Source organism: Tachypleus tridentatus, chromosome 9 (assembly GCF_004210375.1).
Source record: "Tachypleus tridentatus isolate NWPU-2018 chromosome 9, ASM421037v1, whole genome shotgun sequence".
Classification (NCBI taxonomy): Eukaryota; Metazoa; Arthropoda; class Merostomata; order Xiphosura; family Limulidae; genus Tachypleus; species Tachypleus tridentatus.
In genome coordinates this window covers 44,588,534-44,812,405 of record NC_134833.1, presented here as the reverse complement: position 1 = coordinate 44,812,405, position 223,872 = coordinate 44,588,534, and the positions used below count along the sequence as shown (strand labels likewise).

Here is a 223,872-nt window from a genome sequence, read left to right as displayed (position 1 = left end):
CTTACTAGGCCTTATACTCCAATCCTTTCAGCTGACATACATTCTCCACAGTCAAGAATGGTTTATTGGACTACAAAGTAGCTTTCCTGATGTCAGTAAATTTCAATGGGTACCCTTTTGTGTTTCTTTACCAAATATATTTACAAGATTTTTCATTAAGAACAACACATGCTTCTGAACATTTGATGCAATAATAGTAAAGTACTATGCATTTTATAACCTTTTTTTTTTGTAATTTTCTTGAGATAACAACTGATCTTCTCATGGAGAGCATTTCAATACAACTGTGCCTTGTGCATGAATATGCAGCAGAATCATCCAAAATTTCAGTGGGTTTCCCATCTTGGATTCTTCTCTGTTGTACTTTTGGTTGATGGTATTTCTTATACTTTTTTTCTTTTTCACAATACTTGCATTTTTCAACAATACAAAGTCTTAGATATAATGCATTAGCATTTCCATTATTTCATCTAGGAGAAAGTATGGCTTTAAAATTGTTAACATTTGTTTATATAAGTAGTAATGGAAATTACTTAGGACTCAAATGACACTTTGTAGGTCTTTCCATGTACAATTAGTTTGTGTAGAGTATGTCAGAGAACGATTTTACAAAATAATGATAGTAAGAACACAGTTCACATAATTTTGTTAACCCATGCAATCCCATGATATTGGCTATTTCTGAACAGCCCCCTGGTGGCTTAGCAGTATGTCTGCAGACTTAAAACGCTAAAAACCGGGTTTTGATACCCGTGGCAGGCAAAGTACAGATAGCCCATTGTATAGCTTTGTGCTTAATTCATAACAACAAATTTCTGAACAGACTAAATCTCAGTTGATATACTTTCTTGACAATATGTCCCAGAAAACTCAATTGTTTATGGACTATTACACACTTTTTAAGGTTCAGCTTCAAAGATTTCTTCCCCAAATGATCCAATACTTTCATTAGCCCATCACAAGCATCTTCAATTATTTTTGAGTTGCATCTTTATTATCAGTCCTATGAGATATTTTATTTTTGTGGACTAGATCATGAGGTCCAGTGTACAAAGTTTTACCATTATGGTCAAGAAAATAGGCAAGCTCCTACAGTGTGATTTAATACATGCAATATTAAACAATATTATAATGAATTCTTAAGTAGACCAGTGTAATTTACATACAAAAAAAAAGTTTATTTATACTCTGTGTCTTCTCAAAACAAAAATTCAAGTTGATGAAGACCACAGTACAACTTTCAATATTAACATCTACCACATACCTTTGTACTCTGCATAAAAAAATAATAGAAATATAGCATATATGCTGACTTCTCTTAACAAAGTGGAATAATTAACCCAAATAACATTTTAGTATGAATGCCACAGATTAAAATTATTACATACATAATGATCAAGGATGCTCCTTTTGAAGTAAGAAAAAGAAAAGTTTCATGAAAGACAATGTGACATTTCAAAATTTGAACATGAAATGTAAATGTAAAGAATTCAATCTTAGAATAAGTAGAGAAAGAAATAAAAACATTTATGAGGAGAAATTGCTCTCCTGGTTTTGCAAGACCAAGACTGAAGAGAAAGTGCATCTTAAAGTTTTTGTGAACAAAAGTCATGAAAATGAGAATAGGAAATAACTAGACATGAAACAGTGATTACATTTTTATCACACTTTTTATTTTGTTTTGTGCACATCATATCAGGTATGTTAAATATTTTGAAATAGATACTGCATACATCTCCTCTCTTGTTCACATTCATCAGTAACTTTTTTTTATTAGCTCGTGCTTTTTATGTCTACTCTAGTCTCAGTGACCTCTCATCATACAAGTTCAAGAAAAATGATCATCTAACATTGTGGATCTCAAACAAGTTTTCATGTTTTTCATTGTGCTGAATGACTTTTTCACTGTATAAGTTGCTATTCGTAACATTAGAGCAAAACAAATTGCTTGCTAAGTGGAAGGAAATGGATCAATTTGGTCTAATAACTCCAGAAGCCCATTTCCAATCCATCATGACCTTGTTTTTGTCTTTTTAGGTCATGTTTTAAGCCAGGTGACAGCTTCAAAGTTATTAGTTTCATATACTTTATTGATTATTGTAATTTGGTTTTTAAAATCTTCACGTTTTATTTTCGCCTTTTGTGCTGGGTGAGGCAAGAAAAGATTGAAACTTTGCTTATTTTCAGCAGCAAACCAGCTTTCTAGGGATGAGATGATCGACTCCAAGTATGGCACATACATGTGTCTACAAAATTATTCCTCCACAATTGATCTTTCAAACTTAGATGAAAATGTTTACCAACTGCATCGTATGGGAAGTGCTTTTGCAGTGTTGTCACAAAATACCTTATAAACATCATGAACATGACATATACTTTCATGTTATCTAGTTGAATAGTTTAGAGAGCTTGTGTTATAGGTTCCAGAACTGCATAATAGATTGAAACTACAATAAGACAAAAGAGTAAAGTTACTGTGCTTGAAGCAGATTACATCCAGTATACCTGATGTTTTGTATGCTTAAGTGATCAAAATATTTTCAAAGTTAGTTGAAAATTTTATGATACTTTTATATTTTGTTGTCCAACATGTTTCACACTGTAATGACAGAGTTGGGATAAGAGATCTTCTTTTTGAACTTTTATGAGGAAAAACAAAATGATAGTTTTGATTGTACCAATTTAATTCCAGAAGACCCTTACATCCTACTAGTTGTCATCTAACTTTTGGGGTTGTTTCAGTTTTTCCTGAATACCTTTGTAACATTTTTTATTTACATCTACACCTCTTATGCTTCTTGGTTTCAAACACTGATTTTAAAGGTATAAATACCTTGATTCAAGTTATTTCATTTCTAATATTATATCTACTCTCTTTTAATATATTTTGAGCATTTATTCTAAAACTGGAGAAACTTCTGGTCTTCTACTTGTCATATCCCATAGTTTTAGCTATCACAAACTTGTTTTCTTCTTTTGCTCAAGTTTGCTACAGCTGAATCTCTTTCTGAACCTAATGATTTGTGGTGTTATTCTTTGTAGTAGGGTACAATAGTGGGGTAGCTGTATTGTACTGGACTTTATCTTTTGTGTATGGGATAGACTGATTTCACAACTGTCATATAGTAGTGGTGGAAAAATCGCTTAAATTATCATAGCAGTGCTATGATAGTAGCTGTTAAATTAATTTAATTTTAGAATATGTTTTAAATATATTAATTGCAAATCACTATGTGGGCTTCATGTAATTGTTTAGTTGTAATTTTGATGCCTTTGGCCAGGATTTAGTTATTGTCAGAATGTTTCATGTTAAGTACTATACAAGACATGTTTCTCTGATTTATCAAATCTATAGCAGAGAAGAGAGTCAAAGATATATAGCAGTAAGATTAAAACACTCTTACTAATTTATAAAGTTTCTCTGTTTAACAATCTCCAGCACTTGGCAGATGTTATGGAGATTTGCATTATTTCCACTTCAACAGGCTTAGCGGTGAGAGACAATACTCATTTCAAATAAGATTTATCTAATGCCAAGATTATGCAGTCATTGGATTGTGTGGCAAAGACCACATGTTCAAGGAATTAACATGAAGTATAAGGAATTAGGACAGAGTCATTATTTTCAGGGGCTTATGTATATTTTGGATAAGAATTTTTCTGCAGTAGATGTTTATGACTTGATGATGATACATTGGACAATAAATGGACAGCACTCACTCCATTTCTTTTAGAATAATATATTAAAAACAAATCAGGTGTGTGTACAAATATTCTTTACATTGTGGAACATCACAGTTGTATCTCAAACTATAACCAATTCTTTTTTCTTGTAAAAGTCCATACAGGCTTATTCAATTAATTTAAAATGCACATGGTTTAATATTATTATAGCAAAGCCACGTTAGGCTATCTGCTGTGTCCATCAAAGGAAATCAAACCCCTGACTTTAGCATTGTAAATCCGAAGACTTACTGCTGTCACTGTGGGGGACTTTTAGAATGCAAATGACAAGACAAGTTATTTTTCTCCACTCTAGTCACAATAGTATTGATGAATAATTGACTTACATTACACCATAAACAAAATTCACTTTAAAATATCTATAATGTGGCTAATCACACACACACCAGCTAACTTCACATATTTTAACTTTATTCTGGCTGAGCTTTACTCGACTTCACACTTAACTTGCATTTATGAACTAGCTATATATGTCACTTGATCACTGAGGCATCAAACTTTCTGTAAATTATGCGAGCAACATTATAGCATAACAATACTCACTTAACAAAACGAAAAAATACCAAAGGTTCGAGCAGCTTGGTGGTAACAATACTACAATAACAATTGAACTGTACACACAGCTTACCAAGTAAGCAACCAAACTTGTCATAGCTATCACCTTCAAAAGATCACTTTTCACTCTGTTGTTATCAAACATAAATAATCATTAAATCTCAACTCACAAAATAAATTAAGTATAAACAACAATTATATAACACAAAACACATAGCAATTATTGCTTCAACATTGGAATTTGCAACAACAATTCAATGTTCTTTGTTAATAAAGCAATAACACATTTTATATTCAATTCCATGGATATTCTACATGTGTGAATTTACAAAGTTATCAATTCAAGTAAAACTAATACAGAGGTGGATTGTCTAACTTCTTTTTTATTACAAATGCTGCAATTTATAATAGGAAAATTAGTCTCAGTATGACTAAGTCAGTCTTTGCCCAGCTACCAATCTGTATATTGAGTCAGGATTTAGAACATCAGTGCTTGAAGAACATAGACTAAAAAGGAAATTCTATAGTTACCTCCCATTCAGGGTCAGCTTTGAGTAGTCTTATCCTACCACATGTGTTCTATAAGGTTTAATATCCATCATTGTTTAGGTTTTTAAGTTCCATGACCTGGTGGAGCAGTGGTAAGATCAGGGAGAAACTCAGCTATGATTGGGAAGTTGATTCTCTGCAGTATTCACAGCAGATAACCAAATGTGGCTTTGTTGTCAACTACAAACAAACTTTTAAAGTTTTGCCTCATTACATTAGTGAGCTGTTTCAGCATAAGATCTTTTGCCTTTCTGCCTGGGAATCAACTAATACATTTTGATAGAAGCATCCTAGTAAATATCTCACAATTCGTTGCTTAATTCGTAGAGTAAAATGTATCCATAAAACTGTTTCTTGTGTGATAAGACAGAAAAGCTAACTTGCTGAATAAACACCTAGTCTAATCATAACTACATAATATTTGCCCAATTGAATTAGAAGTTGTTATATGCAGTTAGCTAACTTCTAACCTTGTGTTTTTATATGAAGCAAACCTCTTCACAATCCACATCTTTGATAATAACTGTACTGCTGATAAATCTAATTTAGCAACCATTCAATGCTTATTTATTATGTTGGCCATAAGTATTAGAAATGCTAACGTTAATAATACTCAATTCACCACCTACTGAGATGATCAAATCATGTCATGGTCTACCCAATACTACCCAAAATAGGATCCACATTGTGGTGGGGATACACTGTCTACCAGTTTTAATCTCCATTCCTCAGTCTCACATAAGAAATAATGAGTAGCAGTAGATATAGAATTAGAACTAGAAATTAGGAGAGTGAGATGTGGGTGCTCAATCCCACAATGTTCCACATCTATATCATCCTTCATTGCCAGCAGACAGTTGTGGGAAGGTGACTGATCTCCCAGGTAAAGAATTAATTGTAATAAAAATAAGGAAATAAGGTACAACCATTTGGGGATAAGTAAGATGAAACCTCTTGATATAAACATTTTAGCCCCAATATAGTAGAAAGCACAGCAAACGAACTACACCAGATGAAGCATCCCATCCAGCTGTCCAAACAAACTAGTGTGATTTTGAATTTATTAAACACAAGATTGGTACAAAAAATATGAAAGAACAATAGGGATATACAACAATGTGATTAAACATGGTATTTAACAAAATGTGAAATACAAGTAAAGGTACAATAAGTATATACAAAAATGTAAATTAACATTGAAACAGACGAGTATATTTTAAATTTGTTAATGCAAGAACAGTACAATGGAAATTTTAAAATATTTACATACATACAAACAATATAAAGATGGGATTTACAATGATATGTGCAAATTAAAGTCAACAATTACATACATGCAATGCTATATACAAATTCAAGATTAAAAACAAGAAATATGTACAGTAATATTATTTACAAAAATTAAATACAAAAAAGCAAAATTAAAGTACAGATACGAATATGAAAATACAATTACAAAAATGAAGTACAAGTAGAATCTAGAAAATTAATTGAACCCTTGCACTGCCAAGTGTATACAGGCGAGACGTCTGGATGCCACCAATGTTAAGACCTTTGGTCCCAGTGACTGATAATCTGCTTCAAAGCAGAGTAGCAACTTGTGTGTACCTAGCCTTAGCCAGTATGTTATGGTGCATCACTGGGACCTGCTCGAAAACATATTAGCTGTGGGCAAAATACCATTACTCTGTAATGGAATGGAATGGTTAAGTGGCTTGGAACAAGGACTGGCACGTGATACAATATAACCTTACCTGAAATTGAAGAAACATGGAAAAGGTGAACCACCTTTTTCCATATCTCATTCGACATCAGGCAGAGGACCAACATGTGTAGGACAGACTCCAACTTAGCATGACACAATAGAAATGACTTGATAGTACTGATGTTGAAGGGATACAAATGTTCTCTCACTGGTAAGATGTTTAAACGACGTGCCAGTTGAAAGCCTGAAGGTAACTATCAACATGACACATCACTACATGGCCCCAAATAACATCCCACAAAAGAGCAGGGTGGTGTTGCTCTATCCTGTGAGTACATTCCATGGCTAAAGATAGAGAAATCTGGAGTCCATCGAAAAGTCACATGGCTCGACATGACAACGTATGATCGCCACAACAGCATTAATATACCAACAGGGAGAATCAAACACATTAGTTTATTCAGGTTCAGTGAAACTCTAAAAAGCCTGAGCCCTGTGCCAATCAAGAAATGAGCAAGTTGGCTACAGGGATGACCCTCCCAAGACAGAGAACTGATAGTTGTGGATAAGAAAAGAAAAAAAAAACACTTGGTCAGGATACATTAGATGCCCAGTCCTCCCTTGTGGAGTGGCATGATAAGAGACAATCGTGACGCCACTTCAATCCTAATACTCCCCAGGAAGGTGTAGACATGCTGCTCGATAGCTCATGCACTATGATAATTCAGAGGAAGAATCGCCCCAAGATACCATATTAAGGGATCCTCCTCTTTATCACATCAGCCCTGTTAAACAAGATAACAGGGCTGTAGAAGTAATTTTGAACCACAGAACTGACACATTGCACGACCTCCTCCCAGGTCACCTCAGGTTCCACAAGAAAGCAGATTCCAAAACATTTGACTGGAGAGAAAGTCCATGCCAAACCAAATAGAGTGTCTGTGGATGAGGCCCAATTACCATAAACACCAAGCCCTAGACTTAATGTAGTTGAGCCAGGCTGCACTGACTTCAGAATACTTGTTGATGATTGCCAGTGCTGAACCCAAGAATATTGGGTTTTTTAAAGGAGGGTCACATCATCCACATGGCTAACATACTTCATTGACACCCCTCCTGGCAATTGAAGGCGACACATTGAAATTGAGTGGTACTAATAAGAAAGCAGGCACTCTATTATCAAAGTATAAAGGGAAGGTGATAATGGACATCCTTGATGAACACCCTGACAGATGTTAAAGGTGCCATCAAGTATCCATTTGCTATGAGCCTGCTAAAAGAAACCTATAGAAGGTTCATAATGCTGCACAAAAACTGGAGGAAACCCATATCTCTCCAGAATGTACAACAAACATTTGTGGTATACTCGATCAGAGGCCTTACTCTGATCGAACGACACAAAACGGCAGGGATGTTCCAATCTGTAATGTAATGGAACAGATCCCGTAAAAGCACCAACTTTTGTTGGATACTTGTACCCTACACACTTGTCTGAGTGCTATGGACAAGATTTGGCATAACAACACTTAAATGGGCATACAGGACTTTAGCTACAATCTTTCCATCCACATTTATGAGCAACATGGGATGCCATGAGGAAAGATCTTTGAACTAGGTGGGATCCTTAATTAACCCGTCCAGCGTACCTGGAGGCATGGAACTATGAGTCAGATAGTTGTTAAAACGTCTAACAAAGAGAGGTCCGAAAACATGCCACTCATGGTGATAGAATTCCACTGGTAAGCCATGTGGTCCTGAACACGTACCAAATGGCATGGACCAAATAGCCATACAACATTCACCTAGAGTAATGGGCTTCACAAGTTGTGAAGTATTCTCGAAGGGTTGGCAAGGAGGTACAAGCTACCTTCAAACTCACCCACCAGGTCTCATTGATGGTGTCAACCTGAATAGAGTCCTCAGACAAAGGTGATTAATACATACCCCACTTCATCCTCAGTGAGGAGGGAAGACATGAAATCTCCATACTCATGGACCCCAAAAACAGGCGTAAAATATTACAATGTGGTAAAAAGGGATTGATGGTTGGACACACGAAACGAAACATCACCTGCCTGGTAGACTACAGCTCTGGCTAGGCACTGCTTCAGGCCAGCCATTACATAGAAATGGTCCAGGCAACAAGATACGCCCTGCCCTGTCCAAGTGGTGGCAAAGGCAGTACTGAAAAGGGTAACCCAGGCGTCATGGAAGCAAAAGTCTGACAACACTGAATGCAGTGGTTGCATATTTTGATCATCAGAGAGGGGATCTCCCCCAATCTTATCAAGATGGAGATCCAGCACACAGATGAAGTCTGCACCAAGGGCAATATCAGCCTGTGTTATCAAGTGCCTGCCCAAGAAGGAAAAGAAGGCACACAACTCCTTCCTCTGAACAGGCACATCGACATTAACAAGCTGTAGCTTACGACCCTGAATGATGACATCAACATATATAACCCATCTTTCAGCATCACTATGTGATGCGAGAATACTTCTTAAGAAGGAAAAGTTGAAGATTATTCCCACCCCTCAAACATTAGTCAAACCAGAAGATCCTAACAGGGAAATGATTTGCAAAGGAAAAGTGATCCCTCTTAGAGACAAAATGAGTCTCTTGCAAGAATTTAAAGTCAACCTTGAAATAGTTGAAAAGAGAAAATGTGTAGAATTGCTTTGTGCAGCCACACATTCCCTGGATATTTAGTGTAATGCAGAATAGACAATTTTGTGCCTCTCAATGGAGCAACTTATGCTGTTACTTAGTTGTCACATCTGGCAGGGATGGGTCATGCACCCTTTTCGAACTATAATGAGACAGCCTCATCTGGGTGGTGATCACGCTATACCTTTACTTTCTGAAGATGAAGGAGATGTCCTGACACAGGTTCTTCTAACTCTTCCAATGATGAACATGTAAGACTTAGAAAATTATCCAAGTATTGTTGGGAGACATGCCCTCCATGAAGCAAAATAGCAAAGGCAGTTCATTTCCCACAGGCATAGAGTCTCTACCCTCGACCAAAGAGGGAACCCAAGCCTCTCCTCTGAACTTGCAAAGAGGTCTGAGCCCCTCAGAGACCTGAACCTTATCCCTAGCCAACAAAGAGGCATTAGCCTCCACAAAAACTGGAGTTGTTGAGGGGCCTGAGCCTCCTCAGAGGCCCAACCTCCTCCTGAACAGGCAAAGAGGTCTAAGTTCCCTCAAATACTCCAACCACCATTTGTGGGAGACCTGAGCGACATCACAGGCACCAACATCCTCCTAGGCCACTGAAGAGGCCCAAGCCTTCTCAGAGGCTCCAACCCCATCCTGGGGCAGCAAAGAAGCCAGAGTTTCCCCTTCTGCCTTTACCAAGGATAGCTCCAACAAAGACTGGGCATGCTGTGGAAGGGCTTCTTGCCCTTTCCCGTTACCTTGCCTGCGTACGATGTCACGCGTCGCGGGTAGAATGACAACGTATGGTCGCCATCACATATGGGGCATGTAATTACACATTTGCTGCTTGTGTGTCCAAATACTTGGCACTTTTGATACTGCAGAGTTTCACAACTCACTGATAGTTTGCTCTCAAGGCTATAATGACGACACATACATCGCATGCCAGGATAGTTCACCATTACATTAAAACCTTTGATTTTTAAAAAAGTTCAGCACAGGTGTTTTCATGTTTAAACACATCCTTTCCTGTGCATATATTAGGATGTGTATGATAACATTTATGTTCAATCTTGATCACTGCCCCATATTTCTGCTGTTCTGACGCAATTGCGTTATGCGGCAGTTCAAAGGGCAATGATCTTAGGGTTAGCCATTTATAATGTTCTGGCCGACTGGTAAAGGTAAAGTCACCTTTATTCAAACGTTTTTAGGCGGCGGTGGACGACTACAACGTCGCCGCGTATTGCACATTGCCAAAGTGTTGTAAGCTTTCAAGGACGTTCCTGCCCAGCTAATCACAAATAGCGTCTATTATCGCCGAAGGTGTCGAGTCTGCGGAGACCACGAACTTGATTTACTGTGGCCGGACTGAATACGACTGAATAGCCGAAGCTATCCCAACCACTCTTTAAATTTACCAGTTTGATAAACTATAGCATAAAACAAGATGTAAGAAACGGTATACTTTACCGCTCACAGGGGAATGTTTGTTTGTTTCGAATTTCGCGCAAAGCTACACGAGGGCTATCTGCGCCAGTTGTCCGTAATTTAGCAGTGTAAGACCAGATGGAAAGCAGATAGTCATCACCACCCACCTCCAACCCTTGACTACTCTTTTACCAACAAACAGTGGGATTGACGGAAATATTACAACGCCCCTACGACTGAAAGGACGAGCACATTTGGTGTGACGAGGATTCGAACCCGCGACTCTCTGATTACGAGTCGAACGCCTTAACCTACCTGGTCATGCCGGGTCACAGGGCCGCTGTAATATTTTGTTAATTAAAAAGAATCGAAACGAATCCAACAGTCACTTATGAATTGGCCCGACATAGTCAGGTGGATTAAGAAGTTCGACTCGTAATCTGAGGGTCACGGGCTCGAATTTCGGTCGCACCAAACATGCTCGCCTTTTCAGGCGTTGGAGCGTTAGAATGTGACGGTCAATCTCACTATTCGTTGGTAAAAGAGTAGTCCAAGAGTTGGTGGTGGGTGGTGATGACTAGCTGCCTTCCCTCTAGTCTTTCACTGCTAAATTAGGGACGGCTAGCGCAAATAGCCTTTATGTAGCTCTGCGCGAATTTCAAAAAACAAACAAACACTTATGAATTACACTTATTCGATGGAAAAAATCGAACCAACTAACGAAACGAACACAGCTGTCGACTGCCATACATTCACCAAGCCTACTGTGACTATGATGCTCTAAATAAGCTTTTTTATGCGGCAATGTGTAAATTCGCATAAAGTAGTGCCAAGTTTTTAAATGACCTCATTCTTAACTAAAAATAGTTATTAAAATGTAAAGTAAAATTTCTCTAATTTTTATTTATTTATTACTCTATTGTATTTATTACTTCAAGTGGGTTTCTTGTCATCACGAATAACTGTAGTTTACTAGTTTGGGCACCAGTTTTGTTTTCATTCCTTAAAGTCGCATGCTCAATGTTTTTTATCCTAGCTTTTATTCACACCTAAAGTGTTTTTGACTAGAAATCACGATCTTTTATCAACACACCAACAAACCACAGTAAGTAACAAATTAACACACGATAATAAATAGCATTATTTGTAACAGACCTGTATCTTACAGAACAATTTGTTTTTGTTTTTCACACAAAGCTACTCGAGGGCTATCTGTGCTAGCCGTCCCTAATTTAGCAGTGTAAGACTAGAGGGAAGGCAGCTAGTCATCACCACCTACCGCCAACTCTTGGGCTACTCTTTTACCAACAAATAGTGGGATTGACTGTCACATTATAACGCCCCCACGGCTGAAAGGGTGAGCATGTTTGGCACGACGGGGAGGAGAACCCGCGACCCTCAGATTACGAGTCGCATGCCTTAACGCGCTTGGCCATGCCAGGCCCTTACAGAACAAACCAGATTATTTAAACCATATGGCAGAGTAGATTTCCCTTTCTAAATAGTGTTAATAATTTCCTTTATAGTAACACAATGGCAACTAGATTAATAACTTGTCATTGCCTGCAGGCACTTGGTACAGCAGTCAAGCATCATTATTTATGTTAATTGCTTAAACTAATACTTTATAATGTTTAACACTCTTCAATTAAGTAAACTTCATAAAATTGACATATTTTGTTCTAAAAATTGGCAATGAAAAATAATCGTCTACCCACATGGTTCTTTTGAAAATTTGAGCTAGAAATTGCTAATGTAGTTTGTTTGGCCTAACCAATACTTATGTGCCTGCATGTCCTTTCATCTTATAGTTTTGCTACTTCAAATCGGCCGTTTTTATACAAAATGACAAAAAATGTCCACTTTTACTTTCAGGTGAAGCTGCAGTGCATATTTTAGACCAATGGCTAAAAAGTGACATTTTGCATAGGTGTGCGCAAACATTTTGTTCAAAATTAAGCAGTTTTTGTTTAATAACTTTGTATATGTGACTTATACTGGGTGTCAATAAAGTCCTTGTGCAGTTTGAATCTTTAATAACTTCTCTTCTATATAAGATATAATCAATCTGTAAAATGATAAAAAGAGAGAATTTATTTACGATTTAGCATATTTAATTGTAAGAATGTTAACTTTCAACATCTCCACCATCATTATGGATACAAAGCCTAACGCGATTTTGAAGTTTCCCTAACATATTCTGCAGTTGTACTTTCTCTATCCTCCAAATGCGGCAATTGTGACGGTTAACCTTGCCGTGAAATGTTGCTTTAAATTATCAACAGATGAGGCGTTTTTTTCAACAGCATGAATAAAATGATTGAGAAATCTAATATTGCAGTTACTTGTGTTCAAACAATAGTTGGTGGACTTGAATCATGTATGCTCGATTAAGTAATTTTGTTTTGAGAATTTTGTGAACTATTGTTTCAGGAATATTTAATTCAAATGAAGCCTGTCTTACCGATTTTTGTGGACTATTTGTAAACGCTTGCTCTACAAACAACATAGTCTCATCGTTCATTTCGGATTCCTGTCGCACCAAGCATGCTCACCCTTTCAGCAGTGGGGACGTTATATTGTACGGTCTGTCTCACTTTTCGTTGGTAAAAAAGTAGCCCAAGAGTTGGCGGTGGGCGTTGTTGACTAGCTTCCTTCCCTCCAGTCTCACACTGCTAAATTAGGAACAGCTAGCGCAGACAGCCCTCGTGTAGCTTTGCGCAAAATTCAAACCAAACCAAACTCATCGTTTACCTTCGGTCTTCCACTTCGTGGCCTGTCATTAATGGAACCAGTCTTCTTAAATTTTCATCCAGTTTTGAATTGAATTTCTGTAGGGCGCTTTCTTGTTGTAATGAGATCTAAATCTCCTTCTGATTAACTGTACTATGCCCACCACTGGTATCAAAACCTAGTTTCTAACAGTATAAGCCTACAGACATACTGCTGTGCCATTGGGAAGTACCGTGTATCTTGATATCAAAATACCAATGAACGTTGTTCGAAGTTATTCTTAGTCACACATTGAATTTCCCTAAAACGAAAGAATTATGTTACTTCGAAGATTTATAAGCATCTTATGTCAAAAATCATCAAGTATAACCTTAAAAATTAAAACATTTTGTTTGGTTGCTTGTTATAATTAAAAACAAAGCTACACAATGAGCCCATCATTGGAACTGAAACCCACATAGCGTTATAAGACATATTGCTTTGCTACAGGGTGACAAAGCATTTTGTAGAGTAATAAAGAGGAATTTAAAATAAGTATATTATAAAAATCTATACTTTCAAAGTTACTTTATGCTAGTACAGCGGTAAATCTACGAATTTACAACGCTAAAATCAGGGGTTCGATTCCTCTCGATTGACTCAGCAGATAGCCCAATGTGGCCTTGCTATAAGAAAAACACACATACACACAGTTTAAAAGTTAACTTTTGATCGAACCAGCGAATTTCCTTTGAAACATTTCTGCATCAGTTTCAGTTTGTCAGATCACAAATATATGCATTACAAATACATTATTGTTCTCATATGTGTGCCCTTTTTACATGTTAAACTCTGTCCTTCAAAAAATTCCATACCTGCACCTGACTGTAATGAAACCTAAAATTAATTTCTAATTTGTCTTCTGTAAAATATTTCAGACTAATTGTTGTTAATAATTATTGATTTTTCCTGAAATAATATTAATTTGATTGCCTGGTAGATCTAAGGTCTGAATGGCCACTTTATTTGCTTGAATTATGAACAAAAGTGAGATGGTTCACCAAAAGTCTTCAGCTAGAGACAATGCAGGCCTTTAAATTTAATCGCCCTCTGCATTTATATAAAATATAGTGGCTTTGTGAAACTCAATTTAAGCATATTTACAAAGTGATATATAGCGCGACAACACATTGTTCTTGGTGTTTTTCATTTCCGATTTTTTAAAGATTAAGTAAATATGTTATAAGCATTTTTGTCAAATATTATGCACTTGCCTTTGATCTTCCAGTTCTTTGATATTTGACGATGTAAGACTTTTTATTTTTGTTCTGTGTTTTCTAATCCTACATGGCTTGATCAAGAAACAGATTTGAACATAACATCAAAATATACGTAAGTCCAAATTTTAATCAAGGTCCGCGTGTAGGTGATGACAAACTATCTCTAAACTTGTTGTTGCTTCTTGATTGTTTTTGAATTTCGCGCAAAGCTACACGATGGCTACCTGCGCTAGCCTTCCTTAATTTAGCAGTGTATGACTAGAGGGAGGGTAGCTAGTCATCACCACCCACCATCAACTCTTGGGCTACTCTTTTACCAACGAATAGTGGGATTGACCGTCATATTAAAACGCCCATACGGTTGAAAGGGCGAACATGTTTGGTGCAACGGGGATTCGAACCCGCGACCCTCAGATAACGAGTCGCACACCTTAACACGCTTGGCCATGCCGGGTCCCAGGCTTCTGTCAAAAGTTCCCAATATATTTATTTTCCTTTCTTGGACCTTTCTCTAAGGAATTTGAAAGAAGGATGTGTAAATAGAGCAATTAATTTAGTTTCAGTCTATACATTAAGAAGAAATAGAGAATACAAAGACTGAAACCTAAGACTTCTAAGTTTGTGTGCTTTATGGGACAACAAAACTAAAGATTAAAAGTGTTTTTGGTAACTGTTTTTAGATAAAATAATTAAAACATAGGTATTATAAATACACTTGAATTATAATGATAGTTTCACTGATATACATTTATAGTAAAGCTGCTTAATTAAATTTTGAATGTAACTCAGTAAAACCTTGTAAAATATGCAGAAAGAGGATTTGTAACCATGTGTAATCTCCTCTTCATTTTCTAACATGTGCTCGCTTTGATTTGTTTTCAAATCTTGTTGGTAACATATTTTGGCTTACTTTAAGTTTCCTATTTTTTCAACGACTAGTGTGCGGGACACCTATTCCAATGTTTCACTTTCAGTCACTTTTGCTACAATATTATATGCCTCTCTTTCCTTTGGTAGTGTTGCTCCTTCTTCTTCACATCTAGGATTTGTCTGGTACCCTTGCTTGTTGGTCAGATTTCTCGAACTTTATTGTTCTTCTTTTATTCCAAAGCAAATATGCACATTGTGTTTTGTGTATAAATAAACATTGTTTTCAATTTATGTTACATGTCATGTGCAATTTAAATCGTTCTTAGTTTAAACTCAGTCAGTTTATATAAATTCAATAATACTTTATGGTATATCATGCCATTATTCCTATTACAGAGTGGAACTACTTAACACCCTGGTCCGGCATGGCCAGGTGGGTTAAGGCGTTCGACTTGTAATTTAACAATGGCACCCCATCACGCCAAACATGCTCTCCCTTTCAGCCGTTAGGGTGTTATAATGTGACGGTCAATCCCACTATTCGTTGGTAAAAGGGTAGCCCAAGAGTTGGCGGTGGGTGGTGATGACTAGCTGCCTTCCCTCTAGCCTTACACTGCTAAATTAGGGACGGCTAGCACAGATAGCCCTCGAGTAGCTTTGTGCGAAATTCCAAAACAAACAATGCTATTCGTTGCTAAGAGAGTAGCCCAAGAGTTGGTGATGGGTGGTGATGGCTAGCTGCTTTCCCTCTAGTCTTACACTGCTAAATTAAAGACGGCTAGCACAAGTAGCTCTTGTGTAGCTTTGCGCGAAATTCCGAAAAACAAAACAAACCTAATACCCTTTGTAGAAAGCAGTATAATCCGAGAATTTTAATGTAATGGTGGACTAGATATGAATGGAGATGTAAATATCCAAGTGTGTCTAAAAAACAATCATTGGCAGAATTAAGATAGCCATCTCTAACTTAGAATCTGGTACTGGGATCTGTGAAATAGGCATATTGAGGAAATTATCTATTAATTTCGCCTGTGCAACAGGTAAACAAATGTTCCACAGGAGAGTTATCGAATGTTGGACAGATAGAGCTCATAAACCAGCAGACTACATTAGTGTATATAATAGTGGGAATTAACAATAGGCCTGTATACCAAAGTGGTGACTTGTGGTTTACTAGACCAAGTTTAGTGCACTAGTGCTATGTAATGTAAATATGAAATCCATGTATGAAATTAACTGTTTATTGTCCAGAAGACATTAGCTCATACAGCTAACTGTCTAAGAAAAGGTGAATTTTTGGTGTTTTAACAAGTGTGAGCAATTGTTATACTGTTTGGATTAATTATCGAAGAAAAGATAAGGATTCATTTTTTGTAGTGTCTGTGTTAATTGTAGAAAAAAAGATAAGGTTTAATTACACGTACCGTTTGTTTTAACATTAATTGCTTAGGTAAAGTGAGACTTAATTAATCGAAATGCTTTTGTTAATATTCATTTGTTATTAAAGTAAAGAGAAGTTTGAGAGGCACTATTTCTTATGTAAATAACAGAAATTGTTGAGATTTATCCGGCTACATTTGGTTCAAAGTTTTTGACACTGGTATGAATATTATATGGCATACGCCACCAGAAAAAGAACTATCCAAACCGAGATAAGCTTCACCAAGAATTGTTGAACCTCTTCTTTAGTCCTGGATATCTCTGGTCAGCTCACAGAAAATGAAATGGTTATCAGTATATATTCGTCACCATCAATTACTTCAGGAAGTGAGCTGATTCATATCAAAAAAGTCTGTAGCTGTTATGTTGGTTGAACTTATTGTGACAGTCTTATCGTTCTCTTTGTCACATATTGAAAAACACACTTCACCTTATCACACCAAGCTAAATGGCTTAGCAGAACTGGTAATACAAACTAAAATTCTTGCCAAGCTTACTAATCTCAATAAAATCAACTGGAAAGAGCAATTACCACACAGTAATGACATACAGAACATTTGAACAGATACAAACAGACTGTTCTCCATACATGCTTTCTGAGGATTTTCTCCAATAGCTGATGCTACATAATGTCCAAAGAAATATGTGGAATCTTGATCAAAAACAACTTGGAAAGATCACTCAATTACCAAAGAGTGGTACTATTTACAAAATAGTAAAGGAATGAATGTAACAGTGTGGAGTGTAGGTTTGGATGTGTGAACAGCACAAAAGTAAATTGAATCTCAATGGGCAGGTGCGTATCCTGTATTTTGACAAATTGATCATTTTATGCGCGAATTACAGTTGGTATAAGGCATGAAAAATATGTGGAACACAGAAGAACCTCTTGTGAACTAGCTAGTAAATGTGTCTAAGGTTAAGACCCACGAGTTGAAAAAGGATGAAGATATTAATCTCAAGTCATGTTAACTCCGTGGATAAGCGGGAATGGTTAAAAGTACTTATCTGGCTGTACAAAATCATCCCTATAGGGAAATCCCAGATTTAAAGCTAAGACATTCACTAATTGTAGAATCACTGGTTAAATAAAAGCGGTGATATTTGCTTTCCAAGTTGTTAATTGATGTTTGCAGTGCAATGTTTGCACTACACTGTCTGATATCCACTTGATTATTATATAGATAGAATGGTTTTCTAATAATAACATTAACAGGACAAAAAGGCACCCTTTATTTCTGAGGTACTGAGCAAAATTTTATTATAGGAGATATTCACCACATAACGAATAATAGCTGCTATATTTATTTCATAAGCTGTTATAGTGATTTAACCGGAAAACTTTATGAAAGAAAAAACATTATAATTTTAGATTTTTAAATCATTGAATGGAAATTTGTGATATAAAATATTGTCTGACATTTAAAAACAAAAAACACCATAGCGATGAGAACATTATGCAGCATGCCACCTGGCACGTGTTAGCTTCTCCCACATGTAAATGTTAATGTTGGAATTCTACATATAGTGAAAGTTATGTAACTGATGTAAACAATAACAACACAAATATTAATCATAGGTGAGAATTATAGGTAAAAGATCTTACTTCAGCAGGATTTTGCTTGTGATTAGTTACTTTTCGATGCCTGAAATTAAAAACAAATTGAGTTTGACAACCCTTATGTGGCAAAGCACAGGTACCAAAATATATCTCCGTATGTTAATAAAGTAATTTACGTTGTATTGTTGTGCTATTTTCTTATAGTAAAGCTGCATGAGGCTATCTGTTGTGTCCACCGAGGAGAACCAAATCCCTGAATTTAGTGTTGTAAATCCGAAGACTTACTGCTGTCCCAGCTTGGAACATTTGCATACGTGCCAGAGTTTGTCTATTTTAAGCGACTGGAGTATTTGAAAATGCGTTATGGTAATATAAATATAAGACCAATATATATATATGTGTGTGTGTGCGCGCGCGCGCGTGTGTGGTCTTGCTGCAGTAATTCGTAAGTATTGTATAGAACGAGTGAATGCACTTACACAAAACAAGTAATTAACTTGAAAGGTATTGTTTGAAAATATTGTGCACATGTTGTATTAATGAATTTTAACAGTGAAATGTTTCAATTTTGAAATTGAAATATTTAGTTGAAAAACCTTCGTGGGAGAATTAATAAGAATACAACATAAATTTGTATTACGTGTGAGAGAACACATGGATTTACCGGAGTTTGGTAAGTCGTGCATGGTCTTTCAATTAGATTACATTGGTATATTTATGAATAGATGAAATTATCAGTTAGTAGTACAGCGGTAAGTCTACGGATTTACAACGCTAAAATCAAAGGTTCTATTCCCCTTGGTGGATTCAGCAGATAGCCTGAAGTGGCTATGCAATAAGAAAGTACACACACACATAAATGAATTTCATAGATAATGATGTAGATATGGAAGAAATATAAACTTTTGTACCCAGTAGCAGAATATTTTGAATAATGCAGATTGAAATAATTTATCAAGCACACAATTTTATTGAATATTTTTCTTGAGATTATTCTAGTTCAAGGTGCAGTCTGAAAGTCTACTAAAGGGAAGAAGAAAGTAACAACCAGATGATAAAACCTAGTGGTCATCTTGTACCTGAAGGAAAGTCCCTAAAAAGAGCCAATTTAAACATTACAGGATTCTAAGTGAATCCTGTATTGTTTAAATCCTGATAAAATCCTGATAAAAGTGAAGGTTCGCATTGTCTAATAAAAGTCAGATAATGTGTGCAAGAACTAGTTTATCGTCTCGACTCCATTCTTACTGATGGGACTAGGCTCTATCCACATAATAAACAGACAGTGGGAAGAAAAATCAGGCTAGATTATTGAGTAAGCAGACAACATTCCACACACTACTAGGTATAGTTACATCGTGCTTGTATAGCCTCTACAATAATTTCACCATAATTTACCACTGTAGATCTTGGCTGGTTCACTACTCTCAGGTTTTATATATTTATGTGTAGGCTGGATTCTTTTCAGTAGGTGTCTACAATTTGTTGGAGATATATTTTCACAATAAACAGCACAAAGTGCACTTGTTTCACGTGCATATAAAAGTTTGTTAAACTGTTGATTACCACAGTTCTATCCATAGCTTTAAGTAACTGACCATTTTTTGTCAATGTCTGTGCAGGCTAGTTCAGTTACTTTATAACACAATTATCAAGACGAATTTTTTTTTCTCTACACTGTTATTGCAATAAAATCTGTGACAAGTTCACTTAAAAATGTCACTGTACATTCTATCTTTATTTTTGAACTAACTTTTTGACGCCTATTTATACCCAATAGAATCCTTTAAGATTCCTCATACTGCAAGATATTATGATGCAATGATACTCAATTAAAACAACAAAAACATCCAGAAGGTTCTAGTAACATGATGAAATAATACAAAATCGTCATTTTACAACTGAACTATACAACATATGATTTTGAAACAGTGACTTAAGTCTGCGATAAAATTATTATTTCTAAAAATAACTAAATTTACCACTCGCGCTAAATAACTATCTAAATAATAATTAGTGCATTAAACATAAATGAAAACGAGTGTGTATATCTAACATATCATCTTAAAAAAATTCAGAGAAGGTCCTAATTGTAATCAAATAGTTACAATCCTTTTCAACCTATGCATCTAGTTTAACTTTGGATCACTCAGTGCTACATTTTCAATTCAGACTTTTGCTATTTAAGATCACATAATTGACTATTCTGGCTACCTCTTTCTTCAATCAGTTTTTAACGCTCCTGCCTTGTTTTGTCAATATCCAATAATCTATGTAAAGTGTATTGTGATTTCTAATAAAATGAATATCAGTATGTCTATGATTTTTCTACAAAATATTTAATTATGACTATATAACTTAAGAATTCAGAAACTGAACTGACATTCACTATAGCAAAGCTTTTGAACAAAACTCCATTACTGGTCAGAGCATTGGAATGGGAGATTGGATGAGTCTATTGTTGGGTTGATCCTGGAGTCTTCTTAGAAGCTGAGAAGCCATGCTTGACGTTGGTAGACCCATTTATATCAATCCTTTCCTGATCAATCCAGTTACTGACGGAGGATAATATTTACTTCATCAACTCCAGGAAAGACGTGCCTCCAAGTGGCTCAACATCAATATACAGCATGTCACTCAAAGAGGAGCCAGTACTAGTCACAAAAACTCAATATACACAGATGAATTGTATTGTTGAAATGTGTTGCATCACCCTTTATTGACATAATCAGTTATATTTGCACATTTAATGTACATTTTATATCTCTAAATTAAATAGATATTTTTTTAACTTGAGTTGTTTCAGTGGCAACCACTGTGATTTTGACTATCAAACCTGATCTCACCATCACTACTAAAGAAATGCAAATAAACCAAACAGTTCTTTGATCATCTTCTACAATACTGCTACCGTTAGTCTACACCACGGGTGGGCAACTTATTTGTCATAGTGTCCACAACTGCGGCTAATGAAAACAACGTTAGCCACACTATTCAAAACAATTTGAAAGATGTTGGTTTAATCAAAATAATTGCATCTAAACTAACCTTCAATGTGAAAATTCATGAGGTTTTTATCAACAAGTTTCGTGAAATTTGGCTTAATATCTATGCTCAATGAGCATCTTAGCTCTGCCTCTACATTTATGTCAGTAAGTCGAGATCTGTATCTAGACTTGAGAAAATCTAGCATAGAAAATGACGATTCACACACCCAAGTGGATCCAAACATGGAATTTAATTTTGAAATTGTTATATTTAAATTTCAAAATCTCTCATTTATCAGAATAGTGAGCCACATCTCTCAGATAGAACATTTTTGTTTACCTTTTATGTGTTCTACACTTTGCAGGGTAAGCATTTCCTCTTCAAATCCATGCTTATAGAAAGACAAAAAGATGTAATTTCCTTACTGAAATTTTCTAAGTCAAACTGAAAAGGATCATGCAAAAATTCAAATATCAATTTTAAATTTTTAAACTCGGAGAAACGTGATTCAAATTTTTGAGATTGGTTTTTGATCCAGTTTACATAGAGATCATCTTTAGCATCAGAGAAATCATAGTCCTTATTATTTTCTAGAAAACTATATGTATATTCAACTTTGCAAAATGTGTCAAATCATTCTTTTGTAATTGTTCCACAAGGAAGTTTAGCTTTAACTGAAATTTATGAATGGGCTGTGATAGCTCACTTATTATTTTACTTCTTCCCTAAAGCTTCGCATTCAAATTGTTCAAGTGAGCCATCGTGTTGCACAAAAAGTACAAATCACACTGCCATGACAAAGTTTCAATTTCATGGAAATTTTCAGTCTTATCTTTTTCAACTTTTTCAACAAGATAGTCCTTTATTTGAGAAATTAAGGAAGTAAATCATTCCAAGACTTTTCCTCTGATCAACCATCTTACATTTGCAAAATCAGTAACGTCATCAAACGAAGAGTCACTGCTTTTCTTCAGAGACTCAACAAAGTGTCGATGGATGAGAGAGCTTCTACTTCTAATATAAATCACAATTTTTACAACAATTTCCATCATAGTTTTCAATTCATTACTTTTAGACATCTGAACACATAAATTTTCCTCTTGCAAAATGCAATGAAAAGATTGCAGCGTGGACTTCACATTATATTCAATTAAATGCTGCTTCAAAAGAGAAGCAAACCTTAATTTCGCTCCAAGAAATGCTTGACCTTCGTTGATTACAAGATTGAATCCAAAATATCAACTGTGCAGTGTCACTAACATCTGTTGACTCATCTAGTGCTAAAAAAATACAGACAGTCTTTTAGTTGTTCAGGTAACTGATATTTTATGTCTTTCACTAACTCTAGTATTCTGCAAATAATTGTTCTTCGACTTAATTGCAAATTATTTACCTTTTGAAGAATATCATATTTTATTTTTGAATCATAATTCTCCAACAAAGTTTCAATGACCACAATCAATATTTCTTTTACAAGTTCAGCATCAGAAAATGATTTTTTTAAAGCTGGAATCCAAGCTACCTTATAGCTAGCTAACGTAACTAGTTTTATCGATGAGAAAAATCTTTCAGGCCTCCCTTTTGTTCATGAAGTTGAGCTTTCAGATGACTAATTTCATACATACGATTTTTGCTATCAACTAGAAATTCTACGTTCATCTGGATTCTTTCGCTTTCGAATTATCCATTTATCTATATTATAGGATTAAAAACAAAATACATTTAAACACTTGAAAGTTGCACAACAAAAAATACGTTTGCAAGCGCATGCAAAACAACGCACACTTGATAACTAACATCTAAACCAGACTGACGTTACAAAATGGACGGAGTCTATGGCAGTGATGAAGCGCGCGACATTAGCTATTAAGTGAGGCAGTGCAGTTACTGATTATTAAATTTGCGATAAAAATTAATTATGGAAAAAGTTTATTCCTAAACTCGTGCTGGCCACAGTTGTGCTATTCACTAGCTACATATGACCAGTGACCATGGAGTTACCCACCCCTGGTCTACACCGTCTATGAGAGGGGGTCTCAACATTGTTGCCAAGACTAACCAAAGGAGGTGAAGAACATCCACTTAGACAACCAATGAAAAACGTCCCTGAAACAAGCCCAGATACTACTGAGGGTAAAGCTCTCAGCTAAACCACTTGCAATGTTGACAATTGATTTGATGCAATATTAGATTAAGGTGTATAAAGGACACTGTAAGGACATAGCTGTCAACTGAAATGACATCCATTGCAGGGTGAGGAAGACTTGTGCCACTTGTTGCCCAATATCAGATATATCTTGAAGTATAAGGTTATCGCAAACATATTTTTACCTGTTTTAAATTATTATTGTGTCTAAAGATTGTGAAATGTTTCACTCATCATAAAAGGGTAGTTTCTTTTTTGTATTTTACTTCGCGAATACACAATATTTTTATTTTACGTTGGCATGATATATCTTGGTTATAAAGGGTTTCATATTAATTGCAAATATCTGTGTTGAAAGCTTTTAATTCAGTTGTATAAATGTGTATATAATGATGTATAGTCTAGATTTTTTTCTCCTATGGGAACAGATGATCAGTGTTAGAGTTCCTTTACACATATATTGATATACATATACCAGTTGAATTAACCGTTCCCTGCACACGTGTCCAAATTACTTGAAGTTGGTACTTAAAAACACGATGAAATTACTTTTAAGGACATTTATTTTAAAAATTAATTTTCATAACATTTTAATTTTTACCAAAACTTTTAATTTTAAAAATAAGAATTCCACAATATAAAGTTTTGTTTATACTCTACATTGACTGTTGTCCCTTCTTCTAACAATATAAACAAGTTTCGATAGATAGAACCCTTTAACATCCTAAAGTAAACTGACAATGTGAAAAACAAGGCTGATTTAGGAACAGTCTAGCAACCTTTGACCTTGTGTGTTACTAAATGACATTGTAAAACAAACTGTAGCTGGGAATTGGAGCCTTCTAACTTAGAAAGAGTAATCATTTGCTTACAATTAAGAATAATAAAACTTTAAAATCATTACACAGTAAATTAAGTGAGAGTCACTTGGTAGCAAAGAATTATTGGAATGAAAACATCTTAAACTTTGACTTGATCAGTTGTAATTGTTGCTTCAATAACATGTAACAGCAGAGTCTTAACAACTAAGCTTGTGTCATTACATAATTCTTGGGGATAAAGATTTCTCAAGAGCATTACTGATAACCAACCTTCGATTTCAAAATGTGACCTTATGGTTAAAGATAATGTAGGAATTTAGTTGGATAATTTACACCTCAACTGTACCTAAAATACTGACAATTGAGCTGTAGGTGAATTTCTGTCCGGGAACCCTTTGCAGTAATTGATCTTTTATGTCATGAACAGTATCATTTAGAGGTGCAAGAATTGCTCTTTCACACAATTATTAATTATTTTTTAACTCTTATGCATGTTTAACTAATATGCCACGTTTTACTGAAATATAATGTAGTCTGATTGATCAATTAAAATCTTTAACACATACAACATGCATAAAAAAGTAACATTTGGCACTTCTATTTTCCCCCATTCATTTATATTTGTGTAAAAGTAAACACTCAAGCCCACCATTTATTTTATCACAAAATTATCCATTTTATTTTCCCCCGCTGCGATAGCGGTAAGTCTTCGGAGTTACAACGCTAAAATCAGGGGCTAGATTCCCCTCGGTGGATACAGAAGATAGCCCGATGTAGCTTTGCTAGAAGAAAAACACACACTCCATTCTATTTATAAACTCTTCTAAAATGTCAAGTTTCCGCTATGAAGTTTAGATTGACAGATAATATCGAAGTGTCACATAACTGTAGGAAGCTTACGGATTTGGTTAAAAAATAACAACAACAGGTAATCCAAAATGGTTTGTGAGAAATAACTAGCTAATAATATTCAAACTAAAAGCATGGACTTTTTTTAATGTATTAAGTGTAATCATATTTTAAAAATTGAATTAAGTTTTTAAAGAACACTGATTGCAAAGTTTCTTGTTAAACGTTATGTTACGGCTGTTACAAATGCTCTATTTTGTTTTCACAATAAAAATATTTATGACTGAGCATTCTATTGGAAATATTGAAATTGACATTAATCACGTAGATATTAATACAAAAAGTGTAGATGGTCAATAATTTTTCCAAAAGTAAAGTATGATTTTAAAATTATACTTTTCTCAGGGGTGTGTATGTGTGGATAAGGATAATCTTGAAAGAATAAATGTTCCTTTGCTGTCCAAATGTGTTTGTGTTATATAGATACACCATACTTTTCTATCTTCTAAAAGACGTCCACACTATAACAGTTGTTTTTGTGAAAGATTGCCTGTATAAATGGTATACAGACCATTACTGTGTAGTTCTATTCTAGCCGATCAGACGGTTTGTGAATAGAGAGTAATGTGTCGTCGGAAATGGAGATGACGAACTTTGTGTGATAGAAATAGTGATATTATACACTTTTCTTATACATGAAAAACCGTAAAAGACAAAATTAGTAATGTTGTGTTAAAAACATAATAGACCTAACAAAGTTCTTATGACAAATATAATAATTATTTTTGTTCTGAATTTGTGTAGGTTTGAGAAAAAACGTGATAAAAAATCCTAAGATTAATCTTGTTTCCTAACAAGTTACCCTGTTAATCTTGAATTATATAATGCCTATTACTGCTCATGATGAATGCTGCTGTAATCTTGTGTTAGGTCGTCGACAGCAGTGTCCTTCAGTGGTTGTTGATGTGATATCTAGATGTTTTGATTTGGAAAAAAAAATCACTCAGTAACTTTTAAATATAATTTCAGCACCAGAAACTCTTGATATATTAGGTATTAAATCTATTAGCATCGTCCGACTTAAACATTGTTAATCGAGTAGATAGCGAATAATATTCTATAGATTGTTCTTTTTACAAGTCTATGCTTGATAACCCGGAAAGTAATGAATGCAAAGTCTTTTTGATCTCGATAACCTGGAAGTTAATCAACTGTTCTTACATCAGTTGAGCAAGTAGTAATCATAAAACGTAGTGAATATATTGTTCCTTACAAACTGCCCGATAGTATAGAAAGCAACAGTCACAACATTATTTTAATCAGTAGTATTTCAACTTCTTGACTATATTGACTATATATAAAATAATTGAGTAATAGGCACGAAATATAGTCCATGAATTACGTTGGACAAGAATACGCAACAGATAAGAAAGCAAGGAAACTATTTCTTTTCAAACATTGATTGCTCAAACCAAGGACTGTATCAGCTTAGCGAATTGGGTTCAATCCCATTATTACTGATTAGGAGATCCTTGTTGGAAATTCCATGAAATATAGAGCAGTAGCTCAATTCTAAATAGCGTTTCCTCATCTTACTTATCCTGAACAACCAAAGAAGTACTTTCAGCTCTTTCTTCCTTGTCGCCATTCGACCCGACTACCTTCTTTTTTAACTTCTGGCCAAGACATTGATTCATTTGTCACATAGAAATACAGCTTATCGACATGAAATACAAATTTTTACTCACTCTTCGACTCACCAAAATATATGAATAATATATTCTACCATCTAGAAGTTTAGTTTCTTTTTATTATTACGTTTGTTGATGGAAAAAAGAAGGCTATCTTAAAGAGAGCAAGCTGTGCAGTGTAAACTTAATTGACAGTAGGTGACGCATTGTATTTTCTAATGTCAATATGGCAGTACGTGAAACGCCCACCGTGGTTTCATCAGAAGTGAGTAATTATTATACCTATAGTGCAGTTTTCAATATTTTATGTTTTGATAAGCTATTCATATACAATATGATAAATAGATAACAAGGTAAATTTGGTCTTCTAAGGCTGTCCCTGCACGCCCAGCTCCAGAAAACAGAAACGTAAGAATATAGTCTTTTAAAAGTATAACTTCATACTTGAGCTGATCACATATACACGTGTTAATCACCATTTTACAAAAATAAAGGAAACCAAGATAATATGTCAAGAGGACGAACACTTGAGATTTGTAAGCAAACAGGATCTATGTAATGTAATTTTATATTTCTAAGGAGATCAGTCAGTTGCTATCCACAGTAGTGGAGTCTAGCAGTTTAGAAAACTTTAAATAGTAGGTTTAAGTTTTTATTTTGTCAGAAAAGTGGATGCCCAGTGAGAACGCTGAATGGCCTTTGGACCTACTGTCACTGTACTAAGTATGTATGTTTTGTTAACTGAAGCATGACATGTATATTTTGAAATCTTACATTTGTGTTGTCTCACCTTGTTTTCATTGGAATTCAATACAAAGAAATTAGAGCCTGAAGTTTCTAAGATCCAGTGATCATGTGGTTGGTTTACACACAAACAAAATTAATAACTTTAAGTATGGAAATGAAGTTGTTTTCAAAAGTAGTTGATGTTACACTTACAGAGTATATTGACAGTTTTGTTTCTGAAACCAAGGATCATTTTTTCTAGTGAAGGTAGAAGTGAATGATCTTGGGAAGTTAAAATTTGAAAATCTGCTTAAAAAGTATAAAAAATTCCTCCAGTGATTTAGGATAGAGGAATAGTGCATAAATGGGTTTGAGGAATGACTAATAAACTGGTCTGTAGGGTGGTTGTATAAGAGAAAGCAAAAAGTTATTTAATCCAAATTAATTGGATCTTTATTATTAGTGGAGTGCCTCAGGGTTCAGTGTTTGAGCCTTTACTTTTTCATATATTAATGTTAATGGTTCTGATAGGCATAATTAATAAATTTACCAAAGTTTACAAATGTCTTAAATGTTGGATATTTCTAGCTATATTAGATAATATTAAGAATGACTTTAATTAGTTGGTTTGTTGGACATGTCTGGCAAACGACATTTAAAGTTAGTAAGTGGAAGATTGTTTATACAGGTTATCTTAATGTTAATTATTCAAATATGTAAAGGGAGCCTAATTAATTTGGCAAAATGAGGGATAAGTTACTCAAGCCATTCAGAGAGTTATCTGTTGCGAATAAAGGTAAAGGTAGGTTTATAGACATTATCAATATAAACAAACAGAGGTAATTATCTCTATGTATCATTAATAGCACCTGGAATTAACACTAGTAAATTAGTTAATTGCTAAGTAATATTGCAGTTTTGTAAGTAAAACTTATAAACCATTAGAAGAAAGTTGCTAATGCTAGAGCTCAGCAGTTACTCATTCAATTAATATGATGAACATTGATTAATGTTGCAAAAAATAACTGATTAATAAAAATTAGGATGAAGTTGGTAATTTCACAAACATAATTCATTAAAATGATGACTAAATTTATTAATATTATGAAATAATCATCAAATTAAAATTTTCCAGTTATTACTATTTTTAATTTTTCCAACTACCTGCATAATCAACATATTAATATCACAATTAATTTAAAGATGTTCAGCTTAATTAGTTAGTATCATGACTAACCAGAAATTATTAACTGTCACAAATTAATGTTTTATATTATTACTATTTGTGATTATTAAAACTTTTTGAGGCTTATGTGAGAATAGTTGATTGGTTGAAAGTGTTGATTAATGAGCCTAATAGTCAGTCAGAAAATTTCACCAATCACTCAGTTCTAGCAAATGTATATGGATTTGAACACTTATGAATCTCATTTTCATGCATCAAACCCTTCTATTCGTATACTTCCACACACCATGACAAATGGTATGCAGGTAACATTGTTCAATTTTGGAAGAGATATAATAATGTGATTTTGATTTGGTTGTACTGCTGTAAGAATTTTGTAAAAATAAATTATTTTTCTTTGTGAAAATGGGCTTTATTTACTACAACTGTGTTCTGACTTCTGTGAAATGTTTTGCTGTTAGCATCTTCAGTAACAACTCTGAAATTACAACTAAGTTTATGGTGTGAATTAATAATGGAGGTTTTATTACATATATTTTCACATGCTAATCACAGTATGAGGGATGATCATTTACTCAATTCTCAGTGTTGTTACAATAAAATATGATGGTTTTCCTAGATGTTTGTGATACATTTAATAGAAGCAGGCTTAAAAATATTTTTGTTTCCTGTATCCCTAAGCTGATTTAAAATGTGGGTAGATAGGTAGATAATTTCATCAAATTAGTTGGTAAAAAATATTTCATAAATTCTACTAGTTTTGTTGTCACCTAAAATGTAAAGCATTAAACCATGGCTGCAATTATTACTAACATTTATCCTGTGAATAGAGTTACAGAAATTTAAAATTATTACTCAACATACACTTGTTGGTCAGTATTGACCAGTTGAATCAAGAGACATGGTAGTGTACCATGCAGCCTAAACAACCTTCAGGATACAATTTGTGTTATTAACAGTAGTGGTACTTTAACAAGTTTTTCATTTTATTTAGCTCAGGCTTTGATAATACAAACAATCACATATGTTCAGTAGATGTGCTCTGCTGCACCCTTACTTCACATACCAGATTTCAAGGATGTCTGGTCAGAAATACACAAGATATAATATCCAAATTTGATTGAAGTTCTTCCTATTTTTTTCCTTCATACCAAAAGTATGGAAGGTTTATTTGATGGAAAACATACTAACTTGTATGGATTTTTTAAATCTGATACACTGATAAGTATTTAAGACTTATAATTAAGTGAGGTGTCAAATTGGTCTAAATATAAGTCATGTGCAAAGTTTTTCCACAAAATCTGCTCAATTTTAACTAAACTTTTTGCACTTGTCTATGCAAAAAGTTACTTGAGCTACTGGTCAAAGTTTTTTTTAGTTTATCATTCAGATTAAAGGGAGCAAATTTAGTGCAGCAGAGCTATAAGGTGAAAATGCATGCAGGTATATAAGTATTGGTTAGGCAAAGCAAACTAAATTAGCAGTTTACACTTCAAATTTTAGGTGCATGGTTATTATTGATTATTCATTGCCAACTTTTAAGCACAAATTTACTAGATTTTATGAAATTGTACTTATAAAAGAATATTCAGTATCACATGAGTTACAGTTTAAGCTGTGATGCTTAATATGACTATACCAAGTGTATACAGGTGATGATGAGAAACTGTTAATATAGATTCATGATGTTACTGTAAAGGAAGTTTTAACATTATTTTAGAGAGGAAAAGGTACCACCATATAGTTAAATAATGGGTGGTTCTATGAAGTGTAGTTTTGTTTTGAATAGTTGAATTATGATTTTAAAGCTAATGTTTGTCACTATTGAGTGTCAAATATTTCTTGCTGTGGCTGATTTTGTGTATCAACATAAAGATGTGGTATGTAATGAAAAGTACCTTAGGTGCAAGTAAAAAAAAAGGATGCAGCCTGCAAATGATTGAGTATGCAACTTAAATAAAATCAAAGTTGGCAGCCAAATTAGTAGCAACTTATAGCACTTATAAGTTTACAGCAAGTATTTATTCACTAGGTAGCCAGGCTTTTTTTTTTTGTTGTTGTTGTTGTTCAACTTGGATAACAGTGGGAGATAACACAAAATTTGTGGTCTAGCTAACTAATGTGATAAATGCTATAATACCAGTTTGAAACATAAAGTTGCTAAGACTGTACATTAAATGTTGCATACCTGTGTGATGTTCTTAGATTACCTAATTTTCTTAAGTGTTACGTATGGTTGCATTATAATGGAAGGATAAATTGCAAAGTAAGTTTGTAAGTCTGAATTAACTAAACTGAATTTATACACATACACACACAAAACAACAACTCAACAAGATGTGTTATACAAAATTGAAATTATTTTTTGTCTAATTTAATGGACAAGTACAGTGTGTTTGTATGTCTGCTTCCTGAACATTGAATGGCCACTTGCTAGTGGACTTGTGTATTGATTAAGTTTTCTTTCCTCAGGATCTCTTCCCTTCAGCTAATTCATTTGAGATCATGTGTAGTAATGTTTAAATGTATTTTTTATTACTTAATGAGAAATGTTGTATTACTAATGGTGATTTGTATTAATCACTTCATTAATCATTGTTATTTATTATTGGGAAGATCACAACCTCTGGATATTATCATTTTTAACCAGTAAAGGATACTGCTGTCATTGTCTTGCACAATATGCAGCAATATATCCCTTGGGTTGAGGAGATACTATTTCTGTAGAACAAAAGAAAAGCAAGGGCAGTCAGAACAAAGTAAACTTAATGGTTTTTCTTATCAGTGTTTTATGCAAAATCTGCATAACTGCAGATTAAACAAAAAAGAAGAAAGTAGTAAATGCATGATATGCCTACATAATACACTTTTTTAAAACTTAAAATTAGATTTTAAAACCAATCAGTTAACCTTACACTTGGGGCATGCTCAAGAAACACAACTTTTAAATATTGACATGCAAGAGGGACAATATAACCTTTAAACAAAAAGTTACAACTCAATCAACAAATATCATAAATCCTCAAACTGTTATTTTAAAATGTTTTTCACAATCAAGAAGAAAAAGAAAATGCTTGTTAATAAAGTAATGGAAAAATTAAACACTTAAGCAATAAAACATAATACAAACTATTGTGAAATGATGTTTACATATATCTATACAAAAACAACTTTTTAACAAATAAAAATACACAATACAAAAACAAATCCATGAAGAAAGTTGCAAATGAACACATTTATACAAAATACCCTTTAACAAAGAAAATTAATACATTAACAAAACTCTTTCATAAAGATAACATTTTCTCTTTAGGAGGGGTTAGTCAAACACATTCTGTATCATTGTACTAAACAAAAATAAAACACTTTATAACAAAGAAAAAATGCCCATACACAAAACTGTTTTTATCACAGTAAACAGGAAATGAAATAACCCCTTTTAATATAGGTGATTAATATACATTACTGAAACATTTCACACTTCAACAAGTTAACATTTTAACAATTAATACAAATAAAAAGCTATATTAACATAAGAAAACATGGTACAAATCCTTTGACAAGGATCAAAATCTGTGCTTCTTATAAGCTACATTAAAAATAACTTTTTCACAGGTATGAAAGTAAAAAAAATGGAGTCATATTAAGAATGTTAAAACCTTTTAACAAAAGCAAAACAATCAAAATAAAAACTAAATACATAAACACATTTTAAAGTGAATGAAATCAAAAAATTATGTAAAACACCTTAATCAAATGAAAACATATTGAATTTTATTAGAATTGTACAAGAAGAGAGAAGCAAAACCAAAAGGTGTATATATATATATATATATGTATATATATATCAAACACTTAAAGAAATGTATAAAATCTATGCATTCAAATTTCCATAAAAAAACAAACAAAAAAATTTACTCAGAGTCAGTACAAGGCTCTGCTTATTCCCAAGATAACCCTACAAGCAGATTCTTTAGTGACTGTTATTATGTATCAGGTCGTCCCATAAGTAATATCATTTGTAACACTAAGATTTAAAAGAAGAAAAAAGAAGTTATGTATTTCCCATCACTTTTAATAACAGTCTGCCAATGTCTCAAAGGAGTTTCAATACCATGCTTATAAAAATCAGGTGGTTTTGAGACAAAAAATATAAAAGCTATTTTTTAACTCATTCATAGAGGTAAACTGTTTTTCATTCAGATGATGTTGCAAGCTTCTGAAGGGACAAGATGTGAAGTTGTTCCGGCTTGTGGTGCCTGAGAAAAAGTTCTTGGGGCTTATCTTTGACCATAAGCTGACCTTTATATCACACATCAAGCAGCTACAGGTCAAATGTACAAGAGCACTGCACATCCTCCATGTCCTCTCTTCCACCATTTGGGGAGCAGATTGATATTCTATGCTAAAGCTATATTGTGCTCTTATTTGATCAAAACTAGACTATGGATCACTGGTCTATGGTTCTGCCGGGACCTTGACCTTAAAGATGCTGGACCCTGTTCATCATCAGGGGCTTCATCTCTGCACTGGAGCTTTCTGCACTTCTCCAGTTCAGAGCTTATACACAGAGTCTCATGAACCTTTGCATCTCTGCCATTTGCAACTGTCTTTACTATATGCTTTGAAACTCCATTCCTTTCCAAAGCATCCCACCTGGAGTTTTGTTTTCCTTCCTTGGCGGGCTACACCTTTTCAGAACAGATAATCTGCCATTGCTCCTTTTGGCCTTTGTATCCAGGTGCAGTTGGATGAAATAGGTCTGTCCTTGGATAACATTGCTATATCCATTAGTCAGTCCATCCCACCATGGCTTCTTACAGCCCACAAATGTGACCTATCTTTAAGTCATCTGAGAAAAGCAGACACTCCCGACTGGAAATACTGTCTGTTATTTGCTGAACAACTTTTGAACCATCCTTCCATCCCTGTTTATTTAGATGGTTCAAAATCAGGTGATTGTGTGGCTCTGTTGTGATTTATTATGGTTTAGTGGTTGTGCACAGAATCCTCTTTATAGCTTCTTTGTTCACTGCTGAATTGTATGTCATTTCTCTTGCCCTGGATCACATAGAAGCTAAGCAATGCTCAAACAGCACTATTTATACTGACTCACTTAGTTCTCTACTAGCCCTGGAATTGCTTCACTTTAGTTCACACCCTATTCTCATCGATATTCAAAACCGACTGGCCCATTTCTCTTTAACATCTACTTTTATTCAGTTTTTCTGGATACCAGGCCACGTTGGTATTCATAGGAAAAAGTTTGCCAACACTGCAGCTAAATCTGTCTGCTCTGGCACTCTCACTGCTGTGCCTGTTCCATACATGGATTATGATCCTGTATTCAAGGCTTGGCTTCATGTCAGTTGGCAGTCGACTTGGAGTGAGCAACGTGAAAACAAGCTTTTCCAAATAAAACTCTCTATTAGACTTTGTCTGTCTTGCTTCCATAAGGATCGGAAAGAGGAAGTTGTTCTAACTAGACTATGCTTTGGTCAGTTTTTTAACTCATTGTTTTCTTTTATCTTAGACTATGCTTTGGTCAGTTTTTTAACTCATTGTTTTCTTTTATCTCTGACTGATGCACCAATGTGTTGTCTGAGTAACTCTCAGGTTACAATAAACCACATTTTACTGTCTTGCCATCATTACAACTCTCAATGACGGCACCATTTTAAACGTGTCCTGTCCCAAAGTTTATCCATAATGTTAGACAGTGTTATTGGTGATGGTAACACTGCCCGCCTTGGAAATGTTTTTAGTTTATTAAAGGCCATTACTCTTTTTAATGCTATTTAAGTTTTTAATTCATACATTATACCTTTTCTAATGTGATTCCCTTTTAAGAATCAAAGTACATCTAGTTCGATTTGAAATTAGAAATTGGCCATAACATCAAATAACTTGAAATCAGAACTGGAAAGGCCTACTTCAGGTGACTTACACTGCTGTTTTAACTACCCATAAGTCATCCTGGTGAGTTGTAATAATTAAAATTTCACTACAAGCCTTTTGAAACTTGTATTACTTTCTGAAAATGGCCATAATATGAAATAACTCATAACCAGGACTGGAAAGGCCAACATTAGGTGATTAATGGTGGTTTTTGAACTTATCTTTTAGTCTTCCTGGTGAGTTGTGATAATTACAGTTATGCTACAGAAAGCCCTTTACAACTTGTATTACTGTAGTTTTTTTCTTACTGCTGTGGACTAGATGTAAAAATTGAATTTAATGTATTTATGTTTTTAATTCAAAAATTAAACTTTTTATTTTACCTTAATTTCCTTTTATGAATTTTAATAATTTTACTTTGATTTTAACTTTTTACTGGATGTTTGGTGCAAATAGCCTAGTTTATATTTTCTAGATAAGAACTACTCCTGTGTGGTAAGATGTTCAGGGTGGTGGTTTACACAGGATACTCTGAAGTCCTGTCCAGGGAATGATGTGCATATATAAAAATTAATATGCTTCAATTCTGCACAGTGGGTCCTGGAGAGTGATGTTGTGAACATCTCTGTAGTTATTTTTATTTTTATAAATGCAATCGACTTCCATGCAGTGGGACCTGGAGTTTAAAATTGCTCTCCATTCTTTGTGTGGTCCGATCCAGAGGATTATGTTCCTTTAGAGTAAATCTGTCACATTGCAGATCACCCCTTTGATTGGGATTTCTCATCCTACCATCACCTGGATGTCAGTTCCCAATGAATGGTTTGGATTAGAGCTGCAATATTTAACAAAACTTCTTGCATATGTTAGGTTTATTTCATTGTCCTAACTCAATTTGCTTCATAATCTTCACCCTCTTATAAACATTAAAGAATAGTTATTAATTCCAAAATGATATAATACTTTTAAATTCAGTAGATATATGCTTGGTTATATAACATTAAAGAATACAGTTATGTTGTTATATACTAGAAACATCACAAAGTATATGAAGAACAACTAAATTTAAACTTTATTTAGTACTTTCTTCCTGTCAGTAGTTCAAAAATTAGTGAAAGTGGCAGATAGCTTTAGTAACTTTGGAATAAAAACATTGGAGATGGAGTTTATTGGCAATAGAAATTGAGCCCAAAACCTTTGATTTGTAAGGTCTCCTTTCCCACTGTTATGTAGTTTTATATATATATATATATATACACACATACTGTGAGATTTAACAGTGTTCAAGCTATTCCTGTGGCAACCAAGATCTTGATTCTTGACATTTTACCTTTGAAGGTACTAATCAAACTTTGTCTGACCTGTAGAGTGCTGGGTTGACCACTGTACTCTTTAATGTAAGCAGTTTACAGTACTTCATGCTTCCCCAAATATGTGCTCAGGCCCAATTTTGGCTCTGTTTTTAGAGCTATTGTGGTAACATTTAATGGTTGCCATTTGTTCTTCTGGATATTTTGTGCCATTGGTTAAATTAAGACCTTTGCCTTCTTTGCTTCTTACAAAAGTACTGGCACTGTTGACTTTTAAGCTCTTACTGAGCCATCAGTTTGAACCAATAGCTTTGCAGAAGCATCATCATGGGCTGTAGCATATAAGCCATGAAGAGACCTGAATGGCTCTTCCTGTTCATTTGAAGTGTTGTGGTTATGAGCAGTAATAGGATATGTAAGTGGCTGGTTGGTCCAATAGCATGCCTAGAGTAATGGAGATGACTGAATAGGACTCGTCATTTAAACTAATGTAGTGATTGGATTGAATTTACCTCTTCATACTTAGTCATGATTGAATCTGCCTCGATTAAGATGAGGATGTCTCTTACATTCAGTTGATATCTCATGGTCTTACTAATATGTCTTCCTGATGTGCTGCAGGTAATGCAAAATAAACTTTATCATGCAGATGACACAGTCATCCATATAACTGGTCAAACCTTTGGTGGTAGTTTACATCTGAAATTCAAACTCACCCCATTAGTTTATTGATCCTCCACTTGGTTGAATAAAATGGATAGTTTGGCTCTGACTTTGTTACACTCTCTTAGTTGTGTCTTAACCAAATCCTGAGGGGAGTTCCAAATGTCTGATTGAGATGCTTTCAATATTGTGGATATGGGAAAGTGGACATATTTGGGGATCCTGACAATCAGACAAATAATAGTTATACCATGGCCTACAGCAGCAGAGCAACAAACTGTTTTTTTTTTTGCAGTTCTTACTAAAAAGGGAAATGTACAGGTTAGTGAATAAAAAAAAACTTTGCAATGAAATACTGTAATCGCAGCACTAGAATTTGTCCTTACCACCTATTTTGTGCTGTTTAAAAAATGTAAGTAGATCTACTTTATAATGAAAGAATTAGTCTGAATCTAACTAAATTACCTGATTTCAAGCAAAGAAATAGAGACAGATAATCATGTGTTATACAAAATGAAAGCAAACTTTATTTAAAACAGTGAGCAATACAATGTATGTGTGTGTGTGTGTGTGTGTGTATATATATATATATGATTTCTAGGCACTGAATGAATGGTCTCCTGCTACAGCAGGGATTCACAACCTTTTGGCACCCGCGACCCCTTACCTAAAAGTTTGAAACCCATGTGACCCCCTACTTAGGGCTTACTATCAGCAGCTTAATTTTTCTTTTATTTTCTGTGAAGGAGAGGGAAAGAAACATCTAAAAAAATATTTTTAAAATTCTGTAATTATTTATTAGCAAATTAAATCACATTGGTCCAACCTGAATTCACAAAAGAACATATATTTCTTAAAATAATATTAACATAGGTTTGAACAGCTATCCAATCCAGCTAGTGAGATGCCTGATGTTGCATTTCAGCAGCAAGCTTTGAAATTCGTGGCCGAGCGTTTGTTAGAGCCAGTCTCGTGTCATCTCCAACATCCAATCTGTTCCTATTCTTTGTTTTTATCTTGACAAGAGTGGAAAATCCTGCCTCACACAAGTAGGTAGAAGCAAATGGAACAAGGACACGTAAAGCTATCATGCTGACTTTGGAGTATGACTGAAACATAGCGCACCAGAACTGAGTCACAGATTTCACCTTGAAGAGATCACGAGCTGAAGAGTCGTTCCTTAGATCCAGAAATTCATCTTGGATATCATCTGGGATGCTGGATACATCAAGTTTAGTACAAAATGGGTTCCTTACCAGGGCCTCCTGTTCCTGTGATAGCTCAGGGAAGTAACGCTCGACTTCCTTTTCTAGAGACTGAAGATGTTCGGTAATCTCATCCTTGAGGAACTGATCCAGTTGGATCTGAGACTCATCCGTCACTCCACAAAGTTTTTCAAACATAGCGATGTTTCCAAGATTGGTTTTTCTGATGCCAGTTCTGCAGTTTGGAAACAAAGGCCCGAAGACTATCTTGAAAAAGGAGAACGTGTTTCCCTTCCTTGAAGCTTCAAATTGAGCTTGTTCAGCTGGTCAAAAATGTCTGCTAGGTACGCAACCCTTTTATTCCATGCTTCATCTTCGAAGTGAGCTACAAGATCTTTTCTTTCTTGAGTCTCCAGGAATAGCTTTATTTCATCTTTCATTTCAAAGACACGATTAATAACGTTTCCTTTCGACAACCAACGTACTGCTGTGTAGAAGAGAAGGACTTCGTGGTCAGCATTCATGTCTTTGCATAGTTCTTTGAATAGGCGAGTGTTGAGTCTTCACATAATTTACAATTTTGATTACAGATTCAAGCACTTCCTGCAGAGAGGCAGGGAGAGTCTTACTGGCAAGAGCGTATCGGTGAATCATGCAGTGGATGCCCTTTGCTTGAGGTGCTAGCTTCTTCACTCTTGACTGGAATCCTGATTTCGATCCCAGCATAGCCGGTGCCCCATCCGTACAAACCCCACACACATTTTCCCATTGAAGATCTTCGTCTTGAAAAAAGTTGAAACTTTTTCCATGACATCATCAGCTTTTGTTGTGGTTTCAAGTGCACTGCAGAATAAGAATTCATCTTTGATGTCACCTGAATTAATGTATCTCACGAAGACAAGGAACTGAGAACATGAACTTACATCTGTTGACTCGTCGAGCTGAATGGAGAACAAAGGGGAACCCTTGATTTCAGTATAAACTTGTTCCTTCACATCCATAGACATTTTAGAAATGTGCCTCTGTATAGTATTATTTGACAGGGATACTTGCTGCATCTTCTTTGCACTGGCTTCTCCAAGAATAAGATTTACTGCTTTCATCATGCAGGGTTTAAGAAGTGTTTCACCAATTGTGTGAGGCTTTTTTTGTTTAGCAATTTCAAATGCAATCTCATATGAAGCTTCCACTACGGCTGCACTCTACTGCTGAAACGACCCACTTCTATCAATTCTTTGGCTTTTAAGACACCGTTCATGCCGTTTGAAGAAATCCAAACCCTTCTTTGCGTGTTCTGGATGTTTCATCTCGAGATGACGCTTGAGTTTTGATGGTTTCATTGACTCTGCACTCAGGACAGCATGACACAAAACACACTGTGGTTTCTCGATGCCGTCGTTGGCGTGCACAGTGGTGAAGCCAATGTTGAGGTAGCATTCTGAGTATCTGCACCGTTTAGCCATGAACACAACTCACCTCTACTGCTTACTTATCTCATTGTTAAAATAAAATAAAAATATTGAATAATGAACGCTTTGGCAACTGTAGATCTTACACTGACTACTTGTGGGGGGGTGCAGGTAGAGTAATGATGGGGTAAGTATTGGGAGGGAAGGGAGCATGGCCAGTCGCGCGATTCGTCATCCACCAATCAGCAACGGACATGTGACTCACGTGTCAACAGCGAGCACACACACACTTAATCACAGCTAAACAGACACACAAGCATACATACATGCGCGTGCACTCACATACTCGCTACTCACTAGTACACACATACATACAGTTGCAGACACATACACATTCACACAGGCACATTCACTCACAGGCACACATACATACACCAATAATATCACCTAATGACATTGAACTAACGTAGCACACGTTTTGCTTTGCAACAGAAACAAAAAAAATGTAAGAGCATGAAAATGTAATTGTTGAAATAAAATTAATGTTATCCCAAGCTACTTCTAACAAGGCTTCACGACTCCCCTGCCAAGGCTACGCAACTCCCCTGCCACACCTTTGCGACCCCCCGGGGGGGGGGGGTCGGAACCCACCAGTTGGGAACCCCTGTGCTACAGGATATGTGAAATGATTAGTAGAAGTTTTTCCTGTCAACTGATGCATTTAAACACTGTTTTGTAGTTTTCAAATTTAACATTTCTTACTTAACAATAAATGTCAGATTTACCCATAGTAACAAGTGCTAACAATGTAACTTATCACTCTTATTCAGTATTGCAGAGGCCATAACCTCCAGATATATAATTTACCACTAAAGAACTGCTATATTTGACTTTCTTGTACAATTAGCAGCAGTGTATCTAATAGACAGAACAGGTATTATCTCAAGAGAACAGTAAAGAAACAAAGGCAACTAAAAGAAAGTATATGGTTTATTGTGATCATGTGTTATGCAATAACTGCATATACTAAGGTTAAACAAAAAAAATTACATTTCTTCCCTAAAATCAGAAGGTAGAAAATCCATGGTATGCATGCCTGTCATACACTCACAATATATTAACTCATGTTGTTAGAAAATATTCTTGATATATAACAAGTGTATATTGATACCCTCAAAATAAAAATAAGCCTAAATGAAATTATCCAAGTTTAAATGGTCCAGATACTGTTTCATGTCTCCATCTTGAGGAAACCTAAATTATTAAAACATGTTACAAATAATTAACCAGACAAGCACACTTCATGAAAGAATGATGACAAAGGATCATAACAATAATAAAGAATATATCAAAAGACCAAAAAATATAAGCACTTTATGATATTTAACTGTTCTTCTTCAGAAGTAACAGTCAACTATTCAAAAGTGCTTGATTTATTTGGCTTTTAAAATCCATAAATTGAATTTCGTACTCAGCTAAAGTATATGTATTCAGCTGATAGTTAGAAAGAAGACAATTGACCAGGGAGTTCAATGGAAACATCACAGTAATTTAACAAAAAATGTATCAAGTTTTGGACATGTTTCAACTTCCATTAATTCAGAGTTTAGAAATACTATTTTATTGTTTTTGTTTGCAGAATAGTGTGAAATGTATACATACACATACACACACACATACACATTGTATCAAAAGTATTAACTAATAATGTTACACTTAAAAATATTTTAGAAGTATTACCTACCAAGTTGCCAAACCTTTTATTGTGTTTAAATGTATTTCATCACCAGGTCCTGAAATGATTTGCTTTGAATATGACCATGCCATCTATGACACTTTCATTTTGATGAGTTACAATAATAATGAATTGCTGAGTACTTGTAAATTCCAGTAAGCCTAAATTGCAATGATGTAGGCTAATAATAATAATAATGGTTAGACATTTTGGCTGCTGTTTTACAATTTGTATATAATACATGTTCTTGAACATGTGTAAAGATAGTGAATTGACAGACAAATGACAAACTTTCAAATTAGAATTTGATCCTTATTTTTGTTTCTGCATGCAGAATACAAAATTGTACATTAAATTTCCTGAGGCTAAATGTTTTGAAAATCTCATTTGAATATCTAATATTTAAATATTTTAATTGAAGTTTTTTGGTTATGGAACATTATAGGTAAAACATTTTTGTTTCATAACTGATGTCTTAGTCTGGACATTATTGGTGTATAATCTAATTATTTACATTTTAGACCAATGGACCAGTATTTACTGATAATGCAAAAGAAGGTAATCAGTCTTGGGAATATCCATGGGCAACAGACATAATGAGACAACACAGCAGAAATTGGACATTAGCAGGAGATTCAGGGGTAAGTTAATGTGTAGTATTTTTAGGCTGTTGCTTATAATTAGTTTGAGTACTGTAAATAGTTTAACAAAGTTGGGATTGAATGAATTATTAAAAGTAAAATATAATGACAATAACAATGTATTGAAAGTGAAATATGACAATAAGAATGAAAAGTAATTTATTAATTTTTGTTGTGAGTGTTTATCAATGTGTTTCTTGAAGCATTCAAGATGTTTTGAAAGATTACTAGGTACTGATGTTTTTTAAAATAATAATGAATACTAGCAAACTTCTAATAAATGTTGCATTAGTATTTTTTGCAAGTTTTTCCTTATTGGAACTAGTCACCTAGTAATTAAAAAAACAATCATAAAATTGCTATAAGTTTAATATTAAGTTTACTTTTTTGATTTAAGAGAAATACATTTATTTTTGTTTTCAATTCAAAACATATTTTGTATCAATGTTTCTTACTTGAAATCTGTTCTCTTGAAGGAGTCCTTTATTTCCCTTAGATTTTCCCCTTTCTTGATAGTTACCACAATTTATTTACCTTCCTCTTCTACTACCTCTATAAAGATGAAAAATGATGCATTCTTTTAATAACAGTAAATGACCAAGATGGTTATGGTAGATATTTATTTTTGCAGCATTATTTATTCTTAACAGTTTCTCACAATTATTCACAATTTTAGTTACCAGTTCATTGACTTTATTTGAAGAATTAACTTTCACTCCTTTTTTTGTGAGTTGTGTAAACTTTGACTCCTACCTTTATCAGCAGGGCCTGGAGATCTATCATTATTCTATCAGTAAGCTTATCACAGTAAAAGTTTTCATTTCAACTTTTTTTAACAGACTAGCTGACATGATCTTTCTGTGTAGACTAGCTGCTTGATGAAACACTTCCATGAAGTTTTCTAACCCATTTCTTAATCAATCTAAATCTAATAGTTAACTCTTCACTAAGGTCACTTTCATTTCTTTGGAGTGATTTCTCTCTTTTTTTTTTCGTATTGAATTGTTTTTAGCTCATTAAGTGCTTCTGTTCTTTGGCTCATTTGGCTCTTTCCTTTTATATAAGGTTCTTTCTGAAGCTACCATGTAATAATTTGTTTGTCTATAGGTGTTTCTCTCATTGCTTGGCTCTTTTACGTCTCATTGATATTAAAAGTTACGGTCCGTCAATCTTGTCATATTTTTTTCTCTGTGCATGGCAATATTGTTAAGATATATTTTAATAACTATTTTTTGGTTACAATTCTATTAACTTGGAAGTTAGCACCTACTATCAATTAATATGCCTCAAAATATGGGTGTGGGTACATTTTATTTTCAAGTAGTTTAGGTAATGAATCATCTAGGAGACCAGCTTTTTCTGCAAGAATAGATTTTTCCAGTAGAGTTCTATTTTTAAGCCTTTAAATAGATAAAAGTTGACTTAAAAATTTGTTTTGTTTTGTTAAATTTTTGCTACTTTACAATGTAACTTCTTTTTGCTCTATTGTATTTTCAAAAATTAGAAGTATTGTTTTTTGCTAGATTTGAAAACAACCATGAATTTACCCCTTTGTTAGTATTTGGTTAAATGTCCAAATTCTAAAAACTGTTTTGTCTCATGCAACATTCCTTGCATAAGATTTCAAGTAAGAAACATTGATACAAACTGTTTTAATTTAAAAAAAAACAAAAAAACATTCAGTGCAGTATCAGAGTTACAATAATTCAGATACACAATGCAGGTGGATTATGAACTTTTGTGGATTTTGTCAGTGATTAACATTTTATTGCATTGTGTATTTCATATGTTTCTAAATTTAATGAAAACTTTTTGTTTCGTACTGTAGTACAAGATGGTACTATGCATTAGCTCCCTATGTAGTTATGCACATTTAAAAAAAATTGTGTTTTTCCAAGTTCTGAGTGAGGTGCTTCAGTTTACTAACTCTTCCTTTCTCTAGTATATTAAATAGTCAACCATAATCTGTGTTCTTTTATGGGAAAGGTTACTTGCAATATTGTAAGAGACAGTATTGTTCTTGTTGATGAATTGGTTAACATGTACAGGTGGCTGTACCTTTGGGTACAGGTGGCTGTTAATACAGAACCATTCATCAAACGTGGAGCCATACAAAATCTTGGTATTGTTTAGTATTACTATTGTATATGAAGTCAAGTTGGTTTTGAGAAAGTAAATTATGATTAACAGACTTCTACATTTTTAGGTGTAAGACTTTGTTAAGAGAGATTTAAGAGCTTTTTTAGACTTAACTTTTATGTACCCTAAACCTTCACATTGTTTTATTTTAGCATGTAACAAGTATTTTTGTTTGTTGTGCATTTGTGTACCATCTGTTTTTGTACAATAGATTTTGTCAGAATTTGGAAAGGAACACCGATTCAAAGATTATATGTATGTGGAGTACACTCAACTGTGTTCTAATCTGGCCAGAACTATTTAATATCTTTTGACTAAAATTGCCAAAAATAATCCAGATTCTGATTTAAATATTAAAAAAATACAAGAGGTTATCTCTGTATCAATGTGTTTGTTTTACACAGCCTGTTAATCATTATGGCACTATGCAGTTATACATATAATAAATCTAAAAGTACATAATGTTGCTTCACCAAATTTGGCAAGCTTTCAGTAAAGTGTTTTGGTTTTTGTGTACATGAAAAAGTTTGTCCATAAATGTATGAAGTCAAAGTGTTGAATGTTCCAAGTGCAAAGTAATTTTCATGTTCAGGTAAAAAATAATTTTCTTCATCTGAAAATTTTTAACCGTCATTTGCATGATCCTTGAAACTTTCTGCATAAACAATGAATGTTTTTTTTCAGAAAAACTTATTACTAAATCTGTTGTTTTCTTTAATGTAACTAAATAGAGTTGATCAATATAACTGACCTCATAACCACTAAAACAAAATATAAAATAAAGGTAATTTTTTTTTTCCTTTCTAGAATAACTACTATTTGTTACAGAAAACAATTTTTTATCCTAAATAGCATAATGCTCTTAAATGTATACACCTATTTATATTTTTATTGTTTTATTGAACTTTAAATTTTGTCTTAACTAATAATTCTGCCACATATGTTGTGTCTTAGTAAATGTGCAGTTCATATCACCATATCAAATTATGAAATGCATGAGATACTTGCAAGCATGTCTCTTAAAGAATCACTGTTATTTTCATTATCTTGTTAATCTAACCTATCAAGTTTCAAATTTTTAAAATTTTAGTTACTTTTATAATAATTAATAAAGAATGCATATGAAAGACAAGAAAAATAATACTTGGTCTTTTTTTATTTTACTGTACACTGTTGAAGAAATTTAAGCCTACTTGTATACCAATGATACTATACTACTACACTAAATAATTCTTTATTTGATGATTAAGTAATGCACCTAAGAACAATTTTCTCCCCTCCCCCATCTTCTCGGCCTATTTCCCTACTTCAGGATCTTCTGCATCAAGATGTTACTTTTAGTTTGATAACAAAGTCATGTGTTTCAGTTCCATGTTTTACCTTCCAGTTTCACATTGGTGCCATATGTCTTTTGTTGTGTTATCAGAACCTTTTCATACTCAAGATTTTTGGTTTCATCATTATATGGATGACTAGCTCCTTTTCACTATTTTACCCATTTTTTCCTACAGGAAGCAACTCGTGGAATAATTAGGATTGCTATACTTTTCAAAATAGGGTTTCTTGATCATTCATTGCACTATTATGGTGTGGTGTTTCTCTAGACTTTCCACTGTGTTGTTCCACCACCTCTTCCAGTTGGGTGCAGGAATCCTTGCAATTCCTAGCCATTGTGGTGGACCATTGGAGGCTTCCTCCTGAGTGTGATGAATTCCAGTTGGTCAAGTAGGGTGCTATTGTTCTATTGGCTTAAATGGTGAATACTCTCCTCCTACCATGGACTGGAATTAAAATTCCTGATGTCATCTGGTTTAGGACTTTGGGAATTTACCACATGTAGTTCACCTCTCTGGCTGGATTTTCCCTATCCTGCTACTACCTCTGTGTTGGTTTTAAGAGTAGTATTGAATTGGTGCAGTACAAGCTGACATAAGTTCTGCCACATGTGGTTGGTAGAGACTATCCTTCTACAATTAGCTTGAAAACGAATTCCAGAATGCTGCCTGGTTTTGAACTGGAGTTAACCCAACATGCATGCATGTTTCCCTCCTACTGTCACTTAAATGTAAAGCTCCTGGAGAACCTGGTGATGGTTGTGTACTGAGTTGAGCATGCACTCATACCATGCCCAAGTTTTTGGAAAACAAGTCAATTTTTGCTTCTCAAGGCAAAATTGTTTTTGTACTTTGCACTGCAAAACAAATACCTGATGGCATCTGGTTTGGAAGTGGAATTTACCCACAGAACATGGTCTGGCACATCCTAGCAACTGTACATTATCTGACACTTCAAATTACAAATTGAACATGTATTTTTTTTTCTTACTCATTTTAGTGACATGTTTCTTTGTAATGAATGAAGAGTATAACTGGTACAGATGAGGTGTGGTCTGCCATGGGTGGGATCCTATATACTAGAGTATTACACTTCATGGGGAAATGTTAACCTTTTATAGAAATGTGATTCAAAACCATAATTAACTCGCACAGACACACACACATTGTCAAACCATTTGTAGTGTTGTTTTGGATTATTGCATATTTTTTTATTGATTGAGATAATGAAATTTATCATTTTATTTCAACTTACGATAGTTTGATGTATTTTAGAGACTTCTTCATACAGAGCAAATATAAAAGATAAGTTCAGTTGTATAGTTTCTGAAGAATAAGAAATATAATTTAGAAACAAAAATGTTACGTCTTTTATTTCATTTTGGTAGCTTTAAACAATATAAATTTTGTTTTTATGAGTATTATCATTAGATTTGACTTTTTGTGAATGTTTAATATAATACTGGCAGAAGGTGACAAAGTTCATGCCTTCAGTTTAACTGTGAAAGCTGTGAGTAATTTTATGACTTCCCAAATATATTTAATGAATATACAAGCACGCCATTAAGTCATTGTTTTACACTCGGTAAGAACTCTTGCCTTAATCCACACTTGTATACAAACATTAATATAGTTATATTTTGTTCTAAAAATAAAACTAATGGATGAAATTATTTCAAATTTGAAAAGAACCATTCTAAAAATATGTAGTTTCATAGAAATAAAATATATAATTTTGATTATTTCTAATAAAGATATTTAATGTAGCTGATTGAGCAGACTACCAACTGAAGGAACATACATACAAAACAAAAAAGTGACTCAGAAACAGATAAAATAATATTCAAGAAATTAGTCAACATTCATATCCAAAGCATCTAAATATTCATTAACTCTAAAATTCCCAAATTTTCAAAGAACAGGTCTGCATGAGATATATAGTTTTACTGAGATACTTCTTCAATTAAACTAACCTTCTATCAGATTCATTAGTTCTGACTCTGTGTTAAACAAGTTATCCACAAAATTATTATTTGAAATATATATATATATAATGTAAGCCAGTTCCAATTAGAATTTTTATTCAAACATCATAAATATATGTTGTTAGACTAGAGACAATGCCAGTTGAAATTTACAGACACTGCCTTTTGAAATGGTAGAGTGGCTGCATGGCAGTAATGTTTTCCAATCACAATTTAGCTTTTGTTGAAATAATTGATGCAGAGTTGTCTGACTACAGAATATTGGAGGGCAATGGTACAGACTTATCTGACTTTGAGAAACACCAAGGTTGTACAAACTTATCTGGTATTAAGAAATGCCAGAGAATTGTTCATCAACCCCAAAACATGGATTTTTGTGCTTTTTGGTATACCTTCAATACTTAAAATAGCTTTCACTGTCCAGTCTACAAGTAGGTCCTTCATCTAATTGGCTCAGTTATGCTGCGTCACCACTGACTTCCTGAACCAAAACCAAAACTGGAGACTAATAGGATATACTCAGAAGCTATTAAATTGTTGCTTATGTTCATGTATCTCTCATTTTTGTTCATCAATTTGTTTTCATTGTTAGAGAAGTTAACTTAAACTTTTTAGTAGCCTCTGTCTCTGATAAACAATGTAATTTTATCTGCCACATCATCACCATGATAGTCGTAGTTATCAAAGGCATCAAGGCACTTAAAGTTACAGTGGAATATAAAACATCAAATTCTTATGTTTTACCAAAGAATTAAGTGCTCCCTCCTGGATTATGTACTAGTGATGATCAGTATGATTGCCATGGAATGTACTTTAGCCACTCCCATTAAAATTTCATTTCATATTTAACAGCATTTACAGGCAAAATTTAGAGCTATGTGTACAGACCATAATACTGCTTTTATCATTTAAGACAATCCAGTTTTACAATTATCCCATTAACACCAAAAAAGTAGGGAAATTCTTAAATGTTTTCTCAGATGACAATCAGTGGTGGACAGGTGCTATGGTCCTACTGTGTAGATAATTTCTCACAAATGTATCTCAGATGCCCCTATTTTTCACATAAAAGTAGTTATTCAGAGTAATTATTATGTGAAAGAGGTAGAAGTGTAGCAATTTTTATTAAAATTGAAATAATTTTTCTTTTAACCTTTAGAAAATTTCAAGTTTTATACTTTTAATGATGTTTTGAAATAAACGTTAAGATACAAGCTGTGAAAATTAGACAAAGGGTAGAGTCACCAGTGAGGCAGAAAAATGTGTTCATCACCACTTATAGATTATTGTGGAAACTAACCTGTCATCATAGGCACAGATGTTTCTTATGGCACATACAGTGATCAAACTAGTTGGGTAGGTTTTCATCATTTTGCAGAAGAACAGTATTCTGTACAAGGATAGTGAAACATTTAAGCTTTCCTCAAGTGGCATGAAAGTAGAGCTGGAAGCAATATAGTAAATTTTTCTCTGGATCACTGAAATTAGTGAGCTGTAAACAGACAATACTTTCAACATAATATTTGCAAGTAAGGTTGAAGTATGACTGAATGAGGAACCTCACAACAGAATTCCCTTTACCAAACCCTATGCAACCTTACTAGAATGATATTAACCTCTTCTGCACTAATAAGAGGAAAGCAGCAAGCAAGAAATGCTTCATTGACATTCAGAAAGAGTGAAACTGCAAAAAAAAAAGAAACAAGAAAAGGAAAAGATAGAGAATCAGTAGAATAGTATATAATGAGATGGCCATTGGTTACACCAGTAAAGGAAACCTTTGCAAACTCTTGTGAGGCAACTTAACCTCTGCATAAGAGATTATCACTTTTCATTGCAAACCTAGATCTGTCAGTTAGTGTTCAACTTTCATTTTACAAAAGAGTAAGAATAACCTTGGAAAGAGTAATAAGGCATCATGAAAACTGCTCATTTTATAGGTTTCCTGCATTGTCAGAGAATGGATAAAAGTATAAAGAGATACTCTGTTTTCACATGAAGGTAGTTCTTTGTAGTAATTATTATGTAAAAAAGTTAGAAATGTTGTGATTTTTATTTAAGGAAGAGTAGTATCCTGTAAGCATTTAGAGAATTAGTAATCATTTTAGATTTTTAATTATGTTTTGAAATAAAATAATGTAAAGAACTAGTAAATTAACAAAACAGGACTGCTGCTAATGAAACCTGTGGGACCATCCTAAATGGAGCATTAAGAACAACTGTCTTTTATACTGCAGATTTGATATGTCATCATGGTCAATGCTACTGTGAAGTTCAAAAGCAGAAAAGCAAGTAGTGGCACAAGAGTTGTATCATTCCTCTTTATTCAGTGAATAATACTGAATATATAACCTTATTAAAATTGTTAAAAAATAACAGTAGTATTTTATTTATTGGATCTTTTTCTGTGATATAAGTTTGAAAGTTATTATTCATATAGAAAAATGGTTGAAAAACATTTTATTTAAATAAAAACTCTTTAAATGTGATTTTTATATTTTTATTTAAGAGCAAAATAACATTTTTATTACTTTATATAATGGTGTTTTTTAATAAGTCATATTAAATGTTTTGATTTTTAGCTACTGAATTTCCTTCAAGATTTTTCTCAAAGAATAATTTCCACAACTCATGAAATGGAGAAAACAGTGGATGGACTTCTTCATGAAGCAAAGGTGAGATTTAGTATTTCAGTGCTATAAAGAATTTAATGTGTTGTTACCTTTATTGATGAGAGTAAACAATTTTACCTCTGACACCAAAGATGACAGAATTTGTTTTCATTTATTTATGTGTTGTTTTGTCATCAAGTTTTCTCTTGAAATGCTGAATGGATTTAGATGAAAGTTCATATACTTGTAGACTATAACCCAAGTTAAAAGTGATTAGTCAAGGTCACAGCAAGACCATGAAAATCCAAAAATTTCCTAACTCTTATCAAAGAGATAGATTTTTCACACATTTTTGGCTCTAAAACTCAATCAAAAATGAGCATATGTAGAATATTATTCCTCATTATCCAGCCAGAAATGGTGCATGTCTATTGATATTTTTTGAGGGCTGAATTTGATCATTACTGCATTGTAGTGGTGTGCCCTGTACTGAGTGCCACCCTAATTTTGTCATTTAATTGGAAATGTTTTTAATTTACAGAAGATCAGTGTGAGAGTATTGTATATTTTAAAAACAAGCATAACAGCACCAGTATGGTGATATTTATTAAACATTAACAGATGAGATGAGTAACTTTGCCCCTGACCCTACTACTCACTGGCCAGTCAGCTGGTCTTGTTGGACTAGGACTGACTAAGTACCAATATTGGACATTCTCATTGGGACCTCATGTCTGATTGGTGTTTGGATATGGTACTCACGAAGTCTTGTCATTTCTGCTTGGCTTTGTAGTTGTTTCTGCATGTTTGCTTGGCATTGTAGTGCCTCCCCTCACAGGACTCCTTAGTGGGGACATATCAGTGGAGGTTACTCCCCAAGCTAATTTGAATTTCTCATGAGGAATTATCATAAAGAGGGATGTACAGAACATTCCCATGTTAGAGATCCTTGCTGGTTTTTCCAGCCAAAGATTTTATGTTGTGCGATGCACATTCTCTAACAAGGATGGAATTATGCTGCAGACCAATATTCTGATTTTGATGTTTACATAACTACAATCATTTGCTTCTGTCAAGGCAAGTTATCTTAGCTGTAAGGTACAGCCATATATTCCTGGCACTTTCAGATGTTTCCAGTGTCAGTGATTTGGACATTCAAAGGATTTTGTAGTGGTTCTTTGATGCATGCTTATTGTGATGGCAAAGACCATGATACCTATCACTGTCAACTGGACTCTCACTGCATCATTTGTTATTTTCACTATTGCCTTAAGTGAGTCGAGGCGAAAGAGGTACAATATTTACTTACTGTAAATGACATTTCTTATCTAGAGGCTTGGAAGGTGTTGTCTCGCACTATATCTCGAACATATGTCCCTTTGCTACAGTGAGAGTGCAGACATCTTTCTGTACCTCAGTCAGAGTCATATTCTTACCACGTGAAGAGTCTTTTTGCTCTTTATGGATAAAAGAATAGACAAATCAACCCCTTCTCCTATCTCTGTCCCCACTATTGCATCCAGTGTCTGCTTGAGTCCATCTCCTTTGGCCCCAGTTTCTGGTTATAGCTTGGATCCATCTTTATAGGTACGTATAGCTATGCCTATAGAATTTGTATTCTTGTTCTAATTGTCTAAATTGAGGTAAAATAAAAGCAAATAAGCAAATCAAATTGTGTAACACTAAAAGCTAGACAACCTAGAAAAAGTTTATAACATTTTTGAAAGATATCAGAGATGCCAACTATTTCAAATGACTGAGCATAATGATTGTAGACAGAGCCCGTACAGATATCTTACAACCACTGGATACAGTTTTGAGTCATCCGTGTCTGTGGATTCATCTGTGGCTGAACTGTAAACACTGTTAGTAAGTATGCTTGAAATCATTTTGTTATCTTCACAACCCAACATTTGTACAATGGCTGTAGTTGTGGTTCTAGCACAGCCATATTTTTTTGATATGTAAGAGTCTGGAAACATTTTTCTGAACAGATGTCCTGCATGATTGGCTACAGCTAAGGGTAAATTATAAGCAATGTAGAATTGCTTGAACATCACTTCTGCATTTATGGTTTTGTATTCTGAATTCTTGCTCATAAATGTTGTTATCTACATCGTTTTTGTCTTTGCCTCAGCCTTTTGTTGGTGAGGTGCCAATTTTATATGTCTGGAACAATCATTTATCCCTCCATGTGCCAAAGAAAAATCAACGAGACAAACTGTATAAAATGCATGACTGTCACTGACTTTCGATGAAATGACTGGATATTTTGCACTATACTCTTTCCTAAATTTTTGATTCACAGTTTTAGTTCTTTTAGATTTGCCAGAAACAAGACAATCTGGTGAACGAGGCCTGTTTTTTCCATCTTGTGAACGATCGCATTGGTGTTTCTATGCCACTTATAAAACGAGAAATACCCATTTACGTGAGCGCTGATTGGTTGACAAGCACTGATGACGTAACTATGGATTCCCCCACATACACAGAATGGAGAAGCACCGCACTCAAACTATTGGTAGACGTCGGAGATACAAATATTTTTTATTTCAAGCACGAGCATGAGTATTGCAAGTAACCATTTGGACTATGTCTTTTATTTATTATCAAAATTTATTTGTATCTCACTAGAAATTTTCTTTTCACCCCTTTCAAACCCAGGGGGAACAATTTATCACTTTATTGTATAGGCCTATATAATCATTAATAATTTGGGAGTTGCAACTTGTGATAGGTTTTGAAATGGATGGTTTACATTTAAAAATGGTAGGGGCAGGCTTGTTTGGAAGGGCTATAAATTCAGCTCTAAGGGAAGTTTTAAATTAGGACTATACATTGGTGAGAGCCAGGATAAAGTGAATGCAAAAAAGAAGAAGATGTAGAAAAGAGTTTAGTGTGGGATGTTGAATACAGAATTAGTTTCAAAGGTATGTTTAATTGTTATATTATAATGCTAGAAGAATATGAAATAAAACAAATGGCCTTAGAGCACAGGTAGGAATGGAGCATTTGATATAATGGGTATAATTGAAACATTAAATGTAGCTGATTTTGATAACAGAAACGTTTTTAAAATATAGAATTGTAGGTTATTTAAAAGGAATGAAGTGCTAAAGTGAGGGGAGAGGAGTGGCTTTACATGTAAAATGTAAGGTAAATCCTGTATCTCAGAATGGCTTTTTTGGGTATTAACCCTTTTACTGATAAGGAGAGAACAATATTTTGACCTTCCTAGGCCATCTTCATGTTAAGAAAGAGTTTGAATGTGACCATTTACAGACACGTCTTAGGACGAGAGAACAAAAACGTGTGCAGGATTGTAGGGGGCGTTGCAGGTGGATGTTAGGTTATTAATTAGTATAGATATAAATGTGTTAGTTTATATAGAAAACACCTAGATATTAAGTAGAGAAACAAATATAAACAAATGAAAAATCAAAGAAGCCCTACTTGTACAGCAACAAAAACCAAAATTAAACCAATATACATCCCAATCTTCCCATTCTGTCTTCTTGCTTGGCTTTGTCTGGGCCCTTGACAAAATGATATGATTTCATACATTGTCTCTTTGTTAGCTAGTTTCATATTGCTATTTTCCATGGAAGTATACCACCATAAGTGGAAAGTCTTCCACTGTTGGTCTGCTAACAAGGAATTTCCTGTTGACAATCCTTCTGTGGCTTGTAGGGTGCAATTCTCATTTGGCTGTTAGACCGTAGGACTTTGGTCTTTTTGGTTTCCAGGTAATTGGCAACCCTTTCCTATACTTTTCATTTTTCCTGGTACTATAGGGTTTTTACTTCATCTGTTCTTACTGTGCTCATGCCTCCTGCTCGACTGTAGATAATGTAGTTCTCTATGCTTTCACTTTACCTCCGTATGAACAATTTTTCTCATGCTCTTTGATTCATCTATCCCTTAAAACATACTTCTTTCTTCTCTTGGCCTGTGGGCATTGACAGTCTGATTTGTTTGGCACTGATGTTTGATGTTCCCTTTATCACCCTTCATATCTTCTACTTTATCGCAGTCATTCCTTTCTGTCTAAGACTTTGTCAACTCAGAATGGTTCTTCATACTTTTCTCTTACTTTTCTTTCTTCTATATGCCACCTATACCCTCGAATGGAGTTGGATAGGCTTCTGTGTCCAGTAATGGCCCATCAATGTTATATAGCACGTAGTGCTGTCTGTCTTAGTATGCATGACCAATTTTTTTTATACCCAAGCGACTGTCTTAACTTTGCAATTTTTTTACCTTCTACCATGATGAATTGGTTCCAGCTTTTGGTTCATTTGGTCTACTCTTCCCTGTATTCTTATTGTTTCATTTTTCCTCTCATCTGCTTTGACATCTCACCTTTTCCATCCATTTTTATCTTTGTTGTTCAGTGGAAAGATTTTACTGTTTGACATGTAGACCACTCCCAGTATGCTCATCTCTTAACTATCTTCATTGCATTGTTCTTTTCCCTAAATCTGGGTTTTTCTGACATCTGTGATTATTCTCTGGACTTTAATTGGTAAGTTTACTTCATTTTCTTTTTTTTCAGGGGCCTTTCTCTCCTTTTTATCACATGGATCCTACTCTGCAGCAAGAGGTGCTTGACCAAGTGTCTTTTAACTCTAAGTCTACACTGTCATTCATTTTGCTTGGTGCTCTCTCCTTCATGGCTTTGTATGTTCACTGTTCAGATGGGAGGGGGTTCCACAAGATTGCTTTAAAGCTAATTATCTTATGATAATTTGCTTCATAAATATGCCTTTTCTGGACCAACCCATGGATTACATAGGTAAAGCAGAAGGGAAATACTGCCCATTCCTACCATGTCTTGAATGGATAATTCAGTATGGTCTGCTTTTGTGATAACTCATTGCACTGTTTCCAGTGATGATATTCTTCTGGACTATCCACTGCATGGTAGTCCTTACAATTTTGCCTCCTGATACCTATTACATACTCACTGGAGTGGAGCTGTCACTTTCCTGGTTAATGTGGTCTCCTGATACTATTTACACAGCCACAGGAGTAGAGCTGTCACCCTTTGGAATGATGTGACTTTCTAATTCCTTTCACACCCACATTGGAGATGAGCAGTCATCTTACTGGACAACATGGCCTTCTGATACACGTTACATAATTACTGGAATTGAACTATTGCAATTGGAGTTCAACCCTTCCATTGGGCAACCTCATCCTACCTTCACATGAAACTTGGCTCCAAGCATAGAGGCTTTGGATTAGAGTAAACCAATCAATGTAAGTATTAATGTGGGTTTGGGTTCTCTTTCTTCACCAATTGTTTTGTCTGTGTCCTTGGTCACAGTAGTGGTACATGGGATTGCTCTGGTACTGTTCCCTTATTCTCTTCTTTTGGGGATATTATTAATTTTGGATGCTGCCAGCCTATGCCAGAAGAGTTGATCCCATGTGATAGACATTCTTTCAATATCAAATGTCAATTCTTAGATTGATAGATCAGTAATGATTCTCACAGCATACCCACAGATTGGAGTGGGTCTTAATCACCATTTCTTGAGTTTTGGGTAAAGACAGTATAATTATTATCCTAGTGTCATGTGGATATCAGTATCCTACAAGGAGGTTTTGGATGTAGCTGACTTGCCAAGAATGGTCTCCCTCAACTCAGCCACTTTACAGTTCACAAAATGTTGCTCTTGTGTATTACACAGTCTATATATGGGCAAGAAGTATTCCTGGCCCAGAAGTAGTGCAATTCTTCTCTTTTGATCTTTGTCAGGGGTATTCTTTGGATGCTTTTTGGTGTACTTTTATTCCCTTGCACTTTTCCCTCCTCCTTCTCAGTGTGGGATTCTAGCTAATCTTGTGAAATGGACATACTATACTGTGCATGTCGTGAGGTTTTTATAGAATTATATTCAAAATTTAATTAAGCTCTTTTTATTCTTCATATTATACCAATTACTATAGCATGATTGTAGCTACTAAAAAAAAATACTTTAATAATATATAATATTTAAGTTTTCAATTTTACAAGCCAGTATTTGAGAAAATCTTCAATTTAGTAATTGATTTTAAATCTAATCTGAGCTGACCCTTAGTTTTTACCCAATATGGAAGTTACTATTTAAAAAAAAAAGCAGATGCATGTATATGTTTAGTAATTTAATAAGCCAGTCTATTTTGTTTATCACTTTTTTCCAGTTTTTTAATTTCATTTAGTATATTCTCAACTATTAAGTATTTTTTCTGTTACACCTTGAACCCTTATCCCAGTCAAATCTCCTGTTTGCTAAATTTATCTGATATAGCTTCAGATCATTTTCAGATCAAATAAAATACTACATTTGTCATTTTCACAGTAAAGCAAAAGCATAAGATAAAAATAGTGAAGTAGATAATGAAAGTTTTAAGAGATAGTTAAACATATTGCATCTACTATGTTTGATACAGATTTTTATTACAGATAAGTGAAATAAACAAAATAAAATTAAACCAAAAAACAAAAGTTTAAACATTTCAGTTTAGATTTTGGTCTGATTTATCTTCAATATAACTTTTACAAAATTAAATTTGAAATTGAATATGATACTATTGATTACTGGACTCACTGGTAAACAAAAACTTCTTGTTAAGGCTACTTATTCCATGATTTCTTTTTCACTGTATATTTTAGTGTTTTCTTGGTTGCCTATCCATTGGAAAAGTTTTCATGCAGCTACGTGTTCAGTTTATTACTGTGCTTGAGGTGACTTAGACATCTGTATCTGAAATCAGGTTTTTGGCCACATATATGCTAGGACGTGCCCTATTTTCTAAGTAGCATATTCTGGAGTGGCTGAGGTCACTTCCAGGACAATATTCGTAATCATCAAAGTACACCATACTTACTTGCTGGTCTTCCATGATACCTCTAGTATATAATAGTGGCAGTTTCCCAGCACCTGTCCCAACACCATAATCTGTCAGAACACATTGGCACAGCTATTAGAAACTGGTCCATTAGGTCTTCTTATGGAATATCACAAATACCTGTTTACTTCCACAGCTGCTTGAGGTATGAAACTGTTGAATGGGAAGTATGATCAGGAGCCTCTTTTTGATAAATTAGTAGTTCTCTTTATATCATGTTTCTATATAAAGCAGATATTTCTATATGGTACAAAAAGGTCAAAACATTGGTCTGATAATGAGCAGAGTTCACCTTGAACTTTGTATTCATTGTCCTGATCCATAGGTTTACCGTGGAGTAGTATAAAATGATGATCATGAATTTCTTTGAAAAAAATGTTGTGAAATGCCACATATTATTTTTGTAAAAATATTTCTTTTATTAACCAGTAGAAAGTAAATCAGGACTTGTTACAGTTATCAGAATATACATATGCTTGGTAGAGTTTCCCAAATACTGCTATTTTTACCTTACTAGTTAATATTTATACAATTTTTTACAATTGGTCTTTCTTTTCTAGATATGTTGTTGAAGCAACTTTTGTAAACATGACTTGTATCATTTTTTTCGTATGCAGGTTCTTGATAGTGATGGTGCCTAAGGCATGTGAATGGCTATTGCCACTTACCTTTGTGTTTCTGGGTTCTTGCTTGTCATAAGAAGCTGAACTTTGCTTACCATGGCTAGAGAATGACTTCTGACAGGTCTCTTTCTGGACACTTGAAGTTGATTTGTGCTCGTTTGTTTTTCAGTCCAATTATTTACAGGAGATATCTTTATCTTGGAAATTCTAAAACCCAGTCAGAATGTTTTTTTTTATAAGCTGGGTTTTTATTATTGCACTGGAAATGGCTGTTATATACTCTTCTAAAAAGCAATGAATTGTCATTGGAATCGTAATTGTAAGAAACACCAAACCATGTCAAAATGTAGTTCTGGTAAATATTGTTCTGTGATGGCTTTATATCGTCTGTGGTTGTCATGTTGCTTTCTGATACGTATATTCAAAATTAGTGTAAGCTCTTTATTCTCTCTGATCAACATGATCTCATAGAATTTACTGATGGATGTTTGTGGGATGTTCCTTTAAATAACCCATAGCATGTTTTATAATTCCACATGTTGCTTGGCTACATCTTGACCTGTATCCATCCAGATCCAAACTTGGACTGGCCAAGATAGGACTTACAGTGTTTCATCTACATGTTTCTTTTCTTGGTAAGAGTGTACCATTTTTGAAATTTGTCATTTACTTAGGATTATGGCTGTGTTAAAACTTATATTTCTGGAAAATTAAGTATGTTCCTAATATAATTTTGTAGTGTCTGTATTTCTTTACTACCAAAATGTCATCAGTGTTTAACTAAATCATCAACACTACTGAAGAAACTATCTAAAACCTGTATAGATAAACTTCATACTTTTTGTAGCTGATGTACTTTGATAAAGGTACTGTCCCAGTTCCTGTTTTTGAATATGCTGCCATTGACTACTGGACTAATTGGTAAACAACAATCTCTGTTCGGACTGTGCATTTCATAACTTCTCTTCTACAACTATTTCATTTTTTTGTTGTTATTGCTTCTACACAGCATATGTTTTCATGCAGCTGCACATTCATTGAGGCTGTATTCATTCAGTTAGTATATTACTGTCCTCAAGATGTCTTGGACACCTGTACTGGAAGCCAAGTTTTTGGCCAGATCTCTACTAGTACTGATAAAATAGTGAAATTTCTTCCTTGATGGTATTTGTTATTAACAGTTACTTTTCCCAAATGTACAAAATGTTTAACAGATGACACCTACATATACTTGCAGGTTGGCTTCAGTTTGTCACACAGGATAACTCTCACATTCAAAACAGCAGCTACTATGTATTTTGAGGAGGCTATGCCTTTTTCAACACAACTACTAGGGCAGTGGAATTGAGTGCTATGTTTGTATAATCACTAAGCTGTTGTGGCACTCTGATTATTTGAATGAACACCAACCATAGTGTACCACATCAACATAGTTTTGTGCTGTATCTGTTTGTTTGATTTTTGCATGGATTCCCAAACCATTTCAATCAGAAGTACAGGTATTTTCTTGAAGAATTAATCATTTCTCACCAGAGTTGTCACAACTTTTACAGAATTACTTTTAAAATTTAAGTAAACTATGTTATTATCAATGTATATGAATAATCTTGGCATCAAAATCTAGTTAATTAATCAATTTTAAATTTTATTTACATTTTAAGTTCTTACTTTTATAAGGTAATATTTTAAAAAATCCATTCTCCTCTAGTATAAGAACTGACATTTGATTTCCATATCTTCTGTTTTTCAAATTTATTTACCACCACTCTGAGAAGTTCTTAATTTAATGTAAATTAGTCATTATGATATAATTATTACACAGAAAAAGCATAATTTTATAGCCTTTGATCTTATTTGGTTGCAGACATCTCCTGCCATACCAATCTGTCACATCCTTTTTTACATAAATTGTCAATAATTTAATATTTTACTTTAATAGAAAGTAATGGTTTTAATCTATAAAATAAAATTGTATATTGTGTTATTTTCTGTACAAAGAATTGTCCATTTCTCTTTCAGTTTAAAACTACAGAAAACACAGTAATGAATTTAATAGAATTTTTAAAGACTGTTATTATACAGTTAGAAAGCCAGAAAAAATTGATGGTTTTAAAACAATGTTTGGTCTTTGCCTTGTTATTCTGTGATCTTAGGTGCATTATTTAATTAACTGAAATATTTATTGGAATAATACTATTAGTATAAAAATAGGGTTAATTTTCATCAACATTTGATAGCAAAATAAAAAGACCCAGGAAAGTATGATTTTTTTTTCATATTTATTCTTTATTTGTTATTATAAAAGTAAGTAAAATGTAAAAAATTGAAATTTGTCAGGTTTGATAAGGTTACATTAAGTCAGAAATTGAAAATAATAATACTTGACAAGTATGCTTGTAAGTAACTCCTACATTATGTAATTCAGTAAGGTAGCATGAGCTATGTGTTTGCAAAATGATTTACAATTTGTATGACAAGATAATTACTTACAGTTCAAAGGGCAAGAAAGCAATAAAGTTAAGTATAAATAGATGTATATAGTTACAAGTTTAAGCTACTTAGGATAAAAAATTGAGGTTTCTTGTTACAATTTGCAGTCATTTCAGAAAAGAAGAAAAAGGTAATTTAGATTTTTTTCCATATTTTTATCATGGTTTTGAAGTTGGTCAAAGTGACCATCCCTGCATAGAGTTATAGTATAGAAAATAATGGATAAAATATAAAGATGTTCGACCTTATTGCTTCTCTTTGAGACTAGAACAACTGTAGCTTGTAATTTTTTTTAGAATAATATTTTGTTGTTTTTTTGCATCCTTTTCATGTTTTCTAATGGAACTTTCCCACATCTACACCTGTGATATTTTCAAATATCTCTTGTTGGCTGTTGCCTTTTCTCCTTGACTTTTTGGTAACTTTTGTGAATGTCTGACTGAATTCTTTGTCTGAGAGATGCATTTTTTGAGCATCTGTACTTCATGTGTGATAAGGTGTTTTTGCACCTCAGTCATCTGTTTTTCTTTGTGACTATGGTTGATATAGTTTTGGAGGATGATGTGATAGTGACACTAGACCTTTACTTATTCTACTGTGTCTATACTAAGTTATCTTGTCAATGTTTATGTTTTTTTAGGATGTTTTGATTTATGGCAGACTTGTTTGTTCCATTTTCTGATTGAAAATTCTAAATAAGTAATAGTAGTAAGATTGAACTTTGAGTTAAGCTCAAGCCATATATTTGCATTATATCTTAATAAGCAGATTACATCTACAGTTTGAATGGTTTTGTAACTGTATGAAAAGTTGTTATAGATGTTTTTTAAGTCCAAATGTTACTAGATTTCCCTTATGTTTGCTAAGTTGATTTTTTTTTCTTTTTGAAATCGGTTTAGTTCAAAGTTGTTAAGTGTTTTCTTTTGTTTCAAAATTAGGTCACAGGAGTTCGAGTGAGCAATGTTGTTAATGATTTTACCATGCTTTCCAATACTCAGTTTGTTGAAAATGTAAGTATTGAAAGTTAGCATTCAGATATAGATCTTAGATTATATTGGAGCCTTAGAAAAGATTCAAATGCAAGTTTGATGAACATATTCATTAACAGTGCAGTTGGTTATTTCTACACAGGTTTCATGTAAAGGTTGTTTTTATGTACATCTTAGTAACAACATTTTTTTCTTCTGAATCTATCTTAAGGGAAAAATTGAAAATATTGTATGAAAGGTTATTATTTATGTTAAGTAGTTACCACAGTTTGGCTAATGATGCCCCTACACACAGTTGAAGGAAAAAGCGGTATTCTATGAAGTGTCTTAGTTTGACTGTAATTATTGTCACATAAGACAGGCTGTGATTTAGCCTAATATTTTTTTTTTCTAATTTTGAATGCTGTATACACAAGATGTATAAAGTACATGTTTTTCAAATGCCAATTTCAAATGAGCATTTTATCTCCTTAGGATTAGTCACTACATTTGATATGTTTTATTGTTTTGTTAAAAATGTATATAAGAATGTAAACATGTATGTATTTTGTCAGATATTGATATGCACATTGTTTTAATATTTGTTTCAATATTAAATTTTTGAAAGCTTACCAGAGCTAGTGATTTTATTTTACACAGTCTTTCTTACACTAAGAGCAAGCTGATAGTAAATGTAGTTTTCTCTCATACAGAAAGTGTCTAGAATTACAAAACTTTTAAATTCTTAAAAATGATTACTTTGGATGTTCACAAAAAAATGTTTTTTTTTTTTTTTTGCAGAGAGTCTATGATGAAGAAATTCAGGAAGACCCTGTAATAGAACCAAAACGTACAGATGACCAAGTCAGTAAATTGATTACTTAAAACCTTTGATTTTTGTTTAGCATATTTTAATGTTAAATATATATATATATATATATGTATGTATGTAAAAGACTGCATGTAATTCAAGATTCCTCATTGAAAATATTCAGATGTAATGAAAGTGTTTGAATATTCACTTCCTATAGGGAAACCACCTTTGTGTTTTTATTTAACTTTTGACTCTATGAGCTGTAATTTAGGAACATAACCTGTTTATTATGCTAATTTTTTTAACCTGATATGTATTATAAATAACATGATTCAATAGCTTTCAAATTTCAATCTATCTCTTCTATTTAAATTATTTCTTAAGGTTTAAAAAGCTGTAAAATAGTAGTCGATGGTTAGTTCTTGTGTACTTAGTATACTAATTTGCAAGCATAGTAGCTCAAATAACTTTCAACATTTGATATCTATATTTCAATCTCTAGAGTTGCATTTCACTTCAGCTGTAAACTATGTAACTTTTTCATTACTGTGAAGCTATTCACAAATTAGAATATAGCTTACTATCCTACATAGATAATAACATTGGTGTTTGGGTTTGTTTTACTGTTTGATTATATGATTCCTGTTAGGCATGCCTGACTGTCGTTTCAACACACCTTTTTGCTTTCATTAGCTAAAACCTGTATTTTTGGCTAATTACACCAGAGATTTAACAAAACTTGATTGAATACCTACAAAATATACATTTCATTGATAAAGCATGCAGAGATGCATGTGTACTGTAACAAATTTCAAACAATGATATGTCTCTTATGTAACAAAAGTAGTTTTCATTTTGATGGATTTCTAGGGCAGTGCTGTAGACAAATTATGCACAATATGAACCAAAGAATTTGGTTAATACACAGATAATTCTTTCAGAAAGTGAACATTAAAAAATGTTATTTTAATAAATGGCAGACTTTTAGTAGATAACACTGTCAAACAATCTCAAAACAACACAATCTCAGATAACATTTATTCTTCCCTACGAATGACACCACAACTATATGGAACCTCCAACCCTCACAAACCTGATTGTCCACTACAACCCATAATGTTGATCTGTGAATCATTTAACTACAACCTTGATAAATATATAATGTGGGCATTTTCTAAATATGTAACATCAGCCAGCTCCTTTTTCAAAGACTCTTTTAACTTTAAATATATTCTTAATAAACTAAATCATAAAGCCTTAATGGCCAATTTTGATGTAATCTCTCTCTCCACAGAAGTCCCAATGACTGAAGCCTGCAAGATAGCTTCAGAACTTTATATCCAAGACCACAACCCATTCATACACATCCCCAGTAGCCAGTTAGCAACCCTTATACAATTCCACCAAAACTAACCTTGTTCAATAACCAAAACTACCTTATAAATAAATGGCCTAAGTATTGGGAATCCAGTGTCACCAGTTATAGCCAACATTTTTATGACACCGATTGAATCACAGGCAATCAATTCAGTCTTACACCCACCACTATACTGGTACAGGTATGTTGATAATAAAATTGCTGGATTCACATCTACAGAACACACAGTTTTTTCAACCATATTAACTCCATACACTCCAACAATTAGTTCACCTGTGAACAGGAAAAAAACTAACCAAATAGCATTTCTTAACCTCAAAATCACTATAACTGATACACAATTCAAAACAGAAATCCACAGAAAAATCACCCAAACTGGATTATACATTTCCTGGGACTCAGAACATGAAACAAAATGAAAACTCAACATATTAAGAACCCAAATAAACACAGCGACAAATGTATGCTCACCCGATAAAATTAATGATGAAATCAACAAAATAAAACAACACTTCATCAACATCAACGAACGTCCTCAAAATTTGTGGAAAACTTATACAGACACACCTACATCAATGACAAACAAATAATAATAAATCCCAAGATACAACAAACTATAAAACTTTATATCAGTGAAAAAATAATAAACATTTGCAAAAAAAACTGATAACAAAATGCAACATTCCAGTAAACACCAAATGTATTCAAAAACCAGGTACAAAACTAAAGTCCATATTATGTAAGAACTATGCTGACAAACACAACACCAACATAATTTATGAAATACAATGCAACAACTGCCATGATTTCTATATTGAAGAAACAAGCAGAAAAATGAAAACTAGATTCAAAGAACACAAAAAAAATACTTCAACACGTTTTTGAACACTGCAAATCAAACACAACATAACCATAGAAAACACCCAGATACTAAGTAGGGAAACAAATATAAACAAATGCAAAATCAAAAAAGCCCTACACCCTTGTGCAAATTAATTGAAACAAAAAATCATATTACAATATTTCCAGCCTGGTGACCAGTCTAGGCTTGCTAGACCTGCTGATTTTCTTTATTAGTCATTTTTTCACACAGATGGGTCATTAGCTGTGTTTTGCAGTATGGTCGATCTATTTTTGGGATTATGACGAAATTTTGAAGACTATTATGTCATTTGAAATTGCGTTAGAAGAGCAAGGAGACCAGTCAAAAAACAACTTCTTACCAACTTAATGAAGAAAAAATGGTATCAATCGGGTCTGAAATACAAGAACTGGATGCAAGAACAATGGAGGAAGGTGTTATTCAGTGATGAGACTCATTTCTTTGTACAGGGTCAAAGAAGTCTGCATGTTCGCAGATTTCCAGGTGAGAAACTTGGAGAATCTCACATGAATCAGTTCGTAAAACATCCCTTGAAGAAGATGTTTTGGGGCTTTTTCAGCTACTATGGCATCAGAGGCTTACATATTGTAGAAGGTATGATGCGAGGACCACAGTACATCAAAGTTTTGCAGAGAAGAGTTGTTCCAAAATTGAAAAAGAGATTTCCAGATGAATCTGACATTTTCCAGCAAGATCTGGCTTCGTGCCACACATTGAAACTTGTGAAGAATTTTATGACTACAATGTGAATAAAGGTGCTGGACTGGCCTGGAAACCCTCCGGACGTAAATCCTATTGAAAATCTTTGGGCAATTTGTAAAAAAAGACTTCAGGGAAAATACTGTATTATGAAAGATAAGCTAATTGAGGCCATAATTGAGGTGTGTTACCGCGATCCAAAAATTAGTGAAGATTGCAGTCAACTCGTGGACTTAATTCCAAAGTGGATTGTTGATCTTCTGAAAAATAATGGCAGTCATATCATGTATTAATTTGTGAGTAATTTTTGGATTCTCAGAAATAAAATGCAAAAAATTGAAAAAATCATAATTTTCCATCTTGTTTCAATTAATTTGCCCAAGGGTGTACTTATACAGCAACTAAAACCAAAATTAAACCAATATAAATGAACATCTTTTTGTACCTATACCAATTAATAACCTTATATTCACATGCAAAGCCCCTTACAATCCTGTACCCATTTATCCTCTCGTCCCTAAGACATGTCCATCAATGGTCACATTCAAGCACTCTTTCTTAAGCTGAAAATGACCTTGGAAGGTCGAAACATTGTTCTTTCCTTATCAGTAAAAGTGTTAATACCCATACAAGTCATTCTGAGATACATTTGGGTGATCATCCTCAAATTTACACAAAGTATCATTATTATTAACATGCCATTACTCCTTTCAAAAAAGACTTTCTAAATTTTAAGTTGCTCTTTTCACCATACTGCTTTATGTATCCAGGTGAAATATAAGGCCAGGTGGTTTAAATTAGATTGAAGTCTACTTAATAATATTGAAAATGAATAAAATTCATGTATGACTTTCTAACATGATGATGTGCTCTTTCTTGGCACTGTTACTATTTTCCATCAGAGATACTATTTTAAATACTAGGAGTCTTATTTTCAAAGCTCAAGAACTAATACATTGTGTGCTAAAACAAAACAGCACGTAAAGGGTTTAATAAGTTTTCAGGGAATATTACCTGAAAGATTTTGCTGATTTTGTGTGTCTGTTGCTACAAATAGCTACAAGAATACCCAGTGAGTCAAAAACAGCTGTTATTAATGATAGAAAATACATTCTGCAGAAGATTATATCATATTATAAAGTTTAGATATCAAAATACAGAATTCACATTGATTGTTTAGGCTCTTTTGTTATCTAGTCATTTAACATCTAAAAATAATTTAGTATAGAAGAATTAAAAGTCATACATTCTACAACATATGAGCAGTGTTTTAGTAATAACAAGTTTCAATTAAGCATTTATTAAGTTAAATATTTCTGCAATTATTTTTGTTTACTTGCATGTGTAATTAAGCACTTATTAAAAGCAACTTTGTTTTTAAAATTTGTTTTAAGCTGCTATATTCAACATATTCTGAATTAGTAACTGATAGATAATTAAAGCCTGAAGTATCACTTAAAGTATTCTGTTTATAATTTTTATGTTATTTAATAATTAGTTTTGAAATTGATGCATGAAGTAAACAACATGAAAGTTTGTCATTAGTTTAAATTTGTGCAATCTGGAATAGAAATACTCATAAAACAATGATTGTGTATTAAATCTGTGTAACATGGTTGTGTAGTGCTCCTTGTATTAGTGCTTTGAAAAGATATAACAATATCTAGTATACTTAATGATGATTATCACTGTATTATGCTTTAAGGAGCTATAACAAATTATCTATCAATAACCTTTATGGCAGTGATAATAACAATATTACAATTTAATGCCCTGTTAAAATCTTCTGTTTGCTGTATATTTAATGATAGCAGTTGTGTTAGTATTCTGTGTTAACCCTTTCACAACAGGTCAAAGACCATGTTATTGCATATTCATTAACTTCTATTCAAATTTTATTGAACTACTATTTTATGAATTTATGTCAATAAGTTTGGAATCAAATTCTAGATTATAATTCAAACTTTAATATTATGTATGAGTTAATTTCTTATTTTATAAATTAAATAATCAAAGAACCCACCTAAATATAGATTTTAGTAGGTCAGTGGGTATCTTGAATGCAGCACTGGTTAAAATTAGATGTTTGTGATGTTGAAACACTAAATCTGTAGTTTCATAGAAATTAATAACTCAAACTACAGATATTGGCAGGCCAGAACATAAAATAAAAACCTTGTATCATTTTATTTTGCTGAGATATGGCTTATGTACTAAAACACATTTATACCTCCTAATTCATTTTATCATGGTTACAAGGTTGGTCAGTTGACAAGACCCCTCATGGAGTATAGAAAATAACATAAAATATAAAATCTTTCTTAAAACAAACATTTGAAATGTATTTAGGAGGTCTTAAAAATTACACTAATATTTAAAATCAGGACAAAGAATATTTTTTTTAATCATAGCACAAAATTACTTTGTACATTTGTACACAAACAAATCTTCAGTAAAAATATTTCATTAAAAAATCTGATTTTTGGTGTAAGAAAAACTTGTAATCTTTACTGAAAGTCTGGCAAACTCTATGAAGGTACACCTACTGTATCAAAAGTTGTAAGGTAAATACTTCACATGTACAACTGTGTATATTATACAGAGCCAGTTGTGAAAGGGTTAAGTTAATATGTTTTCAGTTAATTATTTTAAGATAGACATCACTATTAGATTTTAAAGAACTATTTAATTGTTCTGTTGTACATGTGAGAGTAATGAAGATCTAAAAACATTTTTAGTTTGTTTATGCAAATTGTAGTTGATATATGCTTTTTACAAATATTGAATTGAATATGTGAACATGTCAGAAGTATTTACTTCACAGATGTTTATTCACCTCTCTTCATAATGAACTATTACCTTGAACCATTACTATGAAGATTTTTGCACATGCCACAAATCTAGAACAAAGCTCTCACTTCTACACACATTAATGTGTACTGTGCAAGTCTATAATGTAATCATCATTAGACTATAACCTTCTACCAATAGGAGGGTAACACAAACATCCTATATGTGCAGTAATCCCCATGAGCACTGGTGTTTAAACAAAAGTACCTTCATTCTGTGGCAATGTTTTGTGGAGGTTATGTTCTTTCTCAAGAAAAAATGTCATGTTTTTGTCGTATAATCTTTCTTTAATTTTCTTGAAGAAAGATACCAAAATTTAAACATTTCAGTTCAATTTTTTATTTACTTTCAGTTTGATTTTCTTTTTTAATTCAATTTTTAATTTTGGGAGATATGTCTCACTGTTTGTGATAAGATTTATCTGACTGAACAATTTCCCATTCTTACAATCTAGTGTACGAGTTTTGTTATGTACTTTTCATTTTTGTTATTAGGCCGGTTACCTAGGTCTATGTACCATCAACATAGCATGTCAGTTGTTATTCTAAAAAAGTTTCACACATTGTGTAGATTATACACTCATATTTTCACATTTGTGACATTTCCCAAGTTTCTAACTCTTCAACAGGAGTTATCCAATGAAAATGACAATTTGAGACACTTTGGTAACAATTGATATCACCACTATTATGCAACAAGTAGTTGGTTCCTTTTTTATCTGTTCCAGGATTCCTATCTTTTGTTGTGGATCATGGAAAAGACTCACATTTAGAGCCACTTCTCAGTTTCAGTCCAGAGCTTGGTCCTCCTCTTTGTAAGTGATATTTGAGTCACACGCACATGCTTTTCCATGGACTTTCGTTGTTGTTTTGCACTAAATCTTCTGTTTTTTTTTTATTTGTTTTGTATATTTCCACTCCCTTACAGTTTTTCATTTCTTTGGCAGCGAGTGGAGGTTAGGTTTTGTCTGTAGGTTATGAATGCTGTAGAGCAGTTCTTAACCCTTAAACAGTGGGAATGTTGAAGGTAGCAGCATCAGTTGTGGTGTTTACTTCTATTTTTTATTGTTCCCCAAAGGGTGGGAGATTAGTACTCTGCCATAGATCTCTCAATTTGGGATGGTTGGTTTTCTCAGTGTGAAGTGTGTGGTGTCTCCAAGGATGTAGGTGACCAGAGTTAATGTTTTGAATGCTTTTCTACACATGATGATCGTATTTTTTTTATTTTGGTGTCCTTTCCTTTTAGTTTGCCATGGTATTATGTTTTCATTAGGGTAATGATTGCATTTGCATAGAGGATACATTTTCTGGATTTTCATTTTCTTTTCCATATGAACAACTGTCTTGTTCTGTCCAAAGAAGCATCTGTGACTGTGACCTGTTATCTTTGAGAGGCATCTAGTTTGGATGAGTTGGTCAAATCTTCCATATTCATCTTGACCACCATTTAGAACATGGTTCACTTAGGACTTTTCAGTTTGTTTACAGGTAGGTTCAGCCATCTCCTTTACTTTTATGAGATACTGACTCATAGCTTTACTTTATTCCCTTTTTTCTCTTGGTAATGCCCATATGCATTGCATTTAGTGGAACTTGGCAGATCACTGGAAGATTTGTAGAAATTCCCTGTTGTATCTTTTATCTCTCTTCCTTTATCTCTTCAATTATCACTGCCATGGTGATTTGATTGGTCCAACATAACAATTAACATTCATCTTCTCCAACTTACTTGGACCTGATCTGTTCACTTAATGTTTCCTCAACTAGTAAATTTGCACAATGTTGCCACATACACAATTTTTGTTTTCATCTATTGTACATAGGACTTAATATTTTTTGTCAAAGGAAAATGTAATATGTAGCAATTTATAGAAGATATAGACCTAATATCATGGATTGGATAAATAAAAATAACATTTATGTGCACCAAGCTACAGACAACAAAAAAGGAAAATAGTAAGAATGTTTGCTCTATGTTCCATCATGGTCAATAAAGTTGACAATGTTTTTTACAAGATCATTGAATTATCAAATAACCTTTACACCTCAGTTAAAGTTAATATTATTAATGGATTGAAATAGAAAACTAAATTAAAGGATAAATGTGGAATACATGATATTTCATGTAGTTGTGATTAAATTATTTTTTTTCAGGCATGTAGAAATTTAAAATTAAAGAACTTAAAAATGCAGTTGGGAAACAAAATGAATGATTAAATCTTAGCTGAACATTTCTGTGTTTCTTATTTTAATAGAAAACAAAAGAGCAACGAGAGGCAGAATTAATTCCTAAAATCACTCTGGCCCTTACATTAGGACTAGAAGTAGTTGAAAATGCATTTCATCACGTTAAACTCCAGCATGAAAGTGACAGTGAGGATGAAGAAATGCCTGAGAATACTCAACTAGTCCTTGAAGTGAGAGTAAGTTTGTAATTCCTTTCTATTAATTACACAAAGACAATTTGTTACATAACTTTCACAGTTGCTTTTGTCAGTTATGATGAAAATATATTTAAACTGTCCATAACTATAAATTTTGTATGGATATTTTTTTCTTGGCAAAAGAGAATTAATTAAGGTATGTTTAACTTTTCTGATTTCGGAAACTATTGTATGTTACATGATTGTTTAGATGCTTCTTCTCTAACAGTACAAACTTTGTAAAATGCAAAACTTTAACATAGAAAATGTTTTTGCTACAGAACATTATGTAGTGGGTTTAAGGCTGGACTGCTTGTTGATTATGGTTTGTAGACAGGACATTATTGCATTTATTGATCTAAGTGATATTGTAAATATATGCTTGCAAGCTAGAAAAAATTTAGTAGTATCTAAGTCATCTAAATAATTATGCATTCTTGGTTTTTTTTACTTGTTGGATACAGGTTTCAAACTCAATTCTCATATATTTAATGGATTAAAATACATAAATGAAAAGTTGCAAACATAATTCAGCAAAGATTCAGAGTAAGTTTGGAATCAAATTATAGAGTATAATTCAAACTTTATTATATATGAGTTAATTTCTTAATTTAAAAGTAAATATTAAAAGAACACACCTAAATATATATTTTAGTGAGTCATGTGGTATGTTGAATGCAGAACCATTTAATATTGGGTGTTTGTAATCTTAAAATACAAAGTCTGTAGTTTCATACAAATTAGGAACTCAACTTACAAATATTGACAAGCAAGAATATGACCTGTAACTGAAAGCAAGTCTCGTGAAAGTAGGTATTTAGAAAATTAACTATAAAATATTATTGTGTTGTAAACATGAAAAGTCAATGCTAATATAGTTTTTAATGAATTAAAATGTAAAACCGTTTTTTTTCAATCATTTTATAAATCACTACGACCACAGTTAAAAAGAGTGAAAGAATTTTGTTTGACAAAGGTATTCATAAATATCTAGTTAACAAAAGGAATTACCAGCAAAAGTAAATTTGTTTTAATTTTATTCTCATTTAAAAATTCCTTAAACAAGGTGCTGTTTTAAGATTTGGGTATATCTTCACACTTATAATGGAAACAATCCCAATAATGAAATAAGTATTACAGTTCTTGTGATTCAATATCCTTGATTAAGCTTGAATACATAGCTCTATAAATAACTTGAATTAAGCATACAATTGTACATTATATATTTTGCTGCTTGTTACTCTTGAGTAACAAGATCTATAAGTTAGCCTTTCAATAAAACAGGTTAATATTTAAATTTTTGAAAAATTACAATCAAATATTGTTTTTATAAAGATGACTATTTTTTAGCAATGACTGGAGATTTTGATAAGTTAGATGCTATTTTTGACTCATATTATTTAGACTTATTGGAGGATCGTGAACAACGGTACAAACATTGGTGATTAACCCCTTCACAAAGGGCTCAGTATGAGTTCATTTACACATTTGCATATGATAAGTATTTGCACTATAACTTTTGATATAGCATGTGTATCTTGACAAAATTTGGTAGACTTTTAGTAAAGATTACAGATATTTTGTATACAAAAAATCAGATTTTTGAATGAGATATTTTTTCAATAGATTTATTTGTAAACATAGAGTCTGCTTTGTTACTAGTTTGAGTGCAAACTGTGTAGGTAGCAAGAGAATGGAGCATTATGGGTATGTAATGCATGTAGTAAAGAACATAAAATTTTCATGTTTTGTTGACAACATGAGTTCAGACTAAACAAGGAAAGAATTAATATTTCAGAGGTAAGTATATGTTTGAAATATATTGTAATTCAAGAATTTAATATTTGAAATTATTCAGTGATTTCCGTGAGTAAAATACAATTAAAAATTTGAATGTTGAAGAATTTTATAATTGAAATACTCACCAATCTTTGTTGAATGTGATGAGACACCAGATCATGTTATAAATAAATTATTTCATGATTAACTCTTTTACTACAGGCTCGCTATAATATGCACAAGTTTGTCTACACATTTGCATATATTAAGTATTTGCACTATAACTTTTGATAAAGCATGTGTATCTTCATAAAATTTGGTAGACTTTTAGTAAAGATTACAAGTATTTTGTATACAAAAAATCAGATCTTTGTAATGAAGCAATTTTCTTAAAGGTTTGTTTGTGAAAATAGTCTTTTTCATTACTAGGCTGAGTGTAAAGTGATTTCATGTTATGACTAACAAAACTATTCTCATCCCAAAAACTCAATTACTATTTGTATTATTTGTAAAACCTTCAAAATGCATTTCAAATGTTTGTTCTTAGTAAGACTCTATATTTTATGCTTTTCTAAACTTTAACTAAGTGGAGGTCTGTCACTTGACCAACCTCATAACCATCATAAAAAAATGAGGAAACAAATACAAATTATACTTCTTTCTTGCTAGAATGATCACATATTATAACACAAAAATACTAATGCTTAGTCTAAATAGCTTAAGTTTCATAGTGCTGTATATATATTTTGTGTAAATTTTTTATTATACTGACCATCCAGTCATGCCTATCTAACATTACATAACTTGCATTTACGTGGTGCATGTGCACTTGTGTATTCAGTCATATAAAACTGACCTTTAATCTTCCCTGTCTTGGCTGTTTTTTAGAGGACTAGTATTTTGTAATATACACACATTTCAGTTATTATACATTATATTTATATAGATTATTACTATTAAGAAATAAATTATTAAATTTATTTTTCTTAAAATATAGAACATTCAATCAATAAAGCAAACAATTATCTCTTCTCACTACAACTTTTGTACTCAGTTGCTGCTGGACATAGGTTGCTAAGCCTTTTAAAATTTGCATGTAGAGAATATCAAAAAAATTTTTTAGATTTTATTTATACATTTGAATAACCAAATTAACACAGAAATAACTACACTGATACTATAGAATTAAACTATAATTTATTTAGCTTAGTAACTAAGATGTATTTAGATTTTTAAAAATATGGAACTTGGAGCATATTAGAGACAACCTACTTCCCTGAAATCTTAGATTGAAAAATTGTGGTAGCTTTTACACAGATTAAAATGGCTGAGAAAACCACTCTGGAGATACTTTAAGCTGCTGATTGATTGTTCACTTGTCATATATTGAAGTAAGAGTACACAAGGGGCTGTTTTCAGAAATGGAAAAAAGGTGAATGATGCCACTGTATTTGATTCAGTACGTAAGCCATATTTCAGCAAAATAAAACAATATGAGGTTTATATTTTATATTCTAGCTTGATAATATAAGTAATTTGAGTTCTTAATTTCTATGAAACTACAGATTTGGTTTTTTAACATCACAGAATCTAATTTTAACCAGTGCTTCATTTAACATACCTTGTGACTCACTACACTAAAATCTGTATTAGATGCATTCTTTTAATATTTACTTTTAACTTATGATTTATAATTTGATTCCTAACTTACTGACATAAATTCTTAAAATAGTAGTTCAATAAAATTTTGAATGTAGGTTAACAAACGAAATAACATGGATTTTGACCTGTGACCTTTTGCAAAAAGGTTAAGGGTTTATAATGTGAATCTGTGAAAGTTGAATAAGCTAGAATTATAAAAGAAACTTATAATTTCAAGAAAGTTGGATAAACAAAATTTTTCTCCATTAATGTTTGCTTCATATTATAAATCACCACTCACAATTTTTTGGTTAATGTAACCTAATTGTGACATATCAACACTACAGTGAATTTATATTCTTCCAAGGTGTATTAAATAAGTTGTGTAAAATTATTTGCATCCTTGTGCAAAACTAACAAACATGAAAAACTGTGTCAAAGTTCAGTGCTTTTTTACTTGATCTAAAAACAGTGGAATAGACCACAAATCATCCTTAAAGTAGTGATTCAACAAGCCATAATTGTTTCTGAACTGGGAAATGACTATGATAATCTAAGGTTTGCATGCTTTTTCATTCCAATCTTGATTTCTTAAGTAGGTACTTCACGAGACAAGAGTTAAAATGATTTTCTTTATCTTGAAGCTAACTCTTTGAATTGATTGTCAAATATGATTTGTTATTCACATAACTTATCTGATAATTTGATTTTGTATGGTATGGCATGAAGTAGGGTACTAGACAGAGGTTGATGCAGTAATCTAGCTACAGCACTGAGATTGGTTTTCACTTACCTACCTTGTAATACTCAATGCACACCTTTTTTACATTAGAGATGTGAAATCAGGGAAATGCCTTCATAATGTTCTACTCACCTTTACTGACTAATGGGTATCTGGTCTTTGGTGTCATGTGGATGCTCCCTTACAGGAGCAGTGATTCTGCATAATTCATGAAAAAACCGAGTCTTCTCAACCTTCTAATATCATCAGATGAAGCTTTTAAAAAATATCACAAATTACACTTTCATCTAAAGCATGCTCACTTCTCTGTTTCATGTGAGTGGCTGTATTTGTTGACACTTGTCAAAGTAATTATGAGCTGAAACTATATTTAAGGACAAATGTTGAGTTTGTGTGCTATATCTGAGTGAACTAAAACACTACAGAGTTAACTGGATAAATATAAGTGGTTAATAGGTTTTTACTTTTATTTTTTTATAGTTGTACTTAGACCTTTTCAAAGTATGAAGTAGTTATTTATTGCATGGGACAGCTTTGTGTAAACAGAGGATCCAGTTGTAGCACAATCATTTTGAATTACAATCCCTCTTGAGTTTCATGTGTGTTATTGTGTGATAGAAGCAGATATGAAAATTAGGCTTAATTCTTAGTAATAATAAATATAATTATAGAAATTTTGAAATTAAAATGTGTAATTTAGAACATGAAATACAGTGTCCTAAAATAACTAATATAGTTTATCTGTTGCATACTTTAGGGAAACAGTTTCATCAATGGCAAACACATACATTACTAGACATGAAATTATACACCAATTCTGGTATTAGACTGTGAACAGTAGTGGTTTTAACTGGTCATGAGATTTTATACTACCATATCAATTCGAAGGTGTAATTTCTTTAAAATTGAATCAGTCTGTTTCAGTGTTTAATTATGCTAAGTAAGAAGAATGTATAACTTAATAGAAATTACATAAGATTCTGAACTGCTGGACATTAAGTGACTTTTCATATGTGGCAGTGTTAATGTAAACCATGATTTACTTATCAATTTGTATTTGGGATTTTTACATGCTATCCTGTAAAATCCTATTAGTGAAACAGATAATAAAGATAGGTTTTTTATAAGTTTTTAAGTAATAATATGTAATGGTTTTATTTAATAAATAGCCCACTTTCAGTTTCATAGCAGTTTTTGTGGAAGCAGTAGAAGAATATACAAGGTCCTCACAGTGATACCTTTTGTTTTTGTCTTGGAACAGAGATTGATTTTGTCTCTTGGACAAGATATTTAAAAAAAAAATATGTACTTCTGCAGAGAAAGAAAAAAAGTTTAAAGTGCAAGATTGTTCCTTATGCTTCTTCAAAATACTTCCTTAAACTTTTACTGCCATTTCGAACAATACTGTTTTTTCCTTTATTAAGTCTACACTTAATAACTAGCCTATATCACCTGTGTAAATATCATTTAATGCTTTCTGTTTTAATGTCGTATACTGAATAAATCTTCTTGACATCACACGTTTGAACTGTTACCAATTTATTGCTCAAACTCCTCTGTCCACATAATTGTGGCTGGAATTTTTTTTTTTTTAACTACAGTTACCAATTTGTGTTGTGTCGACTATATGAATGTCTTTATATCATGTAGTACATTTTTTTAAATTTATTTATAATTTCATAGATATCTGTGTGAGTCATGTGGTCATGTAAATCACAATTGAGGCATTACACTTTTTCTCCCTTTGAACATTTCTCATAATATGACATTGGAATTTGCATTGTTCCACTGCTGTTACTTATTTCTGTTTTTCCAGTTTATTAAATGTTTTTAAAATTTCTAGTGTTTGCACACTTACAGTTTTCTCAAAGCTCTTTTCTTACAACTAGATATGTTAATTCTAGTAGTATATGTGAAAGGGTGTTAGCTTCATTCACGTACATTTGCATTAGGTTACTGTTAGCCATATTTTTTTTACTTTGAGCTATGTGTGCAGTGTTCATTAACTCACTTGGCTGTTCATAACCTCAAAACAGTTATGTAAGCAAGCTTGCGATGAACTAATGCTTCTCAAAATAACTAAATTTAACTCTTGTGCTATATAACTATTTAAATAATAACTCTTGCATTAAACTTAAATGGAAATAGTCATGTATGTCTAACAATTCTCTCTTCAAAAACATTTACATAATTGACACTCAAAACCTGTCACATATGTTGAGATTTCATAATTTCAGAATTAATGAAAACACAAGACAACTGTTTGTTTCACAAATACATCATTTATTATATTCATGGTTTTGCCAGTGAAGACAACATGATGTCATCTTGTTGATACTATGATCTGTTAAACTTCCCCAGTAGACCTGCATTGATAGATCCAGCACATCACTCCCTTCTGGTCCTCTTGTTTGTAAGTTCCTTTCCCTTTTATTTTTTGCTCAACTTTGTGTCTGGTACAGTTTCAAAGTTTCTGCAGTGAAGGGTCTTTCCTCTGTGCTTACTTCAGCTCCTGTAGACCTACATTCAGGATGTCACCTCTCAATACCTGCAGGGGCATGATTTCTTGCTTGCTTTGCTTTTCTTGAGCTCCTGTAGTAAATGCAGTTACCTCATCAATCTTCAACCTGTCACCAAGTTATAGTTGGGTGCCTTAATATACATGGCCTGAAAATCTCCCATGTTGCATATTCACATTTGTTTTTGCTATTGGAAATTATCTTACTGTCCTATCAATCAGCACATCATCAGATACTAAACTAGTTCTCTCTGCTGCACCCATTGTCTTATAGGACTTTCACCTACTGGAATGTTGTGGTTTGTTGACACCTCCAGACATACACTGTTTAATCATGATGATAGCAGTTCCTCCTTGTAGTGAAGTTTTTGAGTTGTCTCTATTGTGTTTCTGCTTGTAGTGGCAATCACTCTTTTATTGTTTCTTGCCAGCACAATTTTCACTGGTAGCTCCAGCTGCTTCACACTGAGATTTCTGCCATTGCTTGTTGTTGATAAACTTGCACTCATTCACAGTGTGCCCCATTTTATAACAAGCATGTTATCCATTTATAATTTTTCTTTGTTGACTTCTCATCTTTGGTGGGATCCTGCTTCTGTTTGACCATCCCATGGTTTTGTGTTTATTTGGTTATTGTTTCTCTTTCTCTCATCACTGCCAATAATCTTTTTTTCTCTAGGTTTTGTTGTTGTTTTACAAACTTTCATAAATTGCTGTCTTGAACCCATGTCCCTCATCTCTTTATATGTACTTTATCAAAGTCATTGTTATGAAGTGTGGTTGTGACCTCTAAAAATATTTTCACTGCCATTACAGCCATGCATGTATGGGTCTTTTTGCTGTTTACCACTGTACTGTAAAACTTGGTTGACTCACTACTGTCAGTTTTTATTTATGTGTGAGATTATTTACAGTAGGTGTCTATGATTTGTTGGTGGTAAATTTCATTAATAAATATGCAGAATACAGCCCACTTGTTTTAAAGTAATATAACAAAATAAGTAAAATGTATATACAAGTGTTTATTATGGTGTTAGTTACCACAGTTGTGCCTACAGCTCTGAATAATTGTCTGTTTTTCATCAAAATACATTATGGTAATTTATAACATAGTTGATAAAAAATTATTGTGTAATTACAATACAATCTGTAATAATTTCACTTCAAAAATCACCACTAAATACTCCTTATGATTAAACTAACAATCACACAGTCTAGGTCAAGCTTTCTCTATATTTTTTACATGTATTTATACCCTGCCAGAGGTCTTGAATTTTCATACACAATTAGGTGTTATAATGCAAGAATACTGAATTAACTCAAAATATTCTAATAACATGATGAGAAAATATGAAAATTGGCATTTCACAAGAACTGAACTATACAGTGTGTATGATTTATAAGGAGTTAACACGAAAAAGCTTGTAATAACTTATTGCTTCTAAAAATAACCAAATTACACTCATTTTTATCTCCCTTCTCTTTTTTATTAAATCCTTATTTTACTGAAAATGCCCAAATAAATATTTTTACAGTGTGTATAATCTTACATGGCTTCTTTTAACAATAACATTTTGATGCACATTTTTGAAATCTCTTAGATATTGAAAATTAAGAAAATAAATTGCAAAAAAGAAATTTATCAGCCAGGGAATGCTTCACAACAAATTTTGTTGTAAACCAATAAGCACAAAATATTTTTTTATGAATCAATAAAATGTAACACTTAAATATTCAGAGATGAACTGCTTTGTCAATGAGTTTGTCTTAGACTTCAGGGAATATGTTTTCTAGTCTTGTGGTTTTGTGGATATGTTTTGTTATTAAATAAAAAAGGAGAGAAAGTAGATTGAAAATATTTTTTTACAGCATCTAGATTTAAACCAGTGCATCTTTCGTGTTATACTAAGCATTGCATGCACCTTATCAGTTTTGCATGCTATAAAGTTCTAGCTAATCAAAGTTAGCTCTTCCTCATAAATTTGAAGCAGTATTATTGACATGATTATTTGATTCTGTGACTACCTAATTATCAGTTAGTTACTGTTTTTAATTACCATTTATTTTATGCCCTGTATTTTAAAATGCTGTCTTTAGCAAACTCCTGAAATGTCTGTTTGTGATTGTAGGAGCTGTGATTTGTTTCTTTTTGCTGTTAGAAAGACAAATTTGCTCTCAACTGTTATGGGCTTCCACCTCATTGATATGTGATCCAGCTATTTATTTGGATGTTTTTCAAGAGGGTTTTTGCTTACTCCTGTCCTGGAAGCCACCTTGGCAAAGAAGTTTGCTTAACATAGATATTTTTCCTGATAGTTAGTTGGTTCAAATTTCAGTAATGTTAGAGCTGAGATGATGATGATAGGACATCTAACAATAATACCCAAGGTTCAATTCTAGCTCCTGCTACAGTGTAGTTAGTTTCAAGACTATCCTGAAAATTGCAGATTAGATATATATATTTGATATATATATTTGATATATATGTTAAAAATCAGAAACAATTTTCTAGTGGTTAAATTTGTGTTTGAACAGACTGCTAATTTTGTCAACAATTGGTGTGTGTGTGTGTGTGTGTGTAATTGCCACATCCTTTCAATAAATATTTAGTATTTTATTCATGTTTTCTTCTTTGTTTACAAAATGTCATATATATGAATGTAGTAGTTTTAAAATTTATAACAGTGATTCTTTAGAGGACTAATATTTTGGTATGTATTATCAGATTTTTCACTGATAATGACATATTTCCTTCACTTAAGTAATTTGTTGATATCTGTGAAGTACCAATGAAGTAAGTAATTTGATAAACATGGTTAAACTTTGATAAATGAGGTCTGAATAAGCTTGGTCTTTTGTGCTTGCTTAACATTAGAACCTTCTTATGGTATTTTTTAAGATATATTGGATCCATGTCATTTCTAGGATCCATATCTGCACCGTCCCTTACCTCATATTATAGGATCTGATGCTTTTCATCATGATGAACATGTTGGACTTATAGATCTTCTTAGTGAAGGTAAGAGGTTTTTTATTTATTTGTGCCTCTTTCCATGACAGTGTTTAACACTAAGCACATTAAAATACAGAGTTAAAATCCTGATGGAAAGGAACTCTCATGGCAAACTAAAATTTCAAGTCATTCTCAAATTATATATACATCTTAAAGGGTATTTGCCTAAATATCTATTTATTAGACATCATTCCTAGTTCTTTAGAGATTATGGTGTCTGAATTCATTTATTTCATCATATGTTTTAAATTAATTAGTTTTTTTATTTTCTGTTTTCATCAACTTTTATAAGTTACATTGCTGAGGATAGGGACATGAAGGGATCATAGATGGGAATGCTTTACAATATTTTAGCAGTTATTCAAAATGTAAAGGTAGAGTGAAAAGTAATATAGCAACATAGTTTAAAAGTAATGAGCAGCAATAGTTATTCTGCTTCCAGAAAAAGAAATGCACTGTATCTTTTTAACTAGATTTTACCAGTACTTCAAAAAATAGGATGAACATGACTTTTGGACACAGCCAATGGTCTATTGACTAGTTTAGCACTTTAAACAAGTCTTCTGTGAGTAAATTACTTTGCAAAACACAATGGACTTTTAATGTAATCTTGACATAAACAAGAGAAGAACTCATTTTAAAATGAAAATTTTGCAAGAGGTGAACTGATAAGTTAAAAATGTTATACTGTTTAAAAGATCAAGTAATAAATTATTATTGAAAGGAAATTCTAGTGCTTTTTATTGTTTACCAGAATTTGTGATAAACAAGACAACCACTAATTTCTGTATGATCAAGTCTCAGTTTAAGGGTTTAATATAGGATGATTCATGACATTATAGATTTATTCAGATTATGTAATTTACATGAAAATTAAAAATACACTATATACATTTATTAGTTTTCAGGTAAATTTATTAATACTAAATATATGTATTTGATAAAAAACATGCTACTCTTAACAGTATCATAGTTTTCTTATTTGAGTGTTGATCAGAACATTTTAAAAAAATATCACAATGTATGTAAAATAGTTCTAAATCATATAATTGCATTACTATTGTAATGTTCCTTATCTCACTGCTGTCTAATACTGGTTGTAATAACTGACTGGTACAGTCAGCTGTGGGTGCATGTCTACACAAAACCTTGTGTAGAGAGCTGTGGGAGTATAAGGGTGTCACAAATAGAATTCAGTAAAACTTGATATATAGTTCAGCATGATATACACTTTAGCAATTGTATCAGAGACTGGACTTTAGTAAGTCAAGTGCTAATTATCTAAATTTTTATTTTTTCTTTAGTTAGGTGTACTTAAACATTCATATTTTGAACTTGTAGGTCAGAATTGGCACTAACCGTCATGAAACAAAATTACATTTTCAATTAATTTGGTCAGCTGGAGATAGGGTTCACCTTATCTCATCCTTTCAGCAAGTCATTTACCATCATGTTTATGTATATTTATGTGTACAAACACACAGTGTTGTTGATTATAAAGTTTAATCTTTTTATAGCCTCAACTATAAAATATCCAACTCACATAAATCTGCTTATTTCTGATATTTTCCAAAGTGTGTGATTTTCTTTTCTTTTTGTCAAAAGGACAAATTTTTACTTATTTTACTTAATTGTTGGAAATAATTTTACTGTGATTTATCAGTTTAGCCCGGCGTGGGCAGGTTGTTAAGGCACTCAACTCATAATCTGAGGGTTGCGAGTTTGAATCCCCATCATACCAAACATGCCTGCCATTACAGCTGTGGGGGCTTTATAGTGAGATAGTCAATCTCACTCTTCATTGGTAAAAGAGTAGCCCAAGAGCTGGCAGTGGGTGGTGATGACTAGCTGCCTTCCCTCTAGTCTTACACTGCTAAATTAGGGATGGTTAGTGCAGATAGCCCTCATGTAACTTTGTGCGAAATTCAAAACAAACCAAACCAATATATCAGGTTTCTAAACAGCCATTCTAACCAGTCTATTGAGTCTGTTTTAATCAATCCTTTACTAAATAGATTAGTCACCAGCAATCCTAGATTTTAAAGGAATTACATTTTTAATTTTTAACATACTGATTTCTTATTAAATTTATGTAGCCATTAGTTTGAATATTCCAGAGATAAGTAGTTGAAATGTAGCAGTCTTCCTTCCTACTACCATAGCATATAAACAACAAGAAACTACTTATTCTTTCAAGATTCAAGATATCCTTGCATATCCACTCTTGAGAAAAATAGGAAAAAGCTTAAAACCTACTCTTTGTTGTTGTTGGGTTTTTTTTTTCAGAAAGTTGTTGATTTTTATTTTAAAGTCTTAAGAAGTGACAGCTTACACTTCTGCTGATAGCAACTTATTCCATCACCCAAACACCCTATAAACACCATATAAAACTAAAACTGACTTTACCAGAGCTTAATCTGTTTTTTTTTTCCAAATTTTAAATATATTACCATTTATCCTGTTATCTTAAAATAATAATGCAAAGAAATTGGTGGCCTTTATCATATTGATCTCTTGGATAATATTATAAAGTTAATTGAGACCCAATCATCTCTTTCCTTTTATTTCTCAAAGAAAATTATCTCAACCTATCCATATATGTTAACTCTCTCATCTTGAGAATTATGCTAGTAACTCTCCTCTCTTAAACAAGGAGACAAAAACTGTACACAATATTTGAGATGAGCTGACTTGTATAAACAGATAATTACCTGTTGACTTACAATCAGTATGTTTGTAAATACACCCAAACATTTATTAGCTTATCAACTAGTGACAGAACACTGCTTTAATGGCTTGAGTAACTTATCCCCCACTATGCTAAGACTGTTTTCTTCATTCATGTTATTTAGTGGGTTATCATCTGTATTAAATATTTGATCCAAATTTTGATAAAGAAATGCACTTCCTTGCACTAAATATAATGAAAGGTCATTTGCTGAATATTTGCTCACTGTAGCATTAACTGCAGTTTGTTGGTATTTCATGCCATTATTCTTTGTGTATAACCTTTTGAATAATTTATTGCTTAGTAAAGATTCTAGAACTTTAGGTCTCAATCTCACATTTAATAATAGATCAAGTTAACTTCAAAATTTATTGCAAGTTCTTATTGTCTTGAAGATGGAGATGATTGTGTATTGATAATAGAAGCTTTGTAACCATGTAAAATTTAAATGATACAAAGTACTTCAACACAAGACTTTCTTCTCTCTACATTTTAAATCAGTCATAATTGGAGAACATGGAGTTTATAGCAATGATAATAATAATTTTCTATCTCAGAGACAGGAAGATTAATCATAAGCACTCTAAATAGCAAGCCTATGCTTGTTTTATTTGGTGATTATTGCTAAGGTAACACACCTATTGGCTAGTCACAGTTTAAGATTTAAAGAAGTATTGGACATATCCAGACAAAAATAAAAAAATATTGCTTTAGGAAGGTATCATTGAAAGTTCTACATACAATGTAAGGCAAGCTACATACCAAGTATTCGTCTGGAATTATTATGTGATCTTTATTGCATAATGCAGTCTGTAATATTTTTACCTTTTACCAAAGTTTCATATTTACTAATGTATGTCATAGTTTTTATCTAGTTTACTCAAGCTACTATTATGGAAAGCTTTATACATATTCTATATCTAAGATTCATGTAGACATTAAATACTTAATGCATTAAGTCATAGAATTGTTTTCTATTCAAAGACATAACCATATTTACAGACTGGGATATAAAATTAAAACTGACAGTTTTTAACATGCTATTCATAATTTACTTTTAATGCATTGAAATTATTTTCCAATTCAATAACCTTCCTTTGGTATTTGTTCTTGTTTTAAACAAATATTCATTTTTTACACACTTTGGACATTAGGAGTAATCTTTCTTTCTGGAAAATAGAAATTGTGTAAATTTTTAAATTAGAGCTTTGAGGGTAAATAATTAAATTAGCTATACTTTAATTTATTTCTACCAGTGAAATACCATATGATTTAGTCAAATCATCCAGTCAGATGGTCCCCTGGTGGGACAACAGTAAGTCTGCAGATTTGGATTGCAAAAATCAAGGGCTCATTTCTTCCTTGGTGAACACAGCAGATTGCCCACTGTGGCTTTGCTATGAAAAACACACAAATTAGACAGATATACAGTCTTAAAATTTTCAAGTTTTTTACCTTCTATTTTAAAAGTGATAGAATTAAAATAATGTCAAAATAAAATTACATAATTCAGAAACTAGTTACTTGAACTTTTATAAAATTATTTTATATATCTCTCACATTTTATGTTGTATGTCTTGTTAATCATTTTTTGCATGGAGTTTTTATGTAACTTATTTCATAATACTTTTATACAAAACTACTGTGGTGAAGTAGCTTTAATTCTTTATGCAGTCAAGGTTTCAACAAACTTTACCACACTTTGGTTCATTCCAAGCAGCATTTCTATAATCTTAATTAACAAAATAAAAGCCAAGTTTTTTTACGTTATTCAGATAAGGATAATTTACTGTAATTTGAGGAGCACATTTATTCATTGTTATCAGCAAATAGACAGTAAAAATGCATGAAATTTCTTTTCCTGATTCATCACAGAATTTTCACCTAAGTTCCTCATAATTTTCTTTTTCTATAGAGGAAGAAAAAAGCAGTGTTGAAGAGTATGAAAGTGAAGTATCCAAAGGATCTGAAAGTGTAAGTCATTTTTTTGTTAATTTGATTAGTTTTTGTGATGGTCAGTACAGAAGCTAAAATCTTGTAAACTAATGTTATATATGCATTAAGAGAAACACACATTTGAAAAATATAGAAACAAGCATGTTTGATTGTTTTACTAAAGTTTTTTGCTTAAATTGATGATTTGAAACAAGTAATTGTGTGGGTTATAAACTAAGAAGGGAGATGAGCTTATTTAGTAATATGTAATGACTGAGTGAATGCCACTATACATAAACTTAACAATTTATATAAATTTTATAATAAATAACTTATACTGTAAAAATAAACATTGTACCATAATTTAGTAACAGTTTAAAAACTGAAGCATTATCATAAAGCATACAAAGTAAGTCAACCAATCAAAAGATTTATTGAATAAACTTGTAATTTAACTGTATGGGTATGGGTCACCCTTTTTATGTATTTATCCTCATGACACAAGCTTTTAACCCTATGACCCTTGGTTCCTTTATCAGAGAAAAGGTAACATCCATTTCATCATATTTCATTAATTACAAAAACTTAGATATCATAATAATTCAAATTAGACATTACAATGCTAATTTTATTGACATGTATTGATAGTAAAATTGTTTAAATTTTGAGTGTAAATCATTAACCACATAACTATAAGAATATCATTTTAAATTCCTTTCTGCATATGGTACTGGCATTACATTCAAAATTAAATTAAACATCTTTACTGCTAATTTATGTCAATGAAATTAACATTATGATGTATATTATTATGCAATGTTTTATATTATTTAAATAAAACCTATAAAAATTCTTAAATTTCACTCTGTGTAACTTCAATGCTCCTTTATGTATTATGTATAGACAGAAACTAGATGAATTACTTTGTTGAGGCACATTTCTTTCAAGCTTCTTAGGCCACATATGGAGAAAGAATAATTTATTGACAGAAGCCACTCCCTCTTTCTATATGCAAAGTTTTGATTCCTCAGCCAATTATACTTGAGCTAGATGTTTATAATCAATAGAAGGAGCATGCTTTGGAAGATTATCTCTCAATAGTTATTTTAAAATTGGTGCTAAGAACTTCAAACAGAACTAGTCAAGCTTTTGTTTTTGCATGATTCATAATTTTGTCCTCTCTAGCACTTTGTATTGTTTTTAACTTATAAGTGTGTTTGTTAGATGAAAATTAAATTGTATTTAGGTTTTAGTTTTATATTTTAGTTAATTGTTTGTTATCTATGTTTTAAGATGCACACTTGAAAGGCATAATAATTATTTTAATACAACTTAACTCCTCCTTAGTCATGAGGGCCAATGTAGTAAACTAGCATAAAAACATTTTATTGAAGGCTAAAGTATCTCTGCCAACAGCACCATAACTCCCATTGATGTGTATTGTTATAAGGAATAATACTATTAAAGCACAGGAAAAGAAAGTGAATCATTAAAGATAAACTACATTTGAAAATGTAAAGATTATTTGACAAAAAATCAAAAGGTACCAACATTTTTCATGTATTAAATTTAATGACTTCATTAGCTAGGTAGTAGCAATGCCTATATAGGGATGGTCTGGATTGTTCATCAAATGGTATTTTAAATATTTCCTTAATAGGTAATCAGAAGTTGACAATATTAAATAGTATTTCCTCTTATAACAATATCTGTAGAATGAATGAATCACACGTTTTGGGAAGTTCTATAACTATCATTGCAAAAAAAAAGTTTGAATTTTGTGTCTTCATTCTATCGCTTATGTATGATATGATGGCTCAAAAGCCAACAAAATAGTGTCAACCAGTATCAGAGAGTTAGCATATTTTTCAAATAGAGTATCCAGTTTTATGTAGTACTGGGTGAAACAGTAATTACCTGCCAATAGTAAATAATGTATATTACAGTTGGAACCTCATTGAATTTAAAACTTCTCATGTCTATTTAAACACTGAGTTAAAAACCAACAAGCAAAGATATAAAGAAAATCTTTTTGAAAAGGAAGTAATTGTAGAGATGGCTAATATAAATCCCACAAAAATAATTCAAATTACATAGAAGGGATGGCATTTGTATAACTATCTTGTTTTCATTCTTTTTGAAGAATTGATACTAGCCATTTCTACACTTTTTCCTTTTTTTATAGATAATAGCTACAGTTAGTAATATGGTAGAGAAAGCAAGAAACAACATATTAACATTTACCTTAAAAACTTTTGACATATGTTAATGAAATTTGAAAACTGTAAGATAGAAAAATTATTTTTATACTTAACTTGAAAATCACCTTGCATTCAAACTGTTCAAAGTCTGAGTGCAAATAACAACAATTAATGAATAATTAATTTTACTGGAAATACCTAATAAAAATTGCTTTCTTGGTGCAAAAATATTTGTAATCATTAATGAAATCTTACAAGTTTTTATGGAGAAACATGAAGAAGCTAAGAGTTTCTGTAACTATTGTTCAACTGTGTGTGATGTTACAAACAAGTACAAAATGAACTTACCTGTTACAATAAGGTTAAGAGAAGGATAAGCCAAGTCCTAGTGGTTGACAATGTTTCAGATCAGTAATCACAAAATTCTGTTGTCCTTTAACTGTATTTAAGCCTCAGTTCTGTTGAATAAAGTTGTACAATAGTATACAGTATTTTTTATTGTAATAACAGAAAACTTGCATGTATGTAAAATAAGTAAAAAAAAGTTTCTTATTGTGCAATTAGATTTTAGATTGCTTAATTCTATATATGTAAAACAGCTCATTTGGGTTGAGAAAATTTTTTATTTAGAGGAGCAAACAACGTTTTGACCTTTTTTGGTCATCATCAGGTTTACAAAGAAAGAAAGAGGTAACTGATTGAAAGCTGACCACATGTTTGAAAGGGGTTGTGTAACTTAGTGTCGGAATGTAGAGGGCATGCTTAGATGTTTGAATATATAATTTTGTATTATTTATTTATTATTATTATTTATTATATCATTTTTAATATAGGTGTAAAGGTATTCCTTTGTATTGGTTTATTTTGGGCTTGAGTTGTTGTATAAGTAAGGCTTCTTTAATTTTGCATTTGTTTATGTTTGTTTCTTTATTTAGTATTTGAGTGTTTTCTATGGTTATGTTGTGTTTATTTAACTTGCAGTGTTTGAAAACGTGTGAAAGTGATTTTTTTATGTTCTTTGAATCTGGTTTCCATTTTTCTACTTGTTTCTCCAATACAGAAGTCGTGGCAGTTATCCTCTTCCTGTTCAGATGTGAAGTTAATGTTGGAATGTATAGAGTTAATGTGATTGAAAAAATTAAGTGTGTGTTCTGTAGATGTGAATCCATCAATCGTGTCATTAACATATCTGTACCAGTAAAGTGGTGGATGTAATGCTGCATTAATTGCTTGTGTTTTAACTTGTGTCATAAAAATATTGGCTAGAACTGGTGATACTGGGTTGCCCATGCTTAGGCCATTTGTTTGTATATAATTGTGGTTGTTGAACATGAAATTTGTCTTCATCGTGGTGAATACCATGAGGGTTGCTAATTTGTTGCTGGGAATGTCTATAGATGGGTTAGGGTCTCAGATATAGAGTTCTAAGGCTATCTTGCAGGCTTCAGTGGTTGGAACTTCTGTAAAGAGGGATATAACATTGAAACTGGCCATTAAGGCTTTATGATTAAGTTGGTTAAGATTAGACTTAAAATTAAAAAGACTCTTTTGATGAATGAGCTGGCTGATGTTACATATTTGGAGAATGCCCATGCTATGTATTTACCAAGATTGTAATTAAACGATTCATATGTGGACATTATTGGTCGTAATGGACAATCTGGTTTATGAGGTTTGGGGATGTCGTATATTTGTGGTGTGCATGAGTCAGTTTTGCATAGGTAGGAATAAAGTGTTTGTGAAATTGTGTTGGCTTTTTTCATTTTTAGTAGTATTTTATTTAGTTGCTTTTCGTGTGTCTTTGTTAGAGTTGTGTGTATTGGTTTAAATTTGTTAGTGTCTGATAGGATGTTCTTCATTTTTTGGATGTATTCCTTCATGTCCATTATGACTATGGCGTTTCCTTTATCTGCTTTTAGAATTTTAATGTTTTTGTCTTGTTTTAGGTTTTCAATGGAATTAATGTATCTTTTTGTAAGATTATTTTTTAACTTTCTGTTTTGTGAAATTATGTTGATGGTTTTGTGAGAAACTTCTTTGAAAAAATCGTTTAAGATGTTGTTTTTAGGTGTTTCTGGAAAATATAAATTTTTAATTTTACCTGAGAAGTTTGGCTGTTGGATGTCAATAAAATTATCTAAGTTGTCTTCTTTCTGTTGGTTGTTTTCTTGTTTTTGTTTTCTGTGGAAAGTATCACAAGTCTCCTGGCTAGATTTTCTAAACATGTTTTGATTTCTGAGGTTGAAATGTACCTAGGTGCTATTGCGAAGTTGAATTCTTTGTTAAGTAGATGTATCTTGTCTGTGTTTAATTGTCGGTCGGATCTGTTAATTTGAGGTTAGTCAACGGTTTGTCATAGTGTCTTTTCTGTTGTTTGCATCTTAGTTTTTCTAGTTTTTTGTTGTGGCAGATCTTTTTGTCTCTGTCATTCCTAGTTTTGATGTGATTCATGTTTCGTTGTATAAGTCCGTAAATCTCTGATTTGATGCAGCATGCCAGTTGATGATCTAGGTTCATTTTTTGTTTTTGTAAGTCATGTAGTTCTTTGTATTTTGTGTTCAACATGGCTTTAAGTAGTTTTTCTGTAAATTTTGGATAATGTTTGTGTATGTATTAAAATTTTTTGATAGTTTTACCTTTACATTCCACAAGTGATTTACAACTTATAATGGTGAGAATAGTAGTTATACATAGTTCATATGCCAATAAAACAGTTACATTTAACTATAAATAGAAATATACTGTTATAAGTTTGAAGCTATTTAGGATAAGCAAATGTTTCCTGTTAGAGTTTGGAGTCATTCTGAAAATACAAAATGAGGAACTTGGATTGTTTTCAGTGGTTATAACATCAGTCAAATTTACCAAACTTGTATAAAATTAAAAAAAAAAACATGAAATATAATGTTTTACAGAAAAAAATTAGATTTTTAGGTGAAAAAAGTATTCTTAATCTTAATGTGGAAATCAATTAGCACTTGGATAAATCTTTAGCTCTCTCAATATAGGTTCAGTCAATTTGACAAACAATGTGACCTCTTTGTATTCATTTAAACTCTTGTTAGAGTTACTACTTCTAGCTTTCAATATAGTGTATATTTTCATAACGTATGGCAATCTTTCAGTTAATATTGTAAGCCTTTCACATAAAACAATATTTTAGTTAAGTATTTTTAATAAAAAGTAAAATATTTGGCTATGAATGTTTTGAGTATTTGTTTTAAATATTCTGTATGAAAAGTAATTTTTATGTTGAAATTAAAAATGCTATTCCTTGTTTCAAAAATATCAAATTTCTTTTGCATAATTCCTAAACCCTCCTGAATTCATTTCACACTTTTTATTAGCAGTAAAACTTTATAATTTAACTGTTATTTTCTCTACCTAGCTAAAAACAGAATGGTTCAATTTGACTAACCTTGTAACCACCAAAGAAGAATTTAAATAAATCTAAATTACCTGTTTTTCTTTCTAAGATGACTTCATATCATAATATGAAACTGTTTGTTTTTTCTAAGTAGTTCTAAGTTTATAACAGTATGCATCTATTTATAATTAAATTTTAGTGTTTTATTGCCCTTTGAACAATGACTAACTATTATCTGTGCCATTATAAGCTGTAAATCACTCGGGATATCTGAAAGTCGGGTTATACTATAGAATTACATTACCCACAAAGCTATTACAACTAACAAAAAGAGCTTGCTTGTGTGCATCATGAAATATATTTGTTTTACTACTATTATTATTTATTTCATTTTATTTAATTTTAACTAACCTAAACATATCCTTATTTATACACTTGAGTTACTTTTATAATTATACATTAATAATAACACAAAAACAAGAAATAAAATACTTATAAAATAATTTTTCTTGCTCTTGATTGTCAAAGAGAGTTAACACTAATTTTTTTATACAACTTATAGTATTGCAGTTAGTAATTTTTATTTAATTAAATAATGCTCCAAACAGTATAGACTAATAATATGCAAAAAGTGGACAAATTCCATTAGCTTTCAAAATTTTTCTGGCTTTCTAACTCTAAGTGTCATTACAAATTTGTCATGGTGAGTCATTAACTTTCATATGGAAATGGTGTTGGTACTCTAAATGAAATTGACATTTAACCATTCAGAACACAATGTTATACAACACATCATTTGATAGATGAAAACCTTGACTTTCTATCAGTTATATATAATATATAATTAAACATAAGAGAAAACTATTAACAATTCATGAAAGAGAGGACATGTCAGGTGAGTTTGGTAGGAGGGGTTTGAATTTCTATTCATAGTTCTGTAACCAAACAGATTTGAAAGTTATACTTATTATTGTCTGAACAATGATGATTCTGTAGTGAGTAATTTGCATTAAATCTCTTACTCTTTCAAGGGGTGTGTAAAACATAGAGAAGACAATATGTCTAGAGAAAATGTCATGTGTCATACTTAGGATAATTCAGCATTTAAAAACTTTCATTGTAAAATTAGGAACTTAAGTTGCATATACTATTAAAATATGGATTATTAGCTAAGATTTTATGCTCTACTAATTGCTGCAACATAAAGTAGTTTAATAAAATTTTGTAATGAAAAACACAAAAACTTTGTTGTGTGCAGTAAAATATACTCTTGGTAAAAGGGTTAATATGAATTAATTCTTTCCATGCATTCTCATTTCTGTGTTCTAAAATATCAGTTCAACCACATATCTTCAGAAATATGTAAAGTAATTAAAGATTGGCATGTAAAGGACTTAATATTGGAATGTTTTAGGATTTTGAAGAAGAAGAAGAGAAAAGAAAGGAACAAGACTGGATCACAAAAGAACAAAGCACTAAAAGATTATCAATATCATCAGAATCTTCAGGGAGTTCCAGAAGTGATTCTTCTGAATTGTTTAGAGATAAAGAAGAATACATATCGAATAGTAGTTCTTCCATTAGTGATGAAGACATCATGAAAGCTGATACAAGAATCCTTGAAAAATCTGCAATTAAATCTCAAATTGATGCTGTAGGGGTTGGAACAGCCACTAAACAAGCTACAAATAGCAAACTTGAAAAAAAGGGGGAGAAGGATAGAAGCAGCAAAAGTAAGAATAGAACTTTATTGAAAAGCATTTATCAATGTTTTTAGTTTATAATTGCCATAGGTCAGAACATTTCAATAATTAATAAGATACTAATTTTGAAGAACTAATGATTGCTTGAAATTACAAGTATAAATCTTAATGTCTTTTGGAATATGAAAGTTCAAAATTGTTGTGCTAGATTTTTCAGTTCTGTGTTTATACATATGAAATATATATTAATGTTGTACAACACTATTTGCTAAAATATGGATTAGCAATATACTAAATGTTTCCAGTGCACTGTCTTTATGTCTTGAAGACTGTCTTGAGTCTTTCATGACTTTTCTGGGCATGCATTAAGTTAACTGGATTGTGTATTTTGATATAGAAGAAGAGGGGTTAGTATAGTATCCTTTCTTAGCACATGCCACTTCTCTCATGAAATGTTTCTGCTGCAGGAGAATGATGTAATTTTCCCATTATCTCTGGATGTCACCTGTATTTGTTGGCTCTACCAATACATAGTGGTGTATTTAATGTTGTGTGGGCCTAGGGGCTAATCATTTTTGTGGGCTCTACATCCCATGTAATTTTACATAGAATAAAATTAGCTCTGGGCCCCCATTAAGACCATGGGCTCTGGGGCTAAGCCCCCTCTAGCCCCTATCTAAATATGCCACTGCCAATTCAATACACTGTTATTAATCACAAAAAACAATCACTCTGTCACTATCAAAAAGAAAGTCACTGGCAAAAAGATACCCTGCTACAAAGAATACCTTTTGTCTTGTACACTTGTGGTTCAGTGTTTTTTTTTTCTGTAAGGCTCATTAACACCAATTATTCTTCTTGGACAATAGTTCTGGGCCATCTTACAACTCTCCTTCACTTCCAATTCTTTATGTAGTCTTTATAGCTTATTCTCCTGGCCAGCTTGAAGTTGTGGTTGACTTGTTTCCACATTCTCTTGGGTATGAGTATTCTGTCCTTCATTAGGTCAAAAGTAATTCTGCCTGGTGTGAATTTAACATTTTTTTAGAACTCAAATGAATTTTTTATAAGTACTAATCTTTGAATTACATTCTCTCCCATTTTTTTTTTTTTTTTATAAGTGAACTCAACAAAATTGTAGCTTTCAACAAATCTATCTTATGATGGGAAAGTATAGCTTATATAAGATACACTGACATTTGATCAGCAAGTTGTATAGGTGATGAGAGAATGAAGCATTATGGGTAAGTAATGCATATGGTATGCAATTAAAGAACATTGTGAAATTTTCATGTTTTGTTGACAACATGAGTTCAGACTAAACAAGAAAAGAATTAATATTTTAGAGGTAAGTATATGTTTGAAATATATTTTAATTCAAAAATTACACATTTGAAATAAAGTAATTTCCATGAATGAAATACAAGTAAAAATTTGAATGTTGAAGAATTTATAATTGAAATACTCACCAATTTTTGTTGAACTTGATGAGACACCAGATCATGTTATAAATAACTTGTTTCATGATTAACTTTCACTATAAACTCGGTATAATATACACAAGTTCATCTACACATTTGCATTCATTAAGTATTTGCACTATTACTTTTGATACAGCATGTGTATCTTCACAAAATTTATTAGACGTTTAGTAAAGATTACAGGTATATTATATACAAAAAATCAGATTTTTTAATGGAATGTTTTCACTATGGATTTTTTTGGATACATAGTCTGCTTTGTAACTAGTTTTAGTGCAAACTGATTTCATGTTGTGATTAAAAAAATATTCTTTGCTCCAAAAATCTTGAATCTCCTAAATACATTTTGAATGTTTGGTTTCAGTAAGTCTTTTTATTTTGTTAGTTTCTTAATGACGAAAACCCACTTGAAATAAAAATGTAACTCAGAACAGTTAGTATGCATATTAACACTTTTTTTGAGAAGGAGAGAACAACGTTTCAACCTTCCTTGACCATCTTTTCTTTACCTGAAGATGACCGAGGAAGGTTGAAACGTTGTTCTCTCCTTCTCAATAAAAGTGTTAATACCCATACCAACCGTTCTGAGATACATTTTTTATTTTCTGTACTCTGTGGGATCTGTCATTCGACCAACCTTGCAACTATCATAAAACGAAAATAGGAAGTAAATATAAATAATCTTTTTTTTCTATAATGACTACATATTATAACATGAAAAGTCTCAATATCTAACTTCCATTGATGTAATGCATATGCACTGATGTTATGTGTTCAGTAATATAAACCTAACCTTTAATCTTTCATTTCTTGGCTGTATTTTAGTGGACTAGTAATTTGTAATATACAGTCACATTTCAATTCTTACACAGTATATATATAGATGTATATAGATTATTACTATTTAGAAATAAATTGTCAAACTTATTTTTCTTCAGTTATAGAACAACAAGTAAAGCAAACCATTATCTCACTACAACATTTGGACTCAGTTGCTGCTGGACCTAGGTTGCTAAGGTTTTTAAAATTTTGCACGTGGAGGATATGAGACAAAATATGTTTTTAGGTTTTATATATACACATGAATAACCAAAAAATCATAAATAACTACCCTGATACCACAGAATTCCACTATAATTTATTAAACTTAGTGACTAAGATGTATTTAGATTTAAGACACAACCTACCTCTTTGAAAACTTAAATCAAAAGAACATGGTAGCATTTTCAAAGATTCAAATGGTTGAGAAAACCATTCTGGGAACATTCTAAGCTGTTGATTGATTGTTCACATGTCATATCATTTAGTAAGAGTATGTAAGAGACCATTTAAAAAAATGGAAAGAGTTGAATGGCACCACAGTGTTTGATTCAGTACATGAGCAATATCTCAGCAAAATAAAAAGATATGAGGTTGTTATTTTATATTCTAATTTATCAGTATTAGTAATTTGAGTTCTTAATTTGCACAAAACCATAAACTAAGTATTTTGACATCAGAAACATCTAATTTTAAACAGTGCTTCATTCAACATACCATGTGACTTACTAAAATCTATATTTAAATGTCTTATTTTAATATTTTCTTTTAAATTAAGAAATTAACTTCTATAATATTGAGACATTGGCTCCAAAGCCTATTTTTCCAATAATTTCCAGGATTCCACTGGTCATTTTACAATTACTTTTTTTTTTAGGAAGAGTGTAAATGTAGCTGTTGTGTCCCAGCCAATAAGTGACCCTTTAAAAGGAAAAAAGAGCACAACTCACCAGTGGGTCATGTGGTTTTACTGGAAGATTATTATGAACTAGTGATGTGTTGTGTTTGAACCAAAGTGTTAAAGTTTGAATTATAATCTACAGTTTGATTCCAAACTTATTGATATAAATGTACAAAATAGTAAAGTAAAATTTTGAATGCAAGTCAGCAAATAAAGTGACATGGCCTTCGACCCCAACTCATCGTGAAAGGGTTAACTTGATTGGTAGCAAAAGCCTCTATGATATTGAATTGTTATATTTCTTTCATTTATTATTAGATGCTGTAGTGATTAACTTTGCAATTCAATCTAATAATTGTAGACTATTGACTTGTACTTTGTTAACCTTTAACTGATGATGAGTTTCTATGAATCTACGTTTGACATCTTAATTTTTGCAATCTCAGATGAAGAAGAATTGTTTGGTAAGAGTAAAGAAGAGGAAGATGATTTGGGATTTTCTGCCTTTGAAACTAAAGGTGGTTTATTTGCAGGAACTGGCCAGCTGTTTGATAATGAAAAAGATGAAGTAAGCTGTTTTATTTTTTATTATAGCAATCTTATAGAATTTCTTATGAAAAAAGAAAATTATAAAGAGAGTTAGTTGCACATAAATGTGTCTTTTTTATTAATTTTTTCCAGCCTGGAATTGTAATAATACAAAAGTTGTAGGTGTTTCTGACACACTTTTGTATATATACTTCAATATGTACTTTTAATTGTTTATAGTATCAGCTGCATTAATGTATATCATAAATTCAATAGTAATTATATTGGGTAAATGTAACAAACGTGGTTCATGAAGCTTTACGAGTTTTGAGATTTTGTTAATAAGTAGGCTCAATTTCACCAGGTGTTCATTGATTAGGGACCAAAAACATGACTCAGTTAATATTTATATGTTGTAGTATTTTAGTATCTTCTTTCATTGAAGTTATTATATAATATCTAAAAACCAAATTCTTCAAAAAAGAATAACCATTTACTGATTTTTAACTTAATTTTGTTCTCTTTCTAAGTTTATGATTCATAATGACATTAAATCCACTGTATGACATAAGTATATTCTATAACATTGTGAATTAATTCTGTAACTGTTGTTCTGAAAGCCAGATTTCAAGCACACATTGTAGATTCTGTGACTTAAGGTTCATCAGTATTTCACCTTTGTTATATATATTTTACTCATTTTACATGTCTTTTAAAGAGAAATTTGTATTGAACATCTGAGTTAAGTTTCATATCTTTGTACAGTCTTATTTGGTTTATTCTAATAGACAAAAACGTTTTTTGAATAGCTACAAATTCAGTTGCATATGTAAACAGAGTTTCAAAGAAGATATACACATGTAAAACTAAGACAAATAGATATTATTTATCTTGTTGCATTTTATTCATCAAAATTACCTCTACCTTGTGTAAAACTGTTTCACACTAATGATAACACTTTGGCAGGAGTGAGCCCTACTAGTTTTAAATTACTAGCAAGAGTTTTTGTGAGTAAAAGCACAAAATCAACTGTTCAGTTAATTAATTTGACAAAATTAAGAGACAAGTATGAAAAACCAATAAAATTAACTTTCTGTTTGATATTAATGGATTACTTGACAGCATGTGACCAAGATAGACTCTTGACATGATTAAAGTATAGTTACAGAAGAAAAAAGATTCTATAGTAATTAGTTAGTAACAAAGAAATTAATCCCAGATTTCAGAAAACATATTTATAATATTGTTATTTTTAGAAATTTAGAACTTGTAAAACAAAAAGTTCAGTTGAATTTGACAGTTTTTGACCCCACTAATTTAAGGAAATCATAGTTTTCAAACTGTTTAAGCCTGAGTAAACAACAAACATATATAAAGAACATTGATTGCAGCTACGTTTTGTATGTTGACAAATTTTATCTACCAGGGTTTTTACAGATCTAGGAAGATTAAAATATCTTACTTTGTATGACTTTTCTTGGTAAAGTTGTACAACTTAATTATGTATGATTTGCACAAGACTTTACATATGTTTGTTATTTTTTCACATGACCAAGCAGTTCAATAAAATACAGAAAATACTAAGTAAACTAAACTTCTTTAATTTTCTTTTTACTCTTACCAAATTGTCTGTTAAAGTTACAGCTGAAATATGTTATTTGATACATGATTCAGCAGATAATGAAGAATAATTTAAGTGTAAATTTTAGCTCATATTTATAAGGCTGTTTTTTTGTAAAATTTCAGTTTTAATTGTCACTGGGGATTGGTCATGAATACAAGGATGTTTCAGTAAATTATGAATTATTGGCCATGTGGGTATGCATGCCATGTTTTGTCTGGTCAAGTGAAATGTCAAATTTTATGTGTATTACCTTATAGAAACCCTGCCAATGCAAATAGAAACTGAAGTGCTTATACTTTCTTAAAAACAATTATAGTAGGGGATGGGTAGTGAATTTAAATTAATGTTTTTGGTTTTTATTAAATTATCTAGAATAAATATTAATAACATTTGTTTTAAAATAAAGCTCTAAGCCTGAACATTTCAATTATATTTTTATTTAGTGAGTGATTTTAAGAAAGCAATCAGACAGTATTCAGACTGAAAAAGAATAAGCACAAATGTGTGTTTAAAGTTAAACTGGTTTTCAACCAAATTAACAATAGAGCTAAAATTAGAATATATTTTAGTTGCATCATTTATTTCCTTATTATAGATAATAGAACAATTCCTTTCACAGTATCTATTGTTAATCATGACCATTGGAACATAATTACCTTCAAATGAAGAGAGGTAGGATTTGAGGTCTAACTGAATGAATGAGTAAAAAAAAAATTACACAGAACAAGAAAAAGAAAGAAAAACCCTATGAATAAAAATGTTTACAACTCTGTCATACAACATTAATATAGGGTTCCCAGAAATGTTTAAAGGATTTAAATGAGTACTTCTTATTGTCCAATCTTGTTTTCTTGTTAGTGTAGTCCATCATAGTCATAATAGTATGATGTCAGGTATTATTCTGATTCAGAATTGTGCTATAAAACTGGATTCAATACTAAATTAATGTACTGTCAGGTGCTAAATTTATCCCAATAAAATCCATGGATCCATTCATTCTTTTGCCTTCTCATACCATAACTGAACAATCACAAGATGGTTTCATATTAAACAATGCTGCAAATGAGCACATTGTTCATTACTGCCTTTCATGAAATAAATTTATTTATCCTTTGTAAAAGCTTTGACTTACTTTGAGGAATACAGGAGCCAAGTGTCATTGCTTCAAAACTCTGACTATAATAAAAGGTCACATTAGGTGTGTGGTCAGCTGCAGATTGTTCTTGTGAAATAGGGCCTATGAATTCAGTTTTTCATTTATTAGCCACTGATAACCCCATTATTTTCTATCTTGAACCCTATGTCCTGTAGTGGGACAACGGAAATTTTATAGAACTTGCAGTGCTAAAATCCAAGGTTCAATCCCCTGATGTGGACACAAGAAAGTCCAGTGTGGCTTTGTTATAAAAATAACAGGCATTCACTTTAAACATGCTGTAGCGTAACATATTTACAAGTAAAAATGTAGAAATTGATAGTTAACTAGACTTTGAAGAAAAATCAATTGCTTCACAAGATGAGATTACTAAATTTATGCAAACTAGGGGTGAGTGTTAATATATCTTTCTTTTATAAATTAGAAGTATGTGAGTGCTAACAATTAAGTTTAGAAATAATGTTTTAGTTTCTTTAAAACTAAATGTTATGGCTTTGGAAACTTGCAAATATGCCAGATGTTTTATACATGATTGTTTTGATTGTTCCTCAGTGTTTGAAAAAAAAAAATCTACTTTTTTTTACATATAATTCCTACCAATTTGATGCAGTAACATTTTCTAGAGGAATTACATACTAACTTAGGCATTACTACATGTTAAGTGGCAATGAAAGGTTTTTCAATGATAATGTGAAAATGACAGGATTAGTTACATCAGCAAGTGATGCTACTGAAAACATTTAAATAAGTAAAATTTTTTAATGTATCTGTTGTGTGAGTGGCAAATATTCAGATAAAATAGAAAAGTGATTGTGTTTTTTGAAATACAGGTTAAAATATCATTTGTTGTACATCAAAGTTTTGTGATACACACATCAGTGTAATTATTATTACTGTATAGTGTCTGGACTTTCAAATGTTATTTTTCTCTAGGTTTTTGGAAAAGTAAACATTAAACATTTTGGCAGCTTTTGTTTTAAATTTTATTTTCAAAATATATTTGTACAAAAGACTCCTGTTGTCAGAGATGTTGCACTTTCATATGTAAAATAATTTAAGTTATATCAAGCATAAGAATAATCCGTGTGTACAAAATATTCATTAATATGAAGTTAAAATATCTTTTACAAGAAAACCCGAGACTGAAAATTTATTTGATGCTGGAAACAATGTCTTGCTAACATCACTGAGTTTTACCAATTAAGCAAATTATGTTGATTATAAAGCTTATATAGCATAAAACATTTAGCGAAACTATTTACTCAGTTTATTCCAAAATCCACTGTACATCTCTGAAAGGAATGTAAACAGTTTAATTTCTGTGTAATAGTTTACTAACTTTGAAATGTTTGTGGTAGTAAATAGAAAAGATCTGTGAAGTTTCTATAGTTTTGTGTACCAAAGCAATGCCTCTATAATGGAAATACAAAATAAATTATTTTTCCTGAAAAGTTCAAAGAAGAGTAAGGAAAGAAAAAGCAATCCTGAAAGAATAAGTTCAAAAATAAATTAATCCACAGTTAAAGAAACAAAGAGGCAAGGGTCAGATATATTTTAAAAAAACTTTCAAAGCATAAGAAAAATATAGCATTTCCAAAGAAAAATCCACATTCTCAAGCAGTTTTCCAAATTTTCTCCAGTCAATTGTTTTTTTTCCAATTTGAGAAAGTCCATATGCTGTCCTTACCATGACCATATGCTATAAAATTTCTAACCAGAACTCTTACATAGAGAATTGCTTAATTATCTATGTTAAAGTTGCTTATAAGAATGAGCAGAAAATGTATATTACCAGATGTGTGAAGGTTTCTTCTGAAACACCACAAGGTATTTAGAAATTTATAACCTGAATCCCATTAGCAGTGAAAGCAAAAACTTTTGTACTGATGTATTGGTTCATAAAATTGCAAATATATGTTGAAGTGCCAATAAATAGGAATGGCCTGCTTAATGTGTAACATAAATTTATTCCTGCATTCCTCTTAGATAAGGGATTTTGTACTTAGAGAGTTTAGTGGTCTATAAGGTTTATCCTTACTTTTTAATGTAAACATTTGAAATGTACATATTATAACTAGTGTATCAAAACAACTATTTAAGGAATGGTAAAAAGATGAAAAATCATGAACTACATAATCTAAATACTGTTTACAGTATCCCACTGGGACCTAGCCATTAAGATTTATCCTTTTAAATATTAAAATTATATTCATAAAAACCCTTTTTGCTATATAAAGAATATTCCATTGAACAAGTATGAATATATCTTATCATGATTTGTACATTAATATAAATATAACATCTAAGAGCTGTGTAATCACTTAAATTGTACTTTTTGTGTTTCTGAAGAGTATACTCAATCTCTGTCTTAATAATAAAATGATAAACTGTGTTCAAGAAATGCACCGATTATCTTACAGAACAAAAGCAGTAATAAAAGCAACAGCGTAAAATGTTCTGTAGGTTATACTGAATGTTTGACATGTGGTGAGTTGAAAAAAAAAAAAGTAGAGTGACCACAATGTAAATAAAAAGTGAAAAGTAATCACTGTACAAAATCATAATTAATTAAATAGACAAGTGACAGACAGCACTATGCTCAGTAACTGTTTAGAACTCTCAATGTCAGGGTAATATCTGGCCAAAATCTGAGAGAGAAAGCTGAACACAGTAGCATTGTTTCACCCTCAATGAATGTGTTGAATATGTTGCTGGACTTTCTGTCAATACAAGTAAGGTGGACATAGTCTTCAGATGTTGCTATCTCTCAAAACAGTTGACCACATTTGAAAAATTAAATGACAAAAAGCTAGTAATTCTGTAGTGACTTCTTATGTGAGAGGAATTTAATGACACCAAAAGTGAACAACATAGTAATATTTAAATAGGTTACTAGTAAGTTAGCTGCATTCCAGAGTTCACCTTAATATATTTTCCACTTGTGCTAGAATGCATGTGTAAAGAAATAAATTTTTATCTCTGTAGGTGAATATGAAATGTTAGCCTGCTTGAACTAGAAAGAAATTTTAATATATCAAGATGTATAAGTGTTTTTTGTAGATTTATTCTTATTTTGCTAGTATTAATAGATATTACAAAATGATTGTCAAATCTAAACTCTCATAACACTTTTTCTGCATCAGTTTCATCTATAACTATAAAGTTTGTTTTCTTTCTGTTAAAATTACATTAATAAAATAAAAATTTTATGCCAAATTTTGTATAAATGTATGTTACTTTATAACTGCATATATTTCCTTTAAGAGTACTTGCATGTACTAAAACAGTTCTTGCTTCATTCTAGGAAAGTTTATTTGCAGCTACTAAGAAATCATTAAGTGAAGAAGTTGGAAAGCAAGAAAAAGAAGAAGAAGAAAAACTTGTAGGTAATTGCTGATCATTTATTGTACCTTAATGTTTCAGTTCATCACCTAAAAATTAATATATGTATGCATATGTAGACACAAAGTAAGTAAATACTCACCTCAGAAGGAACTACTGTTTACTAACCTGTTGACTGCCAAGTATTTCAGCTACTATGGCAACTCCGAACCAAGTTCAAAATACAACTCTAATGCTTCTTCATTTTGTAACCTTTTTCGTGACACCGTTTTGGATTTAAAGTAAAACAATATGTAAGTAGGTGAAATGCATGTATAGTGCTGACATCTAGCGTTGAGGTTAGGTATTATTGAGAACGAATTAACTCGTCCGTGACACTGTGTTACCGATCAGCTTGGACAAGTTATCTCATCTATGGCATTGAACAGGGAAAATAAACCATCATGAAACTGTAGATGAAAAACTCAGATTTATATGAAGGTTATTAAGATCAATCACTTCTGTTGGTTTAGCTTGAAAGCCTTTCATTTGTTTTGTGCTTTATGGAGTTATCAGTGATGATGAATGAATTAATACCAGTTATTTCTTTGAGAATATTACAATATTCTTGTAAGAAAATGGTAATATACATTTCTTTCTAAGTGAAACAAAGCTCTTCACTGATGTCATTGGAAATAATGATGTTTAAACTAACCAAGGAATCTAAATATTTGATAACTTTTTCCTTAATCATAACTTGTTCAACGTTGGTATATTGAATTCCTTGAAATATTTTATGGATTTATTGATTATATCTTTGTTTGCTTAGCCTTTCTCTAAATAAGATTATTTTTAAGTTTTGTTTTTTAGATAATTTGTATAATAATTTAACTGACTTAATAATAACTATTTTATTCATGATGATGAAAAATCCACTTAAAGTAAAAGTGTATTCTCAAGATATAATAACATAATACCCATACCAGCCATCTTGAGAATTCATTTTTAGTCACTTCTTTAATATGACCTTCCAATGAATTTTTGGATATTCCCCAAATTAAGACTTTTTTTTTAAGTAAATGTTGCAAATAATCATGAATTGCAGTGTTAGGATTGCTGGTGATAATGTGATTAATAGGAGAATAAATGTAAGGAGATGAATTACATTTTCAAAGACATGATAATTAAGTATTTTGCAACCAGCAGTCCTCCTTCATTAATAGTTAGTAATAGAGTATTAAGTTTTTACAAGTATTTGGTAGTATCTTATGTGTAGAAGTATTTGTCTTTATTATAGCTTGTAGTTTTAGCTGGTTTAATACTTCTTTTAATAAATTCAACTATATGATGAACTTTGTGTTCATTAACAGTTGTTGTTTTAGGTGTAACTGGTGAAAAATAGCAAGTAACAGAGTTTGAAACATTGACGATACCTGTATTTATGTTTGATTGAGTAAAAGTATAATACTTAAAATCAACAACCTTATTGTATGATAACATATATATGTGTGAGACTATTATTATGATGTTTAGGAAGTCTATTTGTAACTAACTGTGTGTTGAGCTTGAACCTTTTGTGTGTGTGTGTGTTTTTATATGTATGATTATATGACTTGCATGTAATCTTATGTGAAAAGTATGGATTATTTTAGAACTGGAAACCTTTACAAATAGTTAAATTGTTTGTTAAGTTCATATCTAGCTTTCTCTTTTTTTCCAAAAATTTAACATGTAAACCTTTTAAATTGTTGTACTGTATGATTTCTGTGGGTTGCATGTGAGAATCATTTAAACTATGTCTAGAAAGGTTGCAGCATTAACAGACAGAAGTTGGATAACTGTTCTTGGTATAAAACCTGTGACTATTCATTCTGCCTATAAAAAATTCTAAAGTTTTGCTTACATACTGAATTCTGCATTGCCTGCAGGTAACCAAATATACAAAATTTGTGCTGCGATGAAGTTCCTGAAAACCATTTTTAATTAACTTAAATTTTTATTCATGAATGTATTGTTACATAATATATGGTTACAAGTTAAGCAATTTGTATGAGATTAGTGACATTTCTGTTTTACAAAGTAACAAGTGAATTTACAAAAGTACACTGAGTCATACACGTCCCAGCAGTAGTATTGTAAATTCACTTGGCTATTATCCAAACACATAGTAAGCTATCAGCATATAACTACACTCAGGTGCAGTTCATTCTCATGCAATATAAGGTGAGTAGTCCCATGATATTTACATTTTATACCTTCTTTTTGCACTTAAAATAATTATTTACTATGCACTAGAACCAAAAGCTCTTTGAGAAAGTTTTCAAAAGCACATACTTTGGTCAGATTTACCTGAAGTTTTATAATTCTTTAGTGGATTTAAGTTGTGTTTAGTCTTTTAGAGAGAAGGAAAATATTGTATCTTCACTGAAAATAGAAATAAAGTTGTGTAAATAATATATTATTGATCTCCAGGACCAAGAAAAAGGGGGAATACAAAATCTGGTAAGAAGATACCTGTTGGTGGGATATCTGTATTTGGAGGTAGGTAGCTAAATGAAGTTTTGTTTTTGTGCATGTACATTCTTTATTATCAAACATTATTGAAGTAGCACATTCACATCTACTAATGAACCTGTTCCTATTAAATTATAGGAGATATATTTTTAGAACTATCAACAAGTTTGACATTGAAGATCCAATTGTTCAGTGAAAAATTATCCACTGGAGAGGAATGTTTGTGTGAGATGAACTCCCACATTGTGTGTTTTATCTGTTTGAGCAAGGCATTTTCAATTACAATGAATATAGTATGATTTGGAAGTCAAGAAAATTATTTCTTTGATAGCTTCATGCTGTCTCCTACCCCTTATTAACTTACTGGATAAAGTATGCTGATATCTATAAATAAAGTGGGATGATTAAACTCTGGAGAAAAGTACATGAAATTACTATTCTCTATACACTGTGAAGTTGTCCTGTTAGGCTGTTTTGATCTGCAACAATCATTGCTTCTAGACATTTTGTTTCAAAATGTCAGTAATCATATTCAGGGGTATGGAAGGGCTTTGTCCAGTATCAGTCTCTAAGAGTATATGTTTTTCTTGTATTTATTTATTTGAATAGTAAATATGTGTATTAAATAAGCTATTAGAATCTTATATTTTCCTTGCTAATATCAATATTTCCATTAACCCTTTTGCCATGAGTGGGTCAAAGAGCAATCACTATTATTTTATTATATAACTGCACTAGTACTTGTGTCAAAGGAACCAACATCTAAATGGAGATTATATTTCAAATTTTAATATTATATATGGTGTGTTTTCTTAATTAAAAGGAAATGTAAAGAAAAAATACTCAATATTACTTTTTGCATGTCACATTGCACTTCTTATCATGTTATTCCTCCATTTATAATTTATTATGCCTGCTACACAATGTGTGAAATGGTAAACAATTTAGAAACTCAGAGTGGAGATGCTGACATGTTTTAATGACAGGATAAGAATCTTCTATCCCTTTTATTCATTTAAATACTAATATTTTAGCCTGTCAAGTAGTTTGACTCTTCCCACTACTACGTTACTTCAAAACTTCTTGTTTTGTCACATCCTTTTTTTTTTTTTTTGCTGAAAATTTGTAGCCAATTGAAAGAGCAGTATTTTGTTTATGTAAATCCTATAGCCCTTTATAAATAGCTAGAAGGATAAAATTGAAATTTTGTCAAAATTGTTAAGGTGTGGTAACTGTTGTTACACCAAAGAGAAATGGTATTTTTTACAACTCATGTAAAGCTTGGTTAGAAGCTTAAATAAATTACAGGTAGTTTATGTGCACTAATATATAAGCTGATAATTATTTTATTTTCTAATATGTATATTTGAAGAGTACAAAAATTAATAGCTTTATACCTTACATTTGGAAGAATAAATGAGGTTTACAGCAAAGCTTAGAAAGTGTGATGCTTGAGCAAAAGTTCTCATAAGTTGTGTAAGTACTTGAAATCTTTGTTTTCTGAAGTGTCTTTTGTCTATTCTTCTACTTTTAAGAAAAGTAACTAAAATTTAAGCATTTATGAATAAATAATAACAATATATTTTGCAAAATACTAAAATATTGATATTATAATTAGAGATTTGTACTTTGTAAGCCTATATAGTTATGCCTGCTGAATTTACATTATTCTTCTAGTTGTTTAAAGTTGAGGTAAAATAAAAGCAAATTTTGCAATATTAGAAACTTAATAAAAAAGGTTTATTCATAAAATTTTAGAAAGATACAATAGTTATATATATCTATGATGAATAATGCATATACAAATTGCATGCAGTAATAACAAGCTATACGCATTCTAACATAAAAGATGTATACACATGTCGACACATGATAAAAGAAACAACCAGAATGAAAGAATCAAGGATGGGAAGAATTAAAAAAGAAAAACATATTTAATGTTGTTCACAAAAGAAACTATTAATGAATGCAAATTTATGCAGGTATTTTAATGCATTTAGGTAGTGAAGTACACACAGAAAATAAATGTGAAATGCTTAGCATTTGAAACTGTCAAGAGCAGTACTTTAAAATTTTGTGAACAATAATCAAGAAAACAGGGCACAGTTGCATATTTTATTTCTAATTTTACAACTTTTCAATAAATAGTGCCTTACAAAGGTATGCACCCCCCTGTAAAGTTTCCACATTTCATGTTCATGGTTATATTCACTATTTAATTGAACCATAATGAAGTCAGCATTACCAAGCATGTTATAATTTAGAGTTTTGTATTATCTAAATTTTTATTCCTTTATTTGAGAAGAAATCTCTAAACAATATTTAAATGTTCAGTTTTATTATCGCTTTATGTACTTGTCGTTCAAAATATCTCAACTTTAGAACTGATATTGAAGAAACAAATGTATGTAATTTAGGTGTTTTTGTGCAAATGTTCAAAGTACATTACATAGGTTATTTATCAGCAAGTGGAGTCAACTTCCAAGAATTAGCACCAGAGAAAACAGTTGTAAAAATTCTCAAGTTCATAATAAGCCATGCTCACTTTTGAAGTAGAAGCTGTGCTGATAAGCAATGGTTTTAATGTGAGTGATATATTTATAATAAGTAGAAAGAGTAGATTTCTGACTGTAATGTCTTAAGCTCAGCAGGAAACATAGATGATAAATTAGCTTACAAATGAAAAGCAAACTGTTACTAAGTTTATCATTGAGATCAGTGTCCCTAGCTCTTGGCCGTTTTTCTCACTTTATAGATATTAGTTTGATAGACAGTTAAATTGCATTTAGGTTTTACTTTTAAATTTTTTAATTAATTACATATTTGCATTCTAAGATTCGTACTTAAAAGGTTTAATGATCTTTTAAGTATTTCTAATATTCAATTTCCTGTATGAGGTCTGTAAAAATAAGTGAGTGCAAAACAATTTGCCAGTGGTTAAAGTTTCCTTGCTGACTGTAACATTATGATGGTAGTGTATACCAGTTGACGTGAGATGACATGAATACTCAAAGATAAATAATTGCAAAGAAAAATACATTAAAAATAAACTTGGTGAAAAGGTAAAGACATGAAATTATGCATATAACTCAGAGAAGATGTTTTAAGATTATTCAATAAAGAGATCAGTGATATGTATATATTTTCACTTCTTAATTTTAAGAATTTTAATTTTAACATTTCATAGCACTATATGTTTTGTACTCAGCTTTATTAGTTCAGATCTGTATAGTTTACTTACTTTTGATCGAGTTGTTATCAATGAAGGAATGTCATGATATGAACTTGTTTTAGCTGGTTAAGTCTAGGTTCACTGAAAATTCAACCCTGTAATTTGGAATCCATATTACCACTTTGATTATTTGAACTTTATGCAACAGATTGCTTGTGGATCCATGGCATGTTTTGAGTCACACTTACAAACTTTAAAAGACACTGTCAATATTTCCATTATTATTTTTTTTTCATTATTGTTAGGGACTCGTATATATTTTATACATAAAGAATAAGTGACTTCACCCTATATTATTGATCAGGTCTTTAACTTGAATATAGTTATGAGCGGAATCCTAAAATTACTCCGTATGATGCTATGTGTAAAGCATCAGCAGTGAATAGCATCAAAACTATTTAGACAGTAACCCTCTCTCCATGGACATCTTTTTCTGTACTTGTCACAAGGTTTTAGTGAGTTTCATTCAAAAATTGATAAAACTACTTTCTTTTTGTAGTATACCAATAAGTATAACATACAAACATAGCTAATAATCCATATTTTAATGGTATAGAAGTTTTACATTTTTAATTTTATAAGGCAATATTTTAAAAAAATACTGAATTTCTCCACAGTATGTGAATTGTAACACTTGCTCTCTTGGCATACCCTCTGCTCTATTTATTTACCATCTTTCTAAAAGAACAAAATTTAATGTAACTTAGTTATTATAATATTGTCATTACTCAGACAATAGATAATTTTTATAACCTTCAATCTTATTTGGTTACAGAACCATGAAATAAACATCCAGACTCCTTGTAATGCCCACCTATTACATCTTTTTTTTTCAGAACCTGCCAATAGTTCTCTGCCATTCTTTACCATATAATTTATAACCAGTAGAAAACCAAGATTTTCATACATTAAATGATGTATTATATTGCATTGTTTTATGTAATAAAAAAAAAGTCAGTTTCACTTTCAGTTCAAGCTTCCCATGGGAAACACATCAACGAGTTTGGATGAAATTTTAATGGATTTTATTGCATAGTTAGAATGCCAGTAAAATTGTGACAGTTATGGAACAATATCTTGTTTTACATTAAGAAATATTCCTGATCTATCAAATGGGGAAATTGAGCAATCTTGACATGCATTGTACTGTGGTTGTGAGAACTATTATATTCATTTTTTTTTTTTTAAGTGTAAAATCAAAAGGCTTCTCTTTTGTGTATATATCAAAAACATGTTAATGGGCTTGATTTTTAATTTTAATGAATGAATTGTAAAGAAAAACTGTTGCATTTGGCATTCAACAAATACTAAATAAAGTTGATAACAATAACTCAGTTGTATTGCACTATACAATAGTAATAACTTTTAATTCCTACAGTTATCAGCGTTTTGTTGTGTGTGTATTTGTATGTGCACTGAAAATATAAACATCTATTTGTCCTTCATTTTGTAATTATTTTTTATTTAGTGAAAGTTAGCAACACTAGCTAATAAAAGTAGGTATGAATGTGTACATAAACTGTTAGTTTACCAGATATATTATTTTGGAACTGGTGTTGTAAAATTTTATTTTTCCTAACACCAGCTTTTCAGATACATTTGCACATTGTTGGCACAGTGATCTGTCTGCAGACTTACAGTGGTAAGAAAATAGGTAGCTCTTTGTGTAGCTTTGAGCTTAACTACAAACAAACAAGTTCATACAGAATGTTTGTAAACCTATCAAAAATATATATATATCTTAAAATATGGCTTGTTTTAACTGATGTTGAAGTTTGTAAATGAATCATTTTGTGATATTCAGGTTAATATATGTTATAAGTATTCTTTGATTTTAAACTCAAGAATAATATTGAATACCATTTGATGGTTTATGTTGATTTTTTACATGTAAGAAAATGAAGCATTGTTTGGATTCCAAGGATCCATGAAACAAATAGATGACTCTCAGCCAACAAAAACAACATTAACAGCAAGTGATAAACCAAAGGATATTTTTGACGATGAATCTGATGAAGGAGGTGATATCTTTGGTTCTCTTGGAAAGCCATCTAGGCAAACAACATCAGGTATTTCAAGTAAGTTCCATTAACGTTTTAAGTATGGGCATGGCTCTTTGGTGCATGTCATAACATTTTACAGTTTCACAAAGCTACAATTAGCAATTTAATTAAGCAACATTATTAATGTCTTTTAATGAAATGAACATCAAAATGTAGTTTATGATTCAACTTTATATATGTATATGTTGTAACCAAAAACAAGCTGAAACAAAAATAAACAATGCTGCACCAATTGAGTGGATCCCAGGGTACAGCTTATAATGTAAGATATAGAATGTATCCCAGGTTTTGGAGGTGATTGTGGAAGTGGGACCCACATTGCAGCTGGGATACAATGTCTATCAGTCTTAACTTCCTTTCACCAGTCTTACATAAAGGAATAAAAGGATAAAATAAATTAAAATAATATAAGTTTGAAGTAAGAGAGTGAGATGTGGGTCCTCAAGCTCACAATGTTCAACATCTGTTTCACCCTTCACTGCCTGCAGACAGTTGTGGGAAGGTGACTTTTCTCCTTTTTTGGGGTAAGTAAATTAAATAAAATTACCTCTTACAGTTATCATTTCAGCCCCCATTATAGTAGAAAGGCAATAACTGGTAGCCCAGTAAACAAATTATACTAGTACGAAGGGTGCCAACCAGTTATCTAAACTAACTAGTTTAACTCTCAACCACCACCCATTAGGTCTACTGTGATTATCAATTTTCATATTCTAAACAAGTCTTTATTCACATAAAGTAGTGCCAAGTTATTAAATGACCTTATTCACAACTAAAAGTAGTTATTAAAAATTGTTAGTAAAATTGCTTTAATTTTTATTTTTTTTTATATTTATTTAATACAATCTATATTTATTACAGAATATTTTAATAATTTTATGTAAAGTTTTTTTATGTTGATGAGAAACCCACTTGAACTAAATATGTATCTCAAAACAGCTGATATGGTATTAAAACTTTTATTAAAAAAAAGAACAACATTTTTACCTTCTTAGGCCGTCTTTAGGTTAAGAAAGAGAATTTGCAGCTGACTGTTGGGGGCACATTTTTTAGATGAGAGGGGCATTGCAGTATATGTTAGGTTATTAATTAGTATAGCTTCAAAGCTGTTCCTTTATATTAGTTTGGTTTGAGTTGTTGTATAAGTAGGCCTTCTGTGATTTTACATTTGTTAATGTTTGTTTTCCTACTTGGCATCTGGGTGTTTTCTATGGTTATGTTGTGTTTATATGATTTGCAGTGTTTAAAAATGTGTGAAGGTATTTTTTGTATTCTTTGAACCTAGTTTCCATTTTTCTGCTTGTTCTTCCAATGTAGAAGTTGTGGCAATTATTGCATTATATTTTATAAGTAATGTTGGTGTTGTGTTAGTCAATGTAGTTTTAACATAATATGGAATTTAGTGTTTATTGGAATGTTGTGTTTTGTTAGGAGTTTTTTCCAAATGTTGGTTATTTTTTTGCTGATATAATATTTTGTAGTTTGTTGTTTCTTGGGATTTATTATTGTTTGTTTGTTGTTGATCTAGGTGTGTGTGTAATTTTTTTAACAGTTTTTTGAGGAAATTTGATGATGTTGATGAAGCACTGTTTTATTCTGTTGATTTCATCATTAATTTTATTGAGTAAGCATAGTTTTGTCGCTGTGTTTATTTGGTTCCTTAATGTGTTGAGTGTTTGTTTTGTGTGCTGAGTCTCAGGCAATGGATAGTCCAGTATGGGTGATTTTTCTGTGGATTTCTGTTTTGAATTGCGTATCGGTTCTAGTGATTTTGAGGTTAAGAAATGCTATTTGGTTAGTTTTTCCTGTTCACAGATGAACTTAATGTTGGAGTGTATGGAGTTAACATGGTTGAAAAAACTGTGTGTTCTGTAGATGTGAATCCAGCAATTTTATCATCAACGTACCTGTACTAGTATAGTGGTGGGTATAAGGCTGAATTGATCACTTGAGATTAAATCTGTGTCATAAAAATGTTGGCTAGAACTGGTGACACGGGATTCCCATACTTAGGCCACTTATTTATAGGTAGATTTGGTTATTGAACAAAGTTAGTTTTGGTGGTAGTGAATTGTATAAGGGTTGCTAATTGGTTACTGGGGATGTGTATGAATGGGTTGTGGTCTTGGATATAAAGGTCTGAAGCTATCTTGCAGGCTTCAGTCATTGGGACTTCTGTGAAGAGAGAGATTACATCAAAATTGGCCATTAAAGCTTTATGATTTAGTTTATTAAGAATATATTTAAAGTTAAAAGAGTCTTTGAAAAAGGAGCTGGCTGATGTTACATATTTAAAAAATGTTCTTTTGGAAGGCTTTTTTAATAGCATGTGAAAACCTCTCAGAAAAAAGATATGCCAGTCTGTGATATGCCTTGTCTGAGTAGTAATGTGCAAGCTTTCATTGTTCTACCATTTTAGACTAAATAATTCCAAGATCCATTGTATAGTTTTAACATCCTATCTTATCTGCTTTAATGAGATATCAGTAAATTTTCCAAACCCATGACAGAAGCTCCCCTATTTCTCCTTAACATTTAAAGCAGATTTGAAACTGTCTGATCTTATTTGATGACATGTTTATAATCAGTGAAAAAAAAATTTATTTTCTGTTTTAAGTCTGCAGTTCTTTTTCAGTTATTAGCAATAAATACTAGATTAGAGTAATTGTGTACATGTTGATAAGTAAAGTTACAACATATTTTTTAACTTATTTAAAGCTCAATTAAAGAGACAGTTTGTTGTAGTTTTTGAATATTCTGTTTTCGTGGCTTATGTATTATTTGTCTTAAAATACAAATTTGAAGGGTGCAAAGAACTTAAAGAAAATTGTAAATAGACTTAGCTAACTAGGCACATGAAAGTAGAACTTCACACACAGCACTTGAATCTACAGGAATTTGTTAGTTTTTCTACTGTGAAGTATTGTTTTTTAGGGATGAATAAATTGTACAGTGTACAAGCCAAGCAATATAACTATGAAATTAAGCTATGTGAAAACATAAACAGTTCAAATAGTAAATGACATCAACAGAAGGTATGGCAACAGATTATTTTTTTTAACTAAATCAGTACATGACTGACCATATGCCCTCTTTTTACTCGTTTAAAGTCTTTTTAAATTTAATACTTCTATTTTTTAATATAATGTATATATCTTTTAAAAAATTTGGTAGTATTTCAGTTAAAATGATAAAAGGCTTTAATATACAAAAAAAAATTTTAGTGAGGTATTTTTAATAAAATAAAATATTTGTCTATGAATGTTTTGAATAGTCTGTATGAAAAGTAATTTTCATGTTAAAATTAAAAATACTGTTCCTTTTTTTTAAACCATCAAATTTCCTTTGTATAATTTCTAAACACTTCTGAATGCATTTCACATTTTTATTATCAGTAAAACTTTATAATTTAACTGTTATTTTCTCCACCTATCTCAAAACAGAATGGTACAATTTGACCAACCTCAACAAAAAAATTGAAATAAACCTAGATCACAATTTTTTCTTTGTAATATGAAACTACGTTTGTTTATTCTAAGTAGTTCTAAGTTTATAATAGTATACATCTATTTATAATTAAATTTTGTTGTTTTATTGCCCTTTGAACCATGACTAACTATTATCTGTGCCATTATAAGCTGTAAATCACTCATGATGTCTGCAACTTGTGTTATGCTGTTGAATTACATTACCCACGAAGCTACTACAACTTGTAAAAGGAGTTCATATGTGTGCTTCATGGAACATTTTTATTACTCTACTATTATTATTTATTTTATTTTATATAATTTTAATTAACCTAAAAATATCCTTATTTATACATTTTAGTTACTTTTATAATTATACATAAAGAATAAACATGAAAAACAATAAGTAAAATACTTATCTGATCTTTTTTTTCTTGCCCTTGATTGTCAAAGAGAGTTAACGCTAAATTTTTATAGAACTCACAGTATTGCAATTAGTAATTTTTATTTGATTAAATAATGCTCCAAACAATATAGACTAATAACATGGGAAAATAAAGTAAACAAAGTCCCTTACCTCACCAAATTTTTTTGGCTTTCTAACTCTGTGACAAGTATTGTTACATTTTCATCCAATCTAGTTGTTAACTTTCTCAAGGAAATCATGTTAGTACTCTGAGTGAAATTTACATTTAACCATTCAGAACATAATGTTATACCACACATCATTTGATGAATTAAAACCATGAGTTTTTAGAGGTTATAAGTAATGTGTGATTCAATGAAAGAGAGAAATATTAACCAGTTGTGAAAGAGAAGATGTTACAGGGTTTTGTGGTAGAAGCGATCTGATTTTTTATTCATTAGTTCTGTAACCAAACAAAATTGAAGACTATAATAGATGTGGTTTATCTGAGCTTTGACAATTTTATATAGTATAATTTATGTTTAATTTCTTAGTTTTTTAGGGGTGGTGGATAAAATATGGATGATGACATGCAAAGAGGAAATGTGTTGCAGTCACACTAGGGGAAATTCAGGATTTTTTAAAATATTTCTTTGTGTTATTAGGAATGTAAAACTTGTATACCATTAAAATATGGATTTTTAGCTGAGACTCTATGCTATTCTAATTGGCATAACATAAAAAAAAATATTTTAATTAAGGTTTGAATGTAAGAAATTAAAACTGTGCTGTGTGCAGTAAAGGATTTCCTGTGATAATAGGATTAAAGAAAAAAAGTATGTTAATTTTAATTTAATAATTTTTTAAATTTCATTTCATTGTAAAATAATGATTCAGCTACAGTACATATTAGAAAAAATTAACAGATTCAATATAAACTTTTAGTTCTCATTTGTGGGTCTTAGAGGTTATAGAAAGGAAACATGAAAACCAAAAGAGAAAAATAAGTATTTCTTATTCACTATGACTCATAGAAGAATTTTTAAATTCTCTATTACATCTCCAGTAAAAATGTCTTCATAAAAGATGGGATCTGATTGTGTACAGCAAAAATGTAATATTTACTAAAAGCTTACAAAATTCTGAGAAATATTTACTTATTCTGCCACTTGTAGCTATTAATTTACTACAATCTTTGTCCATTTAAGCATTGGAGTGTTGAGGCTGTCTGTGATCTGATTTATTGCAATATAGAGACATATCTGGTCCAGGGGTTCTGATGTTACTTTTGCCATTGATCCAGAACATTCTGGAGATAATTTTGACACATTTTTTCTGGCACCTTCATTTACTAGGTTGGCTTCTCACAAGGCTAATTTAGATCAGTCACTTCCCATGTTGTTTCTTTATTTTGTAAGTCAAGTTTGTGAGGTTCTGAAACTTTCCCCTTTTGCCTTTGAATCTACTCTTTCCTTGATGGCTAAAAGGTCTGAGAGTAATTACTTTGATTTTCTTCCTTTACCTGGTATTGCTGCTCATGCTGGGAGGTTTACTATTATGTGATGGATAGCTATGCCTTGTCCCTCACATATGTCAAAACAGCATGCTTTGGCTTACCACTGTCAGGAGGACACATATTTAAATATTCAAAGACTTGATCATTTTGGGACATACGGGGTACCAGACTGGACCCTGTGATCACTTTGAACAGATCACAATTTTCTCAGATTTGTCTGACCCTCACTACTGTGCTGTGAGATATTTATATTTTTCTCTAGATTTTGTTGAAAGACTTTCAGTATTCCTAAAATGAATGTTTTGATGAATTGTGTTCTCTGCTAGCTTCTACCCTATTAAGATTGTCAGCTTCTACTCTTTCCTTGGCTTCCTGGCTTGTAGATGCTGGGACTTATTGGGAAGAGATGGTTTGTTGGAGAAAGTTTGTCTATCTGCTTCTACCCTCTGTGAGTTAAGTGAGGCTCCTTTTCAATGTGCCTTTGTTTGTAGGTGTTCCAGAGGCATTGGAATCATGGATTGATGCTGCCCATTTGCATTTTTACTTGTCGTAATTGGCCTGTAGACTTTCTTTGGCTCCTTCTAGAAATCATGGCATGCTGCTTGTTATGCATACCTACCCATGGCTTCAGCTTTATGATCTGTTAGAACTCAGAATAGATTCAACACATTTCTAAGCCTTGCTCAGCCAACTTCCATCTGATTCCAGACTATGGAACAGACAGTGAGGCTCTTATGTCTCATTCTCCTACTATGTGAATGATTCTCTATCTTTTGGGGATGTGTGTATCCCTCAAATCTCTTATTCTTTTGGGAAAAGCACACATGCAGTCTGTTCATTGGGTGCTGTGCAATAATTGGATCATGGACTTTGATCCACTGGATCATTAAGTTTTCTTACTTAAGAGCAACACCTTAGATCATGAGTGGTAGTGGGATCGGACTACTGATGTTCCTTTACTACCCCGTCATCTCAAAGTTCATCTCTTCACAGATACCTTCCTTTATGGATGGGGTGCATATAATGACAGCCAGGAATTTTGGAATGTTTGGATAAATAATGAAACTTCCTTCCACATCAGCATTTTAGAACTTCTTGCTTTCCAACAGGCAATGGTTTAAAGTCTAGTTCTGCTGAAGGGGAAAATCATCATAATTCATTCTAACAGTTCCACAGTAGTATCTTACATTTTCTGTCAAGGGAGCATGCATTCCAGGACCTTTATTTTCAGGCTTTGAATATTCTTTATTGGGCTCACATGTCATATTTCATGAGTGATGAATTTAATAGCAGATCATTTGTCTCAGCTCAACCAGATGAATTCTGTGTCACTAGGTTTTTTTGTGAATTTTCTCAAAGTTTAGGACTGTATATCAACACATTTGCCACTCATTGTAATTCTCAACTACAGCCATTTTAGACTTCAGAATCTCATCTTCAGGCTTTGGCAATAGATACATTTAGTCAAGATTGGATGGGATTGTACCTTTATGCCTTCTGCTGATTTATTTGTTATCCAGAGTTCCACAATTTGTTGAGTGTTGTTGCTAGTCATGAATTGGTTTCCTCTTTTACAGTATCTTCAAGAGTGGCTACCTCTGCCACAACCTTAATCTGAAATTCTACACCCAGACATTTGCAAGCTCAAACTTTATGTATGAAAGTTATGTGGTGCCTTGTACAGCATCAGGGTTTAACTTCTAAAGTTGCATTGTATTTGTCTCTATCCATGGACCTGCAGTAAATTCAGGGTGAAGAGCATACTTGTTTTGGATGTAGTATGGTTTACCCCCTTAAGTACTACTATAATTTTGGTACACTCATGCAAATGCTTTCTGTATGGATAATGCCATCACTGGCATCTCCACCTTCTCAGTGTGGGATTCTAGCTATAAGGGGCAGTAGAGGTATGTTTAGAAGTTAACATTGTCCTATATTTATAATGTATTTCTAATAATACTTAACTCTTCTGAAACTCTCATCCTTCCTTCCCATTCCACTAAGAGCTAGTGTTAGAGATTGAGATGATATCACTCTTGAAAAAGGGATAAAATTATCCGAGTGAGGTGTTTATATACAGTACTATAATAGAGTGTGCATTGACACAGGTGGAGAGTATCACAAGACACATTGCCAAGGGTAATTGAGTGGGGTACAAAAGAGTAGAGAAAGTGAGAAAAGTCAACCAGTGTTTAGATTGGCAAAGTTGAAACCTTAGCAGTCAAGTAATAGCTATAAGTATCAGTGTATGCAAGTATTATTAGAAACACAATTTTACTTTTAAAAAATGTTATCTTTCTTGAAGATGGATTTAGTAAATTTGAAAGTATAGTGAATATTATGTGTATGACTTCAAAGAAATAATGGGTAGTAAAAACCATCAACATTGTGCCTATACTGCTAAAATGATAGCTTTACATTAGAAGAATCAGAGTGACTGCAGCCTCTTTTTTAGGGCTCTTTGTGAACTGGTGGAAATATAAAAATATTTTTGTTTTTGTTAAATGTATTCTTCATTTGTGTTTACTGGACTGATAAAACTTGATGTGGAATTCTAATCATTTGCAATTACAATACAAATTCCTGTTTGATCTCATTTTCTGAGCATTATTATTCTACTTCACTCATTATTACAAAACTTCATTATATTATTGAATTATTCAAGAAGCTGTGTCTGTAAAACCTATGTATTTTTCAATTATGATGTCTTCAACTATAAATGTACTGCATTTTATCATGATAGATGTATTGTTAAAATGGTTCTCATAGTAAATTTTAAATGTTTAATATTGTAATGTATAAGCTCTAACAATATCCATTTAAACCTATTAAGTGATAGACCACTTTTTAATATATACTATCCAAACTATGTGTATCACGGGTATAGCGCTTGTGATTACAACTTTTTTGCTAGGATTAAAGTCTAATTTTCTTCTTGATGCAGACAACCCTGTTCTCTTTCTCATTTTATTGAAAACAGAAACATGATGAATATTTATCTTTCAAACACTTATGTTTAACTTTAGTTAAGAATATGCAGATTCATTATTTTCACAAAGGTTATGGTAAAAGCATGTAGAGTACCTCTTAATTCATCTTCATTCTCATGTTGCTTTCTATCTGCAAACTAATTGGTATCATACTGGTTCACTGTGATTTATGATGTTCCCTTCTTCCATGAATACTTTGGTGAATGTGTTCTCAGCCAAGAACACTGCATAAATATGTGATTGCTACTCACTGGAATTCCTTTTGGTCTCTGGTTCCACACCTTCCAGCTCTGTAGATGTATTCAATCAGGTTTGAAGGGGTCTTCACTTGTATACCTACCCTCTGATCAGACTTCTCTCCAGAAGTTTTCCTTCCTTCAGACCATTCCTTGTCGTGTCCTGCAAGTTCTCCAAATTTGCTTGTTCAGATTTTGTTCCATCTGCTCTGGCCCTTGCTGAAGAGACATCCTCTTCTCTATTTCTGTCCCAATCTCTCCTCCAACAATCATGATCTGATGTGGATTATTCCAATGTCACAAACTCCACCTGTATCTATGGTGTTTGTCCAATCCCTTGCCTTAGCTTAGGGACTTATCTCTAGAGGAAAATCAAGCTTTCCTTCTCCTACTTCTTTACATTCTATACCCAAGCTGTACTCCCATTTGGAGTTAGAACAACCATTTTGTCCAGTTTGTTCTCTGCTTTATTATTTAGTTCATACTGTCTCCTTTTAGGATTCTCATTCCCATCTATTTGTTCCATGGAATTCCTTTGTTACCAGTGATCTATCATCTGTTTCACTCAGTGGTTGGTTTTCAACTTGTGTGACTGGTGTATTCTGTATTATTCATGAAGGTCACTGTTTACATAGTGTTTCTTCACACCACATTTGTTATCTAACTATGTATTTTGCTCTCAAATCCACTGTTCTTTCTGGCTGGTATATGGACAACTCTCATCACATTTGTCACATGTTATCTGCATGGCCTGTGTCTTCCTCAGGCAAGTATCATCTTCCTTTAGTGGCATTTTGACACACTCCTGTTTGTTTAACTTTGTAAGTCATATTTACTTATTTTTTTATCTTATTCAGTTTGTATACATCATATTTCAAGATCCAACCTATGGCAAGTGTTGCCTGGTCAGTTATGCTTTATATTATACTAGCACTAAATCTGTATACTTCTGTAATGCTTAATGTTGAGATGGGGTGTTTCTGTAAGACTGCTTATTTGACAGTATGATGTTTATCATTGTTTCATATATGAAGGATCATCACTCATGGATTTCCTGAGTACAACAGATGGAAGTTTCTTCTCATCCCTACTGACACATAATTCTTCCAGATGGGGTCTTTCTACTTTTTTAAATAGGAAATTTCAGATGCCTATTGCACTGTCTCTAATTTGTTGTTCCTGTGGTCTCCTGAACGTTTTTACTCTCTTTCTCTTCTATTGGAGCATGGGAGTCCTTGCTAATTTTAGTTTCCAGTTACAAGAGTGGTGAACTGAGGAGATTGCCTTCTGAGGGTTTTGTATAACAACCAGAACTGGAGTTTATATATCATGTATACTCACTCAGCTAGAAGAGGGATCTCATGATTACACTCATTACTGAACAATGATTATACAATAAAATAATATTCAAGATCCAAGACACTTTCACTAGATGTTTTCTAGTGAATATTATGTGAATATTATTCAAGCAGGACAACTGCTTGAAATGCAGTTCCAAGGCATTTCCTCTAGATGTTTTTTTTTTTACTCAAGCTGATTGCAGTTGGTATTATCATATGCAGTTCAAGATACTTTATCTTTGATGTTGTCCATAAGATTGCACTTGTTGATCTCTATATATTATGCAAAATATTTCCACTGGAAGTTTATTTCCTGGATGTCTTACACTTAGCATAATCTGATGTATCCCAAGGTTTGTCCTCTAGGTGGTTTTTCCCATATGGACAATGCTTGACAAAATTATTGAATATATGTATTCAGGATATTTTTTGCCCAGGTGAATCATACTTATTGCAATCATACACAATTCATAGTCCTTTCTACTTTTGCAATGTGGGATTCTAGCTCTGAGAAAGAGGAGGTAAGATCATTTTGTATGTTAACATTTTCTTGCAATGAAAATGCATTTGTGATAAATAGTACTTCCTCTTGCTCACTTCCCACCCTTCCTTTGCACTGATATGTTAGTGTTTCTAGTTTATACCTGCCAATTTTCAAAAGTGAGGATTACTCTAGAATAGTAAAGGGAAATAGCTGCACTAGTATAGAAGGTGTTGAATGATTGGTGTAGGGTAGTCATGTGATCAGCACATATTCTGAAATGACTCAAAGCTGATAAGGGTACAAAAGACTGGTGTGCTGTTAGTGAAAAATATTTGCAATACTTATAGAGCAGTCCAGGATTGAAATAGCTGTGGGTAAGAGGAGCTTTTTACCTGTTGGAAGTTCATTTTTAGTGTAAGAAAATGTTAACTTCTATAGCTTTTATCAGAATACCAGTTTATAAAAGAGGGGCCAAGTAATATGAGTTTGTAATAAAAATGACAAAAAATTTTTTCTACAAGTTTGTGTTTAAATTGTGAACACCACCACTTTTTAATAGGGAATTAAAAAGATACAGATTGAGATATATTTAATTCTAAGAAATTTATAATTGTACAAAGATAAAAGATGATAATCTAAGCATGTAGTTTTAAAATATAATTTATATGATTTAAGATTAAAATTTATTCCACTTCTGAGGGCAAATAATGCTAAAAATCAGGTTTCAATATCCAAAGCATGCAGAAACAGGTAGCTCATTCTGTAGCCATTCAGTTAACAACAAACAAAAATTACATAAAAAGTGATATTAAATGTTTAAAATCATTCGACAATATCAGTGGTTTTGTTATTATGATATTCTGTTTATATCGAGAATGGAAAAATATGAGAAAGTGTATCAGTGAATTTGTTTCTTTGGTTTCTTTAATAAGTAGCTTTTAAGTGATTTCATGTATTGAGTGTGGATATTTTATGCTCTTTATTGACATGACTTATTTTGTCATACAAATCTTTTGGGGAGCATACTTTAGCTATTTCTATTCTGAAAGTAGTGTAGTTAGATGATACATTTTTAATGTACTTGTATCTGTCATATGTTATTGCTAAAGTATATATGCTAGCTCACTATGGTATGAAAAAGGTGAGTTGAAACAACATTCATAAGAAACCTCATGTTAAACTATTTTTACCCCTAAAACTTGTTTGTTTGTTTTTTTATAAGAGTTTAAAGACATTTCCCATGTATGTTCGTTATTTTGGTGATGCTTAGCTATTGCCAAGACACTGTTTATTATTTATAATGCTTCTTATAATTTTATTTCTGTTTTTTATTTTTTTATATCATTAAGAGAAAAGTGCAAAGTTGGAAAAGCCAAACACAAAAGGCCTTTTTGATGAAGATGATGATTTGTTTGGAATAGGAAATATATCATCAGAAGAAACAGTAGTACAACAGTCTGCTCAGGTAAGTAAATTATGGTTTTGATATCATGCCTCCTAGTGACTCAGTGCTAAATCATTGGCATATAGTGCTAGAAATATTTTTTCATTAGCTATGGTAAGGAGGGCACAAATACCTCATTGTGTAGCTTTATGCTTTACAACAAATGTAAAAACTTGATATCATACAAGATAACTATTAACAACTGTCTAATAAGCATAAGTGTAGCTGTATTTTTCAATGATGATTTTGGAAGACTGATATTACTTTGTTAAAGGTAAAGACACTGTTATTATAGATGTTTGTGTGTTTCAACACCATTATTTTTAAGTACATTTTACCCAGGCTTGTTTGAGATAGCTTTGAAATAGTTTTATATTGCCTATATGGGCACATTCTGCCCAAGGGCAAAATTGTACTACGGAACTAATCGGTTATAGAAAATAATTTTCCAGTCATTCTTCCACTAGCACAAACTAAGTTTTCATGTTTTACAGAGCTGAAATTTATTTTATAAAAAGGTTCTGTTTGTTTGATTTTGTAAATAAATTTTTTCAAAAATTAAAGATATTGATTTTGAGATGATTTCAACATTTTATGAATTAAAATGTTAGTATTTGTGAATTTTTTTATTTTTTTCTTAATGCATTGCCTACCATTGCTTCAGTGGAAAGTGTGAGGACTAATGATGTTAAAAATCAGGTTTAAGTACCTGCACTGGACAAAACACTGATGAAACATAGTGTTACTTTGCATTTAACAGCATACAATACTAAAAGCAACCTAGAAGAAAAGTTAAAATAATTTTGAACAAAACAGGGTCAATTAGATTTAAAGCAAGGACAAAATTTTTGGTTGTATTGGATAACATCTTCGTTGACTACTTTTAAAGAATGTAAGGAAGACATAAAAATGAGTAATTTCAGTTTTAGCAAAAACAAGTTTTTTAATTATTTATTAAAAATATGTCATAGTGATATTTCTTTTTTACTTGTCAAAACTAATAATTCACTGAAATACCACTTAAGTAAACTACTTGTCAGAATCTGGATAATCTGCAGAAATTTTGTCTCAAATTTTAAACAATTTCATCCAGTGCTTCTTTAATTGTAGGAAATCAAAGCATTCAACATGTATGTTGAATCAACACATCTGAACATCTGAAGCTAGATGTAGTAGAGTTTCTATAACTCCCACATTATTTTATTCTTTTTCAAAGTACACTAAAGTTGTTATGTAGCAGTAACACTTATTAGCTGCAAGCTTTCATCTTACCATGAAACTAACAATTAACATTGCATATTCATTACATGATTTTTAAACAGAAATATTATGATATTAACATAGAGTTCAAGTCTCCCATGTGTTGTTTCATTATTTTCCCAAGTACTCTCAGGATGTTGTACTGTACAGGCATTCACTGGCTGCAGGCTCTCATGTTACCACAAGTCTACCAATCAATATCTCATATACATTACATGGTAACAAAACAGGAAATCTTCAAGACTTAGTCACACAGAACAAACCCACTGAAATAAATTTAGTCAATGATACACTGTCACTTTCATGCTACTACATTGGTGGAGCTTATCATTTCTCTGTTATGTAGGAAAGTTCTGACTCACCATCTAATTCCAGTTGGGTAACAGTTTAACTGTTTTCTTCCTTAATGAAATCGCTCATCATTTGGCTTTAGTAGAATATAACCAGTAATTAATAGAGATTTGTGCTACTTGATATTTGTATCCTCAGCAGATGTGTCCTAATTATAAAGCTGGGTAATTTTTCAATGTTTGATAATTATTTTCAAAGTTGAAAGGTACCAAAAAATTCTGATGGTGCTGGAGCTTGAAAATTTATATAAACTTCTTATGGTTTCATATCCCTTGCCTGTGCAGTTAGTCCATTACATAGAACATTCTTACTGTTCTTCTTCAGATAATACACTTCTAAAATATACTTTGAAACTTTATTTCATTATATTCAGAGTCATAATATTCATTCCTTGTTTGCCACGTAGTATAATGAAAAATCTGAAAATATCTGTTGTGTCATTTAACAGCTTCTGAAAGTCTTTCAAAGAACTTCCTTATTAAATGAGATTTGAGTAGATTAATGTTGTGATTTTCAAAGATCAGTACACTAAAGACTTTGTATAAACTTTGCATAACAAACCTGGCCTTGTTTAAATTTCTTTAGGGCCTGAAGCTTCCACATGTTTTTTCAAGTTGTACAATATTGGTCAGAAAGTTTCATCTTTCTGATGCATTTTGTTGAGTCCTGAAAGAACCTATGTCAGGTACAGCATGAAATATAGAAATATGTGAAATTTCACTGTTTTGAGATGCTTTGAAAATATGAGCTTCCTGTGTTTCAAGATATATTCTATGAACTTAGACTTAAAGCAAAGAATATTTAATTTCTTAACCACTTAACATTTCCTACATTCAGTTGAGATGAGACCTTTCTCTCAGTACTAGAACTTATCAAGCTGGTTGAAATGTGAAAGATGTGGTCATAATCTAGGCTATACTTGTATCATCCCTGTCAAACCAAACATGCTCACCCTTTCAGTTGTGAGGGCATTGTAATGTGATGGTCAGTCTCACTATTCATTGGTAAAAGTCACCCAAGAGTTGGTAGTGGATGGTGATAACTAGCTGCCTTCTCTCTAACCTTATACTGCTTTATTAAGGAGGGCTAGCACAGGATAGCCCTCATGTAGCTTTGCAAAAAATTCAAAAACAAACCAAACTTACATCATCAGTTACATGAACAACAACTGTAATGATGTGAAATAAATTAAGCAACAATCCTCACTCATGCAATGCATAATGCATATTTTACAGTAATGTTATGGCAATGATATATATGAAAAACTTTTTTGAAATGTGAACACCCTTTAAATAAAGCACTTGATTTGTCCTTTATGTCAAAATAATTTTGGCACACTGTACAAAAAAAAAAAATTTAATATCACGTTTAACTAATGTGAATATTTTAACCACATTCTTTGAAGCAAGATAAATAATACAACAAAAGAATGCACTACCAGAAGAAATAAAAACTAGAATGTTTTGTAAGAAATATGATTAATGCTTAAGTTGTAACAAAAGAAAAGTAAATTGGAAAAAAGAAAAGAAAAAATTAATAGGTAAATTAACTGGGATGAAGATATTCTTTGGAGAGGAATATGAAAAGTCAAATTATTATCTTCAGAATTAAATGAGAAAGAGAAAACATACCACAACAGTTTAAAATTTTGAGAAAGTTAAAATAATTTATATGTTCCAAAAATTTAAGTGAATAAATAAAATTAGGGAAGACAGACTCTTAAATTAAAATTTGAACCATGAACCATGGATCTCTGGCTTACAAGTCTCTGCAACTGAGCTATTTAAGAGTACAATCATCCCCATGTATGTTAATAGAATATGAATATGCTAAATTTTTGTCATCAAAAGCAAAAATCCAAGTTTTAAACAAAATATTTTCAGATAATTTAAAATGAAATAAATTAAACTAATAAATAAAGAATTAAAAATAATAAAAGACCAGATGCTTATTTTATATTTATATTTTTGAAATGATTTTGGAATATTTTATCATTATTGTTAGGAAAAAAACCTAAAGAAAATGTATATAATCAGATACCTGTTACATTATAAAATATTGTACACAAAATAGTTTTAGGTTGTACTCAGGACACTTATAACAAATTTTTATGTGCAGAGGTTTAACCCTTAAACAGCAGGAATGTTGTAGATAGCAGCATCAGTTGGTAATGGCTACCCCTTAAGGGTTAATAATCCCTAGAGGTTATCCTTCATGTTTTTATTGTTATAGCTATGGTGTGATCTGAGTTGTTTTCAATTCAGTGTCATACATCTTATTATTCATGTGTTAAAAACACGTAGGTCCAAAAAGTCTTGATAAAACTGAAATAGAACACCACCAACACCTTTTCATATACATTATCATCATTGGCTACAGAGCACCAGAAATGATTTGCTTACAACACTACACAGAGAAATAAACAATTCCCAGAAGGTCTGATGACCTCTATGACGTTACTAAACTAAATCTTTATATACATCGTATTATTATATTTGTTGTAACCTATTTACCTTAAATTGAAAGTAGTTAATTGTAATACCAATCATAAAATTTTCAGGCTGTGTAGCAAAGATGATAATATTTAGTATTCACTTAGTTGGCTTAGAAAGAGGAGCATTTCACATTCATCTTATGTTTACATTTTTACATACATACATGTGTGTAGGGATGTGTATAATTTCAACAACAGAATCAACTGTGGAATGAGGTTACATTTAAATTTCCACTGCTGTAGTTACAAGTTTTCAAGTCTCACTCCTCTTCAGTGACAATAACTTTTTACATGGAAAACTTTCTTGTAAAGCTTGCCTAGTTTCCTATGCTGCACAGTATCTATGTCAAGGTTGACCCTATAGAGTTATATTAGATCCTGGATGCTACATCCACCCTTCTTACAGAAAAACTATGAATAAAGAGGATGATGCACATGCTTGAGAGAGTTGACAACTGTGTTTTCTGTTTCAGAAGCTCATTGACAGGCACATAATTCAGAAATTGAAAGGTATACAAAAGTTATTGTTAGTGGTATAGAATTGAGGTATTGATTTACCAGATGACAGCACCATTGAGATTATACAAGCATTGGTCTATCAATACATTAATTGGACTTGACAATGATGTAGGATGATGTATTCTAACTCTTCTGCCTCTCTTATTATTATTCTGGTTGTTTTAAGCTGGAGGATGATTTACCAGATGTATGGCATAAGGCTATTGTCATTCCTTTCTCTAAATTTGAGAAGGATCCCAAGATTCCTTCTAATTATCATCCTGTTGTTTTGATTAACTGTCTCTTATGAAGTTTTGGAGAGGTTGATTGATGCTTATCTTGTTTGGTTCCTGAAATTGAAATAATATCTCACCCAACCAGTGTGGTTTCTTAAAGTAGCTATCCATTGTAGGCCACTATATTAGACTTGAAACATTGGTCAAGTGAGTCTGTACTTCTTATTTCTGTGTGTTTTTCTCAGTATGTTTTCTCCATTTGCTCACTTTCTATGTATTTTTGTTTTAGTTTAACTTTTCTTTAATGTAGCATGTAATTTGAGTGATTTCTAAGGTTTAATGTAAATTCTTTATATTCAGCTTTAGATGCTGAAGACTGAATATGTAAAAATCCAATTTATAAGTATCTTAATCTTTCTGTATTTTATATTAGGTTTGGCTTAATTGTTTAAATGCATTATAAAATATATAACATTTCAGTTGCTCAGTTTTGTAAATTTTTGGTTATTCTTTCATATGAAAAAGCATGTAGTAAGAAAAAGTAAAACTGCTCAGAGTTGAATTTGAAATATTGTTGCAATTCTTAGTAACTATCACCAGAATGCAAGTTTTTTCTCAGGGTAGAATCTTATGCTAGAATTTATAATGCAATATTTTAACATATTTTTAACATCTTAAATCTCTGATATTACTTAGCTGGTACTTACTGAATAGGTATATTCCAAATGTTTGTTTGGTGCAAGTGAGATATTCAGTTTTTATTGACACCTGACCAAATATTGGTTGTTTTTTTTTTTCCATTTATGTTGCTTATGAGACTTAAATGTTAAATGTTTTATGTACGCAGTTACTGGAAATTTGGTATGAAATTTTTAATGTATTTAGGTGACTGTTATCCAAGCAACTGATAAAGTTTCAAGACCTGAACCTATCAGCCAAGTTAACTCAGTTTCTAGTAACAGTCTGTTTGCAGAAGAGACTGATAATGATGATTTATTTGCACTGTCACAAGAAAGGTTTGCATTTCTGTTGGTTTTTTTTTTTCATGTTGAAAAATTTTAGTTTTTCAGACTTTCAGTGACCTTACTTTGATGTGTCTTAAATAAGCCATAAAATTCAAGTAGTGTCAGAAGACTTGAATTAATACATTTTTTCATGTAAAAAAATGCTATTATTTGTGTTTTATTATATAGAAATGAAGGTGAAGCTTCTTCAGGAAATATTTTTCAGGTTCTTAACAAATAAAACATATATACTATTGCTTTTACTGTGGGTGTTATAAATTGATGATATACGACAGAATACACATAATAATTTAGCATAAAAGCCATAAGAATCATTTATGTATGTGACCAGTTTAAATGGATCTTCAGCAGTAATAGAGTATTCAGCAAAGATAGTTTAACCCTTTCATAACAGGTCAGGGTTCAAAGTGCCACGTCATTGCATTTGTTGACTTGCATTCAAAATATTGTTAAACTACAATTTTAAAAATTTGTCAGTAAGTTTGGGATCAAATTGTAAACTATAACTCAATCTTTAATATTATATATAAGCTAATTTCTTAATTTAAAAGTAAACTTTAAAAGAATACATTTAAATACAGAATTTAGTGAGTCAGTATTTTGAATGCAGCATTGTTTAAAATTAGATGTTTATGATATCAAAATACCAAGTCTAATTTCATTCAAATTAGGAACTCAAATTACTAATATTATCAAGCTAGAATATAAAATAAGAACTTTGTATATCTTTTTATTTTGCTGAGATATAACTTGTATATAAATCAGACATGGTGGTTCTGTTCATCTCTTTTCATATTTTGAAGTGGTCCATCATATATTCTTACTACAATATATATGACATGAATAACCAATCAACAGCTTAGCATGTTCCCAGAGTGATTTTCTCAAGCATTTTAATCTTTGAAAAAAATACCATTTTCTTTTGATCCAAGTTTTTAAGGAGGAAAGTTATGTCTTTAGTTTGCTCGAAGGTTCATATTTTTTAAAATCTGAATATGTCTTAGTAACTAAGCTTAATAAATTATAATGGATTTCAGTGGTATTATTGTACAGGTTGTTCGGAAAGTCACTGTGCAGTTTTGTAATCATATGTCTATTCAGTCTATTTCAAGCCAGCAACTGATTGCAGTGTTTAGAAACAAAATAAGAAGGATCCAAGCCTGCATTGATACCAATGGGGGTCACTTTCAACATTGTTTGTAATTGTCATTCATATTTACCTCCTGTATTCTATATTGAAACATGACATGTCTGTTAATAAATATATAAGTGCACAGTGACTTTCTGAACACCGTGTAGTTACTTATGAATTTTTTGGGTTATACAACTGTATATATAAAACCTAAAGAAAATGGAAACCTCACTACAAAATTTTAAAAGGCTTAGCAGCCTATGTCCAGCAACAACCAAGTACAAAGGTCATGGCAAGAAGAGATAGTTGTTTGCTCTACTCCTTGACTTATTGTTCTATATTTTAAGAAATGGGTCAAATAGTAATAATCTGTATACATGTGTATAATGTATAATAATTGAAATGTAACTGTATATTACAAAATGCTAGTCCACTAAAACACAGCCAAGATAGAAGACTAAAGGTCAGTTTTATATTACTGAATACCTGACCAAAGTGCACATGCACTGCAGCAGTACAAGTTACATAATGTTAGGTAGGCATGATAAAAAAATAATAAATATATATCTTCACACATAGCACTATGAAATATAAGCTTCTTGGACTAAACATTTGTATTTTAGTGTTATAATATCTATTCATTCTAGCACGAAAAAGCATAATGTATATCTGTTTCCTGATTTTTTTATGATGGTTACGAGGTTGGTCAAATGACAGACCCCACAATGTTAGAGTATAGAAAATAACATGAAATATAAAGTCTCTGAAAACAAGTGTTTGAAATGCATTCAGGAGGTTTTGGAGATTGTCAACAATATTTGAGATTTTTGGGAAGAAGAATTGTTTCATTAATCATAACATGAAATCAGTTTTCACTCAGACCAGTGACAAAACATACTCTATTTTGACAATCAAATATTTAGTAAAAATATTACTTTAAAATGTTTTTTGTGTACAAAATATATATGATCTGTACTGAAAACTTACGAAATTTTGTGAAGATACACATGTATCAAAAGTTATGGTGCAAAAATTTAATATATGCAAATATGTAAACAAACTTGTGCATATTATACTAGGCACCTTGGGAAAGGGTTAACTGTGTATTTTCTTTTATTTTTTAAGCAACTGCCAAATTTCTTTTTATCACAATTTAATTATTCCAACAAAATTATTTATCTCATAATTTATTCAATAGAAGTTTTCATTTCCTCTTTTAAGCCACTGTCTCAAGAAGTCAGGTAGCTTATTTGAAAACCTACGACAAGCATTACCTTGATTATTGTTTCATTATCAACTTTCATAAGTTGTATATTGTCACCAATTAATTTTATTTTTATAATTTGGGTTTTTGATTACTTACGATTTCCTCTCTTTTATACAAATATCTTGAAAAAAGAAGGTAGATACTGTAACAAAAATCTTTTGTAACCACATATTTGTACCACCTGTAAATAGTCTGTTAAAGTATGTGCTAAAGCAGAAACATTCACTCACGTGTCTACAGAACAAAAACTATTACCTCATGCCACTGCTATAAATATTTTCATCACATCACAAGCTTTTAACAAAGCTTCCAGCCCTATGTTTACTAATGTGAGTTGTTGCAGCCTATTTTCATGTAAGTTTTATGTATGTGGACCACATTATTTACAGCAGGTGTCTGTGGCTTTTTGGTGATAAATTTCAACAACAAATAAATGGCACACATTCTTCTTGTTTTAAAATAACAAATCAAATGAAACTGGTATACAAATTTTTGTTGCAGTATTGTTTATTACAGTTGCATCAAGGGCTTTCTAATTACATAAGAACTCAATTGACAAGACATATTTCTTCTCTACTCTGCTATTATTATACAAATTGTGATCATTTTACTTTAGAAATTGCCACTATACACTCTTTGTGACTAAACTCACAATCACACAGTCCAGATCTGTCTATATATCAAACTACGTTTTGACCAAGAATGTTGCTCATGCTACAAGATACTATGGTGCAATAATATAATAATCTCCTAATAGTATAATAATTGGCTTAGAATGATGCACATGCTACAAGATACTATGGTGCAATAATATAATAATCACCGAATACCATCTAAACTACACATTGTATGTTTCATAAACAGTTACTTAAAATAAACTGTTTCTTCTGAAAGTAACCTAATATTCATCCCATGCTTAAATTGAAGGGGTGATGTATCTCTAGCACCTGTGATGTAATCATCATTTAAAAATAGCTCTCCACAAATAGAAGGGTTACTCTATGTACAGTAATCCTTAATACTAGCATTTGAACAAAGAATTTTTTTTCCTTGTTGCTGCTTTGTTAAGACATGTTTTTTTAGGAATTAACATTTTTATCACTTATAATTTTAACTTTTAATTAACATTTGTAGTGTTGTCTTTCTTTCCTAAGTTTTATTGAGTATGAGAAAGAAATATATCAAATTTTAATTATTTCAACCTATACTTTATGATTCAAATGAGCTTCAACTTTTGTAATTTTGTGGCACATGTCCTTTTGTGTGCATTAACATTTCTTTGACCATACTATTTCCCTTTGTTTTTATATACTTTCTGATGTGTCACTTGGCCAATGACCCATCAATATAACAAGCTAATTTGTGTTTCTAAAAAAGTTAGTTTTATGGAGCATCATGGTCATGATTTAATGTCTAGACATTTTTGACATTCCTCAAAAAAAATCATCTAATACTCTAATGGTAACTTGAGATGCTCTGTCTGCAGTGTTAACACTATTATGCACCAGGTGGTTGATTCCATTCTGATCTTGGATACAGAATTCCAAACCTCCTGCATCTTTAACTTCGGTTAAGCTTATTCCATCTTTGATGAGTTGTTGTTTCCATGCTTTCTTTTGCTTCTAGTTCTCTTCCCAGTGAGGATCATGTAGTCCCACCTTTTTACTTCATTGCTTTGATTATACATGTATCTTTAGACAGCAATCATATTTTCTCACTTTGCTTTCTTACCTTTTTGAACTGAGATACCCCACCAATATTCTCATTCTCTAGAGTATCTTGTTTCTAGTTCTCTTCCTGTATCAAACATCCCTTGTCTGTAAGGGCTGGTCATCATGGTTCTTGGAGGTGACTTCTTTCTGGAGCCACTCCAGTCTGTCAGAACTTAGTTCTTCCACTTTGTATCCTGTGCACTTCTTTTACTATAAGCTACTGGGTTACTTAAGTGATTTCTCAGGAGTTTTCCCTGCCTTTCATTCTTCATCTCACCTGATTAGAATGCCATGAAGCAATGCTTTGGTCCTGCTCTTGGGTTTTACTCCTGTTTTTTTGGTAATTCCTATAAAAACAGCAAGTTGGCATCCTATTATAGATCTGTCCCATTTGGACCACCTTTGGTCTTTACTCAGTTCAAATACTTTGCAGGGTTACACTTTCCTGGGATGTGGGTTATTCTGATCAAGGTCTTGGATGCTTTCTTCAAATGTCAGTTTATCCACCAATTTATGGATGTTTGTCTTTCATTTTACCCCATCCAGCATGATTTTCACTGTTGCAACCTTTCTTTCCCTTTGGGAGTCATCTTTCTAATTCAGACTTTATCCCACCTTTTACGTCATTCATTGCGGGATGGGTGTCTTTTCTTATTTTGTATGCAGGACATGCTCAACTTCTCTCCATCTTTGAGACATATTGCATGTTATACTTGGATTCATGTGTCACCTTTATTTCATGATTTAAAGGATTTGTCTTTTAGAGACAAATATTCCTCTTGGTTGCACACTTAAATATCATCTTCAGTCAATTCTATCCAATTGGTACAAATGTATCAAGATATCTATTGTCTTTTCATCTCTTGTTGTTGGGGTGGCTCACTGCAATTCATGTGATGCTGGAAATCCTTCTTCCTTTACTTTACCCAAGCTTGAAAGTTTAGCAGTACATAATACCCACAGTCCTGAAATTCCTTGAAACGTTTTTAAATTTTGAATGGAGTTTCCAGGCCTGCAAATATTATGGAAAATTGTGAAAGGTTTTGGAAAAGTTTTGAAATTTAGTCAAGGAACTCGCTAAAAAATCCCAAGTTTGTTTAAAAATAAGGAAACAGTTTAAAGACATCAATTATAAATTGAATTGACTGTTTCACTTTATGCATTTGTACATTCCATTGTCTGAAATCCAAGATGATTTTAACCAATATGTTGTTATCATAATTTCACTAGGAAAGTAGCTGTTTCTTTTTTTTTAAATGCTTTGTTAGATATTGCAAGATTAGCCTTAAGATAATAGAAATACTTTTATATATATTAAAAGGTTGCAGTTTTCTATAATGTGTATTCACTATGATTTGTAGGCACATATGCATAGGATAAATACTAGATAATTTTTATGAATTGGACATTAACACTATTACATTATGTGAATACCTAAACCTAATAATTTTATTTTATTTTAATTGATCTAGATCTGGGTCTGTGTTATAATGTGGTAAAAATTGTTAAATCAATAATAATTTTGGCAATTAATTAAGTCTTTGCAGATATATATAGGCCTAATATTTAACACCAATGAGCCTTTGTTCAGTCACTAGTATTCATAGAGATCATTGTTCATAACGGTTCTGTCACCTTTCTATTGATGAAGAACTATAAATTAATGATGATTAAATCCTAGGCTTTTGCAACATGCATTAGTATATATAAGGGCGAGATCTAAAAGTTGAATAAATTATATTAACAAATTTTTGGGCCTGCATTATGTCACTATGTCCATACATGATCTACCTGATGACCCTACATCCTTACAGTTGCTCTGCAGGGTAGTTTTCATAGCAAAAGACTCTATTATAAAACTGTCAGAAACAATCCATTCTGCCTTTCCATTATTCATCTAATTTACAAAGATGTTGATTCCCCAGTGCTCATTTCAACAGTATAATCTCAGGAATGCATAGTTGATATGTCAAGAAATGTAAGTGGTGCATCTTCATATTCAATAGCATATTCATTCTCCTGCTGCTAGAGGTATGTGATGGTAAATAGAAAGTATGACAGGAACTTTATCATGAGATAACCATACCTTGTTGGCCTCATTTCTAACACAGAAATGGGGCACATGGGTGACTTACCATTGATCCTTGTGCTCATAGATTCTCAGCTGTTCCAAGACACTACATTTTGCTTACCACAGCTAGAGAGTGACTTATTATTGGTCTCTCTCTTTATAGATGTGGTTCCTAAATAGATCCACATTTCTTTGTTTTGCAATGCCATTAAGTATAAGGATTATCCCTAGCCTTAAAATTTTAAATTTCTGATGTGAACATAACTTTACCTGAATGTATGAATATTTTGTGTTGAAAAGGACTATTACATACCCTCCCAAATGAAATCACACTGCTTAAGGCAGTTCAAACAAACAAAACAAAAAGTTCCAATACATAGGATTGTACTGTGGCTTTGTATCAGCTGTGCATGTCATGATTAGCATTAAAATTGTTATTGATGTGTATGGAGGAAAACAAAATTTCAAAATAAAAATGGATAACAGTACTTAAACAGTATTGTTTATTTATAACAGAAGGAGAACATAAGTAAATGTCTTGGAATTCTACAGATTGCATTTTCATTTATCTAAAGAAAAATAAAATAATTATATCATTCCTAAGTAAATAGCTAAAATACATTTCTGCAATAACAATAATTTGATCAAAACTAAAATACATGAAAAACGAAGAAATAATCAACAAATGTACTTTATGTGTTAAAACGTGCAATTCAGAAGAAGATTGCACATTGTTCAGTGTTGGTAAAAATTGTTTGATGTAAACAGTTTCTTTAATTAGTAATTCCAGATCAATGTTGGCCTTGTGAAAAATAGTGAAATTTATCCTATTAGTTAAGAAAAACACAAATTAACTCTTTTGCCACTGGTATCCTTTACTGTGTATGACACAAAGTTTTAGTATCTTACATCTAAAATGTTAAGCTATTTTTTGTTTATTTTATACCAATTAGTGTACGGTAAAATTGTAGTTAATAATCCATAGTTTACAAGGTAATATTCAAACAAATCTAGAATTTCTCTTCGTGTGACACACACACAACATATTTTCTCTGGGCATTTGTATTCTGAACAGTTAAGTGACAGTTTCACTCACAGTACAAGCCTAGTTTCCATTAGAAATTTAACATCTATTTTCGATAAATATGTACTGTTATTTTCACAAGTTAGGAAGCCAGAACAAATTTGATATGATGGAAATTGTATAACTTTTCGCATGTTTTTACTCTGTTTTTTTGGTGCATTATTTAATTAAATTAAAATGTAGTGCATTACTACCATTAGTATAAAAAAAAAGTAGGTTTAACTATCATTGACAATCAACAAGAAATGAGAAGACTGTGCAAGTAATTTATTTTTTATTTTTCATATTTATTCTTTATTATTATTAAAGTAAGTAACATATAAAAATAGGTATATTTTAGTTTAGTTAAGATTATATTTAGTGAAATAAATAATAAACAATTTTTTTTTACAAACCACACATGAGAGCAGCTCGTAGTAGCTCATGAGTAATGTAATTCAATAGCATAACATGAGCACTTTCCCTGAGTGACTTACAATTTATAATGGCACAGATAGTAGTTGGACATGGTTCATTAAGCAATAAAATAAAATTTATAAATAAAAGAATACTGTCAGAGCTGAAAGCTACTTGAGATAAATAAATGTAGTTTCATGTTACAATTTGACATCATTCAAGAAAAAGTGGTAATGTATATTTATTTCAGTTTTCTTTTTTATGGTGGTTACAAGTTCAGTCAAATTGACTAATCACAAAGAGATAGCATAAAGAAAATAACTGAAATATAAAGTTTTATTTTAAAAAACGGTTGAAATGTATTTAAGATGTTTCAGACAATTACACAAAGGAAATTTGAGAATTTTAAGATGAGGAAAAGTATTTTTAATTATAACATCTACTTGTGCATAAACTCTGATTGCATTTTGAACAACTAACTATTCTTGTTATTATAAGTTATAAATATCTAAGATAGCTTGGAACTCACACTATGCTGTTGAATTACATTCATTACTCACAAGGTATTTCAAGTCCAAGCTGCTTGTGTGCATGCCTCATGAAACATTTTTATTTTTATGTATTTAACTTAATCTAACCTTAATTAATCTAAATAGATCTTTAATTTTACATTTTAGTTACATTTGTGATAATAAAGAATAAACAGGAAATACAAGAAATAAAGTTTGTATCTGGGTCTTCTTGTTTTGTTCTTTATTGTCAATGACACTTAACCCCATATTTTTTTAATGGTAGTAATGTGCTAAATAATTGTTACATAATTAACTAAAGCACCAAAGAGCATAGGATAATAACATGCAAAAAGCAGACAATTTCACTTAACTATCACAATTTGTCTGGCTTTCTAATTTTCCAACAAAAACAGTTAGATTCATCAAAGCTAGTCATTGTCTTTCCTGAAGAAGCAATGCTTGTACTAACTGAGAAATTGACAATTCTCTATTAAAAAGACAATATAATACATCATTTGACAGATGAAAATCCTAGCTTTTTAGTGGTTATACATAATATATAATAAAACATAAGAGAGGATTACTAACAAATCCTGAAAGAAAGGATGTGAGAGGGTGGGATCTGACTTTCTATTTGATGGCTCTCTAACTAAACAAGGTATAAATATTATAGTTCATCTGAACCATGATGATTTTGTAGTGAATAATTTATTTTAAATTTCATACTTATTGAAAGAGTTACGAATAAAATAGAGAAGATGGAATACCTTGAGAAAATATATCACATTTTTTACACAAAAGGAAATTCAGAATTTTTTTTAAAATATTTTTTTATAAAGGTAAGAACTTTAAGCTTGTGTACTATTAAGATATGTATTATTAGCTATGATTTCATGCTATACTAATTGGTATAACATAAAACAGTTTAATTAAATTCTTAAAATAACTGAAAGATTGTGACATGCAGTTAGATCTACCCAATGCAAAAGTGTTAAAATAAATAGTTGGAAACTCTGAAATCAAATACATAATAGCATAATGAATTACACTGTTAAGGGTTGTGGCATGTGCACATAAGGTTTATCTCATTGTTTTGTATCTCTTAAAAAAATATAGTAACTTAAAGATTTAACAGTTCTTTAGGCCCATGATTAAACATTATTCTACTGCAAAATTATTTTATTTCTTTTAGAACTGTTAGACCAGATTGTACTTTAGCTGTTTGACAAGTTAGTCGTTGTAAGAGCTGTTAGGCAGGTTTGTCTCTATTTGAGTTATTTACTCAATCAACTTATTAATGTTGGAGCTGTTAGCTACTTTTGAAGCTAATCTGTCAGCTTCTAACCAAATTGCCTTTGTTGATGTTTTCAAAATTCCCTGCCTTTGGAGTGGTTAAACCATTATGGCATTCTTCTAGCGGGTTAATTTACAGCAACTAGAACTGGTTGTCTTGGTTATTGCTGCCATGTCTGGTGAACCTTTTTTTTTTTTTTTTCAATTGGAAATATTAAATTATTTTGCTTTTAGATCAATTTAGTTTTACTTTTGCAGTTATTAAGCCAAGATCGTAATGTTTAATAATGGGATAATATGATTAATTATTAAATTTGATTTTTGTGTGGGGTTTATTCCTGATTTTGGTATTGATTTGACTAATTGCCAGTTAAATCAATTTGAAATATCTTGACTTTATTCACTGTATTTCATCATATTTTCTAACTTGCTTGGCTAACTTTTATAACTTATTAATAAGCACTATGTTAACAAAAACCTTACAAATATTTTTGTCTTTGCAGCAAACCAAAAACAAAACATTCTGGAAAACATCTGTTTGATGAAGTGGTTACTTCAGTAGTTCAAAAAGAAACTATTAAAAAAGATATTTCACCAGAACATACTTCAAGTAATGATGGACTATTTGTTGACAGTGTAGAATCAGACCTCTTCAGTGCTGTGACCAAACCTTCATCTAGGTAAAGTGTAATAATTTTCTTGTATTATTGTACAACATAATATCCATGGAAATATTTATTCAAAATTTTTGTAAGAAATGAAAAAATTACCAAAGTTACTTTAAAAAAGTTATACTATGCATAACAATATTTGTACAAAAGACTACTGAATCATTTTGTGTTGAAGGTTAAGTAAGATGAGAAACGTTTTATATGCAGAATCATCACTTGCATCACTTGTTTAATCCTACCTAAGAACAGCTAGCCTATAACAAATTTTAAGTATGTGTTCTATAACACTGTACCTGTACGTATGTGCACATAAATGCTTTTAGTACTGTTGCTTTAGTGCATCTACTATTAACTCTTGAATCACCAAAGATATTCATTTGAATTTCATCACATTTTTAGAACATTTCTCTACACTGAAGTGCCTATTTACATCCATGGCTTTCGTGGTCACATTACTCATAATAAAATATGATTTAACAAAAAATTTAAAAATAAACTTAATGCAATAAATTCCATTATTTAATTGTGAGGTTTGCAATGTGTTTTATGTAGAAAATGATTAATTTCATCATTCCCTTCAATTTGTTGGTTCCAAATTTACATTCTTCTGTCTTATCTTGATGTGTTTTTTGTCTTATATTGCACATGATTGGTCAACACTTACATCTTTTGGATAGCTGATTTAGTGTCAGCATCCTTCATTGTTTGGTATGATGCACGTCTTCTAGAAATTAGTATACTTCACTGTTTGTTTTGTTTTTTTTAAGAGATATATTTTGAACAAATTTTGAAAAAGCAACATATGATGTGTTTTATCATTTTTAACTGCTTGGATAATTTAAATAATTTTCTTCTAGTACCTTAATTGCAAAGAGCTTTTGTGAAAAACTGATTTTTAGTTGATGTTTTATTTGCTCAGGAAAACATAGGGTATATATTTCAAATACATTTTTATCTTTTCTTTCCACCCCCCAAAAAAAAAGCAACAAGCAAACAGGTTATGAATTTAAATTTAAATCATAACATATAAAAACAATAATTAAACAGTATATTTTTCATTGATGACTAGAATACAGTTTTTCAGTGTCACAGCACCATGAAAATTCAAATTAACTTCATGTATTTTATAATTGACCCTCTTCCTAACTAATAAACTAAACTTTCTACCAGTAGGAAAAGTTTGAAACTGAAAATCAGGCATATTTATTTGCTGTTAATAAAACTACTACAGTGCAACATTGGATTTCATATATAATCCTTCAAGTAATTGTTAATATTGCTTCCTGTATTTGATAATCAATAGAAAAATTTTAAGTAACCTTTAGGCATTATTTCTTCTCTTATGCTCTTAGCAATAAAAGATAAAATTACCATAGCTTAATGTATGCTGGTTTTATGTAAGTATATAAATGGTCAACCAAAAATGTCAGAGCATGTAAGTCATGGAAGAGATGATATGATAGTCTTGGTATGTTATTGCACCACTCTTCTCCACTTATCGATAGTTAAAAGATTGTTGTTTATTTTTTGCACCTGACCCCAAAGACCCTGAAGTCTTTGTAAATGTTAACTTGTAAAAACTTGTAAAAATGTACAATAAACAAACAGCCAACCATATCCTGCATGAAAAATATGTATATAGCAATTTATGAAATCAGAATCTGCATGTGAATACTCCTTTACATTAGCCTACATATAATGCTTTTAAAACCACTTTTCATCCAACAGTGTTTGAAATTGAAGCCTTTAGCAGTGTCCAGGCTTTTGAAAAATATTTTCCTCACCAAGAGCTTTCCAATTTAAGAAAAATCTATAACATATCTCTATTTATAAGCTGAATAATTTAATTTAAATAAATAATGCACCAAAGAACATAGACTAATAATATGCAAAAAGTAGATAATTTTCCATATCTCAAATTTTCTGGCTTTCTAACTATGTGACAAGAGCCATTACAAATTCATTCAAGCCAATTTTTAAGTTTCTCATGGGAACTATAAAAAAAGCTTGTACTTTTAAGTGAAATTGACTATTGTTTGTTCATAACACAATGCTATACATCATTTGATTGATTAAAACCTTGGCTTTCTATCCGTTACATGTAATTACTATTAACAAATCTTCTCTTTCAAGATTTGGTGGGTGGGTGTGGGAAGAAGGGTCTGATTTTCTATTTTATTGCTCAGTAATAAAATAAAATTGAAGGATACAAAATTTATGGTTTGCCTGAGCAATGACTCTTTTATAGTGGGCAATTTACATTTAATTTTGTAATTTTTCAAGTAGTGGTGGATAAGATAGAGAAGACAAGATGCTTGGAGAAAATATGTCGTCGTTCACACTAGGAGAAATTCAGGATTTATTTAAATATTGCCTTTTAGAATTAGAAATATAAAACTTGTATACTATTACAATATGGATTATTAACTAAGTTTTTTTTGTTATTCTAATTGGTATAACGTAAACAAAAAGTAGTTTAATAACTTTTTGAATGTAAGAAATTAAAACTTTGTGTTGTGAGCAGTAAAAGATACCCATGGGGAGAGGGTTAATTTGTGATAATTTATAAACTTTGACCTTGTAATTTCTTATAAATAAGAACTGAAACTTAATGTAAAAAACTAATATGTATTGCAGTTTGTGAAAAAATCCAATCTTTTTTTTTAATAATGTTACAAGTATAATCCTAGATATTATATATTTTTGTGATAATGTCTGATATTTATATTGGGATCAGTATTTATTGTAGTACTGTCAGCTATATTTTTAAATTATTCAGAAGATGTGCAATGTGCAGGCATATTTGTTTATTATTTGCTTTAGTAATATATGAATTTCTTTTTATTTTCACTTGCTTAGTTTCTGTGTAATTTTAACATGATTCTGTGGTCCAGAAAGTTGTTGAGATTCTGTTTTTCTCTCTCTATAATAAGTAATGTGTATTCTGTCTGAGGAGATATTGCAGTAACATATTTAGTCTTTGTTGGAAGGATTATGAATTGTAATAATTCTAGATGGCCAAAACAACCATATCTGTGTTACAGCTGAACATTGTTATAAGAAATGACTTATGAGGTGAGAATGTTAACTGGACAAAGAAATTAAGTTTACCTGTTGAATTGAAGCATGTTTTCTTGGTTCAGTTTTGCCTGGAGATCTGCAAATTTCTTATATACATGAAATTATAGAACTTATCAAAATATCTTACCTTTATAACATTCCTTAATCTGTTTTCATAACAAAATTTTTAACCCTCATGGATAAGCTGTGTACAAAAATATAGACTTCTGATCTTGTAAAAGATTATAATGCACTATATCCAGTATTAAAAAGAGCTTTCATACTAAAGTAAGTAAAATATTGTCCAGGCACAACCTTGTGGCTGTTGTATTGGGTTTTAGCTCACAAACTCCATGTTCAAAACACTTTTAGGTTTGGAGACAGTAAATCCCTCTGTTTGGGTGCTACTGACTGGCTACTCTTCATCATGTCACCAGTTTAAAATACCTGTATCTAAACCCTGTAGATCTTTTGCCTTATTGTACTGTTACTTAGTGCACGTTGTGCTGTACCAATGTTCTAAATATTTATTTCATTTTTCTTTTCTGTTGTTTGTATATGTTGTGTAGTTCATTGCTTTGTCACTGACTTTCCACTATTAAATTTATAGTTCAGTAGCTAGTGAAGATACCTGAACTTTAAGTGGAAGAGTATATATATATTTCTACCTCATTTAGTGTTTTCATGAGATGTTCCTGTTTCACCCTTACAACAGAAGCAATTCTTAGTTTCAGTATATTTGAGCTGTAAAACTAAAAACAAGACATTTTGTTTAGAGTTTAAGATCAACATTGCCAAAATACCTGTAGAAAAATAGTTTTTAGATGCTTTTATAACATCTTTCACTCTGTTTTGGATTAAATTACAAATGTTTTTAATTTTTGATAATAATTAAAACATGTTAATCTAACAGAACATTATTTTTGTTTTTATAACTTAATGTTGTGTGTGTGTATGCATTAAAAATATTGGTTTACATGTTATTATTATGTTGTAGGTAAATTTTTAAATATAAAGAAGATTATAAAGAAGAAAAAAAATTTGATAATGACGGAGATACCACTCAAATGTTAAAAGTGAAAACCTTTAATTTTCAACAGCTCAAGTGGCCATCTTTGGGTGTAAGATTCTTTGTAATCATTTACTCAGTGATGGCTGCATCTGCTGGGGAAATATTGTATGCATTTTTTTAACTGAGTAAAGTTTCATCCTCTTAAAGCTGGTAAATTTTTAATTAATATGTGTTGTTATTTCCAAGTAAATAGTTAATTTTTTTATATTCTTTACAAAACAAAGGTGAAAATGCATCATTATTTAAATTTTTACATATTATTTTTAGTTTGGTATTACTTTCATTACTTCTTTAACATATCTTATAAAAAATAACCAGAAACCAAATATAACTAAAATTTTTGTGCAAGGTATTCACTTGGGGCAATAAAGGCTTTTGGCCTAGTAATTATACATGTCAATTTATGATTTCAAGATAGAGAGTTCAATATATAATGCTTCAAATAGCAGATGCTGCAGCCTTTCCTCTGGTCAGTATACTTTCAGCTCTGCTCAGTTAAAGCTGAAAAGAGAATACCAAACTACCTTTTCACACTGATGAATCCCAATATTTTCTACATGTACAAAAGCTTGTGAGATATAAAATAACAGTTGTACATTTTTCTTTAATCTTTAATGCTGAATCTTAAAACGAATATGCAGGAATCTTCTTGTTAATTTGTGTTTATAATGAAAGGTCTGCCTTTTATTTGCACTGAGATAATAATTAATATTCTGTTATTTTTTTATACTACTGGTATATAATGATAATATTGGGTGTTTATTATTTTAATTCCACAAATAATACAATGGTTAAGACTAGTTTGGGGAGTAAGAGTTTCCAGTTTGTTAGGTGAGATAGGTGCAATAAATGGGTTTTATGTGGGAACTCTGTACTACTGTGCACTTTTAAGGAAACTACTAGTGAAGATGTGCAATTTATATGTAGGTTGTAGGAAAAGTTGGAGGTTATCCTTATTAAAGTTGGGGAAATGGATAAAAAAAAGTATAAACTGTGGGAAATGACAGCAGGACTTCAAGAGGAGCTTAAGCTTTAACATACAAGGAAGACATCAGCTAAAATCAACAATGACATTCAAGAAGTTAGAAAGGATAGTATTAAGTTTAAAAGTAGTGAACTTAATTGTAAACTCTATGTTCTACGGAGTAATAGGTTTCAACCTTTGTATTATGTAGACGAAGAACTACTGGAGGAAGGGAAAGAAAAAGAGAAGGGCATTGATTATGAACTTAAAGAGGTTACAGTTATAGGTGATTCCTTAACAAGGCATTTGGAGAGAATATTCTGTGGAGTAATTATGGAGAAAAGAGAAGATATAACAAGATAGAGCAAGAGATATAATGAAGGGGTGGCAGCGATGCAGTTGTTGTTTTTTTTCACATGCAGGCTAATGATATAGGGAAGAGTAAGTCAGAAGAGCTATTAAATAAGTTTTAGGGGTTGAAAAAGCATTTAAAGATAATAGCCAAGATAATTTGTGGATATGAAATTTTGAGTAGGTCACTAGGACTAAGTGCTAGGCTGAAATTAATATGTAAGAATGAGCAGGTTAGCTTGTTGGATTTATAGAATCAGTTCAGTGGGAGAAAAGAACGTTTGGAATGAATGGTGTACCTTTAAGTAAGAAAGGGTTTTGTATGTTTGCAAGGGTTGATAACTCAGCTGTAAGGAAAGTTTTAACCTAGAACTAGATAGTGGTGAGGGCAAAGATAAACTAAATGAGATAAAATTAAGATGTGGAAGAAAGTTAAAACATGTAAAATCAGTATAAAAGTAGTTATAAGGATAGGCTTAGTTATTACTATTGCAATGACAGAAGTATAAGAAGTAAAACTGATGACTTTGGGGCATTGGAAGGAATAGAATATTTTGATACAATGGGAATAACTGAAACATGATTAAATGTAACTGATTTTGATAACAGAAATTACTTTGAAATACATGGTTATGAGTTAATTAACAGGGACAAAGCAGTAAAGAGAGGGAAGGAGTAGCTGTATATACAAAATGGGAGTTACATCCTGCTGAAGATGAGAATATTAAGGATGATAACAGTGAGATTGAATAAAATTAGATTTCTGTTAGTGGATATCAATGGAAAAATCTCTCAGCATTCAGTATTCAAACGAATATATTCCTTAAAGAAAGAAAAGGGCAAAAGTGCAAGTAAAAAAAGTAAAAGTCGATTGACAAAGGATGTAGGAGATAAAATTAATGCATTACAAATTTAAGAAATTTAGTAATCTATTATGGTATGACATATTATTAAAGGTAAAAAATTAGGACATCCAAAAGGATGTATGAAAAACATTTGGCTAAAAACAAAAATTAACAGTAGGGATTTTTTGAAGTACATTAGGGGTAAACAAAATGTTAGGATTGGGATAGGACTCTTGAGGAATGACAGAGAAAGACTTGTGTCTGAAGATTATGAAATGACTGGTGTTATTAAATTCTGGTTTTTTTCTACAGTGTTTACTACTGGAAATTTAAGCAGTATTCCTCATCTAGAACAACTAACAGATGAAAACAAAGTTAAACAAGACAACTGCATAAATTCTTAGCTTGTTAAAATGAAATTGAGAAGTTTAAAGAATGATAATATTTTTTCAGAGTTTTTTAAGGAGTTTAAGAATTGGATATGTGAGCCACTTGTGACAATATTTTCTAAGTCTTTGAACAGTAAAGTATCAACAGATTGGAAATTACCTAATGTCACTCCTATCTTCAAGAGAGGTAATAGAAGTTGTCCCAGTAATTGTAGACTTATCAGTTCTACATCAGTTATGGGAAAAGTTTTGGAAAATCTGATAAAAAGATACTTTGCAAAGTCATTTAACAAAGTTTATAATTTTTTCAGAGTAGCCAACATGGTTCACTTAGGGAAAATCTTCCCTTACAAATTTTTTGACGTGTTTTGAAAATACTACTGCATATATACAAGAAGGTAAGGGTGTAAATTTAATGTATCTAGATTCTCAGAAAGCATTTCACCAAGTACCACATAAAAGGCTTGTAAATAAACTTACCTCTATAAATGTGGGGAATAAGTTAAATAATTGGATAGAAGAATGACTTGATGAAAGAAAGCAAAGGCTGTTATAAACAGAATTCAATCAAACTTGATTAATATTACAAGTGATGTTACTTCAGAGCTCAGTCTTAACACTACTGCTGTTTTTGATTTACATAAATGGTAGATGAAGGAATGGTCAATAAATTACATAAATATACTGATGATATTAATTTATGATGACAAGAAACCCATTTGAAGCTAAAATGTTTTCTCAAGATGGCTGATATAGGTATTAGAACTTTAATTAAAGTTTGAATATCCATACCAGCCATCTTGAGAATGAATTGATGATATTTAGGTCTTGGGAGTTATAGCTGTGAAGAAGATACTGCTTATTTACAAAAGATTTTAGATAATTCAGTGAGTTAAGCTAATAAATTGTAGATAGGTTTTAATTATAATAAATGCAAATTATTGCATATGGGTTATCATAATTAGTATTATAACTATAATTTGGATGTGAATAACCCTAACATTGTCATGAACAAAAGGGGTTGTGGTATAATAACTGATTATTCTCTAAAGCCTTCCAAGCAGTGTGCTGTTGCTAGTGGTAGAGCAAATAGTATTTTAGGTTGTATCTACAGAAATATTGAATACAAGTCTAAAGAGTTTATAATTTCATTGTATAGGTCACTGGTTAGGCCATAGTTGGAGTATTGTCTTTGGCTTCTTATCATAGGAAAGACATTGAATTGTTGGATTGAGTTCAGAGGAAAGTTACTAAAATGGAAGGGTTGTCACATGAGGAGATATTAAGATCATTAAAATTGTTTTATCTTGAACAAAGAATAGTTGAAGGAGATCTTATTGAAAGGTTAATGATTGTAAAAGGAACTGATAATGTTAATGCATCAGCATTTTTCATACTTAACAGTGAGGGTTATAGAATTTGGGAACATAAGTGTAGATTAGAAAAGGTTGAAACTATTTTTTGCTAAGACAATCTTTAGATTAGACAAGGTTGAAACTATATTTTGCTAAGACAATCTTTAGATTAGACAAGGTTGAAACTACCTTTTGCTGAGACAATCTTATTTTTTAAATAGGATAATTGGTTCATGAGAACACTTGTTCTCATGCTTTTAACTAATCCACTTTATAATTGTATCCTTCGTTATTTGCAGTTAAATATCTGTGGACATTTTTATAAATTTATGAAATGTACCATACTTGTTTTACTTAAACATCAAGAAATTTTGTTTTAGAATTTATTTTAATATCACAAATATTTAGTTAATATTCAGATTCTGTTTAATCAAAGAGAAAGCATTTTATGGTTCATTCATTCTTAAGTTGAAAAGCATTGATAAAACTCAAAAAAACAATTACCTCCCTTTACTAAACAGTACACCAAGTTGTTTTAAATTATACTCTTAGCTCTGTTTTGTTATTTTTTTAGTGCAAAACTTTACAATGTATCCCTTCTTCCCAAAAAGTTAAAATACATGTGAAACTTGCTTTTCACAAAGTTCTTTGTAACATAGATGTAGGGCCTAAAAGTTCTATTTTGTTTCAGGATACCTGACCTCTATGTTATTGAGCAAATATGGTCTTAAGTAGTTTTACATGCATTATAAATAAATATAAATCTGCTTAATTAAACAGAGAAAAAAAATTCACAGCAATGCATCATTTTTACAACACTTTCTTTTTAAAGAAATGTAAATATTGGCACTACAATGTCTGATCACTATTATAATGAGTAGTATACGTATATATGTTATTGAGATACATGAACACTTCTTCTTACAAGTGTGCACTCTATAAAACAGTATGTACTTTGAATGAACTCAGAAAATCTGCATGAATATTTTATATTGTGTGAATGTACAAAGGTTTAAATGTATGTTCTGGTGTGTACTTTGTACAAAATCAGTCCCATAGTATAGCAGTTTTTGTAATAACAAATATGAAATTCCAAGTATAAAAAGTAATGATGTGTGTTATATCATTTTGGTAGAACAGCATATGGAAGAAATAACCAAAGACAATTCTGTAATTTAGATTCAGTAAAAACAAAAATAGGAAAATGTGTTTAAATGTGATGACATATTTGATTACTAGTTAAACTTTAGCATGAGCAAAAAAAATATATTATTATTCATATTTTTTATCACATGCATGTATAGTATTAGTTTTGAATGTATAATTTTATATATATAATATAAATGTATACTGTTTTTATTTTCCTTGTAATAACATAAAGAGTAGAATGTTTGCAACTTTGTTAAAAACCAAGAAAGAAATTTTGTCTTACTCCATACAGAAAGAACACTGGTGGCATTTCTCTGTTTGAAGATGATAAACTATTTAAAGAAACAAATTCTACCAGTAAGGACAAATCTGAGGTTTGTATTTCTACTTTAATTTTCAAAACATTAAAGAAGTAAGAAATTATGTTTTGATTTACACAGTATAAATGTGTACCGTCTATCAGTAGGTCAACAAACACACTGAGGATACATATGTACCATCCCTATGGCACTATGTACAAATAAATAACTATGAATGAAAGGTTCATAAAAACTTACCATATTTTTGTAAGATTGCATATTTGGATGATGGGAGAGCAATTAAAATCAACAGGACATTGCCAAGTTACTTGTAATACCAATATTTGCAGTAAATAGGTTAACAGTCATTTTGAGTTAGAACTGTGCAATTAGCGGTATTTTTTAATCAAATAACTATTTTCATGAAGGATTGGTCAATATGACTATTTTGTAACCACAAAGTAACCATTAAAATTTCTATAATCTAACTGTTAATATGCGTGTCTCTGTGAAACTTGGAAAATTTTCAGTAATTATTACACATCTTTTTCATGCAGAAAATATTTTTGTAAATTCATACTGTTACTAAAGATTGTTTTCTATGAATATATGGCATCAGAGTGTTGACTGCTCTGAGTGCAAAGTAATTTTCTTATTCTTAAAAATACTTTTTTTCATCATAAAATTTTCAAATTTCGTTTATGTAACCTCTAAAACCTAAATAAAAATAATTTTTTTAGTAAAACTTTATTATTTTATTTTCTCTAGCCTAACACAATATGGACTTGGTTAATATGACAGATCTTGCAATCATTGTAGAAATATAAAATAAATCTAAATTAACCATGTTTTTTCTTCTGTAATCACTTCAGATTGTAACCAAAATTACAGTTGTTTATTCTAAATAGCTTAAGACTCCTAACATTCTTTTTTCTGCTTAACTTTATTGTTTTATTACCCTTTCAGTCTTGTCTAACTAATAATCCCATCAAAAAAAATCCCATGGTGGGACAGTGATAAATTTAAGAATTTACAATGCTCAAATCTGGGATTTGAGTCCTGATGGAGAAAACAGCAGATAGCCTAATGTAGCTTTGCTCTCAAACAAACCAAGTTGTAAATAACTTGATAAACCCAAAACTAACATTACCATATTGAATAATATAATGCACAAATTGCTTGTGAGCATAACCTATTAATTTTTATTGTTATTTTTCAGTAACTTATCTAACCTAATTAGTTTCTAATTTATATATTTTATATACTTTTATAACAATAAATACTTACTGTTAACAATAAGTTAACATTGTTAACAATATTATTAACAAATTATTATTTGTTACTTATGAAAGAGAGGACGTGACATTTGGGCTGGGCAAGTTTGGCTCTTTAAACTGAGGTTGAAGACTATAAAAATTAGGTTTCACATTTGTAATGTCTACATTGAGCTGAGTAATTTAAATTCCATATTACAGAAAGGTGGTAAATTAATTAGAGTGGAAAAAACCTGGATTACAAATGTCATGATTCTTGTACTAGGGGAGGTTGGGAATATTTATAAATATTTTCTTATAAAGTTGAGATTTTAAAAGTTATATAATAATTACAAATTGGTTTATAAAGTAGTTTTTAATTTTAGATTTATTCATATACATTGAGAAAAAGTAGTTAAATTTTGAATGTAACTCTGTAAAAAGTTATGACATGTACTTTGACAAGCCTCTAACAAGATAGTTAATTTAGTGACTCATTAATCAATTACATTTGATTAATCTATTAGTTTGTTCCATCTTCCACACACACCATGTAAGTATTAAAAACAAAGCAGAGGTGTGCTAACTTCATAACATTTTTAACCACCCCTTATTCTGACATCATATTATCACATTTTTAAGTAATTTTCCAATTACCAATTATTTCATATGATAGACCTCTTCTGAAGGTTGGTGTTTGTGCATATGGTGAGAAAACATATTTTATTCTTTTAAAACCTCCTATGACTCAACAGTAAGCATAAGGGCTCATATCTTTAATTGCTTGGTTTTGATACTTATTGGGCAGAGCAAATATAAGATGATAGCTTATAGTGTAGCTGTGTGCATAACAACAAACAAACAAGCAAAATAACTTTTTAAAAATTCCACACATTTTTTGAAAATAATTTTGAGATTTTGTAATTGATAAATTAATTGCTAATACTGAATGCATTCACCATTTTGTTTTTAATATATGCAGTAAAATTTAGTAATGGAAACATGTTTTACTGTCACTGTTAATTTCAGTCATGATATGAGTAATAGGAATTTTTTCTTAAACTTATCATGACTGCAATTAACAATAATTAAACAGCCAGTTTATTTATGTTTGCTGTTTGAATAGGATTAATATTTAGTAGTTACCAACCATACTCACTAAACATTAAACTTATCTGATTTGATGATGATTTTATTTGGTGAGGAAAAAAAACAACTTTTAATGAAGTTTTTTTGTTACCCATTCAACCTGTTTATAAATTTACCTTATCACAAATTATGTATTTTTGTTCTAGAAAACTTCTGTAGCTTTTAAACAGGTATAATTTACTACACAAATAATTTCACAATTCTCTAATGAAAGACTTGTGCAGGAATTATAAAGAAAGCTATTAAACCTGCAAATTTATTCAGTTTTTAAATGATAGCCTGCTTTTTGCTCCATCCAATCATATGTAAACTGTCTTTATAGCAACTTCATTTTGTTAGTAAATGATCAAATTGCATAATGTGGCACCATACCAGGTCTTAAGATACTTGTATCCTTTGTTGATTTGCAGTTGTTTTTTTTTAAAGAAGTACTGTGTAAGATACTTCAATGTGTGAGGATACACATCAACCTCAGCTCACAAATGTGGTCTTGGAACATTGTCAGTATAACCTTCTTGAGAGGAAGGCTTCTGACTGTTCCAACAATCTACTTGTCATGGCAAGACACTGGTTACCCCATGAGTAAATCTCATGACATTCAGGAGGTTCAATTTTACAAATATATGTCTTTGTCACAGCAATAACCTAAGATTTCCCTATCCTCTACTGAATCCCAAGGATAGATCGTGAATGTGGATGTAGCTCTCACCATTTCCTGTGGAAGCTCTTGGCATATTTACTCCAATCTGAGATTGTCTTTTTTTTTTTTTTCTTAACTGTACTTTCTTTTCTCTACTGTAATTTCTATAAGATCTTAGAATGAACCTTTCACATCGATCATGTTCTGTGAATTTTACAACACCAGGAAATAGTGGGAAAAAAAAAGCACATTCATGATAAACTCCATTTTAATTAAATTCTTTAGTTATGGCATCAAAATTTTACTTGATAACTAATAAGTAGTATTGTACATTGATATCCATTAGGTAATGTTGTTATAAGTATCCACAAAACATAATTTCCAGAAATATTTTACAAAGAATGATTTTCAATATGGACAACAAAGAGAAACAGATCATTCCAAAAATAAAACTGTTTTGCTGACAGACAGTGTTAAGTTTAACCTTTTGGCCAGCTTCTATTCAACTTAATGACTTCTGGCTGCTGCAATGAAGATAGTTTTTTGTCGCCTTCAGCAGTTGAAGACATATTCAAAACAGCAGCTAAGTAAAGGCATAGAGTTATGTAGATATCCCATGTTCATATTAAACCTGTAATTCACAGTCCTTATATTACTTATGCCAATAGTTATTCCAAGTAAGCATGCTCAAGAAAGATAAACACTCAGTTCATACTAACTTGTGTAAGAGTTTGTTTTACCTTTGGATATTATCATAACCTTACCTTATAAGAGCCAGCACAGAAACAGATCCCCTCTGTGTGGATGCCTGTATTTGATGAGGGGACCTCTCAGAAAAGGTTCTATATTGTCAGTTTTCCTACTCTGAGATCTGAACATCCACCTACGTGTTTGCTGTGTGGCACCCCTTTCAAGGGAGCACAGGATCCTGATGGTTGAGGGGTCCAACCCCAATATACCACTTGGCTTCGAACTACTGTAGACAGGTAGTAACCTCCAGAATCAGTCAACTGGTTCTGTTGAGTTAGTGTCGACCAAGTACCAGCATTTGGTGTTCTCAGTGGGTGTTGTGTACGTTGTGTCTCATGTTAGTGTTTGGATACAGTGCTCACAAAACCCTAGCATTGCTGGTGTACTTGTAGGACTCCATGGTGAGTGAATTCATTCTCCTTTTATTATGGATTTCCTACCCAAAAAATAAAATAGTAAAAACACAGCTCATTGGTAATTGACTACACCTTGCTTACTTTGACCACTGATCTCCAACTCCTCTTGATCCTGTGCCCCATTTTCTGATTTTTCATTTTTTGTCTGACAAACTTTTAGGGCAAATGTATTCCTTTTTTATTCAGAAGGGATTTGAAGGGCTTGCTGACTCTACAAGGTCAATTGGGAAGCTACAATTTGGGAGTATCTTGATGGAAACATCTATTCTAAAACACAGTAAACTCGTCTTCAGTTTGAAGGCCATTGAGAATTTACCTGTTGAGATTACTTCCCATGCTACTTTGAATTCATCGTGAGAAGTTATTTTTGAAGAGGATTTGAAGAACATTCCCAAGTGGGAGATCCTTACTGGTTTCTACAGTGTGATGCATCTCTACTCATATAGAAGGAATTATGCTACCTAGTAATGTTCTGATTTTGAGGTTTGCATTGCCATGTACACCTGCTGCTGTCAAGGCAGTGTAATTAAACTGTAAGGCATGGTCATATATTCTAAGCTCTCTCAGATGTTTCCAGCATCAGTAGTTCAGTCATTCAAAGGCATCTTATCATGTGCTGTTGTGGTGGCAAAGACCACAACAACTACAAGTGTAAACTAGACCATTACTAAGTTAATTGTAGTGGTTCACACCCTGTTACTACCTGTTTTGCCCTAAATGGTTAACAACATTTCTTACCCCAAAACTTGAAAGTTGTTGTCCCTGACCCCATCTCAGATTTGTACTGCTGCAGTGGGAGTGCATACAGATCTTTCCATGCCTCCAAAGAGTCATTCTCAAACCATGTCAAGAGTCTTTTGTCCTCCATGATTAACCTGTTCAATGCCGTAGATGAGATAACTCATCCAAGCCGATCAGTAACACAGTGCCACGGTGCACTATATATGCATTTGACCTACTTACAAATTGTTTCACTTTTCATCCAAAATGGTGTCATGAAAAAAGTTACAAAATGAAGAAGCATTAAAAGGAGCTGCCACAGCAGCTGAAATACTTGCCAGTCAACATGTTAAATGGGCTGTCTCTGTTCCAATTATTTCTTCCAGTGACTGCCTGGGTCAGCTTCTTTCAGCCCTGGCTTCTGGCATCTGCTTGGGTCCATTTTCTTTATCCCTGAGATGCAGAATGATTATTCATTTATACCTTCCGTTACTGGAATCTATGTCTATTGACAGAGATCTCACTTGACCCAGGGCAGGATCCACAGAAGTTGACAGAACTTCTAATAAATTTTATAGTAACTAATTTACTCTAAATTTCATAATTATTAGAGAGGTGGTGAATATCACCTTTCTCAAACCATTGAAAGTTCAGGATTTTTTTTTACCTAAAGTAAGAACTTGAAACATGTTTAATATTAAGATATGGACCATTAGTTATAATTTTATGCTATACTAATTGGTATGAGATAAACAAAAAGTAATTTAATAACATTTTGGATGTAAACCACTAACACCTTGTGAAATGCACAGAAACAGATGCCCAAGTGAGAGGGTAAATTGATTAGACTAATTAAGTAGATAAAACAAACTCTCTTTGAGATACAAAATAACTGTAATTTTTAGACCTATTGTCTTCTGTACTGAATATGCCATAAAGATACTTTATGGAAAGTAAAAATAGTATCAAGACATAGCATATGTGAAATTTTCTAGGCTAAATTCCAATTTGTTAAATATTTTAATTATGCAAAGAGGTTTAAGAATTCTATGTCACAAGTCATTTTTAATTAATAAATGTGTATTTTAAGTCTTAGTCTATTTTATGCAATAAATTCTGGCTGTTTTTTAGCTAGAGAATTAACAGTGGATATTCATATTATGCATAACATATTATGATTTTGAGAGATGAAACCTTTTCTGTTTTTTTTTTTAAACATTCTTAGGGAAATATTTATCTTTTTTTCCAGGAAGCACAGAAATCTACTGCTGTTATAACATCACCAACAAAAAATCACAAACCTACAGTTGTTTCTCTCTTTGAGGATGATGAAGATGAGGACAGTGATGGTCTTTTCTCACCAGTTGTTGCATCCAAAGAAGTTAACACCCAGTTTGTCAAGGTAATGTGTAAAATACTGTATATTTGAGTTGTATTTCAGTAATTGTGAAAGAAATTTTTATATATAGTTTCAAATCTTATTGTTCAGTCTTACATATGGAATTTTTTAAATCATAGGTTAGCAATGAGCATAAATTGTTTTTATCCAATAACTACAGACATTGTGTAGGCCTACCAGTGTAATACTGTGGAGTGTCTAAATTAAAATAAGTTTTACACTAAAACATATAATAACTGTGTTAAACAGAATAATGAGACTGGATACAAAATGATGTATAAAATTAATCTATTAAACAGTGAAACACAAATGCATTATGTTCTGTTGCAGTTTATTTATGCTAAACAATCACTTTTACTTGTTTCAAATTCTATATCTTTCAGCACAGATTTGGACTGACCACATAACCATTTTCTGCATTTTACAGTTTTATTGTGTGTTTTCTTATAGCAAAGCCACATTGGGCTATCTGCTGAGCCCACCGAGGGGAATCGAACCCCTGATTTTGCATTGTAAATCCGTAGACTTACCGCTGTGCTAGTGGAGGGCACAATACAGTTTTATTACTACAACTTTTAAGTTAATAAATATATCATTACGATATATTTTAGATTATAAGCAAAATTTCAGATTTTTCACATTAAGTTTTAAAATTTTTCTAAGTATTATTTTTCTCGTGCCTTTTTGAATGTTGACTATCCAACATGCAAAGTAATTTTGATTTAAAGATTATAAACATTTACAGTTTCATATGCAAAACATTTATAGGCTTCAGTTAATCATCATATATGTGTTTTAGAAGTCCTTGAATATTTTATCTGTTATTTTCATTATTGTATCACTGTTTGGGTTACGTCAATTTGACTGATCTTATAACCACTGTAAAAAAAATTATGAAAAAATGTAATTATGCTTTTTTTCATTCTAGAATAACTAAAAATTATAACATTAAAACATAAATGTTTAGTCTCAAAGCATAAATCACATAACATTATACATCCATTTATGTTTACTGTTTTTTATTATATTGGTGTTTCAGCCATGCCTGGCTAACATTATAGAAGTTACAATTGTGTGGTGCACTTGCATGCATATTAAGATATCCAAGAATATAAAATTGACCTTTACAAAGTGATCTGTCTTGGCTGTATTATAGTTGACTTGTATTTCATTAATCTCTACCTTTAAATTAAGAAATTAACAATATATAATGCAAAATTTTGAATTGTAATCTACAATTTGATACCAAACTTATTGACATACATTCATAACATAGTAGTTCAACAAAATTTTGATTGTGAGTCAACAAACATGATGACATGGCCTTTGACAATGGACACTTGTCAGTAGGGTTAATTGTTCAAACTTAAACCCTGTACTAGACTGTTAAAATTTAATCTTTCTTATTTTGCAAGTGTAGCTTGCACTATCCACATGACTGGTTATTCTCATTCTAACAGAGATGGGCATGAAAATCTTCAGATACCACCTAAACAACCACTGGAAGGACCCAGTTGTTGACAATGTAACAGAAGGTGTCTTATTGAGCATTGTTCTCCTCTGGCAGCAACAAGTATTACATGTTTTAGAGCACAACAAAGGTAGCTAGAAACACAATCAACTTAATGGTTTTTCTCAACTGCATGAAACCTGCACATACAAAACAAAGAGTGAATTCAAAATACATATTATAACACTACTATAAGATGGTTTCTTAATATACAACAGTATTTGCTTGCTTCCTTATTTGTGTCTTTGGTATTAAACATTTTTATAGATATGTTTTATCTATATCTGAATTCTTTCGTAGTTTTGTATACATACATATATATGAAAGAGGGTTGTGTGTGTGTGTGTATATAAAAGGAAACAAATATATTTTGCTTAGGAAAGTGATTAGCCCCTACCATATGATAAGGATCATAAGGCATGTTGTCACATTTGTAGACTTGCATTCAAAATTTGATTAACCTTCTATTTTTGGACATATGTCAATCAATTTTGCATCAACTTGTAGATTGTAATTCAGCTTTTAATATTATGCACCAAATGTATAAATTTAAAAGTATAAAAAATATTTCTAAATATTGATTTTTATGTGTTACGTGATATGTTGTCTCCTTGTTTTGGTAAGATTACATTTTATGATACCCATAATACAACATCTCCAGGTTCTTATGAATTAGGAATTCAAAATACCAATATTAACAAGCTAGAATATAAAACAAGAACTTCATACTTTCTCTGTTTCCTAAGATATCATTATGTTTAGCAAATCCACCACAATAGCTCCACCCATCTATCTCTTCCTATTTTAAAAATACTTGTTTACCTACACCCACTTCTTTCAACTACAAATTTATGACCAATTGAAGGTGATAATTTTGCAATACATAATTGTGTCAGTTTTTCCAAAGTATTTATGTGGATAAAGCTGCCATTACTGTTGCAGAGTTTGAAGTCATGATCAAAGCATCATACTGATTAGAAATAAGATTGGGCAGACCTGAGTACAGCTTAATAAGGAAGCTTAATAAATTAGTGTAATTTTATGGCATTATTTTGGTAATTTGTAATTTTTTGTTATTTTAAAACAAGGCTTAACATAACATCTGTATGAGTGAGTACAAAAAATCTTGATGTGATAACTAGTAGAGATCATTGTTTTGTATTTTAAATAAAATAAATTTAAGAAACTACCTGTAAATAATTATTTCTCTATATATATATTTTATATAATAAAGATGAGTAATATATGGTAATCAAAATGTGATTGTATTTTACAAAATACTTCTACACTGGTACTAAGAAGGGTAAGAAAGACATTGGTATTTTATAAGGACTAATTTTATGCTTTTGATATGATAACATGAGCTGCATGTAGAGTGGTATTATTAGCTAGTTCAAAGGTCAGTAAAATAAAGAATTAATAAATTTTAATAGATATATACTTTTGCAAATGTTAAGCTACTTAGAATAAACATTTATGGTTTTCTGTTATAATTTTCAGTCAGTCTAGAAAGAAAAAGGGTAATTTTGGTTTATTTCCTAATTTTTTTATGGTGGTTACAAGACCAATCAAATTGATCAACCTCGTACACAGTTAACATAGAGAAAATGAAAGATAAAATATAAAGTTTTTCTCTTAAAGTGTTTGAAAGTTATCTAGGAGGTTATGTAAATTATGCAAATGAAAATTCACAGTTTTAAGATGGAGAAAATCATTTTTAATCTTGAAATGAAAACTACTTTGCACGTTGGATAGTCAACATTCTGTAAGTCTTTAATTTAAAAATATTAGTACTCAATTAAAAACCTGATATTTTTTATGAAAGCCTTATAACATCTACTGATAATCTATAAAATTTTGTGAAAGTACATATACTTTATCAAAGTTATAGAATGACTTCTATCATGGGTACTTGGGTGGTTACAGGCTGAATGCAGTGCATGCAACTTGTTGTCAAAAGATTAATATAAATGAAACAACATAAAAATATTTTTCAAAATATTTAAAAGTAACACTGTTATTTTAAAAGAAATGAGTAAAACACACACACAAAATAAAGTATAGATACCAGATTCAGATTTTTGAAAATACTCTTCAATTTCTAAAATAAGTCTCTTAACAAGAACTACTTAACATTGTAAAATTTCTGTTTTCATCTTAAAGTTTTATATATTTTTAAACTCCCTCTCTGTGTTAAACTATGCAACATTTAATGTGGTTTTAAATCTCGTATTATTTTACTAAAACTTCTTATTTTCATAAGAATACTAGAATAGAAATAATTTGTGTGAAGTATAATATTTTTCTATATTCCCCTTATTAAAGAGTTTGTTAACATGTAGTAGGTTATTTTTTAAATATTTGACATAATATATAAGTAAACTTTTTCATAAGTGTAAGTCTTCTGTTTCTCCAACATATGTTTAGTATATGTAATATAACTTTACTCATAAATGTAACAATTAGTTGTTTTTTTTCAAGGAAGAATATTTCTTCAGATTACTTTATTCCTCTGGTTTAAAATAGCATATAAACTTTGGCTTGTCATCACAATAAGATGATTTGTTTAAAACTTACTTTTTAATGTTTTCTCTAAAAATCTTTCCATGTTGTTTTGGTTATCACAAATATTAATTTTAATTCCCTTTGATGATGTGTTATGAAAGAAATAATTTGTTCTATTTTGTTTTACCTTTATTATTACTGTCAGTTTCCATTTCAACCTTGACTAACCTAAAACCTCTTAGTATTAAATTTTGTGGATAATGACACTTCTTAAAGCAAGATTATAATTTCATCAGTCTTTGTTATTGAACTCCCAGGTTAAAAACAGTAGACCAAATTTTCTGAGTGAAGTGGAATAATTAACTTAGAATGTATGGGATTTTTACTATAAAATCTAAATAGTGGTATGAGTGGATTTATAATATAAAAAGTTTATAGTTTATTGTTTTATTACCCTTGGAACTGCATCTAACTAATATTCACACCATGTAAGTTGTAAATCATTTGACAAATATGTAGCTCACAATATATTTTTGAATTACATGATGCAGAGGCTACTCACAATGCCAATTAAAACTTATTATTGATGTTACCTAATCTAACCTAAAATGTTTTTAATTTTTACACTTTATTTGCTGTTATGATTGATAAAGAATACACTAAAAACAACAAATAAAATACTTACTTAGGTTTTCTTCATTTTTTTTTTTTTTTTCATTTATTTGCTGTAAGCTTTTAATGACATTTAATCCAACATTTTTATACTAATAGTAGTGCTGCACTAAGTAATTTGTTAACTAAGTAATGAACCAAGAATAGACAATAATAACATGCTGGAACATAATACTCCAGAAAGTAGAAGCCAGAGCAAGGTAACAAGAGAAATGCTGTAGAAACTGAATTGAACCTGAAAAGTCAGATCAAACTTGAGACTGACATTATGTAGCTCCTTTCATCAGGTGATGAAAACTTTGAGAAAGATGAGAAGGAAAGAACTTTTATCCCCCTCACAGTAGTCAATTCCCTGAAGAAGGAAGAATCTTTGAAGGATTTCACAGTGAAAGTCAAATAGGAACAGTCAAGCAAAGAACACTGGAAAACTTTGATTTTGTTGTTTTCAAATAATTCAGTTACATTTCAACACTGGTAGAATAATTGTAAAGTACTGCTGCCTTTTCATAATATTAAACATTACCAATGTTTATATAATATTTACATTTCAAACATATACATCCAAGTGCAGTTTCTTGTGTAATTCATGTGAAATGGTCCTTGAATGTCTAAAATTGATTATTGAAAAGTTATGAAATTTCATTTTTGCATAGGTAGAGGAACCTCTTGGTTTGTAAATATGCATGTATTGGTTTTCTTCTCTAAAGCAATATGTTATTTTGTATTGTATCAAGTAGAAAAGATGGAAAGTATGACAATGTTTAGCACATACTAATATAAATTGCAATACACATATTGCAAATATAACAAAAAACATGTTAAAACCTTCAAAATATGTGCAGGTTAAAATTACAATTGAAAATAATATTGAGTTTGTGTAATTGTGCAAAAAAATGAAATGTTATCTTCAGTGTGGCTGTGCACATGTACACATTATACATATTGAATATATTTTGGGTGTGCACCTGATATTCAGAGCTCATGAATCTTGCAAGCATAGTGTATTTAAATGAAGATGTATAATCTTCATGTAATGATTAAACCTGTTCTGTTTTTATAAAGCACAATAATGCCGTTGTCAAGTTAGGAACTTATTTTGAATCCGTCAATCTTCCTCAAAATTGATTTGATAACCACTGAATAGAAAATAAAATTAGGACAAAGTTGAGATGTTTGTTTACAAAAGTCATCAAGCCATTAACAAACTGTATTTAACTGTTAGTAAATTAGCACAGATTGTGCATTGTCGTGTAGAAGAATTTTTATATCCCAAAATTCAAATACAGAACTACAATAAACTATTAAACTATAATTTTTATCAAAACTATATTTGTGTTTCCCAATGTATGCAAAACAATTAATGGAATGTTAACATACAAAGTGCATTAAATACCCTGCATAAAATTACATAAATTGTGCTGTCAGTTTTTATATGGCTGAAATTCTTTACAATAACTGTCTGATTTTTGTGGCAATAAGTTTCATCAATAAATGGACAGCACATAATCCACTTGTTTTATAATAACATATATTCAGAAAAATTGAAACTTGTGTATAAAAATTTATTACACTGTTGACTGTCATGGTTGCAACCAAAGCTTTAAATAATTCTCTCTTTTCATGAAAGTCCACACATATGAGTTAAGTTACTTCAGAACACTCTTTGAAGAGACAAAGTATTCTTCTCTATTTCTGTTAATGTAATACAAGCTGTGAAACTCACTTTATAAACCTTCCATTATGGCTAAGTTCACATGCACTCTGACTTCAATCACTTAACTTGCTTGCACTAAGTTGGTTGCCTGTGTGTATATATCACTTGATTGCCAGAGCTTTCTACAAATTATGACACATTATGATGTAAATTCACAGCAACTGAACTATGCAAAAAATCATTCACAAACAGTTATATAAGCTAACCTCTGATGCATTATCACTTCTTCAAATAATGAATTGAAAGTGAAAATCTAACCTATAACTCTTGTGTTAAATTTAAGTGAAACAGTCGTGTATATCTGACATGTGCAAAGACAGTTCTACATTGATGTAAGGACATTTTTGTGAATCAAAGAATTGAAGTTTCTATTTAAGCTGCAAAAAAGTTCACTAAAACTAGAATAGCCAGTTTTATTCAACTAAATATCTAATGTTTTCTAGGTAATGATTTATAATAGGGACATGTTGTTTGTGTACATATTTTTGCTGTGTAGAAAAATGTAAACAGAATTGACATACATTCTACTAATAGTCCAATACATCATACATACATTCATGTTCAAACTTTCAGTTATATATATACTCTTCAAAAAAAGTAATGCAAAAGGCAAAATTTGAGACAAATTGTTAACAAGTTTATTCCGGATAGTTCTGTATGACGTGTGAAACTTTGCATATTCACTGCTGAACATCCAAAGTCAGCAAAGGCGAAGTCCACGCTTACTAGTTGAAGTTTAACGTCACTCAACATCAATAATGAGAGTGCCCCCATGAGCATCAATAACTGCTTGGCATCTCCTGCCCATGGAAGCGATGAGATGATGAATCACATCCTGTGGAATGGCTGTCCACTCAGCCTGCAAAGCTGCTGCAAGCTGAGGTAGAGTCTGCAGTTGAGGTTGTCGCCGTCACAGATGTTGGTCCAACTCGTCCCAAAGATGTTCGATGGGGTTTAAATCTGGTGATCTGGAGGGCCAGGGAAGAACGTTGATGTTGTGGTGTCTCGAGAAGACAGTGGTGAGTTGGGCTGTGTGAGGACGGGCGTTGTCATGTTGAAAAACGTCGTTGACGTTCACCATGATGGATTGCACATGGGGCCTAAGAATCTCGTCGAATCTGAGTCGACAGTTGTGCAAGGTCTGTTCTGGTATTGTAGGCGGTCTGATCGTCAACTTCCTGCAAATTCTGCACGGCGACAGCCCGGTATGGTTGAGCATAAAGCGTGATTCATCGCAGTATCATCGATGAGGCGATGTGCCGAGTCCACTGTGGTGGTCCTATCCCGAAGATGACATAACCAGATGTTGCGATGGTATGGTTGAGGCAGTGCGGCGGTGGTCCTATCCGAGGTCTGCCAGATTGTTGGTCGTGATCTGCCAGATCGAGTTGATCCATGTTGTTGGTGACGATTCCATAGCCTTGTGATGGTGCTTGGGTGGACATTCACAGCTCTGGCAACATCTGATCGAGATTCGCCTGCTTCCAAGCGACCAATGGCGTTGTTGCGTTGTGCTTCAGTCAGTCTTGGCGTTACTGTATTGCGTGTCGGTGGCTTAACACTGAGCTATGGAAACAGAGAACCCGTCACTTTTATAGGGATTTTGCACATGTTGCACTTGCAGAACATGCAGATCTCTCAAACAAATTTATTGGACACGCATGCGTTTTGGCGAAAAATCCGATGTTTTCCTCCATTTTCAAAGTGCACAACTTTTATTGTCATTTTGGTCTGACAATCAGTGCCTTAACACGTGTAACATCACATACTCTGAGCTTGTAACGTTATTACATATATTTCTCTTTAAAATACGAAAATATCCCTTTCGCGTTTCTTGTTTTGAAGAGTATATAATAGTTTTATATGGAGAATGTGAAGAGAGAGAGTTAATCTTATTTGTTATTGATAATTTTCTTATCAGTACTTACCACTGTGTGACTGCATGAAAATATATCACAGACATCATCTTAAAATATAGTCAGTTCTATTTTTACTGGTTTTGTTTAAAGTTTTGAAGGATCTGTAGGATAACTGTCAGTTTTAAATATTGATATTCACAGTTCTTTCACAATAAAAATTTAAATTAAAATAGAACACAGAATAAGTAAAAGGTGATCACTATTATATTTAATTGTTTTGTGATTTTTAATATTTACCAGCAGTTGATTTTTTTTTCATATTGTGGAACAGTCTAAACCTAGGAGTAAGTCGATGTTTGAGGATGAAGATATATTGTTTGGTGGACCAGCCAAGGAGAGTCCAGAAGTTGACCTTTTTGCTGTAGACATTCCTAGTTCAGAGGTTTGATTTTGTATAAGTTTCAATTACTTACAGTTGATCAAAGTTTAAAACCTATGAAATAAACAGTTATTTGACTATGAATTTTTTATAACATTGTATGAAAGACAAATTATTCACAGTATAATATGCATGCAAATTCTTCCTTGTAACAACGTCTCTATAATAATATCAACTTACTTATTTTAATCTTATATGATACTTTCTTTTCAGTATTAATTTTGTGAAAATCCAGAATTATTTTTTGAAAAAGGTTAACTGTTTTTGTTGTGAAATTTTTATTTATTGTTTTATACTGAGCAAGTAATTGGTGTTCATGCATTTCATTAAAAATCTATGATGGGAAAAAATGATTAATTTTCTTTTCTCATAATCATATTTAAATACATATTTGATGCACATATTTTCTAAAAATTAATTTTAATCTAGTAACATTACATGTATGGAGAATGACTATTTCACAAAAACGTATATTTTGTTGTCTTTTTAAGTTACATTCAATTGTTCGTTTTAATAAATCCTTATAGATTGTAATATGCAAAAAACTTATTTTTAGAGACATATTCCTACTTGGTCAACTGTATGACCTTGCAAATTATTAATTGTAATGGTAAAGGCAGTGAATTTTATTATCAATTTTGGAGTTTTTTCTTTGGACTGTTTCCTTGGTTTATACTTTGTTAGACTGCTGAACTGAATAAATGCACTTTAATTTCTGTATTTTCAAAATTGAAATGCACTGCAGGTATAACGTGCAGGTTATTATAGAATTGTAGCCAGGAGTTCTGATTGGATTAAAATTGGTGGTGTTACATCAATATGTTACCATGTTAACTAAGCAAATGTAATGGGGAATTTCAGTCAATTATTATAATTTTTGTGCACCAGCAACACCAAGTATATGGCTTGTGTATACTCGATTTAGTTTTATTATTTACCTCAAGCTATACTAATGAACTCCTGAAATTTAATCATATGTCCAAAGTAGTGTATCGTCTGCATTATGTGTACATGGCTGTAAGAATTTTAAAAAGACTGTCTTGTTTGTTGCAGTAGAAAGTGCTGTTATGTACTAGTTTAGTGTTGATCAATACCATAATAGCAGAGATATTGGTGTGATGAACGGATGGCTTCTTGTCTTTTTGTAGTAGATATTATAGCATTCTATAATATGTTTATTCTCCTTTCAAAGAGATAAAACTTGGAATGTGTTTTTTGCACTTCTCTCATTATTTAATTGTTTACCTTTACATGAATTATGCACACTTATAAATGTGATTAGTTAATGCAACTTGTCAAATTTTCCCAAGGGTAGCTGCCAGTCTCATCAAATTTAGCCACATGTATTTCTAGTCCATGTCCAATATGATGAACCTTTTGTGATCTCATTTTCTCTCTATTGCAGTTAATTGCCTTTGAATTCTGTGGTGTTTAGTATATGTTGGCCTTTTTTAATTTCCTAACCATTTTTTTTTTTCCATGGAATTGGTTCCATCATTTTTTGAGATAAGTCCTTTGGCTTTTGTTTTTATATTTTTTTAATCCAATCTGAAAAATCTGATCTATTTCAGTTAAGCCACATGGTTGATAAAAGTTATTTTAAGTGGTTTAATTACAACTCATGTTTCTTGGAAGAAACCAAAGTTATTGAATATGCAGAGGTAAAATTGACTAAAATAAAAGATGTCTTCTCATTATTTGATACTACCTATACAAACATTGTCATCAGATTGAGGAATAGATATGTGAAAGCTTTTATGAAAATTGGAACTTGGACATGTCTAAGATGTCATAATGCCACTGAATTATGTCTCTCTCTTAAGTTTTTATCAAAGGAAGTTGTGTTAAATTTACTTAAATCTTCATCCTTGGAAGTTAATTTGTTTGATGAAATGTTTGAATATAATGCACTTACCTATCAGTGAAGACATTGCAATTTTTTCCAATGGATCAGTATAAAACCATTGAAAAATTTAGTAAGTTGTGTCAGAGTTTGTGAGTTAAAAGCTTCAATAAATTGCTGATCCTTTAAATAATTGCAACAATTGATATAACTAACAACTTTGGAGATTTTTTTAAGTTTTTAAAATGTTATTTAAAATTCCTGGTTAAATGAGGATTAACTGTTGTTTATTAATTATATTTGTATTTCTGTAACAATCCAAAAAATATTATTTTAAGTAATACAATAAATATATTTGTACTGAAATGTAATTGTTGACTTATAGCTAAATTCTTGCATGTCTTAAAATTTTTGTAGTGATGTTTGATGTTCTAAAGTTTTGTCATCACTCACAGATGGTAATGTGTTTTATGACTTTTTTAATATTCTATACTCAATTTTATTCAAAATTTGTCATTATTATTATTCATTTTAATTGCTTAGTCCAACAAGGTCTAACAAGCATAGTGTTTAACACTGTTATCCTGGAGAGATTTAACCTTTGATCTGTTTCATGGTGTTATCTGATATCCTTTGATACACATTTTTACCTTTCTGTGGAGAAACTGTTCTCTGATTATTCTATTTGTACTGTGTGTACCCTTAACAACTGATTTCTTCTCTTTGTTTCCTGGATGGCAGGTGCCTAAAATTTACCACATCTGTGTTGTTTTTTTTTATTTTTGTTTAAGCTTTAGTAAGTATTAAGACAAATCAAAATACTACACACACTGTGATGTCTTATGCATTTAATGTAATCTGTCTTAGCAGGTCTGGCATTCCTGGTGGTTAAGGTTTTTGACTTGCAATTCGAGGGTTAAAGGTTTGAATCCATTTTAAAACTTCTACTGTTTGAAAATGTATTTTATTTTCTCCCATATCTTTTGTTTGTCTCTTGCATGTATCATTATTTTTACCTGGATCAGCTGTTGTATTCTGTTTGGGCTGTTCAGTGTCAGTTGTCATGGATTTCTTTGTTTAGGTTCATCACTATTATCTGTCTCTATCCTGGACTCTTTTTCTTACAGGGGTTTCTCTTTCTAACCTTACTGGATGGTAAATTCATCTCTGGATGTAGATGCTCACAGGCTATTTCACATTTATTCACATCTGATTCATCATCTGAATCATTCTCTTCCTTTAACTCGTTTTTTTTTTCTAACCTTTAAATAAGATCCTATAGATGAACATGAATCCTCACACATTTGTCTCATTATCTGCACCATCTGGCTGTTTCATCTCCTGTTGGATTTCGCTTTTACTGGTCACCATTCTTCAATTGACCCATCATCTTTGAGAAGAGCAAATATTTTCTTTTTCAGTTCCATTTTACATTAATTAGGATCCCACTAGGTGATTAATGTGTTCTCCCAAGTTATACTCATTTCTGAAAATCCACATCAAATCAGAATAACAATCCATCCACCCTGCCAGTGCCCACTGCTTAATGAGGTATCCTCATGGTATACATACTTCCCATATTGTCAGTCCAGACCATAGCAGTTCCTTGGACTGTCATGTATTCTGCACACTTCTTTGGTTTCCATTTTACAGCTTCAAACATAGTGTTTTGCAGTCACTTATCACATTGTTTCTAGTAAAAAACATTTTCAGTTGGTGGCCCATTGTAGGCCTGGGCATTGCTCTAGGTCTTCTCAACATGGAAGACCCTTGCCACTTTCAGTTCCTCCTAGCCATTGGAGTGGTGGACTGTGAAGACTCCTCTCCAGTTGGGCTTAGCACAAAATGGTGAGAAGTGGTATGGTGGTGATGACAGCCTTTGACCCATCTGGAAAGGGTCATTCATTACAATTTCATGAAAATATTTCCATTTTTATAAAAGTTGTGGTTGTTTTTACAATACATTTTTGTTTTAAATTATTGAATGTGTGCATTTTATCTTGTTGGTTTTTGTTGTGATCTTAATGCAGACCTTCTGTGATCATAAATCTTATTTTGTAAGTCTATTACAAATAGTTTGGATTGATTGAAGAATTACATAAGAATTGTGAAGGTCAAAGTATCTTCAAACATTTAGTCAAGAAGCAGTTTTCTCATAGGTTTGTTTTCCATTCAGCCACCCTTCTATTATTTCTTTAAATTTCTATGGGTTCCATGTCCCTTCCAGAAATTGGAAACAATACTTTGGCTCATACCAGCAACAGCATTGAGACATTTCATATTGTAGCTTACTGAGGCCATGTTATGATTCCTCCTACCATAACTGCTTTCTCGCACATGCCTAGATTTTAGTGGTACAGAGCTAGTTATGGTCTAATGGTTTGTTACCATCCTGTAATTGTGAATCAGTAGATTGATGGTTTGTGACCCACTTCACAAAAACATGTTTCATGTTGTAGGGTTGTGGTTGTGCCATAAGAGTGACAGTCAAATCGTAGTAGGCACTCAAGAGTTAAAAGGTAAATGCTATTGAACAGGTGTCTCCCTCTAGTTTTATTGCTCACAAATTAGGTACAACTATGCACAAAATTCTGAAACAAAAACTTAATGATATAAAATGCAGGTGTTGGAACTTAAACTGAAATCAATGCAAAAATAAGCTAAATAGCATAAAACATCCCATTTTACAGAATTTCCTTCATTTAATATAGTAAACTATGAACAACTGGGAGTTAAAATTATTCACTTATAGCTTGAAACTAAACCCTATTGTTTCCCATGCCCCTCATAGATTTGGGGAAATAATCAATATTGAGTTAACTCTAAGAAACATTGATCTTGAGCAGACTTTGAATATTATATTTAAATCATGATATACATTATTGGAAATAATTATGGCAACACTGAAGAAAAAATGTAAAAATATTTACCTTTGATTTATGTCAAGATGACACTTGTGCAAATTTTAAATAACACACATCTTAAAACAAAAATCATTGTTTAATGATACACAATAAATATTCAAAAATAAGGCTGTTTTGAGTTTCAAAATACAATAAAACTTACTTAATAATCTATTGTATAAAAGTGAAAACCATGAAATGGAGTAGACTTTTACATTTAACATGTTTTATTGTCTTACTTCAGAAGAATCAAAAGTGCACTATTTTGATCGAGTAGAGATCTGTATATAGTTTTATTAAGAACCATATAATAAAATTTACATGTGGATTTAACTTAGGATGTGCCAGAATATCAGTTTTTTTGTCAGTATATATGTTTATTTTCTTGAGTATATTCTCTTGAAGGCAAAATTTTTGTATTATTACATTTAATTTTTGTGTTAATGTATTCAGTATTTTAAATTTCTTCTAGTTTGGTTTAATGTAAATATTCCCACCTTCACATATTAATTTATATTTACCTGTTTTTTCCATTATACAAACCTTATTTTTAATTGTATAAAGAATCTGGCTAACCTGGTTCATTGGCCTACAGACAGAGTAAAGATATTTTAATTTACAAATTGTTTTGTTTTTTGAAAAGATTGACCAGGTATAAATGATAACATAACCACTTCTTCCTTAAAATTTTTCAGTGAGTAGTTTTAATATAATATTTTTAATCCTCATTTTCTTTGTTTCTGACAGCTTTGTGAATAATATTAGAATTAAAGCCTCCTGCTGCTATTCCATATATATTTTATAATAACTCATTGCTAATATCTTCCTGTTTAAAGCATAATTTGGAATTTTTTTTACATAAAAAGCAGTGGTGTTTTGAGAAATTATATGATATTTTTAATATTGGGAGTGTCAAGTGTGTGTGTTTTTTGATAAACAGCTCTTTCCACTTTTTCCACTTATTTTTACCCACTAAAATATCCAAGTAAAAGTTTTAAACAGTTGTTTTCCTTAATCACACATTTAAAGTAATAGAATTAATGTTATTAAGGTAGTTAGCAAAATCAGTTAAATTCTTTTTAATATGCTGCCATATCAGAAATGTTTCCTCATCATTCTGTAACCAAATATTAATTTGTTTTTCAATATACTTGATACTTCAGTTTCAAAACCATATGTACATAAATCATCGTAATGTAGATAATGGAGATCCACAGCTTTTATAACCCCTTGTAACAGTAAATCCATATTATTTCACAACCAACCATTTTGTATTATGTTTTGGTTCACGTTTGGATTTATTTATACCATTAGGGATGTAGTTGTTTCTTATCTTGTTTTAAATCTGTGACATAACATTTTCCAAGAAGTATTCAGAAACATTATACAGCTCTACTTCCAAACATTTTTTTCTAATTTCTGAAACATTTTAGAACTTCATTCCAAGAATGGTGTGGATTATCAAGAACATTCCAGAAGTGAAAGACTGTAATTCTGTGATCAACCTCAGTTGCCATTTTTCACTGTGAAGTCAAAAAAAATTATACTAATGCTGATTCTGTTGCACATCATGTGCCAAGATTAAAAGTCAGGATATAGAGATATGTTACAACAGTCAATTATTAAAGAGTAGGAGGAGAAATATAGTTAACATGAAAGGAGGTAATGGATGAAAAAGTGCAAATAATGCTGATCAAGTTAAAGAACAGATACAGGAAGAAAGTGATAATTCATTTGAGTAAAAATAAAAAGAATTGGAAAATAAACACCACAGAAGAGAAGGCAGTGAAGAGGTGGTCATACTGCTGGCAGTTTAGCTTTGATTTTGAACTTCTGTAATAAAGTATTATTAGTTGCTTAAATATGTAAACATTTCCAAAAGTTTTATTTCTTTTAAGTTAGGGTGCATTTACACATGGTTGGTGTGAGTAAGGTGAAAACTTTTGTGAACTTGGAGGGTTAAGACATAATGTTCCTCCTTCATGAATCATTTTCCTTGCTTTTAGCTCCATGCATGCATCACCTTCCTTTAGTTTTATTATGTCATTTGTCTTTTGGTGATGAGAAACCTATTTTATTAATTATGAGGGCTTTTTCTCATCCTCTGACTTCTAATTTGTCTTCTACCTTAGATGTCCAGCTTTCTTGTTTTGTAATATGGTTTGTTTAGAAGATTTATGTTTATATCATGTCTTCAAGAATTACATACATCAATATTTTATCTTGGAAATATTTCAGGGTATTCAAGAATCACTCAAATCATAGGCTGTCTTCTAACTATTTGTATCTTGATACAGGTTATGGCCTCTTGCTTGGTTGATAGAAATAAATCCTCATTCATGTGCCAATTTTATCAGTACCTCATTTCCAATGTAAATTTTCTTAATATCTAAGGTAATTGAAGGTAATTAATGTATGGTTTCACTTCATTACTGATACATTGGCTGAAATGATTTGGACTGTATCTGTGTTGGTTGTCAGCCATTACTCTTTCTTTGATTATTATTTCATTACTTTCCTTACTGAGATCCATTTTTTTCTGGTATTATTAGATAGTTGTTTTTTGTCAGACAATAGATGTTATCAGACTGTCAAGCATGGAATTTTACTCCAAATTTTATAGCGAAAGTAGAAAAAAATATTTTGATTGATTGATTTTGAAAACTTACACAAATATTTTGGTTTTACTTCCAGAAAGAGGATTTTCAATGGCTACTTTACGTGATTGACATACTTCCTAAGATATCTCAAAGACTTTTCTTTTCGTACTCCAGTCAGTGTTCTTCTTCACAAAGGAAATATTATTTATTTTATGCTGTCTCAGTTCTCCATATTTTCACTAGAGATGCTAGGATTTTTCCAACTTTGTAACATACACTTTAATACAGACAGTTTATCTTAGTCATGTTGTATTTAAGCTCTCATCCAAACACGTAATGCTTCTGCTTGAGTTGGTTATCAAACTTTCCAAGTCTAATTTCTAGCTGTTGTAATATCTGATTCACTGTGGTGCTCTTTTTATTAGCCATGTCAATCATGGTTGAGTTATAACTTAAAAAAATCTAATATCTCTTCATGTTACAAAGTAGTCCAAAAAGAAAGTACATATCTTAAACAAATTACACATTTTATGTAGTTTATATCTGTGAAACTCTGTAAGGACACAAGACTTGAATATGGCCATGGTTTTTATATCTTCCTTTTGGTTTTCTTTATTCTAAGTTAGTGCAACTTCATTTTATTTTTGAACCCTTTATTGTAGCTATCCAGAGGCATAGTATTTTATATGAAATCTACATATATAAAGTTGAAATATAATTCAAATTATTATTTACCCTTAGATAGATTAATAATGTCCTTACCTTTCCAACTCTTAACAAGAATGACATCTGATGTAATGAGGGAAATGTTATTCTGCTCATATTTGGATATAATAAAAATTTACATTGGAAAGTTGAAATACTGCACAATCCAGATAGTTTCAGCTTGGAATTTTATGATTCATAAAATATGATTTAAAGCCATGGCAGAAGTGAGAAACCAAACTGACATTACACTTAAGTTTTAGCCTCCTGTCTGTCTAGTGCTAACTATATAAATACCTATTGACAATATCTTTGAAATGTCTAGAATAAATATGAATTTGAAGCAATGAATTATCTCTGAAAATGAAAAGTCTTGTTGAGTTGTCCTCATGCTGTCAACAAACATAACTAAAATTTGGAATGTTCTTCAAACAATGCAGAGCATGCATCACCTTACCTGTAGTTTTTCAGTTTCCCACCATTTGCGTGATGTACTGTGCTTGTGACAGGAGTATGTATATGAGATCTAATTTTCTACCATAATACAGATTTGGTAGTGTCAGACATGATATAAACTACATTTCATGTTGTAAGGAGGAAAGTAATAATGTGCTTAAAGTTTATTTTACTTCAAAAAATATAAAATTCATACCAAGTGGACATACCTTTGAAATAAACAACATAATAATACACAAGTTGAGAAGGAGGAATGAGCTAAAGTGTCAAAGAAACACAAGAGCCACATTGTAATGGAAGCAACTTCAGGAACACTCACTATTAAAGAAGTATTAAAATTACACACTTAATCCTGGTTGGTGTAATTGATAGAATGAGATTAATCAATCTCTATAGCTAATAAATCTATAGTAAAAGTAAATTTTAAAACTGTTGGGCATAAAAATGATTATGGATCAATGTAAAAAAAGAAAAAAGAAAACCATTCCAGTAAAGCAGTGTTGAGTACAGTAATGTGAAAAGTAATATGAATGTGAAATATGAAGTTTATGAATATGTTGCTAGTTTCTAAAAGCTTCAGCTATTGAACCATCTAACATGACACTAACACGCTTAGGTGTGATGAAGGTTGACTCAAGATTTCGAACAGAACATGCCTGAAATGAGACTAGCAGAACCTTCAGGATTAGAACTAGTATATACAAAATCCTACTCTGCAATCATTGAAGGAGAATAGGATTGAGCAAAAGATCAATCTTGTTCAGAATCATGAAAAAATGGTTGGTATAATGCATATTGAGCATCCACATCACAGTAAATATATCAGTCAGTAAGGGTCAACTTCAGCTGCAGGATCACCCTGCATGCTTAAGATAGGTTGTGTAAGTCTCCCAGAGAAGATGTTGAAATTCTGATATTATTGGAAATATTTTGATCAGAAACATTTTGAATTTTTTAGCTGCAGTATATCATCTAGAATGCTTCTGAGTTTTCCTGTATAAACTTTTATCTCATAGATGCATCATTTCTTGACCAATTTGAGATCTAATTGCAGTTTTGGACTCCAGGAGGTCAAATCCTTTTAATTGGTGTATTTGATTTTGCTCGGATCTCATGGATTAATTTAATCCTGCTTAAAATAATTTCATTTTGAGGGTTGGCTGGTAGAGATCCAGATGAGTAATAAAATCCAGTCAGGTGTATGCATGCTCCATGCTTGGCATTGTTGGCACTCAAAAATATAGCTAATAAAAAAGGGGAAAAAATATCTCACAGATCACTGTAATCCTCCCTAAAAGAACTCCAAGTGCTGTGGTAATTGTAGGATTCCCTCTTGTTAGTGTACTACTCTTTGATGTCTAAGGACCACTACAAAATATTTTACTCAGATATTCAGAGAAACAAAGTAAACCATTTTATAAATGGCTGAAGTATGATGAATATGACTGAAAATGTTTTAATCAAATTCTGAATTATGTATGTTTTGATCTTAAACTGGTATTTCAATAGTGTTTCAAATATTTGTATGTGAATTTTGTGTTCTTAGTTTAAAAGTGACTGTACAGCTTTAAGTTGGATTATTTACACTTTATAAGAACTGTCAAAATCTGTGCTGTCTATTGCAATTTTTTCTTGCATTGTTGATCCTGTTCAGTGTAATGGTCAAAATTAAGCACTCCTACATGACACCACTGCAAATGGAGGTGAGATCAATCATAGACTACATACCTAGACTCTCCATTGCATGTGGACATTGTGATATTGTCTTGTGAGACCATGTTTTAAAAGGTCGAAAACCCAAAGCTTATCATAGGAGCTGCATTGAAGAACGTATTTATTCAGGTGTAACCACCTTGAATACTTACTCATAAAAACAACCACCGATTTCAACCTGCAGTTGGAAGTTTGTTAGCCTTCATTAATTTGAACTCCTTATTTATTAGATAGTTATTGGCACAAGGAGATATGTTTAGATTCTCTTTCATAACCATAGCCTTAACTATGCAGATAAAAGTATTGTTTCAAATTGTCTTGGAATATGATTTCAGGGAACCCATTATTGTCCAAAATGCTCTCTACCATGTAAAGCACAGAATACTCCCTTTTTCAAAATGTCATGTTAACTTATTGTTGCTTACCAGTCTTGCTTTCTGAATTTCTTTCTTTGGAATGTGCTTTCACCTAACTTCCAATAACAATACCAACCATAATAGTATCAAATGGTCCAGAATTTGCTGTAAACTAAACATTGAGATGCTAAACATATTAACAATGGTTTTTTATGTCTCGCACTTGATGTAGCACATCTCTGAATATTTTAGAGTAAAATAGATTACCATCAGAAAAATGTTTGTTAATTTAGTCAGAAATGCAAGTCTAGGACTAAGTTATTATTTTTGAGATATTATTGACTTATATAACCTTTAAATTAAACCAGTACTTTGAAGATCTAGGTTCTTGCTGAACATTGTGTTTGAATTAAAATATTCTTTTAAAATCAACTATTAAAAAAATACTTACTTCCTACTTATCACTGGTTTAATAAATTGCAAAGGTGTATAGCTCTGAATTTTAAGATGCTTTCGGTTTTTAGATATCATCTATTGCAATAGGACAGATAGATAATCTGTAAGAAAATAAAAATCTTGTATTCAGCTATATATTCAACTGTTTATCATTGTTAACTGTGTGTAAACCTTTGGTAAACCATGTTTTTTTAATGGATACCAGTCACAAACGTGCAACCTAATGTAGTGTATCACAATAGTGGTATAATAAAGAATTAAAGTGATGTAGTTTATCATTTGTTGTTATAAAGACTAAAAGCCATCTTAGAATTTAAAAAACAAGGAGCATTCAAAGTGAAATTGAGTAATATTTTAATTTTATTTTTAACTTTTTATTAACTCTTATGCAGTATCACAGACATTGTTTTTAATAAAGTTAATAAAAAACTGTCAAATCTATAAATTTGATATTCATTAGTAGTATTTGATGGTGTTTTAAGTAAATTGCATATATGATGACATTGTGAAGTTATCCCAATAAAATTGAAAAAGTATACATTTATAATTTAGTCTTAAAGTAAAGTGTCTGTGGTGATTGTGTTTCTTTGTATGATTTTACTTTTAAACTTTACCTTGGTTTTTCTTCTGTATGACTTATAAAGTGGGTTGCATGGGTTATCTGTACTTTTATGGAAAAATTTACATTAATAAGCTTCCATAAATTATCACAAGGCATGATGTATACAGGGTGTCCCAAAATGCCTATACCAAAAAGAAGTTGAATAACATTTTTATTATATGAAATAACAAATTTCCAGCTGAATGTTTGTATGTTTCACTCAGTAAACTTTAGTTGTTTTCATAATTAACTATAATCAGTCTATTTCTGCATTCAAAGTTTAGGTAGTATATTTTGTAATACAGCTGTAGGGATGAATAAGACAGCATCATGCATGTGAGGTTTCATTTCCTTAAGATTCCTTGGTTGGTTTGAGTATTCTTTTGTTTTCATAAAGCCCCAAAGGTAAAAGTGCAAATGGGATAAAACAGGATCAGTTACAAAATAAAACACATTCATAAATAATAATAATAACTAATTTAAACAGTAAAGTAATAATTAACTTAAAACTTACAAGTCCTTGAAATATATTTTGTTTTGAATTTTATTGCTACACATGTTACTTTCTTAGTTGTTTGAAACTTATATCTTGAAACTTTGACTGTTAAAAACACTTGATCTCAGGCATTGGTGATGCAAAACATAAGGAGTAAATAGATTTAATTGGCATTGAATCTGATTTATTTTGTATCAGACCTTAAGTTGAATATTGTATGAGTGATAATGCTGTTGTTAAGTACTTGTACTTTATTTTGTGTGATTATATATTTCTAATACATCATGTTTGAGCATGCCAGTTAGAAAAATTAAATCCTGAAACTTATTGTTTTTTTTAACACGTACAAATTTTCCTGTGGTCAACTCAACAGCCTCTTCAAACATCCTCAGGTGAAGTTGTTGATTCTAAATCCAAATCCACATTAACAACAACCTCTCATAACCTTGGTAGAAAGCTTGCAGAATCAACCAGCAAACCACCTGGAGCAGTTGCATTATTTGGTGGGATTAATGTATTAGGTGAGAATGTGCATGAACAAGATAGAAGCTCAAACAAATATACTACAGGTAGGTATGAATATATGTATATTCATTTATGTTCAAACATTTATTAAAATGCTGTGACATTACATGACAATAAAAGGCACATGCACATGTATTTACCTATATCATGAATAAGCTCAAATACCTATTGTTTGTTAATCAGTGTTATATTAATAGTAGACTTACAAGTTCTTCATGTTAATGAACTTAATTCTTTAGTTATCACACTCTGTCTGGGAATTTAGTTTGATGTTAATTCCATTAAAATAAAAACTGATAGAGCTGCTGATAGTGAATTATAATGTTTTTTTCTAACTGTAAAATAATTCTTTAAAGAAGAAACCTGAAAAATATTTTAATTACTGTGATCATTATTTCAAGATGCAGAATTAGAAAAAGAGTGCATTTCCTTTTACGAAGGTTAATAGTTTATTTAATCAAAAAAGGTTGTATGCAACTAGGTTAATAGATCATAACACTTATTATGTTTTTTATGTTATCTAAATTCTGAATATTCTTGTACTGGGAGATGTTATATTTATGTTGTTTTTTTTTCATATGATTTTAATTCACAATTAGTTTTATGTCTTTCAATAAGAATAGCTGAGTCATTTGAAACATGTAAGAACTTAAATTTTAAGTTTTTATTTTTGTTGTTATTTTAACTTGTGTTCTTTGAATTATGCTAACCCTGAATTAAAATTATAAAAAATAATTATAGACTATATACAGTTTATTCATGATATAATTTTGCTTACAACAATAACTTACATTGTTTATTTTGTTTAAGGATGACCTTCTAATCCATTTTTATAATCCCTGTCAGCTTTGAGTGTTCATAATTGTTTAATGGCTACATTTGTTTGTTTTTTTAAATTAATTTAGAGGTAAATATCGTGTACTTGTCAAAACAAATGTAGAATACTTTTTTTTTAAAGTTTCCAAGTTACAAATGATAAAGTTTGTTTAATGCCTTTTTGTGCAAATAGTGTTTGAATACATTTAAAGGCCATTTAAAGTTTGTCATAGTAGCTGATAAAATGGTTCTAAGTTTTTCAAGTACAAACGTTAAGCTCATAGCTCTATCATCTTGCAAGGGAATGGCCAGAAGGTTCACTGGACTTAAATTCAATCAAACACACATGAAACCAACTGTATCGACACATTTATGACCGTGTAAATCCACCCTGCTGATGTTAGGGAGCTCCTTAACGAAGTAATGGAATGCCATAGCTCAAGGCTACATTACATGCATTATCAGAAAATTTCTAAGACATTGTTGAGACTGTATACAAGCCCAAAGTAGACAAGCCTCTTATTAGATGTTACTTATGAACCTTGGTTTTGTGTTTCTCAAGTTTTCATATTTTACACTCTATATGGATTACAGTTTTATTTTGAAGAATGTTGTTTTGGGATGTTAAAATTTCTTTGGAAAATGAAACTCTTCAAAGTTATGACTCAGAAATGTTCAAAATAAAGGTTGTTTTTTTCCATTTCAATCAACATTTCTGTTACCTTTTTCACTTACAGTAGCATTGAGCTCTTTTTGTTTGGTTGTTTGCTTGCTTGCTTAATTGTATTGAGCAGTGTGTAATTATATATATTCTGAAACAATATCTTACCTCTAACACAGAATAACCTTTCGTGACTAGCACTGTCCTCTGTTAGCACAACATTTCAAAGCATGCCACAAGTTTTCCATCTCCTGTTTTTGCATATCCTCGTATAAATGATCATGCAGCAGCTCTCCACCAATAGGAGCATGACACCATCCTTATTGTAATCAGTGCCCTCTTTGCATCTCCACTTCTTAATTGTCAATAGTATGGTCAGGCATGCTAATTTTGTTCACTGATTTGTTGTTGTTTTCAGTCATGCTACTTACTTTGTTTTTCTTTACTATTTATTTCAATTTTTGGTATTGTGCCAGCATTTGTTGTAGTTTTTTTTACATTTCTTACTTCTCAGGGATCTTTTTCTTTTTGTAATGTATATTCTACTGTGTGGCAAGTGGTTCTTGACCAGATATACTTTTGGGGAGAGGGAGATATTTGCACTGTCCATCCTGTGACTATACTTCTTGTTAACTACTTTGTAGCTCTTCCTACCCATGGACCTGATTTACATTTCTAGATGCTGCTAGTTGTTGGGTGTGTTTCTTCATAGCTAAACAATTCTGTTGCAGGTATGGGTTGTGCACACCATAGATATAGGGTGTTCCATAGGACTGTTAATAGTTCTCTCTTGTGATATTTTACTGTAAAAATATGTTCATTCAAGATCATGCACTCATGGACTAACCTGAGTAAAGTAGTCAGAGATTCCCATCCATCTTTGATGCTCCATAGCATTGAGTCTTTTCTCACTGTGGACTTGATGTAAATTTCCAGATGCTGCCTGGTTTTGGTTGATCGACATAGTAGCTGTACTTTTAAAAGTAGGACTCTCCATTATGTTTTTCCCACTTTCTTTTGGTATAGTATGAGAACTGTTATCACCTACCATGGATACCTGTACCTGTTTTCCTGAGTAATGAAACATACCACTAAGTTGAGAATAGGGTGGTGGCATTCTGCAGGTGTTACTTGCATATATCACTTCCTACCATGGACCTGATGTACATTTTCAGATGCCACCTGGTTTTGTATTTCTGTCTATATATCTGACCAATTTTTTTATATGCCATGATGCCTTTCCCTCCATAGAACTGATGATCAATTCCAGATGACACCAGGTTTTAGATGAAGCATTCTTATCATGTTATAAATGTGTGTGTGTGTGTATTTATCATATATTTATTATTGCAATTTGCCCCTCAAGTTGAGATGTTCCTCTCCCCCCTACCATCCTCCATATGTACATTCTTGGTGGGTCTCATGTTGACTGGTGATGGTCCAATTCAGTGAATTCTCACATGTGCAGGTTGGTTCCCTCCTGTTACAGACTGAATAACAAGTGTATGCTGCTGTCAGGTTTTGGACCAGAGATGCACCTCAGCTTTGTGATCCCTCTTTCAACTGTCAGGTGGATGTCAGTTCCTAGCATATCTAGTGTTGGTTGTAGCTGAATGCATTATGTTTTACAGCTTGTGTATGGCAATATATCCTCCTTCAACCACAGACTTTGGAAGTATTATACCCATTTCTGTCAGGTTTTTTACATGAAATGTCATTCTACCTGGACTTTTCCCCTTCATACTGTTTGCTTAATGTCAGTTCACAGCAGATCTGATGTTGGTTAGGTATGCAAGTTGTGATGAATTTTAGTACTGAAGCTTGTCTTCCTTACAAATTCACATTTTGAGATGAAGAGGTAGGTGTTCTTCTACTTACCACAGGTCTGGTGTACTGTTCCAGATACTGCTTGGTATTAGTTGGGCTTAAACTACCACTACAGGGTGTTGTGTCCTAGCCACTCAACACCAAGGAGTCTCATTTATCAGTCATTTCTGTTCTGGGATTCCTTTGTGGTTTCTTCTTTTAGGTTCACAATACTGTCATAAAATAGCAAAAATATACCTGGATCAGATGTGGTACAGTCTCCTGCTGAGGTATGATGTTTTCTCTTTTGATTACATACCTCTCTCTTTTGTCACTTCCTAAAGGGGGATTATACCTTTTATCAGCCCCTCAAAATTTCAATGTGGAATTCCATTTTTCTAAGACTAGATATTGTATCAGAAGTTAGCATTTTCTTACACTAAAATTGTATTTCCAATAGATACCTACCTTCACTCATACTTTCTACTATATCCCAAATTTCTAATGATATATGGTGTAGGTCTTTTGATCAATCATGAAGTGATTAATGAATATATGAAGAGGGTGTTGGTTACAATAGAAGTGGTGTCTACTCCTATTGATGGAGACCTCTTGCATGATCATTTGCATGTGGATATGCAGAAATGGGAGGTGAAAGCCTAGTTGCATGCTTTGAAAATTTGTGCCAGCATAAGATAGTACTAGTTCAGAAAAGCTACTTTGTTAAAAATGGTATCTATTTTGAGGGTAGGAACATACTAACTTTTGAATTAAAAAGTAGCTGTGAAAAGAGACAGAAATCTATAAAAAAACTTCTTGTGATCAGTTGTAATAACAAACATTTCATTGCACACTGAGCATCCTACTGATAAATTTGGAAGTTTATAATGCTAAAAGTGTGTAGTTTTATGCTTAAAAACAGCACCAAAAATAAACACCAAAAATACAATGTTTGTTTAATAGAATAGTTGCACTTGATAACAGTTGCAGTAGTAGTAGTATGGAATAACAGCATGTGAAAAGAATAACAAAAAATATACTTTGAAAAACAACAATAGATATAACTGACCTAATATCTAGAAAAAACATTGTGTTTAGTTCTTGTACGCAAAAAACAAGTTTATCTGTGGTCTGTAACAAAAATGTTTATTTTAAATTAGTTATTTTAGATGAAATATTTCTAAACAAGTTGAGATTATTCCTTATTTATCTAAATGTTTTTCATAGTTGGGAAGAAAATTTCTCTCAGTATTAATACTTAATATACCACACTTGAGCTACTTAATTCTGTTTTCAGATGGCACACGTAGTTCTGACACTTTGGAAGCAGTTCAAGAGGTAAATTGCCTTGTAATTAAACTATATATACAACTTATAAGTAAGTAAGGATTTTGTGGAGGATATAACTTATCTATGAATCAACCATGTCCTTCAAGACATAAAATAGTTGAAGAATGATGAGATAAAATACAGAAATCATTTGAAAAAGGTTATATCTCAAAATAATAGTGAAATAAAATTGTGAAAAGTTTTATATCTTATTTTTTAAACTACATTTTATATGTAAAAGAAATAAAATGCATAGGTATTAAAGTTAGAACTTAACTACACATTAAAGTTGATATGGGCTTTTATAATATCTAAACTGTAATGAATATAATATTTGCTTCACTTTTGTGAAATTCAAGATAAAATATCATGAATCTGAGTTTCTAAGTATAAACAAATCATATCATTGCAGTTAAAACACATTACCAAGTTTATCCTATTAATCACCTGGGCGCATGCCTAGAAAATTAGTAAAATCAGTCAAAAGTTGGCAGTCTCCCAGTGGGTCTGAAACATGTTTTTTATGTGAAAGAAAGTTGTATTTAATACAGTACCAGATGGGGATATGAGATCACAGGTTCAAATCCCCATCCCACCAAACACACTTCACATTTCAGTCAAGGAGGCATAATAATATTTCCATCAATCTCACTTTACATAGGTAAAAGAGTAGCCCAAGAATTTATGGTGGGTGGTGGTGGACCAGTTGCCTTCCTCCATGTAGTTTTGTGCAAAATTCAAACCAAACCAAAGAGAGGGTGGTGTATCTGTAGGGACAGGGGTGCTTAAAGAAGTTTTTATTTTTCATACTAACTCTTAATGTAGTGTATGTATATCTTCACACAATTTGGCAAGCTTTCAGTAAAAGTCTTTTGTACACAAAAAAATCAGATTTTATAATTAAATGTTTTTCTAGAAATTTGCCCATGAATGTATGGAGTCATACTGCTGACTGCTTTAAGTGCAAAATAGTTTTCATGTTAAGATCAAAAATACATTTCTTTATCCAAAAATTTTGAAATTTCATTCATGTTATCTTTAAAACCTTCTAAATAAATATCAAACATGTTTTTTTCAGGAACGTTTTATTTTATCTGTTATTTTCTACAATTCTATACCCATTCAGTCAATTTGACAGACCTTGTAACTGTCACAAAGAAATACAAAATAAATCTAAGTAACCCTTTTTCTTTCTAGAAACTGTTTGAAGCTTATGACATCATACATCTCTTTATACTTAATTTTATTGTATTATTGCCCTTTGAATTGTGTATAACTAAATTATAATATACTCTGTGAATATGCAATTCATGTAATAAATTATGAATGCATAAGCTGCTTGCAAGTATAACTCATGAAAAGTTTTATCATTATCTTTTATTATTTTACCTAATCAAACCATATGCAGCCTAAAAAGTTTCTAATTTTTTATATACAGATTTTTTTTACAACAATAATATAAAAAAAGTGAGGAATACACATAAAAGTATATAACTTATGACTATCAGAGAAACTGAAATCTTCTTTTTAATACTAATGGTACTATTACTCTAAATAATTTTTATTCAGTTAAATAATACACCTAAGAACACAAAATAATAACAAGCACAAAGTAAGTAATGTCCTTTAACAATCATATTTTTTTCTGTTTTTCTATCTATGTAATAAGAGCTTTTACAAATTCATTTAAGCATGTCAGTGTGATTCCTGTGGAAAGACCTTTGAAAAGGAGCAATGAAATAGACTATGACCCATTCAGAAAAACATACTTCATTTGATAAATTAAAGCTATTAGTATAAGAAAAATAGCTGAATGTGTCTAGTGAGTCTGATTTTCTAGTTATGGCTCTTTAAATAAAGTTTTAAAGGCTATAAAAATTTTGCTTTGCATGAATAATTTAATTTAAATTCCATACCTCTCATAGGGGTGATAATTAAACTTAAGATGGAAAACCTGGAGAACGAATATCACAATTCTCACAAAAGAGGATATTTTTTAACATTTCCATTTAAAAGTGAAACATATATTAAAACTTGATATATTAATTGTGTTTTGATGCCAGACTTATTTATATATAATGATAATAAAGTAGCTTAATTAATTTCTGAATGCAACTACATAAATAAGTCATGACATTCACACTTTGATGCTGCTATAGCAAGAAGGTTAAACGTATAGAATTAGGCCCAGCATGGCCTGATGGTTAAGTCACTCAACCTGTAATTCAAAGGTCACGCGTTCAAATCCTCGTCACACCAAATATGTTCGCCCTTTCAGCCATGGGGGTGTAATAATATGATGGTCAGTCTCACTATTCATTGTTTAAGGGTATCCCAAGAGTTGGCAGTGGGTGGTGATGACCAGCTGCCTTCTCTCTGGTCTTACACTGCAAAATTAGGAACGGCTAGAGCAAATAGCCCTCATGTAGCTTTGCACGAAATTCAAAACAACCAAACCCTGTAGAATTATTGTAAAGTACTAGAACATTGTTTTAGGTGTTTCAGATATTAATATCTAATATGTCATACATGCATTCATTACAGTAACTTTAGGAAAATAACAAAGTTTTTCTTTGTGTTGAATATTTTATGTGAACATTATTTTTTCTGTAATTTCAGACAAAGAAAGCACCACCTCTTCAAGACACAAAAAATATCTCTGTTAGTTTTGATGAGCCAGCTGATACCAGCAACACTTTAGTTGCAACAAATAAAGTAAGTCAGTTAAGAAATTTCATTATATATTTTTAGTGAATAACCTGAATGTATTTCTTTTTTATTTTAGATATATAATCAAAGTTCATAATACCATCTGAAGGGAGTTTTACTTTTTGAAACATTTGAGAAATTATGTATGCTTCTATCATTGAGAACATAAAATGATGTCACAGTTTGTTGTATAAATATGTATCACTACTGAACTTCACCTGCATTTTGCTCTTAATGTAGATATACTCAGGAGTTTAGGATTTACAGTTACAGTTTATTTCATGTATCATCCTGTTAAAATGAATATCTTATTCAGATGAGAGATAACCTCATACAACTGTATCATTTTATTGTTTAAAACATTTATGTGTTCACAAAGCTACAAACAGTTTGATTAGAAATTGCCTCAAAAGCTTAAGAAAATGTACTTTGAACACACTTAACATTTTGACAAGAAGGGTGATACAAGAAAACACACACACACACACACACACACGTAAATAGTATATGTAAAGATAATTCTTTAACTTGTTTTATGAAGTCCATTGTAATTTTCATTTGTAACCTTGAATCATAATGAAAATTGACTGGATTGGTAGCATCCAAAATCATTAAGGATATCCCAGCTATCAGACAGAATCCAATGGCAGATGAATCACTAGTTAGCAATCATGAAAAATCAATTCAGGATGCAGAGTTGAGTGCTTATACAACAACATCTCAACTTCTACTGCCTTTCACTGTCTACAGCATGTTGTTGGAAGGTAGTTACCCGTAAAGTTTCTAATAATATCAAAAGTAAAATAAAAACCACCCTAAAAACGTTTCTACTATCAGTTACTCCCAATCTCCACTCTTTTCCAAAAAGAAGAAATAATAATATATTAAATAGAATTTAAAAGATTATATTTAAAATGAACCACATTCCCCAGCTCAATTTTTTATTCTACATATTTTTCTCTCGTTCTCTTGTATAATTATTCAAGCTTAACGTGGGATAGCTGAGACAATCTCAACTACATGAAGCTAATCTTTCCAGTTCCAGTTATACAGAGACGGAATAAATTTTAATTTTAACTATTTAATAGTAGTTAGCTACCCCTAGTGACTAAAGGTATTTTCATTATCAAAAAGTTTATTTTTTAAAAATATGTTAATATTTATTGTAAAAAAGTGTGATTTTGTTTTAATTGCCATTGTTTATAACCATTATTTTCTAGTTTAGTTATGAATAATATGACATCCTTGAAAGAATTGCTATTGTTACAGAGTTAATTTTTTTATTTGTGTTATCATAATTATGCCCTTTTGCATCACACATGGAACAACAGTATTGTAATTGGGTAGACCAAGAATCAGAAATTTAAAAGCCCTTCTGTTATCAAAAGTAGTGAATTGTACTTTGCTGTTTACTAAATTAATATCCAAATCTATGTAATTGGCATGCATATGATATTTATTACTTTTTTTCCCATTATACATTATTTTGGATATATTAAGGTTGGTGTAAAGTTCTGGTTATTTATGGCAATGAAATTGTCCATGTAACAAAAAGTGTATGTATATGTGTTTCATAAGTTATTTTGCATAAGAAACAAAATTGTCCACATTTGAAGAGAAGTTCCAATTTTCATTGGAATACCTACTGTTTATATAACCATTCATTAAAAGTAATGTAACTGTTATACGGACAGAAATGAAGAATATTTTTATGTTGAATATTGGTAAATTTAAAATTTGTAATATCTATATCTGTATCTATAAAATTATCAAATGGTTCATTAAATGCTTTTATTAAATCTTTCAGATCTGTTTTAGTATATAATGTTGTAAAGTCACAAGTAGAAACAAAATTGGAAGTACCTGGAAGCTTTTACATTATTTATAATTTAAAATAGTTGAATGTTGTTTTAATAATCCAAAAACAATTATCGAGATCATTTAAACACAGTGTTTTAATTTTTTTTTCAAATGCAACATACAGAATGTTATTAAGAACGATATACAGGTTCAATAACTGTATTTAAAGAATTAGTTATAAATATGAACATGATGGGGAATTTTATGCAATTTTGAATTGCATGGCATGGCCAGTGAGAAGAGTAATAATCTGTATGTAAATTCCATTTTCTATGGCTTTCTTTGTGTCAGTAAAAATATTATTTTTCTTTAATGCACTCTTGCTAAATGTATTTATATTATTGATTTATTTAATTAAGATTTGTGTGTAAAATATTTTTAGATATAAAGCCAAAGCTATATCCTGCTGTATCAATAAGGATATTAATAAATTTTCTTGCCCATTATTTTGATTTTGAAAAAAAAAAAATAAATAAATAATTTTAAGGCTTATATTAAGTTCATTATTATTTTATAGTGCAGATTTTAATTGCCTGTGAGCAACTGATGTAATTAATACAATAATAATTTGTGAAACTATTTTTTCTTTATGTTGCACACGTACACACTCATACAACATTGAATGCTTTCCAAAATACTCGTGAACTCAAATCTGGATTTGTCACAATGACAATCTTATTAATAAACAGTATTAGATTTGTATGAACTTAACCATAACAGAAAAAAAATTAAACATTCAGGAATTTTTTTATATGTTTATAGTTATAAATTTTGTTAACTTTAGGACCGTGTTAGAATCCAAAGCAAGAGAAGACCACCTTCCCGTAAAGGAAGACATGCAGCTGTCAGAAGTTCACAGATACGTGTGGACGTAGTTGATGGAGAAGAGAATTCAGGAGAGTTAGCAGCTTCATTAACAGATGAAAATCCACCAATTTCATCCTTTCTTGTTCCCCCAAAACCAGTTAATTCTGATTTTCTCAAGTCTCCATCTACTGAGGAGGAGGACATATTTTCAGTTGCTGAAGCACCTGCAAAGTCGCAAGAGCAGGATATTTTTGATTTGTTCACTCCTTCTAAATCTTCTGACAGTGCTTCCATTGAAAGTGACTTGTTTGGAAAGACCAGAACCTCTATTTCCAGCAGTTTGAAAGATAGTTCTCTGCAAAAAGATGCTCATCCTCAAAGAGTCGAAGATTCTAAGAAAAATAACATTTTTGCTGAAATTACTTCTCCTTCATTGAGTAGAATAAATATATTCAGTGAGCAAAAGGATACTTTATTTTCAGATGATGGGAAATTCTCATCTCAGTTGTCTGGTGAAGGTAAGTGCTCTACTTTAAGTAAAAATATGTCATTGAAATTGCTGTGATAAAAAAAGAATACTGTGGGTTTTACTCTGACAACATAATGTTTGTCAATAAGATTTTGTGGCCAAATTGTTGACCACAATTCTTTTGACTTATAGTGATTTTAACCAATGTGCACTGAAGCTTTATTTTATTGACACACACACACACACACATGTACATAAAGAACTTAAAATATCTGGCTTTGGTATACTTTCAAATAATACCTCATTCTACTTTTTGTTTTTCATTGCTGTGTATAAGGCAAGTCCAAACACATGTTTTGCTGTATATATTATTATTTTAACCTCAAGGAAGTAGTTATAAAATTCCAATTTCTTCAGTAACTATCTTAAAAATGTACAAAATGCAGAACTAATATAAACGAAATGATTAGAAACTATGGACAGAATTATTCTCAAGAAATAAGCAAAATTATATTATTAGCTGTTTTGGATTGTTTAAAGATGGAAAATTTTATAAATTCAGCTTAACACAGTTAAGCAACTGAAAGTTCAGGATTACTTTATTTTCATATTTAAAACATGAGACATACTTTTCAGTTCAAAATTGTATAGTATATTATAGGAAATTCTTGGCAGGGAGTTGATTCAACCTTTATATCAGCCACTAATACTTGCTATGAGATTGGTAGGTGTCAATCTAGAAGCAATTTTTATCATTAAGCAAAAGACTTTCTGGTATCTTTAATTTCTGAAAAGATAAAATTCATTTGTTTCTTCGCCAAAAAAATATTACTTTTGGCCATCTTTTGTAAGTTACAAAATGTTTTGTAACAAGTGACGTACTATTTGGTATTCATAATGATGAATATTCAGACAAAATTGAATTCTTAGGACCAGACAGCCCTAGTTGCAGGATATTAGTGTTGTTTACAACAATCTATAATTAATTACAGACTCAAAGGAAAACAGTCCTGAATTAAGCTCAGGTAAATAAGCTGACTCCAAGCAGAAGAAATCAACACTGAATTCTGAGTTTCAAGTGTATGATGTATTAATGTATAAGCTTATTTTTTTAGATAAAAGTTTTGTTTAGCTGCTGTCATCAGACAGTAGTACAAAGTGACATAAGAAATGATAAAAAACATCATTATAGAAACAAATTGGTAACAATGATAAATGTTATAGGTAAACAAACAAAGATTTATAAGCAAAAGGAAGAGTTTTATTGATGGTGAAATACACTATACGTTTCAACAGAACATTAGTCTATTTTCAGTTATGATAAATACTAAGCATTACAGGATTTTTATATAGTTAAAAAGACAAAAGACACAAGGATTAAATGTAATGGAAATGATTTCAGCAGATGACAGGTTTATAGGTAAAGGTCAAGTGTATGAATAGTGAATAAACTTTGCCAGATATGGTTGATGTTGAGAGGGTCATTATCAGTTTAGTGAGATATCATTTGCTTTGATGATTTCTGTAATTTCTGAACAGTCTGTTTATTTATTAGTTTTGGATTAGTGTGAAAGATTTTCATTCCAAAGTATTTTGTGGCCTGTTTCATATTGATGATGTGTTAAAGCGTATATCTGAAGTTCAACTTTATGCATGTGACCTTAGTGTTCTTTGCACCTTATTTTTAAGTGACATAATGTTTGTCCTGTGTATTTCTTTCAACATCTTATGGGAAAGTATATATACGTCTTGTTTTAGTTCTTTTACATTGGATGGGTTCAGATTAGGTATTAAGGTGATAAGTTTTTGTGAAGGTTTGAATACAGCTTTTACATCAGTGCTCAAGTTATTAAATAGGCTAGTGATTTCATTAGCAGTTTCTGGCAGAAAAGGGAATGGAACACATTTGTTATGTTTTGTGTGGTTAGAGGTAGCATATAAAATTTTTCAAGGTTTTGAAATTTAATACAAACCTTATATACAATGTTGATATTGAAACCTCTAACTAACCTGCTATGTTCTTTAAGTAGTTCAATTCAATTAGAAAAAGTCTAGTTTTGTGAGTGCATAGTTGTAGCATAATATACATAGATGAAGTGGGAGGATATTTTCTGTGACAGGTGGTGATTATATCGTATATGTGACAGTATTGTTGTGGAATGGGGTTTTCTGTATATACTAGTAGTAACTATATTATTTTCTATTCCTACATTAAGATCTCAAAAGAAGAAACAGCTGTTGGATTCTTCTTCATGTGTGAAAATTATGATGTTGAGTCTTAAGGTGTTTAAGAATTCAGTGAAATTATGTATTAAAAATATTGTTGACATATCTTAACCAGATTTCTGGTTTCTTGATGAATTTAGTGCTAGAAAATTAGCGAAGTGCTGATTAACATTGTAGTTCTAGTAAAACTGAGAAGGCACTAAAAGGCAATCCTCACACACATTTCAGAATGAAGATTCACAGATTCTTAGTATTATGTGTAATTCAGCCATGTTATATTCATTTTAGTTATTTATTTTCCAAGATTCTGAGTAAAGAAGGTCTTTCTCACTGGTGTTATGCCAGTTTTGCAGTCCAGATTTGAGCTACGTCATGTATCGAAGTTGAGTATAAGAAAATAAGGATAGCATGAGTGCATTTTCAACTTATTTTATTGGTTCCTAAGGTAATTAGTGCATTGCCAACCAACTATACTTACACCATCTAACCTGTATGATGCAGGTTATCTGCAGCATGATTAGAATTTCTCTGACTAAATGGTTGTTTTTTTGGAGTTAATAATGAAATAGTAACCTCAAAACAATAAATGTTTTTCTTGCATTCTTGTTAAGTTAATTTATTTATGATTAACACAAGTTTTAGGCCAATTGGATTATATACATCAACATTTGGTAGTTAAACTGTGAAGTGTAATAATAAAATAATTTGTTTTTAGTATAGCAGTGGGATAGTGGAGACTTTGTAATCTAGATGCTAATGGTCTAGATACACCAGTTTTCACTCTAATTGAGTCTTTTAGCTTTTGGGAAATAGGTAAACTAAAAGCACTGTGACACATCATTAAATGAGTTTTGATATTCAGAAAAATATTTGAAAGAATACATGAAACAGAAGATGTGTGCATGCAAATAAGATAATACTGAAACAGATCTGTCTTATGAAACAACTGTTATTACATTTTTAAACACAACATTCTTATCTAGTCCCTTATGACTTCACATCATTCTTTGCCAACTTGTAGAAGGTGAACACACCATAATAGTTGTTGTAATATCAAATGGCTTATATAAATAGTGTTCCAACCACTACTATGTTTGTTGTATATAAGGTAGCACTAGATTGAGTGAAATGTGTCATTCGACAGCGTTTGGCACAATGCCATCATATACAAACTAAACCACCTACAAATAAATCCTACGATAGTCAAATGGATTTCAAATTTTTTAACCAATAGAACAGCACAAGTAAAAGTCAATAAAACCATATCCAAATTGTTTAATATAACGGCAGGAGTGCCCCAAGGATCAGTCCTCTCTCCACTTCTTTACATAATTTTCGTCAGTGACATACCTTTTCCAAATCTAACATACACACACAATTCACAATACGCAGATGACATCGCAATCTGGAGCACCTCCAGAAACCCAGTAATGGCCATGTCTCGCGTACAAGAATCACTAAACAACGTCTCAACATGGAGCAACAAGTGGAGGGTCGTGTTAAATCCGACAAAAACACAAGCAATCACCTTCTATAGAAAACTAAAGAAGCAAAGAAAAAATCTAGAAAAAATAAATCTATCACTTGGAAACACAACCATCAACATGAGCAAAAACATCACATTCCTTGGCGTCACTTTCGACACAAAACTAACATGGAAAAACACATAAACAATATACACTCATCAATAAGAAAAGGATTTCATATCTAAAGACTATAACTGGTAAACAATCAAAATGCGACCAACACCATTATACAAATATACAAGGCTTACATCCGTCCACTAATAAAGTACGGATGTCAAGTAACATACAACATGTCAAACAACACACTCCAAAAAATCCAAGTGCAACAAAACAAAATATTAAAATCCGCATTCAGTTTACCATCTTTTACACCAACAAATTATCTACACCAAATTAGTAATTTACCAACTATAAGAGATAGAATAACAGAACTTTCAATGAAATATTATCGAAAAGCAGAAAACAGAAACAAACTAACGGCATCACTACACAAATTATCAAGTGCACCAACAAAATACATATCACCATACAACATATTTCAAGAATCACAATCCACTCAACAAAGAATCTAAATACATAAAAACTATGTTATTAACATGAATTCCTTTTTTTTTTCTGGTACAGGGCACACGACAGGCAAAACTTTCGGCGCCTGTCGTGTGAAAGTGGGTTTTCTCGGGTACTCCCGTTTCCCCACATCAAAATCTTCAGGCATTGGATTTCTAGATCCCAGCCCAGGCAACCTTTTGCCAGACCCAGAATCGGGCGTTTGATTTGATCTGAACTTGAATGAATTACATTCATGTTCACATCTACCCAACTTTTCTTTTCGAGACAGGTCCCGACCTTTCCTTCTTTCCACTGCTACCTTTGCCTCCACCCAAAAGACCATTTAGTGAGACGTTCCCCACCCAAAAAGTCAAGAATAATAACGATAATTAATTTATTAAAATAATAATAAAAAAAAAAACCACCACTTAATCCTAATAACAATCCACGAAAGGGGACGAAGAGGAACTACAAAGTTCCTGAACACCCCAGTTGGAAAGAGAACTCTTCGGATGTCTCTCTCTCTAAACTGAACCCCTGCCACGTTAGTTTAGTTTTAGTTAGTGAAATGTGTCATCAGCAATGGATATGACAAAAGTAGAGTTTTTGAAATGCTATTATTATATTTTCCTCTAATTCTTGAAAATCACTAAGGGTCTAGGTAAAGAGTGTAGTATTTAAAAATATATTTGCATGTACTAAAAATATGCATGTTCCAAGCTAACAGTGACAAAAAATGCTCATAAAAAATATATTCTACATACACATACTCTAACAATTACTTTTAATGAAAGTAACATTGTATAAAGATTCAGTATACCTTATTTAGAGAACACTTAAAAATAAGTGTTTGATTCATGCATTATTATTGATTTCCTGTCCCATGGAAAACTTGACAATATATAATCAACCAAAACAATGTCTTGTGACCAGTAAAGGGTTATTAAATAAACCTGACAGTGTCATTTTTAGAGTAATTTATATTTAAGGTAAATTATTGCAACTCATGTTGCTGTTTGGCTATAGAGTCACATAGCAGAACTGCACAAATAATGTAACAACAAAAAAGTAACAACAACCCGATATTTCTGAAGATAAATAGTAATACAAATAAATGAATTTTTTAAATAGTAGAGGATCAGAGTTTTCCCACAAATAGTTTCCTTCATTCAAATATTATTCTCTAAAGATTTAAGAGCTAAAATTTTTATGGAAAATATATGTTTGATATTAAATCATTATTTTTATCTTTAGTTTAAAGCATACATCTTTAACAAATATTAGGGGTAGAAATATTCTAAATTTTCAGCAAGACACATGTCCTGCTGGACAGTGAAACTTGCCAGACATTTGAAATTTCAGCAGGACACCTCAAAATTGTCACTGGACATTACCGAAAACAAGAAATCAAGTAGAGACAATTATTATATAAAATAGAATCATTTTATTTAAGGCACTGAAACATTATTTCAAAGCAAGTAGCAACAAGCCTTGTATCTGTTAAAAATGACACATCAATCATGAGGCACACCAAGGCCAACACTGTTGATCCAGGGAAAGGTTTACTGTCCTCAAAAGTAATTTGACTTAACATGTGGGCCCACAATTCACTTGCACTACGAGCCAGGGACTCATCTGATTTGGCAAGTCTTGTAGCTTTGAACAGTGTCTCATGCAAGTCAGCTTGGCAAATATCAGCTGCAATGTTGAAACCCTTAGCAGTTATGAGAAACCGACTCCAGAGTGTGCTCTTTGTAAGCCACCCACCGGGTTTCTGTCTCTTTTGTTGGCTTTCTAACAGCAGAGCACCAAAGTGGTCCAATAGTGTCTGGAGTTCATTATGACCATAAGATGACAATGCTTCCTTGCTTTTAGGCCAGTTGCTTGGTTCAAAAATTTGAAAGGCACCAATAAAATCCTTATCAAATTCTTCAAATCTCTTATTCATATGTGACAATTTTACCTATGATTGTTTGTTTGTTTGTTTGTCTTTGAATTTCGCACAGAGCTACTCGAGGGCTATCTGTGCTAGCCATCCCTAATTTAGCTGTGTAAGACTAGAGGGAAGGCAGTTAGTCATCACCACCCACCGCCAACTCTTGGGCTACTCTTTTACCAACGAATAGTGGGATTGACTGTCACATTATAATGCCCCCAAAAGGGCGAGCATGTTTGGCACAACGGGGATGACCCGCGACCCTCAGATTACGAGTTGCATGCCTTAACATGCTTGGCCATGCCGGGCCATTTTACCTATGATGATGGCAGTTTCTTCAGCCAGGGATTGAGCAACTGTCTCTTTTGTGGCACTTTTTGAGCCTCTAGCCCTTGTCTGACCACTAATAGCAATCACCTTTCCTCTATGTAACAACTTGCCAGTTTGTTCACATGTTGTGAGCTCTTTAACAATTTTCTGGGATCTCTCAACATGATTCAGATTGCCCAGCTTCTCTTTGCAAACAGTGAGTTTGTCAGAAACAATGTTCACAGTAGCAGAATTGTCTTGCATTTTGAGACTAAGAGATGTCAAAACAGGCAGGACTGCCAAGAGTATGTCCATGTACAGGATGAATTTAAGGCTTGTCAAAGTACTGTATAATCCTGCAGCTTTCTGTCCATGTTCCTCTTTGTCATGCAGCTTTACTTGATACAAATGCTCTGCTAAAGCTGGCCAGTTATGAGAAACTGACTCCAGAGTGTGCTCTTTGTAAACCACCCACTGGGTTTCTGTCCCTTTTGTTGGCTTTCTAACAACAATGTTGTTGGCTTTGCCAGCTTCTTTGAGGCCAGCCCAGTTCTGTGGAGAATTGTCAAACTTCCATAGGTTTTCTAAAAAGGTTTGGATACTATCAAGGTAAGGGATGTCCTTGATGGTCTTCTTAATTGCAAGTTCCAATCTGTGACTAACACAGTGGATTCCCATCAAATAAGCTTTTTGCACCTTCAATCTGTTGACAAGTCCTTTATTTGTGCCAAAATTGACAGCTGCCGGTCATACAATCGATTCAAGCCAGTCGGGAAACTTGCCATATATGGGCAATGCTGCAAGTACAAAAAATTAGTGCCCAATATTAGTTACTTTTTGTAATAAAAAAAAAAGTAAATTTGTACTTTGGAAAATTCAATTATCGTGAATGTTTGGCAGTTACGTGACTATCCAGGATGGCACGGATAAGGCGACCTAAAAAGTGTATTTCGTGAGCGTTCATGACTGTTTTTTAAAATTTGTTTTTTCTTGTTTTATATTAAATCTTAAATTTTGCAAGTTATTTTCCACTCATTATAGAATATACTTTTAAGCAAAATCTTTGGGCTTTTGCCTCACTTATTTTTGAGGGGACGATATATTTGTGTCCGATATATTAGGAATATGACCACTGGTTACAATGTCCGGTGATAGATGGGAAAGTACCGGTCAAACTTGCTTTTTTAACAGACATATCTGGCTTTAAATAGAAAATTTCGATCCCTGAATACTAAGTTTTTATGAGCAGTATATTTTGTAAGTATCATATTTTAAACCAAATTTTAAAAATATTTTGAATTTTGTTAAATTACTTTTCAAGTAGGTTTAAGTTATCTTACTCAGCATGTAATAATAACTACTGTTTTTGTCACAGTTGGTTTTGAAAATGATGCTGTTGGTTTTCCTAAGAAGCACACTTCAAAGGTATGTAATAATGTATAGACACAGAAACACTTGGATACTTGTATAACAGTTTTTGAAAGCTAACAATGGTGTAAATTGTACAATGTTTTCATTTTTAAGATGTTTTGTTTGTAATGTGATGTCTAACAGCTATTAAGTGTTGATAAAAGTAAATATGAATATAATGAGAAGTGCTTTATTTAGAGAATAATGTAATGTGTGTGTGTGTATGGATTTTAATACATAAGAATATTAATTGTAAAATAATAATCAGTGATGACGAGAAAACCCACTTGTAGAGAAAAATATATATGTAAAAGTGGTTGGTTTGAGTTGAGAAAATTTTTTTTATGCAGAGGAGCAAACAACATTTTGACCTTCTTTGGTCATCATCAGGTTAACAAAGAAAGAAAGAGGTAACTGACCAACAGCTGACCACTTTTATTTTCAAGTTTAATTTTAATCAACTTAATCATAAAGCCTTAATGGTCAGTTTCAATGTTATATCCTTCTTGACAAAAGTCCCAACCACTGAAGCCTGCAAGATAGCCTTAGACCTCTATATCTGAGACCCTAACCCATCAATAGACATTCTTAGCAACCCTCATAGAATTCACCAGAAAGAAGACAAACTTCATGTTCAACAACAACAACTATATACAAACAAAAGGCCTAAGCATGGGCAATCTAGTATCACCAGTTCTAGCCACTATTTTTATTACACAAGTTGAAACACAAACAATCAACACAGCATTACATCCACCACTTTACTGGTACAGATATGTAGAAAACATGATTGTGGGATTCATATCTACAGAACACACAATTTTTTCAGTCACATTAACTTTATACATCCCAACATTAACTTCACATGTGAACAGGAAGAAAGCAATCAAGTATCATTTCTTAACCTCAAAATTACAAGAAACGATACAGATTTAAAACAGAAATCCACCAAAAAATCATTGATACGGGACTCACCACATGAAACAAAACAAAAACTCAACATACTAAGAAACCAAATAAACACAGCCTTAAAACTATGCTCACCACACAAAATTAACGACGAATTAGACAAAATAAAATACTTCATCAACATCAATAAGTTTCCTCCACAAATCATAGAAAACATTATACACACACACCTTGACAAAAAGCAAAATCAACTAACAAAAGTAAGTATATCCCACGAATTAAAAAATTAAAAAACCATATTCTGCTGCATACCATATATTTGGCAAAAACTAGTAACAAAATATGACATTCCAGTTAATATCAAATTTATTCAAAAACCAGGCACAAAACTAAGTTCTATACAATGTAAAAACTACACTAATAAACACCACACCAACATTATTTATAAAACACAATGTTATAACTGCCACGACTTCTATATTGGAGAAACAAGTAGAAAAATGGAAACCAGATTCAAAGAACACAAAAAGTCACCTTCACATATTTTCAAACACTGCAAGTGAAATAAACACAACATAACCATAGGAAACACCCAAATACTAAATAAACAAACATAAACAAATGCAAAATTAAAGAAGCCTTACTTATACAACAACTCAAGTCCAAAATAAACCATTACAAAGAAACACCTTTATACCTAATTTATAATCAAACATCTAAGCACACCCTCTACATTCCTACACTCAGTTACACAACCCCCTATAAACATGTGGTCAGCTATTGGTCAGTTACCTCTTTCTTTGTGAACCTGACGATGACCGAAGAAGGTCAAAATGTTGTTCACTCCTCTACATGAAAAAAATGTTCTCAACCCAAACCAGCTGTTTTTACATATATAATTGTAAAACATAACTCAAACCTTGGATAAAAAATTCACTTTAGAATGATCTAATACTTACAATATGTGGCCTAACCATTTATTAGTCAAATCTTGTTAATAATTACTTTGAACATCACCTATATAATAGAATGAATGAAACAACCTACAGCATATCACATATGCGTGATTATTGTATGGAAATATTACTGTGATAGTAAATGTGTTGTTCCAAAATTATTTGAAAAATTATTCTGGTGTAAAAAATATATATTAATCTTGAATGAGTGAAGACTTGCTGTGAAATTTATAGCCATTCTTAAGTGTATAAGTTGCTGATCATGTGTGTTTTGTCTTCAGTTTAAAAACAGTTTATTCAATTCAACAACACAGTAATCTTCTGCTTGTAAAGTAAGACAGGTTTTATTTCATTATTCTTCAGTAAAATAAAGTGTTCATTTTTTAACTTCATGCTATGTCTCATTTCTTTCCTTCCACCTACAGCAAATATTGTCTGCACTTCTGCTTTCTTGATCTGTAAATCTCCAAATACTTTGAAGATTGGTAACTGTGTGCATGGTTAATACTTGGAGTATTGCACATACCTTTATCAGAACAAACGTTTGGTGCTGTAGTTGATTTATAATGTCAATTCCTTTTGAGGCATTATCTAAGAGATATCTTAATATATGAGTGTAGAGAAGGAGGGCAGATTGATTTGAACAAACACTTTTCTGAATTCTGGTTGCTTTCTGATACATCAGCAGGCATTTTGGAGCTTTAGCTTCTTTCCATCTACCAAGATAACTGAACCATAGACTGGTTTATCCAGAACCAGCAAGTGTATCATTTGTTATCATGTAGATCGTCTGAGCTCAATCAATGAGAAAAGGGGAAAGTTGCCTGTAATGAGCAATTAACAAATATTACATTGTAACCCCCTGTTCATCAAACTGCACAAGTCAGCATCCAATGCATTTTATGCCCCATACTGGAGTGAAACCATAATGGTTATATGACATCACATCCTATGCATGATGTACCCTAGATCTCTTCTAATGAGAGAAGTATTGAAGTCACATGCCAATAAGGATCTAGGCCTAGTGTTCAAGTGGCCCCAAGCATTTATGCTGTTCAAATTTCTGATGCTAGAAAAAAGTCAATGCTTGGGTAAATATTAAATCTATAGCCACTCATACCAAATAACATAAATGGTGGAAGGGTGCAGCCAGAAAATAGTAAGATGTAATAAATCTTATCTCCAGGGTCTGATAAAAGAAGATACAGATTTTATTCATAAACTGTTTACCAAACATTCATATGGAAGTATTGAACCTGGAATCAGAAGATGCTACTGATTTTAGATGGTTGAGCATTAGATGCTATAAAATATGTGGAACCTGATTAACTGTATAGACATTGGATCATTTATGCAGAATTGTGTTGGTATTTAAATCCAGTAATGATTAAGATCATGTACCAAGGAAATTAATACTCCATAAATTAGGTGCTCATGAAGCTTGACTAAGTATACTGATTACCTGTTACAGTTACATTGTGAAGCATTCCCTGGTATGTCAACAGCCAAATTAAAATTGGATGTTAATATTATGGAGGGACACCTTATTTTGTTCATGTAACACCACCTGGGTGATAAAGAAATTTTCTCATTAATTTAAGCTGTTGCAATGACAACAAGGTTTGATGTAGTAATTCCAACTAAATTTTGTGAGTGGAAGAAATAAGCAGTAAAAACTGCAATAGCAATTTTGGAAAGAGCTTTTGAGTTTTGCTACATCTACAGATGCCATTTGATGGCTCATTTCTTATTGAGTGCTTATCATTTTTATGACCTTTTACCTGCTACTCCATCTTTCTGGAATTATGTGGAAGAAGAAGTTTCTTGGTCCATGGAGAGATAATGTGTGTCTTTTTATAGCAAAGCCAGATCAGGTTATCTGCTATGTCCATCCAGGGGAATCAAACCCCTGATTTTAGCATTGTAAATTCATGGACTTACCACAGTCCCTGCAGGGTACCCTGTGGAGAGAGTGAGGAATAGTTACCTGCCACTACTGTGAACAGTTTGTTAATTGGTGGCATACAGTTCCTTTCTTTTTGCCTTTATAGGAGTCCACTCTAAGTATATCAAGTATTTTACTGCAGGCTCTAAATGCTTTCCAGTCCAGTAGCTTAAACTTGTGTAAGATCTTGTAGAAAAGTACCATATATCTGTACTTCAGGTGTAGGAAATAGTTCTGTGTTTTATAAGAGTAAGCATGGCCCAGTATTTTCTTATAAAAGTATATGAAGGTGAGGTAGTGTTAAGTTTCTGAAGGAACAGGTAAAACTTCAACTCGATTCCGTGGTGTATCAGTCACTACAGTGTAGACCATCTCTCTTGTCAGTAAATACAGGCTGTTCTAGTAAATGTTGATATATTTGCAGTGTGTGGAGAAGCTTATCTCTTCATCACTGTAGTTGTTATTATAGGTCTTTACCATGGAATCAGCATTCAAAGACATCATGTAAAAGTTACCTGCTAATATAACCTATGTTTTAGGTGAACTTTATCTCTGTGAAACCATAGCATGTTGATGAAATGTGTGTGAAGAAAAAGCTGTGGACCACACAAGTGCATATAGATAATGATATTATAGCTGTATATAATAAAACACAAGTAACATTCAATAAAAACAGTCTTAAGTTGAACCACCTTTGTTTTGACTCCTTACAATAGACAGAGTGCAGGTAGCTTATTGTGTAGCTTTCTGCTGAAAGCCAACAACCTTTAAAATTGTAAAATCACATTGTAATACTTTTTGTTTGTGACTGTTTTGGAGTTTTGAAATTTGCTAGTATGAATAATTCCATAATTTTTTTTCTTATTTTGTACATTTGTCTACAAATTACTCAATTCCAAGCATTCAGTATAATTTCATGTTATTCTTATTATTGTATTTTCAGTGATATGTTAAAGTATGGGATCAAGCAAGAATATTAGTAATAGCAGTATTATAATTTTTATTCTTTAGGCTGAAAAAGAAACTTCAGTGAAAATAGGTAAACAAACATCAAGCAAACTGCCCCAAGGAACTACAGTGGATATATTTGCTGATACAGAAGAAGACATTTTTTTAAACTTGCCCTCTGTAAAGTCACCAAAGCCAAACATTCCACAGTCATCTTTGCTGTTTGACAATGATGAATCTGGTAAGTATTTGTGAAAAAAAACACTTGGTTATACATTTATTATTTACTTGGTATTAACTTAAATTAAGAGAAAGTTACATTGTTAGAGCAAAATTATATAACAATCTTGGGTGTGAATATGGCTAATTAAGAAAATTTAATCACCAGATGATGTATTAAGCTTGCAGAATTAAATTAACCAAAATATACATTTTTCATATTAAATCACCAATGAACAAAATTGATTACTTAACTCCAGAATACCACCATGGTTAGTTTGATATACAGGCTCATTTTGTATAAGGTCATAATGACCTCATGCTGGCATTCTAGGGTTAATAATTAACTTATTTTCAAATTTTTATTAACTGGTTACATGTAATTTAAATTAAAATGTTCAGAGCCTCAAGTGGCCTGGCATAGCCAGGTTGTAAGGGTGCTCAACTCACAATCTGCAGTGTGGGTTCAAGTTCCCATCCCACCAAACTTGCTTGCCATTTCAGCTATGGGGCATTATAACGTTACCATCAATCTCACTCTTTATTGGCAAGAGAGTAGCTCAAGAGTTGGCGGTAGGTGATGATGACTACCTGCCTTCCCTGTGGTCTTTCACTGGTAAATTAGGGATGGCTAGCACAGGTAACTCTAGTGTAGTTCTCTCAAACTGCACTGCAAACCAAAACCAAACAAGAGCCTCAAAAAATATTTAACTTCAATCATTCAAAATCAATTACAAGATACAGAAAAGAAAGCACTTTGAAAAGTTAGATCTACTTTGTTTCAAGAACATTGTTGATTAAAAGTATGTGATTGCAGAATTTGTAATGAATACTGTTTAATTATTGTTACTCAGTTGTTTAAATTTGTAATTTATCAGCACATTTTCTGTTGTCATTATTGACATGATACATTTGCATGTTTATAAAATAGTTTTTGTAATATTCTTATTTTGATTATTTTAATATACCACCTCTAGATTGTTAAATGAGCATATCACTTTTATGCTTTTCCATGTGTTTCAGATGATATATTCACAACAGCGACAACAACAACGAAGTCAAAAAATAAACCAAAAGAAGTAATCTCTAAGAAAAAAAATATCTTAAAGAGTGATAACACAGTTTCATTTGTTGACCCCCTTCTTGGAGAAAAGCAAGATGTCCTTTGATTACAATGAAAAATTATTCAAAAGTCTTAAAATATGTATTTCATACATTTGATTTATACACCTGAGAAATGACTAATAGTCTTATATTTAGAAAAAAATACAAAGGTAATGAAAACTGATACCTATAGTCAGAAGTATGTTTTGGTTTCTCAACTCAGATATATATATATATATATATATGTATGTATGTATAGTTTTAAAGATTTTGGAATAGAATAAGTAAGATAAGTAAGCAATGAAAACTGTTCATACTTTTATTACACAATATTTTGTTTAAAATTATCATCAATTTAAATTATAAAATGTTATCAAAGAAGCACAGTTTGCATAAATTCAAAATGCTAGAGGTTTTTCAATTTAGTCAGATTAAAACTTTTGGAACAGACAATAATTTCTGTGAGAAAACATATACAAAAATTTTAAACTGCTTTATTATTAATTTTTACGTAAAATCTGTAACTTTTAGGTTTTATTCTAAGATAAAGGCAACATTACAGGATAGTAACAAAACAAAACAGTGTAATAAAACAGAGGATTTTGTGGGTATGATTTATCTGTTTAATCTTGTTTTATTGTTTAATATATTGTCTTTCATATGATTTATTTCAATTTGAGTATTAACACAACTTTATGTGAATGCAATATATATATTTTGTTGTGAATACTTCATTTGAATGAATGGTTTTCTGTCATTAAAGTATCCAATGTAATATGTCATTCAAAATTTCTTTATTTCTCAAAGGGTTTTGAACTGTTTTATGTGTTTTGCTTAATTAAAATCTCACAACTGACTGTGTTGGTGACCACTCACTGTGTTGTTGACTGTATCACAGATCATTCTGCCAAAAAATAAAACATGAATTTATGAATAGTTATTTTCTGTATGATATGGTTTGTTGCTCTCAAGCTAATTGTTATTCATAAAACTGGAAACAAACTATTGCAGTAAAAACTCATCACTCATTTTGAAATAACAGTTTCAAAAAAGTAGTTTGAAAGAAATGGATAAAAGTTCCTGATCTGATTTTCCCTAAAACTTTGATAAATAAAATGATTGGTGTTATTAACATAAAAATATTTAGAATTGTTTAAATTCAAATTACTCTGAGTAAAATAATGAAGAAACATTATTTCTGGATTTCTTTCAATGCTTGTAGTCATAAAAGTATACAAAGCATTCAGTGTTGTAATTTCCAAGTAACATTTCTATTAATTCATATATTTAACTATCACCAAAGTATTCTAAAGCTTATACTTGCAATTTTTGTGGATTGTGGTAATTAAATTACATTTGGAAAGATAAGTTTGTGGTCATTATTTTATAGGAGGATTAAAAAAGTAAAAGAAAAAAATTACCTGATACTTTAGCTCATACTACTGGGTGTATTTTATTATTGGAAGTTTACAGTTATATTGCATCTTCAAGTATTGTTTACATTATGAATTTGCTCCATATGTAACATTTTGTTTAATATATTTGCTTGTTTCTTTTGTTTGTGTAAAGTTATGCAGTGAACTATTTCTACTTGATATGATTAAACACAAATTTGAGCATTATAAGCCTTTAATCTTACCAATGAACTACATAGAAACATTGTTAAACATTTATTTATTCCATTGTTAATAGCAGCATTTAAAATAACATGTAAAAAATTAATCATAGCATTGTATTTGAAGCACACAAACCTGCGAATAACCATCAGGTATAAAAATGTTTATATAATATTAGTTGTCTAAAGTGTCCCAAATTGTCAACTAATTACTTCTAATTTTTAAGTATAATTAATATTTCGCATTTCATCCTCAATTTGCAGTCAGAAGTTTATTACCTCCACAATGAAAAGTTGTTTTCACCCCTATGTGTATGTGTGCCAGAAAGATTTTTCAAAAATGGTTGAATAGGTTTGGACCAAAGTTGGTATAAATTTGGACTATAATCCAATTTAGAAGTGAATATTTTTTGGAGGGTCAGTCACTAAAATAAAAAAACATCCCTACTTGTTAACATGAGGACTGATTTTTCACACTATTTTTGCTCTATAACTTAGTCTACAATTATTGGATTTTGATGAGACTTGTAGACATATTTAGAATATTATTACTCATTTTTCTACCAACAATGGTCCATGTCCATTGATAATGAGAGACTTTTATATTTTTTGAGGTCCAAATATGATCTATGCTATGTATTGGAGGTATGCTGTATAAAATGATCACGTTCAAAACAAATTTCATTGTTAAAATGTTTCAGTCCATAACTCTTATCAGTTGTACTAAACTTGTATCTCACTTGAATAAATTCAGTCTATGTTAACTATCCTCTGTGATAATTAGTAATATGTGAGCACCCCTGCTGTTAACTTTATTATTCAACTAATATATGACACCAAGCAAGCAATGACATAATGTGTGTGTGTTTTCTTATAGCAAAGCCATATCGGGCTATCTGCTGAGCCCACCGAGAGGAATCAAACCCCTGATTTTAGCATTGTAAATCTGTAGACATACTGCTGTAATAGTAGGGAACACCAATGACATAATCAACATTAATATCTCAGTTTTTTGACAAAATTAATCAATATGCTAGTGAAGTTGAATTTTTTATTTTTTTTGGCAGAACATTTTTTTTATGCTTTGTTAAACCTTGCTATTGTATCAAATAAGTGTCACAACTAATAGAATGCTTTAGGTAATATTAATTTGTAATAATATCAAGTAAGTGGAAATTGTTTTGTACTTTTGAGAAATCTGTTGCATTTCATCATAAGAGAGCCTGTTTTAGATGAGAAGATAGTTCTAAGTAAATCAAGAAAGTCATAGTGCTTTGGAATTCCGGAGTGTTTCTACTCAAAATAGAAAGTACTTTTATAAGGTACAAAGGGCCTATTGTGGATTGAAGAAAGCAGCAACTGAGATGAGATTTGGAACTGAGAATATGGAACAGTCTGTGATAAGCCATTTCCTGGATAAAGGCCTTTTGTCATAGATTCCAAAAAGCTTTGTTTACCTTTTCAACTTGGGCTTTGGTACCAAGAAGTTGAGCTACAGCCAGAGTACACCAGGATGCTGACATTATATTTCTCTAAGGATTGTTTATAGTCTGTAAAAGAGGTTAACCATTAGGCCTGGTCATTATGATGATGAGCCATGTGGATGTTCTGAGACTGACTCCAACTTGACTATCAACCACAATATCCAAACCTCATCACAGGGTTGATTTTCCAGCAAAAATGAAATAGCTTGAGATGAAGCCTCCAAAGAGGAGTTTTCCTTCTGCCAGGTCAAGTGGTAAGCATATTTAGAAGAGATTGGTGATACTTGGAGCAGCCAAAAGCCTTCAGGAGCAGGAAGATGGACAACTGAAGCTGTTAAAAGTCAAGGATAGTGCAGAGCTCTAAGATGATGTGTATACAGTCTTCACACATTATTATGCTGATCTTAACTGGAAATAACATGTTTATTTAGACACTAGTGTTCCCACTTTTGGTATCATTGGCACCTCAACTTATTGATGGACAAGAAGCTCAACATGAGCATTTGAATTCAGTGCTACAGTTCAGTGGCAGCATTGGAAATCAGATTAACTCAATGGCATTCAATAATACTGTTAAGATAGACTTTGACAGTGTTTTGAAGTGTCCCAAGTATGTAAGGGCTTAAAATAACAAGATTCAGTTCACATTGTACACCACTTGCTGTTTAATTTAAATAGTCCAGTTCTCTTTGTTTTAGAGACGTTGAATGAAAAAAAAATCCATGACTGAGATATAGTTGTGTCTGAATTGAGTCAAGGCTTAAACTCAGTGTAGAATCAACCTGCTCAATTCAAAATTCTGAAACATGAAATCCACAATGATTTAGTTGCAATTATATGAATGATTAATAATGCTTACAGAGAAAGCATATCGTGATATTGTATTAATAGATTGTGAAGAAATGTAAGGTTTACTAATGAACTTATGAAAACCTGTTGAAGTCTGTATCTTGAGAATGGTGTCATGTTTGTGTGGAAATGATTTGTAATTACTTATTTTCTGCTAGCCTAAGACATGATGTGTCTTTATGTTTTTATGGAGAAAAAAATGTTAAAAATTAAAATTTGGATGAAAAGCCTGATAAATTGGCAAGTATTTTTGGTACATAGCAAGAAAACTGTGATACTTCCAATAGTATTGAAATCCTAAGAGTAGCTCATGTTGGGAAATCGCTTGATTGCTAAATAAATTGAACAGAAAACATATGAAGCACTTGATCAATGAGATTATCAAGTCACTTTCTTGTTGCAGCCTTTTTACAAGCCTTTTCTGTTCATAAAAATGAATTGTGATTGACATCTTGACAAACAACTTCATCGATGGGGTCCTGCTTGAATCCACGTTTCACGTCAGAAGTACCAGGAATATTTCTATCTTGACAAAAGCTATTTCAGTTACAAGAAGATTGAAAGTGGTCATCTCAAGCAATTCCCTCTTATATAAATATATCATGTATTTATAATTTCTATTATGTAATACTATAACAATTATTTGTGAATGTATGCAGTTTTACATAACGTGATCAAGAAAGCCACTAAGTTGATGCTGTTCTGTGTCAATTTACTCAAATTATACCTTCTATGCCTATAGGATTATATATGGCTTTAATTGTATACATTCTGCAAGAATGTAAACAGCAACTTGTAACTAGAAGTTACAGCTTTCCCATGCTTGTAACATGGATGTAGAAAATATGCATAAAATTATTTCTTATCTAGAAAACAGGTAAGTTATTTCATACAGTCTTCTGTCTAATAGGGGATGAAGTCCCAGTGTACTTTTTGCAATTGTCATGACGAGCTGTCTAGCTGTACACTGGAATGGTTATAGCATGGTAAACAAAGTGGAAGTAACTAATTCTAGTGGTAAAGTTGGGGTTTTGTCTGCTATCTTCCAGCCAAAAATAGGTATGTGGCTAGAAACACATTCACAATTATTGTTTGTAGATTGTGTAAACAGTGTAGGCACAATGCAGCAGAAACAACACAGCAATTTATTGTTTTAATATTCCTGTGTTTTCATCAGACGAGGTGGCAAGTTGAATCAAACAGTGGTAATTTAATATCACATAGATACAAACAGTTCAAGTCTGATATAACAATTGTTGTTATATCAAATGTTGGTGGACCATCATATAATCTTTGGAAAGTGCTTGATCATCTCCATTAGTTATTGTAACGAAGGATGAAGATGGCTAGGCTATATGTTGAATTTAGATGAGTGAATGTGGTAACCTACATCGATGCATTTCCTGTACCACAAAAAAGGAGTTCTGGACTTGTTAGAAGATTCCCTGTGGTCCAACACTTTGCACCTGGCATCCAGTTATTGGTAAGTCCAGGTTGACAACAAGAACAGGTCTAAGATTACTTTTAACATGAAATATGACTTGTATGAACTCAGTTCAAATTAAATGACAGGTTGAACAATCACCTAGTGTTTATATACTTTTATTTAAAGAAGAGTGACATATCAAGCTAGTGCACTTCATCAGTTCATACAATATACAACTTGGTGATTGTTCAACCTGTTATTTAATTTTAATATTTTTGTCTGTGCAGTTTTGATTACATCTGTATGAGTTTCAGTGTTATGTCGTTTGGTCTCTGCACTATACTGTGTCTCTAACTTTCTAGATATTAACAAAGCTCACCACAAAGGACCTGTAGCGTTAGAAGATACGTAAACTACTTTGATGATCTTCTGATATTTGATCACACATTTTAAGTCTGTGGTTTAGAACGTGAATGATCTTCCAGGGGATAAAGTAGGATTGAAAATGAAATGTGATAAATATTAGCTCATTTAAATGGAGTTTCTTGATTATGTTGTGGTGAGATATGGCATCTCAATAGACTCATCTAAAATAGCTGTGTTTAAAACTAGGCCTCAACTTCTGATCAAGCGAGAAATAAACAGTTTCCTCATTTTCATATTATACTACAAATGGTTTATGGCCAACTTATACAAGACAGAAGCAATGTTGTCCACTTTCATAAAAGTTAAGATCAGTTGTGGGATTCAAAAATTTTAACAACGGTTTCTATCTCACTTTAACATCCCCTGAAAAGTAATGACAAAAATATCTTACTGAAATAATGTATTTAGCATACTTTAAATATTTCCAAATTGCCACTTGATTATCATTAAAATCTTTATTCCTTTCACATTAGACCTTGTTGTCATCACCTGTGTTTTTTTTCTTAGACACTTTTGAACTGAAGAAGTGGGATCTCATGAATCCAATGAGAGGCCAATCAAATTAATTGTCATTGGGTATGCCACATTTTCAATTGTAAGGCAGTTTCTTTTATCTGAATATATGATATTCATTCTTGAAAACCCTCCTTCTGCCTCTGCAGAACTAAGAGCAACAGTATGGATGATATTTTTAGCCTTTTGTACAGTACTTGAAATCTCATGATTATGGCAATTTTGTAGGGCATTTTCCACAGTCATGGAAATCATTAATGCTGATTTCATGATGAAAGAGCTTGCTGAATTCATATAATTTTTCTTCAGGGCTTTCTTTCCAAGGAACAACAACTTCATCAATATTCCAAGAATCTGGCTGAAGTATGTTTACCAGTTCATAAATTTTATTGTCATTTTCTTGTGCATTATTTTTTATTTTAAGTGATCACAATCCGTCAATCTGGCTTTCGTATTTTTCGTACTGCTTCCAGTAGTTTTTGACGAGGAAGGTCTACATATCTTTGGTTTTCAACAAACTCAGTATTCCTAAATGCATCAGAAGCAATGGTTTCATCAATTTTCTTTTTAAAGGTTTCCATACTTTCTTTGAGCATTTCAAATGTCTTAATGACCCTTTTCATTAGTTTTTCAGCTCTTGCTAAATTTAAATTTCTGGCTTGAAGGGTATTAGAAAGTAAAGACATTTCTTGTTGTATATCTATCATTATTGCTAAATCCTCCAGGAATAATTTGTTGCAAAGATGGTTAATCATTCCTAAATATTTTTCTAAGTAGAAAAATATTTATATAATGCTGCATAAGCACGCCATATAGCAAGTGTTAATCTTCAGAATTTTTATAGTCTTAATTTCTTCTGAACTTTTTGAAAAGTTGCATTTGGTTTTTGTTTGATTGTTGAAAGATCATGTAGGTTTTACCTATTAACACTTTGAAGTGATTCACTTGTTTTATATCGGTAATCGAATCATCTAAAACCAGTTGTAAGCAGTGATTAAGCAATACCAAATTATGATGTCGGGAAAATCATATTTAAGTTTAGTGCTCACCCCTGACTTGCAGCCAAGCATTACACTTGCACCATCTGAGCAAAATGTGACCAAATTATTTTTCAAATATCCAATATCAAATCCTGCATCATGCATACTTTTTAATAGAGATGTGTGTGTAGTTTCAGCATCCTGTCCTTTCATTTCAACCAAATCAAGGAAAATTATTGGCAATAGATTGCAACTTCAACCTTTACAAATATTATGATTACTGGTTTACTAGATGTGGTTTAAGCTTCATCAGTGATGATACAGAGTTTAATTTTATTCATTTGTTTTAGTAAGTATTTCATTTTTAATTTCCTTTGCAATGTGATTAACTATTTTAACAGCAATTTTTCAATAATAGAGCCCCACTCCAATGTCCAACCCATTTTTTATTTGTAGCTCAATCTTATCTTCAATGTCAGAAAATGGCTTGCTTCGTTTTTGCTAAAGTATAGATTGTGTTAAAAACTTTACATGTACAGTTGATATATTTTTGGTTTATTTCATCTAGGCATTTGGTAATTGCATCAACTGCATTGCACATATATTATGTGCCTTCAATGAAAATGTTAATTTTTTTCATAGAGATACTCACTGGACAGTTTTATTCCTTCCTGATGCTTCAATACTGTAGCTTTGATCACAACAAAGTTTCTTACTGCAAACAACCAAACCATCATATTGTTTCTTGGACTGCTTCATACTCCAACAATCTGGAAGATCATTTGCTGGATCTTCATTATCTCTACTTTGTACAATATTAGAAGTTGAAGTTTAATTACTTCTTTGAAGTTGTTGGTGTTAGATGTTCAGTTGGATCTTGCTTTTATATTTCAGTTCTTAGGTTTTTTCTTATAAACTCCAGTATATCATGTTGCTGCTTCATTTTAGGGGCTAAAGCCTGAAATGCCAAAATTCCTTTATTCAAAAATAAATATATTAATATAACTTCTTATTAAACTCTCTCCACAAGGGTTAATAATATAAAATATTTTTTATAAATTTTCATATGAAAACTATTTTTGTAGATGACTGATACCAAACGTTCACACAGGAAAATGTAGGCCTACATTATTCTATGGCAAAGCTCTTCTTCCTTCATCTAAGATGGATGATCTCTCACTTGTAGAGGCCCATGCAAATCCAACCTCAAATTGTATTATACTAATTTACAAATGTGTTATTGCACATGACTTTATGTAGCAAGAATCCCCATAGTGATAGTTTATACATTGTACATTTAGCATCAGAGAGCTAAAAACTGGTTTGGCAAACTCGTGAAATTGTAAGAACAGGTTCTTACGAACCGGTGTGAACTGGCTGAATCCCACCACTGATTGAGATGAATTTCATATATAATGAGTAATATCTAAAGCTCGAATTAGTGATTTATCTAGTGCTAGACTGAACATGAAAAGACAGTGAGGTTCTTCCAGACAACAATGTCAGTTACAACAGAATTGGGGCAGTGTTATTACAGTAGGACAGAGTAGAACATGAAAATTATTTGCAATAGTCACATGCTTGTGTTTCATGAATATAGATACTGTAAAATGTAGAAAGAATTGCTTGCAATTATAATCTTTGTGAAACACTGTTGTTAATACTTTAATACGTTTTAAGTACAATGTTAATAACAAACATTACAGCATCTCACATCACATTCCTTGGCATCACTTTTGACTCAAGATTAACATGGAAAAACATGTTAATAATATACACTTATCCATCAATAAACGCATTTCACATTTGAGGACCACATATAACAAACTCAAAATGCTCACCAGAGACAATCATCCAAATATACAATGCTTACATCTGTCCGTTAATAAAATATGAATGTCAAGTCACATATAACAACACACTACAGAAGATCCAAATACAACAAAATAAAATATTTAGAGCAGCAAACTGACTGCCATCATACACACCCGTAAACTATGTACACAAAACCAGTAACCTACCCACCCTTAGAAACAGGCTCACAGAAATATCATACCAATATTACTTAAAAGCAGAACTTAAAAATTAACTAACTGCATCATTATGTAAATTAGTCAGTGCACCTACAAAATACATTTCACCATATAACATATTTCAACAATCACAAATCACTCAACAAAATACATAATCACAGATAAAATGAATACATATTTATATGTATTTCCATCTGGGCACAGGACAGGTAAAACTTTTAGCACCTGTCCTGTGAAAGTGGGTTTTCTTGGAGCACTCCCGTTTCCCCCACATCCAAATCTCAGCCATTGGATCTTTAGATCCCAGCTATCTTGCCCAGCCCTGAGTTGGGTCGTTTTAAGTTGATATCTGCTTTTTGGATTCCAGCCTGACTCAGTTCTCCTGTGCTGCCTTTGTCTCGCTCCCAACTCACTTTCTCACCCGTCAATTTTATAATGTCCCACCTCACTTCATCATCTTAAACAAGTAAAAGTAAAATACAGGCAAATTTCAAGCAAAATTAAATAATCTCTCGGGTGAGGGGACGAAGAGGAACCGCAATGTTCCTGACCACCCCTGATGGGGAGAAAATTCTTCAGACTTCTCTCTCTCTCTAAACTAAACCCCTGCCAAGTTTGTTTGCATTTGCATTGTTAATACTTGTGTGGTAGTAAGCTCACCATCTTTACAGACCATGGTTCACTGAAGTGACTTATATATGAACTTTAGTAATCCAGAAGGGGTAATAGCACATTGGATCATAATGTTGCAATAATATGAATTTGTCACAGTGTCTCGCCTCGGCCTGCAGTACAGAAGTAGATTGCCTACCTTTCTACAAGATGGTTTATGTGTGGAATGCCCTGATCCTAAACACTAAGTAAAAGTTGAAACCATAGCTATTTCTTCTACTACAAAGGTAAGCCATTCAGACTGATTTGAAATCTTGAAAAAGCCTGTTCAAAACTTGTTGGTGGCATTTTCAAGGAATTAGTGGCAATCTGGTGTTCCTTTGTGAGAAAAATTTGTAGTATCTAAAAATTTAGGTTTTTAAATATTCATGCCTATTTTCAATGCCATCTGGAAAGGATGATGGCCACATTCAGTTTTGAGCAGAGATAGCTCAATATTTGTTATTACAAAAATTGTGGGTGATAAAATTTCAATTCATCCCCTTCAAAACATGCATGTTTTTTAACTCTCCAAAAATAGGGGTTGGTCATGTGGTTTGCCTCCCTGCACACACCCCTAGCAGGAGTCAACTTTTTTATGTTTCCTTTATTTACTAAAAATAGGATATAAACACATATCTACTTTTGAAAGAGCTGTAATTTTCATCTTGATAACTTCCATATGTTACATACCATTAATGTTTGAACAGCAAAAATTAGATCAACAAACATTGATCAGTAATGAAGTTGATCTGTTTACACATGCTGTCATTTCATAGCTACATGCCCTCAGTGGCTCAGCAGTATGTCTGCAGACTTACAACGTTAAAAACCGGGTTTCGATACCCGTGGTGGGCAGAGCACAGATAGCCCATTGTGTAGCTTTGTGCTTAACACAATGAACAAAAACAATCATAGCTACATTTTCTTGCATTGAAGTCAATGCAGATTCGAATGGGCCTAGTGAGGATTTATCTTAACAGAAATGGTTTTCCTCTTCTTAGCTGCTTAATTTGGCCCTTGTATGTGAAGTCTTAGTAGCAAGTATGATGCCATGTGCTTTCTTCATTTTCTCCAACCATTGTGGAGTCAATTCGTTGAATGGTATCTTGATGAGCTGTGTCTCTAGATTTTGCTACTTCCACCTTTGCAACTCCTTGCAGATCTTGGCATTGTATGTATTAACAGTGTTTCTCTTCAACAGACCAACAAGATCCACTGTGCTTTAGTTCATCTTAGCACAACATGCTCTAAAAAGCATAACAGGAAAAATATAAATTAACAGAAGAAGAAAGAAAATATACACCATAAACAGAACATAGTTTCGTGTTCAAGGAAGATTGAATATACCATTTCTAAATAACAAATGAATTGGGTTAACTGCTTTGACTAGCTTGAGACAGAAAGTAGCATTTCACCTGACCCACATGTTCAACAGAAATGGGGCCCGGCGTGGCCATGTAGTTAGGGCTCTTGACTCGTAATCTGAGGTTCGCAGATTCAAATATTTGTCACACCAAATATTCTCGCCCTTTCAGCCTTAGGGGCGTTATAATACGAGAGTTAGTCCCACTCGTCGTTGGTAAGAGAAGCCCAGAAGTTGGCAGTCGGTAGTGCCTACCTGCCTTTCTTCTAATCATACATTACTAAATTAAGGACGGCTAGCGCAGATAGCCCTCATATAGCTTTGCGCGAAATTCAGAAACAAACAGAAATGGTGTGAACCGCTCTTCATGAACTTGGTATGCAATATTTCATTAGATTGAGAATTTTCGAAACTGAAAATAAATTGCTTTCAACTTTTGTTTTGTCAATTTCGAGAATTTGTAAGAAAATGAAAGTTTGTTCTATCAAAAAATATGAATAACTTCTTTATTAATAGATCTTAAAAAGTTAAGGTTTTGGTTAATCCCAGTGTAAGAGATTGCAAAATATAAACAAAAAATGCTACAACTAAGATGGTTACTAAACTTCATAAAAAAAATATTAACCTGGATTTTTTAATTCAGCCCACCTTTTTCATTTGTTCAGCGGTAAGTCTCCGGATTTACAACGCTAAAATCAGGTTCGATTCCCCTCGGTGGGCTCAGCAGATAGCCCGATGTGGCTTTGCTATAAGAAAAACAAACAAACACACTTTTCATTTATTCATTTGCACCAAATTCACTCAAAATGCCATCACCTCCCTAGTTTATAAAAAGCGATCTAGTCTAACTGGTATATGAATACCAAAATTAACAATATTTCAGGTACTCCGGTAAGAGTCACAGAAAGATACCCATTAAGCAATGGCACTTTTTCATGTAGCAAGATCAAGCCCAACCTGCAATACTATGAAAATGTGCCATAAATGCGTGTAACCTGTGGCATATTTATGATCTGTTACAAGTGCAGGAAGATGTGCTATACCATTTGACTACTTTGACGAAGTTCTTCAACTGTGCTGCAGCTAGTTGTTTTTAAAACCTAATAACAACTAATTTTCTGGAATTTTCTTAACGCAAAAAGCAGAGTGAACCAAAGTGTTACTTAAACTTGTGCTCACATTAGCCATTGTTGTTGTTTTTTCTGGTTGTATTTGACTAAAGGTGCTCGATGTTTGTGTAAATATTGTATAATGCCACGCAGAGAAAGAACTGATCAAAGCATGACATACATCAACAAAAAAATGAAGGTTCGATGAACCCGTATTCAAAGTTATATAGAAACAGTACGCGTACTTTAACGATTTTTTTTTTCAGATTATTAGTAAACATTACAAGGCTTTCATATACAAAATATCAGATTTTTGTGTCAAGTTTCAAGAGTTTTTATATCTAAAGATTTACTCGTGCATTTTTCTTTTCACATGTTGACTGTCCAACACACAGGGGAATTTTTACTGCATTGATCCCTTTGACGACAAAATACTACTGAAACACCACTTTTGCACATGATTCATCTGAGTGCCAAACTTCCTACCGTACAAGCGGAAGTGGTAATGCTTAATACATACCACAACTTTAAGCAATTCTTTGTTCTTGTCATGCTAATAGTGTGTGTGTTTTTAGCAAAGCCACATCAGGCTATCTGCTATGTCCACCGAACCCCTGATTTTAGCGTTGTAAGTCTGAAGATTTACCGCTGTCCAAGCGGGGGACTGCTAATAGTTGCATTCAGATGCTATCAACACACAAAGTACATGATTACATGTTCTATGTCACTGCAATATTCATAAGGTCAGTATATACACCAATTCTTTTCACATTCTGAGTAAAAACTCTGCTTATGTACACAAAATCAAAATTTCCCGGAGTTAAATTTCAATCCTGTCTTTTTATACATTAAAAACCCACGTCCAAGTCTTCAGCAGCAGGCTAAGACCTTTAATCATTAAGTCATTCAAAAAAATTAAGAATCTTTCCCACTGAACCTATTTTGCCTTTCTGATCCACAATAAGAAACATTGAAATTCTACGATAAAAGGTAGTATTTTACTGTTTCTATTATATAACAGCGTCTCTCAACAACATTTTGTAAGTTCTGCGAAATAAAAACTGGTAGAAACATTCAATGAACGTCTATGATTTTAGAGCCCAAAGTGGATTATACTTAGTAAATCTTTATGAAGATTTATGTGTTGCGAGATAGACAAAAATCGACGTATGTCAATGATATTCAGAGGTTCACAAAGGCTTCCGACTTTTAGCCTGTTTTTAAAACTTCTCTTATAATTTGTAAACTTTCTTGTTCCTAGCTGCTTATGAACAATTTCAAACACTCAATATACTTCTGTAGCATATCGGATCTAGTGGTCCTTCACCACATATTTTCGTATTTGATGAAAAACAAGTCAACCTATGACTTTTTTACAGTTCACAATAAAACGGACAGTGGTAATGAATACTGACATCAAGCAGTAATTAATACCAGTCAAGATTAACAAACATTGTTATCATATACTTGATAGTTTATAATACTCAATATACAAAAATCTGAATGTGTATGATTTGTCGAAATGAATGTTCTATCCGCACCAAACAACTTACACAAATCTGCCTGTAGCTAAATATTGAAATGAACTTCTTGATTTACGTGAATTTCGTCAGGTGCATCAAATTGTTTCGTCCATTGTCCAGCTGAAATATCAATGATAGAATGTGTTAATGAATCAACCAACAGATAAGCTTCAGTCAAATTAGTGTTATATTGAGCATATTATAACTATATTCATGGCAAGTCTACGTTATGAAGAACAGACGACTTACTGCTAATTTTTGCCCTGTTTTTGTTTTTTGTCTGGGGAGCACACACAGTACACACCTTACAGTATCTCTGAATTTATCGACGCAACGAGGTTATAAAAATCCCTTTTGCACGTTAGGTGAGGTGTGGAAAACAAATTGGCAACTTTAAATACTTGCATTATGTAAAGTCTGAAGTACTTCGTACCTGAGGGTTCTGGGGATCACTTACAGGTAACCACGTATTGATGATCTACAGCAATAATACTCTCTACCTTCTTGCACCCTTAACTACCTCTACAAGTTCTGCAGGTTATGTGCATCTGTGCTACATTCCTATATCTGTGTTGACTGTATATGAAGATTAGCTACCAAAACTAAATCAAGATATTTCAGTTACTATTCCTAGATCTCATTAGCTGTCACAGTGCTTAGAATCGGGGTATTTAGTAAACAGAAAAGATCTCATTTCATTGATATTTCCATTTTTTCCTGAACAAGGCGGTGATGTATGACAAAGATACAGTCCTTTAATGTTATCATTCAACATCTAATAATCCTGTCTTTATTGCCAAAGCTTACCAGACATATCTGTACTGCATGACTCATTTAAATACTAAATTCCTATCATACATGTAGTGGTGGTAATGCTTGAAACTTACCACAACTTCAAGTAGTTCCTTCTTTTCCATGTCTATACTTGGATTCAGATGTTGTCAGCATACAAGTAAGGTACGGGATTACACTTCATCCTAAAATTATAATAATAGTGCTAAAATTCCACTGACACTGGAATCAGGATCCAGGATAAATGGACCATTTTTCTTAGGTATGCTAATATTGGAGCCTCAGCTAAAGCACGTTTAAGCGACTGAAATGTCACATCATAGCCTTCAGTCTACCTAAAGTGTATTTCATCTTTAGTTGTTGTAAACAATGGTGTAACTATCTATCTTGAAGAAATTGGTCATAAAAGCTGATCATACAAAACTAAACCAGAAAGCTGAAAATCTCTCATTTCATCATGGATTGGTGCAGTTTCTAAACAATTGCAGTTTTCATTGTGTCGATATACATACCATTCCATCTCATAATCTAATTCAGAAAACCTACTTGTGTTTACAGAAACGAAACATTCCCTGATTTCGATTTTTAATCCTGTCGAAAATAATCATATCCGAAATTTCAGTAACAGATTGAAACGTTTTACCAATGTATCGTTTACATGGATCCTTTTCATTACACCCTTCTTTGTGCAAACTCCACGTGTTGCTTGAAAACGGCTGGTGTATTACAAGTACCAGTTGTCATAACTAAAATTCTTACAAGCCATTTTTAGTGATAAAAACAGTATTAAGTCTGATTTTATTAGCCAGTTACACTTACCAGTATTCATAAGCCAGGCCTAAGGTGTGAATTATTTCCAATATTTTATCTCAGTTTTACATTAAATTCCTAGGTGGTAAAATGGAAGGATCACCATGTTCCAACTAGTTCTAACTACTTCTACTTCATTTACTGGTCCAATGTCCACTTATATAGAAATTTGAATAGCCAATTAATCATAATTAAATATCTGCATCAGAGATATGCAATTATTTGGATATATAACTGTCTTCAGGCCCGACCTGTTTGAAACTGAATAGTTTTGGTACAGAACAAAACAAAAAGGCTGGCATTTCTACAATATGTTCATCCTCAAAATACGAATGCCAGAACCAAATTGGAAGTAAAACACCATTGTTCTGACAGTGATAGGACCACGATAAAACCAGGTACTTACTTCCCATTTATGTCTGACTTGTTACCATAATCTAGAGCAAAGTCTAGGTTAATTGTCTTAAGGTGTGACTTCATTTAAAATACTCGGGACCATGTTACATTAACCAAAGTTATAACGACTTTTTGAGCTTGGATTACGAGCACACAACTTGGTACACATGACTTCCATACCACTACAGGGTCATAGACAAACCTAACCTGCATACAATTAATTTAATGGGGCAGAAGCCACAGAAAACATGACCAAGTTTTCATTGTTCCTTCTCTCTTTAAGCTTAAATTAGACATCTCGATTTACTATTAGGTTGAAATGTTGAATTATGCAAACATTTGAATGCCAAAACTTGAATGAAAATCGGCTCAGCAACTAGGACACATATTCTCATTCAAGTTTTTAATCAAGTACATTCATTGAGACTCAAAAACAAATATCGATCTGCCTGTTCTCGAATTCAACTATCCCATATAGTTGTTTACCTAAACCATGCTGGGGAAGTTATTTGTTTCATTTTGCTGACAGAGACTTGCAACAATCTAAATTCATCACTAGGCAACAAAACACTAGACATTATGTGCATCGAGGGAGTATTATTGTCCCAAGCTCGTAGTCACTGCATTCAAAAATTTAATAATAAAAAATCGTAATGATAATTGTAAAATCTACAGCATTTTACTTGGACAACACTAATGATGGGAAGAAACAGAATTGTAGGGTCTTACAATACATTTCAGATGCAACGCTAATGCATAAGTTAAAGACAAAAAAGAAGAATGGTGACTATTCAGGTTATGAGGCATGGGTAATGCCGTATATGTTTCAAATTCAACACAGGTGCACGTTCTTAATGTAAAATTAACAATGATAAATATTCAAGTGCCAGATTAATTCACGAGTCAGCATGTACAATCTCAAGAAGCACCATCTTGTGGTTTTAGTAGTTTACCTCACTCTTGAAAAGTCTTTCCTTAACCCCAATTCCTGTCTCTTCTGGTGAGAAAATGGCTCTAAGTGATATTAAAAACATCCCTCACTCCTCTTCAGTGTAGATGTAATTGACTAATGGAGACCGAAATTCAATCTCATTGATCAGGTTGTTGCTTGAGATAGTAAATCACTGCTACAACTTATGTTCTATTTGTTTCTAGCATGCCAAAGTTCAGATATAGGAGAAAAATGGGTTAGGAGCCAAAGAAATCACTAAACTGCAACTCTTGAGCTTGTGGCCAGGGTAAAATAATAGATGTAATCCTTTGAATAAATGTCAAAACATCAACCTCCAAAAGAGAACTTCCCATAGATGATGTCACATTTTCAGACCATGGATCAAATTTGACGACCAATTTCTCTTCTCGCACATAAGATATTCATCTATAAATTGCAATTTTCAAGTTTTCCAAATACAAAGTCATGTTAATAGCGAGATACAAAGAGGTTTAAAAAATACGGAAAAATTCACAATAAAATATTCTTGGTTTATGGAACCAAAATTTACCTTTCACTTTACAATTCTGTGGTATTCTCGAGTACGCTGGTAATGTTACAGAAAAGGGTAGAACTGCAACAGCAAGATCTTCAACAAAATATGTTATGTAAAGTTAAAAGTGAATTTATTGTCTGAACTGACACATTTGGAAAGGTCTACCACTAGGACAGTGATAAGTCTATAAATTTACGACGCTAAAATCAGGGGTTCGATTCCCCTCGGTGGACTCAGCAAATAGCCCGATGTGGCTTTGCTATGAGAAAACACACACACACATTTTGAGAGTGAACACAAATAAGTATTTATTGCACGCAGGAAAATATAATTTAGCTAGATATGTTCAAGTAACAACAGACGGACGTACTATGATAGAAATTTTTACTGGTTTGTAAACTTGAACATTTTCTTGTTGTTGGATCATAATATTGGTATTGTAATCACACGACGGGCCTGGCATGGCCTATCGCGTAAGGCGTGCGACTCGTAATCCGAGGGTCGCTCCAAACATGCTCGCCCTCCCAGCCCTGGGGGCGTTATAATGTCACGGTCAATCCCACTATTCGTTGGTAAAAGAGTAGCCCAAGAGTTGGCGGTGGGTGGTGATGACTAGCTGCCTTCCCTCTAGTCTTATACTGCTAAATTAGGGACGGCTCGGTGCAGTGTTGCTCACTTGTTAAAGAAACCGCAAGCGATTGCGGTTCCCAGATGGAATCTAATGGTGATAACTAACTAACTAACCACACGATAACAAAAACCATTTAATAGTATGATCTGTAAACTTTTAATTGAATCACCCTAATTGTAGTGTAAAAACTTTGTAATAAAACATCGTAATAATAATTGTAAATTCTACAGCATTTTACTTGGACAACACTAATGGTGAGAGGGGACAGTATAGATGGATATTACAATACATTTCAGATGCAACCTAATGCATAATAACTTCAAGACAAAATTATTGTTTCTTCATTTTTGAATTTCGTGCATAACTACACAAGAGCTAACCGATTTATCAGTGTTAGGCTAGAGAGAAGGCAGTAGTCATCACCACCAACCGTTAGTGTAATGAGGATTCGAACCTGGACCCTCAGATTACGAGTCCAGCCTCCTAACAATGATAAGTGTTAAGTTGTCACAGAAAATGGTATTGCCACATATTTTATAGACGCAACAGTAGTTGACTGTCATCATAGCTTTTTACTCGGCGCACGCTGGTTAAAAAACGATAATATAATTGTATAATCAACACCAGAGGACGCGTTACCAAGATATTGTTGCTATAAAAGTGATTACATCTCATGAGTATGTCATCAACATTATAGCCTTCATCTATATATGTTTGACCAAGAAAGCCTTCTCTCATTATTTTAACATATTTATAGCATAATGATAAGAACGTTCTGAATAAAATATCTGATCTTTGCCTATTATTTGATTATATTCATAGTTTTTGCTTTTATAATTAATATGTTGTATCCATTTTGTTTTTCAGTTTCGTGAAGTCAAGAGATGTTTTCTGCATCTAATTCTAAAAAAAAACACAACATATTTGCATTTTGTTTCCTAATGAGATCTTAGGTAATTATTAGAGAATACCAAAGTACAAATGATCATAGTTGTACTAGATTTGATTTGTTTCTTCATATGCAGATCAGGAATAATGATATTTTGGTTAAAGATTTCAAAAATTAAATTTTGAAGGAATGTAATAAGAATTATCTGTTGTAATTTGCTGAGATATTTGGAGACACTGATCAAATGTGTAGCATTTAAAAAGATAAACCTTTAAATATTCAAGATAAGCATATTCCTTACAGCAGGAAAAGGATGGATACAAGAAAAAAACAGGATATAAGATATAAAATCAAAGAAAAACATCACAAATTTAGAAATTTAAATTAACTGGTATGATCTGAGACATGGAATATTAAAAAAGATCAAGAAAATTGGTGAAACAGGAAATCAGGGCATAAAAATGATGTATGAAAAAATGAAATTTGCCCACAAAACAAAAGAGGTTTATTTTTAGCGATGTTGTAATTCTACGCATACTGGCAGCAGTTTCGACAAATTAATACAACTATATTTAACTGAAGAATTTAAACGCTGTATGAGTGATGACCTCAAAGTTTACTTGTAAGAAAAGAAAGTTGAAACACTACAGGAAGCAGCTGCTCTTTCCAATGATCACGATTTTAACACATAAAACCACTTTTATTAAAAAAGTTCCCGCCATATCAGCAAAAGCTGTACCTACTCAATCCACTAAAGTTGGGGTTTATTCTAAAAACTCCAACTCCTTTATTTCGAGATCTTCTGACAGTCAGGATAAAAATTCATCAAAATCATCAAGGCCTGTCTGCCATTTTTGTAAAAATCATGGATATGTTATATTCGATTGTTGGTTTATAAAAAAGAAAAAAATGAAAAAGAGGCAACACGTTCTTTATTTGGTCACTTATAAAGAGGCTGGTGTAGTTAGGGAGAACTTTAGACCTTTTTTTATCTGTTGGTTCCATGTATCTGGCAAATGGCATTGCTAATACCATACATGTACGGATTTTACGTGATACTGGAACGATTCAATCATTGCTGTTAGAAGGTATACTGCACATGGATTCGAGTTCTGCCACTGATGAGTCTGTTAGTGCTCAGGGTATTGAGAATGATTTTGTTAATGTTCATTTTCATAACATTTACTTAGCATCGTATCTAGTTTCAAGAACATTTGTGGTTGGAGTAAGACCTCCTCTGCCAATTAAAGGTGTATCATAATTGTTGGGAAACTATTTGGGTAGAGTGAAAGTTATTGAAACCAATATGGTTAGTGTGTCGATCACTGTTTCATTTTGTTGAGAAGAATCCGGATGTGTTTCTCTAGTGCGCTGTGTCTCGAGTTCAGACGGAGAAATTAGGCCAAAAACAAATAATAAGCAGGTGTTCAGAGGACGACATTATAGATTTGTCTCAGACATTTTTGAATCCATTTTGTATAACGTATTATAATTTATTCCGAACCAGTCTCCATTTATTATGTTACGTATGTTAACGTATTGCGATTCGAAATAACCAGAAATTTTAACTTAGAAGTTAATTAAATGTTAATATGTATTAAATTTTTAATATTTACCAAAAAGATTGAAACAAACAATTTTCTTTCTAAACACAAGTATATTTTAATATACGAACAACAACACAATTTATAATAACAGGTATTACGAATAATTATATAAATATTGGTTTATGTACAGAAATTTTACAAACTCACAAACAATATTCAGTCTTCTATCTGGTCTGGTGCTGGATATTTTATCAACTGTATTGGTCCACGAGGCACAAATTGCTTTTACGTTGATACAGATACACTCTGATTGATGGGAATGCTGACTAGCTCTATACTTGTTTGGTCTAACGCGGCTTTCAAACTCATTTGTTTCAGAGTAAGATATCTAATGCCCTTGCAGATATACTAACATCCGAAGTTAATTCTCTGAAGTTTAAAAGTTCGTAACGTTCGAATATTCAAACGTTTCTGGTCCAATTCCGTAGTTTTCCGATTAATGAACGTTAATCATGATTATAGCTTTCTAGGCTAATAGTATACTGACTGTGGGTGACAAAACACGGTTCTATTTTGTCTTCCTACGCGTCGGTGTGTACAGTTTAAGGCGAGATTCTCCAATGTTCAATGATGTTAGAAGACACGCTAGCGTTTTTGTGAACTAAATATTGTTTATTCTTATTCTCGAGAATATGTGTGTTTATAAAATACTACTGATTGACTGTATTATTGCCAACTGAACTTTCAAGGACCTCGCCTGAAAGCATATAAAAGAAAATCAACGTAACGCAGAGAACAGTAGAATATTGTTAGTTTGCTTAGGTTAGTATATTATAAACCTCGGAAGCTATAACAGTGATTAACACTTATCAGTCGGGAAACTACAGATATTTGATCGATAACGTCCATAAATTTAGAACATTACAAACCATACAACTTCAACGAATTAACTTCAGACGTTAGTATTTCTACAAGGACACCAGATATTTTTGTCAGCGAAAAGCCAGCTTGTAAACAATGCGAGGCTAACCAAGAATAGAGAGCTAGCTAGTTTAAAAACTCAAAATTAACTCGCTCATCATGAATCGTCGATAAAATATTCAGTTCCAGATCAGATAAAAACTTAATACTGTTTGTAAGTTAATAAAACTTTTGTATATAAATCATTATTTGTAATAACCATTATTATAAATTGCATTGTTGCTTGTTTATTAAAATATAATTGTGTTTGTTTGTTTGTTTTTTGAATTTCGCACAAAGCTACTCGAGGGCTATCTATGCTAGGCGTCCCTAATTTAGCAGTGTAAGACTAGAGGGAAGGCCAGCTAGTCATCACCAACCACCGCCAAATGTTGGACTACTCTTTTTCCAACGAATAGTGGGATTGACCCACACATTATAACGCCCCCATGGCTGAAAGGGCGAGCATGTTTGGCACGACGGGAAAGCAAGCCCGCGACCCTCAGATTACGAGTCGCACGCCTTAACACGCTTGGCCATGCCGGGCCGATAATTGTGTTAAGAAAGAAAATTGTGTGTATCAGTTATGTTGGCAAGTATCATAAATTTGATATATATTAACATTTAATCAACTTCTATATTAAAGTTAAAATTTTAGGTTATTTAAAATCATAATAACATAGTCAATCAGAAACTCGTCCGAAATAAAGTGGAATATGTAAAATCCTAAATAAACAAGTAATACGTTTGATTAATCAGAGAAACTTTGGAACTTCTATCTCATGAATGAAAAGTAAGCTTTGTGGAATATTGTATTCTCAAAAAAATGTTTAGTCTATGCTATGGAACAGCTGACACATGTAAAAATTAATAAATTATTCAGGTAGATTTTATTGTAACGTTTCATAATATCTTATTACTCTATATACTACTCCAAATTAAATTTCATCGTTAAACTGAGTTATACTTTGTCGTTACTTTCACTATTTCAGTAAAAACATTACTTTAGTTTGAATACATAATAACAATTCTACCGTTTCAAAAACGTAATTTCTGATAATTTTACTATTAACCTAAGGCACTTCCATGGTGTGTCATCCTCTTGGACCCTGGAGTTGCTGAAACTATAATCTCCTTACTGGTATCAATGTACAGTATTTCCTGTGACATTTCAGGTTCCTGGCATAGAGTTGCTTATAATATTGTCATCATTCATCTCCCCTAATTTACTGCATGTCTTGGGATTGATTTTCAATATGAAAAGAATGACTCACAACTAGCTAGTTAAAAACAACAGTCAGAAGAGCTAGAAATTTCTCTTAAGTACTAAAAGTTAGGGTTGAAAATTCAGTGTTCAAGAAACTTCATTATGTAAGAAATAAAAAGTTGAAATTATGGGTTAAGGCTGTAACAGGTCTGGTTAAAGTAGTTCCCTGCCCTAAAAGTGTGATAATGAAAATAAGCTTTATGATCAAGTGCCATGTTTACAGACTTAAATGCTTTCGTCTTTAACCTGCCTATAGAATATAGTCTCTTCTTACCTATGGACAGTTTGGTCAACACAAATATCAGTTTTGTCTTAAGCCTGGACGAAAGTCATAACTGTACCTTTCAAGATCGTCACAGTCGTGGTTATGGTCCACAGCTATCATGAAAATCACATTCCCTCCACTACCATCTAGTTGTTATAAAGAGAAATATCATATCTGGCAGAAAAGAAATGTGCGAAGGAGACGATCCTGTGGAGTTAGGTACCCACACTAATGACCAAAATAGTTTAACACCAAGTGAGCAATAACTTAATTTTCTTGAGAATGGAAATTTATTAACATCAACATTTCACTCCATTTTAACTTTCTACAGATACAATATTATCACAGAAGAAAAAAACTAAAATGCCATCCACAAAAGTGTTACTTCTTGTCTCCAATACTACACGCACAGTTAGTACATTGTAACTTATCTTGTACTGGAACAATGTTAATAAAATATTCGTTAAAACTAGTGTACGGATTACACTACAATACAAACCAATCATTCCACTTTGACATGAATGATGTATATTACTACAATATCTCTTTGGGCATAGCTAAAAACTAAATGAAATTAATTTTAAAGTTTTCTCTACTATATGTTATATGAAACCTTCATACATACAGAATAAAGAATAAATTTATAATAAATGTTATAATAACTTAAGAAGATAAAAACACGTGTTATATATATATACTACAACGTTTCTTTTGTTTGTGTATTTCACTTTCTACAGATAATTTCACCATACTTATATTTTATTTTAAACCAGCTGAATTATTTGTGTCCCGGACTTACAAACTACAGGCTTAACTACGTTTTCTTTTGAGGTTAAGTGATTTCTCTACACGGGTCAAATACCTAGACCAACTAACTAAAGTAGATTCGATCAATAAATAAGGGAAGAAATCTGTATTTGAAGACCTTACTGTGTTTATTCAGTGTGTGAGAAATGAAAAGACGAGACAAGTTTAACAACATAAACGCAATCTTTGTCATAAAATGAACAAAAATAAAATACAGTAAATATACTTGCACACTCGAAAAAATAGTTACTTCTACTGGACTGTGACTGGTTCTACAGCTATCTCTGTTAGAATTAGCTTCTGTCACAGTAACAGCATTATGTATCTTATAACATTGGTCGATATAAAACGCAATTGTCAATTTGGCCAGTAAAATTTATTACAATCACTAATATTTTTAACATGAATGATATATGTTACTGCATTATCTCTTCAGGCAGAACAGGTATTATTTACTATATAGAATAAAGAAGATGACTTTAAAAGGTCGAAACGTTGTTCTGTACTTTATTTTAATTAAGTTTTTAATACCCATTCCAGCCATATTTAGAATACAGGATATGCCTGCATATCACACCTGCAAGTGTGGAATGAACGTAATTGTTAATTTTATTTCTTTAGATAAAATTCAATATCTGCCGAATATTGCATTCTAAAAAGTGAAACATTATCATCCATGCATTAATAAAAAGACTTGTAAACACAGTTATATTCACACTCCAAGTTCTTAGTACTTGTATCAAGTTCTTGTTCTCTCATTCAAAGGCTGCCTACTAGCTGTGTTTTTAGTAAATGATTCATTTTGCGCTATATAAGAACCATAGATTCTTATATATATACAAACATATATTACAATATGTAAGGTCTTATATACATGTGACCCAGATCCCTTGCACTAGGTACCTATGACTTGTTGACGATAAATTTCAACAATAAACAAACAGCACATAGTCCATTTTTTAAAAAAATAATATATTAAAACAAGTCAAACATACATACAAATGTTTGTTACATGATTAATTACCACAGTTTTATCCAGAGCTTTAAATAATCGTCTCTTTTCGCTAAAATCTGCACAAGATAGTTCATTTACTTCCTAACACAATTGAGAAGACTAAACAAGTTTTTAAACTCCATTATTACAACACAATCCGTATTGGTTCTACTTTAGACATCGCCACTATATGCTCTTTATGACTAAACTTATAATCACTGACACTACATCTATCTTTGTCTTACTTGAACTACATTTTGGAAGCGTATTTATGAATAGCCCAAATGAGGACTAGAACTTTTCGCATAATACGATATATTGTGATGCAATAATAAAGAAACAGACAGTTACAGTAACAAGACGCTATAATACA

At 31.8% G+C, this 223,872-nt stretch overlaps 1 protein-coding gene across 4 annotated transcripts; it reads left to right on the top strand.

The window, feature by feature from the left end:
* The first annotated feature begins 26,940 nt into the window (after window positions 1-26,940).
* On the top strand, window positions 26,941-199,619 carry LOC143225172 (WASH complex subunit 2-like). 4 transcript variants are annotated; one of them, XM_076454128.1, is made up of 26 exons: window positions 26,941-27,268; window positions 41,657-41,776; window positions 49,817-49,909; window positions 60,795-60,866; window positions 61,626-61,688; window positions 69,703-69,870; window positions 79,476-79,569; window positions 84,207-84,265; window positions 91,209-91,527; window positions 95,145-95,266; window positions 101,311-101,392; window positions 103,800-103,868; window positions 108,969-109,151; window positions 120,925-121,040; window positions 126,744-126,874; window positions 136,854-137,030; window positions 146,499-146,580; window positions 152,683-152,835; window positions 161,424-161,534; window positions 174,034-174,229; window positions 178,766-178,806; window positions 181,417-181,512; window positions 184,151-184,691; window positions 192,564-192,613; window positions 197,420-197,597; window positions 198,599-199,619. In XM_076454128.1, the coding sequence occupies exons 1-26, from the start codon at window positions 27,230-27,232 to the stop codon at window positions 198,742-198,744; spliced, it is 3,501 nt and encodes a 1,166-aa protein (XP_076310243.1). In that variant the 5' UTR covers window positions 26,941-27,229; the 3' UTR covers window positions 198,745-199,619. The 4 variants fall into 4 exon arrangements, with proteins under 4 accessions (XP_076310243.1, XP_076310244.1, XP_076310245.1 ...); XM_076454129.1 differs by having other exon boundaries at window positions 26,943-27,268; window positions 108,969-109,142; XM_076454130.1 differs by having other exon boundaries at window positions 26,943-27,268; window positions 174,034-174,181.
* The last annotated feature ends 24,253 nt before the right edge of the window (window positions 199,620-223,872 follow it).

What these genes read in the sequence shown, in the direction of transcription:
- LOC143225172 (XM_076454128.1), top strand. Translation starts at nt 27,230, where the DNA reads ATGGCAGTACGTGAAACGCCCACCGTGGTTTCATCAGAA. An exon ending in ATACTCAGTTTGTTGAAAAT is followed by an intron (nt 60,867 to 61,625) that starts GTAAGTATTGAA and finishes TTTTTTTTGCAG; the next exon opens with AGAGTCTATGATGAAGAAAT. An exon ending in ATCTCAGTTGTCTGGTGAAG is followed by an intron (nt 184,692 to 192,563) that starts GTAAGTGCTCTA and finishes TTTTTGTCACAG; the next exon opens with TTGGTTTTGAAAATGATGCT.